The sequence below is a fragment of the Schistocerca gregaria genome, chromosome 8 (assembly GCF_023897955.1).
Source record: "Schistocerca gregaria isolate iqSchGreg1 chromosome 8, iqSchGreg1.2, whole genome shotgun sequence".
NCBI classification, from domain to species: domain Eukaryota; kingdom Metazoa; phylum Arthropoda; class Insecta; order Orthoptera; family Acrididae; genus Schistocerca; species Schistocerca gregaria.
The window spans coordinates 456,532,525-456,820,882 of record NC_064927.1 but is presented as its reverse complement, the minus strand read 5'-3'; the positions used below and the strand labels follow the sequence as shown (position 1 = coordinate 456,820,882).

At 42.5% G+C, this 288,358-nt stretch overlaps 1 protein-coding gene across 1 annotated transcript; it reads left to right on the top strand.

Moving 5' to 3' along the window:
* The first annotated feature begins 54,574 nt into the window (after nt 1-54,574).
* On the top strand, nt 54,575-227,850 carry LOC126284347 (fatty acyl-CoA reductase wat-like). Its single transcript, XM_049983202.1, has 9 exons — nt 54,575-54,634; nt 110,147-110,441; nt 131,740-131,979; nt 144,756-144,940; nt 152,529-152,638; nt 182,452-182,644; nt 197,485-197,730; nt 201,478-201,735; nt 227,154-227,850. The coding sequence occupies exons 2-9, from the start codon at nt 110,166-110,168 to the stop codon at nt 227,245-227,247; spliced, it is 1,602 nt and encodes a 533-aa protein (XP_049839159.1). The 5' UTR covers nt 54,575-54,634; nt 110,147-110,165; the 3' UTR covers nt 227,248-227,850.
* Nucleotides 227,851-288,358: the final 60,508 nt, after the last annotated feature.

Sequence of the window (288,358 nt, the reverse complement as noted above, 5' to 3'; positions counted from 1 at the left end):
ACTACTTTCGTAATAAATAAGATAGACGTACGCTTTAGACATTGTATATTACTTTCGTAGGAACCCTGCCTTTATTCTAATTTCCACTATTTTATTCCGGAGAAGTAGACGGGAAACAACTTAGAGCTCGTTACTGGCTAGTCTCGAAATTTGTTGTTGTTGTTGTGGTCTTCAGTCCTGAGACTGGTTTGATGCAGCTCTCCATGCTACTCTATCCTGTGCAAGCTTCTTCATCTCCCAGTACCTACTGCAACCTACATCCATCTGAATGTGCTTACTGTATTCATCTCTTGGTCTCCCTCTACGATTTTTACCCTCCACGCTGCCCTCCAATACTAAATTGGTGATCCCTTGATGCCTCAGAACATGTCCTACCAACCGATCCGTTCTTCTGGTCAAGTTGTGCCACAAACTTCTCTTCTCCCCAATCCTATTCAATACTTCCTCATTAGTTATGTGATCTACCCATTTAATCTTAAGCATTCTTCTGTAGCACCACATTTCGAAAGCTTCTATTCTCTTCTTGTCCAAACTATTTATCGTCCATGTTTCACTTCCATACATAGTTACACTCCATACAAATACTTTCAGAAATGACTTCCTGACACTTAAATCTATACTCGATATTAACAAATTTCTCTTCTTCAGAAACGCTTTCCTTGCCATTGCCAGTCTACATTTTATATCCTCTCTACTTCGACCATCTTCAGTTATTTTTCTCCCCAAATAGCAAAACTCCTTTACTACTTTAAGTGTCTCATTCCCTAGTCTAATTCCCTCAGCATCACCCGACTTAACTCGACTACATTCCATTATCGTCGTTTTTATTATGTTGATGTTCATCTTATATCCTCCTTTGAAGACACTCTCCATTCCGTTCAACTGCTCTCCCAAGTCCTTTGCTGTCTCTGACAGAATTACGATGTCATCGGCGAACCTCAAAGTTTTTATTTCTTCTCCATGGATTTTAATACCTACTCCAAATTTTTCTTTTGTTTCCTTTACTGCTTGCTCAATATACAGATTGAATAACATCGGGGAGAGACTACAACCCTATCTCACTCCCTTCCCAATCGCTGCTTCCCTATCATGCCCCTCGACTCTTATAACTGCATCTGGTTTCTGTACAAATTGTAAATAGCCTTTCGCTCCCTGTATTTTACCCCCGCCACCTTCAGAATTTGAAAGAGAGTATTCCAGTCAACATTGTCAAAAGCTTTCTCTAAGTCTACAAATGCTAGAAACGTAGGTTTGCCTTTCCTTAATCTTTCTTCTAAGATAAGTCGTAGAGTCAGTATTGCCTCACGTGTTCCAACATTTCTACGGAAGTCAAACTGATCTTCCCCGAGGTCGACTTCTACTAGTTTTTCCATTCGTCTGTAAAGAATTCGTGTTAGTATTTTGCAGCTGTGACTTATTAAACTAATAGTTCGGTAATTTTCACATCTGTCAACACCTGCTTTCTTTGGGATTGGAATTATTGTATTCTTCTTGAAGTCTGAGGGTATTTCGCCTGTCTCATACATCTTGCTCACCAGATGGTAGAGTTTTGTAAGGACTGGCTCTCCCGAGGCCGTCAGTAGTTCCAATGGAATGTTGTCTACTCAGACTCAGGTGTGCTCTGTCAAACTCTACACGCAGTATCGTATTTCCTATTTCATCTTCATCTACATCCTCTTCCAGTTCTATAATATTGCCCTCAAGTTCATCGCCCTTGTATAGACCCTCTATATACTCCTTCCACCTTTCTGCTTTCTCTTCTTTGCTTAGAACTGGGTTTCCATCTGAGCTCTTGATGTTCATACAAGTGGTTCCCTTATCCCCAAAGATCTCTTTAATTTTCCTGTAGGCAGTATCTATCTTACCCCTAGTGAGATAAGCCTCTACATCCCTACATTTTCCTCTAGAAATCCCTGCTGAGCCATTATGCACTTCCTGTCGACCTCATTTTTGAGACGTCTGTATTCCTTTTTGCCTGCTTCATTTACTGCATTTTTATATTTTCTCCTTTCATCAATTAAATTCAATATTTCTTCTGTTACCCAAGGATTTCTACTAGCCCTCGTCTTTTTACCTATTTGATCCTCTGATGCCTTCACTACATCATCCCTCAAAGCTACCCATTCTTCTTCTACTGTATTTCTCTCCCCCATTCCTGTCAGTTGTTCCCTTATGCTCTCTCTGAAACTCTGTACAACCTCTGGTTCTTTCAGTTTACCCAGGTCCCACCTCCTTAAATTCCCACCTTTCTGCAGTTTCTTCAGTTTTAATCTACAGGTCATAACCAATAGATTGTGGTCAGAGTCCACATCTGCCCCTGGAAATGTCTTACAATTTAAAACCTGGTTCCTAAATCTCTGTCGTACCATTATATAATCTATCTGACACCTTTTAGTATCTCCAGGGTTCTTCCATGTATACAGCCTTGAACCAAGTGTTACCTATGATTAAGTTGTGCTCTGTGCAAAATTCTACCAGGCGGCTTCCTCTTTCATTTCTTTGCCCCAGTCCATATTCACCTACTACGTTTCCTTCTCTCTCTTTTCCTACTACCGAATTCCAGTCACCCATGACTATTAAATTTTCATCTCCCTTCACTATATGAATAATTTCTTTCATTTGATCATACATTTCTTCAATTTCTTCGTCATCTGCAGAGCTAGTTGGCATATAAACTTGTACTACTGTAGTAGGTGTGGGCTTCGTATCTATCTTTGCCACAATAATGCGTTCACTATGCTGTTTGTAGTAGCTTACCCGCATTCCTATTTTCCTATTCATTATTAAACCTACTCCTGCATTACCCCTATTTGATTTCGTGTTTATAACCCTGTAGTCACCTGACCAGAAGTTTTGTTCCTCCTGCCACCTAATTTCACTAATTCCCACTATATCTAACTTTAACCTATCCATTTCCTTTTTTTAATTTTCTAACCTACCTGCCCGATGAAGGGATCTGACATTCCACGCTCCGATCCGTAGAACGCCAGTTTTCTTTCTCCTGATAACGACATCCTCTTGAGTAGTCCCCGCCCGGAGATCCGAATGGGGGACTATTTTACCTCCGGAATATTTTACCCAAGAGGACGCCATCATCATTTAATCATACAGTAAAGCTGCATGCCCTCGGGAAAGATTACGGCCGTAGTTTCCCCTTGCTTTCAGCCGTTCGCAGTACCAGCACAGCAAGGCTGTTTTGGTTAGTGTTACAAGGCCAGACCAGTCAATCATCCAGACTGTTGCCCCTGCAACTACTGAAAAGGCTGCTGCCCCTCTTCAGGAACCACACTTTTGTCTGGCCTCTCAACAGATACCCCTCTCGAAATTTACTGGTATATTATCACGAGTACATTACAGTCTTGTATTCCTGGTGGGATATCAAATTCCAGATGACCGGCAAATATATTTGTTTCTGCGAACAACAGTGTACATTAGAGTCACTTTATTTAATGAGTCTGAAAGTACAATGATTATTACGTATAATTTTCTTCAACTTTAGTAAAATCAAAGAAATGTCTCAGTGTTATCAAAACATAGCGCAGAGCTATAATATCGTTCTAACTGTAAAACTTTTGCAACAAACGAATAGAGTAGCCCGCTTTACGCCGTGTTCAGTATTTAAAAGAATCTTATATAGTATTGTGTTCTTATATACAATACATGCAGTGAATAATATCTATAGGGTAGGATGTAATTAACATTAGCTGATCGTTGCTGTAACAAAACCCACGACTGATGCAAATCCGTGTGTCTTTTCTAGACCTTGTAAGTGAGAACTTCCAGGGACCATCTATGACTTCACGGTACAAAGAAGTAACACATGCGAGTAAACAACGAACACTGCTATCCTTTGTATTGCTGTTTCCCGGTGATAGCTTGTATTATTCAAGCTAAGATCTTCTCAGAATCCGGCGGTGATGTAATCTACTCTTTTATTTACAGAAGTCCATGCCAGTGTGTTTCAAGTTGCCTAGGAGATATTCTAGGTTCCAATGAAAGCAGTGCATTCATCCGCCACATTCAAACTCCCTTTTTCTCTCTCTCCCTTCCTCCCTCCCTCTCTCTCTCTCTCTCTCTCTCTCTCTCTCTTTCTCTCTCTCTCTCACACACACACACAAGTTTTTTCATCTTTTATATAGACTGTGTAAGCTTAGCCATTTTACCTCTCTTTGAGAGTTTCTCTAACTCACTGTTCTAACAAAACCTGGACACGTTTTTTAAATGTTGAACGTGTGTGATGCAATAAAACATAGAATGGTGGTCTAAAAGCAGCTTTCAGAAAATGAAACGGCACCCACTGTGTACTAAATCCGAAACCGGTAATTGTCTGATGTACACAAACTTTTGAAACCGTACTTGTTCCTTGGTGCTTTTTTTAAACTATAAACTCTATAATAGTGTACTACAGCCACGGTTCTCAATATGTCAACTTTCGACAGTTTACCGTTTAGATTAGGGGAGCGTAAGGGTGGAAAGGGGAACCTATCACAAGTTCTGGATTGCATACAGTGTGGTTTTCCAAAATTTATTGATAAATAACTGGTTAGGACAATTTATTATAGTTTGCCTGTTTGCGTGTGCTCTTTATTACGATTTCTGTAACAAAACAGGCTTGGCATTCGATAATGATGCCGATGAAAAGTCATTGAATACACAAGAAGTTTTTGATTTTAAAGCTTTAATGGTGGTCATTATTTCCTGTGGTGTAGTGAGCGACCTTTTCATATTATTGGAGTTATTTGTAATGGTTAGTCCGACGTATTCCATGGCAGTATCTACTGAACCTGACAGGCTCATCTTTTCTGTAACTCTGATGAAATGCTTTGCAGTACTGCTTACATGTGTTACCAACGTATCATTTACTCTTAGTGCTACCCGCTCCTCTTCATTTCTGGTTCTACCCTTTCTCATACTTCACTATATTCCAAACTGTCTATTTTGTTATCTTTTCTATAATGCTTTTGCTTTGATGTCTATATCACTATCTTAAATATTTTGCAGTATGTCTTCTAATGAGATATATCACCAACATCAGAACTGTTTCTGACCAACAGATACAATTTCCTTTATGTCATACAAGACACCTTTATTGTGTGAGTAATTCGTAGATTCTTTGTACAGTGGGTTAGTTTTGAGGGAGAACAAGTTTCAAATAAGGTAAGGATTTTATTAACAAAACTACTGTTTCAAGAAATTGTAACTGTATACGTCACTTCAGTAACTCATGTCTTTCAGGAGTCACCTAAAACAACCAATTTTTTACTTAGGCTACATTCTGGACGCCAGCTTTATTAGATGTCCTATCCTGATCAGTATTTAAGCTCAAGAAAGGAGCTGCATGTCATGTTCTGAAAGGCTACCGTCTGTTGGTATTGTAATATAATTTTGTTTCATATAATGTTGCTCATTAGGTCTTCCCATAATGATTTTAAGGATGAATGTGCTTCAACAACTACCTACACTCCTTAGTTGGGAAGTCTATAGTAGGTATTAAGTTGAATGATACTATTAGTGACTACAATAAACTTTACTGGTAGAGTTTTTGAGAAAATATAGATTAAAATCACCAGTCAACACTTTTATGCTATTACATGGGTCACGAGAAGCTTCGTGGTTTACATTTTGTATCAATTCCTAGGAAGTAACCCACCTCGTAGCTGCGCAAATTATTATTTTTTTAAATCTGAAATAGGGAAAAAAGAATCTTAATCCTCTTCTAAAGAAGTAGTAACAACTTTCAGATGTAAAGCTCGATCAGTGCAAGATCAGCTTTGTTCTAACAGTTCGGTTGAAAGGGATATGTCACACGCCCTTTGCAGCTCCCATGATTTTGAGGGGTTCATGGTGTAAGTGGTTGTTTAGGTTTTTATGTTGGTAACGTCACGTAGCGCTCTGTATGAAAATCACTGGCTGTGCTGTGTGCAGTCTGTGGCTGGTTTGCATTGTTGGAATTTTTGCTATTGTAGTGTTAGGCAGCTGGATGTGAACAGCGCATAGCGTTGCGCAGTTGGAGGTGAGCCGCTAGCAGTGGTGGATGTGGGGAGATAGATGGCGGAGTTTTGAGAGCGGATGATCTGGACGTGCGTCCATCAGAAAGAATAAATTTGTAAAACTGGATGTCATATAATGACTTTTGAACACTATTAAGATAAATACATTGTTTGTTCTCTAGCAAAATCTTTCATTTGCTGACTATGCCTATCAGTAGTTAGTGCCTTCAGTAGTTAGAATCCTTTTTTAGCTGGCAGTATTGGCGCTCGCTGTATTGCAGTAGTTCGAGTAACGAAGATTTTGTGAGATAAGTGATTTGTGAAAGGTATAGGTTAATGTTAATCAGGGCCATTCTTTTGTAGGGATTATTGAAAGTGAGACTGCGTTGCGGTAAAACAAATACTGTGTGTCAGTTTAAGGTTGATCAGAATAGGTAAAGAGAGAAATGTCTGAGTACGTTCAGTTTTTCTCAGCTGCTTGAAAACCAAACAACGTAAGAGGTTTTCCAGCACAGTCATTCCTAATTTTTCTAAGGCGATGTTTCAAACGGACCACACAACGGACCTATTTTTGTTTCACACAAACAGATAGAATCCTCTCGAAAACAAAGTAAACTGTGAAACATTACAATTAATCATCTGCTGTGATTCCGGTATGTCACTGAGCCTCCTCAGAACGTGACGGAGAGTGGAGACGAATACAATGGCATATATGCAGAAGACAAGGAGATATGCATGCCGACATAACATTTCAAGACCGCTGTGAATCAAAGGGGACCACAACGGTATTCTCTCCGATTTAAATTTGTCGAAGCAGTTGCTGAGCTTCTAGCTCTACAATCGAAAGGATACGACTGAGTGTTCTACCGGCCCCTTTTTTCTTGCCATAGCAGTAGTACGATGTTGAAGTTTTATGTATGAAGTTCTTGCTTTCTTGTCGAAGATGACGAGTTAACTTTCGTATTTGTGGGCGCACTGCTCTCCGCGTAACTGGTGGAAAACGACACAAGTGAACACAGCCTGGTTTATTGTCACTTTTCACTCTGTGTAGGGTACGAAAAGATGCTTTCAAATTCTTGGCAATCGTACAAATGGTAAAGATGCACGCCGCTACACAACAAGCTGAATTTATTATTATACAAGTCTATGCAAAAATGGAGCACTTTATTTCCAGTTGGCTTAATAAGGTTCTTAATTGAATTATCTTCCTCGCATATCTAGCAATAGACAACCTAAAGATCCTATGAAATGTAACAATGGTTGGCCGAAAAACCGAAGATTCTAACTGTTATTCCCTACTAAAATCACTCAAACAATTGACTTCTAGTTAGCGTTATGTTCGATACCTTAAAATTTCAGAAAGAAAATATCAATGTTATCACTTCAATACTGTTCACTGTCCATGTTCTTTATCTGTAAATAATTTCAGTCTCTCTAACTGTCTCTGGAAATAAGTCATTTTAATTCTTCAACTGATTTCTCAGACTTGGGAAAAAGTGGTGATCTTTGGAATGAATGCCGACCGCACGGCGATTTCGCTTTTGTGGAATAAACCGGATAAAACACAGTTTTAACAATACTTTTATATTGCTTCGACTTCTACTTCAATTACATATCACACCGAAGCGACCATTGCTAACGAACAAGGTACTTATAGAACAGATCCGAACACATAGAGAGCGTAGAATTAATATTTGGTGCTTACGTAACATAAAACAAGCTACGGCGTTGCGATTCAATTTCTTATAGTACCCTTTGCTCTTAGTTACTATCCTTGTCCTTTTAAAGACTTTTTATTGAAATACGAGCTTGGTTTGACAAGTTCTCGGGACGGAATAGAAAAAAGTACTTACATCCCTGAAGCTTTTTATACTTTTCAATGCAATCTCCTTGTCGATTAATGAACTTGCTCAAACGATGTTCCAGTGCCTTGGTCCTATCTCCTCCAGGCCTGCAAAATAGTTGTCAACTCCGGCTATCAGTTCTTCGTTTGAAGTGAATCTTCGTGTACCAAGAAAAATTTTCAGTTTTCGGAAGAGATGGAAGTCTGATGGAGCCATGTCACTTGGATAAGGTGGGTGTGGCAACAATTTTGCCATGGCGATGGCACACGAGTACGGGCGCTAGTCAAGAGTCGCGGCACCCATCTTGCAGATAATTTTTTCATTTCTAATTATGAACTTAAAATGTGATATACCTGTAAGTAGGCTGTTTAGCTTTTTTATTGGTAACGCCAAGTAGCGCTCTGTATGAAGATCACTGGCTGTGCCGTGTGCAGTATGAGGCTGGTTTGCATTGTTCTCTGCCACTGTAGTGTTGGGCAGCGGCAGCTGGATGCTAACAGCGCGTAGCGTTGCGCAGTTGGAGGTGAGCCGCCAGCAGTGGTGGACGTGGGGAGAGAGATGGCGGAGTTTTGAAATTTGTAAGAATTGGTGTCATGAACTGATATATATATTATGACTATTCAGGTAAATACATTGTTTGTTCTCTATTAAAATCTTTCATTTGCTAACTATGCCTATCAGTAGTTAGTGCCTTCCGTAGTTTGAATCTTTTATTTAGCTGGCAGTAGTGGCGCTCGCTGTATTGCAGTAGTTCGAGTAACCAAGATTTTTGTGAGGTATGTGATATGTGAAACGTATAGGTTAATGTTAGTCAGGGCCATCCTTTTGTAGGGAGTTTTGAAAGTCAGATTAGATTGCGTTGCGCTAAAAATATTGTGTGTCACTTTAAGCACAGTTACGTATAATTTTTCTAAGGGGACGTTTCATATAGACCAGTCTTGTATAATTTTTCAAAGGGGACGTTTCATATGTCGACCCTTAGCCGAGGATACCTCAGTGGAATCTTCTGATTTTTTTCTTGTAGTTTGTGTAATTAGTGTAGATTTTGTTTATTGCTAGAGCGTAATCGTAGAGAGAATCTCCTTTGTAGTTGCAGTCTTTCATTGTTGTACAGTAAAACAGGTGTGGCACGCATGTAACTTTGCACCAAGTATTTCGCAGCTGCGCTTGTAATTAACTAGTTATTATTTTCAGTGGTATGTTAATGTGTTCTCTTATTTTTGTTCTTCAAATTGTGTTTTTCTGTGTTGTCGTGTGAAAAATTGTGACAATAATGGCGTGTGAAAAACGTAACACTAGGCTCCAAAGTAAACTGAGAAATGACAGTGAAGACGAAAGCAGTGAGTTAGCGTCAGCATGTAATGAATTCACTAACGTTCAAAGTAGTAATTTGGTAATAGCGCATAGGGAAATGGAGCGGGCTCCAAATAATGGTGTAGGCAGTGAAATAATTAGTGAACAGGGAAGCATTATCGATCGATCGGTCGGCAACAGCTCGCGTCAGGAATCCGAAATGACAGGACACAATCTTGCAAATACTGTACATTCAGGTTTTGCGTCCTCACCGTTTTCTCAAATAAGTCAAGACACATTTTCTGCTTGTCAAAATGTGAATGTTGCCGGTGCAAATGCACTGCCGAAAAGCATAGTGGAACAGATTCCAGACACTAATACATTATTATTGCAATTAATGCGACAAATGAAAAAAAATCAGAGACAAACACAGTAACAGTTAGACACAATGGAACAAAATCTTCAAAAGTTGGACACAATGGAACAACATCAGAGACAAACACAGCAAAAGTTAGACACAATGGAACAAAATCAGAGACAAACACAGCAAAATCTTCAAAAGTTAGACACAATGGAACAACACCAGAGATAAACACAGCAACAGTTGGACACAATGGAACATAATCTTCAAAAGTTAGACACAATGGAACAAAATCTTCGGAAGTTAGACACCACACTCGAACAAACACGTGAAGATTTAACTACTGAGTTACATAACATTGAATCGAAATGTCAAAAAATCTGTAATGACGTACAAACACAAATTTGTGAGCATTTCCAACCTATTTTTTCGCGGCATGAAAATGCATTACAGAATCATGAAGCAGCCATAAAAGAACTGCAAACTATTGTTCGTGAAAATCACGACACCTTGCAAGCTAAAATGGACACAGTTGCATCCACCGATTCGGTTACGCAACTTGCAAGAACTCAGGAAAACTTAAAGGACACAGTAGATTCGATTTCAACACAAATGGACACTCTGAAACTTGGTTCAGAAAAACACACTGAGGAAATGTGTTTACTATCGGAGAAAGTAGCCGAACTTTCGGATCAGTTCACTAATTTATCTGCAAAGGTAGATGATGATGTGAATGACACAAGACCTGTAGCCATCACTGACACAGAAGAGTGTGAACAAATTAAGAAATTCAAACAAAATCAGAATCAAATTAATACGCAATACAAAAGAGAAATCCGGAAAGTACAAGATCAGTTGACGCAGGTAATACAAAAATTTCATATTTCAGAGGACACTCGCGCTCCAACACGGGAAGAGGAACTTAGAAATACGGAAAAGCCACAAAATAATAACACAGGGCATTTCGAAAATCATGAAAGAAATTGGCAAGGTGCACCGAATTTTGAGATGGAACCGCCGACACGACGTAACAATGACCGATATGCGACTCACCGACATGATTATTTTGACTATAAGCTGTTCATTACTGCACGTAAATTCAAAAGATTTAAGAATTCTGGCAACGACATTCATCCACAAGCGTGGCTCCATCAATTCTCTCATTGTTTTCCTCCCAACTGGTCATTAGAACACAGATTACAATTTATGTGTGGATATTTAGAGAATGAACCAGCTGTAAGAAATCGATCGGTCATTCACGATTGCCACAGTGAAGGAGAATTTTATCATGCCTTCCTCTCAGCATATTGGTCTCAAGCTACACAAGACCGAGTAAAACATAGCATCATGATGATGAAACACTTTGAACAATCTGAATTTTCCAGTCTTGTCAAATATTTTGAAGACATGTTGCATAAGAACCAGTGTCTTTCAAACCCATACAGCCCGTCAGAACTCACCCGAATTTGCTTAATCCAATTGCCTGAACATTTAAGGAATATTATTTTGGCAGGGCGTTGCAAAGACGACATTGAAGCTTTTCAGGGACTCTTACAAGAATTAGAAATTGACACAGACAGTCGCGGGATGCGAAAACAGGAAAACAATCACTACATTTCACATCCGTCACAATTCCGTGACGACAGAAAGAATAACTGGACACGACAAGTCTATCCTTATAACGCAAATCGTGGCCAAAACAGACACCACCCATATGACAACCACTGGCGGAGTAATAATAGTTACAGAGAAAAATCGCATTTCCGTAGTAATGACTATCACAGAGACAATCAGAGAAACAGACAATATGGAAACCAAAATAATTATTATCAAGGGAGACAGAATAACTTAAGACGCAACGGTCCAGCGCACAGTTACGATTCAGGGAGAAATTCTCCACCACATGACCGACAAACAAGAAACTATGTAAACTACCGACAAAACGACAGAGCTGAATTCCATCAGAACTGGGGAGCTTCAAACAGGTCAGGGCCTTCTCGTCAAGGTGAATTTGTAGAAGTTAGGTCTCCTAATCCCAATAACGGCGCGCCCCAACAAAGAGACAGACAATGACCCGCACCGCAGGCAGCCGCGTGCGCCGGCTGGCTCAGAGAAAAATGACATGGGCGCTAACCTTGAGAAAAATTCCACTATTCTTTACCGACGTATACCGCATGATAATTGCATTCAAGTTCAAACTCTGAGTACTATAAAGGGTAAAAGATTACACCACATATCACATGTAAAACCGTTTTTGAAAGATAATCTGGTTTTTAACTTTGTCTTTGCCATAAAATTTTTCACTTCACGCTACTAGTACAATTTGTCAGACTTAGAATCTGTTAACATGCAACCATGTTTGAAGTTAAATATCCAGTCAAGAACCAAGAGAACTTATTTAAACAGAAATTACGAATGCATTGTTATAGTGAACAGACGTCACAGTGTTATTGTGCGTGTACATTCTTGCTTGTTAGTTGCACGATTACGTAACGACTATAAGGCTGACACACTTAGAACATTTACCAGTACTACTAATGAGATTTTAATGCAACATTTTGGTTTACTTGAAAATAAATTCTGGATTTAAAGTACTTTCTGTGAGATACCAGATGTCTCAGTGGTTAGTTTATGTGACAGCTATACGATTTTATCACGACGCTACTAATGAGTGACAATTTACAATGTTGCTTTTGCACTGTATCTGTTATATATCTGCACAGTTTTTCTGTATTATTCTGGAAAGTAAAACATGTTTTAGTAGTAACTTTGTGGTATAGCTACAATGAGACAGCCTTTTCTGTAGCACAAGAATACGTTACAGTACAGTACTTACTTCATCACGGCAATAAGCGTAGTAACTACGATATCTATACGCAAAGCATTTCACTTTTGTTTATCATGAGGTAAGTACATTGACTTCTGTAGAACTTAGCTTTCGGAGGACGGTAACTACGACACTTCCACAGAGATTATCTTACAACAAGACGCACAGTTTAGCGCTACAGTACGCGTACTTGAGTACCTAATTTTGTACTTAAAACATTTATTTTTAAAGATATTTGAAATACAATGATACAAAGGTTTTCCGTGATACATTTCATTCCATTGCTGTAATCTGTAACATCTGAGGATATAATTACATTTATCCTCAGGGGGGTACACGCTTACTTTGTGTATCATGTGTTTGGCAAACACAAGGAGCCCTAGCTAATATGGTATTTGCTTATACAACTTTACACATCGGTACCATATTTCTCTAACACAGAATTACACAGCTATCTGATTATTTGACAGAGAGACAAACATCTTTTTACTACGTCAGTGACACATGTTTAAGCAACCATTGTGATACTATGAGAGGTTTGAATGATGTATTTGGTATGGGATCATGATTTTTAAAGTACGTTTGAGGCAGATGACACTTTTGACATGAGCAGATAATTATTTTAGGTTTTGAAATTATTGGAGGAAGATACGACATTTTTGAGATTTGACTGAGGTGTTATGATGTTATTATTACGACGACGATGTGAATTATGCTGCTGAGGTATGTTTAAGCTGATGCTATATGAGTTATTTGGTTATGCTACGTATCTGTTATGATGACATATTGAAGAAGTGTCGACGAATATACATATGTGTAATAAGGTAAGGAATAATGAGTAGTGGTTAGGGACTCTGGTTTGTGAAAAAGGATGTTGGAAACCGAGAATCGTACTTTAAGAGTTATAAAATGTGTGTATATGCGTGAATGTATTACTATGCTGTCGAAAATTTTTGAACACTATTATTTTTAAATGATTTTATTTCTAAAGATGTGTAACGCAAATTCTTGAACTGTGAAATATTTTTATATGAGACTGCCACTGTAGCGGAAACTGGTGTCGTAAATATTTCGGTAAGACAGTTAAGTGACCACCTGCACCCAGCTGCGCGACAACCACCTGACAAAAGAAAGCCATTAGTGTGTGCCTTTCAAAGGCACAGGTGAAAAAAAAAGGAGGCCATTATCCTCGCTATTGACATTCCTTTGTAGAAAGCACCGCTAATACTACACGCTCATTACATGGAAACATTCTTACATCTGCACACCTGATAATGACAAGCGTCTTTCTACGAGAGTTGAGAGAATTTGTACTAACTAATGAAATGTCACATGACTATTGAATGATATTTTTATGCTTTGCCTTTCATAGTTGCTTATTTCATTTGATATCTGGTTTCCAGCTGTGTTGCAGCATTGGTTTTATAAAATAAAATTAAATGCATTTGCTAATGTGAACACTTTCTGTCAACAGATCTATTAAATAATTATTTTATGATTCACATTCTGCGAAAAAGGAGCTCTTGGAATGGAAAGAGCAATTAGAAGTGACTAATAACAGTAACTGTATATATAATTTTCTTTTCAAGTACTTGGTAATTTGTTGTAGCATTAGTTTTTGTGGTGCACCACTTTAATTACATAGACATTAAGATGTGAATATACATTTCTCTTATCTGCATTGTTGTCTTTAGTGTACTATTTTTTTCTGCTTGTGGGTTTGTTATGTTTAGATATAAGTTATTACATTTACTACTGCTTGCTTTGCCAATTTGCATTGTTTTTTTATCATTGCTGTTTGTGTTAATTTGTTTTGTGCTGATGCATTGTGTCGTCCCTTAGTTTAGCATCAGCTCAGTAGGTTTAAGTTAGCTTAAGAGGGGGTAGACTATATAAGAAACTAACTATGATGAATTGGAAGAAAAGCATTGAGAAGCTATAAGAAAATGGTTTGGCCAAAAAAAAGTAGTGTACAGTGGAGAAAAACTATTTTCGAAAGAGGATGTGAACAGAATACAGAAAGCATGCTTGGATAGGATTTTTTTTGGCGGAAACAAATGTTGAAATAAGACGAAAGATCTATGGACTGAAGTTTTGGGTTGGACTGCAGTACCAAATGTTACAGTGAAAACAAACCCTGTCCTTTCCTTTTGTGTTATCCCACTACGTGTTTGTGTACCCTTGTGTATTTGTTTTCTTTCTGTCTCTGTGTACTGTTTCATAGATTTTTTTTCTTCTAATACTAAGCTACATTCACTATGATGAGGAATACTGTTATCCTCAAATGTAATTTTCATTAATAACATGTTATTTACTTTGTAAAGACGTTTACACATTATTTATTCCGTTTGTTCTAATGCTCATGTGTGAAGTTGATGTTTCTAAAGTTATTTTGATCCTTTATGTATGTACTTATGTCATAATTTTTGTAACACTGATGTGTTTGTTATTTCGATTCTTTTGTAAGGCCTGTATTACTGCAAATGTTATCTGTACTATTATGTTCTTTAATGATGTATTTTGTGCCTTTGTTATTGTATTCTCATGTTATAAAATTGTAACTGACACCAGTTCATCAAATTAAGTAACTTGTAAATTACATTTCACTGCACACATTTCTGTTGGTCATAGTATATGTACAATATTTGAGAAGTAGGGACTGATAGTGTTTGCACGTGTGAATAATTCAGTAAGGGACTGGATAACAGCATTGCTGGTTCTAAGGACATTTCAAAAACAATTTTTGTGAGTGCACAAGTGGTGGTATATGGACTTGCTGTTTTCTCCGCAAGACTCTTCGAGAGTGATTGTGCACCTGCACAGTCGCAACAGATGGCTGCTAGCCATCTCTACAAGGACTGCAGTGGGTCTGCACCTCTGGTGGCCCACCAATACCATAATCTCTACAAGGACTGAAGTGGGTCTGCACCTTCGATGGCCCACCAATACCATTATTTCTACAAGGACTGCATTGGGTATGCACCTCTGGTGGCCTACCAATACCGTAATCTCTACCAGGACTACTCTGTGACGACCTACCTACCAATATTCTTTAAAACTTCGACTGACTCTGCTGTGGGTTTGCTCTGTTGTGGCCCATTACCTGTCTGCATGTCAAGAGCCAGCACTGTCTGTCCGCTGAAAGGACAACACTACTTCTTCAAGACTGCATGGAAATCCACTAGTTCCATGTGCATTTTCTTTTACTACTCAGACTTTGTGAAAAACACTGCGGTCTTACTATGATGGATGTTCAGGACTGCCTTTATGGACTGTGAGAAAATTGTAGCTTTTGACCAACATTGTATCGATAAGTGCGTGCATTTCATTTCTTTGTTATTGTAATTATGAAAATTTTTTTCAAATCTGTATTGGCCACTGCCCAAAACAATTTGTAAAATTTTTTGTGAGGAGCATGGGGGCTATGTAAGTAGGCTGTTTAGGCTTTTTTATTGGTAACGCCAAGTAGCACTCTGTATGAAGATCACTGGCTGTGCCGTGTGCAGTCTGAGGCTGGTTTGCATTGTTCTCTGCCACTGTAGTGTTGGGCAGCGGCAGCTGGATGTTAACAGCGCGTAACGTTGCGCAGTTGGAGGTGAGCCGCCAGCAGTGGTGGACGTGGGGAGAGAGATGGCGGAGTTTTGAAATTTGTAAGAATTGGTGTCATGAACTGATATATATATTATGACTATTAAGGTAAATACATTGTTTGTTCTCCATTAAAATCTTTCATTTGCTAACTATGCCTATCAGTAGTTAGTGCCTTCCGTAGTTTGAATCTTTTATTTAGCTGGCAGTAGTGGCGCTCGCTGTATTGCAGTAGTTCGAGTAACCAAGATTTTTGTGAGGTATGTGATATGTGAAACGTATAGGTTAATGTTAGTCGGGGCCATCCTTTTGTAGGGAGTTTTGAAAGTCAGATTGCGTTGCGCTAAAAATATTGTGTGTCAGTTTAAGCCCAGTTATGTATAATTTTTCTAAGTGGATGTTTCATATAGACCAGTCTTGTATAATTTTTCAAAGGGGACGTTTCATACCCTTTCAGATGACGTCTGGCAAGTGTGAGCAATTCACGCACTTTGAATCGTCGATCTTCCTGACCATTTTGTGGACTTTTTTTGCAATGATTTCTGGAGTACTGACACAACTTGCCCGACCACTGAGCGGATCATTATCTAAGCTCTCACAAGTCCAAATTTAAATTATTTGTCCACTTGGTAATAGTTGAATATGAAGGAGCAAAGTCCCCCATTGTATTCTGGAAATCGGCATGAATGTCCTTTGCTTTCATACCTTTCTTTACGAAGTACTTAATCACTGCTCGAATCTCGATTTTTTGCGTCTTCGCGAATCACTGCGTGGGAACAACAACGGATCCACGTGACCACCACTGCTCTCTTCCAAGAGCACTGACGTGGCACGTGTTTACAGGCAATTGTCCAACGTATACCACGTGAACAACTCGCTGCACTAGCGCTGACCTCTCGTGGTGATTCCGAGAACTTTTCAAACCACCCTCGTATTATTCAAACAGCTTTTGGGAAACATTTTGTTGGAAGAAGGAATGAATTAAAACCATCTGTTAATTACCCACCGAAATGAGTGTTTATCGTGACCGTCATACTGTTCACACACACACACACACATATATATATATATATATATATATATATATATATATATATATATATATATATATATGGTCCTAATTTTTGCAGATCAGTGTATAAACAAGCACCACTCGCTTCCAAAACCGTGTCATCTTCCATGGATATATATATAACACGGTTTTTGAAGCGAGTGGTGCTTGCTTATACACTGATCTGCAAAAATTAGGACCACGTAGATAAAATAACCCGGCATGTTAAGAACTCAGGGAAATTGAATGAAAGTGCTGGAGGCTGTTGCCAGAGGTTTCCTGTCGTGCACAGAAAGTTGGGCGTAACGTGGCGTGAGGTCCACCTCACTGTAGCGCCAAATGAGGCTGTCCACTTAACACGCCGCAGTTAAAGGAACGGGAAAAGACACTGTGTCAATCAGTGAGCAGTTACCGTGCGCTGTGGTGGTTTTCTTCGTTATAGCATGGTCTGTGGAGAACGTCTGGATCAGTTCACACAGGAAGAATCACAGGCAAACTGGAAGAAGGTTTAAGTGTGACGAGTGTAGCCCAGAGGTCTAACAGCACTGTTTCACGTGCACGGGGAGCATATCGAGCCGCAGATGCTGCTCTGTCGTTCCTGTTCGTCTCGCTGCTCATTTATTTCAATTACCTTCTGTACTTCACTGTAGCTGTCCTTTCTGTGTATGGTCTAAGTTTCATCGAGCTGCTTTACCTGGGAGTGATACCTCATGTTAAAATTACTTTCATCTCTGAGTTTTGTGCAACAATGTAGATTCCAGCAAAGGTACTATGGAAGCCCTGCTTCTCCACAAGGGGACGAATTTCCATCGGATTGTTCACGCAGTTGAACCAAAGAAGAAACGTGATAAATACAAATGGCGTGTATCTGTAGTTCTCAAGGTTAAGTGCAATCATTCTCCGCGGCGCAGTTACGCACAGCTACTTGGATAAAGCTAAGCGTGGTTCCGTGTACTTGAGAGAAGTTCCCAAGGACCATTGAAGCAAAACTGAAGAGACTGGAAATATCCGCTTTAGTTGTGACGTACTTTAATTAAAAACACAGCTCGTTTCGCGAAATTATATACTGAAGAACCAAATAAACAGTTAAACTAATATCGTGCAGCGCCCCAGCGGGCACGCAGAAGTGCCGAAATGCCGCAACAGGACGTGGGATCGACTCGACTAACGTCTGAAGTAGCGCTGGAGAGAACTGACACTATGAATCCTGCAGGGCTGACCATAAATGCGTCAGAGTACGAACAGGCAAGGCATCCCAAATATGCTGAATAATGTTCATGTCTGGGGAGTTTGGTGGCTAGCGGAAGTGTCCCTGGAGCCACTCTGTAGTAATTCTGGATGTGTGCCGTGTTGCATTGTCCTGCTGGAACTGCCCAACACCGTCTAAATGAACCATAGACACTGATAACAGTGGCGAAGTCACTGATAGTGCCACTAAAGCAGAGTTATTAAACACTGTTTTCCTAAACTCCTTCGCCAAAGAAGACAAAGTAAATATTCCTGAATTCCAATCAAGAACAACTGCCAAGATGAGAAACATACTAGATATCCTCGGTGTTGCAAAGCAGCTTTAGTCACTTAATAAAGGCAAGGCCTCCTATCCATATTGTATACCAGTCAGGTTCCTTTCCGAGTATACTGATACAATAGCTCCATATTTAGCACAGAAAGTTCCGTACCTAAAGACTGGAAAATTGCTCGAGTCACACCAATACCCAAGAAGGGAAATAGGAGTCATCCGCTGATTTACGGGCCCATATCACTAACGTCGATTTGCAGTAGGGTTTTGGAACATATACTGTATTCGAACGTTATGAATTACCTCGAAGAAAACACTTTATTGACACATAGTCTGCACGGATTCAGAAAATATCGTTCTTGTGAAACACAACTAGCTCTTTATACTCTTGAAGTAATGAGTGCTATCGACAGGCGATGTTCAATTGATTCCACATTTTTAGATTTCCAGAAGACTTCAACACCATTCTTCACAAGCGTCTTTTAACCAAACTGCGTGCCTATGCAACATCGCCTCAGTTGTCCGACTGGGTTCGTGATTTCCTGTCAGAAAGGTCACAGTTCGTAGTAACAGACCGGAAAGTCATCGAGTAAAACAGAAGTAATATCCGTTGTTCCCCAAGGAAGTGTTATAGGCCCTCTATTGTTCCTGATCTATATTAACGACATGGGAAACAATATGAGTAGCCGTCTTAGATTGTTTGCAGACCCTGAATAAAGTGTGAAGTTATTCACATGAGTGCTAAAAGAAATCCGCAAAGCCGGCCTGTGTGGCCGTGCGGTTCTAGGCACTTCAGTCTGCAACCGCTTGACCGCTACGGTCGCAGGTTCGAATCCTGCCTCGGGCATGGATGAGTGTGATGTCCTTAGGGTAGTTAGGTTTACGTAGTTCTAAGTTCTAGGGGACTGATGACCTTAGATGTTAAGTCTCATAGTGCTCAGAGCCATTTGAACCATTTTTTTTAAATCCGGTAAATATCGATTATGCGTTAAGTCCCACAAATCTGAAGGCTGTAAATCCAACTAAAGACTTAGGGCTTACAATTATGAATACCCTAAATTGGAACGATCACATTGATAATGTTGTGGGTAGAGCAAACCAAAAACTGCGATTCATTGGCAGAACACTTAGAAGGTGCAACAGATCTACTAAAGAGACTGCTTACACCACGCTAGTTCACATTATTCTGGAGTATTGCTGTGCGGTGTGGGATCCGCATCAGATGGGACTGGCGGATAACGTCGAAAAAGTACAAAGAGGGTCAGCTCGTTTTGTAGTATCGCGAAGTAGGGGAGATAGTGCCACAGACATGATACGTGAATTGGAGTGGCAATCATTAAAACAAAAGCGATATCATTGCGACGGGAACTTCTCATGAAATGACTATCATCAGTTTTCTCCTCCGATTGGGAAAACATTCTGTTGGCACCCACCTAGCGTACATAGGGAGAAATGATCATCACGATAAAATAAGAGAAATCAGGTCTCCCGCAGAAAAATTTAAGTGCTCTTTTTTCCCACTGGCTGTTCAAGAGTGGAACGGTTACATCTTACAGGTGGTTCATTGAACCCTGTGCCAGGCTCTTTATTGTGAATAGTAAAGTAATCACGTGGATGAAGATGTAGATGTAAAATAGATACAGGTGATCAGGCAGGATTCATTCGAACGTGTCACCTGTCAGAGTCGTACCAAGTCATATCATTGGTCCCACATCACTCCAGCTGCACGCGCCCCACGGCATTACAGGGCCTCCACCAGCTTGAACAGTCCCCAGCCGAAGTGCAAGATCCATGGATTCATGAAGTTGTCTCCATACCCGTACACGTCTATACGCTCGATACAATTTGAAGCGAAACTCGTCCGACCAGGTAACATGTTTCCAGTCTTCAATAGTTCAATGACTGTGTTGTCGGGCTCAGGCGAGGTGTGAAGCTTTGTGTCGTGCAGTCATCAAAGCAACACGAGTGGGCCTTCGGCTCCGAAAGCCTATATCGATGATTCGTAGAATGGCTCGCACGCTGACACTTGCTGACGGCCCAGCATAGAAATATGCAGAAAATTGAGGAAGGGCTACACTGCTGTCATGCTGAACGATTCTCTTCAGTCGTCGCCGGTCCAGTTCTTGCAGAATCTTTTCTCGGGCGCAGCGATGTCGGTGATTTGATGTTTTACCAGATTCCTGAGATTCACGGTACACTCATGAAATTGTCGTACGGGAAAGTCCTCACTTCATTGCTAACGCGGGGATGCTGTGTCGCAACGCTCGTGCCCCGACTACAACACCACGTTCAAATTGTCTTAAATCTTGATAACCTGCCATTGTAGCAGCAGTAAGCAGTCTAACAACTGCGGCAGGCACTTATTGTCTTATACAGGCGCTGCCGAACGCAGTGCCGTATTCTGCCTGTTTACATAGCTCTGTATTTGAATACGCATGCCTATACCAGTTTTTTTGGCTCTTCAGTGTATATTTTTTGAACGATTATTTTCACTTCATCATGGGAAGCCTGTCGTCGCTAGTGACGGACGTGGTGAACAGTTCCGCTATAACATTTCTGAAATGGAGCAAGGCGAAGGAGAAATTTTTAAGTAATTTATTTGCTTTTACTCTTATTTTATATCTTTGATTCCTTCGTATACCGATATGTTCTTTTTTTTAAGTCGTGTTGTGAGATCGTGTCATTTTGCCAGCGTGTATCGATCAGTAAGACCCGAAATGTTTCACTTGAAAGGAATTTTTCGGTTGAAAGGAATCCAGAATTTTTAAGAAATATTGAAAGACACTCCTTTTCGAATCGACTGTCTGTCTGTCCAGAACATATTTCAGAAGAGACGGACAAAAAAGGTGATGAAAGTAATGACTTCATATCTCGTGCCGAAGGAGCGTGCAAAACTGAGTGACGAAGGGCAAATAAGTATGATACGACAAGATTTGACACTGTCGAGTGCTTAGCAGTCTTCACGAGATGTCCGTGTCCTCTCATTTCGCTGCCTTTTTCTTTTGCCTTTTGTGATGAAGATGGTGTGCGGAGCCGTGTTTATCTGCTGGCTGCCGTTTGATGCCCGTAAATTGTGAAGTGTTTACTTAACGCTCCAACCCTCGCGGTTACGCGGAACGAAATTTGGCTCTGATGACCTCTACGTTGACAGGATATAAAAGTCTCATCTTTTTTCCTACATTCTAAAAAAATATGTGTGTAAAACACACACTAGTAGTAATAACACTGATGTTTTGGTACGTCTGTGTACAAATTTCATTGCTATATACGAGTAACTGTCTCTTCCGTGTGAAGAGTTGCCTCGTCACTGAACACCAGAGATCAAGACAGTCATCTTCCTGCTGCGACACTTCAGTTTCAAAGTTATAACACACCTTGCGATCATACTCAAAGTGCAGTTACTCACGGAGGTCCACCATGCACTGTAATTATCGCATGGCAGCGAAATGTGGGAGATATGCCAGGGCATTAATTCGGAATCGATTTACGCTGGAAAAAAAGTTAGTCCTAATTTTGGACACAAACTGCAAATCTGGGGCTATACACTGTATGACGGTATGACATCGAGGCAGTCATTTAAGACATAACATGATTGCAGAGTACGGCTATCGAGTAAGAGAGATCCTGAGCTGTTAGTGATTGTGTGAACGGCAGCGGCTACAGCGCTGCATTGAGACAGGTCTGAGGAGAGGCTCGATGTCATCGAATGATTTAAAGAACACAACGAAATTCTAAAACATGGGTGAACTTGGCGCTTCACCTGGAAGAGGAAGACGTGCTATTCCGGTGGAAGTTACTGACGAGGTTTCTGTTGCTGTAACTGAATATCCAGCACGTGCCTCGAGTAGCACTAGTGCTGTTGCACTGTCACGAGAATTGTCCACCCCATGGCCAACAGAGCGGGAAGTTTCGCTGTCTGTATTACTCCGGCAGCCAGATGGTGCAGTAACTGAAACCCCATGATCCGCAGCAATGTTCTTCGCACCTACAATTACTTTGTGAGGCGAAAGATTAGTGCCCCTGTTCCATCATGTGTCATTTCCTGTTACTACCTCAATGACAAATGCCTCTGAAGTAGATAGGCCTTAATGAGAGTTTCAACTAATTCAAATTATGAAACAGTTGTTCATTTAATTAAAAAGGGGAAAGGCAGGCCTTCAATAGTCGAAAGATTAATCATTTTATAATAGATATGCGATTTCTTCAATAATGTCCAAAACTGGCTTCAGTTTCCACAGGTTTGACTCATGGGAAAGTAAATTTCAATTTCAATCAATTCATTCTTGTCGACGAGAACTACCCCGCAACAACAATTTGCAACACATCTAACAGCTAATGAATATAGCCACCAATCACCACAACCATAACTACTGGTGCCCAGTGCCCCATTTAACGGTACACCACTACGTGCTATGCTCTCTACTTGCCAAATAATAAGTCAAAACTAGCTACTTCTCTCGCAGCAGAGCTTAGCACACCTGCCGCTGGATAGACTCTGTAATAAGTCAGTTTAACAGCGCTAAATCTGTAGAGTCGAAACTTATACTAGGTGACCAATCAGTACACCATCCTAAGGGAGAGTGGTGCACTCGCATCTAACTTAGAATTAGGGGCAGCCCTACTGGGCACATGAAAATTTCTTACAGTCGTACCTTTAATTTAATTGAGTGGAACACTGGTAAAGAGCATCAGAAGACTACGCCAATTGCATTTATCAAATTCCAAAATCATCAGTCTTTTGCTCACGCTGAAAATGGCAAACACGCTTCCTGGTATGTTTCACAAGGATGCATACGGGGTGTATTTCTTTCACAGGCACAGCCGCCAATGGCGGAACCCTTCCCTTTCATCGCTGTGGCGCCGGAAAAACAAGTCTGAACAAGAGTATCAAATACAGTCGACCACGACCAGCACACGTCCACAATATCATTAATCACGTTCCGCCATAGGAGTGTAAAACGTCACTGTAGGACACTTAGAGCAATAAACACCTAGAGAGAGACAGACTAAACGTACCGCAGCTTGCTATTCTACGTCTACGTCTACTTGATTACTCTGCTATTCACAATAAAGTGTCTGGCAGAGGGTTGAACGAACCACCTTCAAGCCGACTCTATACCGTTCCACTCTCGAACGGAACGCGGGAAATACGAGCACTTAATTTTTTCTGTGCCAGCCGTGATTTCTCTTAATTTAGCGTGATGATCATTTCTCCCTATGTAGGTGTGGTGTCGACAGTATGTTTTCGCAATCGGAGGAGAAAACTGGTGATTCAAATTTCATGTGAAGATCCCGTCGCAACGAAAAGCGCCTTTGTTTTAATGGTTGCCACTCCAACTCACGTATCATGTCTGTTGGACTTCGCTATTTCCTAATAATACAAAACGAGCTGCCCCTCTTTGTACTTTTTGGGTGTTAGCCGTCAGTCCCACCTGATGCGGATCCCACAGCGCACAGCAGTACTCCAGAATAGGGCGAACAAGCGTGGTGTAAACTGTCTCTTTAGTAGACCTGTTGCACCTTGTTTCTGCAAACGAATCGCAGTCTTTGGTTTGCTCTACCCACAACATTATCAATATGATCGTTCCAATTCAGGGTATTTGTAATTGTAATCCCTAAGTATTTAGTTGAATTTACAGCATTCAGATTGGTGTGACTTATCGCGTAATCGAAATTTAGCGGATTTCTTTCAGTACTCATGTGAATAACTTCACACTATTAGCCTCGAGCCAAACGAAGGATAACAGCGACACCTTGAGACGACGCAGGAACAGCTTTCGTGAGTCGCACTCCGTTTCAGGACGTGGCCACACACACAGGCAACACTGTCCCTGCTCCCACCACACGAAGTCCGCAGTTAATTTGTTGCATCTCCTGCCCAGATGCTTCCACAAATTTTGTCTTGATCGCTGCTCATGCAGTGACACTACAAGACGATTTCTCTAACCAATATTGAACACTCGCCAAGTAGCAAGGCCAAGCAGCTTGTAGTAAGAACAACGATGCAACAAAACGCAAACTGCAAGCCACTCACAATTTCGCCGACCGGAGCATGTCTACGGATAACTACCACGAACTACATAACTGGCCATTAAAATTGCTGCACCAAGAACAAATGCAGATGATAAACGCGTATTCATTGGACACGTATATTGGCCCGTACAGGATCTGAAACATGCGGTCGTGCATTATCCTGCTGAAATGTAGGGTTTCGCAGGGATAGAATGAAGGGTAGAGCCACGGGTCGTAACACATCTGAAATGTAACGTCCACTGTTCAACGTGCCGTCAATGCGATCAAGAGGTGACCGAGAAGTGTAACCAAAGGCACCCCATACCATCACGCTGGGTGATACGCCAGTATGGCGATGACGAATACACGCTTCCAATGTGCGTTCACGGCGACGTCGCCAAACACGGATGAGACCATCAGGATGCTGTAAACAGAACCTGGATTCATCCGAAATAATGACGTTTTGCCATTCGTGCATCCAGGTTCGTCGTTGGGTACACCATCGCAGGGGCTCATGTCTGTGATGCACCGTCAAGGGTAACCGCAGCCATGGTCTCCGAGCTGATAGTCCATGCTGCTGCAAACATCGTCGAAGTGTTCGTGCAGATTGTTGTTGTCTTGCAAACGTCCCAGTCTGTTGACTCAGGGATCGAGACGTGATTGCACGATCCGCTACAGCCGATAAGATGCCTGTCATCTCGACTGCTAGTGATACGAGGCCGTTGGGATACAGCACGGCGTTCCGTATTACCCTCCTGAACCCACCGATTCCGTATTCTTCTAACAGTCTTTGGATCTCGACCAACGCGAGAAGCAATGTCGCGATATGATAAACCGAATTTGCAATAGGCTATAATCCGATCTTCATCAGAGTCGGAAACGCGATGTACGCATTTCTCCTCCTTACACGAGGCATCACAACAACGTTTAACGAGGCAACGCCGGTCAACTGCTGTTTGTGTATGAGAAATCGGTTGAAAACTTTCCTCATGTCAGCAAGTTGTAGGTGTCGCCAACGGCACCAACCTTGTGTGAATGCTCTGGAAAGCTAATCACTTGCATATCATAGCATCTTCTTCCTGTCGGTTAAACTTCGCGTCTGTAGCATTTCATCTTCGTGGTGTAGCAATTTTAATTGCCAGTAGTGTACGATGCACTAAAACACTTAATAGCAGACACCTAACGATATCATCTCAACATAAACGAACGGTCTCCATTCAGTATTCCCTGCAAAAACGTCCCCGCACACTATTTTAATATCCTCAGATCAAACCGACATGTCAACATATCGTGCGTAATCCAGAGTCCAAAAGCTGCGGAGCAACTGTATGGCCACGGACACCAGTCATCAACACCTGGCGGGCCAGGCTATGCACGAATACGACACTCGAACTCAGCTACTGATTCAAATGGGGCACAGAATATGCCGAGCAACCACTTGCCGGACTTCGTGCCAAAGACACTTTCCCAAGTGCTCGCCTCACTAGCTGGGCGGACCTCTCAAGCCGGCCTCCTCGCTTGGTTACCACTCGCCACGCCACGCCACGCCCCGCCCCCATCAACTACCACGAGCAAACCAGAGGGACATCACATGACACATCGAGCTAGTGGCGCCAGGAATTCGAAAGGCGACACCCGCAACCCCGCCACGGCTCTTCGGTTTCTGGCGCGGATCGAAGTTGAGGACATGTGGCCGGGCATCATTCTGTGAAGTGACGCGCCAGATTTTACACTACAGGGTGAAGTAAATATCCAGACTGCTGATTTGGAGTACGGGTTATACGGGTTGTTGTGTACGAAGAGCCATTACACTCGCCGTATGTGTCTGCGTTGCGTGAATAATAAGTACCTTTATTCTCGGTCCGTTGTTCTTTGAAGAGAATAAACCGAGAAGGCCTGTCAGGTGAATCGTGACACCTGCACGTTACCGAGACCTCCCTATACAGCAACTGATTTCTGCTTTAAAAGAGCACAACTTTGTGGAAACCATTGTTTTCGTGATACTGCAAGGCCACATGCTGTCCGCCCAGTGAAGGATCTCGTTAATCCAACCTTCCTCGAACTCTTTATCTCCAGAGGTTTTTCCGATGCATGGCCTGCAAGAACACCCGATCTGACTCCATGGTATTTTTGGCTCTGGGGATATCTGAACTTACAAACTCCCTCTCTCTTCCTGTGTGCAGGAGAATCCCACAGAGTTTTCTCATCCGGCTTTCGCAGCATTCTCTGTGCTAACTACACGTTGGCAGCATATCGGCACTCGCCTTATGACTTCCGGAATGATATCTGGGCGCTTAAATGCAGCTCGCTACCCACGCTGTTCACGGCAATGTACCGGTGGCCCTGCTTATCTGTTTGGCCTCCGTTCAAATCTCTCGGCAGCTTCGGAAGGTGCTTTTGTAACACTATGGCTTAAGACGAACTCAAAGCGCCTTACCCGCGCCACCGCCGACAGTGAGAATTTCTGGTGGCAAATCTATGAGCTTTTGGCTGTTGTCAATCCGCTGCCGAGGACTAGCTGCAGCCCTGTCTCGCTACAGTCCACGAACTGGGGGAATCACGAGCTGATATGCCAGAACTTACAAGCGCTGGCTTTCCATTCATAAAGTTTATTAGAATACAAGATAAAATGATTATAGGGTATATATTGTCACTTAGGGACATGGGACAAACTAGTGTCGTTACAAAGAAAATAAAGATACACGGAGGCTGCTGGAAGTACTTGCCTTTAATAAACTTCTACACACTCACAGACAAAAATCGCAACAGCAAAAAATAATTAATGTAGCTCAAAGCAATTTCTGGGATACATTGTTCTAGGTAATGTATTGAAGTAATTAACACTGCAAGCTCACAGCTTAACGTAAGCGCGAGATAAGGCATTTGCAAATGTCTAATGCTGGTACATTAATAAGTTGCGTAACCAAAAGAATGTTGGATGCAAGCATGCAAATACTCATGCATTTTGTTGCACAGGTGTCGGATGTCAGTTTGTGAGATGTAGCTCCATGCCTGTTGCACTTGGTCAGTCATTACAGGGACGGTTAATGCTGTCAGTGGAGGACGCTGGAGCCATCATCCGATGATGTCGTATATATACTCGATTGGAGATTGATCTGGTGATCGAGCAGTACAAGGCAACAAGTTGGCATTCTTTTCCGCATGTTCGGTAACAACAGCGGTATGTGAGCGAGAGCTATCCTGTTGAGAAACGCTTCCTGGAATGTTGTTAATGACACCATAACAGATCGAATCACCAGACCGATGTATAATTCTGCAGTCAGGGTGCGTGGGATAGCACCGAGAGTGAGCCTGCTGTCATACTAAATCGTACCCCACGTCATAGCTCCAGGTGTAGGTCCAGTGTGCATACCACGCAGACAGGTCGGTTACAGACCCCCAAATGGTCTCCTTCTAACCAACATATAGCCATCACTGGCACCGATACAGAACCAGCTTTGATCAGAAAACACAACGGGCCTCATACTGACCTCCAATGAGCTCTGAAGTCGCAAATGGATGTGTTTTGGGGTCGGTGAAATGTACGCTACAGGACGTCTGGCTCGGAGCTGTCCTACAAGTAACCCATTTGTAACAATCCACTGTGTCACTGTGGTCCCAACTGCTGCTCAAATAGCTGCCACACATGCAGTATGGTGGGTCGGAGCCATACGCCGAACAGGATGGCCTTCCATCTCGGTAGTGCCACGTCGTCGTACGAAGCTCGGTCTTCTCGCGAACATACATTCTCATGACCACTGCTGCCGGCAATGATGATGTACAGTGGCTACATTTCTGCCAAGTATTTCTGCAGCATCGCAGAAGGAGCAGCTAGCTTCTCACAGCCCTATTACATGACCTACTTCAAACTCAGTGAGGAGTTGATTACAGCGTCCTTGTCGCCTTAAAGGCATTTTTTGACTAACATCAACTCACTATGTCCTATCTCAAAGGTAACTAACGCTCACGACTGTTAGAGAGTGCATTTAAAGCAAATCTGGTTCTCAACCTCCGAATGGCGCTACTAGTGCCAGTCTCATGCGACTGGTGTGAAATTTGAACATAAGAGTGTTGGAACTTTAATAGTGGCAACTGTTTGTTTACAGCTCTTACAAAACAGATACGTGTTTCAAAGTTCTACTCACCTTCAAATTATTCACCAGCAATGTGTATAACCCGAGGCCAGCGACGTGGAAGTCGTAGGATACTCTTAGCAGTGCCAGCTGTGTTGACGTGCTTGAGCATTGTCCTGCAAAATGATGGTCAGGTCCTGCAGAAAGTGTCATCACTTCTGTCTCTATGCTGTTCGTTTTTGTAACGCAACCTACGACAAGCTTAGAGACACAAGTGATAACACTTTCGGCAGGACCTGACCATCATTTTGCAGGACAATGCTCAAGCTGCTACTAATGTGTTTGACTGATGGGGCTGCTAAGTGCTATACCACCTACTCCACTCCCCTGACTGAAGGCCTCGTTAGTTCAACTCGATTTTTAAACTGAAGGAAACACTTCACGGCATTCGCGTCAGAACTGCTACAAATTCGTCGGGCTATAGACCGCGCCGCTGGAACTGTCAACACAACTGGCACTGCTAAGAGTATCCTACGACTTCCACACCGCTGACAACGGGTTATACACAATGCTGGTGACTACTCTGACCGTCAGTAAAACTTGGAAACACGTATCTATTTTGTACGAACTGTAAATAAATAGTTCCAAATATTAAAGTTCCAACCCTTGTATATGATCTTTCAGGTGTGGAAACACGCCTACCAGCTTTCGCTTACGTCGCACAACCCCTTCTTCGTGTTGTGATCTTTTTCTCCACTTCTGTACACGCCGCTTAGCCAACAGCCTTGCCACAGTGGTAATAACAGTTCCAGTGAGATCACCGAATTCAAACGCTATCGGGCTTGGCCAGCAGTTACATGGGTAACTGTCCGCGTCTGTAAATCGCGTGTACTCAGCCCTTGCGAAGCCACTTGAAGAGCTACTTGACTGAGAAGCGGCGGCTCCATTCCAACTGAGAGCAATGTGCTGACCACATGCGTCTCCTAATTCGCATCCACTGACGCCTGTCAGCTGAGGATGACACGGTGGTCGGTCAGTACTGTTGGGCCTTCTGAGGCCTGTTCGGAAGGAGTTTTTCTTCATGCTCTTTGGTATCCTCCGGATATCGCATGTTACACACCAGCACGGAGGCAAGTTACGTATTTAGTTTTTCTGCGTGGATTTAAATTCCGTGGTTTTTCTGTTTAAAATGTGTAATCTCGCAGTTTTGTAATTGTAAAGTGTAGCGTCAGGCAGTCTAGGTAAAATAGTTCCCATTTCTTCTGAACAGACACTCATTAAGGCGTCAGTCTCCATTGATGGCACGTCAGCACAGTAGCATGTTGCGTTTCTAGGTTTCTGTCTGTGCTTGTACAACTTACTTCTTCGGTTAGCCATTGTAGGATGGGTGGGATGTATGCATACTGTGTGCAGACGCAGGAGAAGTTGGCCGCACTTCACGAACAGCTGAATATGCAGCTGGCTTTGGTCAGCCTCGATGTGTTGCAGAATCTGATTGCGTCGGAAGGGACACGAGGCACAGGAGCATTGTGGTCACTCGCCATCTGGCCTGTAAGTGGGCAGGCGTTCCTTCAGCAGGGTCCGAGCAGGCACACTCTGGTAGGGGTTTGGTAGTTTGGGAGCTCCAACGTTAGGCGCGTTATGGACACCTTTAGGGAAGTAATGCTCGGCGCCGGAAAGAAGTCCATTGTGGTCTCTGTAGGTCTGCCAGGGGCCTCATACGAAATGTGGAGCAGGCCTTGACTGCAGCTATCTATCGCGCAGGGTGCAGTCATCTGCAAGTTGTGATTCATGTCACACTAAAGACGCCTGTCGCATTGGATCTGAAGCCATCCTCTGTTCATACTGGTGGCAAGCGTAATTGGCGAAGCCAGCTGGCCTTCAGTGCAGGGTGCAAGCAGAGCTCGCAGTTTGTAGCATTGTTCTCAGAGTTGATCGGAGTGAAGGGTCTCAACCAAAGGCTCCGTCGACTTAGTGACGGTCTTGGCTGCAGATTTCTGTACCTGCGTAATCGGTTGGAGAACTGTCGGACTCCCCTTGATAACCCGGGGTGCACTACGTGAAGGAAGTAATTTTTCGGGTAGCAGGGTATTTGTGGAGTGCACATAGGTTTTTTTTTTCAGGCTAGGCGGTACTTCCAGGTACTCTGATGAATACTCGCTGATCGACGCGTATATAAATAAATCAGACCGCGTCCAGAATAAAGACACTTGGATGTCAAAATCTCAACAGTAAATTGTCGAAGTATCTACGACAAAGTTCCCGAATTTACTGTCCTACGGGGAAGCTCTCGCGCTCGAATTATTCTTGAGACAGAGAGACGTTTGAAACCCGAAGTAGAAAGCTTTAACTATTTATCGATTCATGGAAAGCACACAGAACAGACAGATTAGACGAAACAGGAGGTGTAGTGCTCATTGAAGTTGATAAAAGCATTGTCTCTATAGAGGTCGAATTTGAGTGTAACATTGAAATTATGTGGTCTCATAAGACGGTTGTAGGTGAAATAAGTTAAATTGTTGGATGCTTTTACTAGCAACCGGATTCCAGTGCGGCAGTTTCAGAATCACTCAAAGAAAGTCTACGGTCAGTAGCACGGAAATATCCAGATCATGGAGTATCAGCCGGAGACGACTTTAACCTAACGGATATAGACTGGAACGTCTATGGATTCATTGCAAGGAGTACAGACACAGTTTTGCAGAGTACCTTTGAACGCGTTTTCCGAAGACTGTCCTGAGCAGCTAGTTCAATAGCCCCCAGACAATGGAAATATTTTAAATCTTGTAGCTACAAACGGGCCGGACCTTATCGATGACGTCGGTATAAAAATGGTTCAAATGGCTCTGAGCACTATGGGACTGAACATCTATGGTCATCAGTCCCGTAGAACGTAGAACTACTTAAACGTAACTAACCTAAGGACATCACACAACACCCAGTCATCACGAGGCAGAGAAGCGTTGGTATACAGACGGGGATTAGTGACGATGCTGTCATCATAGCGAAGATGGTTACTGAAGTTAATAAATCAGTCTGGAGCCTTAGGAGAGTGTTTTCGCAAGAAACAGCGGCGTAGTAGTTGTTAGCATGAATTAGTATCATTTAGTTTCAGTATGACGAAGTTAGAGGGGCTATGGGCAAAGTTTGTAAGTCGTTCTCTGAAGAATGTTTGCCGATTAAGTGGATTAAGGACAGAAAAAGACCCACCGTTAACTACGAAATTTGTAAAAAGTTGAGAACGTAAATCCTGTTGCATTCTCATTTCAGTAGGGAAGGCGCAAATGACGTCAAGCAAGAGGTGGTAGGTATTCGTGCGTCTGTAAAAACATCGATGAACGAAGCACACACGAACTACTACCGTCGTACCTTAGCAAACGATCTTGCTGAAAACCAGAGAAAACTGCGGTCCTACTTAAAATGACTACGAGGGTCTCAAGCTGCTGTCCAATCACTCTTTGACCAGTCTGTGGCGGTAGTAGAATACACCAAGAGAAAAGCCGAATTTTTAAATTTTGCGTTTAAGACATCATTCACGAAGGCGTACCGTAGAAACGTACCGTTTACAGAATGAAATTTTCACTCTGCAGCGGAGTGTGCGCTGATATTAAACTTCCTGGCATATTAAAACTGTGTGCCGGACCGACGCTTGAACTCGGTACCTTTGCCTTTTGCGGGCAAGTGCTCGAACAACTGAGCCACCCAAGCTCAACTCACGACGCGTCATATCAGCGCACACACCGATGTAGAGTGAAAATTTCATTCTGGAAACATCCCCCAGGCTGTGGCTAAGCCATGTCTCCGCAATAGCCTTTCTTCCAGAACTGCTAGTTCTGCAAGCTTCGCAGGAGAGCTTCTGTGAGGTTCGGAAGGTAGGAGACGAGGTACTGGCGGAAGCTGTGGGAAGGGGTCATGAGTCGTGCTGGGGTAGCTCAGTTGGCAGAGTGCTTGCCAGCGTAAGGCAAAGATCCCGAGATCGAGTCTCGCTCTGTTACACAGTTTTAATCTGCCAGGAAGTTTCAAACGTACCGTTGTTTGTTCACGGCACAGGCCCCCGTATCGAGGACACAATGATAGACAACCATGGTGTAGAGAAACGACTGAAGGAGTTGAAAACAAGTGGCAAGTTTCTAATGGAATCCCGATTCGGCTTTTCAGAATCACTCTACGGAGAGGTAAGAGGATGAGATTAGTTTTTATCGTCCCATCGAGAACCAGGTCATTAGAGATGGAGCACAAACTCGGATTAGGGGAGGACAGAGAAGGAAAGCGGCCGTGCTCTTTCAATGTACCCTATGGCACTGGCCCCTTACTTAGCTTGCATTTACCGCGCATCTCTCGCCGAGTTCACAGCGTCTGGAAAAGAGCGCAGGTGACTCCTTTAAGTAAGAATGACCAAAGAACGGACTAGCAAAATTACAGACCAATATCCGGAACATCGGTTTGCTGCACATTGCTTGAACATATTCTTAGTTCGAATACAATAAATTTCCTTGAGAAAGAAAAGCTTCTGTCCACAATTCAGCACGCTTCTAGAAAGCATCGCTCGTGTGAAACTCAGATTAGTATCACGTGATACCTCACGAAGGGCAATAGACAGATTCCATATTCTTAGATTTCCGAAAAGAATCTGACACGGTGTACCACTGCAGACTGTTGACGAAGGTACGAACGTACCGAGCACGTTCCCGGACATGTGAGTGGCTCTATCATTTCTTAAGAAACATAACCCGGGACGTTTTCCTCGACGACGAGTGTTCAGCAGAGAGAGATGGGCATCGTCAGGAGTGCCCCAGGGAAGTGTGAAAGGACCGCTGTTATTTTCTGTATACATAAATGATATGGCGGACAGGTCTCGTCGTTGAGTGACTGTTGGAGACACGATAAGTTAGACTAAATTTCTAGTTGATGTGAAGAATGGGGATGTAGAAAAATGTAATTAATGCACATGAGTAGGGAAAATGCAGTCCCTCTTCAGGCCACAAGTGGCCCATCGGAACCTTCCGACCGCCGTGTCATCCTCAGGGAGGATGCGGATAGGAGGGTCGTGGGGTCAACATGCCGCTCTTCCGGTCGTTACGATGGTATTCTTGACCGAAGCCGCTACTGATCAGTCGAGTAGCTCCTCACTTGGCATCACGAGGCTGAGGGCACCCCGAAAATGACAACAGTGCATGGCGGCCTGGGTGGTCACTCATCAAAGTGCCGACCAAGGCCGATAACCCTTAACTTCGGTGATCTGACGAGAACCGGTGTATCCACTACGGCAAGGCCGTTGCCAGTAGGGAAGATAAATCTGTAAAATTTGAATACAGCATTAGTAGTATGCTGCCTGACACAGTCACGTCGACTAAATATCTGGGCGTAACACTGCAAAGCTATATGAAATGAAACGATGGTGTAAGGATTGAAGTAGTCAAGGCGAATGGTCTACTTCGGTGTACTGGGAGAATTTTAGGAAAGTATGGTTCGTCTGCAAAAGAGAGCACATATATGTAGGACGCTGGTGCGCCCCACTCTTGAGTACTATTCGAGTGTTTGGGATCCGTACCAGGTAGGATTAAAGGAAGACACTGTAGCAATCAGAGGCAGGTTGCGAGATTCGTTACCGGTAGGTTCGAACAACACGTAAGTATTACGAAGATATTTCGAGAACTCAAATGGAAACCCCTGGAGGGATGGTTACGTTCTTTTCGAGGAACACTAGTGAAATAATTTAGATAACTGGCATTGAATCTGGCTGCAGAAAGATTCTAGTGTCGCTAACGTACATGTCGCGTAAGAACCACGAAAAAATGGAATTGAGCGTTTGGCGTCATTGGCCGGGAGGCCCCTTACGGGGCTACCGTGTCGGTTTTATGCTGAGCACAACACAAACATCCAGTCCCCGGGCAGAGAAAATCCCCAACCCGACCGGGAACCGAACCCAGGACCCCGTGATCGAGAGGCAGCAACGCTAGCCACTAGACCACGAGCTGCGGACAAAACCACTCAACTATCGGCGCAGACGGAACCACGAAGATAAGGTAAGAGAAACTGAGACTCATACGGGGGCATATAGAGAGTTGTTCTTTCACTCTATTTCCGATGGAAGAGGAAAGGAAATGATTATGAGTGGTACAAGGTACGCTCCGCCACGCTTGCGGATTATGTACGTCGATTTAGAGGCAGATACCGATCAGTGCACTTAGCAAGTGATGCGCCAATTCCTCGTTTACCTTTTCATTACAATCTTAGTAGCAGATCAGGTAGTAGACCAAGTGAAGGAATTTTGTTACCTCGAGAGCCATGTATGACGAACGGGGAAAGGGTATTAGAAGCTCATTAGAACAGTTAAAGAGTGTATTTGTCGATTTAAAAGAGTGTAGAAGTACTCAAATGTTCAAAGAAAACTTGAGTTTGATTTCAAACACGTACCCGACTCATACGATAAAAGTTGGTGATGGTGTGGTGGTGGTGGTTAGTGTTTAACGTCCCGTCGACAACGAGGTCATTAGAGACGAAGCGCAAGCTCGGGTTAGGGAAGGATTGAGAAGGAAATCGGCCGTGACTTTTCAAAGGAACCAGCCCGGCATTTGCCTGAAACGATTTAGGGAAATCACGGAAAACCTAAATCAGGATGGCTGGAGACGGGATTGTACCATCGTCCTCCCGAATACGAGTCCAGTGTGCTAACCACTGCGCCACCTCGCTCGGTGATAAAAGTTGGTGGTGACTTTAATTTACCCTCGATATGCTGGCGAAAATACATGTTTAATTCCGGAGGTACGCATAAAAAATCATCCGAAATTGTGCTAAACTCATTTTCTGAAAATTATTTCGAGCAGTTAGTTCATGACGCCACATGAATAGTAAACGGTTGTGAAAACACACTTCACCTCTTAGCAACAAATAATTCTGAGTTAATAACGAGCAACAAACCCGATTCAGGGATTAGTGAACACAGAGTTGTCGTAGCAAGACTGAATATTGCAATCGCCAAATCCTCGAGAAATAAGCGAAAAATATACCTGTTCAAAAAACCAGATAAAAATTCACATGAAGCCTTCCTGAGACGTGGTTTAAATTCAAAAACTAGTATCGGCAGCAGTCGTGAGAATTAGACCAAATAAATTAACAAAAGACTGATCTGGTCCTCCTTGGTACACAAAACGGGTTAGAACAGTGTTGCAGAAACGACGAAACAAACGTGGCAAAACTAAACAGACGCAAAATCCCCAAGATTGGCGATGTTTTACAGAAGCTCGAAATTTAGCGCGGACTTCAATGCAAGATGCTTACTACAGTTTCCACAACGAACCTTTGTCTAGAAACCTGGCAGAAAATCCAAGGAGATTCTGGTCGTATGTGAAGTATGTTAGCGGCAAGAAACAATCAATGCCTTCTCTGCGCGACAGCGTTGGAGATACTATCGAAGACAGTGCTGCCAAAGCAGAGTTACTAAACACAGCCATCCGAAATTCCTTCACAAAAGAAGACGAAGTAAATATTCCAGAATTCGAATCGAGAACAGCTGCTAACATGAGTAACGTAGAAGTAAATATCCTTGGAGTAGTGAAGCAACTTAAATCACTTAATAAAAGAAAGTCTTCTGCTCCAGACTGTATACCAGTACGGTTCCTTTCGGAGTATGCTGATGCATTAACTCTATACTTAACATCATATACAACCGTTCACTCGACGAAAGATCCGTACCCAAAGACTGTAAAGTCGCACAGGTTACACCAATATTCAAGAAAGGTAGTAGAAGTAAGCCACTTAATTAGAGGCCCATATCGTTAACGTCCATATGCAGAAGGATTTTGGAACATATATTGTGTTCGAACATTATGAATTACCTCGAAGAAAACGGCCTATTGACACCCAGTCAACACGGATTTAGAAAACATCGTTCCTGTAAAACACAACTAGGTCTTTAATCACATGAAATGTTGAGTGTTATTGACAAGGGATCCGTATTTCTGGATTTCCGGAACGCTTTTGGCACTGCACCACATAAGCGGCTCAAAGTGAAATTGCGTGCTTATCGAATATCGTCTCAGTTATGTGACACGATCTGTGATTTCCTGTCAGAGAGGTCACAGTTCGTAGTAACTGACGGAAAGTCATCAAGTAAAACAAAAGTGATTTCTGGCGATCCCCAAGGTGTTCTAGGCCCTTTGCTGTTCCTTATCAGTATAAACGATTTGGGAGACAATCTGAGCAGCCGTCTAAGGTTGTTTGCAGATGACGCTATCGTTTATCGATTTATAAAGTCATCATAAGATCAAATCAAACTGCAAAACGATTTAGAAAAGATATCTGAATGGTGTGAAAAGTGGCAGTTGACCCTAAATAACGAAAAGTGTGCGGTCATCCACATGAGTGCTTAAAGGAATTCGTTAAACTTCGGTTACATGATAAATCAGTCAAATCGAAAAGCCGTAAAGTCAACTAAACGCCTAGGTATTACAATTTCGAACAACTAAAATTGGAAGATAATGTTGTTGGGAAGGGTAACCAGAGACTGCATTTCATTGGCAGGACACTTAGAAAATGTAACAGACCTACTAAGGAGACGACGGCCAACACTACGCTTGTCCGTCCTCTTTTAGAATACTGCTGCGCGGTGTGGGATCCTTGCCAGAGAGGACTGACGGAGTGCATCGAAAAAGTTCAAAGAAGGGTAGCACGTTTTGTATTATCGCGTAATATTGGAAAGAGTGTCACAGAAATGATATAGGAATCTTTTCACGAAATTCCAATCACCAGCTTTCTCCTCCGAAGGCAAAAATATCTTGTTGACTCCTACTTACGTAGGGAGAAACGATCACCACGATAAAATAAGGGAAATCAGAGCTCGTACGGAAAGATATAGGTGTTCCTTCTTTCTGCGCGCTATACGAGATTATAATAGAGAATTGTGAAGGTGGTTCGATAAACCCTCTGTCAGGCAGTTAAATGTGATTTGCAGAGTACCCATGTAGGTCTAGATGTACTGCAGGATTCAAGTACAGTAACTGTACTGGAAGACAGATGTAGAAATACATCCAACACAAAATCCGAATCCTGCCTCGGGCATGGATGTGTGTGATGTCCCTAGGATAGTTAGGTTTAATTAGTTCTACGTTCTAGGCGACTGATGACCTCAGAAGTTAAGTCGCATAGTGCTCAGAACCATTTGAACATAATCCGAGGACACTGGTGTTAGATGCTAGGCTGAGGCGAAAAGGCTGGCACGTGAGAGGAAGTTGTGGTATATATATCACATCAGTCACAAATAAACAGTAATTAAGAATTAAAAAATGGATAGGATCTGTGATGAATCAATAAGACAAACGTCACAAGCTTAGTTATGAGTCTGTTTTGCTACACAGTTATAATTATAGCTCCATGATTAAACACACGTCGTACGCCTGTAGAACAATGTAATGTCACACGTTCGTGTAGTGGAATAACAGGAAGCTGCGAAATGCATTCATCACGACGTTCGCAATCAGGCGTAGCACACCGCTGGTAACCGTGAAGTTGTCCATAACAGCTGTTAGGTAACCTTCACTTCCTAACAGACCCCACCACTTCCCCTTCCAGCCCCCCTCTTTCCCACGCACATTCCAGTTCAGCCGTGACCTTCCATTGGGTTCGTTAATAAGCAGCTGATTTTATTTCTCCCTGGCGTCGTGTGGCGTTATACGCTGCCGAGGTACCCACCTGAATTGTACTGGACATTCTAACAACCCTACCACAACAAAGGTCAAAAGTTAATTGTGATTGTAGTGTTGCTCACACTGCTAAATATTACATTTTCGGGTAACATCAAGGTTATATTATGTGGCAGGTGTCATTAGAGCACAGTTAATAAAGTCATTTCTTGAAATAATGGATAAATTGTGATTGTAGTGTTGCTCACATTGCTAAATATTGCATTTTCGGGTAACATCAAGGTTATATTATGTGGCTGGTGTCATTAGAGCACAGTTAATAAAGTCATTTCTTGAAATAATGGATAAACTAGGCACTTATCTTTTCGGGTTTCCCACGCTGGTCTCTTTGTGAACTCATGGCTCAATCGTCGAAAATTTAGGTAGTGATGATTCCAAGTTCTGATGCAAAGAGGCCTAGGTGTTATTCTGCGATATTCAAAAGTTTAATAGATGTGTTTCATAAACCATTCTTGAAAATTAAACTTTTGCAAGTTAAGACAATGGTGATGTAAAAAACGTAATTAGCACTCCGAATTTAAGTTACACTTCTTTTTTATTATTTTTGTTGCAATATCACGTAACTCAATAAAACATCACCAAGCGAGGTGGCGAAGTGGTTAGACACTGGACTCGCATTCGGGAGGACGACGGTTCAATCCCGCTTCCGGCCATCCTGATTTAGGTTTTCCGTGATTTCCCTCACTCACTCCACGCAAATTCCGGGATGGTTCCTCTGAAAGGGCACGGCCGACTTCCTTCCCGATCCTTTCCTAATCCGATGAGACCGATGACCACGCTGTCTGGTCTCCTTCCCCAAACCAACCAACCAACCCACCATCAAAAAGCATCACTTCACAATATAAAACATACTTGAAAATATCTTCCTCACTGTTAAAGTTCACATTTCATAAACTGACTACAGTTTGCGCCTTTTCAACATGACGACCAAGACCTGACTCTCTAATAACCGCTTACGCACCCAAAAATCAGAGTTACAAGTACGTCAAAGATCATAGTGACAAAAAAAGAATACATATAAGAATAATATCATTGCAATATAAACATATCGATGTATCAAAGTACCTCTACATTAATGAAATCAAATCTGAATGTTGTCACAGAAATATGTTAACTATTTTACAGAAACACAGTAGAATATTGCTGGTATCGAGAGATAGAGGTGAGTGCCGTAATGGTTACGTAATTCAAGTACCATTACAACATGCTCCTGCAACAACTATACCTCTTGTTAATTATCTTGCAAAGAAAGCGTAGATGAATATGTCGCTCCTCACAAAATATGATACAAAATCCATAAAGAAGTCACTAGCCATTTCTAGCATTGACACATATAACAGCATGTGTAACTAAAATTCCTTTATTACACAATTTTCCTTATACTGTAATTTGAAACTTTACTTTGTTGTGTCGTTGGTGAATTAAAACCGTTACACAGTGCTAAAAGGAACAGAATGAGAACTGTTACAAGAATTAAGTTTAAAAAGTGTTATTTGGTGCATCATCTATGCAAGTACGTAGTCGTGCCCTAGCTGCTAGAATACGTAGTTCCGACAAAACGTAAATCGGAGGTTAAATCAGAGGAACATTTAGGATAAGTGACAAAAGTATTAAAGAATAATTTTAGGCCTATTCAATTACAGTTCAGTTTGAAAGTTTCCTTTAATAATTCATTTCGTTTGATTCGTTGCTAAACTCGTACTGGCTTGGTTGGTTGTTTGTAATTTTGTTGTTGTTTATCTATGAGTGAGAATGAAATTAAATGATCGTGTGGCATTGACGGCCGGGAGGCCCCATCTGCGGAAGGTCGGCCGCCGAGATGCAAGTATTTTTTTTTTCCGGTGACGTCGCATTGGGTGACTTGCGCGTCGGTGACGATGAAATACTGACGAGGACAACACAACACCTACTGCACGAGCGGGTAAAATTTCCAACATGACCGAGAATCGAACCAGGCCTACTGCATGGTAGGCAAACACGTCAACAACAGCTATGCAGGTGGAGAGCTTTTGATGACTTTCTGCCTTTCCAACTGCGAGAGAGGCCAAATACATCTGGCTCCGAGAAAACAGCATGATTAAGGCCCTGTTCTATAACGTTTCCAAAAATGTGCAAACTGATTAAATCCTGAACTTTACTATTAATCTCTTTTAATTAATCAACGTGGTCCCTGTGCGTTAATGATCTTCCTAATAATGCTGTTCATGAAATGGTCCCTGTGGGGTGATAATTTTCGTAGGAATCTGATCGTGAAATGAAAATATCTTTACTCGTAAAGTGAGTGCTTGGAAACGCGGTGTTTGTTGCTCTTTCTGGGCCAGCTGCAAATTTATAACTATAATTGCCGAGAGCTTAGTCCAATATTCCAGACAACAAGTAAACAATTTTGTACACATCACTGAATGAGACATTCGTTTAAATAAAAAAGACTTGGAACCAGGATATGAACAAAGCTCTCAGGTGAAATATTCCTTTAATAAACTGCTTTTAAACTACCTGATATACACTACTGGCCATTAAAACTGCTACACCAAGAAGAAATGCAGATCACGAACGGGTATTCATTGGACAAATATATTATACTAAAACTGACATGTGATCACATTTTCACGCAATTTGGGTGCCTAGATCCTGAGAAATCAGGGTCCAGAACAACCACCTCTGGCGGTAATAACGGCCTCGATACGCCTGGGCATTGAGTCAAACAGAGGCGTGTACAGGTACAGCTGCCCATGCAGCTTCAACACGATACCAAAGTTCATCAAGAGTAGTGACTGGCGTATTGTGAGGAGCCGGTTGCTCGGCCACCATTGACCAGACGTTTTCAATTGGTGAGAGATCTGGAGAATGTGCTGGCCAGGGCAGCAGTCAAACATTTTCTGTATCCGGAAAGGCCCGTACAGGACCTGCAACATGCGGTCGTGCATTATCCTGCTGAAATGTAGGGTTTCCGGGCGATCGTATAAAGGGTAGAGCCACGGGTCGTAACACATCTGAAATGTAACGTCCACTGTTTAAAGTGCAGTCAATGCGAATAAGAGGTGACCGAGACGTGTAACCATTGGCACCCGATACCATCACGCCAGGTGGTACGCCAGTATGGCGATGACGAATACACGCTTCCAATGTGCGTTCACCGCCATGTCACAAATAAATGTACTCCATAACAAAGGAGGTGGCTTACAAAACACTCGTTCGACCTGTACTTGAGTATTGCTCATCAGTGTGGGATCTGTACCAGGTCCGGTTGACAGAGGAGCCCGCATCTCGTGGTCGTGCGGTAGCGTTCTCGCTTCCCGCGCCCGGGTTCCCGGGTTCGATTCCCGGCGGGGTCAGGGATTTTCTCTGCCTCGTGATGGCTGGGTGTTTTGTGCTGTCCTTAGGTTAGTTAGGTTTAAGTTGTTCTAAGAGACTGATGACCATAGATGTTAAGTCCCATAGTGCTCAGAGCCAGCCTTGACAGAGGAGATAGAGAAGATCCAAAGAAGAGCGGCGCATTTCGTCACAGGGTTATTTGGTAAGCGTGATAGCATTACAGAGATGCTTAGCAGACTCAAGTGGCAGACTCTGCAAGAGAGGCGCTCTGGATCGCGGCCTAGCTTGCTGTCCAGGTTTCGAGAGCGTGCGTTTCTGGATGAGTTATCAAATATATTGCTTCATACTACTTATACCTCCCGAGGAGATCACAAATGTAAAATTAGAGAGATTCGAGCGCGCACGGAGGCTTTCCGGCAGTCGTTCTTCCCGCGAACCATACTCGACTGGAACAGGAAAGGGAGGTATGACAGTGGCACGTAAAGTGCCCTCCGCCACAGGCCGTTGGGTGGCTTGCGGAGTATAAATGTAGATGTACACTTTCAGAAATTTCCTCCTCAAATTAACGCTGATGATTGAGTCTAGTACACTTCGTTTGGCCAGGAATGCTCTCTTCCACCCTACTAGGTTGCTTTTTACGATCTCCTCCCTTAGACCTGATACCGGCACACGCGGCAAATCTTAGATTTGCCTAAAGCCGGCGAACTGCAGGAAGCGAGGTGACCTTGACATGTCTAATTTCGTGACGGCCACCCTGGTAAGGCTTATCGCCTGAACACGCGAGTCACGCGACTTGAGCCAAATTTTCCAAGGGCCCCGGGGCATTGTGGCGGGCGCCAGTCCTCGAATGCGTGCGTGGGTCGTGGGAAGCGGCCCGCCTGCTGTTTACACGGAGGCAACGCGCTAAGAGGCCGCAGCCTTGCACTTGCGTAATTGACGATTAGCAGCCGCGCGCCCAGTGTGCGCCTCGGACTCTGCTGTCCGGCCGACACCCGAGGTGCAACTGGCGCACGGACCGCTGCAAGCACTCCTCAAATCCTTCAGCCGGTCGCGTGACTGCACGATGACAGGTCTGAGGCTTTCTAGGGAGCCAATTACCGCGAAAACACGTACACGTAGTCACGTTCCTCAACTGTTCCGACTATTCTTCAAGTACGTGTCGAAATTCTGGCTGTGTGACAGTTACACTACTGGCCATTAAAACTGTTATACCAAGAAGAAATGCAGCTGATATACGGGTATTCATTGGACAAATATATTATACTAGAACTGACACGTGGCTACATTTTCACGCAATTAGGGTGCATACATCCTGAGAAATCAGTACCCAGAACAACCACCTCTGGCCGTGATAACGGCCTTGATACGCATGGGCATTGAGTCAAACAGAGCTTGGATGGCGTGTACAGGTACAGCTGCCCATGCAGCTTCAACGCGATACCACAGTTCATCAAGAGTAGTGACTGGCCTATTGTGACGAGCCAGTTGCTCGGCCACCATTGACCAGACGTTTTCAATTGGTGCGAGATCTGGAGAATGTGCTGGCCAGGGCAGCAGTCGAACCATTTCTGTATCCAGAAAGCCCCGGACAGGACGTGCAACATGAAGCCGTGCATTATCCTGCTGAAATGTAGGCTTTCGCAGGGATCGAATGAAGGATAGAGGCACGGGTGGTAACACATCTGAAATGTAACGTACACTGTTCAAAGTCCCGTCTATGGGAACAAGAGGTGACCGAGACGTGTAACCAATGGCACCCGTACCATCACGCCGGGTGATACGCCAGTTGGGCGATGACGAATACACGCTTCCAATGTGCGTTCACCGCGATGTCGCCAAACGCGGATGCAACTATCATAATGCAGTAAACAGAAACTGAATTCATCCGAAAAAATGACGTTTTGCCATTCGTGCCCCAGGTTCGTCGTTGAGCAGAGCATCGCAGGCGCTCCCGTCTGTGATGCAGCGTCAATTGTAACCGCAGCCATGGTCTCCGAGCTGATAGTCCATGCTGCTGCTAGCGCCATTGAACTGTTCATGCAGATGGTTGTTGTCTAGCAAACGTCCCCATGTGTTGACTCAGGGTTCGAGACGTGGCTGCACGATCCGTTACAGCCATGCGGATAAGATGCATGTCATCTCGACTGCTAGTGATACGAGGCCGTTGGGATCCAGCACGGCGTTCCCTATTACCCTCCTGAACCCACCGGTTCCATATTCTGCTAACAGTCATTGGATCTCGACCAACGCGAGCAGCAATGTCGCGATACGATAAACCGCAATCGCGATAGGCTACAATCCGACCTTTATCAAAGTCGGAAACGTGATGGTACGCATTTCTCCTCCTTACACGAGGCATCCCAACAACGTTTCACCAGGTAACACCGGTCAACTGCTGTTTGTGTATGAAAAATCATTTGAAAACTTTCCTCATGTCAGCATGTTGTTGAGTCGCCACCGGCGCCAACCTTGTGTGAATGCTCTGAATTGCTATTCATTTACATATCACAGATCTTCTTCCTGTCGGTTAAATTTTGCGTCTGTAGCACGTCATCTTCGTGGTGTAGCAATTTTAATGGCCAATAGTGTATTATTAATTGTATGAAACTCATGTTACAACACCCATTAACACTGACGAAGGGCAACTTCGATATCAAACTCTTACTCTCACAACTGTTAGACAAATAATTGATAAATATAAATAGTACCTTACACTGAAAAGACACATTTTTAATGAAAAATCTTAAGCTCCATAATATGGATGCTTCATTCAACAATGATTACAAACTGTGAGCGATTGCAGTGCTACTAAATCAAATATGTTGCCTCATTCGTCTTCATACTCTTTTTTAATCTCGTTACATCTCATTTCATTCCAAATCACTAATCGAATCTTTCTCCTCTGTTCCATAATACTCAAACACAAATCATTTTATTTAAACACAGATGCAATGAACTTTACGTCTACATTGCCACGAGACGTCTGCTCGTCGTCTCTCTCCTTACTACGATAGAACACCAGCGGTTCTCGCTGCGAGGCAGCGATGACAGAAACAAGCACATCTTCCAGTGACACAGCTACTCTAACCAAAAACTACGTACGAATAATAACCAAAATTGTCGCTTAGCATTTGAGACACAGTATGCACAAATTCCAATAATTCAAATAACAAACTCCCAATGAAGCTGTTTACTGAAAATAACGTTTAATTTGTCGTGTGTTTCGAAAGACTGATACGTTGTCAGATAAAAGACAAGAATATTGTTCTTCTAATAATTTCCGGGTATGCAGCCGGATCACGTCGACATTCTGCCACGATATTTCGTCCCAGAGACGTCCGGCCATCATCAGGTGAGTACACAACTACTGAAGAGCCCAGGTGCAGTCGTCTCTGGTCCGAAATATCGTGGCAGAATGTCGACGGGATCCGGCTGCATACCCGGAAATTATTAGAAGAACGTATACGCCGGGAAAATTTCAGAAGTCACAAGAATATTGTTAATTGGCAACCACTTAAAATTTTGTCAAAGTGATGTAAAGTAGCTGAAAAACTGATAAATCTTACTGATATGAGCTTTAATTAGAATCTGGCATCCTCGATTTGCTATAGTAAGAAATATTGGCGCTGCAGTTAAAAGCGATCACGATTTTTGTAACGTGTGAAATGTCAGCAAATGGAAGTGGCAGAAGACGATAACAAGGCACTCCAGAAGAGTACGCTGTAAATACAAACTTTGTAAGGCATTTAATCAATAAATCGTATTAAAACAGTAACCATAATTAATTGAATTCGTTGATTACTAAAATTGATCAGGGGAGTTCTCCTGTCTCAGTTCATGAGAGTGTTTTTTTTTTAGGCAGAACCATAAAGTTTTAGAAACAAATAATATAAAAGAAGTAGAAAAAAGAAATACTTTTAAACACTTAAGGCATTAAAAAAAGTTGCTGGCAACTAGAGGATAACAGGGCAGGTTGGTCCACTTTTTCTTCTTGACTTTTCCAGCTTGTATTTTAAATGTTTCCATTGATGTTTTTATGTGGGAACATTGGAGCACTGCTTAAACACGTTTAGAAATGAATAATTATGGCGCCTCACGGATTGTCCATAATGGGCAAGTTGACCCAGCAGCAGGAGCAAGTTGGCCCATACGATTTTATCATTTAATTGGTCACTACATTGGTTATTTAATTGAAAGTACATCGACTTTAATATTCACACTTTATTTTAACATAAATTCCTACAAAACTACAATCATAAATTGTTTCTTCAGTTTTAGCAGTCTTCACCTGACTACCCGAGGGATCTTCACAGTTCAAATATTCCTGTGAAATCTTTTCTCGTGTCTTTTCATTGTATGACGGATGTGCCCACCGTTTACAACTTGTCCATTGAATCCTTTCATCACGTGGATGACACCTAAGACAAATGGTATCCTCGTCCTCACCTTTTTCATATTGAAGAATCTTCTTAGCAATGCTTGTTTCTCATTGCGTTTTATCTGAGGATTTTTATCATGTGTTTTACCTTGACCATGAGTACTTTTTTTAGAAAATAGGTTTCTACACAGAATATCCATATTTTCCTTTAGAGTCCTTTCTTTCCTGTCTGTGGAGGCTTGTTGTTTGCAGTATAACGCATCGTTCACTGAAGTGTGTGTCAGTATTGTCGAAGTTCTTTATCGTTAGATTTCTGTGTTTTTTCTTGGTTGCCATTTCTCAAATTCCCAGACTTCTTCAGGCGTCGGGTAGCAGAGCTGATCAGCTGATGTAACGTCCAATTTAATGACGTTATTTTTACAGCCTAAGGCTACCACCGTGTTATTGAGAAACTGAAGTGTAAGCTTCAGCAATGAAACCAGAATCAATCAGGTCTATCTGTTACATACGAATGCTGAAAATAAAAAAATTAATAGATATAAAAACCAAAATCATGTACTCGTTATCAGTTTGAAATCAATTAAAGACACATCTGGCTTACGTATAAATTACATTGGATATGATTTAGTCTTTGATTACGAATTCACCTTAAAAATAATAAGAGTACTTACTTACTTACGTAAAAACATCGAGGTGGTTTGGTCGTGTGGGCCGACGTGCCACTGTGTAAGTGGGCCACTGTGCCCCATCGCCATACACGTCATTCGCTATAAACAGTGTCAAAATAATCCTTAAACTATGAACTTATTTGTACCAGACGTATTTAGCCATTGTGCCCCACTGTCATACACAACATTAGCTATAAACAGTGTCAAAATAATCCTTAACTTATGGAATTATTTGTTTAGTATAAGCGCTGCCTTCGAGTACAAAACAAGATATCTTGACTAAGGAAAATTTATTTTCACTAACAAGAAACACAAAATACGTGCTCACCCTCGCTTGGCAATTTAACAATATTGGCGTGTTTGTGGAAGGACGACGGTACTTTTGCTACCAAACCCCTTGGTCGGTAGCGAATTCTGACGACATTTTAACGAAATAACACCAATTGGCGTAAGCCCTCTGGCCAATGTCGCCTGGTGTCACCTACTTTTTACTTTGGAATGACAGAGAAAAGAATAATAACATTGAATCCAGAGTTTCCAGATCCTAGGTCGTAGATCAAGTTACATTACGTTCGACCGGGTATTTGGCACATTGTGAAAATCGTTCTTCTCTCTGGTACAAAAACAAAATGGAATACAACAGATGGCTCAAGAAAATTTGTACATTTATGTTGTTTTTAGCATATAAACAAATAATTACTTTGGTCAAATAATGTAGTTATCGTAGTTCTAGAAGGTTCACTTCTAACAATCACTCTCATACATCCATTTATGGATCATAGGAGCTCATTAAAAAGAATTCGGTTGTTCACAAGAAACTGAGGTGTAGTGGCTTGAGGAACCCATAGAAGTATGACATCTCTCAGTTTCATGTAATTTGTTCTAAATCTAATGACAAATGTTTTTCATCAGAAAACGGATCTTGTCACAGGGGCAGTGTGGCGTGTATTTCTATGGATACTTTCCTTAATTACTTAGAGAATAATTACTTAGAGAATAAATTTTTCGATTTCTACCTAGGTCACTTTTGAAAAAAACGCTCACAAAACTGAATGATAAAATAATTTACTGTCTACAAAACATTTCACTCGCAAGAAATTTGCTCCTAATTTTTTAACACTACTGCAGGGAAAAATACCTTTAGAAATTCTGAAGGTGGAAGACAAAGAACAAAATTAATGCAAATATAAGTACATGAAATCCTTTGCTTTTAAATTATTAATGGGAATTCCAGAGTCGCAAACTTGTAACAGATGTCGAAAGTATCTTCCGTTTGGTCAGACACGAGCACACATTCGTATCTTGCAGAGTCGCAGTCTTCCAAAGCATCACAGAGTCTATGGAATGGTCTCTCAGGTTTCTAAGACAGGATGACGAATCGTCTCTACGTTAGGAGTGCCTACTCCATCGAGGAAGATGGTGGAGTGGCTAGAACAATGGACTCGCATTCGAGAGGACGACGGTTCAATCCCGAGCCCCGACACCCTGATTGAAGTTTTGCTTGATTTTCCTAAATCGCTCGAGGCAAATGCCGGGCTGGTTCCTCTGAAAGGGCACGGCCGACTTCCTTCCCCGTCCTTTCCTCATCAGATGAGATCGATGATCTCGCTGTATGGTCTCCTCCCCAAATAAACCTATTCAAGTGCCTACTCCGTAAATAGACTGTTGCCTATAAAGTAGCTGTTCGGATCGTAACAGACAGGACAGAGGACAGGAAAACATGCAGGTCACATAATTATTCCTCACTATCTATCCATCTCTCATGCAAAATTGACTGACAATTCATACAGTACAACAGATGCTTAAAAACAAGTGTTGAAACTATTAAAGTATAAAACTGACAAGTGCAAGAGTCCGCCGTATTTATTTAAGTCTATTAGAGAAACACTCAACCGGTGTAGCAACTTTTAAGTTGCATCTTGTGGTGTAAATCTGTACAGGAAATGTTATAAACTAATCCTTTCATAACGGAGAATTGAAGTTTTTTTGAGATATCTTAAAATAATGAGTGAATAGATTTAAACAACGAAGAATATATTACACAACTAGTTAGAAAAGTAGGTGTGGATCACATATTTTCTTAACCGTATCAGTGTCCGGACGGCAGACACTGTAGACGCTCCGACAACACACTGAACACATCATAGCTTGTCTTGTCGGCTGCTACGATTTTGTTGGAAACACACGTATGATGTTGGCATAGCTTCCTCCTGTCGATGATCTGTGGCCCCAAAACATGTTAAAACAATTTATCTGTGTATTTCAGCACATTATTTTCATTAGTTTTCATCACAAACCGATATTTTATTCTTCAACCAACTCAGCACCCGATACTGTTCTAGATAACGTTTAGGAAAGGCATTGTGCATTGCTTGACATAGGCCCACAGGAACACATTAAAATCTGTAAAGTGATGAAAATTCGTATTTTAACGCAGGTCAGACCTGTTTTTGCCAGTTGCATCACATTACATTGGCACTGTCACCATCCCTTTTGAATTTTAGTTACTGCTTGGCCATTTTTGAATCAAGCATCAGTTTCTAATTCCTAATTCTATTCCTTCATGCAAGCCGTTGTGGCCGAGCGGTTCTAGACGCTTCAGTCTGGAACCGCGCTGCTGCTACGCTCGCAGGTTCGAATCCTGCCTCGGGAATGGATGTGTGTGATGTCCTTGGGTTAGGTAGGTTTACGTAGTTCTAAGTCCAGGGGACTGATGACCTCAGACGTTAAGTCCCATAGCGCTCAGAGCCATATGAACCATTTATTCCTTCGTTTTTTTAGACTGGACATTCATCATCATTGATGATGGTTTTTATCAGTTGAGGGGGGCTGAAGACACTGCCCAGCCAGGCCAACTGTTACCCTGCTCCCTACACATACGACACAGCATTTTTAAGTAACCTTCTTTTGGTATGGAATTACAAAACTTATTTAATCTTTGTAGGGCGCAAGTGACCCACACCTAGTTCTAATGGTTCAAATGGCTCTGAGCACTATGGGACTTAACATATTAGGTCATCAGTCCCCTAGAACTTAGAACTACTTAAACCTAACTAACCTAAGGACATCACACACATCCATGCCCGAGGCAGGATTCGAACCTGCGACCGTAACAGTCGCACGGTTCCGGACTGCGCGCCTAGAACCGCGAGACCACCGCAGCCGGCTCTAATTTACCTACGTGGTAACGATATAATAAAATCGATCGTTATGTAATACGGAAAAGAAAAGTAGAAACATGTGAAGATATCGGTCACCATTCAGCCGCAAAAAAACCATCAGGTGTACAGGCAGAGCCTAAAACTTCGTCGAAACTTCTAAAACAAAGTTCAACGACTGATTCCTTTAATCCCACGGATATTGGCAGTTATTTGGATATATTAGCGCTAGGAAATATTAGTGATGATGTAAAACAGAAACTTCTCACAGCTCCAAGGAAACCTGAAAAAGGTTATATCTTACCTACCTCCGAGAACAACAAGAGCAGACGGGTTGAACACAGAAAAGTGCACCATAATCGCTTTGAACAGTACCCATGGTTGGTGTTCTCAAAAATTAAAAAGGGACTTCTTTGCATTAACTGTTCAATTTTTGTGAATAATAAAATGGTTGGAGGAAAGAAATCCATTATCGCCAAGAAAGTTGTGACTGAGCCACTAACAAAGTTTGCCAAACTTACTGGTAAAGATGGTGACCTTGGGACCCACTCTCAGCTCAAGTACCACGCTGAAGCTTCAGCAGACGCAAAATTATTTTTGGCGACACGAGACAACCGTGAACTTGAAGTCATATGGTTCAAATGGCTCTGAGCACTATGCGACTTAACTTCTGAGGTCTCTCAGTCGCCTAGAACTTAGTACTAATTAAACCCAACTAACCTAAGGACATCACACACATCCATGCCCGAAGCAGGATTCGAACCTGCGACCGTAGCGGTCGCTCGGCTCCAGACTGTAGCGCCTAGAACCGCACAGCCACTCCGACCGGCTCGAAGTCATAAATCAATTGTCAAGACAGAGAATGGAAAGCATTAGGGAAAACAAAGACGATCTTGTACCTATAATAAAAACAATCATATTTCATGGAAAGCGAAATATTCCTCTGCAGGGGCATAGAGATGATGGGAGTCTAAAACGAAAATGATCGTAAAAGTATAGTGAGTAAAGGGGGGAACGTTAGAGCTCTTCTAAGATTTAAAATTGACGCTGGAGACTTGCAACGGAAGCATCACCTTGAGACCACTAAAGCGAACGTCACTTACATATGTAAATAAAAGTGCAACGAACTTATTTCACGCAATAAAAACAGTGATGTTATAGAGAATACTGGAGGAAATCAAAGATTCTCGTTATTACATCTTCGATGAAACTACGGAAATAGTGCACATCGCCCAACTGAGTTTAGCTGCAAGATATGTTGTTGGTGACGGAAAATTACACGAAGGATTTTTAGGTTTCGTTGACATCCATAAAGACAATGATTATAGTGGGAACATTGACGATGAATCTCAAGAGAGTCAAGATGAAGAGCCTAGCGTTACTGGTGAAGTAATAGGTACTGCGATTCTAAGGAGAATGGAAAGCCTTTCTCTGTCACTGGAGAACTTTGGGGGTATACGCTGTGATGACTGCTCAGTTAATGTGTCAGAATTGAAAGGCGCTGTGGCTGCAATAAAAAAGAAACCTATCAAGTAGCCGTGTCGAAGTCATCAGCTCAGCCTCGCTGTCTCTCGCAGGCAAGTGTGAGGCACTTGGTACTATTGAAGAAATAATATCGGTCTTTACAGCGTCAAACAAGCGGTTCGCAACACAGAAGAGTCACGTAAAACACTCGCTGCAGTCACATTGTCAAACGAGACGGATTGAGAGACATAAAGCTGTTATTCGATTCGCAGCTGATTTCGGAACAGTTTGTAAAGTTCTTAAAGAGATACAGTGTTGAAGGCATTGAACAACGGCTGCCAAAATTATCCTTCGAGCTCTCTCTAATTGCGAGTTTTATTATCACTCTGTTTACACTGAGTCACGTTATGAGCATAACATATCCAGTCAGCAAAATCGTACAAGACCCTGGCTTGGACGTCGCGATGGCAAAAGCAAAATTAGATCCGACGCTCAAGGTGTACGACGGCATGAGAGCTAATGGTGATAGCCACTTTGCTCGTATTGTTGAAGAGGCGAAGGCAGTTATGGAAGGGTTAGACGTGGAGATGAGTGTTCCTCGTCTTACAGGCAAACAAAGACACAGGTAAAGCTGCCATCATAATGATGATGCTATGACATATTGGAAAAGAAGTATTTTTATTCCAACACTGGACCATGTTACGACTGACATGAGAGAACGTTTTCCTGAAGAAAATATTTATCATTCAAAATTCAACATACTTTTGCGCTCACAACTACTGAAACGTACCGGTAATGATCTGCCACATAAATTGAATCAGAACTGAGCTACTGTTCTTTGAAGAAGAATCGCTCTTTGTGATTAAAAAGATACTAATGGGAGAGATTCTTCAATACAAGCAAACTAGCATAAACGCCCTTAATAATCAAGGTTCTGTAATGCAGTGATTGTCTGTTTGTCCTAGATAGCAATGTGCGACTGTTTGCTGATGATGCTGTGGTGTATGGGAAGGTGTTGTCGTTGAGTGACTGTAGGAGGATACAAGATGACTTGGACAGGATTTGTGATTGTTGTAAAGAATGACAGCTAACTCCAAATATAGATAAATGTAAATCAATGCAGATAAATAGGAAAAGATTCCTGTAATGTTTGAATACTCCATTAGTAGCGTAGCGCTTGACACAGTCACATCGATTAAATATTTGGGCGTAACATTGCAGAGCGATATGAAATGGGACAATCGTATAATGGCAGTTGTGGGGAAGGCGGATAGTCGTCTTCGGTTGTTTGGCAGAATTTTGGGAAGATTTGGTTTATCTGTAAAAGAGACCGCTTATAAAACACTAATACGACCTATTGTAGAGTACTGCTCGTGCGTTTGGGATCCCTATCAGGTCGGATTGAGGGAGGACATAGAAGTAATTCAGAGGCGGGCTGCTACATTTGTTACTGGTAGTTTTATCATCACGCGAGTGTTACGGAAATGCTTCAGGAACTCGGGTGGGAGTCTCTAGACAAAAGGAGGCGTTCTTTTCGTGAATCGCTACTGAGGAAATTTAGAGGACCAGCATTTGGGGCTGACTGCAGTACAATTTTACTGCCGCCAACTGACATGTCGCGGAAAGACCACAAAGATAAGAAAAGAGAGATTAAGGCTCGTTCTGTTTGGGAGTGGAACAGGGAGAGAAGATGCTAGTTGTGGTACGAGGTACCCTCCGCCACGCACCGTATGGTGGATTGCGGAGTATGTATGTAGATGTAGATGTAGATCTGACTATCCTACTTTGCAGGCGATGTACGAAGTATTTGCTTGTCTGCCTACATCTATTGCTACAGTAGAAAGAAGTTTTACAACATTGCGGCGTGCAAAGACATGGCTGAGGTCGACAATCAAGGAAGGTCGGCTTAACGGCTTATCTCTGTTCAACACTGACCCTTACATTGATTGTCCTATTGATAATGTAATTAACCAATTTTCCAGGATGAGTAGGAGCATAGAATTCATCATTTAAGGAAACGAACCATAATTCTAACCTTTTATATGATAAGATGGCGTGGTCTTATATATGTGTATAATCAGTTTAAGGGGGGGTAGGACGTCAAACGGGACGTCTTGCAGCAGGAGAGACACCACAGGATATGTGGTCTATACTTTCCACTGTCTATACTTTTAAAAATAAATTCATAAAACTTTGTCAGAATTACCAGAAAGGATTCAGGATTTACACTTATAGTGTTGGAAGTTCAAAAATATAAGAAAATAATTTATTTTTTTACATTCGTATTTCACCTTTTTTCCACTTGCCATTGGCTGCATTTGTTGCTATAGGTACACTTTTCTTCATAAGTAAGGGAGATACTTCGATGAATTTTGCACAGCATACAAACCATACTTACTCTAGAATCTTCCAAATCTATGAAAAACTGTGGTAAAAATTGAGATAAGTAACTATAAAATTTGAGTTTTTTCTAAACATGAAGTTTGAAATATAACAGCATATTCATTTTTTCATAAATTAAATAATTTATAGAGTTTCATACACCTGCAAGTATGGTTTGTATGCTGTGCAAAATTCATCGAATAATCTCCCTTACTTATGAAGAAATGTGTACCTATAGCAACAAACGCAACCAATAGAAATGAAAAAATGATGAACTTTCACACGTAAAAAAATTATTTTGTTATGTTTTTGAACTTCCACTGCTTGTTGTTGTTGTTGTCTTCAGTCCTGAGACTGGTTTGATGCAGCTCTCCATGCTACTCTATCCTGTGCAATCTGCTTCATCTCCCAGTACCTACTGCAACCTACATCCTTCCACTGCTATGATTGTGAAACTTGAATGCTTCCTTGTCATGCCGACAAAGTTTTATGAATTTATTCGTAAAAATATAGACAGTGGAAATTAAAATGTCCTGTAGTATCTCTCCTGCTGCAAGATGGCCCATTTGACGTCCTATCCCCCTTAAATAAAACTTTCTTAAACTTTGCATGTGACTTGATTATTTTTATTTCGGTAAAAAGTAAAGGTAGCTCAAGATCTCTTTGGCGCCCCCTCCTTGAAGTTTTTCTGTATCCGCGACTGATCCATGTAGATGAAGATGTAGATGTATCACATACATAGTTCGAAGCAGGAAAACTCTTGTGGGATGAGTGAGCTGCGATCAGTGCGGTGCGCGGGTGTGACGCAGGTGGTGTTGGAGCTTCTCGTGAAGAGGTGCTAGCGGCTACAGACAGTCGGTGGGGGGGGGGGGGGGGGGGAGGGGGGGGAGATGGTGGGAGGGGGAGGGGGAGGTGGAGGGGAGAGAGGAGACGGAGACGGAGTGACTATATAGGAGGAGCGAGGCGGTGGCAGACATTTCGACGTCGTCAGTTTGCAGCTCCTCGTTAAGGTAAGCTTCACTTATCTACTGTGCACAGCCTGCAAAACTACTGCTTCTCCTAATGCGTTGGCGTCAAGCGGAGTCAGGATGCAAGGTCAGCCAAGGTCCACTGTTCCTGCCCTAAAGACCACCATGTCGCCGGAATGTTCACAACAAGCGGCGCTTTTTCCTTTTTCTCACTTCTAGAAAAGGCAAAAATTATAGAGTGGTTGGCTCGGGTCTTGAATTCACGCTCTTTACGAAAACTTCTGGGTCTTTTTCCAACTGCACTTCCTCGCTATCTATTTAAACGACTTTCTAGTGAACCAAACGGCTATTCTTTTCTTGTACGCCGCAGTGCAAGCTGATTCAATAAAATGCATTCCATATGTGTAGCTGACAGAACAAACATGTTTAGGTTAAATAAGCAAACTATTTACGTCAGGAGGCTAAAAAAAGTTCCAGCGAAGTCAGTATGTACTACATTCGTGTATTTCAGATCATCACGGATTAATCTTTTCTTTATCATTTCCTATTGGTTCATTGCTTCGCTTTTCTAATTGTCGTACCTAAGTGTCCTTATACAATGTGAACACAAACACCACCAACATTAGTTTGTTCCTTATTCAGGAATATTTTCTGACAAGCTTAGTGCGTCACCTCGAACGCTCAGAACGGTGCTAAAATATGCTTAGATCGTAAATCGCCGATCCCAGAAACAGTGGTATATTAGAATGTAAATCGCCGATCCCAGAAACAGTGGTATGAGCCATTCGAGTGCAAAACTTGGCGCCTTAGGTAAGGAACGCATTTGAAAGATCCCCTGTTCAAGGTGTAAGAGTGCAAACTGCGGTAATATCGAGAAACAAAATATCGATATGACAGGGCCAAAAAGACATGTGTTTCCATGTCGTGACTTATGCTGTATTTCCATGTCGTGACATATGCTATATTTCCCTCTGCTTAAAATAGTTACAGTTTCTGAACAGCAAACTTTTCCTACTGACCTGATAGCACTGCATAGTAACACAGTCCTCAAAGTGCAATTGATGGATTTCAATGCGGTGGGCAAAGAAAGTGGAACACAACAATGTGCACGCCTGAGTAAAGCTATTTTCTCACACTGAGCATCACTTTTGTACCCAAGCAGTCCAATATCAGAGGCCACACTAATTACATTCCTAAACGACGGTATTAGTATGTCGGTGTCGTAATCCGTCTCTTGCCCAATATAGGCTTGTACAAGGCGTGTTTTATGACGTAAGTACCGTTTTGAAATAAAAACAAAACAAGTAGATTTTTCTCAGCAGTTTTATTTTTACATTAATGCATGCATTTTAATCCAATTGTCTAGATAATTCCCACCAGTATTAAGGCACTTATTGTATCGTACAACCAGCTTCGAATACCACCCTCCTAGATATCTGCCGCCTGAGAGTAAGTTTCAGTAATTTAAATGTTCTGTAACAATTGCATAAAGCCCACTTCTTGACGTTTATGAGCCACGGGATGGTACGGAAATAAGAGAAAACTTATAAAGATTGTCGTACGAAGTGCATGGTGAGACATTACTGATGATTTGGTGCAGAAAGTTGGCGAACACGTGTGATGAGGATCCTGACGTGTCTACATCTACATTTATACTCCGCAAGCCACCCAACGGTGTGTGGCGGAGGGCACTTACGTGCCACTGTCATTACCTCCCTTTCTGTTCCACTCGCGTATGGTTCTCGGGAAGAACGACTGCCGGAAAGCCTCCGTGCGCGCTCGATTCTCTCTTATTTTACATTCGTCATCTCCGCGGGAAGTATAAGTAGGGGAAAGCAATATATTCGATACCTCATCCAGAAACGCACCCTCTCAAAACCTGGACAGCAAGCAACACCGCGATGCAGAGCGCCTCTCTTGCATAGTCTGCCACTTGAGTTTGCTAAATATCTCCGTAACGCTTACCAAATAACCCTGTGTCGAAAGGCGCCGCTCTTCATTGGATCTTCTCTATCTCCTCTGTCAACCCGACTTGGTACGGATCCCACACTGATGAGCAATACTTAAGTATAGGTCGAACGAGTGTTTTGTAAGCTACCTCCTTTGTTGATGGACTACATTTTCTAAGGACTCTCCAAATGAATCTCAACCTAGCACCCGCCTTACCAACAACTAATTTTATATGATCATTGCACTTCAAATCGTTTCGTACGCATACTCTCAGATGTTTTACAGAAGTAACTGCTACCAGCGTTTAATCCGCTATCATATAATCATACAACAAAGGATCCTTCTTTTTATGTATGCGCAATACATTACATTTGTCTATGTTATGGATCAGTTATCACTCCCTGCACCAAGTGCCTATCCGTTGCAGATCTTCAGACATTTCTCTACAATTTTCTAATGCTGCAACTTCTCTGTATGCTACAGCATCATCCGCGAAAAGCCGCACAGAACTTCCGACACTATCTACTAGGTCATTTATATATACTGTGAAAAGCAATGGTCCCATAACACTCCCCTGTGGCACGCCAGAGGTTACTTTAACGTCTGTTGACGTCACTGCATTGAGAACAACATGCTGTGTTCTGTTTGCTAAAAACACTTCAATCCAGCCACACAGCTGGTCTGATATTCCGTAGGCTCTTACTTTGTTTATCAGACGACAGTGTGGAACTGTATCGAACGCATCTGCCTGGGAGCCTGTATCTAATATTTTCTGGGCCTCATGAACAAATAAAGCGAGTTGGGTCTCACACGATCTCTGTTTCCGGAACCCATGTTCATTCCTACAGAGTAGATTCTGGGTTTCCAGAAATGACATGATACGCGAGCAAAATACATGTTCTAAAAGTCAAGAAGTGTGCTTCATGCAATTGTTAGAGAATGTTTAAATTATGGTAGGATATGCTCAGACGACAGATTTCTAGGAGGATGGTTTTCAAAGCTGGTTCTACCACACGCTAAGTGTCTTAATACTGATGGAAATTATGTAGAGATGTTGAGGAAAGTACTGGCTTTCACGTAAAAATACAATTGCCAAGAAAAATCTACCTGATTTATTTTTATTGAAAAAGATTATTTAAAAAACAGCCTCGTACTTCGGCGTAGGAAGTTGCTTGTATGGCTCAGGGTGAACTCTGATGCTGAAATAAAGGCATTAGCTAAAAAGTATACACTGCAAATCACGACATTGGAATATGTGCATTTTTGGTCCTATTACATCAATATCATACCCAAGTTCCTCTCATAGACGTTGAATAAGGGATCAGTCAGATGCCTCACTTGGTAAGACGCGCAGTTTGGTTTGCGAGTGAATCATACCATTGTTGCAGGTCGAGGAATTTATATTCTAAACACATTTTGGTAGACAGGATCTGTAGTCTCCAGTGGACATAAAGTTGTAGATGTCGACGTTGTACGCTGTCTGTCTCTTTTGGAAACGAACTTGTCCTATTCACTCACTGAATTTGTTTTTGACAGCAGTAAGCCTACTCTACTCTCGATCTCCAAGCTTACATTTAGTACTGTGCGGTTCTGTTTCGAGTTTGTTATTCTGGCAGTGACAACTGTTAATGATACACACTTATGAGGGTAGGTTTACGGTTAAAAAGTTGGTCGATGTACACCTCTTATATGTGTACCTTTCTTGTCTATGCTACAAATAGATCCAACTGTTTTTCGGCGGTCACTCCATTTCGAAATTTATCGAGAAACAATGTCTGATTCGCAAATGCGGTATGATACTTGCCTTAATCGAAATCTTGTAGTTAGTGAGTCTTTATTCGTAAAAGCATGGGAAACTACTGAATTTGTAGGGGAAGGTGCCTATGAATGGGCCACCTAGAGAAAATGCGTAGTAATATCATCGGATACTACAATAAATATTTAGTTTTTAGTGTAGCTCGAACTTATCTTTTGCACTATAGTAGACAAAGAGGTCATAAATATTCACTGTTAATGAAATATTTGAAAAATAAAAACACGTTCTCCCACTCAAGGCAACTGGTTTCTTTCGTTGGGCCAGGCAGTTTCCGTGAATTGGCCAACTCAAAAATGGTTCAAATGGCTCTGAGGACTATGGGACTTAACACCTGAGGTCATCAGTCCCCTAGAACTTAGAACTACTTAAACCTAACCAACGTAAGGACATCACACACATCCATACACGCGGCAGGATTCGAACCTGCAACCGTAGGAATGGGACAACTGTAATAGCAGTTATATAGTATAGACATCTAAGCCTCCATAGATTTTTATTTCAGGAATTTTTTTGGCATCTGAAACCGAATAACATGTATTTGACACGTAGGTGGCTAAAAGTAGAAATGCCGCCTTCGAAATTAAAAAAAAGACACATTTGACTGACGGTCAGCACATTTACAAACTATTTGAAAATGTATAACGAAACCCAGTACTTAAATTTTGTTCATAGTGACCTACTTTTTACGCCTAAGATCACTTAACAGTCAGGGTGGCTCATTCAAGGCAACTCAAGCTGCATCGCTAAACAGTACCTAGTCTCCGTCTGTAAATTTATATTGTGAATATGACAAAATGAAATGAATTGCTCATACTTATCAATGACTGCTGTAGAAATTTAATCAATATTCCCATATCCGTAAGATGTTTCAGTCACAAATACTAGTCAGTTGCAAGAACACAGTGAAAAACCTCCCCTTTTTTCACTGTTGCTAAGTGTCTTCGTGGAACAACTCACGCCTGAGGTGGAGAACCTTTGGAAACACGGGCTACACTTAATTATAGTAATATCCCCATAATGTCAACGTCGACAACGAAATAGAGATGGCCCATCGAATGTTAGCAGCCTTCCCCTACATTGATTATTCATTGATGTGTAATATTTTTCGTCAAAAGTACATAGCATATTATCTACTCCACACAAGCTACAATATGGTGTGTGGCGGAGGGTACGATGTGCACCACTGGCATACCGCTCCTCCATTTTCCTGTTCAGGTATCCAATGGTGCCAGGAAGAAGACCACGTGTGAAGCCGAATTTCTGTAATTGCATTGTCTTTTCTAGAAATATAGGGGGGGGGGGGGATATATTTGTTGATTCTTCTACGAACATAATCTCTCGGAGTTTTAACAGCACACTGGAGTGTGATATACAGGTATAATGCCTCTCTTGTTGCTTCTGCCCCTGGAGTTCGATGAGCATCTCAGTGCCGCTTTCGTGGTTACTACATGAACTTGTGCCAAAACACGCTGCTCCTGTTCGGATTTTCTCTGTTTTATAGATCAACCATATCAGGTAACGATCCCAGAGAGAATCAGTACTCAAGTACCGGTCGAACGGCTATTTTTTTTTTTTTTTTTTTTTTTTTTGTCTATGTTACCTTCTTTGTGGTTGCACATGCAATGAATCTGAGTAAAGCCCTTTCCTACGATTAATTTATATCGTTATCGTCGATATGCAGCAGGATTTTATAACATAAATTGTGTTCGGACATTATGAATTACCACGAAGAAAACGGTCTATTGACACACAGCCAACATGGGTTTAGTATACATCGTTCCTGTGAAACACAACTAGCTCTTTATTCACATGAAGTGTTGAGTGGTATTGACAAGGGATTTCAGATCGATTCCGAATTTCTGGATTTCTGGAAGGCTTTTGACACTGTACCACACAACCGGCTCGTAGTGAAATTGCGTGCTTATGGAATATCGTCTCAGTTATGTGACTCGATGTGCGATTTCCTGTCAGAGAGGTTACAGTTCGTAGTAACTGACGGAAAGTCATCGAGTAAAACAGAAGTGATTTCTGGCGAACCCCAAGGTAGTGTTATAGGCCCTTTGCTGTTCCTTCTCTACATAAACGATTTGTGAGACAATCTGAGCAGCCGTCTTCGGTTGTTTCCAGATGACGCTGTCGTTTATCGACTAATAAAGGCATCAGAAGATCAAAACAAACTGCAAAACGATTTAGAAAAGATATCTGAATGGTGCGAAAAGTGGCAGTTGACCCTAAATAACGAAAAGTGTGCCGTCATCCACATGAGTGCTTAAAGGAATTAGTTAAACTTCAGTTGCACGATAAATTAATCTAATCTAAAAGCCGTCAATTCAAATAAATACTTAGGTATTACAATTACGAACAACTTAAATTGGAATAAACACATAGGAAATCTTGTGGGGAAGGCTAACCAATGACTGCGTTTTATTTGCAGGACACTTAGAAAATGCAACAGACCTACTAAGGAGACTGCCTACACTACGCTTGTCCGTCCTCTTTTAGAATACTGCTGCGCGCTGTGGGATTCTTAGCAGATAGGACTGACGGAGTACATCGAAAAAGTTCAAAGAAGGGCAACACGTTTTGTATTATTGCGAAATATGGGAGAGAGTGTCACAGAAATGATACAGGATTTGGGCTGGAAGTCATTAAAAGAAAGGCGTTTCTCGTTGCGACGGAATCTTCTCACAAAATTCCAATCACCAACTTTCTCCTCCGAATGCGAAAATATTTTGTTGACGCCGACCTACATAGGGAAGAACGGTCACCATTATAACATGAGGGAAATCAGAGCTCGAACGAAAAGATATAGGTGTTCATTCTTTCCGCGCGCTATACGAGATTGGAATAATAGAGAATTATGGAGGTGGTTCGCTGAACCTTCTGCCAGGCACTTAAATGTGATTTGCAGAGTATCCATAGATGTAGATATAGATGTAGAATTTTCAACACTCGTTCCACTTTAAATCGCTCCGTACATATATACACCCAGATATTTAATGGATGTGACTTTTTACAGTTACTATTCGGCGACCGTTTAATTACAAAGTAACGGGTCCACCCACCAATTTTTATGCACTGCGCTACATTTTTTTTTTTTTTTTTCAACATAGCTGTCAATTATTGGGCAAAGGGTAGATCCGTTTTCGATACTAGCCGACCACTATATTACTGCACTTGACTTCTCGAAGCCGTTACCGGAAACATGCTGTGACTTTGAAGGAAACAAATACAATCGTGAGGAAGAAAAACAAATGGCATTGTGAATGCTTTCAGGGCAGCTATGCATATATTAGTAAGTAGCTTAGCGTGTCCTCGTGAAATATCGCGATAAGTACTCACGACAAGCCTAGCCAAGCGTTCTCATTCACAGTCAATAATATTACAGTCGACTACCAATTCGACATTTTGTAGCTCCTCTGTATAGGAAAGCATCATCTGCGAACAGCCTTACGGAGTTTTCGACGACATTTAAATACAATTTTTTTTAGTTAGGCGTTGTTCACAGTGGAACTTCTTTTATGAAAGTCATGTTGGAAAACATGGCCAAATCTGAGGATTGCATCTCTTTATTGTGCGGTTTAGAGGTAAGAGATAGTCATCGCGTCCTTAACAATACGGCAAACAACAGACTTAATTGAGTTAAGTTTCAGTATTTCTCACAACCTGAACACGATCTCGTAGACTGAAACTGGTCGCACAATAAAGAGATTCGCTTGGCACCTTTGGCGTGATAGCCAACATCGAGACAAGTCCGTTGCAGTCAGTATTATTCAGGGACTGATTATGATCTTGTAGACCGAAACGTAGCAGAATTGCTACATGAGACACAACACACGGAAGTCAAAACCGTTTTCGATGTCGTGTTTATATGTCAATACCTGGAGCTGTTTCCCTAGACGGGTCAATATCATTTTTACAAAACTGCCTCTTGAAAACAACTGTTCCGGTTTCCGATTTAGTCAGCACAATGGGTGTTACTCTTCAGTAAAATATCGGAGGTAGACAATGTCACGCTCAGTGTAACATTTGTACTTCTCCTTCACTGCTCAAGAAACCTCGCCCTTCAGATTAGCCAATAATGTTTAAAAAAATCGTAATCTGATAACCAAAGGACATTTTGAAAATGGTTATGCGTTTACATGGGAGAGAAAATCGGTTGCTAAGAAGAAATAGGGCATCTAGAACCGTATTTCCAGAATCCGTATTATTTACATAACCAGCCAGAAGCGATATTAGGATATTTGTTTATGAGATCAGGTTCTGACAGACTCATGTAAATGTAATGGTTGATGAGAATGACTTACCAGCGGTCGATGTGTTTTAGTGCAGGACCGTTATAATACATTTTCTTCCCTCACCCCTTTTGAGCCCTCCAACTGGATTATATATCTGAGGGTGTTTTCGTTCCGTCGTTATAACTACTAGAAAATGTCTGTTTTTTGGTGATAAATTAAATTTAAAATGAAGAACTCACAATATTCTTCGAATTTCGGTTAATTTGAACACAAAACTGATTTAGTTTTTACAGCCATCGCCAGATCTTAAAAAGAACACTGGCGCACTGGACGCTTAGTCGTGAACGCAAGGACTGTGGATTCTTCAGTATATTTAGATCTCAAGATCACCAGTCTTCTCCTTGGCCTAACTGATTTCATTTAAAAATAAGGTGCATCATTCATGCGGCTTTATTCTATTTGATACTAGTGAAATGGAGCGTCTCAACTTGCTTTCTTGTCTCTCTCAGAGTAAATATTAACTTTTGTTCCTTTTTTAAATTTATTTTCACAACAGTTAACCGTCAGCAATCAAAAATTATTTCAGAGTATATAGCAGCCAAACTCTTATTATTCAGACAGCAATTTATGTTTTGCTCATTATTACAGTGTAATTATTTTCGATAAGAATTTTTTGTTTTAGACAGGAATTTATATTTAAAATTTCCTGCTAACATACGTTCTAAAAATTTCAACCACAATAATAAGCTTTGCTGAGACGCTGACTTATACTGTTTTAAACTATTACATTTCCTGACACTTAAAATTTGTATGATTCTAACTAACATGCAATAACTTGAAATATTTCAGTTCTAAGGCTTCATAGCTATGAAAAAACGTAGTAACGAACACTGCCTAAATTCATCTCCTGAATGGTTTATGTTTATATGAATTATCGACAGGTAAAAGGAAACTTGTGTCAATTGAGTTATTAAGTAAAATTGCGTTAGCATAAACAATATGAAATAGCAGAGTGTATAACACAGATCCATGAAATAAAACGGAATGTAAACTGTTATGCATATCTTTTAGTAGTTGCAACCAGTTGTCGGCATGTAATTGATGCATAGCGTTCTGGATGATGAACTGCACTTTACCACCAGTGGATTATAATTTGCTAAGGTTTGGTAGAAGCCTTTATGATGTCTGTAGTCCTAATTCTCTATAACAATCGCTGGCAGCAACTAGTATTTTTGTAGGAACAAAAATTGTTTCAGCGTTTTTCTAGATGAATGCCTGTCGCAGACAAAGTTACTGACAAAATTCTCAAAGGAATGAAAAGTGAACTTAAAAACATTATGGAGTCGGAACATTCTACAGTGTTTTATTTATTAAATAACACATTTTCAGCTTCCGATACGTTTCTAAGCCAATATTTATTAGTGCACGCGTTTCTGCCATTGCATAACTACTTTTTATACATCAACTGTTAATTAACACTTCCCTCTGAAGTTCAGAGTCATGTCTCAAAATATTGTTATCCTTCTCTAGAAATATTAACTAATGCTCGTGGACACGGTGCATTGTGTCGTATTATTTGATTAATCCCAAAAATAATTTTATTTGCATATATTTACATATAGTGGATATTATCCTTATCTGTCACCATACATCACGAAAGCAGACGGGACACTATCACTTCACCATTTGTCGTACAGGCGTTTGCAGTGAAGTGTCTAGAGCATGTCATATATTCTTCAACAGCTAAGACAACACGGAAACTTTGATTACGGAAAGGTTTGTACAAGTAAATTTACGACATTTCCCATGTTCGTATAATGTTTAGCAACTCTTTAATCAGGGACAATTTAATAGTTTTAATATTTTTGATGTGCCTTGTAACATTTACCTGAATTACCAAGGGAGTACTCTGGAACCTGTAACCTGATAACACTTTCAGGTTGGCATATAACGCCTTCCAGAGGCAACAAAAATTTGACTTTCAACATTTCGCGTAATTATTGGCGGAATTTTAAAATTTAAAATGCGTACATGACGTTTCATCAAGTGGTGTAATCTAAGGTAAATTTTTAACACATTACGACTTGGTATTACACTTAGAAAATGAGTTTTTCTCATGAGGCAGCTTAACTGAGAGCGCGCAAATACCTGCACCTATGCGTAAACTACTAGCGAACCAGGGGATCCTTGCTAAAGTTCAGAAATCTTATAGTTTTATGTAATGGCATTATTTTAAATATGTGTAGTTGTTGATATAACGGTAGTTATGACAATACAGGGAAATCTTCAAAAATGAACCGAAAGACGTGAAATAATAATCATGAATTCATGATTCATCCTTGTATATGCATTTACTTGTAAGTAATTTTGAACAAAATTCTTTACAGAGCGGTGTAAACAATATTTGGAGTAAGAATGTCATCATCATGTACTTCCTGTTTTTTATTTTCTGAAGCCATACAAAAAGTATTATTTGATTTACTCGTATTTATCCTTGAATACACTACACCCAACTGTCCGTGAATAAAGACGGGATTTGGTAAATATAATCCCGCTCTTTCGAGCGTTGGCCTCTGCGACATGTTTATCGTACTCGCAAGCCAACTGTCTTCTTGTTAACTGAAAAGTCATGCTTGGATCAGATGGCGTTTATCCGTAGTACTATAACAGTTTTGCCGGTGTCAATCAGCTGAGCATTAATTGTAAACATGGGACCCACGTGAAACCTTTACACTTTTATAACTGTAAATAATCACAGTATTTGGGATAAGTGTAATCGTTGGGATAAGGGTAATTAGCGGCAGTGAAAGATATGTTTGTCGTTTCGGAAAATATATTCTTTTACAGAAGTTAACTTGTACGATGGTCAGAGATAATGGACTACCGCAGTGTTCTCGGTTATTATCTATGATCATGCTGCATACAAAATATCCAGTTAATAGCTACTTTAAAACAGATAAAATAGTATTTGTAATAACATGAAATGGGACAGTCGTATTCGTTATTAATAAGCTAGCTTCATAAAATACGGGTATAAAGTGGGCATCCATGAAGCCTGTTTTAAACAGTGATAACTTCGCTAGTTACTTATTTCCTGTGTTTAGCACAACGCGTTCCGAGAATTTATTCAGATTTTCAAGTGCATTTGTTTACATGAATATTTCTCGAGTTTGCAAGTGTGATTTTCTGCCTCTCTTGCGTCTTTCTGAAGTTAATCTGCAAGTATTCCCCTAAGGCTGTTTACTCTTAATGTAGAGATACGTTTATAATTAGGTTCAAAACTGTACGACACGTGTTCAACGTGCACCGTACAGAATGACCAGTAGCTTTGTCGTGATGCAATTGCCTGCGACAGTGTCTCTCACAGGCCGAGCGCCTCACAATGTCCATTGTAGTTAGTGGACGCACAAGTCATTATTCGTCCGACCCACATGTCGCTTAATATGCGAAGGCTCAATATTGACACGAAGACAATTTGTGATAGAGTGACGAGCAGAAACATCAATCAGCTTCTCCGTAGCATGTTCGTCCACCTTTGGAAAGCAAAACAGTAGGGATACGGCATACATTCCCCTAAGCCCTTGGCAACTTTGCTGAGGTATGTGGCACCGAATCTCTATGCACAGGCCTACATCTACCATCTATATCCATACTCTGCAAACCACTCCGAAGTGCATGGCAGAGTGCATTTTCCATTGTACCAGTTCTTAGGACATCTTCCCGTTACATTCTCGTATAGAGAGGAGGGGGGGGGGGGGGGGACCACGGATAGGAATGAGTGTCTGCAGTGAGGTGACAAAAGCCATGGGATATTAATATGCGTATATAGGGTAAGGTCAGGTAAATCCGACCGAGTGCGTAAACCAGTCCGCCCTCTATTCGTGAGAAACGGCAAAGCGGAGCGATTTCCCATTAGTGTTACCATATAGAGGACATGAAATAACGAAAATGTCACCTTGACAGTTTTGCCGCGTTTGACGTTTAGACACCCAAAAGACAACAAGTGTGTTTTCGATTGTTTCAATTTAATTTTTGTGCAAATTGCATCACTAGATTTACCTTATTAAATAAAACGATTGCAAAACAAACGGTACATGACTTTGTAGTGCATTTAGTGACCTATTCAGTGTATGTATCGTTTTTTGTGGAAATTTCGTGTAAATTGTTTCTATGTGTATTAAATGAAAAATGGCATGGTGGGGTAAATCAGACCGCTAAATGGTGGGGTAAATCCGACCGCATATTTTTTATCGTTTATATGTATGGAATTATTTGTTTATGGAACAAAGCGAATTTTTGTTTATTTTTAGGAAAATGGTACGAAATTACAAACGAAAAACGACAAAACGCAATCAAAACGATATTCGCCGAGCAGTTGCTGCAATGCAATTGGGGATGTCTTAACGAGCCGTCGCTAGTGATTTTAACATTCCGAGATCGACATTGCTGTTGCACCGCCGAGCAATGAAATCATCTTTTTTCAATTAAAATTTACACTCATTTAAGTTCCAATACATTTAGTACTATACACTTTGTTCATTTATCTAAAAAATATAATTGCTTATAATTATTTCCCAAAAAAACGTTTATTTAGAACTACTTCTGCGCAAAATCAGCCAAACAAATAAGGGGTCAGATTTACCCCACCATTTTTGCAAATGGCAAAAATGTACGTTTCTTAAAATACGAATATCTCAAAAACTATTGATGGTATAAAAAAAATATTTTGCAAACAGTTGCCCCTTTATATTACCCCTCATTTAACGTATATAACGTTAAGATCCGACCTCGGATAAGCGTTTTATAGCCACAAGAAATTACTAGGTCGGATTTAAACCATCTTACCCTACAAATGGCGGTCATATCGCGTACAGAATGTACCATAATAGGACAGTTTATTAGCGGTGTATTAGTACTCAAGTGATTCATGTGAATAATGAATAAGTGTCCGACATGATTATGGAAGCACGATGGGAATTACCAGGCTTTGAATCTGGAATGATAGTTGGAGCTAGACGCATGGGATATTCCATTTCGGAATTCAATGTCCCGAGACCGACAGTGCCAAAAGTGTGCCGAGAATACCAAATTTCATGTATTACCTCTCAAAAAGGATGACGTAGTGGCCCGTCGGCCTTCACTTAACGACTGAGAGCAGGAGCGTTTTCCTAGAGTTGACAGTGCTGACAGACAAGCAACACTCCGTGAAATAAACGCAGAAATCAATGTTGGACGTATGACGGACGTATTCGTCAGGACAGTGCAGCGAAATTTGCCTTTAATGGGCTGTGGCAGGAAACGACCAATGCGAGTGCCTTTGCTAATAGCGTGACATTACTTGCACTGCGTCACCTGGGCTCGTGACCATATCGGTGGGACCATAGATGACTGGAAAACCGTGGCCTGGTCAGATCAGTCCCAATTTCAGCGGTAAGAGCTGATGGTAGGGTTCATGTGTGGCGCAGCCCCACGAAGCCATGAGCCCCAGTTGTCGATAAGACCTCTGCAAGCTGATGGTGGCTCCTAATGATGTGGGGTGTGACTACATAGAATGGACTGGGTCCTATGGTCCGACTGAACCGATTATTGACAGAAAATTGGAGCCATTCTCAACCAATGATGGAATTTTTATGGATGATAATGCGCTATGTCACCGGGCCACAACCGTCGCGACTGGTTTGAAGAACATTCTGGACAGTTCGAGCGAATGATATGGCTATCCAGATCGCTTTTCCGACATGAATCCCATACAACATTTATACGGCGTAATCCAGAAGTCAGCTAGTGCACAAAATCCAGCGGCGGCAGCAATTTCACACGGCCATAGAGGCTTTATTGCTCAATATTTCTGCAAATGACTTTCAAAGACTTGTTGAGTCTATGCCAAGTCGAGCTTTTGTACTATGTCGGGCAAAAGGAGGTCAGACACGATACTGGAGTCACCCCATGACTTTCGTAGCCTCGGTGTAAACGCCTCTCTGCCCTGTGTAATTAATGTAATCTTGTTCTCGTGAGACTTACGGGAGCAATACGTATAGAGTTGAAGTATATTATTAGGCTCTTCGTTTGAAGCTGACTCTTGAAACTTTGTAGGTAGACATTTCTGGGATAATCTGTACCTATCTTCAATTGTTAGTCAGCTCAGTATCTTCAGCATCTCTGTGAAACTCTCCCATGGCTCACACAAACCCACGACCATGCCCGCCATCCTTCTCTATACCTTCAACATCCCCTGTCCGTCGTATCTAGTACGGATCTCACAAACGTGGTAAGTATTATAGGATGAGCATTCTCCATTGTAGACTGATTATGTTTGTCTATTATTATACCTATCAACCGAAGTCTGCCACCAGCTTCACCTACTAATGATCCTGTGTGATCGTTCCATTTCAAATGCAAACGAACTGGAACACCCAGGTATTTGCATGACTTTATTGATTTCAGCTGTGACTCGTTGATATTGCAATCGCAGGATACAAAGTTTTCTCATTGTGCGAAGTGGACAGTTTCACGTTTCTCAACATTTAAAGCATCCTGCTAATATTTTCACCACTTTGCAACCTTATCAAGATCTGACTCAACATTAAAGCTGCTTCTTTCATACAGTACTTCATTATAAATAACTGCGTCATCTGCATAAACTCTGAGATTAGTATTAATATTGTCTGCAAGGTCATTAATGTTCAATATGAACAGCAAGAGTCCTAACACACTTCCCTGGTACACTTCGGAAGTTACTTCTACATGTGTGTGTGACTCTCCATCCAAGATAACATAATACGTCCTTTCCACCAAAAAAAAATCCTCAATAAGATAACAAATTTCGCTTGATACCCTATACGAATTCTTTACGGAATTCAAGAAATATTACATCAGTCTGACTACAGTGATCCATAACTTTCAGAACACAGTGGCGAGGTGTGAGGTATTCGTAACAATAATCAGTTTTACAAAATTGTTAAACGTAACAGTATTGTTGTAATTATTATTTTTGCTGTGATTGTTTGTTACTGTTTGTTATTTTCCACGTAATTATTCTTTTTGAAATTATTATTATTATTACTATTATTGTTGTCATTGCTCTAATGTTAGTGTAATGGAAGGATAACGTTTGATGATATTCACCCGAAGTGTTGGATCTCAGAAATGCCTCATACACTTCACAGGAGGATAATACACATCGCAGCATAGTTAAAACTTGGGACTGGCTTGAAATACCTATAGTTTCATAATTACCGCAACAAAAGGCGTTTATTTTAGTTCTTTCGAAATTTCTGTACGAATGACTTCCGGAATCGATTCGATAAGGTCTATATGCCACTTGAGGTACCTCGAAAAGCAGTCGAATGTGTAATTTGACAAACCTTCATCTTTTTGTGGCATTAGAATAATGTCACAGTTCAACATAATTGCCCCGACTATCACTTTCCCCTGTTGCACCTCTGAAAGGAAGTTCTTAGGCAGCTAGGAAACATGTAACATCAATAAAAAAGCAACAATGTATCTATTTTTCTTTACTTGTACGTTATGCGTCTGACCATTTAATATCAAGACCTTCTTCAAACAAAAATCTGCACTTGTACTGCCAAACATAACGAGGATCCGTGCAGATGTAATATGGTCCTTGGAATTTGCTTGATGTTTCCTGAAGTCGTTGACACTGTTCAAGTCTCTCAAGCCTTTTTTTTGTGCACAACACATCAGAAGAAAAGAAACCACATGGGAAACCACAATGTTTGTGCCTCTTTACAGCCACATAACCATTTGTAGGGGGAGTACCAAGAATACTGAAAATGGCTGACATAATTTTTATTTACTGCGTTTAAACGTTGAAAGCTTGATGCAGGCCGTTCGTGTTTGATAACGTCACTTTCATCCTCAAAACTAAGTTCTCCAAATAAATATTTGCACAGACGTTCCACCACACATTTACAGTCTGATATGTCTGTATTTTTTGAAGACTCCACTGCTTCGTTAGTATTTCTTCAGCAACTCAACTTCACACTCCTGAAGAAATTTGTTTAAAATCATGAAAAAATATACCTCTTCAACAAGACTATAATGAATAAATGATGATATGTACTAAAACACTAGGACACTCTAAAATATGTTGTTGTTCTCTTCAGTCCTGAGACTGGTTTGATGCATCTCTCCATGCTGCTCTATCCTGTGCAAGCTTCTTCATCTCCCATTACTTATTGCAACCTACATCCTTCTGAATCTGTTCAGTGTATTCATCTCTTGGTCTCCCTCTACGATTTTTACCCTCCATGCTGCCCTCCAAGACTAAACTGGTGATCCCTTGATGCCTTAGAACATGTCCTACCGACCGATCCCTTCTTCTGGTCAAGGTGATGTCTGCTGGGGACACATTCAGCGAGGAGGCTGAATGTCTGTGGAGGAATAACAACACATTCTTCTTCAACAGCCAAAACTGGAGAAGGTAGTGATGTTCGAGGCTGGGTTCTGGAGCGAAGGCGGAGCTGTAACTCATTCCAAAGGCGCTTTCTTGGGGTTTGAACAGGATTCTGAACCCATTTTAGGAATATTACTGTAAATTGCACCCGACGCTTTTTAACGCGCTTCGGACAGTTGTTGGGCTACCTGAACCACTGGTAGCACTTTGGCACCCATGACTGATTTCTTCCGCTGATATCATACGACTGTTTACAACCACAGTCAGCAATGGTCCACAGTTCCTGCCCGTCAGTGGATGACTTCTACCTGTTCTTGGTTTAGTTGTCGTTGTTCCGTCGCTTTTCCAGTTCACAATTACAACAAAAACACTCGACTTGGGCAACTGTACAAGAGTTTTAACGTTCCTGGTAGATTTGTTGCTCAAGTGACATCCAGTGACTGGTCCGCATTCGAATTCACTGGGTTCCCTGGTCGACCCCTTCTGTTATTGTATTGTATTGTGTTGTATGTTAACGGGGGACCTAGAAGCGACGGAGAGGCTCCGTCCTCGCCGCAGCCGCAGTGGTCGACAACCCCACGACGACTACTGCAGTCCACTTCACCCCTCCACCGCCCCACACTGAACCCAGGGTTATTATGCGGTTCGGACCCCGGTGGATCCCCCAGGGAACGTCTCACACCAGACGATTGTAACCACTATGTTTGCGTGGTAAAGTAATGGTGGTGTACACGTTCGTGGAGAGCTTGTTTGCGCAGCAATCGCCGACATAGTGTAACTGAGGCGAAATAAGGGGAACCAGCCCGCATTCGCCAAGGCAGATGGAAAACCACCTAAAAACCATCCACAGTCTGGCCGGTTTACCGGACCTCGAGACAAATCCGCCGGGCGCTCCTTCCCGCCCGGAAAGCCGTGCGAAGACCGCTCGGCCAACCGGGCGGGCATTCTGCTATTACTCTCCCTCTCTCAACTTACAATACGCCCTGCCTTCTTTTCTACTGGCGGTTTCGCTTCTCGTGACATCTAGCGGTTAACTCACTCCGCATTACGTAGGGCTGTCCTATACTTCTGATCAGATTGTATACATGCTTTTTTGTTGCTTGACTGGTGTCTTTAATACACACGACAATAGATGTCCCGAGCCATTTATACACTAAATGGACAGATTTGTCATTGAATGAATTTATACCAGGTCCAAACAGGACGATACATGTGTGCAATGCGTTCGAGAATTAGTTGCCGCACAAGATGTATTAGCACGGACGTATCTGATCCGTGAGCGTTTTGCGAATCCGAAATCAGTTCTGCCATCCGCGGTCAGATCTTGGTTGAGCCTTCCGTCAACGATTGTGTCATTTGTAACGGAGCACCAGTTCGGATTGAACAAGAATGAGGTAGAAAACTGAGTGTATCCTTTTGAAATGAACCAACAAGGTAACCTCCTTGAGCTATGTAGGAACCCTGTTTCCAGATGTCTGGACGGTACTCTGAAGCACGTGACTTCTGATCACGAGTGAAATGTCGTAACCACTCCGCCAGCTTGCGCCGTCCCGCCACCGTAGCAGCAAATTGTCGCCGTCGAACTCGCATTTCTTTGTACTCAGAATGGCGTCAGAATTTCTCTATACGTTAAATCAGCAGTTTTCAAACAGAAAACTCAGTTTATCCTTTTATGCGCGAGGCTCCTTAAAGATAAAGGTATAAATGTTGAAAAATCATTATTACACACAGCTCTATTACACAGTTAATTATACATCCAGTCTGTCATAAGCAGACAACTTTCAGGTGTGTTGTGGCATCGTAACCAGATTTATGACAAACCAACGTCTCCATTAAGCTATAAATTAGGAGCACAAACAGCGTGAAATAAATCTGTTGTGTACCATATGACAACACTCTATGTCATGTACTTTGCGACACATTACGATGATTACGACGTCGTAATACACCTAAAAATGGCCTGTTTACTACAAAGTTGTTGTCAAACTGGTTAATACAGCAGTGCGCAACAATGTTTTCATCGTAATTTTTAGGAGCCCGTGGCTGTGTATAAAATACAGCTTTATTCTTGCAGAAAGAAGATAACAGCAACCAACCACTTTTTCAAAAAACGCCGTTCCCGGTTTCGAACCGACAGATTCATCATCAGACGTCTTGTTCACGTCAAGATAATTTTTTTCTGTAGTTTACATTAGTTTTCACTTTTTATTCGGCCACTCGAATAAAAATTCCTTGGGGTGGTGGTGCACTACAACCAAAAAATGATATGAAAAACTTTCTATTTAATCACAATTGTGCTTCATATCGGTTTCAAAAGCTGTAATAATTTATTTACATCGTTTGAAATCGTTATGAGTCACAATTACAGTTAAATAGAAAGTTTCTCATATCATTTTTTGGTTGTAGGGCACCACCACCCCAAGGAATTTTCATCATATGGGTGAATAAAAAGTGAAAACTAATGTAAACTGCAGAAGAGACTTACCTTACGTTGAACAAGCCGTCTGATGACGAATCTGTCGGTTCGAAACAGGAAACGTTACTATTTATGCAAATAAATATTATTTTAAGAAATGTTTGGTTGCTGTTATCTTCTCTACAAGAATCAATCTGTATATATAAGCATCTATTTTGGTTTAACGAAGTCATTTCTTCGAGTGTGATGCACTGCGTTACGGAACAAGTTAGATCATTATGGAATTCATATCTGAAAAAATTTGAAACAGAAAATATTCTATGTATATAAACTGAAGCAGTGAGTGAAAATTTGTATCAAGGCCAGCAATCGAACCCTGGTCGTGGTACAAATTTTCACTCTCTGCTTCAGTCTATATATGTGTATGAAACAGTAAAATCTCTGAAATTGTGTCATTTCGTTTGCAGAAAGGTATTCTCATGGAACCAATTTTCATCTGACTGGCACGCTTAAAACGAACGGCGGTGCTTTAAATGTGAGGTACCATAGGGCTCTCTTCTTAATTCACTACATTTCTCGATACATATAAGTGAACTGCCACAAAGCAGGAAGCAATTTTCAAAATATCTTTTGTAAATCAAATATCGTTGTGAAAGACGTAGAATGCAGTGAAAAGGATTTAGCAAGTAGGGTAGTAGGTAGCACCAGCATAAGGTCTGGAGAAACCTAATGTAGCTTTGCTTGAAAAGAATGCTGTGACATACGATTCGTGTAAACGTATTATTTACTGTTATAATTATTTCATTTCGATGACTAGTAATACTTAACGGACAATCATCAATATATACCGTTAAGATAAATCAACAAACAAAAAATACTGACGATGAATGAAACTAAGAAAAGCAAAAATTAAAATTCGTTGTCCAGGTTTTTCAACAACAGGATTCTTTGACAGCCAGGTGCATTTTCTCCAGGCCTGCGGCAAAAGCGCTAGGAACATCCAATACGATATGTTGCACCTCATTGCAGTCACAATTTGGAGAGTTTCACCATCCACAACTGTGTAGAGGGGCAGAATTTATTATTGGCCCTATCCGGACTAAGTTTGTACCTGTCTTGCGGTGGAGCCGGAAACCCAGTAAACTGAATGGTGAGTTTCACTTCGCAAAATGATTTGCTGGAGTGAAGATGACGTTCCAACTTTCAGGGAGCCACAACGTTGAAAACCCTGTGAAGAGGCCCATAGTACTGCAGCTGCATATGACACGTGACGAGATTTCTTTCGGATGATAGAGCCTTGCTGGATTATACAGGGTGTAACAAAAATGTACAGCACTAACTGCAAAATTGCACGACACATTCCTCACACGTTTTCTCGTTGATTTTCTCCGACTCGTTAATCATGGGAAACGCACAAGAACAGAACGTTATAATTATGGACAACATACACTCTTGGTGACGTCAGGTTACGTTGTGGACCACCAGTGTTTTGTCTTACGTGTCCCCCTTGCCATGCGAAGTACGTCATTGCCTGTTTACAGGTAACATCATCTTTTCCAGAGATCAGTGCGACCGTTGCAAGTACAGTGGTTACTACGTAGAGTTAATCACGGACTTGGCTCGTGAAGTGGCAGTGTACGCAAATGCAGAAATGTCAGTTGCGCATAGGATGTATGGATTAGCTGACAGCAATGGCGCTCGTGCTGAACGGTTGTGCCGGAAGACATTTCCAGAATAAAGGTGGCCCGACCTCCGGGCCTAAACTCACTGGAGTTTTATTTGTGGGGGCATTTGCAACCTCTTGTGCATGGAACCTCAGTACATGATGCCCTTAATATGGAAGGCTGTGAATCCATACTGCCGGCCGGAGTGGCCGAGCAGTTCCAGGCGCTACAGTTTGGAACCGCGTGACCGCTACCGTCGCAGGTTCGAATCCTGCCTCGGGCATGGATGTGTGTGTTGTCCTTAGGTTAGTTAGGTTTAAGTAGTTATAAGTTCTAGGGGATTGATGACTTTAGAAATTAAGTCCCATAGTGCTCAGAGCCATTTGGTCCATTTGAATCCATACGCAATATATCAGGGAAACAGCAACGCATCCGACATTCACTAGGACGATGGGTTAATGCATGTATCAATGCATACGGCGGGCATATTGAACATCTCCTGTGAGAATGGGCTGCATTTGATATGCTGGTGCGTTCGGTTTGTGGGTGATTGCCACGATTAATGAGTTGGAGCAAATGAGTTTAGTATGGAAACAAAGCATTTCCAGATCCTTGTTCGTATAAAATAACTTCTTCGTCTAAGTGTGAGACATGTGTGATGAAATTCGTGCCGTGCCGTGCATTTTTGTCACACCCTGTACTGTGTGCGGGAAACTGATTCGTTTTCACTCCTACGCATAACTGACCGAATTATGTTGTTATTGGCGCGGTGTGATAGTGCTTAGCACCGTAAGCCACTGGTCAGGTAATAAGTGTGATAGACCCCGATACAATGCGCATCGCTTATCTAAGCTGAATATCAAGTAGGTGAGCGTGGGAACTGTTGAGTAATACGGCTACACAATGAGCTGTGAATTAAACAAGGCCACTGTTGCCCTCCCCATAGTGTTTGTATCGGCTACCCACAAGCAGTTACCTATCCAATCCGAAGCCCATGAACTTAAGAGTGGCGTTACCTTGCAACTGCCGACACATCAACGAGGAATTACCCGAATGGGACAGAAATAGGGAGATATGATATACATACACAGACAAACTTATGCTTCCAGCTTAAGAAAAACTGGATGATTTGTTCAAGAGAAAGTGCTTCCCAAACTGGGCAACTCAGTGACGCGTTCGCCCACCTCCGGCACTCAAACAAGTAGTTATTCGAATTGGCATTGATTGACAGTTTGTTTGGATGTCTTCCTCGGATCTATTGTGTCAAATTCTGTCCAATTTGTGTGTTAGATCGTGAAAATCCAGATACGGTTGGAGACCCTTGCCCATAATGCTCCCAACATTATCTGTTGGGGAGAGATCCGGTGACCTTGCTGGCGCAGGTACCGTTTGGCAAGCACCAAGACAAGCAATAAACTCTCGCCGTGCGTGGACGGGCATTATCTTGCTGAAATGGATGCCCAGGATGACTTGCCATGAAGGTCAACAAAACGGGACATAGATTATCGTCGGCGAACCACTGTGGTTTAAGAGTGTTGCGGATGAGAACCAAATGGTACCACAGACCACCACTCTTGGGCGTCAGTCAGGTTGGTATCTCACCACTGTCCTAGGAGTCTCCAACAAGTCTTTGGCCTGTAATCTCATTGACTCGTGTAGAAGTTTCTTCAGTGATGAGTCCTGCTTCGAACTGAGCCCAATAACCACCGAGGACGTATCTGAAGACGCCCCGGACGGCTTGTGTTACCAGCCTGACAATCTCCCACCATACGGCCTGACAACCGGGAGTGATGGGCTGGAGAGCCATTTCATTTCATAACAGGAACCGTTTGGTTGTCATCCGTGGTTCCTTTACAGCACAGAGGTACGCCGACGATGTTCCACGCCCCGTTTTGTTGGCCTTCATGCAAGACACACTGTGTTGTTGTTTCGGCAAGATAATGCTCGGCCGTTGGCAGCGAGAGTTTTTACTGCTCGCCTTTGTGCTTGCCAAACCCTGTCAGCAAGAGCGCCGGATCTCTCCCCAATAGAGAACTTTTGGAGCGCTGTGCTCGGGTTCCTCCAACCAGCTCGGGATAGTGACAAGCTAAAGCGCCAATTCGACGGAATTTGGCACGATATCCTTCAGCAGGGCATCCAACAAGCAAGTCTTCTCGTCCAGACTGTATACCACTCACGTTCCTTTCGGAGTATGCTGATGCATTAGCTCTAAACTTAACCATCATATACAACCGTTCGCTGAACGAAAGACCCGTACCCAAAGACTAGAAAGTTGCACAGGTCACACCAGTATTCAAGAAAGGTAGTCGGACAGGCCCATATCGTTAACTTCGACATGCAGCAGAATTTTGGAACATATATGGTGTTCGAACATTATGAATTACCTCGAAGAAAACGGTCTATTGACACACAGTCAACATGATTTAGAAAACATCGTTCCTGTGAAACACAACTAGCTCTTTATTCACATGAAGTGTTTGAGTGCTATTGACAAGGGATTTCAGATCGATTCCGCATTTCTGGATTTCCGGAGGGATTTTGACACTGTACCGCACAAGCGGCTTGCAGTGAAATTGCGTCCTTATGGAAAATCGTCTCAGTTGTGTGACTGGATTTTTGTGACATCCTGTCAGAGAGGTCACAGTTCGTAGTAATTGACGGAAAGTCATAGAGTAAAACAGAAGTGATTTCTGGCGCTCCTCAACGTAGTGTTATAGGCCCTTTGCTGTTCCTTATCTATATAAACGATTTAGGAGACAATCTGGGCAGCCGTCTTCGGTTGTTTGCAGATGACGCTGTCGTTTATCGACTAATAAAGTCATCATAAGATTAAAACAATCTGCAAAACGATATAGAAAGATATCTGAAAGGTGCGAAAAGTGGCAGTTGACCTTAAATAACGAAAAGTGTGAGGTCATCCACATGAGTGCTAAAAGGAACTCGTTAAACTTCGGTTACACGATAAATCAGTCTAATCTAAAAGCCGTAAATTCAACTAAATACCAAGGAATTACAATTACGAACAACTTAACTTGGAAGGAACATATAGAAAATGTTGTGGGGAAGGGTAACCAAAGACTGCCTTTCATTGGCAGGACACTTAGAAAATGTAACAGGTCTACTAAGGAGACGACTGCCAACACTACGCTTGTCCGTCCTCTTTTAGAATACTGCTGCGCGGTGGGGGATCCTTACCAGATAGGACTGACGGAGTACATCGAAAAAGTTCAAAGAAGGGCAGCACGTTTTGTATTATCGCGATATATGGGAGAGAGTGTCACAGAAATGGTACAGGATTTAGGCTCGACATCATTAAAAGAAAGGCTATTTTCGTTGCGACAGGATCTTCTCACGAAATTCCAGTCAACAGCTTTCTCCTCCGAATGCAAAAAAAAAAAAAAAAAATTAAAAAATTGTTGACACCGACCTATATAGGGAGACACGATCACCACACTAAAATAAGGGAATCATTCTTGGAATAATAGAGAATTGTGAAGGTGGTTCGATGAACCCTCTCCGAGGCACTTAAATATGATTTGCAGACTATGCATGTATATGTAGATGATGTACAGGTAGAACAACTCTGTCAATCAATGGCAAGCCAAATAACTGCTTGCATAACGGTCAGATGCGGAGCAACGCTTTGTGTACTCGATCAGGATGTGGAACACTTCCTCTTGAAACAATCGTTTCATCCAGTTTTTCTCGAACTGTAAGCATTTGCTTGTCTGCACATGTACATCACACGTACTGAAATTTTTCAAGGCATCTCAGCAGCGTGCTAATTTTATAGCTAAAATTAAATGCCGCACGTCTATTCAGTGGGTTTGGATTTGGCTCCCGACTCCTGAAATCTTAGTCCAGTACACGCAAACCCTCCTCCAATATTTCTTCTTCATTGAGAGGCAGGACCGTTGATCAAGCAGACAGATGTCATCGGCGTATATAAGTGGCGGGACGAGGTTTCGGGTTGGTCGTGCCTGTGTGAATTTCGAGGGACAGAACTGAACCTCGAGGTTGGCCACATTCCAGTTCGTAGAATTCGCATGTGTTCTGAGCAAAACTGGAACAAAGAGTTATTTAGCTTGCTACACACCATGGAGATAATCCTTGTTTTAGGAACTGTAAACTACGAAGGCATGCTGAAAAGAAAAGCCTCGGAATTTTTTATACGAAAACTCTTAAAACTTCTTAAATAAACCATACGATGTTAACACTCTAAACCTTTATCCGTCATGTCTACAAATTTATTTCTCGACAGAATCACAGCGACGACGAACATATTTCTCCCAACGAGAGAACAAATGGTTTAAATGGCTCTGAGCAGTATGGGACTTATCTTCTGAGGTCATCAGTCCCTGGAACATAGAACTACTTAAACCTAACTAACCTAAGGACATCACACACATCTATGCCCGAGGCAGGATTCGAACCTGCGACTGTAGCGGTCGCGTGGTTCCAGATGGTAGCGCCAAGAACCGCTCGGCCACCCCGGCCGGCAACGAGAGAACAGTTCGTTAATAGCGTTACTGTAGAATGTTTGGCTTTGTTGACGGAATCACAGCCTCACGTCTGCTTGTACCGCTATGTCAGTATCTACATCTGCAACAGTACTACGCAAGCCATCTAACGATGTTTGGTGGAGGGCACTTCTGGCACCGATAACTGATTCCTCCCCCTTTTTCCTTCTTCCATCCTCGAATGGCGCGTGGGAAGAATAGATTATTAATAACTGGGTTAAAACAACAATCTAGATCGCAAGAATATTTCAATAGTGATCGTTTTAGTCTTCATATAGAAGTCATCTTCAGAAAATGAGCACTGTAAGTGCAAGAATAATAGAGATACAGAAAGTTTGAGGAGCCTGGCGTCAGAGGAAAGTATAATGAATTAGCGATGTAGTTTTTATCCAACGAGATGTTGCTGGTTTCTCCTCAGATGCTCACGGGGGAACACTACCGTATACTACTGACTGATGGCTGCAAAGCCTTGGGTTACATAGTGTGTAAATCTCTCTCCGAAAACAGATTACGTCAGCCCCAGGCAATGGTAAACTCTTCACAAAATGTGCGACGTTGACGTCATATGGAATTTACATAATAAATTATCGTAAACTAAATACGAATGTAGAAATAGGTAAATAGTTACAGACCGTCAGACAAGTAGTCTTTTTTATGTTAAAATAAGCGAGCTTAAAATTGAGAGAAGGTGAAGTGCCACTTATTGGCGCCAGTAGAGTTACAAAGACGTCGTTCACAATAGTTTCCAGCCGATAAGCGAAAGAAGTAAACAAAAGTTTATTTTTTGTATGTGCGTTGGCGTAACGTGAGATACAAGCAGCAATTATTTGCATTAAATAGTGAAAATACCAAAATTTATAGATGTTGCCGTATGGCTGACGAACAGTGCCCTCTAATGTGTACTCGAAGTGACGCCGTTGTCAAGGCAACACAGATAACAAGACGGCAGCTAAGAAATCGGAGAAGTACGCACAGGGACGCCATCTGAAGTCGATAACTTCAAAGACTTTTACGTGGAGGACCCATGAGATAGGTTGCTGAAAAACTGAAAAATTTCCTTACCATATGACGACATAGAGCTGGTAAAGAGAGGATATTAGCAGAAATTTTCATGTGAAGCATGTCACTGGAAAAGTTCTGAAACGCAATGTCCTTTCCTTTATAAAAAAGTTAATCTCTTCTCCAATAACTAAGCAGTTACTTTCGCACACTGTTACTTGAAGCTCTGACATCTGCTTGGAAGTGAGGTGACATGAGCACTCTGAGTAGTTCAAATTGGTGTTATCAGCATTCTGTTCTATGCCTGAGAAAACAAGTAAGTTATGGATGGCGTTTAACAGGCTTCACTACGATTCTGCGTTACATTCCGAATACGCTCCATTAAGTTCAGACCCAGACAACTCACTAGCACTGGCATTTCTTGTGCTGAATACTCCTGTACACAAGAAATCCACCCGCTAGATCATTTTAACGAGGAGGAAATAAGCGTGAGGTGCATCGCCTATGTGCTTGGAGCACATCATCTCTATACTTCTGGACGTCCTCCGGCCATCAGCGAAGATGTAATGATAGCTCCCCACGTAGGATTTTACTACCAAACTCCCAAGTTTTTAAACTAAATGAAATTATAATCTCAGTGTCTTTTTTTGCGTGATCCTGGGTGGATTTTTACAGGGGTAGTACATGCATCACATTACAAGCAGGCAACTGGTGAAATAGCGTCTCGATGCAGTGGCTTTGTTAGCATGAAGATTACAGCTGAATCAGACTGAGTCACGGTCTAATAGCAGCTAATGATTCTTTCCTCCTGGCACACAATAGTCACGCAGAAATTTTTGAAAGAGACTCTTGGTGATGTATGGACGTTGTATTACCAAGACGCTCTATAAAGTTCAGACCCGGACACCTGACACTGACATTTCATGTGGTGAATACACTTCCAAGAAATTCAAAATTCGCCCACTAGATTATCTTGACGAGGACAAACGTTTTCGTTCCTGAAGAGGAAATACGCGTGAGCTGTATCGCATATGTGTTTGGAATACATCATCTCCACACTTCTGGGCTTCCTCCGACACCGACGAAGAAGTGATAATAGCTCCCCATGCAGATCACAGCAACATATCAACTGTCAAACACGCATTACAGTTAGTTAATTTTTATTCGCCTTATTGTGTATTCTTGATAAGTACTAATATCGAGTCAAATGGTGATGATGATGATTATGTTTGGTTTGTGGGGCTTTCAAGTGCGCGGTTATCAGCGCCCGTACAAATTACCAACCTTTACTGAGTCCAATATCGCCACTTTCATGATGATGAAATGATGAGGACAACACATACACCCAGTCACCTCGAGGCAGGTGAAAATCCCTGACCCCGCCGGGAATCGAACACGGGACACGGTGCTCGGGAAGCGAGAACTCGACCGCAAGACCACGAACAGCGGAATATCCAGTCATATGTCGACTGGTTATGTTATTTCGACGAAATGCCATTTAGACGTTGCGGACATTTTGTGGCATAACTTGCGCCAGAGTATGGCTGTAAAGTCGAAATCATGATTGTGTTAAGTGAATGAATACTAATTTACGGTCAGATGGTAGAAATTTCGTTCAAAAAGTCTAAGAGCAATGACTGTGATTGATACGAATTGCCATGGTTATGACCAAAGTTTCTGGTGACCTTTCAGATCAATTCTTTAACACCTGGAGAAGCATTAAATTATCCTAGTAGGAGGGTATAAAACACAACTCTCCTCCACAGGACATTTTCAAATATTGTTCTGGCCGTGGCCTTTCACACGATTGACATACTTGGGCCTCTATTCCAGCCAATCTATTTGTTAGCAACTTTCATTGTTCTTCAGTAAGGCCCCGCTTTACATTATCTTCGGACGATGGGCCTTTTTACAAGCAAGGAGTGGTATTTCCTGTGAAGACAGGACAATTCCAAAAAGGCCTATATGCATGTGTGTGGGTAACCTTTGGCTGGAGGTATTAGTGTGACTGCCGACCTTCAGTACAGTGGAAACCGCTTTTGAATAATAAAAGAACTGTCTTTATGCTAAAAATACTTTATAAATACCACAGTAAGCGCAACCCACGATATACAGTAGAACGAGAACCTGAATACAAATCCAGCGCCACTTCGAGCCATGAGGGCACAAGCACCTAGCACTCTTGGCTGCCTGCACCGCATTAACAGCTGCATTTAGCAGGCCTACGTTACCGACTGCTTCGTGACGAAGCGAGCAGATCTCTGATTGACGACCGGAAACTCTCCCTCTTGAATCCAAAGCCCTTCCTCTTAGGAAACAATCCAAGTGCGCCTGCTACAATTCCTCTCCTGCACTAACCTCTTCGTCTCAGAGCGGACTGCAGCCATGTTGTGGCGAATGAACATACACTGATCGGCCTTAACAATATGACCACCGACCTACTATTGATCCGTCCAGGCGAAAGCATCGTCGCCTGGCGAGGAATGACAGACGCCTGCACGGTGCATATAGTGTCAGTGAGCGTGCTGTCCTTGTGTAGAATGGGGAAGACGTCGATTATCTGAGTTTGACCGAGGGCAGATGGTGATGGCACGGTGGCTCGGCACGAGCATTTCGGAAACTGCTCGGCTTGTCCAGAGTTCGGGGAGTGCTGTGGTGAGTGTCTTCAACGCGTGGCGAAACCGAGGTGAAACCACGTACTGTCGTCCTGGGGTTGGGCAGTCATCCCTCATTATTGACATCGGATGTCGTAGGCTGGGCAGACTGGAAAAACAAGATAGGTGGAGACTAAAATCAAACTTTAATGATGGGCAGAATGCAGACGAGTCTGAACACACAGTGCACCGAACACTCCTAACGATCCCGCAGCCGACAACCCATAAATGTACCAATGTTAACACCACTAAATCGGCAACTACGACTGAATTGGGCAAGTGACGTCGGCACTGGACGTTGGCGAATGGGAGGTCTGATGAATCCCGATTCCTTCTTGATCGTGCATGTAGGAGGGAGCGAACCCTTCATCTTCCAGGGGAACAGTTCCTTGACACCTGTACTCTGGGACGGAGACAATCTGGCTGCGGCCTCATTATGCTCTGGGGAACAAACACGTGGGCATTCATGCGTCCAGTGGAGCTCTTGAAACGTACCATGACGGCCGATGACTATCGTACACTGGTTGCAGACCAAGTACAGATCTTTATGATGATCATGTTTTCCTCCTGCAGTGGCACTTCCCAACAAGCTAATACGCCGTGTCACAAGGCTAAGAGTGTGATAAGAGTGGTCCGAGGAACGCAGTAGCGAGTTCCAGTTGGACACAATGGATGACATCTGTGATGTCATTGAACTCAACTCCCCCTCACCGGATTTTACCCGAATTGCTTTACTTGTTTGTGCATACGCTGTACCATCATCCTCCAGCGATCTACCAATGCCCCATTGGTTCCACGCCAGGCGCGTCGCCGCTGTTATCCTTGACAAAGGTGGGCACACTGGTTATTAGGTAGGCGGTCATAATGTTCTGGCTGATAAGTGTACTCTCGCCTGCAAAATGGTGGATTCTTTGCTGTGCCGGCCGAGGTGGCCGAGCGGTTCTAGGCGCTACAGTCTGGAACCGCTCGACCGAAGCGGTAGCAGGTTCGAATCCTGCCTCGGGCATGGATGTGTGTGGTGTCCTTAGGTTAGTTAGGTTTAAGCAGTTCTAAGTTCTAGGGGACTGATGACCTAAGAACTTAAGTCACATAGTGCTCAGAGCCATTTGAACCATTTTGAATCCTTTGCTGTGCTCCTAGAAGAGGACGAGGGCAAACTATGAAAGACGAAATATTAGTTCACTTCATTACAATAATAATAATAATAATAATAAGATTTACTTAACTTGGTGCAAACAGCCAACCGGTTGCCCATAAACGGTAGGTACATTTAAAACGTCCCCTTTCAACAATTTTACATAACTGTGCTTAAACTGACACACAATATTTTTTAGCGCAACGCAATCTGACTTTCAATAATCCCTACAAAAGAATGGCCCTGACTAACATTAACCTATACCTTTCACAAATCACTTACCTCACAGAAATCTTCGTTACTCGAACTACTGCAATACAGCGAGCGCCACTACTGCCAGCCAAATAAAAGATTCAAACTGCGGAAGGCACTAACTACTGATAGGCATAGTTAGCAAATGAAAGATTATGATAGAGAACAAACAATGTATTTACCTTAATAGTGTTCAAAAGTAATCATATATATATCTATCAATTCATGACATCCATCTTTACAAATTTTCTTTTTCTGGCGCACACGTCCAGATCGTGCGCTTATATGGTTCAAATAGCTCTGAGCACTATGGGACTTAACTTTTAAGGTCCTCAGTCCCCTAGAACTTGGAACTACTTAAACCTAACTAACCTAAGGACATCACACACATCCACGCCCGAGGCAGGATTCGAAACTGCGACCCTAGCGGTCGCGCGGTACCAAACTGTAGCGCCTAGAACCGCTCGGCCACCTCGGCCGGCTTCTGCGCTTATAGCAACCTCTCAAAACTCTGGCTTTTCTCTCTCCACATCCACCACTGCTGGCAGCTCACCTCCAACTGCCCAACACTACACAAGCGAATATTCCCACAATGAGTCCAACTAGCCACAGACTGCACACACCACAGTCAGTGATTTTCATTCAGGGCGCAAGTGGCGTTACCAACATAAAAACCTAAAGAGCCTACTTACACTGTGCCCAGCCGTAAATAGACGGACAATAGGGGCGACGTGACGAAGCTACAGTGGACATGGCTACGTCGGCGTTGCTCAATTGTCGGTGCGGATTGCAGCGATTATCTTCTTCCGTGGTTTCGTTGCGACCGACGCTATCCTTGCTTTGATAACTCGCTCTTAGGACAATAACACACACCCTGCATTCTCACTTATCTATTGTCAGTATTCTAATCTGTTTCTTCACCTACTAGCGACGTAACGACTTTGGAAATCTGCATAGCGCTTGCGGGAAAACCTGACGCTAGACTGCGGTCACGTGACTTTTGAAGTCGATATATGTTGAAGACAAAAATTCTGTTCTGCGCATCTGAATGGCTTCTCCATGAATATTCCTACTGTCTGGTACCTATCTTGCATTTGCAGCTTTCACGTTTCCGCATTTACGGCACGCACGTCGCAAAGATACGAATGTTACACTAATCCCTTGCCTACATGTAGATGTTTATACACCCGCATCGAAGTGCACTACTTTGCACACATGCTGCAACATAGGTTCCTTTCGGAGTTTTCTGATGCAATAGCTCCATACTTAACAATCATATACAACCGTTCGCTCGATGAAAGATCCATTCCCAAAGACTGGAAAGTTGCACAGGTCACACCAATATTCAAGAAAGGTAGTAGGAGTAATGCCGTTAAATAAGCCTCATATCGCTAACGTTTATATGCAGCAGGATTTTGGAACATATATGGTGTTCGAACATTATGAATTACCTCGAAGAAAACAGTCTATTGACACACAGTCAACATGGCTTTAGAAAACATCGTTCTTGAGAAACGCAACTAGTTCTTTATTCACATGAAGTGTTGAATGCTATTGACAAGGGATTTCAGATCGATTCCGTATTTCTGCATTCCCGGAAGGCTTTTGACACTGTACCACACGAGCGGCTCGTGAAATTGCGTGCTTATGGAATATCGTCTCTATTATGTGACTCGATTTGTGACTTCCTGTCAGAGAGGTCACAGTTCGTAGTAACTGACGGAAATTCATCGAGTAAAACAGAAGTGATTTCCGGCGTTCCCCAAGGCAGTGTTATAGGTCCTTTGCTGTTCCTTATCTATGTAAACGATTTGTGCGACAATCTGAGGACCCGTCTTCGGTTGTTTCCAGATGACGCTGTCGTTTATCGACTAATAAAGTCATCAGAAGATCAAAACAAACTGCAAAGCGATTTAGAAAACATATCTCAACGGCGCGAAAAGTGGCAGTTCACTCTAAATAACGAAACGTGTGAGGGCATCTACATGAGTGCTAAAAGGAACTCGTTAAACTTCGGTTACACGATAAATCAGTCTAATCTAAACCTGCAAATTCAACTAAATACCTAGGAATTACAATCAAGAGCAACTAAAATTGGAAGGAAGACACAGAAAATGTTGTGGGGAAGCCTAACCAAAGACAGCGTTTTATTGGCAGGACACTTAGAAAATGTAACAGTTCTACTAAGGAGACTGCCTACAGTACACTTGTCCGTCCTCTTTTAGGATACTGCTGCTTGGTATGGGATCCTTAACAGATTGGGCTGACGGAGTACATCGAAAAAATTCAAAGAAGGGCAGCTCGTTTCGTATTATCGCGAAATATGAGAGACAGTGTCACAGGAATGATACAGGATTTGTGCTGGACATCATTAAAAGAAAGGTGTTATTCGTTGCGACGGGACCTTCTCACGAAATTCAAGTCACCAACTTTCTCCTCTGAAAGCGAAAGTATTTTGTTGACACCGACCTACATAGGGAGAAACGATCACCACGATAAAATAAGGGAAATCAGAGCTCGTACGGAAAGATATAGGTGTTCGTTCTTTCCGCGCTGTACGAGATTGGAATAAAAGTGAATTGTGAAGGTCGTTCGATGAACCCTCTGCCAGGCACATAAATGTGATTTGCAGAGTATACATGTAGATATAGAAGCAATGCACTCACACGCGAAATTTTGATGATCCCTTATATTATCGTCCTGTCTTCTCCTATAATTTTTCCCTTTCATGTATCTTTCTAGTCCCATGGAAGGTACTCCTTGATGTCTTGAACACATGTACTATCTAAATCACCTAAGCCCTTGTCACACTTTGCAGTTTAAGTATATTCCTTTCCTCGCGACTGTGCGAAGAACCCGCTCAGTTCGCATCTTAGCAGTCCACTCATCAGCATCCTTCTGTAGCACCGCACTTCGAACACCCCTACTCTTCTTTTCCTTTTTCCCCGCAGTTCATGACTCACCTGCACGCAACGCTGTGCTCCACTCGTGATCGCAAAACTGTAGGCCTATATCTCTGACATCGATCTGTTGTAGAATTTTAGAACATGTCTTTTGCTAGCGTATCATGTCATTTCTGGAAACCCAGAATCTATTCTGTAGGAATCAACATGGATTCCGGAAACAGCCATCGTGTGAGACCCAACTCACTTTATATTTGTTCATGAGACCCAGAAAATATTAGATACAGGCTCCCAGGTAGATGGCATTTTCCTTGACTTCCGGAACTCGTTAGATACAGTTCCGCACTGTCGCCTGTTAAACAAAATAAGAGCTTACGGAGTATCAGACCAGCTGTGTGCCTGGATTGAAGAGTTTTTAGCAAACAGAACACAGCATGTTGTTCTCAATGGAGAGACGTCTAAAGACATTAAACTAACGTGTGCCACAGGGGAGTGTTATGGGTCCATTGCTTTTCACAATATATAAATGACCTAGTAGACAGTGTGGGAAGTTCCATGCGACTTTTTGCGGATGATGCTGTAGTATACAGAGAAGTTGCAGTATTAGAAAACTGCAGCGAAATGCAGGAAGATCTGCAGCGGATAGGCACTTGGTGCAGGAAGTGGCAACTGACCCTTAACACAGACAATTTTGGAATAAATAGAAAGAAGGACCCTTTATTGTATGATTATATGATAGCGGAACAAACACTGGTAGCAGTTACTTTTGTAAAATATCTGGGAGTATGCGTACGACACGACGTGAAGTGTAATGATCATATAAAATTAATTGTTCGTAAGGCGGGTGCCAGGTTGAGATTCATTGGGAGAGTCCTTAGAAAATGTAGTCCATCAACGAAGGAGGAGGCTTACAAAACACTTGTTCGACCTATACTTGAGTATTGCTCATCGGTGTGGGATCTGTACCAGATCGAGTTGACAGAGGAGATAGGGAAGATCCAAAGAAGAGCGGTGCGTTTCGTCACAGGGTTATTTGGTAACCATGACAGCGTTACGGAGATGTTTAGCAAACTCAAGTGGCAGACTCTGTAAGAGAGGCGCTCTGCATTGTGGTGTAGCTTGCTGTTCAGGTATCGAGAGGGTGCGTTTCTGGATGAGGTATCTAATATATTGATTCCCCCTACTTATACCTCCCGGGGAGATCACGAATGCAAATTTAAAGAGATTCGAGCGCGCACTGAGGCTTTCTGGCAGTCGTTCTTCCCGCGAACCATACGCGACTGGAACAGGAAAGGCAGGTAATGACAGTGGCACAAAAGTGCCCTCCGCCACACACCGTTGTGGGACTTGCGGAGTATAAATGTAGATGTAGAAGTACGCTTTCAGAAATTCCCTCCTGATATTAACGCCGATGACTGAATCTAGCCGGCCGGTGTGGACGAGCGGTTCTAGGCGCTTCAGTTTGGAACCGCGTGACCGCTACGCTCGCAGTTTCGAATCCTGCCTCGGGCATAGATTTGTGTGATGTCCTTAGGTTATTTGGTTTAAGTAATTCAAAGTTCTAGGGGACTGACGACCTCAGCTGTTGAGTCCCATAGTGCTCAGAGCCATTTGAACCATTTGATTGAGTCAAGTACACTTCGTTTGGCCAGGAATGCTCTCTTCCACCCTCCTAGGTTGCTTTTTACGATCTCCCCCCTTAGTCCTGATACCTGTACACGTGGCAACAAAGCAGTGAGGCAGGCAAATCTTAGCTTTGCTTAGCACCGGTGAACTGCAGGAAGAAAGGTGACCTTGACATGTCTAATTTCGTGACGGCCACCCTGGTAAGGCTTATCGCCTGAACACGCGGGTAACGCGACATGAGCCAAATTTTCCAAGGGCCCCGGGGCATTGTGGCGGACGCCAGTCCTCGAATGCGTGCGTGGGTCGTGGGAAGCGGCCCGCCTGCTGTTTACACGGAGGCAACGCGCTGAGAGGCCGCAGCCTTGCACTTGCGTAATTGCCGATTAGCAGCCGCGCGCTCAGTGTGCGCCTCGGACTCTGCTGTCCGGCCGACACCCGAGGTGCACCTGGCGCACGGACTGCTGCAAACACTCCTCAAATCCTTCAGCCGGTCGCATGACTGCACGATGACAGGTCTGGGGATTTCTAGCGACGCCAGTACCGCGAAAACACGAACACGTAGTCACGTCCCTCAACTGTTCCGACTATTCTTCAAGTACGTGTCGAAATTCAGGCTGTGTGACAGTTACACTACTGGTCATTAAAACTGTTACACCAAGAAGAAATGCAGATGATAAACGGGTATTCATTGAAAAAATATATTATACTACAACTGACACGTGATTACATTTTCACGCAATTTGGGTGCATAGATCATGAGAAATCAGTACCCCGAACAACAACATCTGGCCGTGATAACGGCCTTGATACGCCTGGGAATTGAGTCAAACAGAGCTTGGATGGCGTGTACAGGTACAGCTGCCCACGCAGCTTCAACACGATACCACAGTTCATCAAGTGGAGTGACTGGCGTATTGTATTGAGCCAGTTGCTCGACCACCACTGACCAGACGTTTTCAATTGGTCAGAGATCTGGAGAATGTGCTGGCCAGGGCAGCAGTCGAACATTTTCTGTATCCAGAAAAGCCCGTACAGGAACTGCAACATGCTGCGTGCATTAACCTGCTGAAATGTACGGTTTCGCAGGGATCGAGTCAAGGATAGAGCCACGGGTCGTAACACATCTGAAATGTAACGTCCACTGTTCAAAGTGCCGTCAATGCGAACGAGAGGTGACCGAGACGCGTAACCAATAGCACCCCATACCATCACGCCCGGTGATACGCCAGTATGTCGATGACGAATACACGCGTCCTATGAGCGTTCACCGCGATGTCGCCAACCACGAATGCGATCATCATGATGCTGTAAACAGAACCTGGATACATCCAAAAAAATGACGTTTTGCCATTCGTGCACCCACGTTCGTCGTTGAGTACACCATCGCAAGCGCTCCTGTCTGTGATGCAGCGTCAACGGTAACCGCAGCCATGGTCTCCGAGTTGATAGTCCATGCTACTGCAAACGTCGTCGAACTGTTCGTGCAGATGGTTGTTGTCTTGTGAACGTCCGCATCTGTTGACTCAGGGATCGAGACGTGGCTGCACGATCCGTTACAACCATCCGGATAATATGCCTGTCATCTCCACTGCTAGTGACACTAGGCCGTTGGGATCTAGCACGGCGTTTCGTAATACCTTCCTGAACCCACCGATTCCATATTCTGCTAACAATCATTGGATCTAGACCAACGCGAGCAGCAATGTCGCGATACGATAGACCGCAATCGCGATAGGCTACAATCCTAGCTTTAGCAAAGTCGGAAACGCGATGGTACGCATTTCTTCTTTTTACACAAGGCAACACAACAACGTTTCACCAGGCAACGCCGGTCAAATGCTGCTTGCGTAAGAGAAATCGGTTGGAAACTTTCCTCATGCCAGCACGCTGTAGGTGTCGCCACCGGCGCCAACCTTGTGTGAATGCTCTGAAAAGCTAATCATTTGCATATCACAGCATTTTCTTCCTGTCGGTTAAATTTCACGTCTGTAGTACTTCATCTTCGTGGTGTAGCAATTTTAATGGCCAGTTGTGTAGTAGCGAAAACCGAGGAGGGTGAAAATGTACGCGAAAAGAAGCGAAAAGGTTATCTGAGTTAATAATGATGGAAACGAAAGACGAGAGTGGAGATGAACAACAAAATAACCAAACCTTTGCAGGTGGAATGAAACAGGGTAATGATCTCCATGCAGTTCTGAAGCGTATACTATTCGCTTTTAACCTGTCCTTGCTTGCCTGTTAGCCGCTTAGGCAAAATGCCGCATGTTATCGGCAGAACGGGCGGGCTCCCCGTTCAAGTCAAGCTCTCGCCAAGCTCTCGTCCGACCCTAGCAGGCTACAGGAATCTTGCTTGCCTGACAGTCTTCCCGCTAGGATACAAAGCAATTTATTCTCTATGCTTTCATTGCACTGTTACTAGTAGGGTCCGAAAATTGGGGAAAAAGTCTTTCTTAACCCCAGTATCACTAGACGAAGCTCTATGAAATTCATTTTGGGCCATTATAGGCTACAAAATGGTAGATTTTATTTGTCCTTTGTTTTTCCTTCTAGGCATATTTCGGACATTTATTTCGATATGAACTGTTTCATTTGCCACTTTACCCTGTTTCGACCAGTACTGGCTATTCTCAGCTCAAACTATCATCAGGTCACCTCTCCTACGTGTTTTCTGTAGTAGGTAGAACCATCTCTCAAAGTCGAGATCCTTGGTACCTAAGAATCTGCAAATTTGTGTTAAACTCTAACTAAAGTAAAGTTTGGAAGTCTAGTTTCTGTAAACTTAATATGCTTCATCCAATACCAGTCTTAATCACTTTTTTTTCCAGAATGCGTATTGCGGGATTATTGAATTCGTTCCAAGCGGCCAATAGTTCACTGCAAATTCCCCAGATGCATTTTAGGAAATACGAAGTTTGTTTTTCGTTTTATGTTAATCTAAAAAGTACATGTCTGAAAGAAGGAGCCAATGACCATATCAGATCAGCTTAAATAAATAAAATTATTTTAACTGGTTACCGTTTATCAATGAAAATCGTTTTTATGGTCGAAATGGACTGTTACCACGTAATAAATTCCAGCACAATCAGTCCGCCTTTAGCCGCGGAGCAGCTCGGACTTGTTTACGTCCCGGCTGCGAACGTTCGCGGAAGAAGCGGTGTTTACACCGTCGTCACTCGCGTGTGTTACTGTTTGAATCGAACGCCATGGCACATAATTTCCGAAAAACCACGATACAGTTCACGTTCTGTAACGAGTATGCACGACCGAAGGCTTTCGAAATCGAACGTTTCTTGAGGGACGAAGTGCAACTTAATTACACGGAGATCATTGGAATTCATTTATCAATCGTGAGCAGCACTCTTTACGTAAAGATGATTGACGACGCAGCATGCGATAGGATCATTGAAGCTGCCAAACGAGGATTCCAGTTCCGACACTCCGATGGTCATATTGGCGAAGTTTTAGTCGCTCATTCGGGCCTGGGCGTGCGTACGATTCGAGTCTTCGAGCTGCCTTTCGAGGTACCAGAATCATTGGTCACTGAATCGCTCCAGCCATATGGCAGAGTTATCAGTCATACGGCCGAACGTTGGGCAAGTTTTAGCACGTATCCAGTGCTCAATGGTGTCCGACAGGTGCGAATTGCCCTTATGAAACATGTGCCATCGTACATCAACATCGGCGGCTTTCGAGCTATTGTCATCTATGATGGACAGCCCCGGACATGCTCCGGGTGTGGTGGTGAAGGACATCTTCGATCTGCGTGTATGCAGAGGAGACTCGTGCAACTCCCCAGCGGAGACCTCCAGAATCCGACTACACCAACGTCACTGCCGATGACTTACGTGGCGGCGCTTCGCGGGGAGGTGACGCCGAGGTCGGAACGCACTATCGAACCGACGCCGCAGTTGATTGAGGCGCCTTCGGACCCCACTGACGAAGGAATGGCTCCGACCAACCTCCAATCCCAGACATTACAGGTGGTGCAAAAAGAGGTTGACAGCGTCCCAACAGGCATGGAGGCTGAAGTGGAACGGCCCCAGGGCGTTGTGGCGACGGCGAGACTGCAGGAGATACAAGATTCACCAACACCAGAGGCCGAGGTGAGGGCCCGCAAACAACGCTCGCCAAAGCGCCGCAAGAAGCGCCGACTAAACTCTTCGGAGACGCTGTCTTCTCTTCTTGGAAGCCCAGAGGAGACTAACACTATGGACCTGTCTGACTTGGAACCACAAGCTTCCGATGTCGCAGACCATATGAATTCGGACAGTGAAAAGATATCATGTCGCTCAGACGACACATCCGCTCAGGGGCCTGCTACCCCTGCTGCGGTGGAGTCTAAAGCTACGAAAGAACAACAGCTGTCACTCATCAGTGTTGCACGGGAAAATTTGGAGCACCACAATGATATCAGCTGGTATGAGCAGGACGATGAAATCACCGATGCGGACCATTCTACTGGTGGGGACTCGCATCCGTCTGCATCTCAAGAAACCTAACACCGCGGGGGCACGTCCGTCGGGCGACCCTCTGCGGATGTGCAAAGGGACTGTCGATACGGTGCAACTTTGTAATTTTAACATCATGTGGAGATGACAGCTACTCGACCCCAGGCATACAGAATAGGGACAGTGAATGTAAATACCATTAGATCGCCCGTTAAACAGCAGTTGTTTAGGGACATGGTATACGCGTCGGATGTGGATATACTGATGGTGCAAGAACTCTACATTCTTGAGTTCCAGGAAGTCCATGGCTACATCTCCTACACCTCGCCGCACTCGAACAACGACAGTGGAACGGCAATATTGGTCCGGGACGGGATTCCGGTTCGCGACCTGGCTTATCTACCTTCGGCACGAGGACTGGCGATAACTGTTAATGGAATTCGCATTCTCAATGTTTATGCCCCTTCCGGCACCGACAACAGACGGGCGCGTGCGAGATATTATTCGGAAGAGATTGTGCCCTTATTTACCGGCAGATTCGATCATTTCATTATAGGTGGTGACTTCAATTGTGTTTTAGCCCAAAAAGACCAGACTCCACATTACAATACCTCTCGTGAATTGCATGTGCTATGCCGGGATCTGGAGTTAAGCGACACCTGGGACATGATTCATAGGAACCGTCTGGGATATACTTTTTATACCAGTCACTCAGCGAGCAGACTCGATCGAATATATGTTTCGGTTGGCCTACAGGATAAGGTGATCGACGCGGAACGATGGCCTGCGGCATTTACTGATCATCTGGTTTACATTTGTACCATATCACTCCCTAGGCAAAGTGTGTGGAGAAGCCGCGGGACATGGAAGCTCAATTTGTCATTTTTGGCAGACACCGAATGTCGTCAGAGAGTCGAGGAGGTATGGGACACATGTCAACGCCGTCTACCAACATATACCTCCGTGCTTCAATGGTGGCTCGAGTGTACTAAGCCGGCAATAAGAAGAGCGCTCATACAGTATGGTCGGGATAAGACGAGATGGCAAAGAGACACTCTTGATTATTATTACACCATGCTTCGTGAGCTGTCCTTCCAGGTGCCGTCTCCAGAACATCAAGCGGAAGTTCATCGTGTCAAGGCACAAATCCTGTCGATCACGCGACGACGACTGGGTGGCATCCCAATACGGGCACGATGTCTCGACACCATCACTGGGGAACGTACCTCGATGCACCATGTGTCGCGGGAACATAAACGTTACCGCCGGTCATTGGTAACAGTGCTCCACGGTTTAGATGGCCGTCAACTGACAACACAACAGGACACTGCAAATGAATTTTTAGAGCATTTCCGCCACCTCTATGCCGGTACACCGACGGACCGTCTCGTGGGGGAAGAGATACTGCAACATCTGCAAACGACACTGACAGAGACGGATAAGGCAGCGCTTATGGAGCCACTCACAGAAGACGATATAAAGGTGGCACTCAAAAAAGGAGCGGCCCATAAATCACCAGGGCCAGATGGGATTACGCTAGAGTTTTATCGAGAATTCGTGGACATGATGATGCCACAGTTGGTGTCGATGTACAATGAGGCGATGCGTCCGGACATGCGTCTACCGTCGGATTTTGTGACGGGCTTTCTCCTTCCCATCCCGAAGATGGCGGGGAGTCGCAATGTTAATCAATATCGGCCTCTCACTATGCTAAACACCGATTATAAAATCTTTGCAAGACTACTAGCGTCTCGTCTCAAGCTGGCGATATCCAGGACAATATCCCCTGATCAGGCTTGCCTAGGGGTGCGAAGCAACATCTCCTCGGCGTTAAGTGAATACCGTGACGTTATCGCCCTTGCGGAAACGTGTAAAATGCGAGCAGCGATGATATCTGTGGTCTTCGATCGTGCGTTCGATAGGATAAACCATGACTTCTTGGCGTCAGTCATGAGCCGAATGGCGATTCCACCTGTTTTCATCTCCATCGTTATGAGGCTAATACGAGGGGCTACATCGAAGGTGATTGTAAACGGCCGGGAAGCGGGATCGATTCCCATTAACAGCTCAGTCCGACAAGGGTGCCCACTCTCCATGATGCTGTTTTGATGCTGTTTGCGGTAGCGCTTGAGCCGCTGATGTGTGTTATGAGGCGCTCACTTACTGGGATAGTGCTTAATGAGAACTCTTTTGTTTGCCGCGCATATGCGGACGACATGATCCTCCTTGTCAGATCAGGACATGAAGTGCGTCAGGCTGTTGAACATCTAGACTCTTACGGGACGGCAGCAGGCAGTGTCGTTAACGTGACGAAATCCAAAATTATGCACATTGGACGGGGTCTGGAAGACGTATCGGGACCGTTTCAGACGGTGGAATCGCTGAGATGTCTGGGGATTACATTTACCCGTTCACTACGGCGGTCGGCGGCGGCGAGTTCTCGGCGGCTTCTGCAGAATGTTCGTCTGACGATACGCAACAACTCACTGAGAGCCTTTGACATGATCCAACGTGTGGCATACACCAACGTTCACATAGCGTCACGACTCCCCCATTTAGCGCAGATCCTACCAATACCGAAGGGTATTGCAGATCGCCTCATGGCTGCCTTTGGTTACTATGTTAGTACTGGGATGTTATTTAAGATCAAATATGATACGTTAACGCTACAGTTCCGGAACGGTGGCCTCAACCTCACAAACGTGAGAAACAAAGCTCTGGCGCTCTACATGCGAGCGATGATACGAAATTGGCAACAAAGAAGGCATACCATAACGTCAGCTCTGATAGAAGTACTTGTTCCGCCTTCGTACGAACCCCCTATTGCGATGGGCAATATTTCGCCTTCTCTTGCACACATTGCCTCATTTCTTGTTGATTACAGTTATGTTCGTCTGAAACTACCTTCGACGAGAATACCCACGACTCGGGAGATCTATAGATGCTTGATGGATCACCATGGCCGCAATGTAATGGAATTCAAATACCCGTCGAGAACGTGGAACCACATTTGGTGTGCAGTGCATACTCCATTACTGTCAACAGCAGCGAGATCGATGTGGTATATTCTTATAAACCGGAAACTTGTGACCAGGAGTCGATTACATACAATTCATATGGTCGATTCTCCTCTTTGCACCAACTGTGGACTGTTAGCAACAGAAGAACATGGTTTAGTGTGTGGCGCAGCGAGGGACGTCTGGATGCTGACGCGTCGAATATTGGCCTTCCTTCAGCGCACTAACTACACAGAAATCACATCGGATGCACTTTTTCTACCGGATAAGACCTTTTTTCCCAAACAAAAGACATATGCGGTCAATTGGATCGCTGGACATGCGACGAAATATTTGTTTTCGTACGATATTAAGTCCGTGATGGATTATTGGATGTATTTACAAGAACAACACGAGCTCATACGGAGTCAAACGAAATACAGGACTTACTTTTCCAATTTTTTAGGAAGTGTTTTTCACAATCCTCCCGATAGCTGGGGGGTCCGCCCGTGACTAGGATTGTCATTTACTTTATTGCTGTTACAAAAAACGAAAAACAAAAAAAGAGAGGGCGGCCTTTGTGTTGATTTTTTGGTTTCTAAATTGTTTTTGCTGTCTCGATACTTTTCTTATCCCAAGGACAGCACAATTGTACGAATAAAGAATGTTTGTTTACCCTGCCTTCCTGTAAAAAAAATAAAAAAATAAAAAAATAAAATTAAATTAAATTAAAAACAAGTTGGTAAAAAAAAAAAAAAGTGGTCAGCACGAAGGAATGTCTATCCTAAGGGCCTGGGTTCGATTCCCGGCTGGGTCGGAAATTTTCTCCGCTCAGGGACTGGGTGTTGTGTTGTCGTAATCATCATCATTTCATCCCCATCGACGCGCAAGTCGTCGAAGTGACGTTAAATCGAAAGACTTGCACCAGGCGAACGGTCTACCCGACGGGAGGCCCTCGACACACGACATTTTATTAACAGTTAATTAAATTGTAATCTTTATACTTTCTAGCGCCTTTCTGTTTCTAGCTTCATCTGGCCACAGCCACTGACTTTGTAGCACCTTGTACAGCGTCATATTTCAAAAGGTTCCAGTTTCCTGCCCCTACCTTTCTCTAGCTACTTCTCACTTTCACATTTACATCCTCGATTCGACGTCAATACTTGGTATTAGCCGACTTCATCTGTTGTCCTCGCCAATCGACTGTCGATATCGGCTTCACAGCATCGATCCTGGATAACAATACTTACTAGGACAGCCCCTACAGCTATGTTTTTCCCAGTTTAAACGACAACTGGTTTCTTTTTCGCGTTCTTGGAATTACTGCCTTCATCGTCTAATCCCCGACCTCTGCTTTGATCTCAGGTATTGCTTGGATTCTCTATAAATGGCGGCTTGAAGTTACAATAGACAAAGTAACTCCCCATTTTCCAAAACGTTTTTCTCTTTCTTCCGAGAAGAGGAAAGAGGGATGAATAGAAATTTAGAACAACCACTTGGAGATGGAATGGCTTCTTTAAGGCGTAAGAATAATTTACGATCAAGGACATGGCATGCAGAAGACTCAGTAAATGTAGCATGTAGCTTATGAAATGTGTAAGTAATGACCACTTCCCATGCAAAATAGATTCGTAGGGTCAATTAAACCCTGATTCAGTTCTCCGAGTAGGGCTCTGCTAAAGAAGAGGAAAAATAGCATTAATATTCTAAAGAGTCGAGGAGAAAATGTAAAAAGTTTGAATGTTGAAGGTAATTTAGTGAGGGAACGGAGAAAGAGAGTTCAGCAGGCTGCTTGGTAAACAAACTGTAATATCTGGTCAAAAAAAAAAAAAAGTAAATGTGCGTGTAAGACAGATAGAGAGACAAAATATGTTAAATAGTGAATATGCCTGAACGAAAATGATGACTATTTAATTGATCAGATGAAATTCCGTTAAGCTGCTAAAATTGTGGAAGAATAAGACAGTACAATTGCGGATCCAGTGTTCCAGACGCTACGGTCTGCAACAGGTGTGAAGTGCGCAACTGTGATGTTTCGCAGCTAATAATAAACCACCATAAGAGAAACACAGAAACCGATTATCACGTTATTCGTGAAGCTAATTAGTCGAGGCTTAATTAGTCAAAGGTCTCTTGCTCAGAGAAATAAACATAGTTAGCGTGTCTAAACATACTTAACAAGCGTACAAGACAAAGTAGTTAGAAACGTTGCTTGTCGTTTCTCAACACTGGGATCACCCTCGCTTAATGGGGGTCACCCATAAAGGTGATTGTAGAGACAAACATGTAACTCACAACAGAAGTTCTCTGAAAGCATTCAGTGAATCGATTCGTATATCGTTTTCTATAGCCAATCGTATTCTGCGGAAGGTACATTCACTTATTTCTCTCCAGATTCCTTATTCTACTGAAAGTATTTTTTTTCTTTTACAATTTTTTTTTTGTAATTTACTTTTACCTCTCTATTGGTAGTGATTCCAGAGTCAACGGCTTAATAGCTAATGTTGTATTCGATTTTAAGACATTCACCACCACATGTTTTCATTCATTTGAAATGTTACACTAACTCTTTTCATGTGCTGTATACTGTCACAGCCACAAAAACTGCTTAAAGGTCTCATTCTGCATGCGCAATTCACAGATAAGACAGTTTTGGCCATAACAGTTATTAGGAACTCCATCAGATGTTGATTCCTCCAGAAAGATATGCGTAATTTAAGACGCTACAGAATATAGATTTTTACTGAGATGCAAGTAACAGAGTTAGCTTGATAACCTCTAATGGGAGGAAATTAGATAATAGCTAAAACATTAAATACAGTGATTATTTCAAAACTATAAACAGCCTAACAGGAAAATGATTTCTCTCAAAGATGTCCCGTAATTCTTATTCATCTTCATTGAGGATGGCAATGTCAGCAGAGAAACTTATCATTGCTATCCTTTCACTATATATGTTAGATTCCACTCTTGAATCATTCTTTTTTTCCATCATTGCTTCTTCGTTGTATATATTGAAGAGTAGCGCAAAAGACAGCATCCCTGTGAATATGGACGCCCTATTTCAAGTCGTTCAACGTCATCTGAACATGAGTGTAGACCGATGAAACTAACGCCTATTCGGCATTTTTGTATTGTCCGGTATTGTAAATGATGGCACTGGTCTGCTACGAGACGAAGTGGATTTGATTGTCCGCTACTGGTAAATTACACACTGGCGTGTGTAGGCTAGACAAAAGGGAACGCGAAACACTTGTCCGCTTTGTTGCACCTCTCACACCACAGCGGCCTTGTCTACATAGGACAGACCTGTTTTGGCCTGCCCAGTTCATCTTGACTCTGCGTTAAGCCGGGGCCTGGAAACCAGCGCTGGCAATGGAGCAATGACAGTCGACCTTCGAATGCCGAGAAACTCTCGTAATATCGCACGTGGCAGGGATGCACGCGTAACACCGGACCTCACGTGACCGGTGGAAGTGTCCTAAGTTTAAAAATTTGATCTTGAACAATTATTTTGTGTCGTAGCTAGTTACGAATTTCGTTCCGTGTATAAAATTGACGTTCAAATAAGAATATTTTTGCTAAGAATTTTTAACTTTGGAAGGATCCACATAAGACCTACAGTGACTACGCCATATTATTTTTATTTCTTTTATTTATTTTTTTAAGTCGTCAGTATTTCTATTGTCCTGCATCTTCGCCTGTCCTCTACCTAACTGCTACACACATTGTATCCTATATTAAGTTTGACATATTGTAGGATTTCCTCCCCCTAAAATATTCCCCCTCCCCCCATAATGTTCCTTCCAGGGCCAAGTAAAGTGTTCCTGAACGCCATGGTAAATATCCCGTTAATCTGTCCCTTCTGGTAATAGTAATACATTTACTTCGCTCCTCATCCGTTGTTTGCAGTTGCCTTTTTACACTCCTGGAAATTGAAATAAGAACACCGTGAATTCATTGTCCCAGGAAGGGGAAACTTTATTGACACATTCCTGGGGTCAGATACATCACATGATCACACTGACAGAACCACAGGCACATAGACACAGGCAACAGAGCATGCACAATGTCGGCACTAGTACAGTGTATATCCACCTTTCGCAGCAATGCAGGCTGCTATTCTCCCATGGAGACGATCGTAGAGATGCTGGATGTAGTCCTGTGGAACGGCTTGCCATGCCATTTCCACCTGTCACCGCAGTTGGACCAGCGTTCGTGCTGGACGTGCAGATCGCGTGAGACGACGCTTCATCCAGTCCCAAACATGCTCAATGGGGGACAGATCCGGAGATCTTGCTGGCCAGGGTAGTTGACTTACACCTTCTAGAGCACGTTGGGTGGCACGGGATACATGCGGACGTGCATTGTCCTGTTGGAACAGCAAGTTCCCTTTCCGGTCTAGGAATGGTAGAACGATGGGTTCGATGACGGTTTGGATGTACCGTGCACTATTCAGTGTCCCATCGACGATCACCAGAGATGTACGGCCAGTGTAGGAGATCGCTCCCCACACCATGATGCCGGGTGTTGGCCCTGTGTGCCTCGGTCGTATGCAGTCCTGATTGTGGCGCTCACCTGCACGGCGCCAAACACGCATACGACCATCATTGGTAGCAAGGCAGAAGCGACTCTCATCGCTGAAGACGACACGTCTCCATTCGTCCCTCCATTCACGCCTGTCGCGACACCACTGGAGGCGGGCTGCACGATGTTGGGGCGTGAGCGGAAGACGGCCTAAAGGTGTGCGGGACCGTAGCCCAGCTTTATGGAGACGGTTGCGAATGGTCCTCGCCGATACCCCAGGAACAACAGTGTCCCTAATTTGCTGGGAAGTGGCGGTGCGGTCGCCTACAGCACTGCGTAGGATCCTACGGTCTTGGCGTGCATCCGTGCGTCGCTGCGGTCCGGTCCCAGGTCGACGGGCACGTGCACCTTCCGCCGACCACTGGCGACAACATCGATGTACTGTGGAGACCTCACGCCCCACGTGTTGAGCAATTCGGCGGTAGGTCCACCCGGCCTCCCGCATGCCCACTATACGCCCTCGCTCAAAGTCCGTCAACTGCACATACGGTTCACGTCCACGCTGTCGCGGCATGCTACCAGTGTTAAAGACTGCGATGGAGCTCCGTATGCCACGGCAAACTGGCTGACACTGACGGCGGCGGTGCACAAACGCTGCGCAGCTAGCGCCATACGACGGCCAACACCGCGGTTCCTGGTGTGTCCGCTGTGCCGTGCGTGTGATCATTGCTTGTACAGCCCTCTCGCAGTGTCCGGAGCAAGTATGGTAGGTCTGACACACCGGTGTCAATGTGTTCTTTTTTCCATTTCCAGGAGTGTATATTTATTTTATTTTTAGCGCTCCAATCAAAAGATCGTTAGACCAAACTACATAAACGTTTTGCATAACTCGAATGACATTACAATAATGAGGAAAAATATTTACAATGAATGTACTGAAAGCCCCACAACATGGGCGGCCAGGATGGCCGAGCGGTTCTAGGCGCTACAGTCTGGAACCGCGCAACCGCTCCGGTCGCAGGTTCGAATCCTGCCTCGGGCTTGGATGTGTCTGATGTCCTTATGTTAGTTAGGTTTAATTAGTTCTAAGTTCTAGGGGACTGATGACCTTAGAAGTTAAGTCCCATAGTGCTCAGAGTCATTTGAACCAACCCCACAACATGACAAGGCGCAGATGAGTGTACGAGCACAAACATGGAAAAAAGTTTTTGTTACAATGACTAGTTCATACTTAATTTGTAAGTAATGGCATGTTTACACAGATACTTATACGTAAGTATTGGACAACATGCACCATAATTATGAAAAAAAAACACGTCATTACTTACAGTTTACAATATTATAGTGTGGAATATTACATGTTACTTCCAATGATTTTTACCTGTACCATACATGAATATTTGATTATAATATTTATGATTTTGTACACTGTACATCACCCTTAGTTTGTATTACTGATGTTGTAACAGTACCTTTATGTTTGTACGTTTGTCCCTTATATTTGTGCTGGTCATGGACATCATACGTTGAATAACTGACAAATTAATGTGTTTCTTGAGTAAGGGAGTTTCGTGGAACAGCTTTCAGGTATGGAGTGGATCTCTTGCGAGACAATTTTCATTTTAAAGTCATTACGGGTTGGAGCACGTGTTCACTTTCGCTATTTTGAAACTCATATCTCTGTTGAACAAGTGCTAGTATCTCCTGAAGTATGCATTTTAGGACCCATGTTTACGAGACTTTTTTTCCTTGGTTTGGTCCGTACCACCACCTCTGAAAGTGGCCTACCCTACAGTCTTAATATAAGCTACAACAGTACCGGTATGTGTGTTCCACTGTCAGAGGTATCAGAACGGTTTTCACTTCAACTTTCGTGTCCGGTGCAGCGGCTCTTACCTCAAGTTGATACATTTATCCTTCTCCATCATCCTAGAAAGTTTGTGACATCATCAAAGTATCACCCTGTATATACATACATTTACAGTCACCGGCGACTGTAACTTTGACGTCCTGTAGCGGGTTTGGATGGCGTTTGCCGACATAGGTTCCTAAGTAAAACTTCATCTACCAAGTCCCCTCTACAACTCTAGAAGTGTGTAACATGAACTGTGAAACACACTGTATGAATATACGAAGACAGGATTTCATTACAGCTACAAAATCTCCATGTCTATCTGCTTGCTGTTGCCTTTAGTGTTTTTGACAATGCAAAGGAAACAATACAGCACCACCTACGACATGTGTCTTCCGGTATAATCTTATTAACACGTTTTTTTTTTTTTTTTTGGGCTACTTTCTTGTCCGTCTGTTAGTTCAGTGCAGACCTCGCAAATGATTTCAAATTAACTCCCGATGTGCTAGAGAAGTGAAATTTTAAACATAGCGCAGAACTGTGTGACAATACAATGTTAACTCACTGATCACTTCAAATTACATCACAACGTGCGACGGTGATCCAAACGGTCAGTCGTTAAGTTCCACGAGGCACTGTCTCGGCAAATTTTGGCATTTCAAATCAACAACGCGCATGCCACGATTATGCCTTCAGTTGTGTTATCACTGTAATCTGGTATCAATCTCATTTTACACCAGTGGTTTGGTCTGAGGTTTCATTACGCCTCCAGTTTCCGAGCTTAGAATACTCCCTCGAATTTTATTGTTCTGCTGTGCCACCTCCGTCCTCAGTTTTCCCCCTGTTGTTGTTGCCGGCCGCTGTGGCCGAGTGGTTCTAGGCTGCTTCAGTCCGGAACCACGCTGCTGCTACGGTGGCAGGTTCGAATCCTGCCTCCGGTATGGATGTGTGTGGTGTCCATAGGTTAGTTAGGTTTAAGTAGTTCTAATTCTAGGGGACTGATGATCTCAGATGTTATGTCCCATAGTGCTTAGAGCCAATTGAACCATTTGAACCTGTTTTTATACTCATTATACCGTATTCTTTTATGGAATCAATATAGGAAAAGATACAACGGTGTGACTTGTGAAGACGTAGGCATTAGTGACAGGTAAATTTTTTTCCTCTTTTTTGTGTCACTTCTTTTGCTTTCGTAGACTAAGTACTTATTTGTTTGATGGTGTAGTATAGCTGTATTTTGTAATAAATGTGTAAATCGTAGGCATGAAAGCACCGAGACATACATCGAAAGTTACATTGGAGCAGCGATATACAGTGAGGGAGAGTTACTATGGGTATGTGTGTGTGTGTGTGTGTGTGTGTGTGTGTGTGTGTGTGCACGCTACAGTAGCACGATACTCATGTTGTTGATTTGAGATGCGAAAATTTGCTGAGACAGTGAATCGTGGAACTTAGCGACTGACCGTTGGAATCACCGTCGCAGGCTGTAATGAAAGTTGACGTGATCTGTATGGACAGAAAGATCGTACGGTTTCTACAAAATGGGCGGCATCTCAGTCGGTACGGACAATGCTTACAAGATTAGGCGTTGTCCTCATTGCAACCATGTGAGTGAAATTGTTTTTCCATTCAACCTCATCGCGAGAACCAGGGTTCCATAAACTGGGTATTCTATTTGTTTTGTTAATGAACAGCCTATTGTTTGAAGCCATAACTGTCGGGGTAAACATAGGCTGATAGGCCAAAACATTATGACCACCTGCTTAATAGCTTTCTTGTTCGTCTTTGGAACGAAATACATAATCGATTCTGCGTATCAAGAAACCGACAGTTACTTGGTACGTTTGTGGTGGTATGTGCATTAGATGTCAACGCACAGATAATGTAATTCACGTAAATAACGTGCCGCTGATTTGCGTACTCGGTGATGGCGCCTTATGGCGATCCAGATGGCTTGCATAGGATTTACATCAGGCGAATTTGGTCGCCGAGACATCAAGGTGAGTTCACTATAATGCTTCTCAAATCACTGCAGCACGGTTCTGGCTCCGAGACACGGGCCGAGCGAGGTTGCGCAGTGGTTAGCACACTGGACTCGCATTCGGGAGGACGACGGTTCAATCCCGCGTCCGGCCATCCTGATTTAGGTTTTCCGTGATTTCCCTAAATCTCCCCAGGCAAATTCCGGGATTGTTCCTTTGAAAGGGCACGGCCGACTTCCTTCCCCTCCTTCCCTAATCCAATGAGACCGATGACCTCACAGTTTGGTCTCTTCCCCCAAAACAACCCCCCACCCAACCCGAGACACGGACAATTATACTGCTGAAAGATGACGTCACCGTCGGCGAAGGTGCCAAGCTTGAACGGATACGATTACTACCTCAAGACCCACGCTAGCGCAACAGAATATCACCCACAGCACGATGCTGCTCCACCAGTCTGCGTCCGTAGCGAGCTGCACGTTTCGAGCCGCCGTTCACCTCGATGGTGGGAGATGTCCAATGACCCGGTGCAGTAAAAATGTGATTCACCCGAAGAGCCGACTCGTTTCCATTGATCGACGGTCGAATGTCAATGGTCCCCTACCCACAACAGTCGTAACTGGCGATGTCGTGTGAACACATATACACTTCTGGAAATGGAAAAAAGAACACATTGACACCGGTGTGTCAGACCCACCATACTTGCTCCAGACTCTGCGAGAGGGCTGTACAAGCAATGATCACACGCACGGCACAGCGGACACACCAGGAACCGCGGTGTTGGCCGTCGAATGGCGCTAGCTGCGCAGCATTTGTGCACCGCCACCGTCAGTGTCAGCCAGTTTGCCGTGGCATACGGAGCTCCATCGCAGTCTTTAACACTGGTAGCATGCCGCGACAGCGTGGTCGTGAACCGTATGTGCAGTTGACGGACTTTGAGCGAGGGCGTATAGTGGGCATGCGAGAGGCCGGGTGGACCTACCGCCGAATTGCTCAACACGTGGGGCGTGAGGTCTCCACAGTACATCGATGTTGTCGCCAGTGGTCGGCGGAAGGTGCACGTGCCCGTCGACCTGGGACGGGACCCCAGCGACGCACGGATGCACGCCAAGACCGTAGGACCCTACGCAGTGCCGTAGGGGACCGCACCGCCACTTCCCAGCAAATTAGGGACACTGTTGCTCCTGGGATATCGGCGAGGACCATTCGCAACCGTCTCCATGAAGCTGGGCTACGGTCCCGCACACCGTTAGGCCGTCTTCCGCTAACGCCCCAACATCGTGCAGCCCGCCTCCAGTGGTGTCGCGACAAGCGTGAATGGAGGGACGAATGGAGACGTGTCGTCTTCAGCGATGAGAGTCGCTTCTGCCTTGGTGCCAATGATGGTCGTATGCGTGTTTGGCGCCGTGCAGGTGAGCTCCGCAATCAGGACTGCATACGACCGAGGCACACAGGGCCAACACCCAGCATCATGGTGTGGGGAGCGATCTCCTACACTGGCCGTACACCTCTGGTGATCGTCGAGGGGACACTGAATAGTGCACGGTACATCCAAACCGTCATCGAACCCATCGTTCTACCATTCCTAGACCGGCAAGGGAACTTGCTGTTCCAACAGGACAATGCACGTCCGCATGTATCCCGTGCCACCCAACGTGCTCTAGAAGGTGTAAGTCAACTACCCTGGCCAGCAAGATCGCCGGATCTGTCCCCCATTGAGCATGTTTGGGACTGGGTGAAGCGTCGTCTCACGCGGTGTGCACGTCCAGTACGAACGCTGGTCCAACTGAGGCGCCAGGTGGAAATGGCATGGCAAGCCGTTCCACAGGACTACATCCAGCATCTGTACGATCGTCTCCATGGGAGAATAGCAGCCTGCATTGCTGCGAAAGGTGGATATACACTGTACTAGTGCCGACATTGTGCATGCTCTGTTGCCTGTGTCTATGTGCCTGTGGTTCTGTCAGTGTGATCATGTGATGTATCTGACCCCAGGAATGTGTCAATAAAGTTTCCCCTTCGTGGGACAATGAATTCACGGTGTTCTTATTTCAATTTCCAGGAGTGTAGGTACTCTGCTGCGCAGGTCGATGTTCAATAACGTACGATGTACTGTGTGCTCCGAAACAATTGCGCGTACACCAGCACTGTGCTTTTTCGGCAGTAATGCCACAGAACACAATCTACCCTACTTTACAAGGCAGACAAGCCTCCGAACGTCACGTTCTGTGAAGAGTCGTAGATATCCAATCATTTAACGCCTAGCGGTTGTTTCACTGTCCTTCTACCTATTTGTGTAGGTGCTCACTACAGTAGCACGTGAACATTCGACCAGCTTCGTCGTTTTCGAGTCACTCGTTCACAGCCTCTGCTTGATAATTATCTGCCCTTTGTCAAAGTAGCTAGTCTCGATGAATTTCCCCCGTTGGCAGGTCATATCTTCTATAGGGTGATCACCTGTCCGTGTCTGCTCCGCTTACATACCTTTGTTACACATCACGTGCTCGCAACACCACCAGGTGGCATTAAACCGTCACGGTGGCAGCGGTCCTAATGTTTTGGCTTATCAATGTAATTACAATTGCAGATCAGGTGCAACAACAGTCTTACTGACTGTGAATTTGCCATTGTGGTAGACATATGCACACGTGACGAACAATTCTGTCGCGGTAGGAAATTATCACCAACAGTGTGTAAAGTAATGAAGCGCGAATTTGGTATGTGTAACGAGTAAAAACAACCGTATGCTAAACCTGTGGACTATCACCAACAATTACGTCTGTGGAGCCAGTGGCTTGTCAAAAACCACTGCAAATGACTTTGCAATATAATCGAGAAAAGTCTTAATCAGCGTACTTCGCCATGGAACTATGACGAACGGAGTTGCTGTGATAACTTCGTTTGCAACATCACAAACCGCCACCACCAGATAAGCTGCACTGCTGTGCGCTCTCCCAGTTAAATACTAACAGGATTTATCCGTTCAAATTACCAATAGTTTGTTTCATTATAAAACTTTTTCTGTCATTTCTTAACTTTTTTTACGTAAATAAAATTGCTGAAAGTGGTCTATTAACTTTCGCTGTAGCTTTGTTGGGCCCACCATTAGCTATAAGTATTTATCCTTTACATGAACTGTCTCTTTCTCTCAAACTAACGCTGTTTCAGTTGCATGTGTGTTGCGTGATGCCTTTGAGTGGATGTGTTACAAACGCGTGTGCAATGTTACTACGGCGTGCACACACTTTATTCAACATGTAAATGTCACTTCAGATACTTAGGTTATGACATGTTTGATATGCCTGCCATCATTGGCGATGATGTGGCGCAGACGAATAGAGAAATTCTGCATGACCCGCTGAAATGTCGGAACATCGATGCTGTCTAGGACCTCCTGAATGGCTGTTTTGAGCTCAGCTGTGGTTTTGTGGTTATTGCTTTACAACTTGTTTTTAGCATAGCCAAACAAAAAGGAGTCGCAAGTATTCAGATCTGGGGCACAAGGCGGCCAATCTAGGCCTATGACAGCGTCTCGTGGGAACCCCAGAGCCAGAATGCACTCTCCAGAGTCCTCCTCCAGGACAACAAACACTCTCCCGTTTCCTTAGGGTCGAGCTCCGTCTTGCATGAACTACATCTTGTCGAAATCAAGGTGACCTGGGATAATGTGTATGAAATCAACTTCTAAAACCATCACGTGCCGTTCATCAGTCACCGTGCTATCAAAGAATATTGCACCGATTATTCAGTGACGATATTGCACACAGCACAGTCACCCGTTGAGGTTGAATAAATGCTGATTCTCAGTCCCCCATTCGTGCCAATTTTGGTTACTGACGAGCCCATCCAAATGAAAGTGGGCTTCGTAGCTAAACCAAACCACACAGCGCGTAGTAATCCTCGTCATGCCCCGCGGCCAACCGTGTAGTTTGAACGGCCTAACGAAAATCGTTCAGAAGTTTTGACAATTCTATTTCATATAGTTCTGTAATTGTCACCCTGTAAATTGGTTGCAGCTAACCAACTTCAGTCCTGTTTCGCTGCGTCAGTCAGGTGGAACTACACACACAATTTAGAAACACTGAGAGAAGTTTTTACCCACAGTTAAATTTTCTGTGCAGAAGCTATTCGTGAGTACTATACTGTACTATAATGTATGACAAGCGAGGTTAACAACAACCCGCCAGGGTAGCCGAGACTCGGGTAGGCACGCCGGCCCCAGATCAAATCCGCCCGGCATATTAACGAGGGCCGGCGAGCCTGGATGTCGTTTTTAGACGGTTTTCACATCACGCTAGGTGAATACCGGGCTGGTCCCTAGGTTCCGCGCGCGACTGCTATGCTCGCAGGTTCGAATCCTGCTTCAGCCATGGATGTGTGTGATGTCCTTAGGTTGGTTAGGTTTAAGTAGTTCTAAGTTCTAGGGGACTGATGACCGCAGAAGTTAAGTCCCACAGTGCTCAGAGCCATTTGAACCAGTTCCACGCGTCACAGACATTTGAAACACGTCCTGACTATTTCAGGATTTACACTAGACGCAGATAGTTGGGGTACACTGATTCCGTCCTGCGGGATACGGGTCGTCATCCATTCCTAACTCTAACATTGCCAAATCCGTTGTAACCACGCCGAAAAAAAATGGTTCAAATGGCTCTGAGCACTATGGGACTTTACTGCCGTGGTCATCATTCCCCTAGAACTTCGAACTAACTTAAACCTAACTAACCTAAGGACATCACACACATCCATGCCCAAGGCAGGATTCGAACCTGTGACCATAGCAGTCGTGCAGTTCTAGACTGTAGCGTCTAGAACCCGTCGGGCACCCCGGTCGGCAACCACGACGACCCTGCGATCGCTGCAGGACAATGGCATGAGTGAAGGAAAGATAACAAGGTGCCTGGCTTGAGAGTATCATCCCAAAACCGACAAGCACTGCAGCAGACTTTTATGTCAGTGTAACTGAGATGGTCGAAATAAATAAAAATATAATATTTCTTTTGGACAAGATAATATGATTGCAACTTAACAACAATCAGAGTGAAACATATCCATATAAAACGGCTTCAGGGAAACCGCAACGTCTAGGTATCGCTGGTTGATTACTGTGGACTCGAGTACAAGGAAAGCAAATGAGAGGACTGAGGTACGTGTGTGCAGGCAGGCCCCAGCAAGCGCCATGTACGTCTCGGCGGAGGAAGGCCAGACACGGCCGGAGCTGCAGTCGGAGCCGCAGCCTGAGGAGCAGGCGGAGGCAGGCGGCTGCGAGTCGCCGGTGGCGGAGTTCTTCGGCGGCGCCTCGGTGCTGGTGACGGGCGGCACCGGCTTCCTGGGAAAGGTGCTCGTCGAGAAGCTGCTGCGCAGCTGCCCGCGCCTCCGCACCGTCTACCTGCTCGTCCGCGCAAAGAAGGGCCGCGCGCCGCAGCAGCGCCTCGACCAGCTCTTCAGCCAGCAGGTAGGCCGCCGCCAAGTCCAGAGCTGTGCCTCGCTCATCTATTTTATCCCACGACCGTATCGAGCGAATTAGTCGTGCAAACAGCTAGTAAACTACACTACCGACCATTAAAACTGCTACAGCAAGAAGAGATGCAGATGATAAACGGGTATTCATTGGACAAATATATTATACTACAACTGACATGTGATTACATTTTCACGCAATTAGGGTGCATAGATCCTGAGAAATCAGTATCCAGAACAACCACCTCTGGCCGTAATAATGGCCTTCATACGCCTGGGCATTGAGTCAAACAGAGCTCGGATGGCGTGTACGCGTACAGCTGCCCATGCAGCCTCAACACGATACCACAGTTCATCAAGAGCAGTGGCTGGCGTATTGTGACGAGCCAGTTGCTCGGCCACCATTGACCAGACTTTTCAATTGGTGGGAGATCTGGAGAATGTGCTGGCCAGGGCAGCAGTCGAACATTTTCTGTATCCAGAAACGCCCGTACAGGACCTGCAACGTGCGGTCGTTCATTATCCTGCGACGGCCGGTGTGGCAGAGCGGTTCTAGGCGCTACAGTCTGGAATCGCGCGACCTGCCTCGGTCATAGATGTGTGTGATGTCCTTAGATTAGTTAGGTTTAAGTAGTTCTAAGTTCTAGGGGACTGATGACCTCTGAAGTTAAATCCCGTAGTGCTCAGAACCATGTGAACCATTTTGAACCATTATCCTGCTGGATGTAGGGTCTCGCAGGGATCGAATGAAGGGTAGAACCACGGGTCGTAACACGTCTGAAATGTAACGTCCACTGTTCAAGGCGCCATCAATGCGAACAAGAGGTGACCGAGACGTGTAACCAATGGCACCCCATACCATCACACCGGGTGATACGCCAGTGTGGCAATGATGAATACACTCTCCCAATGTGTGTCCACCGCGATGTTGCCAAACACGGATGCGACCAATCAAATGGTTCAAATGTTTCTGAGCACTATAGAACTTCACTTTTGAGGTCATCTTGTCCCCTAGAACTTAGAACTACTTAAACGTAACTAACCTAAGGACATCACACACATCCATGGCTGAGGCAGGATTCGAACCTGCGACCGTAGCGGTCGCGCGGTTCCAGACTGTAGCACCTAGAACCGCTCGGCACTTCGGCTGCCACGGATGCGAACATCATGATGCTGTAAACAGAACCTGGATTCATCCGAAAAAAAGACGTTTCGCCATTCATGTACCCATGTTAGTCGTTGAGTACACCATCGCAGGCGCTCCTGTCTGTGATCCAGCGTCAAGGGTAACCGCAGCCATGGTCTCCGAGCTAATACTCCCTGCTGCTGCAAACGTCGTCGAACTGTTCGTGAAGATGGTTGTTGTCTTCCAAACGTCCCCATCTGTTGACTCAGGGATCGAGACGTGGCTGCATGATCCGTTACAGCCATGCGGATAAGATTCTGTCATCTCGACTGCTAGTGATAATTGGCCGTTGGGATCCAGCACGGCGTTCCGTATTACCCTCCTGAACCCAACGATTCCATATTCTGCTAACAGTCATTGGATCTCGATCAAGGCGAGCAGCAATGTCGCGATGCGATTAACCGCAATCGCGGTAGGCTACAAACCGACCTTTATCAAAGTCGGCAAAGTGATGGTACGCATTTCTCCTCCTTACACGAGGCATCACAACGTTTCACCAGGCAACGCCGGTCAACTGTTGTTTGTGTATGAAAAATCGGTTGGAAACTTTCCTCATGTCAGCACGTTGTAGGTGTCGCCACCGGCGCCAACAGTATCTTCTTCCTGTCGGTTAAATTTCGTTTCTGTAGCACGTCATCTTCGTGATGTAGCAATTTTAATGGCTAGTAGTGTAGTATATTACACAAATGTTTTCGCATTTACTTTTGACAGAATTGCTTTATATAACCGAAGATACACAACCTGACGATAATTTGTGTTTTACTAAAGCTCATTGATTTTTGAAACGTTTTATAAATTGAAATTCTAGACTGTAGAGTAAAACCTGTTAACAGTTATATTATTCATTAGTTTTCTATGGCTGAGGTTCTCCTCCAAAGAAGAATTATTGAGTCAATATGGTGTCTGTGTACGGCCAGGCAAGTGGAAACGGTCGAGAGGCAGCACGGCTACACCGAAGTCACACCACATATAATCTACATCTACCTCTACATGGTTACTCTCCAGTTCACACTTACGCTCCTGGCACACGGTTCATCGAACCATTTCCATACTACTTCTCTGCCATTCCACTCTCTAATGGCACATTGGAAAAAGGAACTCCTAAATCTTTCCGTTTGAGCTCTGATTTCTCTTATTTTATTATGATGATCATTTCTCCCTACGTAAGTGGATGTCAACAAAATATTTCCGCATTCGGAAGATAAGTTGGTGATTTAAATTTCGCAACTAGATCTCGCCGTAAAGAAAACCGCCTTCTTTTCAGTGACTGCCACCCCAACTCGCATATCATATCAGTGACACTCTCACCTCTATTGCGCGATTACACGAAACGAGCTGTCCTTCTTTGCACTTTTTCGATGTCTTCCGTCAATCTTGCCTGGTAAGGATCCCACACCGCGCAGCAATATTCGAACAGAACACGGACAAGTGTAATGCAGGCTGTCTCTTTAGTGGGTTTGTCGCATCTTCTAAGTGCCCTGCCAACAAAGCGCAGTCTTTGTTTTGCCTTCCCCACAGTAATACCTACGTGGTCTTTCTCATTTAAATTGCTCGTAGTTGTAATTCCTAGGTATTTGGTCGAATTGACATCCCTTACATTTGTGCGATTTATCGTGTACCCAAAATTTATCGGATTTCTTTTAGTACCCATGTGGATGACCTCGCCCTTTTCTTTGTTTAGTGACAATTGCCACTTTTCGCATGATACAGAAATTATCTCTAAATCATTTTGTAATTGGAATTGATCGTCTGATGATTTTACTAGACGGTAAATTACAGCGTCATCTGCAAACAGATTATCACCTAGATCATTTATGTAAATCAGGAACAGCAGAGGGCCTGTGACACCTTCCGGCACGCCAGATATCACTTCTGTTCTACTCGGTGATTTACCGTCTATCACTACGAACTGTGATCTCACTGAGAGGAAATCACGAAGCCAGTCACACAACTGAGGCGATACTCCATACACACGCAATTTGATTAATAGTCCCTTGTGAACGGTATAAAAAGCCTTTTGGAAATCTAGCAATATGGAATCAATCTGAGATCCCTTGTCGACAGCACTCATTACTTCATGGGAATAAAGAGGTAGCTGTGTTGCACAAGAACGATATTTTCTGAATCCGTGTTGGTTGTGTCAATAAGTCATTTTCTTCAAGGTAATTCATGATGTTCGAGTACAGTATATGCTCCAAAACCCCACTGCAAATTGACGTCAGTGATATGGGTATGTAATTCAATGGGTAACTCCTATTTCCTTTCTTGAATATTGTTGTGTCCTGTGCTACTTTCCAGTCTTTAGGAAAAGACTTATCGTCAAGTGAGTGGTTGTATATCATTGCTAAGAAAGCGCTATTGCGTCTGTATACTCTGAAAGGAACCTTCTTAAGTCATTTGAGCTGTTTCGCAACACCTGAGATATCTACTTTCATGTCACTCATGTTAACAGCTGTTCTGGTTTCGAATTCTGGAATATTCACTTCGTCTTCTTTCGTGAAGGAATTACGGAAAACTGTATTTAGTACCTCCGCTTTAGTGCACCATCATCGATAACATTTCCATCGCTATCGCGCAGTGACGGTATTGACTGTTTTTTGTCAATGGTGTACTTTACATACGAGTAGAATCTCTTTGGGTTTTGTACCATATTTTGACACAATGTTTCATTGTAGAAACTATTAAAAGCATCTCGCATTGACATCCGCACTAAATTTTGAGCTTCCGTGAAACTTAGCCAGTCTCGGGGATTTTTCGTTCTTCTGAATGTGGCATGCTTGTTGCGTTGCTTCTGCAACAGTGTTCTGACGTGTTTTGTGTACTATGGTGGATCAGTTCCGTCTCTTACTAACTTATGCGATATAGATCTATCTATTGCTGTCGATAGTGTATCTTTGAATTTGAGCCATATCTGGTCTACACTTACATAATTAGCGTGGAAGGAATGGAGACTCTCTCTTAGGAAGGCATCAAGCGAATTATTATCTGCTGTTTTAAATAGATATATTTTGCGGTTTTTTAGTGGTTTTGGTTGATATGGTTTTGAGCCTCGCTACAGTGACCGTGTGTTCACTAATCCCTGTATCCGTCATGACGCTCTCTTTTAGATCAGGATTAATTGTTGCCAAGAGGTCAAGTGTGTTTTCGCAGCCATTTATAATTTGTGTGGGCTCATGAACTAACTGTTCAGAGTAATTCTCAGAGAAAGGATTTGGTACAACTTCGGAAGATGTTTTCTGTCTACCGCCGGGTTTGAACATGTATTTTCGACAACAAATCGAGGGTGGATTGAAGTCTGCGCCAATTGTAACTGTATGGGTGTGGTACTTATTTGTAATGAGATTCAAGTTTTCTTTGAATCGTTCAGCTATTATATCATCTGAGTCGGGTGGTCGGTAGATGGAGCCAATTATTATTTTGGTATGGCTTTTGAGTATAACCTCTGCCCATAGTAATTCGCAAAACTATCTATTTCAACTTCACTACAAAGCAAACTACTACCAACAGACACAAACACACCACCACCTACTTTATTTAATCTATCCTTTCGGTACACGGTTTGCGCCTCTGTACAGGCTGAAAAGTATTTAAACCGACAAACTCTGGGAGGTTGTAGGGGACATCAAAACAAATATTTTTCCCTAATGTCATTTTTTCCTATGAGGTGTATTTAAACTGGTAGAGAAAGATTCCTCTGGTGGCAAATTAATTAAACTAACAAACACTTTCCCATTTTTTATGACCAAGAGACAACACATTAACACAACCCAATTTCAGTTACAGCAGATTTTCAAAAATGCCTCCATTGACATGTAAACAAAGGTTACACCGTCGGATCATGTTCTGTCTGACACGGGCAAAAACCCTAGGAGTACCCTGAATTGTTCCTGCTGCTGCTGCCATCCGGGTGACCAGATCATCATCTGATGCAATAAGAGTTGCATAAACAAGGTTGCGCATCTCTCCCCACACAAAAAAGTCCAGAGGGGACATATCTGGTGATCGAGCAGGCCATGGTACAGGACCACCTATGCCAATCCTTGTTTCTGGGAACCGTCGGTCCAGGAAGCTACGCACACGACGAATGAAATGTGCCTGCGCCCCGTCATGTTGAAACCACATGCGTTGTCTTGTAGGGAGCTGGACGTCTTCCAGTAATTCTGGCAATGCTCTCGCGAGAAAATTGTAATAGTGCCCGCCATTTAATGGCCTAGGTAGCAGATACAGCCCAATTAAACAGTCCCCAACAACACCGACCCACACTTAACGAAGAACCGCACTTGATGGGCGCTGGTAACTGTGGCCTGTGGGTTTTCCTCTCTCCAAACATGCGAATTGTGCATGTTGAAGACTCCATCACGCCCGAACGTTGCTTCATCGGTAAACAACACAGGGGATGGAAATGTAGGATGCATTTGACACTGTTCCAGGTACCACTGCGAAAACTGTGCTCTGGGTGGATAATCAACTGGTTCCAGGTTGTGGACACGCTGTAAGTGAAATGGACGTAACAACTGCTCCGAAGGACTGTTCTTACATTCGTCTGATTCGCCCGCATGTTACGTGAAACTGCACGAGTGCTCATTGAAGGATCCCGTTCTACATGCTACAAGACAGCTTCCTCAAATTGCGGCGTTCTTACCTTGCGACGCCGTCATTGTCCAGGTAATCTGCTAAAAGACCCGATCTCACGCAGACGTTGGTACACAGCAGCAAAGGTCGTATGATGCGGGATACGGCGATTAGGATATTGTTGTTGATAAACCCGCTGTGCAGCTCGACGCTTGTGGTGTACTACGTAGTACGCACGAACCTTATCAGTGTACTCACTCCAGGTGTATCGCTCCATTAGTAAACACAGACAATGCACTACTACACTGGTGGACAGCAGTTGCCCTCTAACAACTGAAGAGCGTAATACAGCCTCCACCGGTTTAAATAATCCTCATAGGGAAAAATTACATAAGGGAAAAGTATTTGTTCTGTTGTCCCCTACAATCTCCCAGAGTCTGTCGGTTTACTTTTCACGCTGTATAAAATTTCGGCACGATCTCCGGCTCTTTCTGGGCTTTTGTGTTATCATGGCTGCTTTCAAACAGATTAACGTGCAGAGAGCCGAGGGACTGTGCGTACAGCAGATATGGAGCTTGTACAAGGTTCGTCTCAGTATCCTATAGAACCCGGTCCTCCAAATCTGGTATACGCACAGTCCCTCGCCTCCCTGCAGGTTCGTCTGTCTGATAGGACCCATGATCACACAAACGCTTAAAAAGGGCTTGAAATGTTGTGTGACGTGGTTGTTTGGTTTGGTACAGCCGTGCTGCCTCCTCGACCTTTTCCATCTGCTTGGCCGCACACAAACACCATCTCGGCTTGTTCCCGTCATGAACACAGGACCATCCTGCAGCTTACAATAAGCTGCGTCAATCAACACAGCCTGCAACACATAAGGAAGGCGCGGCAAGTGGTCAGAGAAATTATCCTTCGTCAGTGCCATCTACCCTGTGTAATGGCACCTGAATTACGTAACCATTACGGCAGCTCACCTGAACCTCTCGATACCAGTAATATTCTACTGTGTTTCTGCATAGTAGTTGACATATTTATGAGACAACATCCAGATTTGATTTCATTTGTGATACATCAATATGTTTATATTGCAATGATATTATTCTTATGTCTATTCTTTCTTTTGTTACTATGATATTTGGCGTGCTTGTAACTCTGGTTTTTGGGCGCGTAAGCGATAGTTAGTTAGTTGTTAAGTTGTTAGAGAGTCGGACGTGGAGAAAGTCAAGTGTAGGACGTCATGTTGGAGAGACGCATAACGTAGTTCGCTTATAAAATGTGAACTTTAACAGTGACTGTGAGGAAGATGTTTTCAAGTGTGTTTTGTATTGTGAAGTGATGTTTTGTGTTTACGTGATATTGCAATTAAAAGGAAGTGTAACTTAAATTCGGAGTGTTGATTGCTTTTTTTATATCACCATTGTCCAACAAAAGTGTAATCTTCAAGGATGGTTTTTGAAGCGCATCTAGATAGCTTTTGAATATAGCAGAATGAAACCTAGGCCTTTTTGCATCTTCAACGATTTAGCCACGATTTAACGACGACACCAGCGTGGGAAACACAAAAAGATGAGTGCCTAGTTTTTTTCATTATTACATGAAAAAACTATTAACTGTGCTCTAAGTCCGCAGCTCGTGGTCGTGCGGTAGCGTTCTCGCTTCCCACGCCCGGGTTCCCGGGTTCGATTCCCGGCGGGCAAAGGGATTTTCTCTGCCTCGTGATGACTGGGTGCTGTGTGCTGTCCTTAGATTAGGTAGGTTTAAGTAGCTCTAAGTTCTAGGGGACTGATGACCATAGATGTTAAGTCCCATAGTGCTCGGAGCCATTTTTTGAACTGTGCTCTAATGACACCTGCCACATAATATGACTGTTGTTGCCTGAAAATGCAATATATAGCAGCGTCAGCAACACCACAATCGTTATTAAATGCTGACTTTTGTTGCGGCAGGGTTGTTAGACCTGGCAACAGTGGATTTGCTGACACATTTTATTTTCCTCCATTTCCAGCCAGCAATTTTCCGCCGCACTTTGTCTACTCCCTGTGTAAGTATCGACGAAGTAAGCATTCGGGTGCGCAGAAGGAGAATTCTGTCAGGAAGGGACATGGATAACACAAAGCTACGCCTTTGCTTATAATTTTTCCAAAAGTTATCTTTAACATTTCTTTCGACGACAGCTCCTTTTCGAGATCTTCCCGTCCTTTTTTTCCCTGCAGCCACCTCTCTGCCTTATTATGAATTCATTTTAAGGAATGCGGAGCTGCTGACGCTCAGCGGATTTACAGAATGACTCGACGTGGGCACAGTGACTCGTAAGAACAGCTCCGCCATACGCGCCACCCCTGCGTGTTCATTCCTCTCGAGCTCCTCCCACTACGAGCTGCGCCACGAGGAAGGAACACAATGGCTGCACCGAGTGTGACGCTCGGCAGCAGCGGACAGCAAACATTGCCCAGTAGCTCGTCTGAATACCAGCAGCAGTGCCCACACTCACGTTCCTCAATGCTGCTCCGTGAGAATACATAATGCAATCCAGTGAGGGACGCATTTGATTGGCACTAGTTGTGTACGGTTTAGATAATAACTCAATATCTATCTAAAAGATACAAGAGGAATCAAAAATGTCCACGCACTACATTCTATCTTTACTAAACAATGATCTACTGTTCATTCGCTGCTGTTCACAACGTGAGTCTTCCAACAATACTGATAAATTTCTAATTGTTTATAACTTCGTTCAACGTTAGAAAAATGGAGAATGAAGTCATCAATAAATACACTACTGGCCATTAAAATTGCTACACCATGAAGGTGACGTGCTAGAGACGCAAAATTTAACCGACAGGAAGAAGATGCTGTGATATGCAAATGATTAGCTTTTCAGAGCATTCACGCAAGGTTGGCGCCGGTGGCGGGACCTACAACGTGCTGACTTGAGAAAAGTTGTCAATCGATTTCTCATGCACAAACAACAGTTGACCGGCGTTGCCTGGTGAAACGTTGTTGTGATGCCTCGTGTAAGGAGGAAAATGGGTACCATCTCGTTTCCGACTTTGATAAAAGTCGGATTGTAGCCTATCGGGATTGCGATTTATCTTATCGCGACATTGCTGCTCGCGTTGTTTGAGATCCAATTACTGTAAGCAGAATAAGGAATCGGTGGGTTCAGGAGGGTTATGCGGAACGCTGTGCTGGATCCCAACGGTCTCGTATTACAAGCATTCGAGATGACATGCAACTTATCCGCATGGCTGCAACCGATCGTGCAGCCACGTCTCGATCCCTAAGTCAACAGATGGCGACGTTTGCAAGACAACAGCCATCTGCACGAATAGTTCGACGACGTTTGTAGCAGCATGGACTGTCACCTCGGAGACCATGGCTGCGGTCACCCTTGACGCTGCATCACAGGAGCGCCTGTGATGGTGTACTCAACGACGAACCTGGGTGCACGAATGGCAAAACGTCATTTTTTCGGATGTATCCAGGTTCTGTTTACAGTATCATGATTGTCGTATCCGTGTTTGGCGACATCACGGTGAACGCACATTGGAAGCGTGTATTCGTGATAGCCATACTGGCGTATCACCCGGCGTGATGGTATGGGGTGCCATTGGTTTCAGGTCTCCGTGACCTCTTGTTCGCATTGATGGCACTTTGAACAGTGGACGTTACATTTCAGATGTGTTACGACCCGTGGCTCTACCACTCATTCTAACCCTGAGAAACCCTGCATTCCAGCAGGATAATGCACGACGGCATGTTGTAGGTCCTGTACGGGCCTTTCTGGATACAGAAAATGTTCGACTGCTGCCCTGGCCAGCACATTCTCCAGATCTCTCGCCAATTGGAAACGTCTGGTCAATGGTGGCCGAGCAACTGGCTTCTCACAATACGCCAGTCACTACTCTTGATGAACTGTGGTATCGTTTTGAAGCTGCATGGGCAGCTGTAGCTGTACACGCCATCCAAGTTCTGTTAGTACCCAGGCGTGTCAAGGCCGTTATTACGGCCAGAGGTTGTTGTTCTGGGTACTGATTTCTCAGGATCTATGCACCCAAATTGCGTGAAAATGTAATCACATGTCAGTTCCAGTATAATATATTTGGCCATTTAATACCCGTTTATCATCTGCATTTCTTCTTGGTGTAGCAATTTTAATGGCCAGTAGTGTTCGAATAATGTGAAACGATTAATTATGGATCAGGAATGCATTTGATTAAGCCTTTATTTACTATAGATAACAAACGCTAATAGCGTGTAGTGACATACGTTATCCGATCAAAAGTATCCGGCCAGCCCTCTGTAATACGGAAATGACCACTAGACGTCACGCCAGAGGAACACGCCAGTATAAAAGGAAGCGTGGAGTAACTGTTTGTCAGTAGAGAGGCAGTACAGCTGAATGGTTTGACCAGGAGAGCTCAGTGACCTCGATGGTGGACCAGTCATCGGATTTCACCTGCGCAACACATCCATCGCGATCGCCTAAGCTCTTCTGAAGCTGCCTAGGTCGACTGTTGGTGACGTATTTGAGAAGCGGCAGCGCGAATGCCAAGGAACAACAACGGATGAGTCAATGAATCAATCAATCAAATCGGCGATCGAGGAGCCTGTAGATCATGCGCCGACCTCACAATCCTCCACAACAGATGGCGGTCTTGTGCACTTTGGATCCAGTTGCCACGGACTCCTAGCTGGCGATTGTCTTTCGATACCTCATCCTTCCATCACTTCCTGGGTCTTCTGAATGGACGGGTACCATCAGGTCTTCAAGTAACTACAGCTTTTGCCCGAGAGGTTTCTGCTCTCATAGCAATGTGGCCTGCCTAGCTTATTCTCCACACTTTCAGTTTTTGAACGATGTTCGGTTGCTTCATCAGCTCATACAGTTCTTGGTTTTTTCTAAGTCTCCACGAGCTCTATAATAATGAGTCAGGTCACCAACGAGTGCGATCTTTTTACAGTTGTCAACACCTTTCACCCCCACTGAGACTGATTCCGATTCATTTATATTACGACGATTCCTGGTCCTGATAACCAAACGCACAGTCGACATGTAATACGATGAACCCTTATCTCTGTTGTACACTTCACATGTCGACTATGCCTTTGGTTCTCAGGACCAGGAATCGTCGTAAAATAAATGAATCGGAATCTGTCTATGACAACTGTAAAAAGATCGCACTCGTTGGTGATCTGACTCATTGTTCCCTTCCTTATCCTTAATCCTCATCTCTTAAAAAAACTACACATTGGTCTTGCCCAAAGTTCCTTGAGCCGTGCTGCGGCTAACGTTGGTGTTGTTGTAGGTTTCCGCCCTCTGTTGGTTTCGTTTAGTCGGCGTGGTCGTAGTTGATTGTCTTCTTCTTGTGTTGACTGGCATCACTCGGTTTCGCAAGCGTTGCCTGTCCGCTAGTGGCAGCAACGGCGGTTATTGGTATGTAGTAACTATTGCCGTATCTTTGTGGTGACGTCGTTGTTTTTCCGGGTTGTCTGAGTGGTGAGTTCCGTTGGAGACTGAGGAGAAGCCAAGTCCGCACAGTGACAGAACATGCCGGGACCGCTGGCGGCGCGCATGGACTGCCGGATTGAAGGGCTGTGGTCACGAGGGTGCACGACCTCGTCGTAAACCGGATCCAGCAAGCCTTAAGACGAGTGTGTTTCAATCCAAGTAGAGAAACCTCCACCACTGTGATATCCCGCTGTTCTCCAGTGACTTGGGTTCGTGTTGCGGCTCGTAGTGCTGCCAAGGTGAAGAGCAGCGAGTGGAGTGCTTGGGGGAGGCGGATCTGATTAGCTTTTCTCGACTTCTTATTACTATTTACTGAATTCAACTTGTTACAATTTGTTGAGTTCAACCAGCGGTAATTTTTCTTGCCTGGTAGCCGCTAACGCCCGAGTTACCTGCTCTGGGGGTTGGTGTATGTACCAGCAGTGTACGTTCCCTCGCCTTGCCGCTGCTGTCCGGTAAGGCGTGTAGTTTTGGCAGCTTTCTTGATTGTAGGCCGATTGGTGATTCCTCTACTCTGGTGGTAATGATTCCTTTCTCTTTACGGGGGCTCAAAACACAGTATCCTGGACGTAGTGGTGACCTCCGGTTCCGGCTTTAGCTTATTGTTCCATCGTTGCATTTGGTTCAGGTAGCTTCAGCGAGATTATCATTAGTCATTCGCTAGACTGTCACTAGTCTGAGTTACCATCTTGTGAAGTGAATGACACTCTTGGCTGCCTATCTCACCGGTCGCGAAAGTGTTTGTTGTTGGAGCTTCTCAAAGGTCGATTCCTGGAGTACCGTCTGGATCAGTTGCCTGTTTTTTTAATTAACTTTTGCTATTGTATTTGCTGTTTTACAGCAGGTTTCAAATTTTTTATATTATTGCTGTACCTGGCGTGCAATCCTTCAGCCGTGATTGTGTTCATTTGCCTTAAAATTCTAATTTGGCATTTCTGCAGTAAGCCTTGAAACCTTATTTACTGCCATTTCTGGCGTCTGATGCCTTCTGCTGTGTGTGTGGAGACTTACCTTAATATTTCAATACCTGTAAAATGTAAATTGCAGCAAGTTCTTAAACAGTTCTTAAATTATTGTCATTGGCGTGTAAGGCATTCCGCCGTGACTGTGGTCGCTTGCCTTAAAATTGAGATTTGGTATCTTTATTTACGCAGGAAGCTTTTAATACTTCATTTACTGCCATTCCTGGTGTCTGATACAGTCTGCTGTGTTTGTGGGGATTTGTCTTTAATGTTTCAGTACCTGTAATTTGTAAGTTGCAGTGAGTTTTAAACAGTTCTTAATTTATTGCCATTCCTGGCGTGTAAGGCGTTCCGCCCTGATCACAGTGGCTTGCTTTTAAAACATTATCTGTTGTAATGGTGATTTTCTAAATTGTAGCCGGCCGGAGTGGCCGAGCGGTTTTAGGGGCTACAGACTGGAAATGCGCGACCGCTGCCGTTGCAGGTTCGAATCCTGTCTCGGGCATGGATGTTTGCGATGTCTTCAGGTTAGTTAGGTTTAAGTAGTTCTAAGTTCTAGGGGACTGATGACCTCAGAAGTTAAGTCCCATAGTGCTCAGAGCCAAGTGAACCATTTTCTAATTTGTGACTCACTGAAAACACTATTATTTACGCTGTTGTTTATTCCTTCATTAATAACGTGGGCTATTTTTTATTGTTGAGTCTGTAATTAGTGGTTTAAAATAAATTGTGTGTAGTTGTAAATAGTAAAAAAGGGTACCAATAGTAGTAACTGATTACGGCCCCGTACGCAGTCGTAACCGAATCCTACCTTCCCTTGACTACCACTTCCCTCTTATAATTTTTCTTTCGAAGGGCAACATGTTTTCTTTATCCTTATTTGTTGTGCATAGTGTTTCTGTCCCATATAACAATACTGGCACTATCACGGCATTGTATGCTTTAAGTTTGGTCTTAAGGACTACCACCTCAACGTTGGTGGGGAGGTCTGCGTGTCTCAGTAATCCACTGAGCTATTGAGCTATGCTGGTGGGAGCTATGCTCCTGGTAGTGTCACTCATGCCAGACAGGTAATTTGTTGAGATTCCAGACAAAGAGTAGTCCCCCAAGGGGGCCCCCCGTCTTGGACGTATGTGGGTGGCAACCACATGGTCCCTTAGCTAAGTCCGACACTACTTCCACTTACTTGTGTCACGCTTCTTCTGCTTTCTTTCCTAGCGATCTCCCTTGGTCAACTCTTACTTTTTCGACCCCAACAGTATGAGGTTTCGAGGTCCGAGGATGTCTTTCATTTTCCTTTTCTATCTCCAACGAAGAGGACAGGGAAGGCTCTAGAGGCGTGGTGAGGCAGCTTTCCTAAGGGAGTAAACCTCGAAAAGGAATCCTGCCAGCTCAGGTCAGAACAGTGGCAGCCCCACTACTGAGATAACTCTGCGTAGGATTTGTAACGCGGACAGGGGACATTTTACCCCCCCCCCCCCCCCCAAAAAAAAAGAAAGCCTCACAAATGTGCCTCGGATTAGGATGGAACCCCATAAGTCGAAAACAGATAGACACTAGGTTACGAGCTGGCACGTGTAATATTAAAAGACTGTATAGACCTGGAGCTCTTAAGACAGTAGTCTCTGAACAAGAAGAGTATAAAAGAAATGGTCGTTACTGCATTACAAGGAACTGTGACAGCCAAACAAAATATCAGTCAGATCACATGTGCCGACGGACAGGAACTGTCGACGTTTGCAGAGGGTGGTTGTAAAAAATCGCATGAAATCAACGGAAAGACTCACTCGTGACTTCCGGAATTCTCCCAGCCGTTCAGCTAGCGCAATGACTGTTTACAGGGAATTAAAAAGAATGGAGAATAATAGTCGAGCAGCACCTCATACGCAACATACTTCTGTAGTCAATGATACCCCACGATTGAGGTGGTGCGACGCCAGTTGACAGTCGATGGCTGGAAAAGAGCTATTTAGAGTTATCGAGGACGCTATAACATGTCGCAGTCCGATTTTTTACGATACGGGGGTATCGACAAAGCTAGGAGAGTGTTTCTGCTAAATAGAGCAGATTAGCAGTTATTAGTACCCCACTTAATGAACTGGATTAACTTAGTTCCAGTAAGATGGGTGTAGAGGAATTACGGGCAAGGTTTAATCAGATTACAAATCGTGGTCTTGAGTAAGTGGATGAAGGATAGACCCACCATGGTTTATTAACGAAATTCGGAGGTGCTGAGGAAGCAGAGGCTGTTGCACTCTCGTTTCAAAAGGGAACGCATAAGCGACGAAAAGCGAAGGTTGAAGTGGTTCGTGTGTCTGTGAAAAGATCTATGCGCGAAGCACACAACTACCAGCTTCACACCTTAGCAAAATATCTGCGAGATCGAGACACATTTGCATTAGCAACAGTCTGTTTAAACCGCCGCAACGTATACATTGTCATAGATTTGGCCACGCTATTTTCCTCTCTGAATACCCTAACTATTGTAGAGATACAGTTAAGGCATTTTTTTAAAATTCCAATCTTCTGCTTCCGTTCCATTAGGGGGTAATACGGTATGAACCAGATCAGGTATACAAACACACTTCTAGATGCACACAATGTACTGTAAACTAATCCAAAACGAATGCTACACAGACAGCAGAAGAAATGAGACGTATTCGAATGGAACCGTCTTAGGTAAAGGCACCTCAGTGTCACGGTGGATAATCATCAGTGCCCCTCTAGGCAAACTACCAGTTTATAACATGACAGAGGCGCTTAGTTTTCTGATTTTTATACTTCTTTTATTATCAGAAAGGGGATATGATAGAAATAACTGTTTTACACAAAAATCCATAGTTTTGATATGTGATCGAATACTTTTGACCGCAACACAAAAACTACGGAGGTTAATTATGACCCAGTGAGTGCATTATTTTAATAATTCAATTAAGAGCAAAAGAAACTAATACACGTGCCTAATACTGTGTAGGGCCCCCGAAAGTACGAGGAAGTGCCGCAGCACGACGTGGCAGGGTCTCGACTAATGTCTGCAGTAGTGTTGGCGAGAACTGACGCCATGAATCCTACAGGGCTGTCCACAAATGCATAAGAGTACGAGAGGGTGGAGATCTCTTATGAACAGCACGTTGCAAGGCATCCCAGATATGCTCAATAATGTTCATGTCTAGGGAGTTTGGTGGTCAGCGGAAGTATCTAAACTCAGAAGAGTGCTCTTGTAGCCACTCTGTAGCAATTTGCACCTGTGGGATGTTGCATTGTCCTGTTGGAACGGCGCAACTCCGTCGGAATGCACGATGGGTATGAATGGATGCAGGTGATCAGACAGGATGTTTACGTACGTGTCACCTCTCAGAGTCTAGACGTATCATGGGTCCCATATCACTGCAGCTGCACACGCCCCACACCATTACAGAGCCTCCACCAGCTTTAACAGTCTCCTGCTGATATGCAGAGCACATGGATTCATGAAGCTGTCTCTATACTCGTACATGTCCATCCACTCGATATAATTTGAAACGAGACTCGTCCGACCAGTCAACACGTTTCCAAACGTCAACAGTCCAGTGACGGTGTTTATGGGCCCAGGCGAGGCGTGCAGTCGTCAAGGGTACACAAGTGTACCTTCGGCTCTATCAATGACGTTCCGTTGAATGGATAGCACGCTGGCACTTGGTGATGGCCCAGCATTGAAATCTGCAGCAATTTGAGGAAGGGTTGCATTCTCTTCAGCCGTCGTTAGTCCCGTTTTTAGAGAATCATTTTGCGGCCGCAGCGACGTCGGAGATTTGATGTTTTACCGGATTCCTGAGGTTCACGGTACACTCGTGAAATGGTCGTACGGGAAAATCCTCGCTTCATCGCTACCTCGGAGATGCTGTGTCCCATCGCTCGTGCGCCGACTATAACACCACGTTCAGACTCACTCAAATCTTGTTCAGATAACTTACGGGTTTTCTGCCGGGTGAGGTCGTCGTCCACCGCCGATATTTCGACAGGAGCACACCCTGTCATTCTCAGGGCACAAATGCAAGGAAGAAGCAATGTGCAAGGGAATTTAATATTTCGGTTCACAGAGGAGAAGCAAGGAAAATACCACACACAGAACAAATGTCAACACAAACAAAGATAACCAACATCAGAAATATCGATAGTGATTATTAATCAACAGGTGAGGTAGCACTGATTCTGTCCTTCTGTTTTTTGATGAGCGACAGAGCCGGATTCCAAGCAGAATTTAAACAAAATCCACCATCTCTGTATATAAGGTTGCTTGATAATTTGATTCCAGCAGCTTCGTTAACGACACTATCCCAATAGCTGGACGTGCAAGCCAGAATCTCCGTGTTGTTGTATTCCATGGGATGACCGGTGTCAAGGCAATGCTCTGCAATAGCGCATTTGCTCGCCTGTTGTAAGCGTGTGTGACGCTTATGTTCAATAGACCGGTCTTCCTCAGTCCTGATTGTCTGACCAATATACGACAAGCCACAATTGCAAGGAATACGATAGACACCAGCCTTACGAAAACCAAGATCATCTTTTACGGACGGCAACAGGGCCTTAATCTTAGAAGGTGATCGAAAAACATATTTCACATGATATTTCCACAAAATACGGCCAATCCTGTTGGAAACGCTTCGTGCGTAAGGCAAAAAGGCCGTAGACCTAGGTGCCACTTCGTTGCTATCGTCACTCACCCGTTGCACAGAAGGCTGATGGCGCAACGCACGTTTGATCTGCCTCTCACTCCGGCTTTGTCTCTCATCAAAAAACAGAAGGACAGAATTAGTGCTACCTCACCTGTTGATTAATAGTCACTATCGATATTTCTGATGTTGGTTATCTTTATTTGTGTTGACACTTGTTCTGTGTGTGGTATCTTCCTTGTTTCTCCACTGTGAACCGAGGTATTAAATTCCCTTGCACATTGCATCCTCCTTGCATTTGTGGCTTGGGAATGGCAGGGTGTGCTCCTGTCGACGACATCACCCGTCATCAAAACCGTAAGTTATTTGAAAATTCAATTCGCCAGGGAAAGTTAAGGTCTCACACTCAAATGTTGACAACCTGTCATTGTAGCACCAGTAAGCGATCTAACAACTGCGCCAGACACTTGTTGTCTTGAGCAGGCGTTACCTGTTTGTAACCTCCGCCTCATGACAGTGGAAAATTAAACCGTGTGCACCTAATGGAAATTTGAGGAAAGCAATCGTCACAAAGTTAACCTGTCGGTAAAGAGGGAGGAAAGGGTTACATCTATGAAAGGAAAAATGCAAATGAAGTTGGTGGAAATTAATTTTGAAAAGGGGTAAAGTTAATAAAGAACGTAAATGTGCGGTCGTTACGTTAGCAATTAATTGGTGTTAATTAGGTATTTGAGATTTGGGGCAAATTACGGTCGCCAGTCCTATGGACAACTACTATAATAACTGAAAATGAAAGATTAATGCACATATAATTAGCACTAAAAGCGTGGCAACCGAAGGTTGACACGTGTTGTGTTAAAACTGAATGTTTGCCAGCAGTAATAAATTTCGCTACACTCTGACTTAATTTAGCAAAAGAATTAATAAAACCGGAAAATTGAAAGTTAATTTAGTGACTGCAAGTAATGGTGAACTTTGTTTATGAAGCACCACGAAATTCAATAAAATAAGGTTAGAACCAGAGCTTGTACGGAGTTTCAAGGAGAGCATAAGGGAGCAATTGACAGGAATGGGGGAAAGAAATACAATAGAAGAAGAATGGGTAGCTTTGAGGGATGAAGTAGTGAAGGCAGCAGAGGATCAAGTAGGTAACAAGATGAGTGCTAGTAGAAATCATTGGTTAACAGAAGGAATATTGAATTTAACTGATACAGGATAAAATATAAAAATACAGTAAATGAAGCAGGCAAAAAGGTATACAAACGTCTCAAAAATGAGATCGACAGGAAGTGCAAAATGGCTAAGCAGGGATGGCTAGAGGACAAATGTAAGGATGTAGAGGCTTATCTCACTAGAGGTAAGATAGATACTGCCTACAGGAAAATTAAAGAGACCTTTGGAGAAAAGAGGACCACTTGTATGAATATTAAGAGCTCAGATGGAAACCCAGTTCTAACGAAAGAAGGGAAAGCAGAAAGGTGGAAGGAGTATATAGAGGGTCTATACAAGGGCGATGTACTTGAGGACGATATTATGGAAATGGAAGAGGATGTAGATGAAGATGAAATGGGAGATACGATACTGCGAGAAGAGTTTGACAGAGCACTGAAAGACCTGAGTCGAAACAAGGCCCCCGGAGTCGACAACATTCCATTGGAACTACTGACGGCCTTGGGAGAGCCAGTCCTGACAAAACTCTACCATCTGGTGAGCAAGATGTATGAGACAGGCGAAATACCCTCAGACTTCAGGAAGAATGTAATAATTCCAATCCCAAAGAAAGCAGGTGTTGACAGATGTGAAAATTACCGAACTATCAGTTTAATAAGTCACAGCTGTAAAATACTAACGCGAGTTCTTTACAGACGAATGGAAAAACTGGTAGAAGCCGACCTCGGGGAAGATCAGTTTGGATTCCGTAGAAATGTTGGAACACGTGAGGCAATACTGACCGTACGGCTTATCTTAGAAGCTAAATTAAGAAAAGGCAAACCTACGTTTCTAGCATTTGTAGACTTAGAGAAAGCTTTTGACAATGTTGACTGGAATACTCTCTTTCAAATTCTAAAGGTGGCAGGGGTAAAATACAGGGAGCGAAAGGCTATTTACAATTTGTACAGAAACCAGATGGCAGTTATAAGAGTCGAGGGACATGAAAGGGAAGCAGTGGTGGGGAAGGGAGTAAGACAGGGTTGTAGCCTATCCCCAATGTTATTCAATCTGTATATTGAGCAAGCAGTAAAGGAAACAAAAGAAAAATTAGGAGTAGGTATTAAAATCCATGGAGTAGAAATAAAAACTTTGAGGTTCGCCGATGACATCGTAATTCTGTCAGAGACAGCAAAGGACTTGGAAGAGCAGTTGAACGGAATGGATAGTGTCTTGAAAGGAGGATATAAGATGAACATCAACAAAAGCAAAACGAGGATAATGGAATGTAGTCGAATTAAGTCGGGTGATGCTGAGGGAATTAGATTAGGAAGTGAGACACTTAAAGTAGTAAAGGAGTTTTGCTATTTGGGGAACAAAATAACTGAAGATGGTCGAAGTAGAGAGGATATTAAATGTAGACTGGCAATGGCAAGAAAAGCGTTTCTGAAGAAGAGAAGTTTGTTAACATCGAGTATAGATTTAAGTGTCAGGAAGTCATTTGTGAAAGTATTTGTATGGAGTGTTGCCATGTATGGAAGTGAATCATGGACGATAAATAGTTTGGACAAGAAGAGAATAGAAGCTTTCGAAATTTGGTGCTACAGAAGAATGCTGAAGATTAGATGGGTAGACCACATAACTAATGAGGAAGTATTTAATCGGATTGGGGAGAAGAGAAGTTTGTGGCACAACTTGACCCGAAGAAGGGATCGGTTGGTAGGACATGTTCTGAGGCATCAAGGGATCACCAATTTAGTATTGGAGGGCAGCGTGGAGGGTAAAAATCGTAGAGGGAGACCAAGAGATGACTACACTAAGCAGATTCAGAAGGACGTAGGTTGCAGTAGGTACTGGGAGATGAAGAAGCTTGCACAGGATAGAGTAGCAGGAGAGCTGCATCAAACCAGTTTCAGGACTGAAGACCACAACAACAACAACAAGGTTAGTCTTCGGCTACCTCAACAATCATTTCAAAAGCTATTTGAATCTACGCAATTTAGAAATAAGAGATATAACTTTGAACTTGAATTAAATAATTCTGAACAATTAACAATAGTAAAATTTAGTACGTACCAAGCTGAACTGCAGTCACAGGTAAGCTAAAATATGGTAACAAAACTCACACTCTTAATTCGTGCTTGTGTAATATAAATACTGCAGCCAGCTATGAATACCTGAACTGAACTTTGGAATTCAAGCAGTGAAATGGAATGATATTACTTTAATGCTGGCGTATGAATTTCAACGACATTCGGGTTCAGTCCGGAAAAGGAAGGGACCCTGCTTGGTAATGCAATTGGGACAATGGGCAACAAAGGTTCATGCTACGTTGCTGTAATTTTTTGAGGCAAATTGAACACTTGGAAAAGCTGAGGTCTGGCATACAGTTCTAAAACTTAACGTGCTTCCAGTCTTCCTTGTTGGTTCATTGAAGGTTTGAAGCCGTCGATCGAGGAGGTGGCGACAGTCACTCATTGTCGGCCGTCGCTGTTGCAGAAGCTGGATATTGGCGCGCTTCTTCTCGACACAGTCACCAGGCGAAACGGGCTCTTGATGTGCGCCAGCTAATGCTTCCCGTCCGCGACACCGTGTCAGAAACTATGTAGCAAGTCGAACGCAATTACATGCTGCCAAACCCCGAAAGCGCGGCAACTCGCAGGAGCGTCACTCAACACACCTGCTCCACCGCCCTACTCCAGCCAGACTCCGCTGTGCCCGCGCTCCTCGCGGCAGAGTTAACACCGCCAAAGATCCTAAACACTTTGGTTCTCCACACGACCTATCGATGTAATCGTTCGATAACATAGTTTTCCCTAGGCAAGACACAGCGCAAAAATACAAATAATATTTACAAAACAAACCAATTATACATCGACATAACGCATAAATATATGTATAAACAACAGTAAAACAATTACAATACCTAAAGACACAGAAATGTCATACCTTCATGTAACAAAATAAGGAAAAAAAATAGTACAATAGATGGAAATAGGAGGATATGCATTTCTGGCGTTAGATGTTTACATATCTCTGTATTTGAATACGCATGCTTATAACACTATCTTTTCCGCTTCAGTGTATTTGCCATTCCAACTTTATGAGCATACAGTAATTACAATCCAAAAGTGCAGTATCTTTCGCTGTCGTACGCAGCTGTCTGACTCGCCACAGCATTAAGCTCCATATCCGGTCCGCCGCCTGCACCGTTGCCCCTGGCACCAAGTACAGCGCAGCGCGTTTTGGCCGTGCCGCAGGTGTTCTCGCAGCTGCGGCCGTCGGTGCTGAAGAAGGTAGTGGCTGTGGCGGGAGACGCGGGTCTGGCGGACCTCGGCCTGAGCCCGGCCGACCGCGCCGAGCTGTGCAGACACGTGTCCGTCGTGATCCACGCGGCCGCCACCGTCCGCTTCGACGAGCAGCTCGAGCTGGCCGCCGCCATCAACGTCCGCGGCACCCAGGAGGTGATGCGCCTCGCCAGGGACATGCCCAACCTCAAGGTCAGTCCCGTCTCCCTGTCCAAAAACTCCTACTTTAGATTCATCTTCAAATACACTACTGGCCATTAAAGCTGCTACAACACGAAGGCGACGTGCAACACACGCGAAATTTAACCGGCAAAAATAAGATGCTGTGATACGCAAATGATTAGCTTTTCAGAGCATTCACAAAAGGTTGGCGCTGACATGATGAAAGTTTCCAACCCATTTCTCATACACAAACAGCAGTTGACCGGCGTTTCCTGGTGAAACGTTGTTGTGATGCCTCTTGTAAGGAGGAGAAATGCATACCATCACGTTTCAGACTTTGATAAAGGTCGGATTGTAGCCTATCGCGATTGCAGTTTATCGTATCGCGACATTGCTGCTCACGTTGGTCGAGATCTAATGACTGTTAGCAGAATATGGAATCGGTGGGTTCAGGAGGGTAATAAGGAACGGCCTCGTATCACTAGCAGTCGAGATGACAGGCATCTTATCCGCATGGCTGTAACGGATCGTGCAGCCACGTCTTGATCCCTGAGTCAACAGATGGGGACGTTTACAAGACAACAACCATTTGCACGAATAGTTCGACGACGTTTGCAGCAGCATGGACTATCAGCTCGGAGACCGTGGCTGCGGTTACCCTTGACGCTGCATCACAGACAGGAGCGCCTGCGATGGTGTACTCGAAGACGAACCTGGGCGCACGAATGGCAAAACGTCATTTCTTCGGATGAATTAAGGTTCGGTTTACAGCATCTTGATTGTAGCACCCGTGTTTGGCGACATCCCGATGAACGTACATTGGAAGCGTGTATTCGTCATCGCTATACTGGTGTATCGTCCGGCGTGATGGTATGGGGTGCCATTCGTTACACGTTTCGGTCATCTCTTGTTCGCATTGATGGTACTTTGAACAGTGGACGTTACACTTTGCATGTGTTACGACCCATGGCTCTACCCTTCATTCGATCCCTGAGAAAACCTACATCTCAGCAGGATAATGCACGACCGCATGTTGTAGGTCCTGTACGGGCCTTTGTGGATACAGAAAATGTTCGGCTGCTGCCATGGCCAGCACATTCGCCAGATCTCTCACCAACTGAAAACGTCTGGTCAATGGTGGCCGAGCAAATGGCTCGTCACGATACGCCAGTCACTACTCTTGATGAACTGTGGTATCGTGTTGAAGCTGCACGGGCAGATGTACCTGTACACGCCATCCAGCTCTGTTTGACTCAATGCCCAGGCGTAACAAGGCCGTTATTACGGCCAGAGGTGGTTGTTCTGGGTACTGATTTCTCAGGATCTATGCACCCTGCAATCACATGTCAGTTATAATATAATATATTTGTCCAATGATTACCCGTTTATCATCTGCATTTCTTCTTGGTGTAGCAATTTTAATGGTCAGTACTGTAGATGGATACTCTGCAAATCACACTTCAGAGCCTGGCAGAGGCTCCATCGAGCCACCTTCACAATAAATTGTTGACATTGTACAGCAACCAGTCACAAACTGGTTTCAGGTCGTAACCTCCCCCTTCCTAATCGCTCTACTGGATAGCGATATAACTGACCGTGATCGCATATGCCTAATGATTTTTACACTAAGTAAGGTCATCGTTACCGAAGGAAAATAGAGCCAGTTAGTTGGAGCAAAGTGTACAATAGACTCTTCTGGAGGAAGAATATATTCTAAACTTAAGCTAAACGCTGATGATACTTTTGAAATGGGTGTAGTGCAATCGCTCACGAACCGCACATGGGGGAAGTGGATACCACGTACTGCTTACTACAGAATCACTGGTAACGCAAAGAAAACACTGATTAGCTAAAAAAAGGATAATTAAACGTCTACGGCAATGAATCTCCAGAATCTTGAGAAAGGTACTGGCACAGAAATCTAAGCAAATAATCACTGGCCTGGCAACAGAAGGTTGTAACGCTATTCCACAGCACAACAACTCACTAGAAAATAAATGAATCAGAAAGCACTGAGTTTGTAGTTACTCATTCTGGAATATTAAATTTAGAAATTAAATGGAATTACTGATTAAATGAATAACTGGCTTAACGTAAACTCTGTTATGTAAAAAAACAATTACTTTCAGTGACCCCAGTGTAACATATTGCAAAATTTAGAAGAAAGGCAAGCAATTTACTGTTGATTATTGAAACATTGAATTGAATTTACTTGAAGCAAATGAGCAATTGGTTTTACTTTTAAAATAACAACAATAAGATCCGTACCACGCCAGCAGATGTCACTAACTAAGCTAAATAAAGAATAAATGAAACTGCGCTCTCTTAATTTGTGCTGTATCTTTAGTTATTAGTTTTGCCCGTGAAATTTTACGTTACTTGTGTGTAAAGTTAATACTCAAAACCGTAAATTAAGCAAGTTAAACCTCTGTTATGCAATCCTTTATTGTATGATTATGTGAAAGCGGAACAAACACTGGTAGCAGTTACTTCTGTAAAATATCTGGGAGTATGCGTTCGGAACGATTTGAAGTGGAATGATCATATAAAATTAATTGTTGGTAAGGCGGGTGCCAGGTTGAGATTCATTGGGAGAGTCCTTAGAAAATGTAGTCCATCAACAAAGGAGGCGGGTTACAAATCACTCGTTCGACCTATACTTGAGTATTGCTCATCGGTGTGGGATCCGTACCAGGTCGGATTGACGGAGGAGATAGAGAAGATCCAAAGAAGAGCGGCGCGTTTCGTCACAGGGTTATTTGGTAAGCGTTACGGAGATATTTAGCAAACTCAAGTGGCAGACTATGCAAGAGAGGCACTCTGCATCGCGGTGTAGCTTGCTGTCCAGGTTTTGAGAGGGTGCGTTTCTGGATGAGGTATCGAATATATTGCTTCCCCCTACTTATACTTCCCGCGGAGATGACGAATGTAAAATAAGAGAGAATCGAGCGCGCACGGAGGCTTTCAGACGGTCGTTCTTCCCGCGAACCATACGCGATTGGAACAGTAAAGGGAGGTAATGACAGTAGCACGTAAAGTGCCCTGCGCCACACACCGTTGGGGGACTTGCGGAATATAAATGTAGATGTAGATGTACAAGAATGGACAGTTAGAGAGGCAGAAAATTTAGGCTGAAACTGATCAGTAGCAAACACACAAAATTGGCAGTAAATATTTAATCAATTTTCGTTTTCGCAAGACACTCGGTGATTGCATGTAAAGGAAAATGGACCCTGCTTGATAATAATGTCTGAGGTGTCCTACCTGCGGTAATTATCGCAAGTTATTATTCATGTTATTAAAGCCTTTTGAAAGAAATCAACTGGGTAAAGCCTCTACATTATTAAATCTGTCACTTGATAATATTACGGTGTATGTGCGTACGACGAGGAATGTAGCCGACGACTGCTGAGGTTCCGTTGTCGCTGTTGCTGCTGTTCGAGATCCCCGAGTCGTCTCCAGAGCCACGGATGATTATGGGACAGGCAATAGTCCACTCCTGCCGTGCTCTCAATACTCGCGGGTTTACGATTCAGGCGCGTCTACACGGGCGCGAGCATAGCTGCACACCACGTCTGCGGGATCGCCCAACAAACACTACCGCACTCTTTCACGACTCAAGTTGCTCCCTCCCTCCTCTGTGCTCGCAACGGGACAGAGACACACCATACGCAAAGATAAACCACATGAAGCTACTACCATTTTGTCGTTGTTATCGATACATTTCAGTAAATTTCCGTCGGCTTTTACCCAACAATTTACAATATTTTCATTATAATTACAATCAGTTATATACAGTCAAAAATAAACATATTAGTACATCGATTACGTATTAAATACTGTTTCTGTAATACAGCTTACAGCTTGTGAATCAAAAGTACAGTGTAAGTTATCAACAGAAATTAAGCGGCGAAAATTTTGCATGGTTCAGAAGGTATTTTATCCGCATTTTTGGTGTTACAAGATTACTTTATTCAAAAATCATCGTTACCGGTTTCGAATTTTTTACAATTCTTCATCAGACAGTTATTTCGTGATTCGGCAATACATATTACCCATTGGTTTCCGTTAGTCGCCATAGGAAAAACAATAAACAACAAATTACAAACGTGTAACCAAAGTGGTTGCGCCACATATTTATATTGTCATGAAACTTACGTAAAATGTACATTTGGCGCATTTGTACCAGCAGTTTTCTTGCAATGAAGTACATTATCAAGGATGTTAGTATTTCCACAGTCAAAAACGTTGCATTAGATTGTAAACCACTTTCATTCGGTCACAAAACGAATTTTCACTGTGTACCATATGGTCTGATTTATAGCATGCGAAAACAAATACACAGTTTACAAAGTACATGAGTATCAAGGATGCTACAATGCTATCGTACAAAGATAGGGCTTTTTTTTGGGGGGGGGGGAAGAACATTTAAATAACTGTTATGTTACATTGAAATTGTGCTTTTAATTACATCTATGACATTAAATGCAGACAAAACGATAAATAAATGGGATTTTGTGAATTGCAGTACCAAAAACTTTTTAATACAACAATAGAGATACAATTGTGCCCAATAAATGTGTGAATTCTTACGTGCTATTTGAACGTCGACGATGATAACACATTAGAATCTATTAGTATTTAGTGCCATAAATAATACTGACTATCGCGGGAACGTATTGATAAGATTTGTTACTTGATACAATTTATTTATGTAACAGCCACGGTCTCCAGCCATTTCTATATATGACAAAATTGCACCTTCACCTCACAATAATTCTCTATTATTGCACTCTCGAACAGCACGTGGAAAAAACGAACACCTATTTCTTTCCGCACTAACTGTGATTTACTTTATTTTTGTGTGATGATAGTTTCTCACTATGTAAATCGGCGTCAACAAAATTATTCGCATTCGGAGGAGAACGTTGGTGGATAAAATTTCGTGAGAAGATTCCACCGCAACGTAAAACGTCTTTGTTTTAATTATGTCCATCCCAAATCCTGTATCGTGTCCGTTGAACTCTCTCCCTATTTCACGTTAATACGAAACGTGCTGCTCTTCGTTGAACTTTCTCAATCTACTCCGTTAATCCTATCTGGTAAGGTACCCATACCGCGTAGCGGTACTCCAAATGGGGAGGGATAAGTGTAGGTAGGTAGTCTCTTTAGTAGATCTGTTACATGTTCGAATTGTCCTGCCAATAAAACGCAGTATTTGGTTTGCCTTCCTCACGACATTTTCTGTGTGATATTCCCAATTTAAGTTGTTCGTAATTGTAATTCTTACGTATTTAATTGAATTTACGTCCTTCAGTTTTGTCTGGTTTATCGTGTGACTGAACTTTAACGGATTCCTTTTAGCTGATGACTTCACACTTTTTATTATTTAGAGTCGATTGCCAATTTTTGTACCATACAGATATCTTTTCTAGATTGTTTTTATCTCCTGATGACCTTACTTGACGATAAAAGACAGCATCATTTGCAAACAGCCTATGACGGCTGCTCACATTGTCTCCTAAATACACTCCTGGAAATGGAAAAAAGAACACATTGACACCGGTGTGTCAGACCCACCATACTTGCTCCGGACACTGCGAGAGGGCTGTACAAGCAATGATCACACGCACGGCACAGCGGACACACCAGGAACCGCGGTGTTGGCCGTCGAATGGCGCTAGCTGCGCAGCATTTGTGCACCGCCGCCGTCAGTGTCAGCCAGTTTGCCGTGGCATACGGAGCTCCATCGCAGTCTTTAACACTGGTAGCATGCCGCGACAGCGTGGACGTGAACCGTATGTGCAGTTGACGGACTTTGAGCGAGGGCGTATAGTGGGCATGCGGGAGGCCGGGTGGACGTACCACCGAATTGCTCAACACGTGGGGCGTGAGGTTTCCACAGTACATCGATGTTGTCGCCAGTGGTCGGCGGAAGGTGCACGTGCCCGTCGACCTGGGACCGGACCGCAGCGACGCACGGATGCATGCCAAGACCGTAGGATCCTACGCAGTGCCGTAGGGGACCGCACCGCCACTTCTCAGCAAATTAGGGACACTGTTGCTCCTGGGGTATCGGCGAGGACCATTCGCAACCGTCTCCATGAAGCTGGGCTACGGTCCCGCACACCGTTAGGCCGTCTTCCGCTCACGCCCCAACATCGTGCAGCCCGCCTCCAGTGGTGTCGCGACAGGCGTGAATGGAGGGACGAATGGAGACGTGTCGTCTTCAGCGATGAAAGTCGCTTCTGCCTTGGTGCCAATGATGGTCGTATGCGTGTTTGGCGCCGTGCAGGTGAGCGCCACAATCAGGACTGCATACGACCGAGGCACACAGGGCCAACACCCGGCATCATGGTGTGGGGAGCGATCTCCTACACTGGCCGTACACCTCTGGTGATCGTCGAGGGGACACTGAATAGTGCACGGTACATCCAAACCGTCATCGAACCCATCGTTCTACCATTCCTAGACCGGCAAGGGAACTTGCTGTTCCAACAGGACAATGCACGTCCGCATGTATCCCGTGCCACTCAGCGTGCTGCAGAAGGTGTAAGTCAACTACCCTGGCCAGCAAGATCTCCGGATCTGTCCCCCATTGAGCATGTTTGGGACTGGATGAAGCGTCGTCTCACGCGGTCTGCACGTCCAGCACGAACGCTGGTCCAACTGAGGCGCCAGGTGGAAATGGCATGGCAAACCGTTCCACAGGACTACATCCAGCATCTCTACGATCGTCTCCATGGGAGAATAGCAGCCTGCATTGCTGCGAAAGGTGGATATACACTGTACTAGTGCCGACATTGTGCATTCTCTGTTGCCTGTGTCTATGTGCCTGTGGTTCTGTCAGTGTGATCATGTGATGTATCTGACCCCAGGAATGTGTCAATAAAGTTTCCCCTTCCTGGGACAATGAATTCACGGTGTTCTTATTTCAATTCCTAGGAGTGTAGTTTATATAGACAGCAGAAGGCCTATAGCACGACCTTGGGGAACACCAGAAATCACTTCCGTTTTATTCGGTGACTTTTCGTCAGTTACTATGAACTTTGACCTTTCTGACAGGAAATCACGAATCCAGTTGCATAACTGAGACGACATTCCATTATAACGCAATTTTATTACGAAACAGCTTGTGATGTACATGTCAAAAGACTTCTGGAAATCTAGAAATAAAGAATCAATTTGAAATCCCTTGTCGACATCATTCAACACTTAGTTTGAGTGCTAGTTGTATTTCACAAGAACGATATTTTGTAAATCCATGTTGATTATATCTCATCAGACAGTTCTCTTCGATGTAATTCCTAATGTTCGAACACAATTTATGCTGCACAATCGTGCTGCTTGCCGACGTTAATGATATGGACCTGTAGTGTAGTGGATAACACTTATTGCCTTTCATGAATAATGGAGTGACCTGTGCAGCTTTCCAGTCTTTGGGCATGGATCTCCCGTCGAGCGAGCGGGTATATATGATTGTTAAGTATGGAGCTATTGATTCAGCATACTCTGGAAGGAACCTAATTGGTATACAGTCTCACTGGAAGACTAACTTTTATTAAGTGCTTCACTACTCCTGGGATATCTACTTCCAAGTCAGTCATGTTGCCAGCTGTTCTTGAATCGAATTCTGAAATATTTACTTCGTCTTCTTTGGTGAAGAAATTTTGGAAGGCTGTATTTAGTAACTCTGCTTTAGCAGCTCTATCATCGATAGTACAATATTTCCATTACCATCGCGCACACAATACGTTGATAGTATCTTAGGTGGCGTTTCCACTTATACGTAGTTCCTGTCCTCAGACGCCACAAACCTCTCTTCTGCCAATCTTCTTCAGACAGACCTCTCCACTCCCTGGCTTTAGCTATGGTCCCCCTCCACGTTGCCCCCGGGCTCCCTCCACTCCTTCTCTCTGGTAGAATCAGTTGAGCAAACACTGCGGCCATCGATCTTCCATCCGCCAGACGTTGTCATACCATATCAGTGCTCGAGCATCAATCCTATCTGTGATTGGTTCCACAGAATCTCTTTTATTACATATTCATTTCTCAGTCGATCCAAGTGGATTCCTCTCGTGTTCTGCCATAACCTGCCCGTTTCGAAAACCTCGATTTTCCTCTTTCTTCTCTTGTTCAATATCCATCTCTGAGACGTATCAGAATGCTTTCAACCACACTACGTAACACTTCCTTCTTTGTTCGATTCTATATGTGCCGACTCGAAAATACACCATTTATTGATGTAGCAGATACCTTCACATGACTTATCCCGTAGGATTTGTCCAAATAACACTGTCCAGTCTTATCGATTAGTAGACAAAAATACTTGAATACTTGCACATTTCGTATCTGGCCAAACTCTAGATTCAAATCCTCATCTTGCCCACTTCCAAAAAGATATTCTGTTTCATCCATATTGACTGTTAATCCATATTGTTTATAAGCATCTGAAGTACCTCGCTGGGGAATGGTACACTCAGAAAAGAAAACGGTGCCCAGGGACCATAAGCAACAACATATTGTGAACAACAGAAACTGAATCTCTGCAAAAGAACACTAGCGATCGTCCTGATCCATTAATAATAATTGTCACTCAGTGAATATAGTTCTAAGAGTATGGGACAGAAAGTCACCAAAGGCTAATCTCCAAGGTCGTAATGATTTGTGGTCACGATTGGTGGTGCACTGGCGTTGTCTTCATCCAGTAGTGCTGTATCGGCAATTCATTTACTCGGAACTACACTCGGGGGTAGACTCGGGGCACACTGCGAAAAGCTGCAGGCGGCGATACTATAAAGGCCACCCAGCGTTGGTAGACCAGGAAGTGGCTCGTGTCACATGGCTTCGCGGATACGAAATAGCGCCGGCTGTGTCCGGTGATCGTAGCGCCCTCCTTACTCCAGCGGGTGGCGCAGTCAAACAGCGGTCAGCTGCAGGCTTCTGGCGGGACGGCAACCCGCAAGGCATTTCTGCGTGGCGGGTACGCCGGGTCACTAGGCACCAGCCGTACACGGCATTCCTCTTCCTTTCGATGGGTAGACGTGGCCGTGGCGGAGGCGACAGCCAATGACACGGCATTCATTTTCCGTTCGGAGGCGTATGGCGAAGCCAACGCCACGGTAGTATCCACTACCTCTCTCATCTGATCATTTGATACATGACATCATTCTTATCTAAAGTCAGAAGTACTTGCTCTTCGGCAAACAGTAATGAATGTAATCTCTGATACTGTACTGTCACACACACTCTTCTGCACCGTCTATTCCAGTAACCAAGAACATCTTTCAAATACAACATAAATAAGGCTGTTGACACCGAACATCCTTATCTTAATCTTTTACATATTTCAAAACTTCCTGGTATTTTACAACCAACTTTCACAACTACCTCGCACTGGTGGTACATCCTTCTCAGCAACTCTATTAGTGCACAATCCACTCCAACATTTACCAATGCTGTCCGTAGGAACCTCCGTGGCACAGAAACATAGGCCTTTTCTAAATCAACGAACACCAAGTGGGGATCATGGTGTTTTGTGATAATTTTCTGTCACATCCGGCGCACATAAAAGATGTTATTAAAACAACTTTTACCTGCAGTAAAACCCGACTGTACAACAACCATCGCAACCTTTCCCAATCTGTTCTTTATTATAGTACTAAACGGCCTACCCATCGGCGCTATTACATTTATTCCCCTGTAATTAGCCTGAACTCTCCTGCTCTCTTTCTTATATATGGCGATAATGTATGACACATTCCATTCTTGGTGTCTTTCGTCTTATTGAACCACTTTATTAAATATAGTTACTAGTGCTGCTCCTACCATAGGTCCTCTCTATTTCAGATATTCCAACACTATACCTCCAGGACAAACTGCCTTTCCATTCTTTTGATTTTTGAAAGCGTTAGTAAACTTAATTGACAGACAACTCTTCCACAGGATAAATATTCACTCCACTGTGCTCTTTTCGAACCTTTCCCTCATCCCCTGTAAGAAGATCTTTAACATATGTCTTCCACTCAGAAATGGCAATCATTCTAGCTCCTCTTCTAATTTTAGCAGGATTTATATCTCCTCCAATACTAAACTAGTGATCCCTTGAAGCCTCAGAACATGTCCTACCAACCGATCCCTTCTTCTAGTCAAGTCGTGCCACAAACTCCTCTTCTCCCTAATTCTGTTCAATACCTCCTCATTAGTTATGTGATCTACCCATCTAATATTCAGCATTCGTCTGTACCACCACATTTCGAAATCTTTTATTCTTTTCTTGTCCATACTATTTATCGTCTATGTTTCACTTCCATACATGGCTTAACTCCATACCAATTCTTTCAGAAACGACTTCCTGACACATCTATATTCGATATTAACAAATTTCTCTTCTTCAGAAACGCTTTCCTTGCCATTGCCAGTCTACATTTTATATCCTCTCTACTTCGACCATCATCAGTTATTTTGCTCCCTAAATAGTAAAACTCATTTACTACTTTAATACCCTCAGCATCACACGACTTAATTCGACTACATTCCATTATCCTCGTTTTGCTTTTGTTGATGTTCATATTATGTCCTCCTTTCAAGACACTATCCATTCCATTCAACAGCTCTTCCAGGTCCTTTGCTGTCTCTGACAGAATTACAACATCATCGGTGAACCTCAAAGTTTTTATTTCTTCTCCATGGATTTTAATACCTACTCCGAATTTTTCTTTTGTTTCCTTTTCTGCTTGCTGAATATACAGATTTAATAACATCGGGGAGAGGCTACAATCCTGTCTCACTCTCTTCCCAACCACTGCTTCCCCTCAACTCTTATAACTGCCATATGGTTTCTATTCAAATTGTAAATAGTCTTGCGCTATCTATATTGTACTCCTGCCAACTTCAGAATTTGAAAGAGAGTATTCCAGCCAACATTGTCAAAATCTTTCTGTATGTCTACAAATGATAGAAGCGTTGCTTTACCTTCCCTTAATCTTTCTTCTAAGATAAGTCGTAGGGTTAGTATTGCCTCGCGTGTTCCAATATTTCTAAGGAATCGAAACTGATCTTCCCCGAGGTCGGCTTCTACCAGTTTTTCCATTCGTCTGTAAAGAATTCGCGTTAGTATTTTGCAGCCGTGACTTATTAAACTGATAGTTCGGTAATTTTCACATCTGTCAACACCTGCTCTCTTTGGGATTGGAATTATTACATTCTTCTTGAAGTCTGAGGGAATTTCACCTATCTCATATATCTTGCTCACCAGATGGTAGGGTTTTGTCAGGGCTGGCTCTCCCAAGGCCGTTAGTAGTTCTAATGGAATGTTGTCTACTCCCGGGGCCTTGTTTCGACTCAAGTCTTTCAGTGCTCTGTCAAACTCTTCACGCAGTATCGTATCTCCCATTTCATCTTCATCTACATCCTCTTCCATTTCTATAATATTGTCCTTAAATACTTCGCTTTTGTATAGACCCTCTATATACTCCTTCCACCTTTCTGCTTTCCCTTCTTTGCTTAGAACTGGGTTTCCATCTGAGCTCTTGATACTCATACAAGTGGATCTCTTTTCTTCAAAGGTCTCTTTAATTTCCCTTAGGCATCATCTATCTTACCCCTAGTGAGATAAGCCTCTACATCCTTACATTTAACCTCTAGCCATCCCTGCTGAGCCATTTTGCACTTCCTGTCGATCTCATTTTTGAGACGTTTGTATGCCTGGTTGCCTGCTTCATTTACTGCATTTTTATATTTTCTCATTTCATCAGTTAAATGCAATATTTCTTCTGTTACCCAAGGATTACTGCTAGCCCTCTGGTATTAAACCTCTGGTTTAGTAAACCTCTAGTTTATCCAGGTCCCATCTCCTTAAATTCCCACCTTTTTGCAGGTTCTTCAGTTTTAATCTTCAATTCATAACGAACAGATTGTGGTCAGAGTCCACATCTGTCGCTGGAAATGTCTTAAAATTTAAAACCTGGTTCCTAAATCTCTGGCTTACCATTATATAATCTGATACCTTCCAGTATCTCCAGGCTTCTTTCATGTATACAACCTTCTTTTATGATTCTTGAACCAAGTGTTAGCTATGATTAAGTTATGCTCTGTGCAAAATTCTACCAGACGGCTTCCTCTTTCATTTCTCTCCCCCAATCCATATTCACCTACTATGTTTCCTTCTCCCCCTTTTCCTACTCTCGAATTCCAGTCACCAATGACTATTAAATTTTCGTCTCCCTTCACTACATGAATAATTTCTTTTATCTCATCATACATTTCATTAATTTCTTCATCATCTTCAGAGCTGATTGGCATATAAACTTGTACTACTATAGTAGGCGTGGGCTTCGTGTCTATCTTGGCCACAATAATGTGTTCACTATGCTGTTTGTAGTAGCTTACCCGCACTCCTATTTTTTTATTCATTGTTAAACCTACTCCTGTATTACCCATATTTGATTTTGTATGTATAACCCTGTATTCATCTGACCAAAAGTCCTGTTCCTCCTGTCACCGAACTTCACAAATTCCCTCTATATCTAACTTTAACCTAGCCATTTCCCTTTTTAAATTTTCTAACCTACTTGCCCGATTAAGATATCTGACATTCCACGCTCAGATCAATAGAACGCTAGTTTTCTTTCTCCTGATAACGACGTCCTCTGTAGGAGGATGAAACAGGTGCCTTTCAGGGATAATCAGTACTGACCACTGCTCCCGTACGTCAAACATGCGGCTTCGAGTCCTGGTCCAGTACAGGGATGTAACGTGTTGGGATGTGTGTCTGCTTCTGGCTGAGGTTGTGCCACGTGTGGCAGGCGGTGGTGCACGTGTCGACGGCGTACTCGCAGTGCCGCGAGCGGCTAGTGGAGGAGCGCGTCTACGAGGCGCCGCTGACGCCGTCGCACCTGCTCCACGTGGCGAAGATGGCCGACGGCGACGAAAAGGCGCCCGCCCCCGCAGACCCCGCCAACAAGTGCGGCGCCGACGTCTCAGGGGACGCGTGAGTACCGCCCGGCACTACACAGCCCGCTGCTCTAAGACCTTGAGCGAGTTTGTTTATTTGTCCACACACGAGGGTCACTCCAAAAGAAATGCACACTATTTTTGTACAACTACAGTTTTCATTCTGCATGTGTGAAAGTTTTACAGTGCGTAGATACATCCTTCCCGCTTGTTTTCAAACTTAGTTCAATCTGTTCCCTTGAGTGGCGCCGTCACAGCATGTCTTCTAGATGGCTGCTACTCTTAACGATCGTCAGAAGCAATGTGTCTACATCCATACTCCGCAAGCCACCTGACGGTGTGTGGAGGAGGGTACCTTGAGTACCTCTATTGGTTCTCCCTTCTATTCCAGTCTCGTATTGTTCGTGGAAATAAGCAGTGGGCGAACAAGCGTACTGTAACCTACTTCCTTTGTTTTCGGATTGCATTTCCTTAGGATTCTTCCAATGAATCTCAGTGTGGCATCTGCTTTACCGACGATCAACTTTATATGATCATGCTGTCATAGAATTCCTGTGCTGTGAAAACGAGACAGTGGGAAACATTCACAAGAGGTTGAAAAAGGTGTACGGAGATGCTGCTGTCGATCGAAGTACAGTTAGTCTGTGGGCAAGCAGGATACGTGATGAAAGCGGGCACGGCAATATTGAGGATTGTCCTCGCAACGGCAGGCCTCGTACTGCACACACTCCAGACAATGTGCAGGGAGTTAACGAATTGGTGACTGCTAACACGCGCATCACAGTGAACGAATTGTCACGCTACGGTGGGATAGGGGAAAGAAGTGTTGGCAGAAGACTGAAAGTGTTGGAGTTAAAAAAGGTTTGTGTCAGGTTGGTTCCCAGGATGTTGACAATGGCTCACAAAGAAACAGGAAAAACGGTATGCAGCGAACTTTTGGAACAGTACGAGAATGGTGGAGATGAATTTCTTGGAAGAATTGTGACAGGTGATGAAAGATGGCTCCATTATTATTCACCAGAGACGAAGAGGCGATCAATGGAGTGGCACCATGCAAATTCAGGGAAGAAAAAAAAATTCAGAATCACACCTTCTGCTGGAAAAGTTATGGCTACGGTGCTTTTCGATTCCGAAGGACTCTTGCTTGTGGACATCGTGCCAAGTGGAACCACCATAAATTCTGATGCATATGTGACGACACTGAAGAAACTTCAAGCTCGACTAAGTCGTGTTCGACCACATCGGCAAAAGCAGGAAGTTTTGCTGTTGCACGACAATACACGGCCACATGTCAGTCCAAAAACCATGGGAGCGATCACAAAACTCGGATGGACAACACTGAAACACCCGCCTTACAGTCCTGACCTGGCTCCGTGTGACTATCATCTCTTTGGGAAACTGAAAGACTCTCTTCGTGGAACAAGGTTTGAAGATGATGACTCCCTTGTGCAAGCTGCCAAACAGTGGCTCCAACAGGTTGCTTCAGAATTTTACCGTGGGGGTATACAGGCGCTGATTCCAAGACCGCGTAAGGCAGTTGAGAGGGATGGAAACTGTGTGGAGAAACGAAAATATTGTTCCTAAAGGATGTATCTACACACTGTAAAACTTTCAAACGTGTAGAATGAAAGATGTATTTAAAAAAATAGTGTGAATTTCTTTTGGAGTGACGCTTGTAAATCTCTTTCCCAGGACATTGTACACAAGAAATTGCTAAGAAAAAGCTTTTCAGCTGTTCGTTTTACAAGCATCAAACATTTATCATTTAAATTTTTGTAATAAATTACATCTATACAATGAATAATTAAAAACATTTCTCGAAGTTGCAGCTTACTGCGGGTGAAAAATAGTGTCCGTCTTGTGCGGTGTAGCTTACTGTAGTTAAGTCGGCCATATCCGCTTTGATCACTGCAGGGACATTTTCTGCAAGTGGACTGTCACCTGTATTTATTACACTTCCAACGCGTATGGCTGAATATCGACACAAGTGCCCGAAACTAGTCACCATCAAGAAATAAAAGAAATGGATACTTCTCAGTGTAACTTATGATTAAGCTAAAACCATTTATTTCAGTTAAAAACTTAAACACATACTGTACATTTACAACTTACTTGCACAATAAAAAGTACGAATAACGTTTTTTGTGTAAAGGGTGCTGTGAGACTTAATAACAGCAGTTTTTCAGTACGTAAACAGCCACAGAAAATTTAAAGTTTTGTACTTCAGCAAGAAATTTTATGTCTTGATAATCTGTTGTACAATTTTGTTCTACATGAGACAACCTTTATGGCATAATGTGCTGTTGCAATGAATAACATGTATGTCACTGTTCGAGCTGGCACCGTAAACATTGACAATTTTGTTTTGAGCAAAAGGGTTTCTTTTCCCAAAGTACTTTTTTCGAATTCCATAACTACTTACAATATACACTGACGGAAAAAATCGCAACACCCAAAAATAATTAATGTAGGTAACAAATTTAAGTGATTAACTTTCCATATCACAGGATACTGTAAGTACGAGATAAGCCATTGAAAAAGTGAGATGTTGCTACATTAATAACGGATCTAACCGCGAGAATGTTGAATGCGAGCATGCAGACGTTCATGCAAAGTGTCGTACAGGTGCCAGATGTCAGTTTGCAGGCTGGAGTTCCACGCCTGTTGCCCTTCATCGGTCAATACAGGGACTGTTAATGCTGAAGCTGTCGTCCGCTCATGTTCCATATGTGCTCGACTGGAGACAGATCTGGTGATCATGCAGTCCAAGGCAAGCTGTCGACTCTGTGTACAGTATATTGGATTACGAAAGCGAGCCTTACCCTGCTGGAAAACACCCCCTGGAATGCTGTTCATGAATGGCAGCACAACAGGTCCAATCACCAGACTGACGCACAAATCTGCAGCCATGGTGAGTGGGATGACCACGAGAGTGCTCCTGTTGTCATACGAAATCGCACCCCAGGTGTAGATCCAGTGTGTCTAGCAAGGACATGGGCTGGCTGCAGGCCCTTCTAACACACACACGGCCGACACTGGGACCGAGCCAGAAACAGCTGTCATCAAAAAACACAACAGAGCTCCATCCTGCCCTCCAACGAGTTACAGATGGCGATGGTTTAGGGTCAGTGGAATGCACGCTACAGGGCGTGTGGTTCGCAGCTGTCCTTGAGGTAACCGATTTGTAACGGTTCGTTTTGTCACTGTGCGACCAACTGCTCTTCAGATTGCTGCTGGAGATGCACTAAGATGCTCCAGAGCCTTACGATGAAAACGATGGTCTTCCCTCTCGGTAGTGCCACGTGCCCGCCCGCAGTCACTTCTTCTTCCGAACGTATATTCTCGTGACCACCCCTGCCAGCAACCATTTACAGTGGCTACGTTCCTTCCAAGTCTATCTGTAACATCGCAGAAGGAACATCCAGATTCTCGTAGCCCTTTTACACGACATCGTTCAAATTCAGCGAATTGGCGATAATGGCCTTTTTGTAGCGTCAAATGCAGTTTTGTCCAACATTAACTCACCACATTCAATCTCAGAGGTAGCTAACGCTCAGGACAGTTACACCGTGTATTTAAATGAAACCTGATTTGCATCCTCATAGTGGTGCCATGAGTGCCGCTTTTTTGTGACTGACGCAAAATTGGAACAGACACCATCTTTCTTTTCTATTTACAAACACGCCTACCAACTTCCATTTGTATCGTACAACTGCTTGATGTTAGGATTTTCTTCCACAAGTGTATAAAGGCAGGGGAATGGTTGAAACTGTTTTGTTCTGGTGTACATTTTCCCAGAAAATGATATCGTACTTATGTGTGTACACGAGCAAACTATATGGCCCTAACTGTTTCTACCTTAGTCTTATTGAAATAATTCTTACCTCATAGTTCATTTTTGCTAGTTTAGAATGTCGGAATATGATATAAGAACTCCATTTAAGATTTTCCTGGGTATGAATCCCAAGAAATTTAATTTAACAGCACCAATGTTTTGGTTATGCATACATACCATTGGTTGTGCTGCATTTTTATTTTGATCTATGTACAAATTCATGATGTCTTTTTTTTTTTGTGGGGGGGGGGGGCGGTATTAACTATTAGCCTGTTTCTGGTAAATCATCTGGACTTTTCTTTCGTAACATCTTTTGCGGAAGTAATAAGATCTTCATCTTTACCATCTTCAATCATTGGATTGGTTTCACCTGCAAACAGTACTGGTTCTGAATGCCTAAGGTGTAACTGGAAATCGTTAATGTATACCAAGGAAGCAATGGACTTATAATTGAGCCCTGTGGAAACGCTGACTTAGTCCATATGGTTCTGTAAGATGTACGAGGAGTTCATTTCCTTCCATGTTCTTTATTTACCTGAAAGCAATGTTCCAAATATGATCTAATCTACTCATTTAGCTCATCCCTTACACTTTACCATTCAGATTTATCAGGAGCGCAGAATGGTCAATCCCTCGAAACCTTTTGTTAAGTCTGAGATTTTTCTGTGATTGTCCACTGCATTTAAGACGTGGTTTATCAAGTTGAAAGTGTTTATTTCAGTTGACTGCTGTGACTGAAGCCGAGTTGACATACAGAAATAACATTATACTTGCTGAACAATGTAATTGGTTATGAAAGGAACGCTTTCTCAATATTTTTCGAAAACCTGACAGTAGTGACACAGGCCTACAGTTCACATACAATACTGATCACTTTCTTTATGTAGGAGTACGTAGATGCCTTCAGGAAAATAAGTGCTCCTTTTTTACAAGAAGTTTTGACCAGAGAAATGAGATATTATGCAATCTGATTATATTTACAATTCTTATTCAAGAGTATCAACGGTAAGGAGTTCTTACTTTGAGCAACAGAAATAATTATGGGCATAAGTGCTTTGCCTGTATTATGTCTAACTCTCGTAAAAGATACTTGCAAACTTTATTCTCATTTCTACAGTGAGGTAGTAAAAGCTAAATTCTTTTCTATGATCGAAACTCAGATCTTCTTGCTGCAAACTATTAAAAGCTGCTATACACTTTTGCCAATAACAGTATCGTTTGCTAGCACAACTGATTGGAAACAAATGAGTACCAACTGACAAACTGTTGGAATGAGATTAGAATTTCCTCGGGATTTTACCAGTAAGGCTCTCCATAACACAACTTCAATGTAGAGCGGTGTATATTTCTATGCCTAATACGGTGTAGGAAACACACTGGTATTCAAAACAGCTTACAGTAATTTCGCACTGGATAAATACAGATCCAGTACTGTTTTCAAGGGAATCTTATAACATTATTCCTGCAAAACAGCGGCATTTTCAGGTAACGATGGTGCAGGTGGATAGCAAACACGAACCGTTGTCACAGCAAAGGCTCAGTAATATTGAGATGTGGTCAATGTGGTGGCCAGAGAGATGTGACAATTCATCTTTGTGCTCACAGAACCAGTACTGGATAATGCGAGCTGTGTGAGCAACGTCCCAGTCGTCTTAAAACACAGCATCACTATTGGCGAACAAACGAATTTTACCATGGGATGGAACTGATTAGCCAAAATGGTCAAATAATTCTTGGTAGTTATGCGATCTTACAGAGTAACTATGGAGCCCATGGAATACCATGACATGCTCGCCCAGTTCATCGCCGAACGTCCACCTTGTTTTACTCTTTACACACGCATTGTGATAGTAGATGATGTTTTCCTGCTTTTCCTGCATGTGGTAGAACTCTTAGATACGCTGCCTCTTCAAACACTTCGGATACCTTGTTTACGCAAGCCCTCACCCTACGAGCACCAACAATTCGCCCATGTTCGACTTGACTAAGCTCTGAAACAATGACCTCGACGTGTTGAGGATATTGTACAGGTGAAAATTATTACAGTTTCAGAAATATTGGATTATTTATTCAAGAGAGAAAGAGATTCACAACCTGAGAAACTCACTTCACACTCCTGAAGAAATTTGTTTAAAATCATGAAAAAATATACCTCTTCAGCAAGACTATAATGAATAAATGATGATATGTACTAAAACACTAGGACACTCTAAAATATGTTGTTGTTGTTGTGCTCTTCAGTCCTGAGACTTGTCTGATGCAGCTCTCCATGCTACTCTATCCTGTGCAAGCTTCTTCATCTCCCAGTACCTACTGCCACCTACATCCTTCTGAATCTCCTTGCTGTATTCATCTCTTGGTCTCCCTCTACGATTTTTACCCTCCACGCTGCCCTCCAATACTAAATTGGTGATCCCTTGATGCCCCAGAACATCTCCTACCAACCGATCCCTTCTTCTGGTCAAGTTGTGCCACAAGCTCCTCTCCTCACCAATTCTATTCAGTACCTCCTCATTAGTTATGTCATCTACCCATCTAATCTTCAGCATTCTTCTGTAGCACCACATTTCGAAAGCTTCTATTCTCTTCTTGTCTAAACTATTTATCGTCCACGTTTCACCTCCATACATGGCTACACTCCATACAATTCCTTTCAGAAAAGACTTCCTGACACTTAAATCTAAACTCAATGTTAACAAATTTCTCTTCTTCAGAAACGCTTTCCTTGTCATTGCCAGTCTACATTTTATATCCTCTCTACTTCGACCATCATCAGTTATTTTGTTCCCCAAATAGTAAAACTCATTTACTACTTTAAGCGTCTCATTTCCTTATCTAATTCCCTCAGAATCACTCGATTTAATTCGAGTACACTCCATTATCCTCGTTTTGCTTTTGTTGATGTTCATCTTGTATCCTCCTTTCAAGAAACTGTCCATTCCGTTCAACTGCTCTTCCAAGTCCTTCGCAGTCTCTGACAGAATTACAATGTCATCGGCAAACCTCAAAGTTTTTATTCCTTCTCCATGGATTTTAATTCCTACTCCTAATTTTTTCTTTTGTTTCCTTTACTGCTTCCTTAACATACAGATTGAATAACATCGGTGATAGGCTACAAACCTGTCTCATTCCCTTCTCAACCACTGCTTCCCTTTCATACCCCCCGACTCCTATAACTGCCATCTGGTTTCTGTACAAATTGTAAATAACATTTCGCTCCATGTATTTGACCGCTGCCACTTTCGGAATGTGAAAGAGAGTATTCCAGTCAACAATAAATTTCCTTTACTTTACGTTTGCGGTCACAAATTTTTTGTCATCAGACTATCGGTTTCGACCTGTACTATAAAAACTGTCGGGTCACTGTTTTATTCGCGACCATGCCGCAGCGTGTGAAACCAGTCAACATTGTCAAAAGGTTTCTCTAACTCTACAAATGCTAGAAACGTAGGTTTGCCTTTCCTTAATCTATCTTCTAAGGTACGTCATGGGGTCAGTATTGCTTCACGTGTTCCAACAGCTTTACGCAATCCAAACCGATCTTCCCCGAGGTCAGCTTCTACCAGTTTCATGATGTCATTTATTTTTCTGAAATTCTAACCATTGGTTTGTCTCCACATGTACATGTTACCTGCTGATTTCTGCTCTTGTTGTATTATTCCCTCGTGGTGAGTGCTTGTTCAAGCATGCATTTCTAGCGATATTTCCGTATGTATGTCCAGCGCCTATGCATCAGCTGCAGAGACGAGAGGAGGGGTCAGTTAGAGCTGAGTGTGTGACCACTGTCCAGGTTGCCGGTCGGCTACCCCAACACGTACACGCTGACCAAGGCGGTGGCCGAGCAGCTGGTGCGCGACGAAGGCGTCGGGCTGCCAGTGGCTATCGTGCGGCCCTCCATGGGTGAGTAAGCGCTGTGGTGGCTCCTATCCTCGCTCGCGGGGCGAATCTTCCACTCAACTGCAAGCTGTGCGCTGTCTTCAAAAACTGCCAAGTAGAATGAAACTGAGTGCCAGACAGGGAATGTACCCCAAACCTTTGCTGGACAGTTCAGCCTGCAGAAGGCAAGGTTCCTTGTTCGTGTCTCGGTCTGACACGCCGTTTTAATCTGCCATGATGATGACTATCCCGTACGTCCATACGTTTTCCTGACCGTGACACTAATGAGAAAACTTACATGGAGTGCTCAGAACACGTAGAGCGTCCTTATGGCCTTAGCCTTTCAGGAATTCAAAATGGCAAACAAACGTGCCGAGTGATGCTATCCGGTTTATAATCCGAAATCTTCCTACACTGCTGCCCGTCCTGTGTAACTTCAAACAGGAGCAATTCTTGAGGTTTTACACCACATTTAGGGCGGCCACAAGCCTCTGTGCTTTCGCCATTACTTGTACTGTCTCCTCTCGTCCGTAGGTGCTAAGTAGTTATGTAAATTATTATTCATTTTAATTTATCTCAATGATGCCGTATTTTCGTTGTATGCCCGGGAGAACTGTACATGGTTATTCTAAATGATGGACCCATTTTTAAAACTTGGTATTTATTTAAGTACAAATTCAAAAGGAAAACCTATATACAAACGAAAAGAGCAAGTTTAAATTTTTTTCTTAATGTTTGATATCAATTTAATAAATTTAATAATTTGTAATACTTTGTAATTAATTAGTTTTTAATAATTATTTAATAACTATAAATGTGATGAGTGTTATAAATGTTCAATGTGGCCACCGTTGGCTGCACGGCAAACATCGACGCGATAGCTAAACTTGTCCCACACGCGCGAAAGCGTATCTGCTGCTACTGAGTGCACGGCAGCAGTGATTAGGTTCCGCAGATCGTTCAGAGTGGTTGGTATAGGTGGGACGTAATCAGCTTTCTTCACATAACCCCATAACAAATAGTCGCAGGGTATGAGATCAGTAGCCAGAAGTGCAGAGCCATGTCCTCAAGTCCCCTGCGACCGATCCAGCGTTCAGTAAGGGAGTTATTGTAAAAGCCTCGTACATTACGCTGCCAATGAGGCGCAGCTCCATCCTGATGGAAAATGAAGTTCTGGAAATCTTCCATAACTTGAGGGAACAGTCATCGTTCCAACGTGTCCAGGTACCTTATTATCGTTATAGTTCCTTCCGCAAATAAAAATGGTCCATAAACCTTTGTATGGGATACGGTACAGAACACGTTGATATTCCGCGACTGTCTTTCGTTTTGGAATGGTGAATGCGGATTTTTCCAAATTCCATATGCGAACATTGTGTCTGTTTACTTTTCCACTAAGGTGGAATGTCGCTTCATCACTAAAAACTACACGCTGTAGAAATGCGTGAGCCTCCATCTTTGCTAACACATAACCACAAAATGCGAGACGCTTCTCTTTCTCATTGGGGCTGAGAGCCTGCACAAGTTGTTATCAGTAGGGTTTGTACAGCAAACGCCTTTTCAGAACATTCCATAGAGTTGGTTGGGGTATTCCAAGTACTCAACCGGTTCTGTTGGTAGACTTACTAGGACTGCGTACAAAACTTTCATCAATCCGTCGGACGTTATCTTCTGACACACTCGGTCGGCCTGTGCTTTTACCTTTGCATATACTCCCAGTCTGCTTAAATTGATTAAACCAACAGCTAATGCTTTTGCGAGTTGGTGGTTGAATACCGAAGTCGGTACGAAATGCCCGCTGCACCGCAATTTGCGACACATTTTTCGCGATCTCATGAACGCAGGAAACCCTGTTCTCCACAGTCACCATCTCACAACTGACAGTCAAACGGAATGACGGCCCTATTGCCGAGCGAACTCTACGTTCGGCTTCTGAAACCATCAACGCCCGCCCGCCTCCACCCGCCAAAATCTTCGAAAATTCCTCTTTCCATTGGTATAAAGCTCGTTCATTTTGGATCTGTACTTGAATACATACTAAGTTTTGAAAATGGGTCCATCATTTAGAATAACCGTGTATAATGATGTACAGTCTTTCATGAAGGTCTTCTTTCTTTAATTTTCTTGGGAGGGAAGACAGAATTTCGTAGTCTACGTGATCTTCTTGCTACTGAGTTTACGCCAAAAACCTTTCTACGGTTGCACCTTTTCTCTGGAAGCGCATCTGATTTGAATTAAATATCCTTTCCCAGATGGTCCAGCGCAAAATTTCTAAACCTTTAAATAATGCCTTCTACAGCATGAGAATGGGATCCAAAGATATCCGTTATTGACTGAGTAAGCAACTAACACTGGCAGCTGAAGAACTTTCTGCTTCGCCGCGTAAATTCCATGCTGTTTACTACCTTAAAAAAATTGAAAGAAGTCACATAGTTTTTATGATTGCAAAATATCTCAAATATCGTCTATTGAAATCCCAGCAATTTCTCAATGCACGTAAATATGTGATAAAATTTGAAATTAGTTTCAGTTTATCTGTCACTTCATGGTATCTCTTGTCCTACTTCACAGAAAGTAACTTTATCTTCGGATTAATATACAGGGCGACTGTAATTAAAGTTAAACTTCCAAAACACTGTAGAAATAACACCACTGGCCAGAATGACGTCAAACTGCAACGGAATATTTCGGAGAAGGGGGAAAACGTATGGCAGAAGAAAAAAATAGTGTGAAAATCGATCACATGGATGGCACTGTATGTGTCAGAATACGTAAATGAAAACACCTCTCATGACCACGACGCACTGAAAAGTTGGTATCAACAGGCCGGGAACATGGCTTTTCCTCCTTTCGCTTCTGCGACGTTCGACATGACTGTTTCAATGCAGGATCGCGCTCGGCTTGTAAAGCTGTATTACAAGGATGATGACTGTGCACACGTCGCTCTGCAGAAGTTCCTCGCATGGAGGGTTTGAAGAAAGGCATTGGTCCGATGACTGCCGTGGGTCCTGAGAAAATGATTTGAAAATTCGAAAACACGGGTTCTTTTGGTGTTCAAGCTCGTAGAGGGGGGAAACGAATTGAGACGACGTCAGTGGAAGCAGTGGCCACAGCATTGCAGGAGGAGACGAGTGGTGGTGTGCAAACGTGTAGTGCACGGAGAACTGGCCGAACATTGGAGATAACGTTGAGCACGGTGCGTAAAATCCTACGAAACATCCTTCTTTGCTATTCATTCAAAATTACCCATGTCAAATTCCTGTGGACCTGCCAGCAAGAGAGGCCTTCGCTTTAGAATTTCTTGTTCGCATGGAAGTGGAAAATGATTGGCCGTGTAAGATTTTGTGGACAGACGAAGCCCACTTCCATCTGACAGGATATGTCAATACACATAGTTGTCGAATGAGGGTAACGGAAAATCCACACGCAAATCAACCAGTAGCACCTCATCCTGAAACGGTCACTGTGTGGTGCGGCTTCACGGCATCATTTATCATAGGGCCATATTTTTTCGAAGAGACAGGTGCTTCCGGTCCTGTTACCTGTACCGTCACTGGTAAGCGCTATGAGTGTCTTTATGCCACTACGTCATTCCAACTCTCCAACAGCGTGGATGTATGGATGAGATCATTTTTATGCAAGATGGCGCACCTCCGCACATTGAAAATCCAGTTAAGTAGCTGCTGAAGCGCCATTTCGGAAATGCTAGAATTATCAGCCGCCATTTCCCTACAACTTCGCCGTCCCGATCACCTGATGTTAATCCCTGTGACTTCTAGCTGTGGCGCTATCTGAAAGATGTTGTGTTGAGTGTTTCGACTGCAAACTTAGCTGCATTGAAGACAGGCAATGCGCAACAAATTCTGAACGTGACCCCGGAAACACCTCGTTCAGTTATGGAACATGCTGATTCTCGATTTCAGCTTGCACAAAACGGTCGACAGAATATTGAACATGCTTTGCGCCAGTCGCACGGAAATTAATAATCCTATTTGATTTTGATTCATGCTTTTTATGCGGATTTTGGCCTCAGGACAATTAAAAACTGATTTTTCCCATCCGATGTGATATGGCCTCGCCGTTATGTATGAGCTTACGTCATTAACAGTGTCAGATCTGTACACCCATGTGCACTGAGTAGTACAGTTTGTTTAACGTCAAACGTACACCTAAGGCATTGTTGTATGATTCATTTGTCATTTGTAGTCGGCCACTACTAAATAATAATACTTACAACTCCATGTATTGCTACATTTTGTAAACATTTATTTTTCTTCTGCCACACGTTTTTTCCCCTTCTCCGATAATATTCCGTTGCAATTTGACGTCATTGTGACAATTGGTGTTATTTCTATAGTGGTTTGGAAGTTTAACTATATTTATAATCACCCTGTATTTTTCTCTCATAACGCATACAAGCAACGCGGGACAGACTAAATTCGAGGTCGGGTCAGAAGGAACAACAGAAGTAATAGTAACAGTAAACGAAACAATGCCTCACATTAGTACATACGCATACTGAAAATGTACACTGGTTACAGCTGCGTGTTCCTTAAACCTAAAAGTTCTTAGTAACTTTAATATTCTTTAATATTAATGTTTATTTAATGAGTATTGATAATTTAATTTACTATATGTAACAATTACTTACATTTATAAATTAAAATTTCTTATCGACAAGAGGAGTGGTTACATACTGTATATCCTCTACACAGCTAAACACATTCCACCTGTTCACCACCTCCAATACGTTTTCCTAGTATATCCCACTCTTCAGAAATTCCGACGATCCGTTCATGTAAACTAGTTTACCTATATGCACTAGGGTCAGCGTCTAGGAACATGAAAGTGAGGCAGTAGCTTAAAAGGGAGTGAGTGGTGTTGTTCAATCTGTACACTGAGGAAGCAGTATAGGAAACCAAACAAAAATTCTGACAAGGAATTAAAGTTCGTGGAGAAGAAATTTAAACTTTGAGTTTTGCCGATGACATTGTAATTTTGTGGGAGACAACACAGGACTTGGAAGTACAGCTGAGCGTAATGAGCAGCGTCGTGAAAGACGGATATAAGATGAACGTCAACAAAAGCAAAACAAGGGTAACAGAAACCAGTTGAGTTAAATCAGGCGATGCTGAGGGAATTAGATTAGCAAACGATACACTAAAAGTAGTAGAAGAGTGTTCCTAAATGTACAGTAAAATAACTGAAGATAGACGAAGTAGAAAGGATATGAACTATAGACAGGCAGTGGCAAGAAAATCGTTTCTGAAGAAGAGAGATTTATTAACATCGAATATCGATAAATGTGTTAGGAAGTCTTTTTATGTACCAAACAATGCTTCTGTTAACAGCTCAAAGTAACCATGCGTTAAGTCGTTGTTCGGCAAGATTTGCACAAGATTGTTGAGTCAGCTGAAGTTATGAACCAATTCCATGTATTCCCGGCGCATACAGTTGTCTTTGATTTTAATATGTTCTCATCGGCGTATGCCACCGGTGGCGCACGCTAAATCCGTTGAACAGTGTATACCGCTAGTGGCTCCCGCGTGACTACAATTTATGCTACGAGCAAAACACTAACGTTTAATGTATTACCTACCAGTCAGGCTCAACAAACAGCTATGAACACAAAGCACTTCAACGAGCGAGCTTTGTGAGAAAATGAAATATTACATAACTTGTGATTAATCTAGCGTTAATTAATTTTATGTGATCCCTTTAAAAAAAGTAAATGGTCTTCAGCCATTTTTTAAAATAAAAGGTCAATATACCAAAATAGTAGCCTACGGCGCTGGAATCAGACCGCTGCTCCTTGGTGAGAAACAAAATTCTCAGCGCCGGCGTGAAAGTGTTAAAGATATTGCTGAAAATCTGTTCTCAAGGCAGGCGTGTAAGGTCCCAAAATGCAGTATGATCCGTCTTAAAGAACTATGTAAAATTCTTAGACTGAAACAGAAGAATGGGAAATGTCAATGTATTCAAAACAGGAAAGTCCAAGGCAGAAGTATGCTGTGGCATTCTTCATCTGAATGATCAGCCATGTTAATCAGTTGCAAACCACAAAGTCCTGTTGACATGCTGCCAGAAATTTTCCGACTTGCAACCGGTCTTCGTCGACTACACTCCACTATTGCGAACAAGAGAAACTCCAGCATTGGTCGTATAAATTTGAAACTGTTTTCTTTTTATTATCTTATATCGGTTTCAATCACAGAGTGATTACATCTCCAGTGCAAGCCCAAGTCTAGTGACATCATAAAACATTGTACAAAATCTAACATTAAAACTTCGCTGTTTATCGTGAATAACATTCCAGCTAGCATGCAAGTTTCAAACTGCACTGTGTTTTAACTGAGCACCTGGAATGACGCATCTTTAAGGAATTATCCGAATGAAACGGAAATCGCTAGCTGTGATGTACGAGGCTTGTTTTTTTAAGTAAGTACCGTTTTAAATTAAAAAAGGACGTAGTAAGATATCTCAATAATTTTATTTTTACATGAAAGCGTGTACCTTAATCTACTTTTCTACATCATTTCCGTCAATACTGAGGCACTTGTCATAACGTTGTACCAGTTTTTGAATACCCTCTTCATTGAAGTCTGCGCCTGATTTGTTAACCACTGCATCACCACTGTTTTGACTTCGTCATCGTCTTGAAGACGCTGACCGCCCAGGTGTTTCTTCAAGTGCAGGAACAGATGGTTGTCACTGGGCGCAAGATCGGGGCTGTACGGAGGATGATCTAGAGTTTCCCATCGAAAAGATGTGATGAGACCTTTGGTCTGATTCGCCACATGCGGAAAGGCGTTGTCTTGCATGAAAACGACGCCCTTGCTCAACTTGCCACGTCTTTTGTTCTGATTTGAACGGCGCAGACTGTGCAATGTCTTACAGTAAGCTGTTGCATTGATTGCCACATTACGAGGCAGAAATTCCAAAAGCAATAAACCTTTTCTGTCCCAAAATACTGTGCACATGATTTTCGAGGCAGAAATTGTTTGTGTAGACTTCACTTTTCTGGGTGAATCTGAATCACGCCATTCCATGGACTGTTGCTTTGATTCTGGTGTAACGGAGGCCATCCATGTTTCATCACCTGTAGCAATTTGGCTTAAGAAATCATGACCGTCGTTGTGGTACCGCTCGAGGAAAGTCAATGCACTGTCTAAACGTTTGGTTTTGTGCACATCCGTCAACATTTTCGGTACCCAACGTGCACACAATATTCGGTAATTCAAGTGCTTGGTCACAATGCCATAGAAAACACTACGAGAAACATAAGGAAAGTCATCCCGCAAGGAGTAAATCGTAAAGTGTGTGTTTTCGCTGACCTTATGGACCACTTCCTGCACCAAACTTTCATTAACGACCGAAGGACTCCCACTCTGTTGTTCATCATGCACATTTATGCGGCCATCTTTAAATGCTTTCACCCACTTTCATACCATTCCATCACTCATAATGTTTTCTCCGTAAACTGCCCAGATCTCACGATGAATATCGATCGCTATTAGGCCTTTAGCACTAAGAAATTTTATAACAGCCTGTACTTCACAGTCAGCGGGACTCACGATTGTCGGAGCCATCTTAAATACTCAGTACACAACGTAAACAAGGAAGAATCAAACTATAATGGCGTCATTGCATAGACAACAGATGTAGGTATCCAGTGGGGTAACCGCAGAACGCCGACCGCAGCGCTGCAGCTACGGTGTGGCAAAACGGTACTTACTTAAGAAACACGCTCGTACATTATGGTCAAACAAATCATTAGAATGTCCGGAAAATCGTATAATTTATTCAAGATAAAGGACTCCACAAAATCAGCGTTGACTGATAGAGTTGTCGGATGTCCTCCTGAGGAATATCAAAGCACATTTTGTCGAACTTGCGCGTTATATCGTCAAAATCCCAAGCTAGTTGGAGGACCCTCCGATAATGCTTCCAGCGTGCTCAGTTAGGAGGAGATCCGGCGACCTTCCTGGCGAAGGTTCAGTTTGCAAAGCACGAAGACAGGCAGTGGAAACTCTCGCCATGTGCGGGTGATGAGTTCCGCTTCGAACTGAGTCCTAATGTTCATCGAAGACGTGGTGTCTGGAGACCCCCCCCCCCCCACACACACACAGTGGTGGGATACCAACATAACTGTCGCCAGTCATAACGCCCGATAAACAGGAGTGAAGCTCTGGAGTGCCACTTACTTTCATAGCAGGACCCCTTTAGTTGACATCCGCGGCACAGTTATACCACAGCGGTACATCGAAGATATTGTAGGCCCCGTTTAGTGACAAGCCATACTGGGCTTACATTTCAGCAAGATAATGCCCGCCTATAGAGGTCGAGGGTTTCTTCTGCTTGCATTCGTGCTTGCAAACGCTACACTGAGCCAGCAAAGTCGTCGGATCTCTCCCCAATTGAGGACTTTTGAAGCAGTACGGGCAGGACCCTCCATCTAGCTCCGGATTTTGACGATCTAACGCGCCAATTGGACAGAATCTGCCACGATATCCCTCAGGACATCCAACAACTCTGCTAACCAATGCCACGACCAATAACTACCGCATCAGACCAGAGGTGGACCAACGAGTTATAGATTTGCTCATTTCGTGAAGCACTCACTTTTGAATAAATGTTCCATTTTTTCCTGAAATTTGTCCTTCCTTACATGTACATCACGTCTGCCGATTTCCATCCCATTCGGATATTTTTTAAAGGGCTGTGTATTCTAATCATGCCACACCTGGGGTACTTCCGTTGTATGTCAAGATAAGTCTAAAAGTGAGGTTATTTACCACGTTCTTCAGCAGCGTGAGGTTTACGTTTGGCATAACTGTCAGATATAGAATTGAGCAAACAGGTGATCGCCAGTTTCCCCCACCTCTTGCCCCTGTTACGAAACAATAATATTTTATTATTTTTAACTCGAGACCTACGTTTTCCCGTATTAGGACTCTTTAACCGTTCTCTTTTCTCTTTACTCATTACACCGAGTCGCTAATGCCTTGTAGTTTTAGAACTAGTAATTTCAATTCATGGCCCGGTCCATCTGTTACGCTGTCCGTTTGAAAATCTCCCCCCTCTCGAGGGTTCCTGTTCGCCCAGCAATGGATGTTTAAAAACAAAAACACCTGTGGAACGCACTGCCGTCGTGCTATCCGGAAATTATTCCCGCCTGACTTGTGCTATCACTGGCTACATATGCTCTGAGCGCACCCCGCTATCTCTTGTACGTTATATGAAGGGCTTCTTTCAATAGTGGTACATTTTTGTTCCTATCGAGACACAGAGTCCTAAAGTTAAATGAGCGTTGAAAAATCTGCAGTTTAGATACCATAATTATTCAAACATATGGCTTCTTGCTATAGATGAACCTTTCTTTCTGTTTGTTTGGCTCATTAATGTCAGAAGCATTATAGACAGAAAAGTGGAGGTAATGGACTTGTACCACTATTTAAATAAGCCCTTCATATGCTGTCGTCCTTCCTGTTTGCTGTTGTGTATATGGCAGGCCATCTTCATCCTCCAGGCCATAACCCAAGATGATGTGAGCCTCAGACACACGTGAATTTAGCACGAACAACAGAGAGGGCAAACAAATGCTGCTGTGACTGCTGGCGCCACCATCAAATGATGGCGGCAGCCCAGCTGTGCGTCCTCCCACCCTCCCTCACTGGCAACCTTCGACTTGCTGACAAAGCGCCGTCTGTGCCTCCACGCCGCCGCTCTGAGACATGCTCCCACTGGTGGCTTTTTACTCTGCCCTTTCTCTTTAATAAACTACCCCGTTGCTTGGTTCGTGTAGGGCAGAGTGTAATACCTCTGAACACTTTTCGGACTTCCGTCTCTAGCCAGTCCTCTAACAGAAATTCAATATATTTTCTTATTCCATGTAACATGTGCTGTGTCTTTGCCTGGAATTACGATAATTACGAGTCCTCGGAGTCTTTTGCGGTAGCATGCTTGAACAAAAACTTCTCGCCGGCCGAGGTGGTCTCGCGGTTCTAGGCGCGCAGTCCGGAACCGTGCGACTGCTACGGTCGCAGGTTCGAATCCTGCCTCGGGCATGGATGTGTGTGATGTCCTTAGGTTAGTTAGGTTTAAGTAGTTCTAAGTTCTAGGGGACTGATGACCACACCAGTTGAGTCGTATAGTGCTCAGAGCCATTTGAACCATTTGAAAAACTTCTCGGTTTAAAAGACGCGTCATTTCGAATAAAACACTCGAGCTTTCCACAGCAGTGTCCGCCATCGTGATGAGGAGGTGAAATCACTGACTGCCGGGGCTGGCATCCTGTGCTGCTCATACAGTTGTAATGGCGACTCTGTCCATTATACTTATCCGGGCTGTTATGCTGTGGTCGGTTGATGAATTTTGTCTCAATTCCCAACGTTTCGTCTCCGACTGCGGGAGACACCTTCAAGGGGGTCCGTAGGTCGATAGAAGGTCCAACACACCCACTGGCTCGCTACTGACTGCCGCTAAATTCCGTCTCCGCGAGCTCCCGCGCCGCGGTGTGACGTCACGTGTTTTTAAAACGTCAGTGCAATTGGCCGCTGTCCGTCGCCGTCGATCGCCGTTGTCATCACCCAGTAGTGGACGGGTGGTACACATCTTCTGTAACACCGGTATCCATATACCGTTTAATTTCACGCCCTCCTCCCTTCGGTTGAAATTATTTGGGTGTTTAGCGATTTCGATTGCCTCCCTGTAGAGCCTTTCGTAGTATCCGCTTATGGCCGCTAGTACTTGCGTCTCCTCGAAACGAATATTGTGGTTCCCTGGCTGGAAAGCATGCTCCGCAACAGCTGATCGTTCTGCTTCTCCTCTTCTACAGTTTGCCTTGTGCTCTTCCAAACGTTTAGAAACCGTTCTTTTAGTTGTACCCACATAAACATCACCACAGCTGCATGGGATCCTATACACTCCAGCTTTTTCCAAAGGTTTGCGAGCGTCCTTGGCAGGCTTAAGGTATTCCTGTATCTTCCTGGTGGGCTTGTAAATTACGGTAATATTCCGCTTCGTCAAGATCCTCCCTATTCTTTCCGTAACATTTTTAACAAACGGCAGGAATACCTTAGACTTTGCAGTAGCCTGTACGTCAGTATGGTTTCTGCGTGGCTGTTTCAACGCACGTTTTATTTCGGCGGACGAATATCCGTTCTTCATTAATGCATTGTGGAGATGTTCCATCTCAGCGTCGAGCAACTCAGGTTCACAAATATTTTTAGCTCTGTCCGCTAACCTCTTGATAACACCCCGCTTCTGTTGTGGGTGGTGGTTCGAATCCCGGTGCAAATAATGGTCTGTGTGCGTGGGTTTGCGGTATACTGAGTGGCCCAAACTACCATTTTCGTTTCTAAAAACAAGCACATCGAGGAAATGTAATTTGCCGTCTACCTCCTCCTCCATTGTAAACTGAATTCTCGAGTTTATGCTGTTTAGATGTTCGTGAAACCGCCTTAGATCCTCCCTACCATGTCTCCACAGCACAAACGTGTCATCCACGTATCGGAACCATACATTTGGTTTTTTGCTGGCAGTACCTAAGGCCTGTTCTTCGAATTTCTCCATAAAGAAGTTTGCAATTACGGGACTTAGGGGGCTTCCCATAGCCACGCCATCCGTTTGCTCATAAAACTGTTCATTCCACTTGAAGTATGTGGTCGTCAAACAACACTTAAATAGTTCTAAAATATCGGCAGCAAAAATTCGATCAAGCTGTTCCAATACATCATTAAGTGGAACCATGGTAAACAGCGATACCACATCGAAGCTGACCAATATGTCCTCCGGCTGGACCACTATGCCATCCAATCTGCTGATGAAATATGCCGAATTCTTTATATAAGAGTCCAAACGGCCCACATGTGGTTTCAACAGCGCAGTCAAAAACTTGGCTAACGAGTAGGTGGGCGAACCAATGGCACTTAGTATCGGTCTTAATGGCACACTTTCTTTATGAATTTTGGGCAATCCATAAAGCCTCGGTGGTAGCGCAACCGAATTGCACAAACCTTTCTGTACACTCTCTTCAATGGAGGACTTTTTTATTAACCGCGACACAGTTCTGAGAACGTTGTTAGTGGGGTCCTTATTCAGCTTCCTATATGCTTGCGGATCCAATAGATCAGTAATTTTACTCTGGTAGTCGGCCACATCCATAACCACCGTTGCGCTTCCTTTGTCAGCTGGGAGAACCAAGATACTATCGTCGTCATTCAGGAGTTTTAAAGCTCTTCTCTCATCCACAGTTTATTACTTTTCGGCGGTTTTTTTTGTTTCTATACGGATTTCTTCAGCTGTTACAGAATCCACACTGCGAATTCCTGTTTCTACACTGGCTATAATTTCTTCCGTGGGTACAAAACGCGGACTAACAGCAAAATTTCCTCCCTTGGCAAGCACAGATGTCTCATCGTCAGATAACGAACGTTTGGACAAATTGATAACGGTTCGGGAAACGTCTAACTGCCGAACAGACTGATTAGGTAGCAAATTATCAAACTTCTTCTTCTGTCTACTAGACGTTGTCAAGATATGCTTCCCCATGGTATCATGCAGTAGTCTATCAATCTTATCCCAGTCACTGCTGCACAGTTTCATCAACCGACCACGGCATAACAGCCCGGATAAGTATATGGACATGATATTTCCGGCCGTGAAAGTCTACATTTTAGTATAATGGAGACTCTGCAACCTCCGGCAGAGTGCTGGAGCGGCCCACGAACGGAAGGCAAGTTGAACATCTCCTAGCGTCTCGCCCCGTCCAACACCACCTGGACTTGGCGAACTGAAAAAGCCCTTTATCATCAGAGTCTTCAATAAGATTATCTAAAATACCTTGCATTATCTCTAATAAATGCTCTTTATCTTCATACTCTGGAGACTTAATTTATTTTCATAGGAAACTGGCATCTATTCTGGGAGTTATTCCTTGATACTCCTTTATAAAAAACTGAAACTTCCAACTGTTCATTAATAACTACAAAGTAACATAAATTAGGTATAGATCCTGTTGTTTCAATTATAACAAAAATTACACTGTCTTGCTGTTGACCGTCCAGAACGAAGAAAAGTTGGCTTTATGCTCCCCTGTTAACTAAGATATATTTGAAATTTTGTTTTCACTTTAGCATTGATCTGTAGAATTCACACTCTCACTTACCGCTTTCTGAAGCTGTGCTGCTTCCAGAAGCATCCGCTTTTCATCAGGCGATTCCCGGAAAGCCATTTGCGATAACAGATAGGAAGGACAACCACGAAATATCGATGGAACAATCCATCTTTTATCCTCCGTCGTTCAAGATTTACAGTTAAAATACGTCCTGTCTTCTCGTCAAAGAAGCTTGCTGTCCATACAACACTTTCCGGTTGGAAAAGTTTATAACAGATCTGTAACAGCACAACAGTAATTAATATAACTATTCTGTGTGACAATAATTGCATAAATGAGAGACATTTCACAGCCAGATTCTTATTAACCTCGCAGCAATGGTCCAGAATTAAGAAACAACTGATACTGGTACATCATACATAACTGCTTTTAAAAACAATTGGCAAATGTGGTGCAATGGAAACAAATAACGCGTTACAAATTTTTCGTCATTTTCTTACCCTAGTATGATGTGTAGGCACAAAATTACTGTCTCGGAATAGCTGAAATCCAGCGATTTCTCAACTTCACACATTTGGGAAATCGAAACATGTGCACTTTCATGCCTTTTTTGGATTTATAATTTCCCTGGCAAAAGGGAACGCATTACTTGTATCCCACACTTCGAAGAAATGTAGGCGAATACCGTATGAAATATATATAACTTTCACGTGACACACACTTTCAACACAACATACACGCCAACAGGACTGCAAACCAAAGATAAGATGGAAAACAGTTTGTGACGTCACGTGCCTATATGGCCGCAGTGCATAAGCCTTGTATTTAGAAGGCTTTGCCCCGTCCCGGGACCGAGTGACGTCACATGGCGCATGCGGCGGGCGCCACGTTTGTAACTGCCTCTCCCGCTTCCCCACAAGCGTCAAGCCTACGTCTTTGCATTCGCTCAATGTAAAAGCCCACCCCCGTGCCCTATTAAGTGTGTACCCCAGGTCTCTGTTAAAACGGTTGCTGTCTGTTTTAATTTAGGCCGCTTCTTTAATAACAGAATTCCAGTGTGATGTGCTTTGAGCCTAAACTCACGGTTTTTTTTTTCAAATTCTATTTTTTGCCGACTTCTCAAGTTCCCATTGTTTGATTTGTCACGAACGCTCTGCACAACGCTCGACAACAGTGCGAATGTTTTGTCCTGTGAATATACCACCACATTCACAGGAGACAGTATACGCTCCAGGAACTCCAACAGCTGTGTTGTCTTTAACGGGCCATAACATATCTGTTATCTTGGAGGCGGGCCGGAACACTGGACTCAGTCCATGTCTATTCATCACACGCCCTACCTTGCTAGTGTAGTTGCTTTACACTATGGAAGGAATGCAGCTAGGTAAGCCTGTTCCGCCGATTCAAGCGGCGCTTATCGTCGGTGACACTTGAAAGGTTTAGCAATTTCTCCCTTGCTGTAACCATTTTCTCTTGATACGCGCTTGAAATGCTGAAATTCACGCTGTAGACAGTCGTCGTCAGATATAATCTTTGCCCTGTGTACTAACGTGTTCAGTACTGCCTTTAGTGTATATGGCGGTGAAAGTTGTTGGCGTTATGCACCGATCAGTGAGTGAAGATTTCCTGTACACTGAATGACCAAGCCCGCCTCCTGCCTTCGTTGAACTGAAATATCCATGAACGGAAACTTGCCGTCCCTCTCTGACTCGACAGTAACTTTAATGTTTCGATGGACACCGTTCTTGTGCTCGACCACCTGCTTCAGTGCATTTTCACCATGAGGCCATTTCAAGAAGGTGTTGAGAACGTGTCGTAGGAAGCAATATGATCGCAGCCTCGCAGAGTTATGCACAAGACCCGCTGTATATAAATGACCTACTAGATAGTGTCGGAACTTCCATGCGGCTTTTCGCGGATGATACTGTAGTATACAGAGAAGCTGCAGCATTAGAAAATTGCAGCGAAATGCAGGAGGATCTGCAGCGGATAGGCACTTGGTGAGGCAACTGACCCTTAACATAGACAAATGTAATGTATTGTGAATACATAGAAGGATCCTTTATTGTATGATTATATGAAAGCGGAACAAACACTGGTAGCAGTTAATTCTGTAAAATATCTGGGAGTATGCGTGCGGAACGATTTGAAGTGGAATGATCATATAAAATGAATTGTTGGTAAGGCAGGTGCCAGGTTGAGATTCATTGGGAGAGTCCTTAGAAAACGTAGTCCATCAACAAAGGAGGTGGCTTACAAAACACTCGTTCGACCTGTACTTAAGTATTGCTCATCAGTGTGGGATCAGTACCAGGTCGGGTTACAGAGAAGATAGAGAAGATCCAAAGAAGAGAGGCGCGTTTCGTCACAGGGTTATTTGGTAAGCGTGATAGCGTTATGGATATGTTTAGCAAACTCAAGTGGCAGACTCTGCAAGAGAGGCGCTCTGCATCGCGGTGTACCTTGGTTTCCAGGTTTCGAGAATGTGCGTTTCTGCATGAGGTATCAAATATATTGCTTCCCCCTAATTATACCTCCCGAGGAGATCACGAATGTAAAATTAGAGAGATTCGAGAGCGCACAGAGGCTTTCCGGCAGTCGTTCTTGCCGCGAACCATACGCGACTGGAACAGGAGAGGGAGGTAAAGACAGTGGCACGTAAAGTGCCCTCCGCTACACACCATTGGGTGGCTTGCGGGGTATAAATGTAGATGTAGATGTAACTCGTTGCCCAACAGTTTCAACCTCAGACCGTCAAGTTGTTGCGTCATGGCTTAACGACAACGTACTTTACGTACCGCAACGAGTATCATGAGATGGCGGATGGCACAGCTATGCGATCCACACTGTCTCCGACCGCCGCGTACTTTTTCATGGAGAAAGTTCTGAACCCTACTTCGGAAAGGTAAGGCTTATCCAAAAGTGAAAAACTGTTACAAGATAAAACATTTTCAGGATGTCAAATGAAACACCATTCAGCCATTTAGTTTCCAATCTTATTTTATTTGGCTACCCGTTTCGGCGATTCACTACGTCGTCTTCAGGCCCCTAACCACGTGTAGGACGTTTGCACCTTGGTTCTGGTCTGGTCGTCAGATGATGTGAAGTGATCGCTATAGCAAGCAGAAATCTAATACCAGTATTTCTGGCCCCTGTTTTGACTAGAACCAATGTGGAAACTTCCTACACGTCAGTCAGGGGCCTGAAGATGGCGTAGTAAATCGCCGAAATTGGTAGTCAAATAAAATAAATCTGGAAACTAGATGTCTGAAAGGTGTTCATTTGACATTCTGTATCGAACAGCCGAGTGTCGCAATCATCTCTGCAAAAATGGACATACAGAAAACATTTCCATGTGCTTGCGAACAAGTATTGTGTTCAAATTTAAAAGTATTTCAGTTGGGAAAATCTTGCGAATATTGTATTTAATACGTAGGCTGCCATTTGTAACAAATTTATACAAATGGAAGCCTACGTATTAAAGACACTATTGGCAATACATAGCTGACTTCCCTGGTAGGCCATGTGCATCAAACTGATATACGTAACTCAGACCGCGTAATTCGTATACGCAGCTGCGTATATATAGTTGTCCAGGTCTCCTGGAAAGCCCGTGCCCTTTTGGCACCGGACTTCGTTGACGGATTCTCTCCATATTTACCATGTGATTACTGACAGCCTTTGCTCAAGGTTGGTAGCTATGTGTAAGGTCTGTTCGAATGAAAAGTTCGTGTGCTTTGGCAGTCTCTTCATTATTCACACTCGTAAAGTAAAGCATAAAATCTATTAATTCCAATATGTTGTTGCATTTGCTATGAATTTGTAAACTAGTCTTTTTAAGTATTATAAATTCGGTATTTATATCGTTTTTGCTCTATTCTTCCAAAGATTAAGTCAGTCGTCTGAAATGCTGAAAGGAATGTTCATTTGTTAGGAAAGGTTGTGCATAATTCCTACACACATGGCCTACAAGGAATAATATTGAAGAAATTAAGTAAACAAGCCATGCGTCTAGCAATTATACACAACTGAAAAAAGGTCTGGGGCTGGTACGTAATCTTGGATCATTCAAGTCCGGTAGCCAATGTGTTAATAGGCAATGTGTTACATTAGTACTCTAATACACACCAATAATCACTAATTGAAACCAAAATAAGAAATATGATTAAAAAACACTTACAAGTTAGGCGAATTTAAACTCGTTCATTAGATCGAAACGCCGACCAGGTAACATGTGTTGCCTGAGCTATAACACTCTCCCCTATTTGCAAAAATTTTGTGTGTTACTTTTTACATAAACGTATCATTAAGGCGTTATCTATCTACATTCAACAACTGTTTAAATGTTTAACATGAATATAGAAGTTTTCGAATTTGACTCCTGTCTTCTGCACCAGTGACATGTTTCGCCTTGAGATGACTGAAGCTCGTCTCCTCATTTTCCACGTATTGCCCGTAAAAGATTCTAATATGCTCATCCTTGAACCTGTTAGCGCAGTGGTCGTTAAATTGCGGGCCGCGGGATGCATGCTGCCCGAACCGAAGTATTCGTATGACTTATTTTATAATAAGCTGCATCTAGCAACGATGAAATAAATCTCGGGTGAACAGCCTGGTATGAGTGTGCATAGGACACAATATTTCGGCAATCGACCACGTTGCCATCATCAGGTCTGCTAATGATGGCAAGGTGGTCGATTGCCGAAATATTGTGTCCTATGCACACTCATACCAGGCTGTTCACCCGAGATTTATTTCGTCATTAAATCTAGGGGTAGCGTCTTTGATTCATAATCAAAACGTCTTCGGTCCCAGGTTCGATCCCCGCCACTGCCTAAATTTTGATAAATAATCAGCATTGGCGGCCGAAGACTTCCGGCATAAGAAGTCAGCCTCATTCTGCCAACGGCCTTGTCAAAGAGGGCGGAGGAGCGGATAGAGGTTCAGGGCACTCTCTTGTCCTGTAAGTGGGAAATTGCCCCTAAAGGCGGAAGAATCAGCAATGATCAACGACATGAGGATGCAGAAGGCAATGGAAACCGCTGCATTACAGACACGTAACGTGTATCCACAGGACATGTGGCCTGTAGTTGAAGAAGTGTCATGATGATCTCTCCATTGGCAAAAGATTCCGGAATAGTCCCCCATTCGGATCTCCGGGAGGGGACTGCCAAGGGGGAGGTTACCATGAGAACAAGATTGAATACTCAACGAAAGGATACCGCTGCATTAAAGACACGTAACGTGTATCCACAGGACATGTGGCCTGTAGTTGAAGAAGTGTCATGATGATCTCTCCATTGGCAAAAGATTCCGGAATTGTCCCCCATTGGGATCTCCGGGAGGGGACTGCCAAGGGGGAGGTTACCATGAGAACAAGATTGAATAATCAACGAAAGGATAATGTTCTTCGAGTCGGGGCGTGGAATGTCAGAAGCTTGAACGTGGTAGGGAAACTAGAAAATCTGAAAAGGGAATTGCAAAGTCGCAATCTAGATATAGCTGGGGTCAGTGAAGTGAAGTGGAAGGAAGACAAGGATTTCTAGTCAGATGAGTATCGGGTAATATCAACAGCAGCAGAAAATGGTATAACAGGTGTAGGATTCGTTATGAATAGGAAGGTAGGGCAGAGGGTGTGTTACTGGGAACAGTTCAGTGACCGGGTTGTTCTAATCAGAATTGACACCAGACCAACACCGACAACGATAGTTCAGGTATACATGCCGACGTCGCAAGCTGAAGATGAACAGATAGAGGAGGTGTATGAGGATATTGAAAGAGTAATGCAGTATGTAAAGGGGGACGAAAATCCAGTAGTCATGGGCGACTGGAATGCACTTGTAGGAGAAGGAGTATAAGAAAAGGTTACAGGAGAATATGGACTTGGGACAAGGAATGAAAGAGGAGAAAGGCTAATTGAGTTCTGTAACAAGTTTCAGCTAGTAATAGAGAATACCCTGTTCAAGAATCACAAGAGGAGGAGGTATACTTGGAAAAGGCCGGGAGGTACTGGAAGATTTCAATTAGATTACATCATGGTCAGACAGAGATTTCGAAATCAGATGCTGGATTGTAAGGCGTACCCAAGAGCAGATATAGACTCAGATCACAATATAGTAGTGATGAAGAGTAGGCTGAAGTTCAAGACATTAGTCAGGAAGAATCAATACGCTAAGAAGTGGGATACGGAAGTTCTAAGGAATGACGAGATACGTTTGAAGTTCTCTAACGCTATAGATACAGCAATAAGGAATAGCGCAGTAGCCAACACAGTTGAAGAGGAATGGACGTCTCTAAAAAGGGCCATCATAGAAGTTGGGAAGGAAAACATAGGTACAAAGAAGGTAGCTGCGAAGAAACCATGGGTAACAGAAGAAATACTTCAGTTGATGGATGAAAGGAGGAAGTACAAACATGTTCCGGGAAAATCAGGAATACAGAAATACAAGTCGCTGAGGAATGAAATAAATAGGAAGTGTACGGAAGCTAAGAGGAAATGGCTGCAGGAAAAATGTGAAGACATCGAAAAAGATATTATTGTCGGAAGGACAGACTCAGCATACAGGAAAGTCAAAACAACCTTTGGTGACATTGAAAGCAACGATGGTAACATTAAGAGTGAAACGGGAATTCCACTGTTAAATGCAGAGGAGAGAGCAGATAGGTGAAAAGAATACATTGAAAGCCTCTATGAGGATGAAGATTTGTCCGATGTGATAGAAGAAGAAACAGGAGTCGATTTAGAAGAGATAGGAGATCCAGTATTAGAATCGGAATTTAAAAGAGCTTTGGAGTACTTACGGTCAAATAAGGCAGAAGGGATAGATAACATTCCATCAGAATTTCTAAAATCATTAGGGGAAGTGGCAACAAAACGACTATTCACGTTGGTGTGTAGAATATATGAGTCTGGCGACATACCGTCTGACTTTCGGAAAAGCATGATCCACACAATTCCAAAGACGACAAGAGCTGACAAGTGCACAATCAGCTTAACAGCTCATGCATCGAAGCTGCTTACAAGAATAATATACAGAAGAATGGAAAAGAAAATTGAGAATGCGCTAGGTGACGATCAGTTTGGCTTTAGGAAAAGTAAAGGCACGAGAGAGGCAATTCTGACGTTACGGCTAGTAATGGAAGCAAGGCTAAAGAAAAATCAAGACACGTTCATAGGATTTGTCGACCTGGAAAAAGCGTTCGACAATATAAAATGGTGCAAGCTGTTCAAGATTCTGAAAAAAGTAGGGGTAAGCTATAGGGAGAGACGGGTCATATACAATATGTACAACAACCAAGAGGGGATAATAAGAGTGGACGATCAAGAACGAAGTGCTCGTATTACGAAGTGAGTAAGACAAGGCTGTAGCCTTTCGCCCCTACTCTTCAATCTGTACATCGAGGAAGCAATGATGGAAATAAAAGAAAGGTTCAGGAGTAGAATTAAAATACAAGGTGAAAGGATATCAATGATACGATTCGCTGATGACATTGCTATCCTGAGTGAAAGTGAAGAAGAATTAAATGATCTGCTGAGCGGAATGAATAGTCTAATGAGTGCACAGTATGGTTTGAGAGTAAATCGGAGAAAGACGAAGGTAATGAGAAGTAGTAGAAATGAGAACAGCGAGAAACTTAACATCAGGATTGATGGTCACGAAGTCAATGAAGTTAAGGAATTCTGCTACCTAGGCAGTAAAATAACCAATGACGGACGGAGCAAGGAGGACATCAAAAGCAGACTCGCTATGGCAAAAAAGGCATTTCTGGCCAAGAGAAGTCTACTAACATCAAATACCGGCCTTAATTTGAGGAAGAAATTTCTGAGGATGTACGTCTGGAGTACAGCATTATATGGTAGTGAAACATGGACCGTGGGAAAACTGGAACAGAAGAGAATCGAAGCATTTGTGATGTGGTGCTATAGACGAATGTTGAAAATTAGGTGGACTGATGAGGTGAGGAATGAGGAGGTTCTACGCAGAATCGGAGAGGAAAGGGATATGTGGAATACACTGATAAGGAGAAGGGACAGGATGATAGGACATCTGCTAAGACATGAGGGAATGACTTCCATGGTACTAGAGGGAGTTGTAGAGGGCAGAAACTGTAGACGAAGACAGAGATTGGAATACGTCAAGCAAGTAATTGAGGACATAGGTTGCAATTGCTACTCTGAGATGAAGAGGTTAGGACAGGAAAGGAATTCGTGGCGGGCCGCATCAAACCAGTCAGTAGACTGGTGACAAAAAAAAAAAAAAAAAATATATATATATATATATATATATATATATATATATATATATATATATATATATAAAATAAAAAAGGATAAATAAAAAATAAAAAATAATATCAGTAGTCCGATTCATCGATATTTAAGAAAGTATCGTTATCGGATCTCGATACGCAGACAAAAAGTAACGAGATATCGAAGGAAAAAATATCGTCATATCGCCCTATACAATATCGGCTGCACATTGTAAATATACTGCCGGTTACAGAGTTGTGTATTTAAGTTTTGATTTATTATAGATATTCTGTACATCCACAAGCTAGCTGCCTGCCTATCTCCCTTAGAGCAAGAAACATAATTTGAAATTTTGTAAGTTAATAATGGGACTTTGTGTGCAGATGAAAAGCTTGTATTATTACAATACTTTTTTGATCGACTGTTGTATTGTTAATTAACAACTGTGTTCATGGTGCATTGTCATGCAATTTTTCATTCCAGTTAACCTCTTATACCTTATTTTCTTAATTTTCCATTGGTTACATGTCGAAATAAACTTTTTTTCGTGCTGACGTAGGAAAACTGCGTGGTGTAGCTAAACGTTGCAGTTTCTGTTGGTAGCATCGAACGCCGATTAAATCAACATTTCGCCTCACACGTCTCCACTAGCTGCAAAGAACATTCTTGTCGTTCAGTTTTTTTGTTGATCATTATCAGCATCACTTTCTAAAGAATGCCAATGTGAAGAAATAGCACACTAGTTGCGTTAAAAACTTTTTTTAACGCAAGTGGTGTGCTATTTCTTGACATTGTAAACCTCGTTTTCCCCTTCACACCGCCACCTTCCCGTCCCCTCCATCCCAGTGCAATAGGTCTTCTTCTTTCGTGCCACCTATACTTGTTATGCTGATCCAGTACGGATATTTTAGAAACGTGACTGTAGATTGAATGTAAATCAGTAATATAAAACTACAACCAGTGAATGGTTGCAGTTTTATATAACTTATTTACCTATACTTGTTTCACACAGTCAAAGACTGGACGTGATGAAATCTCAAAAAGTAGTAAGGCACCTTTACGCACTGAAGGTAAAATTACGTTCTAACAATATTTCAAAAGAACAGTTTCAAATATTTACTGAAAATTACTAAAAAATATATAAAATAAAATATATCGGCACTCGGTATGGTCATTTTGATATCGACATATCTGTATATCGGGGGAAAAAATATCGAAGATATGTATGGATTTTTCTGTGGTGATATCGACATATCTCTATTTTATCAACAACCCTATTAGTAGCTAACAGCTGAATCGAAAAGCAACAGCTATCATTAAGAGCTCCTTTCATGCTCAGTAAAAAACAAACATACTTGCAGAGTCAAATATTTCAAAATATGCTTAATTTTAATTGATGTTGAAGAATTCGGTCGTGAGCTAAGTAAGATTTGTCGCTTACGTCAGGGGCAGATTGGTACGTAGCCCGGCCACTGCTGGGCTAATGGGAATGAGAGAGGGGAATATTTAATCGTTTTGTCTTCCAGTGCTGACAACTCACGAGCGTGCGCAGCTAGCACGTGCTATATTATAAATGTCAAGCAGAAGTAACATGGATCCGTGAATGCGCATTATAGAGACGGCCATCTTCAAATGTGGTGCATGTTTCTAACAACATGAAATCAAATTAAGGGTGTTGTAATATATGACAACCAAAACATTTAATAAACATTTGCGATCTTGTCTCATATTGCAGTTTCTCTTGTTAATTAATATAAAATACTTAATTATGGAGGTATCCAATTAGTAATAGGATTGGTAAGGGAAGGTGTGGTAAAGGGGACAGGGCGGGGAAAGTGCCCTTTGCGTAGTTATTTTTTTGCACAGAACAGAGCTGGTGCCTGCCGAAAAGTGGTCAACTAGTTCTAATACACATAGCCATTGTTGTAATTGAGATTTACAGAGGAAGCTTCTTCCGTTATACTTTAGATTTTCTTTCTTTGATCCCTCTTATGTAGGATAAGTCATTTATATTATTCTGGTTACCTCACTTAAATGGAGAGTAATAATTTTTTACCATATCAATGTTAAAGCGACCTCTTTTGGCCACATATGTAGTTTCTTGTTTGTTTTTTTTTATTTCATTTCAATAATTTCTTCTGTGTATCGTTAATTAATGTGGACGTGTCATCCAACCGGAAGATGTGACCACCTTGGGCCACAAGAGTTAGTTACTTCCATAAATGACACAAAATTTTACAGATCAGGCAGACTTTTGCGTATTTTTGTATATGCAAGGTTATCATCCGTCATCGCATCTGTTTGTGACATTATGTTGTGTTTTTCTGAAACAGTCTCTGTTCTGTAACATTTGGCGTAATACAGGAGTCCAATTGGAAACATGCTACAACATTCGCTTGGTATTGGTTCAGATAGGTGGTGAAATGTCTAGAAATTGTGCCCGGAAATCAGAAAAACAAACATGGGTTCCTGTCGTGATGGTACTGGCCACAGTATCCACTTAGGTACGGAAAAGTGGTCACTATGTACGCCTTCAGAAAAATGCCTATAGTTCTTTTTCCACTTACAAATATTTGTTGTGATACCTCATACTATGCATATTCAACATGGGTAAGTGGTTAGGTTATATCAACAACATTGGTTCGATGAAATCTGAATTTCTCTTTGAGCGGCGGCTTTACTCACATCCCTTCCTATGTGGCCCGAGGTCTCGCCCTACGTCAATATTGGCTCTTAAGACAACACGTACGCGAAAGCGACCAAAATTGGGATAATTTTTTATTGCATCTTCATTTGATGCATGGTATTGAAATTTTAATTCCGGAATGTACCTTCCAATTCCACTCGTAAGTGTGATAGAAAAGAAAATAATCAACAAAAGCTTGCATGGGGTTACGCTCCTTCGTTTTCTATATTTTCTCAAATTATTTATTCCTGAGGTGTTTTCTTCCAGTTTTATGCAGTCATAATGTGGGGAATACTTCGGTGTTTAGGAGATATAGAACGTCCACAAAAGTGTGTGCATGGAAAAAGTCAGCCCTAATGAAAGTTACAAATCTCTGATAGCAGAACCACGCCCCAAGACGACGTTTGTTTCCACAACTGCTCATGGAGTTGCAGCGTGTGATTCTTGTTTAGCTTTTAACAGTGATAATCTTGGCAGATTACGGACTCAACAGGGGCTAGGATTTGATCGAGTAGCTTTCGCACTGTCGATATTGAAGGATATCGATAACATAGAATTGATGCAGATGACAGTATTGTTGCTCAATCTGAAAATCAGTCCTAAGAGGACAAGCAAAGAAAAGACTGCAAGAGGATGAAGAGCAGAACGCGTAAATTTTGCACTAGTTCACCCAGATAAAGTAAGACCTAACACAAACAATATCAAATCTCTACTCTGGTTTACCCTAACTTACGTCTTGTAGACTTCATATACCTTTACCTCATATGCCACACTTTTCGTGCAGTTAGTCAATACTATAGTGAAAGATTTTGTGCAAGAAATTTTCATTTACTACAGTAGTTTGGAGAGCTGGAAAAATCTAGGAAAAATATCCATGCTCTGTTTCACAGATATTTGTAATAATGGTACACTAAACTTGTACAAAAATACATTAATTTCGTTCTGCACACGTTTCAAAAAAGGAACATTTGTACTCATGTTGCAGAAAAAAATTTGATTGCTTATAATTAAAACATAACTTCAGTCTGCATGAAAACTTTACTGTATCTGGGGTAGCAGTGACAAAAGCGAATAATATTCCTCAATCTCTTTTTATTGGGGGAAAACCAATAAACAAGAACATTGCCGATGTCGAAACAAAACACAATTCAAGCAAGAAACAAAGTATGGATCCCACTTCGGATCTTATAACAGAAGAATAACAAAATAAAATGGTTTCCTCACAAGTCTGTCGCTCGAGAAAGTCCACTAAAGAAATGACAGAAACAAAACTACTAGAGAGTGGTCGATACAGTGTTGCCATAAGACTGTCTAGGGAGGAGAGACCGCCGTTACACGACACTCGTGAGTCACAGTCCGAAGCTACCACTCCTGACGATCCCGACTGTTGTTGTTGTTGATGATGATGATGATGATGATGATGATTAGCGGGGTTCTCAACATCGTGGTTATCAGCACCCATAGAAGTTCCAGTCTTTTCATTTCCAGTCTCTCCACTATCCGAATTATGATGTTGAGGACAAAACAAACACTCAGTCCCCGTGTGGAGAAAATCCTCGCTCCGGCAGGGAAGTAGCAGGAACCTCGTGAGCCAGAGGCAGCAACGCTAGCCATTAGACTACCAGCAGATGAGGGGTGTGGATGTTGCGATCAGGGTGGCAGATCCCTACAACTGCCTTCTGGCCTTTTTTTTTTTTTTTTCGTGGGAGGTTGAAGTACAGCTTCACTGGTTGGTCACGGTCTTACTGTGTTGGTGGATGGTAAAACTGTTCCATATGACAGTGACGTCATTCCAAAGACTTCACCAGAGTGCTACTTTGAAGGTGCGGCGGTGGGCTTGAAGTCCCATACTACCTCCGACGGTGGAAGTTCACGTTGCAGTAAGAGGGAACATAACGACGAACAGCATTAGGTATCAACATCGGTGGTTTACGATGGTCGGCACCCACCAAGTGGTCAACTCAATACTAACGCTGCATGAGTGGTTTAAGAAGTCTAACGTTAGCCGTAGTCGGAATGGGAGTCCTCAAGAATGGTGGCTTTTAAGGCCAGTTGGCGGATGGATCTTCTGGAACTATTTCTATCAGGGGAGTGACGTACGAAAATAGTCCGCTTGTCGATCGCGACCTCCGGCGCTGCTGTCGATCGGAGGTGCTCCGGCAGCGGGCCCTGACGCCCGTTGGCTGAGGCACGGAGCTGTGTTTTCGCTCCAGCAGCGGCCTCAGTCCGACCGTAAACATCTGTTTACGTTTCACTCGTTGTGATGAAGGCGTCCCGCTTCTCTGTTCTGTCATGCGGGATGCCGATGTCACAGGCAGAAGGATGGCATCCGAATGTAGCCATACACGAGCCGTATTTCGAAAGTAAAGTCCGATCAGGCGCTAAATGGAAACCGCAGTAAAAATACGATAAATCCTTACACAGGTGTGTTGCACAGTCTCTAGTATGCCCGTTGATCACGTCACGTCTTTTTCAGTTCTGAGCGCACAGTGAGCACGTAAAGATGCCTAGAAAACAGTCCTCGCCAAGTATAAGTGCCCGTGAGAGATTTCGCTTGATTTGATGCAGCCCACACAGCATAACTGTCATGCATTTCCTTCTTAATGACAATTCTCGGCCGCATCCTGCAGGGGCAATTAGGATGCCCCTGCAGCGTTTTCGAGGGGAAGTGTTTGATCGCCCTCCATACAGCCCGGACTTTGTTCCCACTGATTTTCATCTCTGCTGACATGAATCGCTGGCTATGAAGTCAACGTTTTGGCACAGACAACAGACTGCAGATCAGCGTAGAGAATCGACGAAAAGTGCAGGCGGCTGCCTTCTATGACCGGCGAATTGGAAAGTTGGTACAATGCCATCACAAATGTCTCAGACAGAGCGACGAGTATGTAGAAGCGTTGATGGAAGGTGTGGCTAACTATTGCAAATAAAACACTTTTGATTTTCATTATGGGTTCAATTTCGCGACCCATCATACGTTAGATTAGGAATGCTTCTCGTGCCATTCCTTAGCAACTGTGCCAAATTTAGTTACATTGCCGTGAAAACTTTGAATTTTATAAGACTTTTTACAAAGTATTACAGTATTACAACTTCGCATACGTCCCTCTACGGCGGCGCGGTTCTTTCCGCCCCTTTACGACGAAACCTGCACCTACCTGTGAACATTGTCTCAGCAGATCATCAGTAGGGAAGCCGAGCGAAAGGTACTGTACTTGGACGTGAACCAGGCTGCAATTACAGTCATTAACCTACGTTTCGGGAGAAAGTTTTCACACGAAATGAAAGGTTGGAAATTTTGTCCTCAATTAATATATTCTGAAACTTAGGTGAACAAGTATCACTGCCAAGCCCGTGCTAGTCTTAACACAGTCACCCACAATCCCTTTCCTTCACGTTAGTAAGTTTATGGTGTTGCATTTCCCGAAAACGTAATAGCTACAAAAATACTGATTGTTTTTAATTGATAATGCTCGCCAAATATTAAGTCTGTCGGTACCAAATGCAGTCACAGATTTTAGCCACCGACCTGCTCCATACGCCACGCGGAATATATGTCTTATCTCGTCACAAAATTCACTAAAAAATTCCGAAATTTCTACACGCCCATCGGAATAATTATGCCGTCACTTTACCACACTTTTGATGTATGGAACACTGCTAGATCGGGCAACTTATCGTTTCCATCGGAACTACTATTACACACGTTCGAACTGTTTCATGGCTAGGCTCCGAGTCCTCTCTAGAATACTCTAAGTCTTCTCTACCAGTAGAGAAAGGCGCGCGAAGAATACTGCTTTACCATTGGTCAGTTTACTCAACAGCCAATAGCAAAACAACATTCTCCCGCGTCAGTCCTCGCTTTTCATCAATAACCAATCGCAAAATAGTAAACATAACGATTGCACTTTTTACCGACGTAGTTATCTAATATGCTGAAGTTTTGTTTATGCATAAAGTTATTTACTATTGCTATTTACACCTGAATTAATTTTCCCTTTACCATAAACATACTTTACAAATCTGTTCTACAAAAATCCCCTTTTTCCACATCCATACATCTTCGAAATGTTCCCACACTAAATCCCACTACATATCTCGTTAAACAATTATCTTCATATTAACCTTAAATCACACTCACGAATCATTCATACTGCTAAAACACATTTATAACATTTTACCTACACAAAAAGACAGAATAGCATTGTATGAAAATACTAGAACAGTTTATGAAGAACATTCTACTACTTTAGTGCTCTCTAGTGGGCACAATAAAAACTAAAATCACAGTCCCCCTATCCAATACTGTCCTCTATCGGCTGATACATAAAGTACGTGCGCGTCCAGTCTCGCGTCACCATCTGTCACTCTGCAGCTCTGAGACACATCTCCCACTTAACCGCCTCCAGAGCAGGATCGTTATACGGCGCTACACCTCACCTCTCCCTCCCCCACCCCTTAAGTAAAACGATCAACGACCATTGTGTTAGTGCAATATCAAGTTAAGTAAAATTTAAGATCCTGTTGTTGTTGTTGTGGTCTTCAGTCCTGAGACTGGTTTGATACAGCTCTCCATGCCGCTCTACCCTGTGTAAGCATCTTCACCTCCCAATATCTCCTTGGTGTATTCATCTCTTGGGCTCCCTCTACGATTTTTACCCTCCACGCTGACCTCCAATACTAAATTGGTGATCCCTTGATGCCCCAGAACATGTCCTACCAACCGATCCCTTCTTCTGGTCAAGTTGTGCCATAAACTCCTCTTCTCCTCAATTCTATTCAGTACCTCCCCATTACTTATGTAATCTACCCATTTAATCTGCAGCATTCTTCTGTAGCACCACATTTCGAAAGCTTCTATTCTCTTCCTGTCTAAACTATTTATCGTCCATGTTTCACTTCCATACATGGCTACACTCCATACAAAAAAATACTTTCAGAAACGACTGCCTGACACTTAAATCTATACTCTCTACTTCGACCATCATCAATTATTTTGCCCCCCAAATAGCAAAACTTCTTTACTACCTTAAGTGTCTCATTTCCTAATCTAATACCCTCAGCATCACCCGACTTAATTCGACTACATGCCATTATCCTCGTTTTGCTTTAGTTGATGTTCATCTTATATCCGCCTCTCAAGACACTGTCCATTCCGTTCAACTGCTCTTTCAAGTCCTTTGCTGTCTCTGACAGAATTACAATGTCATCAGCGAACCTCAAAGTTTTTATTTCTTCTCCATGGATTTTAATACCTACTCCGAATTTTTCCTTTGTTTCCTGTACTGCTTGCTCAATATACAGATTGAATAACATCGGGAAGAGGCTACAACCCTGTCTCACTCTCTTCCCTTTCCCTTTCATGTCCCTCGAATGTTGTAACTGCCATCTGGTTTCTGTACAAATTGTAAATAGCCTTTCGCTCCCTGTATTTTACCCCTGCCACCTTCAGAATTTGTGAGAGAGTATTACAGTCAACATTGTCAAAAGCTTTCACTAAGTCTACAAATGCTAGAAACGTAGGTTCGCCTTTCCTGAATCTAGATTCTAAGATGAGTCGTCGGATCAGTATTGTCTCACGTGTTCCAATATTTCTACGGAATCCAAACTGATCTTCCCCTAGGTCGGCTTCTTCTTTTTCTATTCGTCTGTAGAGAATTCTCGTAAGTATTTTACAGCTGTGATCGTATCGTAGCAGAAACGATATTAGGATATTAGCACGCTGTTGCTGTACGGGAGACCAGAGACAGGACAGAGAGTCAGCGGTGGTGTGTGTGCCGCAGTGGTGGCGACCTCTCAGGAGCCGGTGACCGGCTGGATCGACAACGTGTACGGCCCCACGGGCGTGTGTGTGGCGGCCACGCTGGGGCTGCTGCGGGTCGTGCCGTGCGACAGGCGCGCCATCGCCCACATCGTGCCCTGCGACCTGGTCGTCAACTGCGTCATCGCCGCCGCCTGGGACGTCGCCACCAACAGGTAAGCAGGCGGCCGAGCGCAGCTTCAGCCACGCGCCCTGACGTTCACGTCCACGGTTACGAGGGAGAGTTAAAACTCTTAGGCACTTCGTTAGCAAACCTGTTACTGGGAATACAACATTGCAAGTAACATCATTTGTCATGAAACTTCCTGGCAGATAAAAACTGTGAGCTGGACCGAGAGTCAAATCCGGGACTCACGCCCCATCCTCACAGCTTTACTTCTGCCAGTACCTCGTCTCCTACCTTCCAAACTTTACAGAAGCTCTCCTGCAAACGTTGCAGAACTAGCACTCCTGAAAGAAAGGTAGTTGCGGAGATATGGCTTCGCCACAGCCTGGGCGATATTTCCAGAATCCACTCTGCAGCGGAGTGTGCGCTCATATGGAACTTCCTGGCAGATTAAAACTGTGTGCCGGAACGAGACTCGAACTCGGGACCTTCGCCTTTCGCGAGCAAGTGCTCTATCAACTGAGCTACCCAAGCACGACTCACGCCCCATCCTCACAGCTGTACTTCTGCCAGTACCTCGTCTCCTACCTTCCAAACTTTACAGAAGCTCTTCTTGCGAACCTTGCAAAAACGATCATAAAACGATCATAAACACTACTCAGTAGAGCACTTGCCCGTGCAAGGCAAACGCCCCGAGTTCGAGTATCGGTCCGGCACACAGTTTTAATCTGCCAGGATGTTTCATATCAGCGCACACTCCGCTGCAGAGTGAAAATCTCATTCTGGTATCATTTGTCATGTTGTACAGTTTCCCACCACTGGCGGTGTCTGCTTGGAACACAAACCTCCCCGTCCACTCCACTCTCTCATTATTCTTCCCATCTCTCCCGAGTGCTTCCTCCACCTCTTTTAGCCATTTGTCCCCTGACTTTCCGTTGGTCTCTTGCGCACCATAATCATCTATTACATCTTCTTCTTTTCACCCCTTTTCCTTCACGTGCACATACCATTTTCAACTTCCTTCATCTACATTTACATCTACGTGATTACTTTGCTATTCACAATAAAAAGCCTAGCAGAGGTTTTCAATGAATCACCTTTAAACCTTCTCTCTACCGTTCCACTCTCGAACGGCGCGGGAAAAAAACGTGCACTTAAATTTTTCTGTGGGAGCCCTGATTTCTCTTATTTTCTCGTGATGATCATTTCTCCCTATGTGCCGCGCGGCATTATCCGAGCGGTCTGTGGCGCTGCAGTCATTGATTGTGTGGCTGGTCCCGTCGGAGGTTCGAGTCCTCCCTCGGGCATGGGTGTGTGTGTTTGTCCTTAGGATAATTTAGGTTAAATAGTGTGTAAGCTTAGGGACTGATGACCTTAGCAGTTAAGTCCTATAAGCTTTCACACACATTTGAACACATCTCCCTCTGTAGGTGGCTACCAACAGAATGTTTTCGCAGTCGGAGGAGGAAACTAGTGATTGAAATTTCATGAGAAGATCCCGTTGCAACGAAAAACGCCATTGTTTTAATGATTACCACTCCACTTCACGTATCATGTATGTGACACTATCTCCCCTATTTCGCGATAATACAAAATGAGCTGCACTTCTTTGTGCTTTTTCAATGTCATCCGTCATTCCCACCTGATGCGGACCCCACACCGAACAGCAATACTGCAGAATACGGCGGAAGAGCGTGGTGTAAGCAGTGTCTTTAGTAGACCTGTTGCACCTTTTAAGTGTTCTGCCAATGAATTGCAGTCTTTGATTTGCTCTGCCCACAATATTATCTATGTGATCGTTTCAATTTAGGTTATTTGTAATTGTAATCCCTAAGTATTTAGATGAATTTACAGCCTTCAGATTTGTGTGACTTATCGCGTAATCGAAATTTAGCTGATTTCTTTTAGTACTCAAGTGAATAACTTCACACTTTTCTCTATTCAGGTTCAATTGCCACTTTTCGCACGATACAGATATCTTATATAAATAATTTTGCAAGCCGTTTTGATCATCTGATGACTTTACAAGACGGCAAATGACACCATCGTCTATAAACAATCTAAGACGGCTACTCAGATTGTCTCCTACGTCGTTAATGTAGATCAGGAACAATAGAGGGCCTGTAACACTTTCTTGGGGAACGCCGGATATTACTTCTGTTGTACTCGATGACATTCCGTCTATTACTACGAACTGTGACCTTTCTAAGAGGATATCATGAATCCAGTAGCACAACTGAGGCGATACTTCGTAGGCACGCAGTTTGGTTAGAAGACGCTTGTGAGGAACGGTGTCGAAAGCCTTCTGGAAATCTAAAAATATGGAATCTATTTGACATCCCCTGTCGATAGCACTTATTACTTCATGAGTATAAAGAGCTAGTTGTGTTTTCTAAATCCGTGCTGACTATGAGTCACTAAATCGTTTTCTTCGACGTACTTCACAATGTTCGAATACAGTATATGTTCTAAAACACTACTGCAGATCGACGATAGTGATATATTCCTGTAATTCAGCGGATTACTCCTACTTCCCTTTTTGGGTATTGGTGTGACTTGAGCAATTTTCCAGTCTTTAGGTCCGATTCTTTCTGTGAGCGAGTGCTTGTATGTAATTGCTAAATATGGAGCTATTTTATCAGCATACTCTGAGAGGAACCTGACTGTCATACTTTACTTATAGGCTGCCCTAATGCTTTGCTTTCACATCTTCACTTTCCTGACACCACAAATCAGCACGGTTTTTGAAAGCATCGCTAGGGCGAAACTCAGCTTCTCATTTTCTCCCGTGAATCACTGACTGAGGGCAACAGACGGATTCCATATGTCTGGATTACTGTAGAGCATTCGGCACAGTACCACACTGCCGACTGTTAACGAAGGTACAAGCATATGGAATGGGTTCTCAGATAATTATATGAGTGGCTAGAAGGCATCTTAAGTTATAGAATCCAGTCCGTTGTCCTCGACGGTGAGTGTTCATCAGAGACAAGGTATCGTCAGAAATACCCCAGCGATGTCTGATAGGACGGGTGCTGTTTTCAATATACAAGGTGTACAACTTTTCTTCCGCAGTTTTTTCCCCAGCATTTGAGGCTTTAATGAAACAAATTGGTTACACATGTATCATTGAAAGTATTTTCCATCGCTGGCCACTAATTTTTCCGATCTTTCGGGCAGTGTACGGATCCCGCGTCGAAAAAATTGTTCATCTTTTGAAGCGATCCACGAACCGATCCAATTTATGACTTGTTCATGAGATCGGAAGTGTTGGTCAGCCAGGCCATGCGCCATTGATCTAAACAGGTGATAGTCAGAGGGAGCTATGTCTGGAGAATACGGCGTGTGGTGTAAGACTTTCCATTCCAACGTTTTCAAGTATGTCTTGACCTCTTTTCCAACGTGGGGTCGAGCGTTGTCGTGCTGCAAAATCACTTTTTCGTGCCTCTCGCTGTATTGCGGCCGTTTACCTTTTAATGCTCTGTTCAGACGCATTAATTGTATTCGATAACGAGCACCTGTGATTTCTTCACTTGCTTTTAACACCTGATGGTACACGACGCCGAGCTGGTCCCACCAAATGCAGAGTATGATCTTGGAGCCGTGAATATTCGGTTTGGCCGTCGACGTAGAAGCATGGACGGGATATCCCCATGATTTTTTACGTTTAGGGTTATCGTAATGGACCCATTTTTCGTCCCTGGTCACAATGCGATGCAGAAATCCCTTCCGTTTTTGCCTCTCAAGCAACTGTTTACAAACACACAAACGTCATTCAACGTTTCTTGGTTTCATCTCACACGGGAGCCAAGTTCCTGCTTTTTGAATCATGCCCATAGCCATGAGACGTTTTGAAATAGCTTGCTGTGTCACTCCCACTAATCGTGGTAATTCTTCTTGAGTGTGACACGAGTCTTCACTCAGCAATGTCTCCAATTCTGCATCTTCGAAAACATTCTCTCTTCCACCACTATGCCGGTCCACGATCTTAAAACACCGCTCTTGAAGCGTTAAAACCACTCACGACACGTTCTTTCACTAATAGCGTCCTTACCATACGTAGTTGAGAGCATTCGACGGGACTCAGCCGCTGTTTTCTTCATATTGAAACAAAAAAGTAATACCTCCCGCAAATTACGAGAATTAGGCTCGTAAAGTGACATTTTCAATCAAGAACAGCTTTATGATGCATACAATAATTGACTAATGTTTGAATGAGATTATGTTGACCGAGGTCCAAGCTAACTGCTGACGTCTGTGATGTATTTCTTTCCACCGCTACTTACCGTTGTCGTCACCTATTGGCAAAAGGCAGAAGCAGAGTTGTACACCTTTTACATAAACGGCGGACAGGGTAATCAGTAGGGTGCGGCTGTTTGGTGATGGTGCTCTGGTATACGGAAAGGTGTCGTACTTTAGTGACTGTAGGAGTATACTAGATGACTTAGACAAAATTTCTAGTCGGTGTGATGAATGGCAACTAGCTCTAAACGTAGATAAATCTAGGTGAATACGGATGAGTAGAAAAATTAATCCCGTAATATTCTAATACTGCATTACTCGTGAGCTGCTTGACACAGCCACGTCTACATCTACATCTACATCCATACTCCGCAAGCCACCTGACGGTGTGTGGCGGAGGGTACCCTGAGTACCTCTATCGGTTCTCCCTTCTATTCCAGTCTCGTATTGTACGTGGAAAGAAGGATTGTCGGTATGCTTCTGTGTGGGCTCTAATCTCTCTGATTTTATCCTCATGGTCTCTTCGCGAGATATACGTAGGAGGGAGCAATATACTGCTTGACTCTTCGGTGAAGGTATGTTCTCGAAACTTTAACAAAAGCCCGTACCGAGCTACTGAGCGTCGCTCCTGCAGAGTCTTCCACTGGAGTTTATCTATCATCTCCGTAACGCTTTCGCAATCACTAAATGATCCTGTAACGAAGCGCGCTGCTCTCCGTTGGATCTTCTCTATCTCTTCTATCAACCCTACCTGGTGCGGATCCCACACTGCTGAGCAGTATTCAAGCATTGGGCGAACAAGCGTACTGTAACCTACTTCCTTTGTTGTCGGATTGCATTTCCTTAGGATTCTTCCAATGAATCTCAGTCTAGCATCTGCTTTACTCACGATCAACTTTATATGATCATTCCATTTCGATTCCACGTCGATTAATTATCTTGGCGTAACGTTGCAAAACAACATGAAATGAAACGAAAACGTAAGGAAGGTATCAGGGAAGGCGAATGCTCGACTTCGGTTTGTCCGGAGAATTTTAACGACGTGTGGTTCATCTGTAAAGGAGGCCGTATATAGGATACTAGTATGACCCATTGTCGAGTACTGTTCGAGTGTTTGGGACCCTCACCAGGACGGATTAAAGGAAAACATCCATGCAATTCAGAGGCGGGCTGCTAGATCTGTTACCAAAAGTTTCTAACAACACACGAGTATTAAGGATATGCTTACGGAACTTAATGGGAATTGATGGACGAAAGACGACGTTCTTTTCGACTAGCAATATTGAGAAAATTTACAGAACCGGCTTCTGAGGCTGACTGCAACACGATTCTACTGCCGCCAGCGTACATTTCGCATAAGCACCATGAAGATAAGTTCAGAGAGATTAAGGTTTGATATTTGATATACAGGCAGTCGTTTCTCCCTCTGTCTGTTTGCGAGTGAAGTGGAGAGGAAATAACCAGCACTGCTACAGGGCATCCTCCGCCATGCAACGTGTGGTGACTTGCGGAATATCTGCAGTGTTGTGGTTGTGGTCTTCAGTCCTGAGACTGGTTTGATGCAGCTCTCCATGCTACTCGATCCTGTGCAAGCCCAGTACCTACTGCAACCTACATCCTTCTGAATCTGCTTAGTGTATTCATCTCTTGGTCTCCCTCTACGATTTTTACCCTCCACGCTGCCCTCGAGTACTAAACTGGTGATCGCTTGATGCCTCCTCAGAACATGTCCTACCAACCGATCCCTTCTTCTGGTCAAGTTGTGCCACAAACTCCTCTTCTCCCCTATTCTATTCAATACCTCCCCATTACTTACGTAATCTACCCATCTAATCTTCGGCATTCTTCTGTAGCACCACAATTCGAAAGCTTCTATTCTCTTCTTGTCCAAACTATTTATCGTCCATGTTTCACTTCCATACATGGCTACACTCCATACAAATACTTTCAGAAACGACTGTCATCTGCTTTCTATACAAATTGTAAATATCCTTTCGCTCCCTGTTTTTTTTACCCCTGCCACCTTTACAATTTGAAAGAGAGTATTCCAGTCAACATTGTCAAAAGCTTTCTCTAAGTCCACAAATGCTAGAAACGTAGGTTTGCCTTTTCTTAATCTTCCTTCTAAGATAAGTCGTAGGGTCAGTATTGCCTCACGTGTTCCAACATTTCTACGGAATCCAAACTGACCTTCCCTGAGGTCGGCTTCTACCAGTTTTTCCATTCGTCTGTAAAGAATTCACGTTAGTATTTTGCAGCTGTGACTTATTAAACTGATAGTTTGGTAATTTTCACATCTGTTAACACCTGCTTTCTTTGGGATTGGAATTACTATATTCTTCTTGAAGTCTGAGGGAATTTCGCCTGTCTCATACATCTTGCTCACCACATGGTAGAGTTTTGTCAGGACTGGCTCTCCAAAGGCTGTCAGTAGTTCTAATGGAATGTTCTCTACTCCCGGCGCCTGCAGTATAGAGAGGTAAATGTACATACCTGACTCTTCAGAAACAGCGTTTGATTTGCTCACACAGTGCTTTCCGTCGTTATCCAGCTTACTGCTAAATAATTTTTTGATTCATCATTTACTTATTTTTCTGGGGGACTTTGTTCCACATCGTTCTTTTCATATTTCCCATAATCCTATCATCTTGCTGCGCACATTCAGTTACTTCTTTATCATTTCTTCCAATTTCATTCGGTAGTTTTGACCGTTTTCAGCCGATGACCCCTCAGTGTAACGTTCACTATAGGCCTATTCTTTTTTTCTCATCGTGACCACGAGCCCACACTTCTTTGCATTAAATTTCATCGCATACACTCTTCCCGAACGTGTAATCCAATAAGTCTCTTCACAAACTTTGTAGTTCCGTCCTGGAGAAAGGAATTTGGCATCATGCACAAACACTAACGTGGCTCTTCATTACTAGGATTAAATATCTTTTTTGTGCTAACCCCCCCCCCCTTTCTTCCCACTTGGCTCCGTTGCACAAAAGAAAGAGTTCTGCGTAATTTCTGCTCACTATGAAAACATGAATAGACTTTACATCTGAAAAGGAAAAAGAAAACATCGGAAATCGCACAAAAAACTTGTTCACTGCTTACCTCATAAATTCTGGTTCGTAAATAGCTGATTTATCTGTAACTTTATAACTTCGAACATAATTATTTCTTCGAGTATAATTATTAATACTGCTGTATTGTCTATAATAAAACAATTTATATAGCTACTATGTACAATGTTTTTCGCATTCTGTATTTTAGTACCCCATGAGAATGATGCCTCCCTTAACTGTATCACTTACAACCTCCAGTTTAGTAAATGGGTGTAGAACGTTCATGAAACCTACATTTTCATGCCACTGCGAAGCGGCTGCCTTATGGATCTTGCTTCTCAATTCAAAATTCAAACGTGGGAAAGCATTTTCTTATTCCATTAGAAACAAACTTTTGAAATTTTGGAAATAAAAATACTCCAACTCGCCATCTTGCCTGCAAAAATTCATATTTATCGCCAAATATCAGGTTGCATCCAACAAAATGCGGAATTTATGTACATACAAGAGTTCGGAACTTCCTGGTAGATTAAAACGATATGCCGGACAGAGATTCGAACCCGGGCTCTTTGCCGTGCTTGGATAAATCAGATGGTAGAATACATTCCCGCGGAAGGCAAAGGTCCCGAGTTCGAGTCTCGGTCCGGCACACAGTTTTAATCTGCCAGGAAGTTTCATATCAGTGCACACTCCGCTGCAGAGTGAACATATCATTCTGGACAAGAATTCGGCTTCGAAAGAATTTTCAGTCAAAACAAATACACCTCTAAGAGCCAGCATATTTGACCCCGTTGTACAAAATGCTAAGTCCGTCACATGGACCTGAAAAACTCATTCAGCTTTCGTTTCATTGATTAGTTTTGCTTCCTCTTTAACAATTCTAACAACGAAAATGCTGATAAAATACCTTCTGCACCATTCAGAATTTTTCGCCGTTTAATAACTGTTCATTCTTGTCTTCCTTAACAAAGGCTTAACTTAATCAATTTACGGTTTTGAGCATTAACTTCATTCGCTTAAAGTGACGTAAAATTTCACTGGTGTAACTAATAACTACAGTAAAGATACAGCATAAATTAAAAGTGCACACTTAAGTTCTTGTGTATTTAGCTTAGCGAGTGACTTCTGCTGGCTTAGTACGTATCTCACTGTTGTTATATTAAAAGTAAAATCAATTGCTCAGTTGCTTAAAGTAAATTCGTCTGTGCAATACTGTTGTCAGGAACTTGGACGCATGAGCTGTTAGGTTGACCGATAAGTGTGGCATTTATGTGCCTTTGGTCCCTTCCAAATGGTGTGGATGATAGTTTTCCGGAGGTCTCAGGCTACATCTGTAGTGTACTAGATACCACACACCAATTGGGATAGTCGATTGATAGCCCTTTCCCCCGATGAGTTTTGAAATTCCGAAAGAACGTTAATCACTCGTGCTGTCTTATTTGATTGCAAGTCTTCCAAAGGACTGCCAAACTCTATTGTATGTATATCATCTGCACTGACCAGCCTGACAACCGACCTGCCATCGATATAAACCCATCCAGGCAATACAAGTGTCACCTGGCGAGGTATGACTGCTAATCAAAGACATGCACGGTGCATGTAATTTCAGTTAACGTGCTGTCCATGTGTAGAATGGGAAAGGCACGTGATCTGTCTGAGTTTGACTGAGGGCAGATTCTGGTGGCCCACAGACTCGGTACGAGCATTTCGAGAATGCACGACTTGTCGAGTGTTCGAGGAGAGCGTGGTGAGTGTCTTCAACGTGATCCGAAACCAAGGTGAAACCATGTCCAGATGTAGGGGTGTGGGCGACTGCCCCTCGTTACAGATGTCGGACGTTGTAGACTGGTCAGACTAGTAAAACAGGACAGGCGGCGGACTGTGAGGGGACTAACACCAGTCTTTAATGCTGGGCAGTGTACAAGAGTGTCTGAACACACAGTGCACCGATCACTCCTAAAGATGGGCCTCCGTAGCCAACGACCCAATGCATGTACCAATGTTAACACCAGGACACCGGCACTGAAATGGTGGTACGTCACCACAGACATTGGACGTTGGCGCAGTGGCACAGTGTTGCATGGTTTGATGAATCCTGTTACCTTCTTCATGATGCCGCTGGGAGGGTGAGAATCCGTCGTGTTCCAGGGGAACAGTTCCTCGACACCTGCTCTGCGGGATGGAGACAAGCTGGTGGCGGCTCTGGGGACCTGGACGTCCAGTGGAGCTCGTGCAAGGTGCACGATCATGTTTCCCTAAGGCAGTGGCATTTTTAACAAGACAATGCACCGTGTCACAAGGCCAGGAAAGTCATGGAGCGGTTCGAGGAATGCAGTGGCGAGTTCCAATTGATGAGCTGCCCCCCCCCCCACAATAACTCACCAGATCTGAACCGAATCGAACAAATCTGCGATGCGATTGAACGTGGCGTCAGAGATCATCACCCTCCTCCACGGAATTTACGGGAAATAAGTGACTTGTGTGTGCAGCTGTGGTGCCAACTCCACGACGCATAGCCACTCTTTACCGTGCCAAAGGTGGACATAGTGGCTATTCGGTGGATGGTCGTAGTGTTTTAGCTGATCAGTGTATGCCCGTCAGCCGACACTTGCTCCCTCTGGTAGATGCCTTCAGTGTATTCTTTCCACCTAGCCACTCTCTCCTCTACGTTGAACAGCTGAATTCTTCCTACACGTCTTTGTTTTTAATGCCACCGAAGCTTGTTTTAACTATTCTCTTTTTCGATCCTTTAGCCATTTCGCCTTACCCTCTCTGCACTTCGCATTTATATCATTATTAAGTGACTTTTACTGCTTATATAATTTTTTCTGAGAACTTTTCAACTACCTTCGTTCGTTGATCAATGGAACCAAAATACTTGTTGAGTTACAGAAGATTTTCGCGGGAGTTACCGTCGTTTCAACTTTTGTTTTACTAAGGTGAGTCAAATTAAAACTTAAATATTTTTAAAAAAATGTTATTTATTGTGCAGAAGTGGTACAAAGATGTATCACTTTTCAACATAATCTCCCCCACGCTCAATGCAAGTCCTCCAGCGCTTACAAAGTGCTCTTCATCGGAACGGAATTTCTTTCCTCCCATTGCGTCTTTGAGTGGTCCAGACACATGGAAATCACTTGGGGCAAGGTCTGGTGAGTATGGTCGATGAGAAAGACACTCAAAAATGCAGGTCTGTGATTGTGGCAACTGTTGTACGAGCAGTGTGGGGCCTTGAATTGTCATGCTGCAAAAGGACACTTGCTGACAGCAATCCAAGTCGCTTTGATTTGATTGCAGGCCGCAGATGATGTTTTAGGAGATCTGTGTATGATGCACTGGTGACAGTGGTCCCTCTAGGCATGTAATGTTCCAAAATGACGCCTTTTTCGTCCCAAAAGAGAGTCAGCATAACCTTCCCTGCTGATGGTTCTGTTAGAAACTTCTTTGGTTTTTATGATGAGGAATGGCGCCATTCCTTGCTCGCTCTCTTCGTTTCTGGTTAGTGGAAGTGTACCCAGCTTCCATCCTCAGTAACGATTTTTGCAAGGAAGCCATCACCTTCTCGTTCCAAGCGCCGACGAAGTTCTTCACAAGCATCAACACGTCGTTCTCTCATTTCAGGAGTCAGCTGCCGTGGCACCCATCTTGCAGACACTTTGTGAAACTGGAGCACATCATGCACAATATGGTGTGCTGACCCATCACTAATTGTAAACATCCTGCAATGTCATTCAGTGTCACTCGGCGGTTTTCCTTCACTATGGCTTCAACTGCTGGAATGTTCTGTGGAGTCACAACTCGTTGTGCCTGACCTGGACGAGGAGCATCTTTCACTGAAGTCACGCCATTCGCGAACTTCCTACTCCATTCGTAGACTTGCTGCTGTGACATTCGTCAGTGGATTTCAATAGGTTTCACACCTTCACTACGCAAAAACCGAATAACAGAACGCTGTTCTTTCCTGGTGCAAGTCGCAAGTGCTGCGACGGTATGTGTGTATCTGCACTGTACTGCCACCTACAGCCCATTCGGCACGCTGTTTGTGGCACGCTTACCAACTTACAGGATTAACGGCGCGAAATTTCGATTTTTTATTACAAATTTAACGTTCTCATTTGACTCACCCTCTTAGAACGGTGGTTCCACCTGAATGGACCACTTTGTATATTGCATCTCGCGTAGACCTTTACCGAGAGAGGTAGCGCAATGGTTCGCACACTGTACTCGCATTCGGAATGACGACCTTTCGAACCTTCTTCCGGCCGTCCTGATTTAGGTTTTCCGTGATTTCCCTAAATCGCTTCACGCAAACGCCGGGACGGTTCCTTTGAAAGGCCACGGCCGCCTTTCTTTCCAGTCTTTCCCCAATGCAATGCGTCCGATGACCTCGCTGTTTAGTCCCCTTCCCCAAATCAAACAAACAACCGTAGAGCTTACTAGGACGGACAATGTCTCGTGTCTCTCCGAAACTAGCACGGAATTTTTCCGCATATAACAGTACTGGTACTTTGCTAGTCATAGACAGATGATTACACTTCTACATCTACATCTACATACATACTCCGCAATCCACCATACGCTGCGTGGCGGAGGGTACCTCGTACCACAACTAGCATCTTCTCTCCCTGTTCCACCCCCAAACAGAACGAGGGAAAAATGACTGCCTATATGCCTCTGTACGAGCCCTAATCTCTCTTATGTTGTCTTTGCGGTCTTTCCGCGAAATATAAGTTGGCGGCAGTAAAATTGTGCAGCAGTCAGCCTCAAATGCTGGTTCTCTAAATTTCCTCAGTAGCAATTCACGAAAAGAACGCCTCCTCTCCTCCAGAGACTCCAACCCGAGATCCTGAAGCATTTCCGTAACACTCGCGTGATGATCAAACCTACCAGTAACAAATCTAGCAGCCCACCTCTGAATTGCTTCTATGTCCTCCTCAATCCGACCTGATAGGGACCCCAACCCTCGAGCAGTACTTATAAGTGGTCTCCTTCACAAATGAACGACATCTTCCCAAAATTCTACCAATGAACCGAATACGACTTTCGGCCTTCCCCACAACTGCCATTACATGCTTGTCTCACTTCATATCGCTCTGCAATGTTACGCCCAAATATTTAATCGACGTGACTGTGTCAGGCGCTACACTACTAATGGAGTATTCAAACATTACGGGATTCTTTCTCTTATTCATCTGCATTAATTTACATTTATCTATATTTAGAGTTAGCTGCCATTCTTTACACCAATCACAAATACTGTCAAAATCATCTTGTTTCCCCCAACAGTCACTCAACGACGACACCTTCCCGTACACCACAACATCATCAGCAAACAGCCGCACATTGCTATCCACCCTATCCAAAAGATCATTTATGTAGATAGAAAACAACAGTGGACCTACCACACTTCCCTGGGGCACTCCAGATGATACCCTCACCTCCGATGAACACTCACCATCGAGGCCAACGAACTGGGTTCTGTTACTTAAGAAGTCTTCGAGCAACTTACATATTTGGGAACCAATCCCATATGCTCGTACCTTAGATAGGAGTCTGCAGTGGGGCATCGAGTCAAACGCTTTCCGGAAGTCAAGGAATATGGCATCCGTCTGATGCCCTTCATCCATGGTTCGCAAGATATGTGAAAAAAGGGCGAGTTGCGTTTCCCAGGAGCGATGCTTTCTAAAGCCGTGCTGATGCAAGAACAGGAACTTCTCAGTCTCAAGGAATTTCATTATATTCGAACCGAGAATATGTTCGAGAATCCTGCAACAAAACGATGTTAACGATATTGGTCTGTAATTTTGAGGATCCGTCCATATACCCTTCTTATACAGGGTGTTACAAAAAGGTACGGCCAAACTTTCAGGAAACATTCCTCACACACAAATAAAGAAGAGATGTTCTGTGGACATGTGTCCGGAAACGCTCATTTTAGTTTTGTCAGTATGCACTGTACTTCCTCGATTCACCGCCAGTTGGCCCAATTGAAGGAAGGTAATGTTGACTTTGGTGCTTGTGTTGACATGCGACTCATTGCTCTGCAGTACTAGCAACAAGCACATCAGTACGTAGCATCAACAGGTTAGTGTTCATCACGAACGTGGTTTTGCAGTCAGTGCAATGTTTACAAATGCGGAGTTGGCAGATGTCCATTTGATGTATGGATTAGGACGGGGCAATAGCCGTGGCGCGGTACGATCGTATCGAGACAGATTTCCAGAACGAAGGTGTCCCGACAGGAAGACGTTCGAAGCAATTGATCGGCGTCTTATGGAGCACGGAACATTGCAGCCTATGACTCGCGACTGGGGAGACTTAGAACGACGAGGACACCTGCAATGGACGAGGCAATTCTTCCTGCAGTTGACAATAACCCCAATGTCAGCGTCAGAGAAGTTGCTGCTGTACAAGGTAATGTTGACCACGTCACTGAATGGAGAGTGCTAAGGGAGAACCAGTTGTTTCCGTACCATGTACAGCGTGTGCAGGCACTATCAGCAGCTGACAGGCCTGCACGGGTACACTTCTGCGAATGCTTCATCCAACAATACGCCAATCCTCATTTCAGTGCAAATGTTGTCTTTACGGATGAGGCTTCATTTCAACTTAATTAAATTGTAAAATTTCACAATCAACATGTATGGGGTGACGAGAATCCTCACACAATTGTGAAATCACGTCATCAAGACATATTTTCTGTGAACGTTTGGGCAGACATTGTTGGTGATGTCCCGAGTGGGCCCCACGTTCTTCCACCTACGCTCAATGTAGCACGTTATCATGATTTCATACGGGATACTCTACCTGTGCTTCTAGAACAAGTACCATTACAAGTACGACACAACGAGTGGTTCATGCACGATGGAGCTGCTGCACATTTCAGTCGAAGTGTTCGTACGCTTCTCAACAACAGATTCGGTGACCGATGGCTTGGTAGAGGCGGACCAATTCCATGACCTCCGCGCTCTCCTGACCTCAACCCTCTTGACTTTCATTTATGGCGGCATTTGAAAGCTCTTGTCTACGCAACCCCGGTACCAAATGTACAGACTCTTCGTGCTCGTATTGTGGACGGCTGTGATACAATACGCCATTCTCCAGGGCTGCATCAGGCATTCCATGCGACGGAGGGTGGATGCATGTATCCTCGCTAACGGAGGACATTTTGAACATTTCCTGTAACAAAGTGTTTGAAGCCACGCTGGTACGTTCTGTTGCTGTGTGTTTCCATTCCACGATTAATGTGATTTGAAGAGAAGTAATAAAATGATCTCTAACATGGGAAGTAAGCGTTTCCGGACACATGTCCACATAACATATTTTCATTCTGTGTGTGAGGAACGTTTCCTGAAAGTGTGGCCGTACCTTTTTGTAACACCCTGTATATACAATATTGCAGGGTCGTTGTTGTTACATGCACTCTGTAAAAACCGAATTGGAATCCCATCAGGACCTGGCGATTTATTTATTTTCAACCCACTGAGCTGCTTCACAGCCCCAGGGGTGTCTATCACTGTGTCCTCCATACGGGAATCTGTAAGAGACTCATTTGCTCCGATGATCTGATGAGCTGACGCCGCCGTCTTTCCAGGTCGCCAGACAGCAAGGAGCCGAAGGTGTTCAACCTGGTGTCGAGCGACGCTCCGCTGCGCTGGGAAGACTTCATGGCGTTCTACCAGCACTTCGCCAAGAAGGTGCCACCGATGTCGGCCGTGTGGAGCTACTCGCTGTGCATGACCACGAGCGAGCCGCTGGTCCTGTTCTACAAGTACGTCGTGCATATGGGGCCGGCGCTGCTCGCCGACGCCGCACTCTTCCTCACCACCGGGAAACCCAAGTAAGTCACTTCTCACACTTTCTGACAGCTGGACTGACAGAAGGGAGACCGGTGCCACACTCGCGGGAGGTGGACGTAACTACGCAAATGCCAAAAACACAGCACATTACCGTGCCTGATAAGGTGTAGGAAACCCGTTGGCATTTATAACAGCATCCAGTATCCTCGGAATGGATACATGCAAGTACTGTGTGGTTCTAAAGGGAGCCTTACAACACTGCACCGTTTGTTGTTGTTGTTGTTGTGGTCTTCAGTCCTGAGACTGGTTTGATGCAGCTCTCCATGCTACTCTATCCTGTGCAAGCTTCTTCGTCTCCCAGTACCTACTGCTGCCTACATCCTTATGAATCTGCTTAGTGTATTCATCTCTTGGTCTCCCTCTATGATTTTTACAATGCACGCAGTCTTCCAATGCAAAATTGGTGATCCCTTGATGTCTCAGAACATGTCCTACCAACCGATCCCTTCTTCTAGTCAAGTTGTGCCACAAACTTCGCTTCTCCCCAATCCTATTCAATACTTCCTCATTAGTTATGTGATCCACACATCTATTCTTCAGCATTCTTCAGCAGCACCACATTTCAAAAGCTTCTATTCTCTTCTTGTCCAAACTATTTATCGTCCATGTTTCACTTCCATACATGGCTACACTCCATACAAACACTTTCAGAAACAACTTCCTGACACTTAAATCTATGCTCGATGTTAACAAATTTCTCTTCTTCAGAAACGCTTTCCTTGTCTACATTTTATATCCTCTCTACTTCGACCATCATCAGTTATTTTGCTTCCCAAATAGCAAAACTCCTTTACTACTTTAAGTGTCTCATTTCCTAATCTAATACCCCCAGCATTTCCCGACTTAATTCGACTACATTCCATTATCCTCGTTTTGCTTTTGTTGATGTTCATCTTATATCCTCCTTTCAAGACGCTATCCATTCCGTTTAACTGCTCTTCCAAGTCCTTTGCCGTCTCTGACAGAATTACAATGTCATCGGTGAACCTCAAAGTTTTTATTTCTTCTCCCTGGATTTTAATACCTACTCCAAACTTTTCTTTTGTTTCCTTGACTGTTTGCTCAATATACAGATTGAATAACATCGGGGAGAGGTTACTACCCTGTCTTACTCCCTTCCCAATAACTGCTTCCCTTTCATGCCCCTCAACTCTTATCACTGCCATATGGTTTCTGTACAAATTGTAAATAGCCTTTCGCTCCCTGTATTTTACCCCTGCCACCTTCAGAATCTGAAACAGAGTATTCCAGTCAATGTTGTCAAAAGCTTTCTTTAAGTCTACAAATGCTAGAAACGTAGGTTTGCCCTTCCTTAATCTACCTTCTAAGATAAGTCGTAGGGTCAGTATTGCCTCACGTGTTCCATCATTTCTACGGAATCCAAACTGATCGTAAACGAGGTTGGCTTCTACTAGTTTTTCCATTCGTCTGTAAAGAATTCGCGTTAGTATTTTGCAGCTGTGCCTTTTAAACTGATAGTTCGGTAATTTTCACATCTGTCAACACCTGTTTTCTTTGGGATTGGAATTATTATATTCTTCTTGAAGTCTGAGGGAATTTCGCCTGTCTCATACATCTTGCTCGCCAGGTGGTAGAGTTTTGTCAGGACTGGCTCTCCCAAGGCTGTCAGTAGTTCTAATTGAATGTTGTCTACTCCCGGGGCCTTGTTTCGACTCAGGTCTTTCAGTGCTCTGTCAAACTCTTCACGCAGAATCGTATCTCCCCTTTCATCTTCACCTACATCCTCTTCCATTTCCATAATATTGTCCTCAAGTACATCGCCCTTGTATAGACCTATATACTCCTTCCACCTTTCTGCTTTCCCTTCTTTGCTTAGAACTGGGTTTCCATCTGAGCTCTTGATGTTCATACAAGTGGTTCTCTTATCTACACTGTTGTTCCTGCAAAATGGTGGCAAGCTCACGTGACAATGATGCACCTGGACAGCGATCACACACTCTTCTCTCCAAAGTAGATCACAAAGGCTCGATAAAAACTGAGATCTGGTGACTGTGGTGTCCAGGGGACAATCCGATAATTCTTCCTTGAAACCAGCCCTGGCCGCTGCGACCTTGGAACAAAGCATCACCACTGGGAAGCAATCATTGTACCAGGGGATGGATCTGATCAGCCAAAAGTTGTCTCATAGCCCTTGGCAGTAACGCACCTTGCAGAGTAAGCATGAGGTCCCTGGAATACCACGATTCTCCTGCCCAAATCGTCACTTAACGCCCACTATTTCTCAATCTTAGGACGTAAAATCAGCCAGAAGTTGGAAACAGTGTGCAACATGACCCATCCGACCAAATGCCTTTCTTTCATTTAAATTATTCTACAGAAGACAAGAAGTTGCCAAGTAGAAACTTTTTAAGTCCATTTTCAAATTTAATTTTGCTGTCTCTTAGCTGTTTTATATCATTGAGTAAGTGATCAAAAATTTTGGTGACACCATTGCGCACCCCTTTTTGTGCTAAAGATAACCTCAGTATGGTGTAATGAATATTTTCTCTTCTAGTATTGTAATTTTGTCATCATTATTCGTTTTGAAATGTGGTGGATTATTTACAACAGACTTAATGAGGGAATAAATATACTGCAAGGCAGCAGTCAAAATGCCTAACTCCGTGCACAAATGCAGTTTTTATGGCTTTGGCACCATGTTTTCCTTTTGAGTGTGTTCACATCACTGATAAGTGGTTTCGTAATTCCTCCTCACCCTGCCGAGCGGTTCAAAGCGCTACACTCTGGAACCGCGCGAGCGCTACGGTCGTAGGTTCGAATCCTGCCTCGGGCATGCATGTGTGTGATGTCCTTAGGTTAGTTAGGTTTAAATAGTTCTAAGTTCTAGGGGACTGATGACCTCAGAAGTTAAGTCCCATAGTGCTCAGAGCCATTTGAACCATTTCGGGATTCCAAACGCACCATACCGAAGGTGGAACACCAGGAGCGTGTCTGGCGGGCGCGGACCGCAAGGAGAACACCCAGGACTGCAGCGGACGGAACAGGGAACGGCAATGCTCCAGAAGATGTTACCGAGCGAGCACGGACCGCAGAGGGCGCGACTGGTGAAGGGGGAAGGCGACAGGCATAAGTACTGGACCAGGTCCATTCGAGGAGTAGTCTCAGGTCGCATCTAATGAAGGTAACGAGCTACGCTACCGAAATATCGTGCATGTACGACGCTGATATCCGACAGAACACCCGGCAACCGCCGGCCGGGGTGGCCGAGCGGTTCTAGGCGCTACAGTCTGGAACCGCGCGACCGCTACGGTCGAAGATTCGAATCCTACCTCGGGCATGGATGTGTATGATGTCCTTAGGTTAGTTAGGTTTAAGTAGTTCTAAGTTCTAGGGGACTGATGACCTTAGAAGTTATGTCCCATAGTGCTCAGACCCATTTGAACCACCCGGCAACCCAAGGTGTTTATCGTTGCCATTAATCTGCTTTGTATCAAAACCATTAGCACTGTTGGAGTTACTCGACGACGAAGCAGTTCAACTACGCCCTGCAGACTCATGCTTGGCTCACCACTGGATATCTCCTGTGCCGCCACCTGTTGCCATTATCAGCCAACGTTGTGGTCGCGTGGTAGACGATATGTGGGGCGTCGTAAGCCGTAAACACCATTGGACTTTTGTAGCGTCGCACTCGAGGTGTTCCTCGTCAAACGTGGCACGAGGAACAACTAATGCGTACCTGCCTGTGACGACTGTCGCGTTGTTCGCAGGATGGTGGGCGCGTACCGGAAGATCCACCGCCTCCTGGACGTGACGAGGTACTTCTCCACGCGGGAGTGGTCGTTCGACAACCGGCGCTGCAAGGAGCTGTGGTCGCGCCTCTCCGCCGCGGACCGCCAGCTCTTCCCTTTCGACATGCGGAACTTCGATTGGGACACATACTTCTACCGATACGTGCGCGGAGTGCGGCTCTACATCCTCAAGGAGGACATGGCGAACGTCAACGAGGCTCTGCCGCGCTGGCACAGGTAGGAGGCGCTCTCTGCTCGCCACCAGCGGTCGTCGCGACTGACTCCTGTTTGTTTTTGTCGCCTGCTAGCTACCTGCTGCCTTTCAGTGACACAGCTGCATCCTGGATCATCAAACACTCTGTCTTACACGAGGGCTTTGAAACAGGTATCCATTTTCTTGCAGTACGCAGTACTGGTCGAAACTACTACTCTGCAGGCCATTAAAATTGGTACACCAAGAAGAAACACAGAGAATAAACGGGTATTCATTGGACAAATATATTATACTACATCTGACATGTGATTACATTTTCAGGCAAATTTGGTGCATAGATCCTGAGAAGTCAGTACCCAGAACAACCACCTCTGGCCGTAATAACGGCCGTGATACGCCCGGGCAGTGAGCCAAACAGAGCTTGGATGGCGTGTACAGGTACAGCTGCCCATGCAGCTTCAACACGATACCACAGTTCATTAAGAGCAGTGACTGGCGTATTGTGACGAGCCAGTTGCTCGCACACCACTGATCAGACGTTTTCAATTGGTGAGAGATCTGGAGAATGTGTAACCCACGGCAGCAGTCGAACATGATATGTATCCAGAAAGACCCGTACCGGACGTGCAACATGCGGTCGTCCATTATCCTGCTGAAATGTAGGGTTTCGCAGGCATCGAATGAAGGGAAGAGCCACGGGTCGTAACACATCTGAAATGTAACGTCCACTGTTCAAAGCGCCGTCAATGCGAACAAGACGTGTAACCAAATGGCACCCCATACCATCACGGCGGGTGATACGCCAGTACGGCGATGACGTATACACGCTTCCAATGTGCGTTCACCATCATGATGCAGTAAAAAGAACCTGAATTCATCCGAAAAAATGACCTTTAGCCATTCGTGCAATCAGGTTCCTCGTTGAGTACACCACCGCAGGCGCTCCTGTCTGTGATGCAACGTCAAGGGTAACCGCAGCCACGGTCTCCGACCTGATAGTCCATGCTGCTGCAAACGTCCTCGAACTGTTCTTGCAGATGGTTGTTGTCTTGTAAACATCCACATCTGTTGACTCAGGGATCGAGACGTCGCTGCACGATCCGTTACAGCCATGCGGATAAGATGCCTGTCAACTCGACTGCTAGTGATACGATGCCGTTGGGATCTATCACGGCGTTCCGTATTACCCTCCTGAACTCACCGATGCCATATTCTGTTAAGTCATTGGATCTCGACCAACGCGAGCACCAATGTCGCCATACGATAAACCGCAATCGCAATAGGCTACAATCCGACCTTTATCAAGTCGAAAACGTGATGGTACGCATTTCTCCTCCTTACACGAGGCATCACAACAACGTTTCACCAGTCAACGCCGATCAACTGCTGTTTGTGTATGAGAAATCGGTTGGAAACTTTCCTCATGTCAGCACGCTGTAGGTGTTGCCACCAATGGCAACCTTGTGTGAATGCTCTGAAAAGCTAATCGTTTGCATATCACAGCATCTTCTTCGTGTCGGTTAAATTTCGCGTCCGTAGCACGTCATCTTAGTGGTGTAGTAATTTTTATGGCCAGTAGTATACAAACTGGGCCTCAAAAATATGTCCAGAGACAAATACAGTGACGGAAGTAACCGAATTATGAGCAGAATATGTTGTGTACGACTCCGTACACGAAGGTAAAATGTTGTGGGGTGCAGGGTGGTGTGGCAGCTGTCGTCGTAGGATAAGCTGGACCGGAACACAAATGATTAGCAAAAAATTAACGCAGGAAACGAAAGATTTACGTGTATTTCTCCGAGCACATGAAGACTCATTACAAATTATGCAAGACGAAATAAGCCCAGCTTTTATAATAACAACGATTATGTCGGAGCCGCGACTAGATAGTGTGCTGTGTGACTGCCGCCAACCGTCATACACTCCTAGAAATTGAAATAAGAACACCGTCAATTCATTGTCCCAGGAAGGGGAAACTTTATTGACACATTCCTGGGGTCAGATACATCAGATGATCACACTGACAGAACCACAGGCACATAGACACAGTCAACAGAGCATGCACAAAGTCGGCACTAGTACAGTGTATATCCACCTTTCGCAGCAATGCAGGCTGCTATTCTCCCATGGAGACGATCGTAGAGATGCTGGATGTAGTCCTGTGGAACGGCTTGCCATGCCATTTCCACCTGGCGCCTCAGATGAACCAGCGTTCGTGCTGGACGTGCAGACCGCGTGAGACGACGCTTCATCCAGTCCCAAACATGCTCAATGGGGGACAGATCCGGAGATCTTACTGGCCAGGGTAGTTGACTTACACCTTCTAGAGCACGTTGGGTTGCACGGGATACATGCGGACGTGCATTGTCCTGTTGGAACAGCAAGTTCACTTGCCGGTCTAGGAATGGTAGAACGATGGGTTCGATGACGGTTTGGATGAACCGTGCACTATTCAGTTTCCCCTCGACGATCACCAGAGGTGTACGGCCAGTGTAGGAGATCGCTCCCCACACCATGATGCCGGGTGTTGGCCCTGTGTGCCTCGGTCGTATGCAGTCCTGATTGTGGCGCTCACCTGCACGGCGCCAAACACGCATACCACCATCATTGGCACCAAGGCAGAAGCGACTCTCATCGCTGAAGACGACACGTCTCCATTCGTCCCTCCATTCACGCCTGTCGCGACACCACTGGAGGCGGGCTGCACGATGTTGGGGCGTGAGCGGAAGACGGCCTAACGGTGTGCGGGACCGTAGCCCAGCTTCATGGAGACGGTTGCGAATGGTCCTCGCCGATACGCCAGGAGCAACAGTATCCCTAATTTGCTGGGAAGTGGCGGTGCGGTCCCATACGGCACTGCGTAGGATCCTACGGTCTTGGCGTGCATCCGTGCGTCGCTGCGGTCCGGTCCCAGGTCGACGGGCACGTGCACCTTCCGCCGACCACTGGCGACAACATCGATGTACTGTGGAGACCTCACGCCCCACGTGTTGAGCAATTCGGCGGTACGTCCACCCGGGCTCCCGCATGCCCACTATACGCCCTCGCACAAAGTCCGTCAACTGCACATACGGTTCACGTCCACGCTGTCGCGGCATGCTACCAGTGTTAAAGACTGCGATGGAGCTCCGTATGCCACGGCAAACTGGCTGACACTGACGGCGGCGGTGCACAAATGCTGCGCAGCTAGCGCCATTCGACGGCCAACACCGCGGTTCATGGTGTGTCCGCTGTGCCGTGCGTGTGATCATTGCTTGTACAGCTCTCGCAGTGTCCTGAGCAAGTATGGTGGGTCTGACACACCGGTGTCAATGTGTTCTTTTTTCCATTTCCAGGAGTGTATATTGCGGCGGCAGAGGGCGCTCAGTTCAGAGACGCTGGAGGCGCGGAAAGCGGGCGCGCACCATTGGGTCTGCCTAGAAAGCATATATAGGGAGGGAGTGGCCAACCGGCCTGTAGCCGCCATGTTTTTACCAGATTGCTCGTGGGACGTGCAATTAGGTAGCGACGCAAGCAGAAAGCTAGCCACTTCACGAGTAAAATAACGCCGGTGTTTGACGCGTGAAGCAAAACCATATTTTCCAGCTTAATACTCGGTACATGATTAATACAAATGACATTCTTCTATGTTCATATAGGCCTAATAAATATGTGAGCAAATGGAAGTAGCTTGAAGAAGTGTGTATATCTGCCGAATTTCAACAGCTGTATTTTATGATGCTATACAGGGTGTTACAAAAAGGTACGGCCAAACTTTCAGGAGACATTCCTCACACACAAAGAAAGAAAATATGTTATGTTGACATGTGTGCGGAAACGCTTACTTTCCATGTTAGAGCTCATTTTATTACTTCTCTTCAAATCACATTAATCGTGGAATGGAAACACACAGCAACAGAACGTACCAGAGTGACTTCAAACACTTTGTTACAGGAAATGTTGAAAATGTCCTCCGTTAGCGAGGATGCATGCATCCACCCTCCGTCGCATGGAATCCCTGATGCGCTGCTCCTGCCCTGGAGAATGGCGTATTGTATCACAGCCGTCCACAGTACGAGCACGAAGAGTCTCTACATTTGGTACCGGGGTTGCGTAGACAAGAGCTTTCAAATGCCCCCATAAATGAAAGTCAGGAGGGTTGTGGTCAGGAGAGCGTGGAGGCCATGGAATTGGTCCGCCTCTACCAAGCCATTGGTCACCGAATCTGTTGTTGAGAAGCGTACGAACACTTCGACTGAAATGTGCAGCAGCTCCATCGTGCATGAACCACATGTTGTGTCGTACTTGTAAAGGCACATGTTCTAGCAGCACAGGTAGAGTATCCCATATGAAATTATGATAACGTGCTCCATTGAGCGTAGGTGGAAGAACGTGGGGCCCATTCGAGACATCACCAACAATGCCTGCCCAAACGTTCACAGAAAATCTGTGTTGATGAAGTGATTGCACAATTGCGTGCGGATTTTCGTCAGCCCACACATGTTGACTGTGAAAATTTACAATTTGTTCATGTTGGAATGAAGCCACATCCGTAAAGAGAACATTTGCACTAAAATGAGGATTGACACATTATTGGATGAACCATTCGCAGAAGTGTACCCGTGGAGGTCTGTCAGCTGCTGATAGTGCCTGCACACGCTGTACATGGTACGGAAACAACTGGTTCTCCCGTAGCACTCTCCATACAGTCACGTGGTCAACGTTACCTTGTTGCAGCAGCAACTTATCTGACGCTGACATTAGGGTTATTGTCAACTGCACGAAGAATTACCTCGTCCATTGCAGGTGTCCTCGTCTTTCTAGGTCTTCCCCAGTCGCGAGTCATAGGCTGGAATGTTCCGTGCTCCCTAAGACGCCGATCAATTGCTTCGAACGTCTTCCAGTCGGGACACCTTCGTTCTGGAAATCTGTCTCGATACAAACGTACCGCGCCACAGCTATTTCCCCGTGCTAATCAATACATCAAATGGGCATCTGCCAACTCCGCATTTGTAAACATTGCACTGACTGCAAAACCAAGTTCGTAATGAACACTAACCTGTTGATGCTACGTACTGATGTGCTTGTTGCTAGTACTGCAGAGCAATGAGTCGCATGTCAACACAAGCACCAAAGTCAACATTACCTTCCTTCAATTGGGCCAACTGGCGGTGAATCGAGGAAGTACAGTACATACTGACGAAACTAAAATGAGCGTTTCCGGACACATGTCCACAGAACATCTTTTCTTTATTTGTGTATGAGGAATGTTTCCTGAAAGTTTGGCCGTACCTTTTTGTAACACCCTGTATAAACATTGACAACTGACTAATGGGAAAAGAAGTTTCATGTAATGTAACTCAAGAGTACAAGATGCTATTTCAGATTTATCCGTGCCGATATTCATCGCTGAAATTGGTAATCTCTTGTCTCGTTCCGACCCCACATAATGCATTTTAAGTGTGTGTCGATCTTATAACATTTTCTTATGCTGGCGAAACATGTCATTCTGTGCACACTTTTAGGAACCCTATACCACAGAAAACCAGAAAAATATCATTACCTAGACACTCTACTGAAACAGCAAAAAGTAATTCAAAATAGGTAACTGAGTATCCTCACGATAATTATAATTTACAAGAATGTGAGTAGCCAAGACTACAGAGCCAAGTGCGAGTCGCCAGTCGGAAGTATGTAGACTTAGGGACCCGTATACATGTTAAAACACATCGTGTAGCATGAATTGTCGCTCAAGAACCATTAAAAGTCTGGAAAATAACATTTAAAAACACCTGGATTGAGCATGGTTCGAATTCACAACATTTGAATCACAATGTTTAAACTCTATCCCTGTGCTACAATGCATCGTATTCAGCATTGCAGTGTTCATACACTTTCACTTTCATGGAGGGGATGTGTCAGTAAAAAGGATATTCATTAATTTTTGCCGGCCGCGGTGGCCGTGCGGTTCTGGCGCTGCAGTCCGGAACCGCGGGACTGCTACGGTCGCAGGTTCGAATCCTGCCTCGGGCGTGGGTGTGTGTGATGTCCTTAGGTTAGTTAGGTTTAAGTTGTTCTAAGTTCTAGGGGACTTATAATCTAAGATGTTGAGTCCCATAGTGCTCAGAGACATTAAAACCATTAATTTTTAAATTTCGTTTTGTAGGCCTTATAAGCATATAGAAAGAAATTGATAGTTCGATACACAAAGAAACCAAATGAGATTTCTAACATTTTCTTCATTTCTAGCGAAAACGAGCATGATATATCCATCTTCACTTCGGTTTTTGCAAGAGAGGAGAAACATGGCATTCCTATTGACTGTCCTTGATGATTTTGTAATTCATATTATCAGTGACGCTCAGTAAATCACTTTAAATAAAAATTTTGCCTCTAAAATTGCTGTGAAGTTCTAAAAGTATCGTTATAGGTCCGATCAACAGAGTAACTGTAAGGTAATTCATGTAAATAGAACCGACAGAGAACATGCAGAAGTCCTTCAATATTACCGTACTAAAATCTGTACATAATTGTACAATGGAATTTGTGTTCGAAGCGCTGAAGAGAACTAATGGTACAGAATCGCACACAGTATTTATTTATACTCGTGCCAATTCAGCGTCGGTTTGGTAAAAACATGGCGTCTTCGGCTCTTGGCCAATTAGCGACCATCTGTCGCTCTCTCCCTCTATACAGGCTCTCTAGGTCTGACAGATCCTGCACGACGACTGTTGATGGAAACTTGCAATTCCATTGCCGTCTTTGACGCCTGTGGGCTGGTACTGAAACATTTACCGTAAATTATAATCGAAAAAGAGCCATTGCTAAACGATAATGTAAAAAAAACACACGGAACCATTTGGGACAGATATGTAAGTAATCTAAAAAATGACATTCGCAGACAACAAACAATTTCCTATAAAGCAATAAAAAAATTAAGCAGACAAAAAATATACATTAAACCTCAACACAATCAACGAACAACAATGGGAAGAGTAGTATAAAAAGTTGTGGTACGACTGTAACGTAATGGAACAAACAGATATGTGTGAGAGTGGAAAAGAGGTGGATATACTGACATTAGCAGAATTGGAAGATACATCGGTCACTCCAAAAGAAATGCACACTATTTTTTTTAAAGCCATCTTTCATTCTACATATTTGAAAGTTTTACAGTGTGTAGATACATCCTTTAGGATCAATATTTTCATTTCTCCACATAATTTCCATCCCTCTCAACTGCCTTACGCCATCTTGGAAGCAGCGCTTTTATACCCGCACGGTAAAATTCTGGGCCAACCTGTTGGAGCCACTGTTTGGCAGCGTGCACAAGGGAGTCATCATCCCCAAACCTTGTTCCACGAAGGGAGTCTTTCAGTTTCCCAAAGAGATGATAGTCACATGGCGCCAGGTCAGGACTGTAAAGCGGGTGTTTCGGTGCTGTCCATCTGAGTTTTGCGGTAGCTTCCATGGTTTTTTGACTGACATGTGGCCGTGCATTGTCATGCAACAGCAAAACATCCTGCTTTTGCCGATGTGGTCGAACACGACTCTGTCGAGCTTGAAGTTTCTTCAGTGTCGTCACAAATGCATCAGAATTTATGGTGGTTCCACTTGGCATGATATCCACAAGCAAGAGTCCTTCGGAATCGAAAAACACCGTACCCATAACTTTTCCAGCAGGAGGTGTAGTTTTGAATTTTTTTCTTGAGTGAATTTGCATGATGTCACCCCATTGACTGCGTCTTCGTCTCTGGTGGAAAATGATGCAGCCATGTTTCAACACCTGTCACAATTCTTCCAAAAAATTCATCTCCACCATTCTCGTACTGTTCCAAAAGTTCGCTGCATACCGTTTTTCTTGTTTCTTTGTGAGCCACTGTCGACATCCTGGGAACCCACCTGGCACAAACCTTTTTTAACGCCAACACTTTCAGTATTCTGCAAACACTTCCTTCCCCTATCCCAACGTAGCGTGACAATTCGTTCACTGTGATGCGTCTGTCAGCAGTCACCAATTCGTTAACTCTCTGCACATTGTAGTGGTGTGCAGTACGGGGCCTACCGCTGCGAGGGCAGTCCTCAATATTTCCGTACCCGCTTTCATCACTTAACCTGCTTGCCCACCGACTAACTGTGCTGCAATCGACAGCAGCATCTCCATACACCTTTTTCAACTTCTCATGGATATTTTCCACTGTCTCGTTTTCACTGCACCGGAATTCTATAACAGCACGTTGCTTCTGACGAACGTCAAGTGTAGCAGCCATCTTGAAGACATGCTGTGATGGCGTCACTCACGGGAACAGGTTGAACTAAGTTTGAAAACAAGTGGGAAGGATGTAACTACACACTGTAAAACTTTTACACATGCAGAATAAAAACTGTATTTTTATAAAAATTGTGTGCATTTCTTTTGGAGTGACCCTCATACTTTAAAAACATTGAAAATCAGAAAGGTAGATGGTACAGATGGCATTAACAGCGAATTATTAACATGTGGCGTAATTCCAGTTACACTAAAATTTTTACATTTCCTAAATTGATGCTGGGAGGAATCGAGAATGACGGAAATCTGGTCAACAGCTGCCGTGTACTCAGTTTTTAAGAAAGAATATTCTGCAGGACTGTAAGGGTTACAACGGAAAAAAGTTTTTTAACAGCTGAGTATAAAGTATATGCAACATTTTTAACTCTACTTTCGCAACAATTTTCATGTAAACCAGAGTGGACCTAGATTCCAACGAGCAACTATGGATAATATATTCGCTCTGAAGATATTAATAAATAAAAGAAGATATCAATGCATTTGACAGATTAAATATTTCACGAAAATAGAATTATGCAACACCTGATATGGGCCATAAAAAGCCTTTACAATGAAACTAAATTTGTTATAAAAACGAGGAACAAAATAAGTAAGAGTGGCATTAAAACGAAACTAGAAGTTAAACACGGTTGCTGTCGTAACCCAACATCATTCATTTCATATGTATTGACATTATCAAAAGTGGCATGAGGAAACTATAAAAAACAAAGAAATAAAATTTAATAAAGACCATTAAATAAAAACCTTTAAGTATGCTAATGACCAGACTACAATAGCCATTTGAGAATAAGAGTTACATGGAAATTTTTTTTAATTGTTCCAAACTGGTCAAAATTATGATTTCAAAATATCTATGGAAAACACGAAAGTAATGGCACTTAGAGGAAAACAAAAAGTGAGATCAAAAATAATGATAGAAAGCAAAATAATCGATCAAGTAAGACATTTTAACAGCCTGAGCTGCGAAGTTTCTTTTAATTATGATAAAGGTGTAAAGTACTAGACTATAGTATTTCAGGATATATGTGGAACCATAAAGACAACATTATACAAAAAGGCAACTAAAGAAACTCAATTGAAATAATACATAACAGCCGTTGTTCCATTGCTACTTTACATATCTGGCGCCTGGTTAGCAAACAAGGAAGACATAAATCGAATACTGACGTCATAAATGAAATTCCTCAGGTCAGGTACAGGATGTAAACTAGACTATAGAATAGGAAACAAAGATTTTAGAAATGAACTTAAAATATTTGTAATAATAGACAAAATCGAGACACATAGGCAGAAATAGAAGGAACGTATAAACAGAATGCAACAAGGCAGATACCCTATACAGCTTTGCTGTATGTACCCTAAGGGGAAAGGATCGTATCAGGATATGGTGAAACTAAGAAGCCGAAGCCATAACAGCTTCCTTGGACCTAATCCATGAATGTAGATAATGTTGATTATTATTATTATTATTATTTCTTTTCTTTCTCAGATGTTATGTCTGGTTAAAAATGGAAAGTGATGTGGACCTTGATCAAGTGTGACTTCCTTTTAACTGTATGGTATATGTTACATTGCATTTAGGAACTTTCGGGTAATTGAACAAGTATAAATAATTACAGATTTCTGTAGTTGTACATATAAGTTTGGATGTAGCTGTATTGCGTTGATGTACTGGTGGATATTGTGTGGTATGACTCCTGTAGTTGATAGTATAATCGATATAATGTCAACTTTATCCTGATGCCACATGTCCTTGATTTCCTCAGCCAGTTGGATGTATTTTTCAATTTTTTATCCTGTTTTCTTCTGTATATTTGTTGTATTGGGTATGGATATTTCGATTAGTTGTGTTAATTTCTTCTTTTTATTTGTGAGTATGATGTCAGGTTTGTTATGTGGTGTTGTTTTATCTGTTATAATGGTTCTGTTCCAGTATAATTTGTATTCATCATTCTCCAGTACATTTTGTGGTGCATACTTGTATGTGGGAATTTGTTGTTTTATTAGTTTATGTTGTATGGCAAGTTGTTGAGGTATTATTTTTGCTGCATTGTCACGTCTTCTGGGGTATTCCGTTTTTACCGGTATTGTACATCCACTTGCGATGTGATCTACTGTTTCTATTTGTTGTTTTCTAAGTCTGCATTTATCTGTTACGGTATTGGGATCTTTAATATGCTTGCTGTAATATCTGGTGTCTATTGTTTGTCACAGCTGGAAAGAAAGTATAGACCTTCCGTATGGATGGCACATCATGGGACCACGCAGCCCAATCAAGGATCAGAACACTCCTCAATGTATGAGAACTACAGTGCATTATCCTATTGGAATTGGTCATTTGATATTCTGGTCATAAAGTGCATGGAACAAGACTGACCCATGTTACTACATAATGGATGGCATTTCACCTCTCTACAACCATTACCAAAACAGTAATACGCATGTGGATGGGATCTACCTAAATCTCTGCACACACACTGCTAGAGGAAAAAACTCATTCTTAGTCACCCAGTATGGCAGCTGTAATATTCTTTAGGGAAAGATGAGTTTCCCTACGACGAGTGTTGCTCACATTTCAGTTTATAAGCAGAGTATACCTCCAAAGCATTTTCTGTCCAGTTCTCTTATATAGGTAGACAAAATAACTTATCTGGGCTCGTCTTTCTACAGTGGGGTATTTTCAGTTTATTAACTCTCTGAGGGGCAGGGAAACGCGATAAAAATTTACATTAGTTGGGCATTAACAATAATTTGAATACTTCAAGTTTGAATATTTCAAGTTTGATCCACTTGTAAACTTTAATTTTAGTATTGTGTTATGTTTTCTACAGTAGCGTTGTAAACTTTCACGTTAAACAACAACAGAATATTAGCATTAAATGTGGTCGCCGTAGCTAACCATCACATCATACAGTACACAAGTTCAATAGTTGGTGGTTCAACTTTGATACAACTTACTTTTAATTTTCGTGGTATCTCTTGAAACAGTTCTTGCTTGCTCTCAGGCATAAAGTACTTTGTACACTGAACACATCCACACACTTCGGGCGAGGATTTTTCTTGGACTGCAAACTGCACATCTTCTACATTATGAGTGAATAGGCTGATGTTTACTGATTTCGTAGCGAATACTTTCGCCTACGTATAGCTTGTGTTCCTTGATCTGAGATGACAAATTATATTTGTACACAGAAGATGAAGCCGCAGGCACTGAAACTATTTTTGGAGCCAACAAAATTCCAAGCGGTTCTAGGCGCTACAATCTGGAACTGCGCGCCCGCTACGGTCTCTGGTTCGAATCCTGCCTCGGCGTGGATGTGTGTGATGTCCTTAGGTTAGTAAGGTTTAAGTAGTTCTACGTTCTAGGGGACTGATGACCTAAGAAGTTAAGTCCCATAGTGCTTAGAGCCATTTGAACCATTTGAACCAACAAAATTAACACTGTTGTCGCTAGAATTAATTTCTTAAAATAACATTCGGTAATGTTCTTCCTCCGTTATTCTTCTTTTGGCGAGGCATACTAGATGGAGAAGACGAGCGTAGTTAGCGCCACTAACCACACAAAAATCCATCTGTGAAGTATAGAAAACTCTGTTCGAATAAAAAATAATATTACATGTAATTTTATGGAAGGTCAACACATAAATGTAAACAATTACTACTTAAAACAGACATAGAAAGATAGCTACAGAGAGGAATGCAAGACAGTTCCACGAATAACACCAACAATGCATGACATATCAGTTGGTTTCGTAAATACGTGGCGAAAGTACTGCACTGTGATTCTCGTGCCATCTGGTGAAACTGTAGTCAACCAATAGTTGGTTAGTTGAGAGAACTATCGACCCTGAACAGTGACCTGAGAAAAATGCGTGGTTAGCCACAGTTACCTCCGCTCTTTCAAAACTTTATTAAATTTGAGAATTTAAATGGCTCTGAGCACTATGGGACTTAACTTCTGATGTCATCAGTCCCCTAGAACTGCTTAAACCTAAATAACCTAAAGGCATCACACACATCCATGCCCTAGGCAGGATTGGAACCTGCGACCGTAGGGGTCGCACGGTTCCAGACTGTAGCGCCTAGAATCGCTCGGCCACACCGGCTGGCTCTTTCAAAGCGTCGACATATGTGGCGGGTCAGAACGATGCCTGTTCTTCAAAGAGTTAAGTGACTACTTATTTGCAGTTGCTTCTTTGCAGTGAGCTTGAATGTAAAACACGTTCCTATAAACAACTGCTGAGAAGTGCTTAATTTATAAGCGTGGTGTTGTCAGTAGCCTATTTAGTGTTGGTAGGAAAGCGACTGGATAGTGAATTCGGCAGATGCTGCTGTCTGTCGTTAACAGCGTACTGGAAAGCCACGTTACTGTCCTGCAGTCACTTAGTGGTGGATTAATGAATGTCCATAAAGTTACTGCACTTCTCTCACCATTAGTTTAAAGTTTTAAACCAGGCTGCAGCTTCAGTAAACTTGGAGACGTTGAAAAGAGTCAGTCAACCAATTGCACATAAGGTTTTTCACTGAAAAAATACGGCAACCAGCCACTTTTTAATGCGTTTTTTATTTACGCCAATATGCATTTCGGGTTTGCACCCACCTTCAGCTGGCAAATTACATGGATCTTCAGTTACTACAGTAGTACAATCTCGACAGCAGTTTGGATGCTGCAGCAAGCCTGTGCAAAGCAACGACTCCAATCAGTTACTTCAATTTCGCGAGTTTAAAGTCACACACTATCAGCTGTTCATTTTACTTACGTTCTCCTCTCCTTGTTTTTTCCTGGCTTTTCTTCTTTTTTGCAACGACACAAACACTTTTTATCACGTATTTTGCACAGGCGCACTGCGTTATCCGCCATGTTGTCGACTGACAGTTTTTGTTTACATACAAATGGTTTATCTATGGACAGAGTTATATTTTCACGAAAGTTTTGAGGTTCTAAGATAAGCTATTGTTTTCTAAATATTGACTTGGCTGATAGAAGTAGTCTAACATAACACATTTATACAAAGCAGTAATTCATACATTTACAATATAACAAAGATATAATTAAGATATTAGAATTAAGATTTTTATGTTTTTTACATGCATTTGCTGGGTTTATAACAGATTATGTTGTTTGTTGATTGTGCTTAGTAAGTGGTTTGATAAGTAGAGTGTGGAAGTTTTTTAGAAATATTCGGTTTGGCAGCTCTGTTTGGTCGTTAAGTATGTCAGAAGGGGATGCATGTTTATGTGAATAAATTTCGATTTCTTCTAGGAGGTTCATTCTTTTTCCTTTCTTGGCTAAGTGGAGAACTTGTAGGTTATGGGATATGTCTGTTACTTGATGTTCTTCTTCTGCTACATCTTGGGCGAATGTGCATTTATGTAAGTTTTTTAAACGAAGAGCATCCATGTGTTCTCGAAACCGTATGCTGAAGTTTCTCCCTGTTTGACCTATGTATGTTTTTGGACATGAGTTGCAGTTAAGTTTGTATATTCCTGATTGATTGTACGGTTTGGTATTATTTTTAATGTTATGGATAGCTTTGTCCTTTATTTTGTTATTTGTATAGTAGCTGATTTTGATATCTGTTCCTTGGAACAAGTTTGCTATTTTATATGACAGCTTTCCTACAAATGGCAAGCTTACATATTTTTCTTTTGCCTGTGTTGTGGTATTCTTTAATGTAGTTTTGTTATTGTGTTTGTTTATGTGGGGATTTATCTTATAGTTTAGTTCATCTATTAATTTTGGATTGTAACCATTATTGTAAGGAATTGCTTTGATGGTGTTTAGTTCTTCTATTTGGTCAGCTGGTTGTAGTGGTATTTTGTGCATTCTGTTTAGCATTGCTCTGTATGAAGCCGTCTTATGTTGATCCGGGTGGCAGGATGACTTATTAATTGTGTTATCTGTGTATGTTGGTTTCCTGTATACTTGAAATTTGTGTTTGTTGTTGGAGCTACTTATGCAGAGATCCAGAAAATTTAAACCTACTTCTGTTTGGTGTTCTACAGTGAAGATGATGTTCTGATGCATTTTATTCATTTCTTTTGCAAGGTTATCAATTTCTTCTGCTGTGCCATCAAATAAGACTATTATATCATCAACATACCTTCTGTAATAAATTATCTTGTTTACCATCTGGGGGTTTTCTTTAAAAAATTTACATTCTAAGTTATTGATGAAAATATCTGCTAGCAAACTGGCAAGGCAGCTACCCATAGCCAGGCCCTCTTTCTGCTGGTTCATTTTGTTATTAAAAGAAAAATAGTTGTGTGATAGTACTAGTGTTAATAGATCAATGAATTCATATATTTCTGGTAATGCCAAATTTTTATGTTTAAGTAAATTGTTTTTAATTATTTCTATTGTTTCTTTGACGGGTATGTTTGTGTAGAGGTTTGTGATGTCAAGTGATGCAAACCTAGCAGTATCAGGAATCTGAATTTCCTTTAGACAATTAATAAGTTCATAACTGTTCTTTACTGAGTATGTCTCTTCAAATTTGAATGTGTTGCTAAGGACCTCATTCAGTTTCTTGCTGATTTTATAAGTTGGGCTGCTCCGAGAATTAACAATTGGACGTATGGGACAGTTAACTTTATGGGTCTTAGGTTGTGCTCGTAGACGTGGTGCATAAGGGTTCATAACAGTGCATTCATGTATATCTTTTGCATTTAAGAGGAAATTACTTTTTTTCATCATATTTTTAAGTTTATTCTGTAACTTAAGAGTGGGATCAGACTTAATTTCTACTATATTATTATTACTGAAAAATTCAATGGTTTTTCTTACATATTCACTTTCATACATTACAACAATAGCATCGCTTTTATCTGCTTTTACTACTAAAGCTTTACTGTCACTTAGTTTCTTATTAACACTTTTAAGTATTGTTCTGTCATGGTGCTTTATACTATTATTATTATTATTTGCTTTCTCTATTTGTTTGGTGATAAAATTGTTAACTTTGTGGCCTATGGCAATCTGATCATTCTGAGTTAGTTTTGCAGTATCACAGGCTATTTTGGTGCCTACTATTAATTCTTTAATATTATTTTCAGTCAGAGATGGGTGATATTATGTTGAAGCCCTTTATTCAGCAAACTTACTTCTTTATCACTGAAGATGATGTTAGTTGAATTTACTAGACGTTTGGAGAATTTATGATTAGTGGGAGGTAATTTGTCATTCACCTTAGGAATTTGTGACATAAGCTTTTTCAATTTATTGTTATGCCTACATCTGACTTTATGCTGTTCTTTTATAGCTATTATAGTGACAAAATCTAATGCATGGTTGAATTGTGTAGGAGTAAGTTGTTTACCTAGCTCTAAATGTAATCTATATAACTGGTGGTTTAAAAACTGCTTCTTTCTGTGTTGGTTTCGGATTTCATATTGGAGCCATATAATTTCACTTCTTTCTTTAGCTATTTTCGCTGCTTTGCTTTGACTGTTGATGTTCACTTTCACATATTTTGGAGTTACATTCGCACTTAAACACATTTTATTGAACTTGATACTAAGAATTGTTCTTTCTAACTTAATTTTGTACTTCCTGAAGTCATGTAAAGCTCTTAGTACCTGGCTAGGTAGTGTCAATAACAATTTGTCCATTTTATTTGGACTGTTGAGCTCCGTGGCCGTGGATAATAGTATTTCACTGAAAAAATACGGCAACCAGCCACTTTTTAATGCGTTTTTTATTTACGCCAATATGCATTTCGGGTTTGCACCCACCTTCAGCTGGCAAATTACATGGATCTTCAGTTACTACAGTAGTACAATCTCGACAGCAGTTTGGATGCTGCAGCAAGCCTGTGCAAAGCAACGACTCCAATCAGTTACTTCAATTTCGCGAGTTTAAAGTCACACACTATCAGCTGTTCATTTTACTTACTTTCTCCTCTCCTTGTTTTTTCCTGGCTTTTCTTCTTTTTTGCAACGACACAAACACTTTTTATCACGTATTTTGCACAGGCGCACTGCGTTATCCGCCATGTTGTCGACTGACAGTTTTTGTTTACATACAAATGGTTTATCTATGGACAGAGTTATATTTTCACGAAAGTTTTGAGGTTCTAAGATAAGCTATTGTTTTCTAAATATTGACTTGGCTGATAGAAGTAGTCTAACATAACACATTTATACAAAGCAGTAATTCATACATTTACAATATAACAAAGATATAATTAAGATATTAGAATTAAGATTTTTATGTTTTTTACATGCATTTGCTGGGTTTATAACAGATTATGTTGTTTGTTGATTGTGCTTAGTAAGTGGTTTGATAAGTAGAGTGTGGAAGTTTTTTAGAAATATTCGGTTTGGCAGCTCTGTTTGGTCGTTAAGTATGTCAGAAGGGGATGCATGTTTATGTGAATAAATTTCGATTTCTTCTAGGAGGTTCATTCTTTTTCCTTTCTTGGCTAAGTGGAGAACTTGTAGGTTATGGGATATGTCTGTTACTTGATGTTCTTCTTCTGCTACATCTTGGGCGAATGTGCATTTATGTAAGTTTTTTAAACGAAGAGCATCCATGTGTTCTCGAAACCGTATGCTGAAGTTTCTCCCTGTTTGACCTATGTATGTTTTTGGACATGAGTTGCAGTTAAGTTTGTATATTCCTGATTGATTGTACGGTTTGGTATTATTTTTAATGTTATGGATAGCTTTGTCCTTTATTTCGAGATTGTACTACTGTAGTAACTGAAGATCCATGTAATTTGCCAGCTGAAGATGGGTGCAAACCCGAAATGCATATTGGCGTAAATAAAAACCGCATTAAAAAGTGGCTGGTTGCCGTATTTTTTCAGTGAAATACTATTATCCACGGCCACGGAGCTCAACAGTCCAAATAAAATGGACAAATTGTCACATAAGGTTTTATTGGAATCCTTGAATGAGGTTTCAAAATTCTAAAACTGTCTTCTTCAGTATATACACTGGAGAGCCAAAAAACTATAACACCTGCGTAATATCGTGTAGGCCCCCGCCAGCACGCAGAAGTGCCGCAAAACAACGTGGCATGGACTTGAATAATATCTGAAGTAGTGCTGGAGGGAACTGACACCATGAATCCTGGAGGAGGGGGTCGAGATCTCTTCTGAGCAGCACGTTGAAAGGCATCCCAGATATACTCAATAATGTTCCTGTCTGAGAATTTGGCGACCAGCCGAAGTGTTTAAACTCAGAAGAGTGTTCCTGGAGTCACTCTGCAGCAATTCTCGACGTGTGCGGTATCGCTTTGTCCTGCTGGAATGGACATGAATGGATGCAGGTGATCACACCGGATGCATACGTACGTGTCACCTGTCAGAGTCGTATCTGGACGTATCAGAGATCCCATATCACTCCAAGTGGACACGCCTCACACCATTACGGAGCCTCCACCAGCTTGAACCGACCTTCCTGACATGCAGGGTCCACGGATTCATGAGGTTGTCTCCATACCCGTACACGTCTATTACCTCGATACAATTTGAAACGAGTCTCGTCCGACTAGGCAACATGTTTCCAGTCATCAATGGTCCAGTGTTGGTGTTGACGGGTCCAAGCGAGGCGTAAAGATTTGTGTCGTGCAATCATCAAGGGTAAACGAGTGGGCCTTCGGCTCTGAAAGCTCATATCGATGAAGTTTCGTTGAATGGTTTGCAATTTGATACTTTTTGATGGCTAAGCTTTGGAAACTGCAACAGTTTGCGGAAGGGTTGCACTTCTGTCACGTTGAACGATTCTCTTCAGTCGTTGTTTCTCACGTTCTTCTCAGGAGTGCTAGTTCTGCAAGTTTCGCAGAAGAGCTTCTGTAAAGTTTGGAAGGTAGGAGACGGATACTGGCAGAAGTAAAGCTGTGAGTGCCTGACGTGAGTCGTGCTTCGGTAGCTCAGTTGGTAGAGCACTTGCCCGCGAAAGGCAAAGGTCCCGAGTTCGAGTCTCGGTCGGGCACACAGTTTTAATCTGCCAGGAAGTTTCACATTAATCAGTTGTCGAAATTTGTGTGCAGATCCATTAAGTCGGAAAAAACGATGAAAAAATGGTTCAAACGTCTGGAACTTAACATCTGGGGTCATCAGTCCCTTGACTTAGAACCACTTAAACCCATCTAACCTAAGGACATCACACACATCTATGCCCAAGGCAGGATTCGAATCTGCGACCGTAGCAGCAGCGCGGTTCCGGACTGAAGCACCTAGAACCGCTCGGTCTCAGCGGCCGGTCGATGAAACTTTTTGTCTACTGTTAAGCATGTTGCAGTTGCTTACGTTCCGTATTCTTTACGTTATTCCTATTTAACTATCACTTGTTTATACTGTTTTGTGGCAAAATAAATGCAACATAGTAAAATATCGGTTTGTTGCTTTAATTTTGGACACCAGCGTAGTTAACTAACGCATTTAGCACAGCGCATCGTCAGTGTGAAACAGATTTACAGTCTTGTTACACATAAGTATACAATTAATGTAGTGTTTTGCAATCAAATTGAGAAACTATGTGAACAGTTTTGTAAAATGTCACAGAGAAACCATTTGAGTTTTATCGATGTTAACCGAGAGGCGTGAGCTTTTTTAAATTTATGACATGTAGGAAGCGAATTACAAGGCTAGGTGAACAGATTGAGCACGGAATAGAAACGTCTAGCAGCGAGAGGTAAGAAAAATTGTTTGATGAAAAAAATATTAGGGGTCTATACCTCCAGAAACGAGTCAACGAGAGAAATGGTCTGCGAAAGTACTTAATGATTCGAAGATGTAGAATCGACGGGCATATGTTACAAAAGGAGTCGTTCTTGAAAATTGTAGAGAGAGAGAGAGAGATGATGGAAGGAAAGAAATGCAGCAGGCCGGAGTGGCCGTGCAGTTCTAAGCGCTACAGTCTGGAGCCGAGCCACCGCTACGGTCGCAGGTTCGAATCCTGCCTCGGGCATGGATGTGTGTGATGTTCTTAGGTTAGTTAGGTTTAATTAGTTCTAAGTTCTAGGCGACTGATGACCTCAGAAATTAAGTTGTATAGTTCTCAGACACATTTGAACCATTTGAACGAAAGAAATGCAAGGCAGCTCTAGACAAGACTATAAAAAATGCAGAAAAGGTGCCCATGTTCTTATAGAAGAATGTACCGGTCAAAACAGGGAAAAATCCTATAAACAAATGTCTGTAGAGAAGTGCTTGTTGAGGTATGGAGCATTTTACTTGTGATGCAGTCAGCGGTGCAGTCTGCCTTCCTGATGGCGTACATGGCTCATTTCTTTTTGGTTGTGTTTCACTGTGTATTTGATCCTCTCACTACGATGCTTATTGTCAGACGTGACACTCACAGCTGTCTCCTCCTCCATCTGTAAATCACTGTGCGTAGTTTTGAAATTACGCTGCAGTTTGAGCAAGACTGGAGTGTGGAACGAAGAAAGCAGTGAAATAGACACCTGTTATTCCACCAGAGATATGGCAGACATGGTATTCTGCCTGACAGTATAGTCCTCGAAAACCAAAAATGACCGAATAGGGGAAAAAATTCGTGCCCTCGCGAAAATTTGTACAATGGCAAAAGGGAGAACTATGAACCACAACCGACGTTCAAGTCAATGTCACTCGCGAGTTGAACAACATCCCAAGTAAAGAGTTTTCCGACAGGGAAGAGGCTGTGTAGAAAGCCTCAAGCATTAAAACCAGCATCTCAACGTTTAACTTTGTTTTACCGACCCAGTCTCAAAACTTTCTAGACCGACGGATGAAACCACACTTCTAGAGAAACGTAAACTGGTTCGCTTACCAAACTTCCGTGGTCCCTCGTTAATTGGCTGTATTCTACAGCCGGATCTACACAGAGGCTGGTATCTGGAATATTCTGCTGGATTCTACGTCCACTGCCCTGCCCTGCCCTGCTCTGACCATATCATCAGGTCGTTTCCCTTCACACTGGGTTTCCGAATGGTGTAATGCAGAAAAAAAGAGGTCTTCACCCAAGAGTGATGAAACTGATAATGATAGTTCCAGTCAGCCTTGTTGAGCTGTCTTGTCAGCGACTTTGTATCTGTTAAGTCTGACAGGTGACCATCGGTCAGTAGGTGATCGCCAAAGTGAAAACTGGCTGCAGCCCCTCAGCAAATCCACAAAGTCAGGAGAGGGCGCAGCAACTCTTGGTCGACAGATATACAGGGAGTAATGGGAATAAGTGCAGATATTTTTATTGATGACTTATAACAGTGTCTTCGACAACATTACATCAGTATTTATGTCATTTTCAGACTAATAATTACAGCTATTAGAAGCAACATGTTTTTACGTTGTTTAGTTCCTTCAAATACTTGTGACAAGAGCAAACCGTTAAAGCTTATTTTCCTCTCGGCAGAGGGTCCATGCTGAAGTGTGGGTACAAGGCTGAAAAACGGTTAGCCTGTACTGACAGGCAGCGCCCTCTTGGTGGTTCAGGTAAAACCGTGCAGAAAATGTCGGGAAAGAAACTATGTGACGCGTTTGTGGGGAGAGTGTTCGAGTCAGAGAAAAAGCAACCAGCGCAGTAATGTGTGTGCTTATTAAAGTACCACTTATAAAAATATCTGCACTTTTTGCTTGTTACACTCTGTATATACAACGCGCACACCCCAACCGCTACTGTGTTAAGACTTGAAAAGAACATATTAGTAACATAACAGAGGGCGAAAGGTCGAGAGTCTGTCTTTTCGCCCTAAGTGAAGTGGAGCTCACATTTACAATTTTTCTGATTTATAGCTAAAATGAAGACTTAATTTTAACTACTGGGTTTATTAGTATTACACATATGTACTGCTACTACTACTAGCAAGCTGATGCGAATTACCTTCTGATTGAGAATGTTTACGAAATTGTATCTAAATGTTACAAAATTAATGATAGTAATATATCTGTCATATAAAAGAGGTGTCGTTTCTCTTTCCTTCCCTTTCTCCTCCCACCTCTTCAGTTTACATAACTGTCAGGAAGCATTCAGTTTTCTCAAGGTTCCTCAGTAATACGTGTCAAATTTCTTATTGCGCTTCTGTAAGATATGGCATCTACTTCTCCCATACTGTCCAGTTATTAACAAAATAAGAATTTATCTTTTATGACCTTTGCTTAAGCCAGTATTATATATGCCGAGACAGACCAACAAAACACTATATAAAAGTGAAGTGTTAAGCTCTATAGGATCTTCACATTATAAAGATAAATTTAAGCCTTTTGACTTAAAAGTTAAATTAAAAACTTATTAACAGACAGTTGATTTCTCATCAAGCCGTTCATTCGAGCCACTAATTAAGAGACTAATGATTATGCTACCTTTGCACGGTCAAAATACCGCGGCTCTTTAAAAGTTTGCTCAGTGAGCAGGCCAGACCTCAAAATATTTTCAAAAGGACATGTTTTTGATAAACAGGCGAAAATCAATTTTGCCTAGTTCCTTATAATAAATTTAAAAGGTAAAATTTTTATACAAATAAATGTACCAATTCTATCATTATTACAAGATTAAAAAATTAAATCACGAATCTTAATAAAAAATCTTAAAAAATTATAAAAGCAAAGTATAAAATAATGAACTAAAACGTAGTCTTAAAGATAGCTGGTTTAAAACACTGTGTATTAGTAAACTGCCACAAAAAGTTAAAAAAAAATTATATACGTATTCAGCGTTACTTATAAAGCGATGGTTGTAAAGAAAACTCCTCTAGTAAGTTAGATTTTACTGTTCTCTCAAATAGCATTCGTCGATATTCAGATCGGAGGATCAACCTCCGTCTTCACTTGTAACTCGTGGCAATAACTCCTCAAGGTTTTTGTGACATTTTTGCTGCATTGCTTGTGTAGTCATTTGGGTTAAAATTCTCTCTTTACGAAGCAAGTACCCAAACATTTCTTCGTATATTATCAGAAGGGAAATTGTATCCAGTTACGATATTACATAGAAACAAGTTATCAAGTTGAAGATGAAACAAAAATAAAGAAAGACTTTGCAATTAATATTTCATAAATTTTCACACCTATATTAAACTGATAAGACATATTATTATTGTCATTCATTTCGCAACCTGTAGATACAAATTCATAAATATTCTCAATTAGGAGGCGGTTCGCATCGACTTGCTAAGGACATCTTTGCTTCACTTCAGCCTGTCAATTCACTGATTTTTATCTCGAAAAACGTTTTCGCAATTTATTTTGTGTTTTTACAACTTTTACTGTAGACTGTAGTATTTCTTCCTTTCAATATATTTCTGTGTAACTTAACACTTCACAAGAGTCCATCATCGAGATGTTGGTTTCAATATAATGTTGTCATGTTCACTCTATGTCGTCTGTAATCTAAACTGTAGCTAAATGTTGGGAAAGGACACTACCATGTTACGTTGGCAGGAATTACCGGTAGTAATTGTTACATTGGGAGGGAAATAAATACTAATGAACGTGTAAGAAAGGAACTGGGAGCCTACGACTTTACTTCGTTATTTTGTTTGTTCGTTTTGAACGTAATTAGAACTGTACATCATTCAGTGTTAATCCATTGTATATTTTACAGCCTAATAGAATATTAATTGCATTTTATAAGTAATAAAAAATTTGCTGATTGCGTAACTTCTGCGCTTTTGCAACTGCATTTTATAAAGGTACAGTTTACATGCACAAACAAACAAAAATCTATATAATTATTGTTGTTATTTTCTACTCAACATAACGCTCATCATCATGATCAAAGTCAAGAGTTTCCTGTAGTTATTTACAATTGCGAAAGCTGATTATGAATAACAGAAGCATGTTTTATACGAGCTCGCGGAAGTGTTCAAATGATGTTTAATGTATTTCCTTTTTTGTGTAGGGAGTTTCATTTTATAGCACTAACTTCCCTGCGCTACAAATCAATAATTTTGGAACAAAATGTGAACTAAACAATAACAGTTTCTATTTTGTTATAAATACTGTTTGTTTTTAAGTAAAAGATGTGAGGATAACAAAGTGGAATAAAAAGGTGCGTAGGTTACAGGGCCCTTTATATATACGGTGGTCCATTGATAGTGACTGCGGAAAATATCTCACGAAATAAGCATCAAACGAAAAAACTACAAAGAATGAAACTCGTCTAGCTTGAAGGGGGAAACCAGATGGCGCTATGGTTGGCCCGCTAGATGTCGCTGCCATAGGTCAAACGGATATCAACTGCGTTTTTTAAAATAGGAACCCCCATTTTTTATTACATATTCGTGTAGTACGTAAAGAAATATGAATGTTTTAGTTGGACCACTGTTTTCGCCTTGTAATAGCCACAAACGTATAAGTACGTGGTATCACGAAACTTTCCGTCAGTACGGACGGTATTTTCTTAGTGATATATTACTCGTGTCAAAATGGACCGTTTACCAATTGCGGAAAAGGTCGATATCGTGTTGATGTATGGCTATTGTGATCAAAATGCCCAACGGGCGTATGCTATGTATGCTGCTCGGTATCCTGGACGACATCATCCAAGAGACCGGGCCGTTCGCCGGATAGTTACATTATTTAAGGAAACAGGAAGCGTTCAGCCACATGTCAAACGTCAACCACGACCTGCAACAAGTGATGATGCCCAAGCAGGTGTTTTAGCTGCTGTCGCGACTAATCCGCACATCAGTAGCAGACAAATTGCGCGAGAATCTGGAATCTCAAAAACGTCGGTGTTGAGAACGCAACATCAACATCGATTGCACCCGTATCATATTTCTATGCACCAGGAATTGCATGGCGACGACTTTAAACGTCGTGTACTGTTCTAACACTGGGAACAGGAGAAATTACGGGACAATGACAGATTTTTTGCACGCGTTCTATTTAGCGACGAAGCGTCGTTCACCAACAGCGGTAACGTAAACCGTCATAATATGCACTATTGGGCAACGGAAAATCCACTGTGGCTGCGACAAGTGGAACATCAGCGACCTTGGCGGGTTTATGTATGGTGTGGGGAGGAAGGATAATTGGCCCCCATTTTATCGATGGCAATCTAAATGGTGCAATGTATGCTGATTTCCTACGTTATGTTCTACCGATGTTACTACAAGAAGTTTCACTGCACGAGAGAATGGCGATGTGTTTCCAACATGATGGATGTCCGGCATATAGCTCACGTGCGGTTGAAGCGGTACTGAATAGCATATTTCATGATAGGTGGATTGGTCGTCGAAGCACCATAACATGGCCCGCACTTTCACCGGATCTGACGTCCCCGGATTTCTTCTACGAGGAAAGTTGAAGGATATTTGCTATCGTAATCCACCGACAACGCCTGATAACATGCATCAGCTCATTGTCAATGCATGTGCGAACATTACGGAAGGCGTACTACTCGCTGTCGAGAGGAATATCGTTACACTTATTGCCAAATGCATTGAGGTTGACGGACGCCATTTAGAGCATTTATTGCAGTAGTGTGGTATTTACAGGTAATCAGGCTGTAACAGCATGCCCTCTCAGAAATGATAAGTTCACGAAGGTATATGTATCACATTGGAACAACCGAAATAAAATGTTCAAACGTACCTACATTCTGTATTTTCATTTAAAAAGCTACTGTTACCAACTGTTCGTCTAAAATTGTGAGCCATATGTTTGTGACTAATACAGCGCCATCTACCACAAAGCGAAAAAAGTGGTCCAACTAAAACATTCTTATTTCTTTATGTACTACTCGAATAAGTAATTAAAAAATGGGGGTGCCTATTTTAAAAAATCGCAATTGATATCCGTTTGGCCTATGGCAGCGCCATCTATCGGACCAACCATAGCGCCATCTGGTTTCCCCCTTCAAGCTAAACAACTTTGGTTCTATGTAGTTTTTTCGTTTGACGCTTATTTCGTGAGATATTTGACCTGGTCACGATCAATGGACTACCCAGTATGCTCAGTCCCTTTCTAAGCAGTTTACCGTTTCCAGTTTGTAGGGGAATCTAGGAACACACTGATCGCATGCGTAAAGAAAGCAATAGATATGAGGTAATGCCTAATAGGTAGGCAACACACCTAACGTACAAGTAACGTGGGTACGGTCTTCTGTCACCAAGGCTGCTAGGAGAACTACCGTAGCCTACGCGTACTTGTGGTTGCCTACGGTAGTTTAACAACTCTGTGCTCGACTCGTCGTCTGCTTGTTGTGCAGGCTGAGGCGCGCGGACAGAACAATACGGGCGGCGGCCACGGCTCTCCTCCTGTGGCTGCTCTGGCGTCTGCTGGCGGCGCTGTTCTGGGAGTGACGTCACGGCACTGCTGCTACTTACTTCGGCCGACTATAGTGCGCAGCCGTCGAGGAGCCGACAAGATGGCGACGAGCCACGGACGCTTGGTCGAGCAACACGATGGCCAAGGAGTCCGTCCGTGAAGGCATTCTCTGGTAGACTCGTGTCAGCCCTCGTCGACACTCGTGTGCAACACTGCAGCCTTTGGACAAACAACTGATGCTGACAACGGTTCACACGGACAACTGTACTACTCACCGCACGTTTTTACCACCGACAAGAAGAGGCAGTTACTGTCCCTCGTGTAGACATACGCATTTGCACTGACTTAACTAACATATCATAATGCTTGTTTTCCTATTTATTCACTACTTTTAACAGACTTTAATTAAAGTGGCAAACACAGTATGTGTGTTTCAGAAAAGTGGTTCAGCCAGTGTCCAGGTCTAAGAACTAACAATTTCTCGAGAGTGAAATAAACATGTAATATAGCTATCTGAGAGCCTGGTCGCTGTTCTCTGTAACCTAGAATAAGGCCATTAACCATACACACTGAGTAAGTCCTTCTGTACAATTGTTTCATTTCTGTGCCAAAACTTCAATAAATAGCATCATGCAGTAGTTTACTAGTTTCCGCATAATGTTAAAAAAAACGCTAAGGCAAACACGGGTGTCTAACAAACGATATGCATCTCACAGCGTTGGCCTATCGTAATAAACTCGGCAACATGTCTAATTATCTCCTTGTCAACGGGATGTTGAACCTTGATACTCCTGCCTCGTGCTACCGTCTCTCACGAAAGAAGTAAGCATGGTGATTCGGTTCACTGTCGTACACAGGCAGTATGCAGAGCAGCTGACGAGATATTACAACTCACGTTGATACTGAAACTTCCTGGCAGTTTAAAACTGTGTACCGGATCGAGACTCGAATTGGAGACCTTTGCCTTTCGGGGGCAAGTGCTCTACCGACTGAGCCACCCAAGCACGACTCACGACCCTTTCTCACAGCTTTATTGCCGCCAGTATCTCGTCTCCTACCTCGCAAACATCAATTTCGAGTCTCGATCCGACACATAGTTTTAATCTTCCAGGAAGTCTCATATCAGTGCAGACTCCGCTGCAGAGTGAAGATTTCATTCTGTCACGTTGATACTGCTTATGAACTGTTCACAAACTTTCCTTAAGACGATGTGACGGATAATTTGCAACCCTAACCTCACCTGTTTTAACAGAGAATACCGCGTCTCTTGAGTTAATGCTGTGCGCTAAAACATTTAAAATGTGTGCAAAACTCTTCACTTAACAAAATTTTTCAGTGTCTATATAGTACTATACAATGTCTTTTAGACATGCATACGTGCTAGTATATGGGCCTTGCAAAATTGCATTATATGCCAAAACAGGCCAAAACTACGATAATAGTAATGCCTTCCCCTGTGCGGAGACAACAGTATGTGAGCACTAAAGGACGTTGACACGGTGACATATGGAAGTATGGATCAGTCCAGGAAGCGTTCACGGGTAGCCAAAGTGGTTCAGACGACCGCTCGCGTTAAGTTGCAAATACTAATTTTAATCCTTGTTCACTGCAAATTTTCATGTGTCACTAATAAATTGTACAGCTGAAGCGTAATGGTATTCCCAATCTGCGAATACATCTGCTTCCATCGAGGCTGGTCACCCACAGATATCGAACATTGACAATTTTGCTTTCATGCATGTTTACACTTCAGTTTCTTCCCATTCTTTTCTATTTCTTGTCCTGTCCTTCCTAGTTTTCTGGACCATAGTTCGTAAGAAGTTCATTTACGCAGCTTGCAGTTCGTTGTTGACCTCTTTGGTTGCCATACAGGTTTCCGTGCCGTTTGTTATTACGAGGTTATGCATGGGGACTTAATTATTAAAATGCAATAATTTTAGTAGCTGTGTGTCTGGTTACGAAGTCTCGTAACCGGTTGGCGCTGAGTCGTATTAGTACGCAATCTGACTGCATAATATAACTATAAAGAAAGAATGAAAGGAAATTTCCATTATCACAATTGATTAATTAAGTCCCCTGCAACTATAAAAGCTACGAAACAACAAAGTACAAGTGTAACTGATCTGTGAGTGGTAGTGTGATTCAACGTACATGAATCTGGCACGGTTCTTCCTCAGTATGACAAGATATTTTAAACACCATTTGCAATGAACTAACTGAAAAACCAGAAATACTATAATTGCACATACAAACCAGAATTACAAGTCTAATACATGAACACAAGCCATATGCTTTGTTGACTGAACCTGTGACCAAGAGGCATTGTCATTAAGGGAAAGTGAAATAATTTTTTTTTACCTCCATATACAGGGTGAGTCACCTAACATTACCGCTGGATGTATTTCGTAAACCACATCAAGTACTTACCAATCGATTCCACAGACCGAACGTGAGGAGAGGGGCTAGTGTAATTGGTTAATACAAACCATAAAAAGTGCACGGAAGTATGTTTTTTAACACAAACCTACGTTTTTTTAAATGGAACCCCGTTAGTTTTGTTAGCACATCCTAACATATAAACAAATACCTAATCAGTGCCGTTTGTTGCATTGTAAAATGTTAATTACATCCGGAGATATTGTAACCTAAAGTTGACGCTTGAGTACCGCTCCTCCACTGTTCGATCATGTGTATCGTAGAGCACAGAATTACTTAGGGATCCAAAGGGAACGGTGATGGACCTTAGGTACAGAAAAGACTGGAACAGCACATTACGTCCACATGCTATTTTTATTGGTCTTTTTCACTGACGCACATGTACATTACCATGAGGGGTGAGGTACACGTACACACGTGGTTTCCGTTTTCAATTACGGAGTGGAATAGAGTGTGTCCCGACATGTTCAACGTGGTGGCCATAATTTGCTGCACACAATTGCAATCTCTGGCGTAATGAATGTCGTACACGCCGCACTACATCTGGTGTAATGTCGCCGCAGGCTGCCACAATACGTTGTTTCATATCCTCTGCGGTTGTAGGCACATCACGGTACACATTCTCCTTTAACGTACCCCACAGAAAGAAATCCAGAGGTGTAAGATCAGGAGAACGGGCTGCCAATTTATGCGTCCTCCACGTCCTATGAAACGCCCGCCGAACATCCTGTCAAGGGTCAGCCTAGTGTTAATTGCGGAATGTGCAGGTGCACCATCATGCTGATACCACATACGTCGACGCGTTTCCAGTGGGACATTTTCGAGCAACGTTGGCAGATCATTCTGTAGAAACGCGATGTATGTAGCAGCTGTTTGGGCCCCTGCAATGAAGTGAAGACCAATGATGTGGTCGCCAATGATTCCGCACCATACATTTACAGCCCACGGTCGCTGTCGCTCTACCTGTCTGAGCCAGCGAGGATTGTCCACGAACCAGTAATGCATGTTCCGTTGATTCATTGCCCCGTGGTTTGTGAAACCCGCTTCATCGGTAAACAGGTAAAACTGCAACGCATTCTCTGGTAATGCTCATTGACAGAATTGCACTCGATGATTAAAGTCATCAGCATGTAATTGCTGATATAGCGACACATGAAACGGGTGAAAGCGGTGACGATGCAGTATGCGCATGACACTACTTTGACTCAGTCCACCGGCTCTCGCAATGTCCCGTGATGTGTGGGTTCATGGCAACAGCAGCTAACACACCAACTGCACCCGCTTCTCCTGTGACGGGCCTGTTACGGACCCGTTTGCATGCTACTACCATACCTGTTGCATACAGTTGGCGGTAGATGTTTTGCAATGTGCGGCACGTTGGATGCTCTCTGTCGGGGTACCGTTCTGCATACACCCTGCAGGCTTCATCTCCCCCTTTTCAGAGTTCGAATACACCATCGTCACAGTTCCTACAACACTACACTATCACAGACGTCTGGTAACACGGTGTACTACAGTTGGTCTACGTGCGGAGACGAATGCAGAATAACAATAGCAGCAAGCGCTACATGCGGACACTGCGACAGCTAGACCAAGCCACAACAGTGCACTAGAGCCACACTCGTAAACACGGTCGTCATCGTAAACATGTCCCTGCAGATGCTGCTCGCCGACCGTGGCCCGTGTTTGTTACAACACGCAACTGGACGTCGGAGGTTTCAAGCGTCAACTTTAGGTTACAATATTTCCGGATGTAATTAACATTTTACAATGCAACAAACGGCACTGATTACCTATTTGTTTATGTGTTCAAATGTGCTAACAAAACTAAAGTGGTTCCATTTAAAAACCGTAGGCTTGTGTTAAAAAACATACTTCCTTCCATTTTTTTATGGTTTGTATTAAACAACTGCATTAGCCCCTCTCCTCACGTTCGGTCTGTGGAATCGGTTCGTCAGTATTTGATGTGGTTTACGAAATATATCCATCGGTAACGTTAGGTGACTCACCCGGTATATTGATGAAAAATACGCTGTGATCATTGCAACATCTACCACCTATACATTACACCAACCGAACGGCATCTACTGTCTCGCCCAACAGAACAACAACTGCACACGACATCCTCTGAACTAGTACTGGTCTCGACATCCTCTCAACAAGTACTGCCCACGGCAACCTCTGAACTACTACTGCCAGTGGAGGTGGCGGAATAATAATCTTTGACGCAATCTCTGGCGCAGTGACTCAGTGTAGCCACCTTTCATATGGCCCTCCTCCACAGGCTAGAAATTGGTGGTATTTTTGCCAGCACTGGTGGTGAAAATACCACCAAATTCGTCCAAAAAATACAGACAAAAATAAAAGATGATATTAATAAGTAAATCTCACATAACTAATTAAATTTTGGCTTTGCACTGACCCTTTAATAACCTAACATATAAAATACAGTAAGGAATACAAGTGATTGCATACATGTGATTTTACATATTATTTTACACAAGTATCATTTGTCAGAGTGGTTACACAATAAAATCAATGGCACCAGCAATGACGAATAGGTGCAGGTAACATAAACATTAAATGCACAAAAAATCTGTTTATACCAATATTCACACAAAATCTTTTCAATAGTTCAATAAACAAGTAGCACTCCTCAGAGTAGTTGACAGTTCCAACAGTAGCATCCAGCAATGTTGAATAGGTGCAGACATCAACAAGTGACATCATTTCAGTAGAAGCAGTTCCATCAGTGGCACCCAGCAATGTTGACAGGTGCAGACATCAACAAGTGATATCATTTCAGTAGAAGCAGTTCCATCAGTGACACCCAGCAATGTTGAGCAGGTGCAGACAGCAACAAGTGACATAATTTCAGTAGAAGCAGTTCCATCAGTGACACTCAGCAATGTTGAGCAGGTGCAGACACCAACAAGTGACATCTCATCACTGGTTGAGCAGTTCCAACAGTGGCACCCATTAATGTTGAACAAGTGCAGGTAACAGTCCATGATAATCACTGTCAATAACTAAAACATTTCATCAGAGTTCATCAGCAGAAACTAAACATTTCCAAGTGGCACACATCAATTATAATAGGTGCAAGCACGAACAACAGTTTCAATGTACACACAGTTGCTTTTACAAAATTATTAGCAATGCTCTTCCACTAATCATATTATAATAAACACACATATTATAATAAACACACAAATGCTATCAGATAGTTGTCATATTAACTATTACAAATACACAAATATCAGTAAACCTATAATATTTAAGGATGTCAGTGAAAGCCACAATAAACAAGTAAAATAATATTTATGAGTTAGGTCGGTACCAGTTATTTGGGATTAGGAAAGTAAAACACACAAAATACACTCACTCATCTTTTTAATTGAGTAGTGTTCACTGTGTAAGTGCAATTCTGTCAAAATTGGGTGTTCAACATGTGTATCAAGCAGTAGTGGCAACAGTGTATAACAGTCAATAATAGTTAGTCAATGTCATAGTCATCATGTCAAGACCAATGTTTACCAAGACAATTCAAAATGTACGGTTGCTTAACAACTGTCACTGTGCCAAGATATGCAAATACTTCCTCTCTCCAAAAAAAGTATATACTGCTTATTGATTTAACAAAGTTTGTGTGTAGACAATCTTCCTTCCACTTGAGTGTTCTAGTCTGCCATCTTCACCCTCCTTGTTACATATAAACAAAACAAAAAATCCTCCTCATTTACTTTAGCTCATATCGACCAAAACTCCAATAATCACCAGCATCACATAATCTTAATACTTCAATAATACCTCTTCAATACGTCGATACATATAAACCTTATGACCAATATCATTTAACTTCCATAAAAACTCTTTCCTCTAGTCAGTCTCCTCGAACAAGTACAGATAAAATCCTAGTGCAAACTTCAGTTCATCATCCCATACAATCCGAAGACACAATGTCCACACACAACCTCTGTGTAATCAACCTGAGCAAAATGTTCTACTCATTATCAATTATAAAATACATTTTGGTTACCTTGTCCATCATTAAATAAAAGAATTGCATACATGACCTCTAACAGCCTTCAGTTTGAATAACTTTCAGTATGTAAGTACGAGTATGGAGTATGAATGATTACATAAGACTTTGAATTAATAAATCGTAATATTTCACAGTGTGTACACTACTTCAAGAATCATGGCAAAACAGAAGCAAACATGTGGAGTATTTTTTTTTTTTTTTTTTTTGTATCAAGTGTCACCTACTTTTTCAATTGCTCACGAAGAATGCAGTGTAATAACTGTCAATGGTCCACACCTAGTGATGGTATTTCATGTCGTTACCTTCCTTTCTATTAACATAAATTTATACAGCTTCCATAAAACCTCCAGCTCATGTGACTTCAATGAAGTTTCTTGTACCAATGTCGTTCGCAGAATTATAGCAGTTCATTTTCTTATCTTCAAATATAAAGCACTGAGCGTAAGCAAAACATGCAATAGCGAGTAAATATACCAGTAGAGAACAGAATATCAACAAGTGGAAGTAGCACAATCCCTACAACGAGGCTCTGCCAAGCGAACTATTTATAATTAATAGCATAGTCTGACCTAAACCCCATGTTCGTACACAGTATATCAGCATTTCTATATACAAAATTAAAGAGTAGTTACGATAACAAAACAGAAATGTGTAAATATGCAATCCACACGCAAATAAGCAAATATATATCTTACATAATAAACAGGTCATTAGCATCATATCAGCATAAGCAAATAAATGCTCATATGTTATCTTAATAAGTAAACATGAAGGCGCAAGCAGATAAATCACAAAGTATGACTTACATACATAACCATATCAGCACAACTAACCAGGTGACAATTATAATTTAAATAAATAATCACAGCAGGCACATATTTAAAAAAAATGACATCAGTGAAAAAACAGTGCAGCCAAGCGATGCATAATATACATAAGTAACAACCCTGTTCATTAATCAATCATTGTCTAAATCAGTTAACACAAAGTATAAATCACGTAATCGGGAGAAGCAAACTCCATATAAAGTACATGCCTAAGTAGAAATATGTTACCTGAAAAATAAACTCAATTAATAGTTACCTTTTTAGTTTATTACTTTCTTCTTCGAAATTACATTCTTCCTGAAATTTTCTCGATAGCAAGTCCTCTTAACGTCGGACACACACAGAATTTACATGAAGTTGCATGGGGGCTTAATTAAGTAAAATGCAAATATTTTTTAGTTTTAGTCGCTGTTTGTGCCGTTACGCAGTCTCGTAACCGGTTGGCCCTGAATAATTTTAGTACGCAATCTGACTGCACAGAATAACAACAAAGAATGAAAGGAAATTTCCGTTAATACAATGAATTAATTAAGTCCCCAGCAACTATAAAAACTATGAAACAAGAAAGCACAAATGTAACTGTTCTGTGTGTGGAAGTGTGATTCAACGGACACGTCTGGCACGGTTCTTCCACGATAAGACAAGATATTTTGAACACCATTTACACTGAAGTAATTAAAAAAAACTAGAAATACCATAAATGCATATAGAAATCAGGATTACAGTCTAACACAAGAACACGAGCCAGATGCTTTGTGGCTGAATAATACTCTTTGGCGCAATCTCTGACGCTGTGACTCAGTGTAGCCACCTTTCAAAGTTCTTAAATATTTTATACAACTGTATCCTGAAAAAACCTGAACGTTAATAACATAATTTATCAAGTCACTATAGCTTTACACTGAATTTAATCGGAGAAATTAGACTATGTATTTGTTTACGGCTGTCAGTGCATTCGCACTGAGCACTCGATCAGCTGCAAGTACGCGTGACGTAGGAAGCAATTGTTTGCGGTCAACGACCGTCTTGTGCGGCGCGCACACTTGACTGTCGCTTTGAGTACGTGCCGCCACCAGAACACGGCGCGGTATCCTTATATTCTCTGCGTGTTAACGTATAACTGTTAGTTTCTCAAAAGTATGTCAATCCACAAAAATTTTAACGTTCGATATATGATGTATTCCCTTAGAGCGCCGAGATTTAAGAGTTTCTACTTCGACAGTGTTATCATGAATAATTTTTCGAACCCTATATGGACCGTTATAAAGCAGAAAAAATTTGCGACACAAGCCTTTTCCTTTGTGAGACAAACGATGAGACTTAACACCTTCTGACCAACTGACAAGGTTTTTAAACGACCAGGACGTTTAGTTGTTTTTTCTCTTCTAGCAGCAGCAGATGCAATATTTTGCAGAGCCAGGTTGACAACTTCACAAAGCCGCAGTTTCCGTGTAGGCGGAAAAGGAACGATTTCAGAAATGCGATTTGTCGGTGCTTTTTTTAAATGTCAATATAGGCGGTAAAGAAGTTGAATCATTAGGGAGTTCATTCAGAATGTTTTGAAAAAATGTGAAATTGCTGATCCCACATTCTGTGATTCTGATGACAATAAAGACGACACAGTTTATTGATTTCTTTCATCCATCTTTCTGAAGCGATAGATTGAGGGTGAAAAAGTGAAATGAAAATTGGTTTAATCTTACGACGACGTAGAGTACGAGCCCAAATTTTAGAGCGAAACTGATATAACCTTATTTACATGTCCCACTTCTTTAAGAAAATGTTTGATGAAAGCATTAGATACTGAACGAGCTGTTGCTTTGCGTAAAGGCGTGAAATACCCATATTTTGATGTCAATTCCACTGCTACCAAAATGTACGCAAAACCGTTAGTAGAACGAACCACTGGACCGAACAAATCGACTGCAACCATCTCCTCTAATGTTGCTGGAATGATAGGAAACAACGGTGCTCTGTGACAAATAGTTGGCGGCTTAGCCTTTTCACATAATTTGCATTTGGCAAGAAGAAATCGAATACGTTTTTCCAAATGACTGAAGTAGCAATTTTCTCGTAATTTATGAAAGAATTTTCTGGGACCAAAGTGTACATAACTGAAATGTGTATATCAAATCAATTTATTAACCCACTCATCAGGAATGCAAACTAACCAAACAGAGTTGTCACCCGTCTTTCATTTAAAAAGAATGTCATTGTGAACTAAATAATACTGTCTAATCGCTACGCTTTCCTTTGTCATAAGGCTGGTGTCTATTGTCCTGTCTGTTTCGTCTGTCATTTCCAAAATCGCCGTTTTAACGTCCGTTCCGATCATTACCCCTTTTCTCTGAAAATCTATTGTGATTACCGTTACTGAAAAAATTACAAGAAGTTCCGTCGTTGTTGTCATGCACAAGTTCTTGTAGTAAAGTCTTAAAAGTTACATCTTCTGGCTAAAGCAATGTCTCTTATCGATTGTGGCAGCTTAGTTAAACAAATGTGAATGAATTCAGTCGGGCTATAAGGGGTTGGAAAGGAATTGATTCTTTCGGATCATGTCTTCAAAGTATTCTGCCGGCGTGCGGAACTCAAACTGTTTAAAATTATGCTGCATAATAAGACTGTTTGACTCTGTCTTGCGTGTTTTCGGACCAATATGCCGATAGAAATGCATGATAAAAGTCATTTACATTATTACAATACCTGATGAGTGTGCGCATGCGCGTCGCCGGTACGTTTTCATCAGTATCCTGAAAACTGTCACTTTTGGGTAAAATAGTCAAATTTGGTTATTCTTTACTGACTCCTTTTCTAAATAGATTGGTAGTGGAAGAGTTGTTTTGATAGATATAAAGAATAGAGCTGTATCATCTGAATCTCTGTCCCCATTTAAACCAAGATTTGTCAATTTATCTGAAATCTCCTCAACTCTTTCCGATAAGTCACCTATTTCTTCTTTCTGTTTATTTACGTCTTCCGTAAGTCTCGCGACTCGTGTTTCAGTATTGACACATTTAGTAGTTAACTGTTCATATTGCTGTGTTAGGTTATTTATTCTGTCATTTGGTAGGGATTCCTCGATTCTTTCAAATATTTCTTCCTTATCGTGTGCACGTTGAAGATTTAACTCTGAAAATTTTTGTACTGTCATGCGATCTCTTTCTTCCTGTTCTCTATCCTGTTCCTTTTGTTTCATTTCTATTGAAATTAATCTATTATTGAGAGCATTCAAAATCGGTTGTACTTCTTCTCTAATATCTTTACTTAATTCATCTTTCATGTTTTTAAAACATGTCCCTATTCGTGTGTCTAACCGTGTTTCCATTGTTTCCATCTCTGTTTTTAATTGAGATCCTAACTGTGATCCCAAATTTAATATTGGACTCATCAACTGCTCCATATTAACTAGTTCGAAATTCTTTTCTCCCCTAACATTTCCCGTAAAACTAACTTCCTTCGTTGTAGCTGTAAAGCTATCTGTGTTCAATGCTATCCCAGAATCTTCTGTCGTTAATCTCGTATTCTGTGAATTTTTTAATTGTGAAAAAATTTGAACTGGTTCCAGACTATATTCCCGGCTTAAAAATTGTTTTCTACTTCATTCTTCATCATACTGTTCTCCTGTGTTGGCGAGTTCGCCATATTAACAATTTCGTTAGTCTGACTATCCATCATTTTTCCTTTTTCATCAATCGTATAATCATTTACAAAAAATACAAGACTCGTCACTATACGAAAATTACACACAATGTAACACTTTATCACCAAAATACCATTCACACAAAATGCTTCCCGACAAACACAATTAATGAACAATTAAAATCTTTATAATTGCACAAAATTGTCAAACCCATATACGAGACATCAAAAATTAAATTCTGCAAAAATACCATTAGAAGAATGACAAGACAACTACAAACGTTCAATTACCAAATTGACAAATGCAATATAGACTACAATTACTAAACTACAAATTACTACAACAATATTACTGTCTGCTATTTTTACTGTCGGAAGAATTCCAAGGGATGATCCTGGCAGGGTTGCCAAGTGCATGGGGGCTTGATTATTAAAATGTAATAATTTTAGTAGCTGTGTGTTCCGTTATGAATTCTTGTAAGGGGGTTGGCCCTGAGTAGTATTAGTAGACAATCTGACTGCATAAAAGGACAATAAAGAATGAAAGGAAATTTCCGTTAACACAATTGATTAATTAAGTCCCCTGCAGCTATAAAAGCTATGAAACAACAAAGCACAAGTGTAACTGTTCTGTGTGTGGTAGTGTGATTCAACGTACATGTGTCTGGCACGGTTCTTCCTCAATACGACAAAATATTTTAAATACCATTTACAGTGAAATAATAGAAAAACCTAAAATACTATAATTGCTCATAGAAACTAAAATTACAAGTCTAATACATGTACACGAGCCAGATGCTTTGTCGACTGAACCTGTAACCAAGAGGCATTGTCATTAAGGAAAAGTGAAATTATTTTTTTGTTACCTCCATATACATTGACGAAAAATACAATGTGATCATTGCAACATCTTCCATCTATACATTACACCAACAGAACAGCATCTACTGTCTCGCCCAACAGAACAACAACTGCACACGACATCCTCTGAACTAGTACTGCCCTCGACACCCTCTCAACAAGCACTGCCCACGGCAACCTCTGAACTACCACTGCCCAATGGAGGCGACGGAATAATAGTCTTTGGCGCAATCTCTGGCGATGTGACTCAGTGTAGCCACCTTTCAGTTACAGTGCGACTGAAGGAGAGTGCGTTTTCATTTTGAACTATCATTGATGAGTAGCTTCCGTTTACGATTATTCTTCATAAGCATATCAGTGTCAGGCCATAAACGAATCAACAACACTACATGCCAAACTATAACTGAATCGAAAATTTAAAAATGTGCGGTCACAGAGTGTGTGTGCATGAGCTATGAAACCCAGCAGTAAACTCCCTTCAGTGTCTAGCCGTTAATCTCTTTCTCTGTCATGCAGCTGTAGGTCTTACTTATTTAATTACTGGTGTATGTGATAAAAGTATGCTGTCTGTAATCCGAACAACTAAGCCCATCCCATACATTGAAATTCTCTTGAGGAATTCAGTACAACTCCATCACTTTCAGCTGCAATTCCAGCAAATAGCAACGCCAGCACTCATTCATTCATTACACATTTTGTTTCGCATATACCATCAATGAAAGTGAGATACCACGGATACTAAGTCACTCAAGATATACGGGACATTAGCATTCTGTACCAAAGATGGCTGGCTACTTCTGTGAAGTATATTAACTACCAAATAAAAGTAGTTTAAATGTATTCACACTGTTAATTGCGACAATTTCTTGTGGAATACATTATTTCTGTACTCACTCAAACGTTGCACTACATAATTATGAACTCATTACGTTTACACAATCGTCGAGGTTTAATGCGGCGAAAGCGATCTATGATCACTTACTACACCACAGTAAATGTTGAAAAACAATCTCATTTTTCACAACCTTGGCGCGTATTAATATTTATAATTTAGAAGAGTTCGTCTTTTTTTTTTTTCAAGTGAACTTACGTAGAACTTCTTTTCCTCCTGATGGATCTTTATTAATTCTCTGTATTTTTTCAGCAGTTCTCTTGCTCACCCTAAATTTCGTTCTGTCTTGAAAGATTTCTTCAAGAATGCCAGTTCGGGTCTTCATAAATTACTGTTTGACAGTTGTTTAGGTTTTCCATAGTCGAAGGTAAGTTCATAATATTCTTTGTGGTTCTGTCGGTACGCAAGTGCCCAAAAAGATTTATACTCACCGCTTCCTTAATGGATGTGTGACTTAGTTATGCGACTTACTTTCTTTGATTACGTCTTCATCCAAATTCTACTTTAGAAGTTTGTCTCTAGAATATATCTCGAAAATTTTCTTTCCTGTTTTGTAGTATTTTTGATTTCAGATGTGCCACCTAGTATCGGAGACTGATGCTTAAGGGCTTACATCTTTAACAACTACGCTACAATCTCTCCAGACCGCAGATTTTCAAAACATTTTCGGAAACCATGAAGAAATAATAATGGCCGGCCGGAGTGGTGGAGCGGTTCTAGGCGCTACAGTCTGGAACCGTGTCGCCGCTACGGTCGCAGGTTCGAATCCTGCCTCGGGCATGGATGTGTGTGATGTCCTTAGGTTAGTTAGGTTTAAATAGTTCTAAGTTCTAGGGGACTGATGACCTCAGAAGTTAAGTCCCATAGTGGTCAGAGCCATTTTTTTGAAATAATAATGCTGAATTATATTAAGGTCTCTCCCGCCCCTCCACCCACCCATCCACCCACACACACACACACACACACACACACACACACACACACACACACACAAAATCCTGTGGAGAGCGAGGGGGAGGCAGGCAGACGCATTGGTCTGACGTGCTATTACACCTGTGCCAATTTCCTTGCGCAGTAGGCGCATACAGCTGTTGTACGAAGAGGCGTGGAGGCGCATCCACTGGTGCAAACCGGTGTAAAGTGTATGCCTCTCAATTGTGAGCACAGGGGAGCAGGAATCTCCCCGTAGCAGGCAGGGAGATTTGTGCTTCTACTTGCGTGTGAAGCGAGCACACCCGCACGACGAATAGTCGCAAGGCGCACAGGTGTATACGCACGTTTTGCAGTGCGAAGATGGTGGGCCCACGCACATATATTTTTATACTCAGCGATTCTGATCCGATTACCTGAGTTTTAGCTTGCATTTCCAAAGAAATGTTGACAACCGAAACTCTAGTTCAAACGTATTCACCGCCAGACTGCGTCAACATCCACAGTGGAAATAACACAAGCAATCGTCCTTCAGTTCACACGGAAATCGAGCATTAGCATACAAACCAGACAGTTCCCACATCACCGATAGCGTCGTGCGTTAACCTCTTCATCGAAGGTCTGAATCCGTTACCTATATCCCATGACATAGACACTACGGCTCCATATTAAACGTGACTCCCAGCTGGAAAACGTTGTCTAGATAAAACATTGACTGAAACTGCGAAACAAATACATTTCTTGTAGAAAGCATTGTTTTCCAAAAATGGAAGAGGTATGTGTAAATCGTGGTTTGAATCCTTTCTTTTTCCCCATTAAATTATTAATTTTGATATCTGTAAGGGTGTGTAGCCAGACACCCAACTGCCTATGCACACTTGGTACACATTTCGAGAGATAATCTTTCACTGAGAAGTACAATTTTGGTCTTTGAAACTGCAGTATTGGTTACTGGTGGCATTGTAAAAGCATTTTCATTGTTTACATTCGGTTACCATTTAGCTAGTGACAGGTTAGGTTCTCTGTCGAGGCGCTTGAGGTTTTCGAGAATTTTCGAAACAGATCTGCCCCGCCCCTCCCCCCCGCACCCCCCCCCCCCCCCCCCCCCCCCGCCCGTCTGAACACCATCGTGAAAACAAGTGATATCAATTTTGGCTCGATCAATACGATTTTGAATGCTTTACATCGAATACAGAAATTCTTAGAAGTTGAGAAGGGAACTTCAGTCGATATGAAGTAATGCAACATACTTCATCCTCATCCCGTGTGTAATATTTCCTGCTTCACGGTCATCGTGTTTTATCGTATATCTATGACGTTACTAGAATTTCTCCATTTAAGTGATGTTAAAAGGCTGTAAATGTGGAAACTCCAATACTCATCATTTGTAATGAATACAGTAAATTTTCCTTGCGCTCTAAGCCTCACGACTCGGTCCCCAGCGTTGTATCCAACATTTGAAGGTGATTTTGTCAACCATTTAGCGTGAGTAATCACCAACACCTATGCCTACGAGTTTAAGAGCGTTTTCGGAAAAAAATCCCTTGTGAGAGAATAAAAAAAGTGAGAAGGAAGGAATAATGATGTCATACATTCGTGGATTCAGAGTACTGTTGGAAATTCGTGCAATAAAATAAAGATCGTGTAAGAAGAGATTTGTAATGTTTTTTATTAACACCATCATTGTCAGCATGTTAAAAATCACTGTTAGATCAAAAAATTCATTTTGACCTTCGCACAGATTTCAGTTTTCAGGGTCTGTTGTACTGGTGGTGTGTGTAATAATGTTACTAATATTGTTTTCAATACTGAAGCCAATTTTTATATTCGTGTTTTTGAAAGTTTTGGCTACTTTCTTAGACGACTACCGTAATAGAGGAGAATAATAGAATCATTTCCAATAATATAACCAAAACTTTCAATTACAAATACCAAAACTGGAGTCTTCACTGAAAACAATATTAGCATTATTATCAGCATTATTATAAAAGCCCCATTTAATGTCAGAGATCTACAAAATTGGATGTGATGATTGCGACAAATCATACACGTCGGACAAACTGATAGAAACTTTCGGCTACTTTTTAAAGAGCACATAAAATCCAACGATGACAGTAAAAGTACCTTTGCACTACACCTCCTAAAGGACAAATATGCATTCGAAAACATCAGAAAGTTCCATAATTTGAGTTTTGCTGAGAAAAGGAGGAATCGAAATTTTTAGTAGTTTAAAAAGTCATATTGATACATTTCTTAATGACCAAACAGATCTTCACCAAAAAAATACCTCGATAACTTCAGTTACATTCTTCTAATGATCAATCATAAATCATCTAAAATGAAATGTAAAATTTAGTCTCATCTCACCTTATATCTTAATATTTACTTTTATTTTCCATATTATATAAGTTTTTACCATTTTTTTAACTTTCCTCAACTACGCACATAACTACGCAGTCATTGTATTTGAAATTATTATTACATTTATTCCATGCTTAGGTTTACTCTTTCATCAATATAATACCTTTGTAAATGTCAAGCTGCCAAATACCAGGGCAGCATTACTGTACCAAAACGAAGAGAAAACACAGATTTAAGAATGCTGATATTTCAACATGTTAGGAATAGCTTTCTACTGCAGTCAAATATATTTTAAATGCGTCTGCATCCACATCATTATATTTCCATTTGTGGAGATAATATAACACAGTATATTCTATTTTGTACACAACTACAAAATCACTAGAGAATGGCCAAGAAGTCTACTACTATTTCTAAACAAATAAAACTAATAGTGCCAAAGTGGAAAATGTGACCTGCTTTTACTTAAGTTTATATTCAATGTTAACAATTTTTTCTCATTCAGTAACACATTTACTGCTACATCAAAGTTTTTATGTGATCCGAGGCTTTCCCAAACGCACCAATTGATTGCGAGTCACCGATACGTTAGGACGTAACCTAGCTTGTCCCTACTTTAATAATTTCAGAATGTAACTTTGGCACATATTACAAGCAGTATTTACTTTTTTATACATGCGACCTGTAAAGTAAAGTTGTACTCTTCATTAATAAATAATGTGTTAGTTAAACTGGAACTTAACAAATTTACGTTGTCATGGTCTGTTCGCAGAGCAGATCACCAAATAACATAAAGAGGAAATCACCTATAGTCATCGCAGGAGATGTAAGTGTAAGTGGAGTTCTTACAACTCATTGCTATTCAAAAACTGTGTGTGTCTGTTAGTGAATAATGTAGAGACATGTTGAGAATTACTAGAAGACACACGAAACTAAGCAGTTGGATCAGAGAACTGACTGGAGTCGAAAACATAATAACAAGAGTGATCAAATTTAAATAAAAGTTAGCAGGACTTGTAGAAAAGCGAAATGGTGCCAGCTGGTCCAGTGATGTTCTTTGCTGGATTACACGACACAAGAGAAGGCTGCATTAAGGCTAGATGACACATTAGTAACCGATGGGCATAGCGTGGCAAATCTATTTAACAAGTACTTTATATCCGTTACTGATAGAATAGTATTGTCAGAATCAGTTAATAACGCCCTTGAATATCTGAAACTAGCCTTTACAAATAGCTTCAGGTACATGAATATGTCACTCACTACACCAAAAGAAATAACTTCCATAATAAAATCTTTAAAAACAAAGCATTCTAGTGGTTATGATGAAATATCAACAAAGTTAATTAAGCCATGTTCTTGTGACTTTAGTACAATTCTAAGTTACTAGTGCAACCAGTCAATTATAACAGGGACATTTCCTGACTGATTAAAATATGCAGATGTTAAGCCTTTATTCAAGAAAGGGGATAAAGAGATACCATAAAACTACAGACCGATTTCACTTTTGCCAGCATTCTCAAAAATTTTAGAAAAAGTAATGTACATGCAGCTTCCCAACCATCTGATCACAAATAACATATTATCGAGAAAACAGTTTGGATTTCTGAAGGGTTCTGATATCGAGAATGCTATTTACACCTACTGTGAAAATGTACTTAATTCATTAAATAACAAATTACAAGCAGTAGGTATTTTCTGTGATTTGTCAAAGGCATTTGATTGTGTGAACCACAACATCTTTTTAAACAAATTAGAATTCTATGGTGTCACAGGCAGTGCTGCAAAATGGTTCAAATCATACCTCACTAACAGGAAACAAAGGGTGTCAATGCAAAGGACTAGTGAATTACGTCATCAGTCATCATGAGAATGGGAAGAAATTACATGTGGTGTCCCACAAGGATCCATCTTAGGGCCATTGCTTTTTCTTGCATACATTAATGATGTCTCATCACTTCCACTTCCAGAAGCAGAGTTCGTTTTGTTTGCAGATGAAACAAGTATTGCAATAAATAGTATGTCGAGTGTAGTTCTAGAAAGATCTGATAATGATATTTTCATGGATTTTAATAAATGGTTTAAAGCCAACTCACTTATATTAAACTTAGAAAAGACTCACTATGCGCAATTCAGAACTTGTAAGACGTTTCCACTCAGCATATGCATAAAGTATCAAGAAGAGCAGATAGAAGAGGCTGACTGTCTTAAATTCCTGGGATTACAACTTGATAATAAATTCAGTTGGTAGGAGCACAGAAACGAATTAACAAATCTGTATTTGCAATTCGAGTGTTAGCAGACATAGGCGACATAAAAATGAAAAAGCTTTCATACTTTGCCTACCTTCATTCCATAATGTCATATGGTGTAATATTTTGGGGTAACTCTTATTGTCAAACAAAAGTTTTCAGAGTCCAAAAGCGTACAGTATGTATTATTTGTGGAATAAATTCAAGGACGTCCTGTAGTAACATCTTCAAACACCTGGGTATACTAACTACTGCCTCTCAGTATATTTACTCCTTAATGAAATTTGTCCTAAATAATATATCTCTTTTTCCAACAAACAGCTCAGTTCATACAAACAATACCAGGAACAAAAATGATCTGCACAAGGGCTTAAAAGCACTTAATTTAGTTCAAAAAGCGGTCCACTACTGAGGAACACTTATCTTCAATAATTTACCAGCAAACATAAAAATTTTAGTTACAAATAAAGATCAGTTTAAAAGAAGCCTGAAGGACTTACTAGTGGCCTACTCCTTCTACTCCATTGACGAATTTTTTGATAGAAACAAATTATGTATTTATATACTCATACTATTAGTATTGTTATTTCAGCTTAAAAATGATGTACTGTATATACTCATACTACTAATATTGTTATTTTAGCTTTAAAAAAAGTTACATGTTCCACATCCACGAGGATCTCCTCAGTGCGGATCTATTATTGTTGTTGTGGACTTCAGTACTGAAACTGGTTTGATGCAGCTCTCCATGCTACTCTATCCTGTGCAAGCTTCTTCATCTCCCAGCACTTACTGCAACCTACTTCCTTCTGAATGTGCTTAGTGTATTCATCTCTTGGTCTCCCTCTATGATTTTTACCCTCCACACTGCCCACCAATGCTAAATTTGTAAACCCTTGATGCTTCAGAACATGTCCTACCAACCGGACCCTCCTCCTTCTCAAGTTGTGCCACAAATTCCTCTTCTCCCAAATTCTATACAGTACCTCCTCATTAGTTATGTGATCTACACATCTAATCTTCAGCATTCCTCTGTAGCACGACATTTCGAAAGCTTCTATTCTCATCTTGTCCAAACTATTTATCGTCCATGTTTCACTTCCATACATGGCTACACTCCATACAAATACTTTCACAAATGACTTCCTGACACTTAAATCTACACTCGATGTTAACAAATTTCTCCTATTCAGAAACGCTTTCCTTGCCATTGCCAGTCTACATTTTATATCCTCTCTACTTCGACCATCGTCAGTTATTTTGCTTCCCAAATAGTAAAACGTCTTTACTGCTTTAAGTGTCTCATTTTCTAATCTAATTCCCTCAACATCACCCCACTTAATTCCGCTGTATTCCATATCCTCGTTTTGTTGTTGTTGATGTTCATCTTATATCCTCCATTCAAGACACTGTCCATTCCATTCAACTGCTCTTCCAAGTCCTTTGCTGTCTCTGACAGAATTACAATGTCATCTGCGAACCTTAAAGTTTTTATTTTTTCTCCATGGACTTCAATACCTATTCCCAACTTTTCTTTTGTTTCCTTTATTGCTTGCTCAATATACAGATTGAATAACACTGGGGAGAGGCTACATTCCTTTCTCACTCCCTTCCCAATCACTGCTTTCCTTTCATACCCCTTGACTCTTATAACTGCAAACTGGATTCTGTACAAATTGTAAATAGCCTTTCGCTCCCTATATTTCACCCCCGCCACCTTTAGAATTTGGAAGAGAGTATTCCAGTCAACATTGTCAAAACCTTTCTCTAAGTCTACAAATACTAGAAACGTAGGTTTGTCTTTCCTTAATCTTTCTTCTAAGATACGCCGTAAGGTCAGTATTGCCTCACGTGTTCCAGTATTTCTACGAAATCCAAACTGATCTTGCAGCTGTGGCTTATTAAACTTATTGTTCGGTAATTTCCACATCTGTCAACACCTGCTTTCTTTGGGATTGGAATTATCATATTCTTTTTGAAGTCAGAGGGTATTTCGCCTGTCTCATACATCTTGCTCACCAAATGATAGAGTTTTGTCATGACTGGCTCTCCCAAGGCCGTCAGTAGTTCTAATGGAATGTTGTCTAACTCCTAGGGCCTTGTTTCGACTCAGGTCTTTTAGTGCTCTGTCAAACTCTTCACGCAGTATTGTATCTCCCATTTCGTCTTCATCTACATTCTCTTCCATTTCCACAATATTGTCCTCAAGTATATCGCCCTCTATATACTACTTCCACCTTTCTGCTTTCCCTTCTTTGCTTAGAACTGGGTTTCCATCTGAGCTCTTGATATGCATACAAGTGGCTCTCTTTTCTCCAAAGGTCTCTTTAATTTTCCTGTAGGCACTATCTATCTTACCACTAGTGATATGCACTTGTACATCCCTACATTTGTCCTCTAGCCATCCCTGCTTAGAAGTTTTGCTCTCCTGTCGATCTCATTTTTGAGACGTTTGTATTCCTTTTTGCCTGCTTCATTTACGGCATTTTTATATTTTCTCCTTTCATCAATTAAATTCAATATCTCTTCTGTTACCCAAGGATTTCTATTAGCCTTCGTCTTTTTACCTACTTGATCCTCTGCTGCCTTCACCACTTCGTCCCTCAGAGCTACCCATTCTTCTTCCACTGTATTTCTTTCCTCCATTCCTCTCAATTGTTCCCTTATGCTCTCCCTGAATCTCTGTGCAACCTCTAGTTTAGTCAGTTTATCCAGATCCCATCTTCTTAAATTCCCACCTTCTTGCAGTTTCTTCAGTTTTAATCTACAGTTCATAACCAATAGATTGTGATCAGAGTCCACATCTGCCCCTGGAAATTCGTGAACCAAGTGTTAGGTATGATTAAGTTATGCTCTGTGCAAAATTCTACCACTCGGCTTCCTCTTTCATTTCTTACCCCCAATCCATATTCACCTACTACGTTTCCTTCTCTCCCTTTTGCTACTCTCGAATTCCAGTCACCCATGACTATTAAATTTTCGTCTCCCTTCACTAACTGAATAATTTCTTTTATCTCATCATACATTTCATCTATTTCTTCATCGTCTGCATAGCTAGTTGGCATGTAAACTAGTACTACTGTAGTAGGTGTGGGCTTCGTGTCTATCTTGGCCGGCCTCGTGATGACTGGGTGTTGTGTGATGTCATTAGGTTAGTTAGGTTTAAGTAGTTCTAAGTTCTAGGGGACTGACGCCATAGATGTTAAATCCCATTGTGCTCAGAGCCATTTGAACCATTTCTATCTTGGCCACAACAAGGCGTTCACCATGCTGTTTGTAGTAGCTTACCTGCACTCCTATATTTTTATTCATTATTAAACCTACTCCTGCATTACCCCTATTTGCTATTGTATTTATAGCCCTGTACTCACCTGACCAAAAGTCTTGTTCCTCCTGCCACCGAACTGAACTAATTCCTATTATATCTAACTTTAACCTATCCATTTCCCTTTTTAAATTTTCTAACCTACCTGCCCGATTAAGGGTCCTGACATTCCACGCTCCGATCCGTAGAACGCCAGTTTTCTTTCTCCTGATAACGACATCCTCCTGAGTAGTCCCCGCCCGGAGATCCGAATGGGGGACTATTTTACCTCCGGAATATTTTACCCAAGAGGATGCCATCATCATTTAATCATACAGTAAAGCTGCATGCCCTCGAGAAAAATTACGGCTGTAGTTTCCCCTTGGTTTCAGCCATTCGCAGTACCAGCACAGCAAGGCCGTTTTGGTTAGTGTTACATGGCAAGATCAGTCAATCATCCAGACTGTTTCCCCTGCAACTACTGAAAAGGCTGCTACCCCTCTTCAGGAACCACACGTTTGTCTGGCCTCTCAACAGATACCCCTCCGTTGTGGTTGCACCTACGGTACGGCCATCTGTATCGCTGAGGCACGCAAGCCTCCCCACCAAAGCAAGGTCCATGGTTCATCTCATCTGGTGAATAAAACATAGCCAATCCTCTCGTTCTCACAGTCTTCCCGTCGCCTCCCGATAACTTTCCTGTTAGCCTTTGCAGCAAACTGCAGCTATATCACTTCTGCGGCTGTTTAATGAGGAAAATGTTAGTAAGTGACCGATACAAAGTGACTACCCCGTACATTGGAATAATGCTGTCTCTGAATATTACCTGCAGACAGTAGTTTGCATTTAACATCATGGTACACTAAAGCCATGTGTGCCAGATTGGGGGTCAGATGCAGAACGTTTCCTTTCGTGAGCAGTGCCATTCCAGACGAGTTATCCAGGCCCGAGTTATGCCCGGTTCTCAAAGCTTCACTGCTGCCAGTAATTGTCTCCTATGAGACCAGGTCGTAAGGACCGCTCGTATATTGTGCCTGGAGAGTTCAGCAGATATGCATTACCCAGGAAACACGGAAGTTCTTATTTCGGGTTCCGATTTAGTGCGCTATTTTATTCTGCCAGGGATTTCAAAACAACTCATACTTCGAGTTGCAGGGTGAAAGATTCATATTGAAAATTGGAATGCTTCAACTTCTGTCTTCAGGTTACTTGGTTTTAGCTTCGTCCTGTTATATCTATAAATGCACTCAGTATCGATGCACGAACTTTCGACTTTGGGGAACAGTGGAAGGTCGATCAGAAGCAGTTGCGAAATTGGTGTGTTCGCCTGATTTAACATGCCTTTCATTTTTTTCTAGTCATCACATTTAGGCTATTGTGTAAATTAGGCCAATAGATACCAGATCCGACTGACTGACTGTATCAGGTATTCAATGCACGACGAGAAACAGAATCTTGTCATGCTCAACACAGAGGTCCAGTCTTCACTGAGGATCAAGAACGTAACGGGCCACTGGGCAGTCTCTATGTACGCCTCTTGAAAATGAATTCGAACAAACATTTAACAAAATATAATATGCGTATTATTCTTATTACTCGCCCTTAAATCTTTGGAAAGTTTCATGTGAATATCTCATAAACAAGGAGTTAAAAGGAATATGTTCCTTTAAAATATGTGAGTCGTGGAAAGCCTCTATGAAGGGGAGGAACTGTAGGATGACTTGATAGAAGATTAGATTAAACAGCTCTCGATTGGAAAAACAATGGGGTGTTCAGTATTACAATCAGAGTCTGACAGAGACTTGAAAGAATGACGGTGAAAGAAGGCAGAAGGAGACAGATGACATTCCTGCAGAATTTCTATAATCGTTAAGGATAATATCATCCGGGCGATTGTGCAAGTTAGAGACTAAAAACATACCATAGGGACTCTCAGGAGAATATCTTCTTCACCATCCCGAAGACACTAATCAGTAGACAGGTGCGAAGCTACAGCACAGTCATCTTGACAGCTCATGTGTCAAAGTTGCTGACAAGAATAATTTACAGTAGAATAGAAAACAATATTGAGGAAGTATCAGACGCCATTTACTTGGGCCTTATGAAAGATAAAGGTACGAGAGAGATAGTTCTGACAATGGAATCGAAGCATGGCTGAAAAAAAGATCGAGACATTCTCATAGCATTTGTCGATTTAGGAAAGACATTTCACAATGTAAACTGGGGTAACATGTTCTAAACCTTCGGAAAATAAGCACACACTGAAGGGAACGACGGGTAATCAGTTTGTACAAGAACAAAGAAGGAACAGTGACACTGAAAAATCAAGAGCTCCATGAGCAATGAAAGAAATCATGGAAACGTTAAGCAATAGGATTAAACGTCTAGGTGAAAGGATATCAGTGATAAAATTCGGTGATAACATTTCCCTTCTCAAGAGTTATAGGGTGAACGTTCCAGTAAATATAGAACATTCACGGATGCAGAACATTATGACCACCTTTGCAAATCAAAACAACAGCGATGCTGAGTGGCTCGGTTTCAGCAAGATCTTGGTAGGTTTCCGGAGGTAAGTAATGTCAAATATCTACGGACCGGTCATGCAGTTACCGTAAATTAACACCGGTGGTTTGTGTTCATGAAGCTACCGTCCAGTAGCTCCCCAAATGTGTTCTGTCAGCCTGAAATTAGGCGAATTTGGTGGCCAAGTCATGAACGTCGGTTCACTATCGTGCTCCACAAACAATGTAGCGCGATTCTGGCCTTGTAACACGGACAGTTATCCTGCTGGAAAATGCTGTCGTCATCGAGGAAGACATGAAGCGTAAAGTGATCCGGTGATCCATAACAACGTTCACGAAACCCACAACCGTCACGATGCCTTCGATTACTGCCATAGGTCCCATGCAACCCCAGGTGAATGCCCACATAGCATAACACTGTCACTATCTGTCTGTGTACTTGGCGCGGTACACGTTGTGAGAGCCGTTCGCCTGGATGACGGTGCATCCGAACACGGACACCAACCTGATGCAACAAGAAGCGTGATTTATCCGATCGGGTGACAAGTTCCCGTTTATCCACGATTCCACTCGATTACATCGTGCCCACTGCAAAAGTAATTGACAATATCGTTGTGTCAACATGAACACAAGTAGGGGTCGTCCTTTGCAGAGACCTATGTTAAACGCTTTGGGGAGAACAGTGTGCTCTAAACCTCTTCTGCCTCCACCAGCATTGTACTCCGTCGTCAGATGTGCTACAGGTCGCTGACAATCCTGCTTTACCTAGCGAGCAAGTCTCCTATCTTCGTGTTCTGTGATTGGCCATTGATAGGTGCATGTATAATTTTGGTATCTGAAATTTTGGTATCTGAATCGACCGTAAGCGAGCAGCGATGTAGTAAGCTGTACCACGCAAGTTAAACTAAAATCCCCAAGGTAGGATTATAGACCCTTTTCTGTTTCTTATCTATATAAACGCTCTTATGTATATAAAAGATTTGGGAGACAATCTGAGCAGCCGTCTTCGGTTGTTTGCAGATGACGCTGTCGTTTATCGGCTAATAAAGTCATCAGAAGATCAAAACAAACCGCAAAACGATTTAGAAAAAATATCTGAATGGTGCGAAAAGTGGCAGTTGACCTAAATAACGAACAGTGTGAGGTCATCCACATGACTGCTAAAAGGAACTCGTTAAACTTCGGTTACACGATAAATCAGTCTAATCTAAAAGTCGTAAATTCATCTAGATACCTAGGTATTACAATTACGATCAACTTAAATTGGAAAGAACATACAGAAAATGTTGTGAGGAAGGCTAACCAAAGGCTGCGTTTTATTGGCAGGACACTTAGAAAATGTAACAGACCTACTAAGGAGACTGCCTACACTACGCTTGTCCGTCCACTTTTAGAATACTGCTGCGCGGTGTGAGACCCCTACCAGATAGAACTGACGGAGTACATCGAAAAAGTTCAAAGAAAGGCAGAACGTTTTGTATTATCGCGAAATATGGGAGAGAGTGTCACAGAAATGACGCAGGATTTATGCTGGAAATCTTTAAAACAAAGGAGTTTTTCGTTGCGACGGAATCTTCTCACGAAATTCCAATCACCGTCTTTCTCCACTGAATGCGAAAATATTTTTTTGACACCGACCTACATAGGGAGAAACCATCACCACGATAAAATACGGGAAATCAGAGCTCGTACGGAAAGATATAGGTGTTCATTCTTTCCGCGCGCTATACGAGACTGGAATAATAGAGAATTGTGAAGGTGGTTCGATGAACCCCCTGCCAGGCACTTAAATGTGATTTGCAGAGTATCCATGTAGATGTAGATCTTTCAGCTGCGCGATGACGCAGGGGAGCGGACTCCGTTTAGCTTTGGTGGAGAGTAGAGTCGAAGTTTAACTGTGCTAGAGTTAATCTAATAATTGTAAGCAGTGTTAGTAAGGAAGCTGTGGCAGTATTATTACTAAAATTTATCTTTTTGTTCAATTAACATTATTACGAAACTGATTTGTGAAGGGAGAAATCCAATGGAATATCAGGTAAGTACAATAACGTTTTTATTATTTTCACTATTGGTGCGCCATCGAACTACTTGCTTATTGTACTGAAAGTTGTTAGATTTGAGAGATAGGAAATTGTATTGTTTGGATGTTGAGAAGTTCATTAAATTTAAAGTATGCTTTGAGCACTTTTTTCATCACACAAAAAAACACATTTGGAGCGGATGAGAGAGAAAAGAGAGCCACTTGTATGAATTTCAAAAGCTTAGATATAAACTCATTTCAAAGCAAAGAGGGGAAAGCAGAAAGGTGGAAGGAGTACATAAAGGGTCTATACAAGGGCGATGTACTTGAGGACAATATTATGGAAATGGAAGAGGATGTAGGTGAAGATGAAAGGGGAGATACGATACTGCGTGAAGATTTTGAAAGACCACTGAAAGACCTGAGTCGAAAGAAGGACCCGGGAGTAGACAACATTTCATTAGAACTACTAACGGCCTTGGGAGAGCCAGACGTGCCAAACTCTACCATCTGGTGAGCAAGATGTACGAGACAGGCGAAATACCCTCATACTTCAAGAAGAATATAATACACTCCTGGAAATGGAAAAAAGAACACATTGACACCGGTGTGTCAGACCCACCATACTTGCTCCGGACACTGCGAGAGGGCTGTACAAGCAATGATCACACGCACGGCACAGCGGACACACCAGGAACCGCGGTGTTGGCCGTCGAATGGCGCTAGCTGCGCAGCATTTGTGCACCGCCGCCGTCAGTGTCAGCCAGTTTGCCGTGGCATACGGAGCTCCATCGCAGTCTTTAACACTGGTAGCATGCCGCGACAGCGTGGACGTGAACCGTATGTGCAGTTGACGGACTTTGAACGAGGGCGTATAGTGGACATGCCCGTGCACGTGCCCGTCGACCTGGGACCGGACTGCAGCGCGCACGGATGCACGCCACGACCGTAGGATCCTACGCAGTGCTGTAGGGGACCGCATCGCCAATTCCCAGCAAATTAGGGACACTGTTGCTCCTGGGGTATCGGCGAGGACCATTCGCAACCGTCTCCATGAAGCTGGGCTACGGTCCCGCACACCGTTAGGCCGTCTTCCGCTCACGCCCCAACATCGTGCAGCCCGCCTCCAGTGGTGTCGCGACAGGCTTGAATGGAAGGACGAATGGAGACGAGTCGTCTTCAGCGATGAGAGTCGCTTCTGCCTTGGTGCCAATGATGGTCGTATGCGTGTTTGGCGCCGTGCAGGTGAGCGCCACAATCAGGACTGCATACAACCGAGGCACACAGGGCCAACACCCGGCATCATGGTGTGGGGAGCGATCTCCTACACTGGCCGTACACCTCTGGTGATCGTCGAGGGGACACTGAATAGTGCACGGTACATCCAAACCGTCATCGAACCCATCGTTCTACCATTCCTAGACCGGCAAGGGAACTTGCTGTTCCAACAGGACAATGCACGTCCGCATGTATCCCGTGCCACCCAACGTGCTCTAGAAGGTGTAAGTCAACTACCCTGGCCAGCAAGATCTCCGGATCTGTCCCCCATTGAGCATGTTTGGGACTGGATGAAGCGTCGTCTCACGCGGTCTGCACGTCCAGCACGAACGCTGGTCCAACTGAGGCGCCAGGTGGAAATGGCATGGCAAGCCGTTCCACAGGACTACATCCAGCATCTGTACGATCGTCTCCATGGGAGAATAGCAGCCTGCATTGCTGCGAAAGGTGGATATACACTGTACTAGTGCCGACATTGTGCATGCTCTGTTGCCTGTGTCTATGTGCCTGTGGTTCTGTCAGTGTGATCGTGTGATGTATCTGACCCCAGGAATGTGTCAATAAAGTTTCCCCTTCCTGGGACAATGAATTCACGGTGTTCTTATTTCAATTTCCAGGAGTGTAATTCCAATCCCAAAGAAATCAGGTATTGACAGATGTGAAAATTACCGAACTATCAGTTTAATAAGTCACAGCTGCAAAATACTAATGCGAATTATTTACAGGCGAATGAAAAACTGAAAAACTGGCAGAATCCGACCTCGGGGAAGATCAGTTTGGATTCCGTAGAAATGGTGGAACACGTGAGGCAATACTGACCTTCGACTTATATTATAAGGAAGATTAAGGAAAGGCATACCTACGTTTCTAGTATTTGTAGAGTTAGAGAAAGCTTTTGACAATGTTGACTGGAATACTCTCTTTCAAATTCTGAAGGTGGCAGGGGTAAAATACAGGGAGCGAAAGGCTGTTTACAATTCGTACAGAAACCAGATGGCAGTTATAAGAGTCGAGGGGCATGAAAAGGAAGCAGTGGTTGGGAAGGGAGTGAGACAGGGTTGTAGCCTCTCCCCGATGTGATTCAATCTGTATATTGAGCAAGCAGTAAAGGAAACAAAAGAAAAATTTGGAGTAGATATTAAAATCCAGGGAGAAGAAATAAAAACTTTGAGGTTCACCGATGACATTGTAATTCTGTCAGAGACAGCAAAGGACTTGGAAGAGCAGTTGAATGGACTGGACAGTGTCTTGAAAGGAGGATATAAGATGAACATCAACAAAAGCAAAACGAGGATAATGGAATGCAGTCGAATTAAGTTAGGTGATGCTAAGACACTTAAAGTAGTAAAGGAGTTTTGCTATTTGGGGAGCAAAATAACTGATGATGGTCGAAGTAGAGAGGATATAAAATGTAGACCGGCAATGGCAAGGAAAGCGTTTCTGAAGAAGAGAAATTTATTAACATCGAGTATATATTTAAGTGTCTGGAAGTCGTTTCTGAAAGTATTTGTATGGAGTGTAGCCATGTATGGAAGTGAAACATGGGCAATAAATAGTTTGGACAAGAAGAGAATAGAAGCTTTTGAAATGTGGTGCTACAGAAGAATGTTGAAGATTATGTGGGTAGATCACGTAGCTAATGAGGAGGTATTGAATAGGATTGGGGGGAAGAGAAGTTTGTGGCACAACTCGACTAGAAGGAGGGGTCGGTTGGTACGACATGTCCTGAGGCATCAACGGATCACAAATTTAGCATCAGAGGGCAGTGTGGATGGTAAAAATCGTAGAGGGAGACCAAGAGAGGAATACACAAGTAGCATGGAGAGCTGCATCAAACCAGTCTCAGGACTGAAGACCACTACAACAACCAACTTTTCTCTTACAATTCTTTTAATGGATAATCCTAACTAGTCTGATCGAAAAACAGTTCGATTTGCAATTAGAAGAGAACTCATTGCACCGCTCGAGTTTGTCTACGTAGATACAGTAATTTGTAGCTTTATCATAGCTGCACGCAAGACGGAGCACTACTGCTACGCGTTATCCAGATTTGTGCAGAATAGAGGTAAGGAGAAATGATTGTGATTTTTTTTTATTTATTCAGTCAGAGCTAACTTATGTTATTCAGAGACAGTTTTTGTGATCACATTTTGCAAAGCCAGTGACTCTTGGTTTCATGTCCAAGTTAATTATTCAGGCAGTTTATACTGTTCAAAATTCTTGCAGTCAGATTGCTAGCTTTTACAGTATGAAAGACTTCCCTTTTCATTACAATTAATTGCTATTACAGTGCACCGTTGCTTTCACATTACGGCAGTTGATTTATTATTGCAGCTTACATCTTACAATCGGAGTACTTCGGGTCATTGTTTCACCACCCTTTTACCACTTTCCATTGATGCTCCCACCGGTAGCACGAGAATAGCTTCACCATTTGCGAGCAGGTAGTTGCAAGGCGCCTGGCCATAACGATGCGCCCTTTGTCGATGTCGCTTACGTCTATAGATTTCGCCATTTGTGTCCAGTATCGTCGCTAGAGTGATTTCCCATTCGTCTCAGTTCTGCCTGCATACTTTCCTCACAGCGTCATGAACCCCCAACGCTACCAGATAGCAGTCAGTGTCGCGACAAGCAATGGTCACAGTATTTTGGCTCATCAGTATACACTGAGAGTGAATCAAAGAAAGGCGAAAGTATTGAGGAGCTGTGGAAATAAGATAAGCGATAAACTTAATAACACTCTCGAGGACCACTTAACAGACAATGTGAAGGAATCCTGGTACCTTGGAAGCAAAAGAACTCATGAAACTTCCTGGCAGATTAAAACTCTGTGCCGGACCGAGACTCTAAGTCGGGACCTTTGCCTTTCGCGGCAAATGCTCTACCAACTGAGCTACCCAAGCACGACTCACTTGCCTGCGAAAGGCAGAGGTCCCGAGTTCGAAACGAGATACTGGCTGAATTAAAGTTGTGAGTAGGGGGCGTGAGTCGTGCTAGGGTAGCTCAGTTGGTACAGCACTTGCCCGCGAAAGGCAAAGGTCCTGAGTTCGAGTCTCGGTCCGGCACACAGTTTTAATCTGCCAGGAAGTTTCATATCAGCGCACACTCCGCCGCAGGGTGAAAATCTCATTCTGAAAAGAGCTCATGCTGGACGAATCGAGGAGAAAGTAAGAAGCAGACTAGTGAAGGAAATGACAGGACTTTCTGCCAAACGAAGTACACTTGTACCAAAGATAGCTCTTCTGAGACTTTTACACTAATGAGCCGAAACATTATGACCACCGCCCACGGTGACACTGGATGCCGCCTGGTGATCTCGCGGGCACGTGACGCGGTAACAAAAGTATCTGAGCGGAGCAGACACGGGCGAGGGCTGACCCTAGAGAAGATATGGGCTGTAAATAGGAAAATCCACTGAGACAAGCGACCTTGACAAAGGGCGGATTATTATCATGCAGAGCTTGTCGAATGCCTTTAATAGGTTCCACAACGAAACATTGTCTCGAAATTTGGTAGAAAATCCGAAGAAACTGTGGTCGTGTGTAAAGTACACAAGCGGCAAGACGCAGTCAATACCTTCGCTGCGCAGTGCCGATGGTACTGTTACCGACGACTGTGCCGCTGAAGCGGAGTTATTGAACGCAGTTTTCCGAAAATACTTCACCAGCGAAGACGAATGGAATATTCCAGAATTTGAAACACGAACAGTTGCTAGCATGAGTTTCTTAGAAGTAGATACCTTAGGGGTTGCGAAGCAACTCAAATCGCTTCATACGGGCAAGCCTTCAGGTCCAGATTGTATACCGATTAGGTTCCTTTCAGATTACGCTGATACAATAGCTCCCTACTTAGCAATCATATACAACCGCTCGCTCACCGATAGATCTGTACCTACAGATTGGAAAATTGCGCAGGTCGCACCAGTGTTTAAGAAGGGTAGTAGGAGTAATTCATCTAACTACTGACCTATGTCATTGACGTCGGTTTGCAGTAGGGTTTTGGAGCATATACCGTATACAAACATTATGAATCACCTCGAAGCGAACAATCTATTGATACGTAATCAGCATGGTTTCAGAAAACATCGTTCTTGTGCAACGCAGCTAGCTCTTTATTCACACAAAGTAATGGGTACTATAGACAAGGGATCCCAAGTTGATTCCGTATTTCTAGATTTCTGGAAAGCTTTTGACACTGTTCCTCACAAGCGACTTCTAACCAAGCTGCGGGCCTATGGGGTATCGTTTCAGTAGTGCGACTGAATTCGCGACTTCCTGTCAGGAAGGTCGCAGTTCGTAGTAATACACGGCAAATCATAGAGTAAAACTGAAGTGATATCAGGTGTTCCCCAGGGAAGCGTCCTGGGACCTCTGCTGTTCCTGATCTATATAAATGACCTGGGTGACAATCTGAGCAGTTCTCTTAGGTTTTAGGCAGATGATGCTGTAATTTACCGTCTAGTAAGTTCATCCGAAGACCAGTGTCAGTTACAAAGCGATTTAGAAGAGATTGCTGTACGGTGTGGCAGGTGGCAGTTGACGCTAAATAATGAAAAGTGTGAGGTGATCCACATGAGTTCCAAAAGAAATCCGTTGGAATTCGATTACTCGATAAATAGTACAATTCTCAAGGCTGTAAATTCAACTAAGTACCTGGGAGTTAAAATGACGAACAACTTCAGTTGGAAAGACCACATAGATAATATTGTGGGGAAGGCGAGCCAAAGGTTGCGTTTCATTGGCAGGACACTTTGAAGATGCAACAAGTCCACTAAAGAGACAGCTTACACTACAATCGTTCGTCCTCTGTTAGAATATTGCTGCGCGGTGTGGGATCCTTACCAGGTGGGATTGACGGAGGACATCGAAAGGGTGCAAAAAAGGGCAGCTCGTTTTGTATTATCGCGTTATAGGGGAGAGAGTGTGGCAGATATGATGCGCGAGTTGGGATGGAAGTCATTAAAGCAAAGACGTTTTTCGTCGCGGCGAGATCTATTTACGAAATTTTAGTCACCAACTTTCTCTTCCGAATGCGAAAATATTTTGTTGAGCCCAACCTACATAGGTAGGGATGATCATCAAAATAAAATAAGAGAAATCAGAGCTCGAACAGAAAGGTTTAGGTCATCGTTTTTCCGGCGCGCTGTTCGGGAGTGGAATGGTAGAGAGATAGTATGATTGTGGTTCGATGAACCCTCTGCCAAGCACTTAAATGTAAATTGCAGAGTAATCATGTAGATGTAGAATGTTCACGTGCTACTGTTGCGAGCATCTACGGAAAGAGGTAGGACAGTGAAACTACCACTAGGTGCTAAATGTATAGTAGGACAGATGGTGATCTGTGGCATCTGCAGAAAGGGAACAATTCTGGTGCACGTACAATTGTTTGGGAGCAACCGTTAATCGTACATAGGTGTAGATGGAGCTCAACAGATGAATACTATCACGTGTTCGCACGTCGACCCGAAGACATCGTCATTTACGACTGCAGTGGCTTCAGCAGTGTCTCGGAGTCAGAACCGTGCTAAAGTGGTAGAGGAGCATTACAGTGAAATCAAGTTCAAGTCTCGGTGACCAAATTCGCCCGATGTAAATCCTATGAAACCCATCTCGGCCACTATCGGCCGCCATCACCTCGTACGCAGATCAGCGGCCCATATTAACGCGAATTACATGACCTGTGCGTACACATCTAATGCCACATATCTCCACAAACCTACCAGCAAATTGCCGGATCCCTGACACACAAAATCAGTGATTTATTTCGTTCCAAAGACAGAGAAATGAGCTAATTAAGAAGGTGGTCACAATACTTTGGCTCATCGGTGTATATGCTTGACATTATCAAGTCAGAATCCCTGCTCTACAGCATTTATTGTGATGACCGGTTTCAGCAAACTACATTCCCGTCATCAGATCTTCTGCAGTGCATTTCATTGAATCTTGATCAAAAGCATATTATACCGCATCACATCACAGAACGAAGCTTCATCATACCGCGTCATATCATAAAACGATACTTCATGAAAATGAGGTATACTATTATTTCAAGTTCATGAAGTATCATTCTACGATATGATGGGCTATTATATAAATTTGGTCAAGATTCAGTGAAACGTACTGGAGAAGATCTGATTATGGCAACATAGTTCGCTGAAACAAGTCATCACTGTAAGTGCTGCACAAGAGCGATCTTGGCTATTTGAAGTTCTGCTCCTGTTTCTTCTGAGAATATATGTCTGGAGCACAGCATTGAATGAATGTGAACCACGAACTGTGCCAGATGTCAGAAATCGCTAAAATTAAACGAAGCTCCAGATCCCGACGCATTTCCTAGCATGTTCTAAAAAGAATGGACGAGGATGCAGACGAATCAGTCTCTCTCCGTACACAATACAACTCGCTAGTTTCCACAATCCTAATGAAATCTACTCAGTCAGACTGGAAAACCGCCATGGGCCTATTAGCCAGAGCTTTCAATGCTCTTGCTGCCTGGCAATCGAGTAGTCAGTCAATGCTAGGAAAACTTTAAACAGTCTGTGAAAGAACATAATGATTCGAAGATATAGCATGGTGACATCGAACACGATCCACAATAATGCTCATATAGTCCACAGCCGTCACATGCTTTGCATTACTGCCGCAGGTCCCCAGCAACCCTAGATCCTACTCGTATTTTCCTCCTAAGAGTCAGTAATTTATGCTGACACATTATGACATGAATCTTTGCTGAAAAATGTAGGGTCATGGATGATAGAAACAAAGAAACACACAATCGAAGAATTTGGGATGCGGTGTTGTGGAAGGGTGGCTGAAAATTAAATAAAGTGGTAAGGAAGGAATAGAGGTTCTCCGCAGAATGGGCGAGAGAAAGAAAATTTGGCAAACACTAACTAAAAGAAAGGACAGGATGACCTGTATAGCCGGCCGCGCTGGTCTAGGCGCTCAGCCGGAACCGCGCGAGTGCTACGGTCGCAGGTTCGAATCCTGCCTCCGGCATGGATGTGTGTGATGTCCTTAAGTTAGTTAGGTTTAAGTAGTTCTAAGTTCTAAGGGACTGCTGACCTCATTTGTTGAGTCCCATAGTGCTCAGAGCCATCTGAACCATTTGACCTGTATATTAAAGCATCAGGGAATGACGGACAGAGTACTTGAGGGAACTGTATAGCGGAAAAAATTGTGGGGAGGACGGAGTTTAGAATACATTCGGCAAACAACTGAGTAAGTTCTACTGTGTAGTGAAGGGTCTGGCATAGGAGATGAAATTATGGCTAGCCGTACCAAAGAAGTCAGAAGATTGATGAGAAGAAAAAGATTGCGTGTGACCTTTAGAGGCAGCCCTATCATAACGAGCGCCTTTTCATTCCTCCTGAATCTGCAATAAGCACCGTGTTTGTGACATGTTTTGGTCAGGATGTCAACCAGAGTGTCGACTGTAAAACACACGAGCAGTGTATCTTCGACAGTGCGAGAATGCGATTGCCTCTTTTCGGATACTAAGGTAGGGTGGTTATAAGTAAAGTGCTGCTACGAGCACAGGTCCAGTGCGGGATGTACCTATCGTACGGCAGCCAAGTTTTGTACATATTCCAGTGAGTTAATGCAAAGTCCATTTACGCTGCAAAAGAATTGGTTCCAACACTAGCCACCAGGTGCAAATCTGACACGGTACAGCACCTCGTCAACGTTTCCGTCTTGAAGAAATAATGTAAGCGGCAGTTAATAACAATATCAATATTATGGCTTTGTCTGAGCTTTTATGCTCACGTCCCGGTCCTAATCTATTATATTATCTATTTTATTATGTACACCACTTGCCATTACAATTGCTATACCACGTAGATGACGTGCTACAGACGCGAAATTTAACCGACAGGCAGAAGATGCTGTCATATGCAAATGATTAGCTTTTCAGAGCATTCACAGAAGGATGGTGCCGGGGCGACATCTACAACGTGCTGACATGAGGAAAGTTTCCAACCGATTTCTCATACACAAACAGCAGTTGACCGGCGTTGCCTGGTGAAACGTAGTTGTGATGCCTCGTGTAAGGAGGAGAAATGCGTACCATCACGTTTCCGACTTTGATACAGCTCGCAATGTAGTCTATCGCGATTGCGGTTTACCGTATCACGACATTGCTGCTAGCGTTGGCCGAGATTGTTAGCAGAATATGCACTCCGTGGATTCAGGAGGGGAATATGGAACGCCGTTCTGGATCCCAACGGCCTCGTATCACTAGCAGTCGAGGTGACAGGCATCTTATCCGCGTGGCTGTAATGAATCGTGCAGCCACGTCTCGATCCCTGAGTCAACAGGTGGGGACGTTTGCAAGACAACAACCATCTGCACGAACAGTTCGACGACGTTTGCAGCAGCATGGTCTATCAGCTCGGAGACCACGGCTGGGGTTACCCTTGACGCTGCATCACAGACAGGAGCGCCTGCGATGGTGTACTCAACGACGAACCTGGGTGCACCAATGGCACAACATAATTTTTTTCGGATGAACTCAGGTCCTGTTTACAGCATCATGGTCGCATCCGTGTTTGGCGACATCGCGGTGAACGCACATTGGAAGCGTGTATTCGTCATCGCGATACTGGCCTATCACCCGGCGTTATGGTATGGGGTGACCCGTCGCGCTAACCTCTTTTTCGCATTGACGGCACTTTGAACAGTGGACCTTACGTTTCAGATGAGTTACGACCCATGCCTCTAGCCTTCGTTCGATCCCTGCGAAACCCTACATTTCAGCAGGATAATGCACGACCGCATGTTGCAGGTCTTGTACAGGCCTTACCAGATACAGAAAATGTTCGATTGCCGTCCTGGCAGCACATTGTCCAGATCTCTCACCAATTGAAAACGTCTGGTCAATGGTGGCCGAGCAACTGGCTCGTCACAATACGCCAGTCACTACTCTTGATGAATTGTGGTATCGTGTTGAAGCTCCATGGGGAGCTGTACCTGTACACGCCATCCAAACTCTGTTTGACTCAATGCCCAGGCGTATCAAGGCCGTTACTACACCCAGAGGTGGTTGTTCTGGGTACTGATTTCTCAGGATCTATGCACCCAAATTGCGTGAAAATGTAATCACATGGCAGTTCTAGTATAATATATTTGTCCAATGAATACCCGTTTATCATCTGTATTTCTTCTTGGCCAGTAGTGTATTATAAGTCTTTCTCGTATTCATAGCGTCAGATTTACACCTCGTGGCCGAAATTGGTACTATTTACTTACAGACACGTCATCGCCGGTCATCAGAGCTCAGTTCGGAGCAGGACTCATCACTGAAGACAATTCTACTCCCATCAGTCAGGTTCCAGGCCGAAGACGTTTCTGGAGACGCCTAAAGGCAGCGGTGGGATAAGAAACTGACTGTCGCCCGCCATCTATCCGACAAGCAGGTATGGTGATCTGGGGTGCGATTTATTTTTGTAGTAGGACCCCTTTGGTTGCGATGAGCGGCACCCTTACGTCACAGCGGTACGTCGATGATATTCTATGCCCCATTCTGTTACCCGTCGTGGCTTGCTAACCTGGGCTTACTGTGCAGCAGGATTGCGCCCGCCCGCAAATACCGAGTGTTTCTACCGCCTGTGTTCGTGTCTGCCGAACTGTACCTTGGCCAGCAAGGCGGCGGGATCTGTCCCCTACTGAGAATGTTTGGAGCGTTATGGACAGGACCCTCCAACCAGCTCAGGATTTTAACTTCTAACAAGCCATTTGGATAGAATCTGACACGATATCTCTCAGGGGAACATCCAACAACTCTGTCTATCAATGCAAAGTCGGGAACTGCTTGTATAAGGTTCAGAGGTGGACCAACACTATATTCACTTGCTGAAATTGTGAAGCTCTTCCTCTTGCATAAATCATCTAATTTCTCTGGAAGTTTAATCATTCGTTTGTCTGTAGATGCATAGCACATCTACCGATTTCCGTCGTATTCCGACAATTCCCTCCTCGTGCGTCGTCTTTTTTGGTCTTGGAGTGCATTTTGGGGTACATTGACTAGCGGCCAGCGGGGTGGCCGAGCGGTTCTAGGCGCTACAGTCTGGAACCGCGCGACTGCTACGGTCGCAGGTTCAAATCCTGCCTAGGGCATGGATGTGTGTGATGTCCTTAGGTTAGTTAGGTTTAAGTAGTTCTAAGTTCTAGGGGACTGATGAGCTCAGATGTTAAGTCTCACAGTGCTCAGAGCCGTTTGAACCATTTTTTAACTGACTAGCGTAAATATGCAAGTTCTGGTTCACATGACACGGGGGAGCGTATTACCCCTCTACGTGAAAAGTTAGTTAAGAGGCCCTGGCTGTCCTAAAACTTTTCAGATGGATGCTGCGATGGTTTTATCAACAAAGCAGCAGCTGAACCCCTGCACATCCCCGTACAAGTGAGCCTGCAGTCACGTTCTCAGTCGAAACTCCATTAAACTCTAGCCTTATTTTCCCCCTACAGAGGTAGTAATTTATGGTGACTTCTATCTCTTCTGTTGTTTTGGTTGTATCTTTCACTTGGTGATATACGGGAGGACAGAGAGTAAAGTGCATGTCAGCCGTGGGATGCCGCAACATAAACTCTGGAGATGACGGAACGTGCTCAGTGCGGCAGCTCCCGTCCCGGGCGGCCTATTAACAACCTCCCAAGCGCCCGACTGACTCATTCTAACTGCCGGCTGAAGCGAAAGTCTTGCGTCGCCCAAACCGACATAGCACGTACAGCCTTTCGAAAGGGTGTTCGCCTCCAACATAGAAATTGTGTGACGCAAAAACGTTACAAAAGAAAAAGATTAAAATATCTTCTTCGTTCTTATGCTGGCTTTTTTCAGTCCTCATCTCTGCCACATATCTGACAAAGTCATCCACTCGTTCCTTGCTCACCCGGCAATAAACACTAACCCTCCAATGCCTAGGCTGAGACTGCATTGAAACCGACCAGGTTTAGGCTGTAGGTAGACAGACAACAATTTTCCAGCCTTAAGAACAGCAAGGAGCACCAGAGTCAGGTCACAGTACACATATGGCTTATTGTCGCTGCTGTGGCCTCCAGACGGGGCCGCTCCGAATTAGCCGATCGGTCAGAGGTGCTGCAGTCATGGACTGTGTGGCTGGTCCCGGCGGAGGTTCGAGTCCTCCCTCGGGCGTGTGTGTGTGTGTTTGTCCTTAGGATAATTTAGGTTAAGTAGTGTGTAAGCTTAGGGACTGATGACCTTAGCAGTTAAGTCCCATAAGATTCCACACACATTTGAACATTTTTTTCTCCAGAAGGAAAAGCGGCTTGATGCAGCTCTCCAGGCTACACTATCCTGTGCAAGCCTCTTCATCTCTGCATACCTACTGAGAACTTCACTCATTCGAAATTGCCTGCTGTGTTCAAACCTTTGCTCCCCCTACTTTCTGCCGTTACCAAATTGGCGATTCCTATGTGTCTCACCAGCAGATCCCTTCTTTTAGTTAAACTGCTCCAGAAATTTCTTTTTGCTTCCATTCGATTCAGTATCTCCTCGTTACTTACTCGATTTAAACAGCTGATTTTCAGCATTCCTCTGTAGAAACAAATTTCAGTAACTGCTAGTTTCTTCTTGTGTGAACTGTTAGATGTTAACAAATTCCTCCCTTTCGGAAACGGTTTTCTCGCTATAGCCAACCTCTATTTTACATCCTTCCTACTTCGGCCATCGTCAGTTATTTCGTTGCCTAAATAGCAAAACTCGTCTACTGTTATTAGTGACTCATTTCTAACGTAACTCCTTCAGGATCACCTGATTCAATCCGACTACTTTCCAATATCGTCGCTTTAATTTCGTTGAAGTTCACCATATAACCTCTTTTCCAGACACTATCCACTCTGTTCAATTGTGAAGTTCATCATATAATCTCTTTTCCAGACACCATCCATTCTGATCAATTGCTCTTCCAAGTTCTTTTCTGTTACTGTCTGAATTACACTATCATCGACAAATTTTTAAGTTTTCTTTCTTCACCCTGAACTTTAATACTTACTCCAATTTTTTCCTTCGTTTCCTTTACTGCTTAATGTACTGACTGAATAACACTGTGGATGGGCTACATACACCTCTCAATCCCTTCTCAATCATTTCATCCCTTTCATATTGATCGGCTCTGCAGAATGGTTCCTGCACAAGCTGCAAATAAAATTTCTGCCCCTGTATTTTGTAACAGTTACCACAAAATATCAAAGAGAATAGTTCACTCAGTACCGTAATGAGCTTCACCAAGTGCACCAATGCTGTAAACGTAGGTTTGCGATTTCGTAACCTGTCTTCTAAGTTAAGTCGTATGATCAGTACTGCCTAGCATGTTCATACATTTCTCCAGAACCTAAAATAATCTTTCACAGTTTTTCCATTCCTCTTTAAATAATTCGTGTTATTATTCTGTACGCATGACCTACTAAACTGATAATTTCGTGATGCTCATACCTGTCAGCAACTGCCATCTTTGTGACTGGAGTTATTACATCTTCTTGAAGTCTGAGGATATTTCGCCTGTGTCATATATCTTGCGCACTATGTGGAATATTTTTATCATGAACAGCTCTCCAAACGATATAAATAATAGTGTAGAAATGTCGTCTATTCCAGGGACCTTTCTTTCAGTTGATTCTTTTAGTGCTCTGTCAAATATGACTTCTTCTCCATTTCATGAATCAGGCATTCTCCTCCGTTCCGGCAACACGGTTGTCTCCAGCGTGTTCAAATGGTTCAAATGGCTCTAAGCACTACGGAACTTAACATCTGAGGTCATCAGTCCCCTAGACTTATAACTACGTAAACCTAACTAACATAAGGACATCACACACATCCATGCCCGAGGCAGGATTCGAACCTGCCATTGATGAGAGGTTAAACTGGAAGCAACACATTGATGGTCTGCTGAAACGTCTGAGTTCGGCTACGTATGCTATTAGGGTTATTGCAAATTTTGGTGATAAGAATCTCAGTAAATTAGCTTACTATGCCTACTTTCATTGACTGCTTTCGTATGGTATTATATTCTGGGGTAATTCATCGTTGAGTAGAAAAGTATTCATTTCTCAAAAACGTGTAATTTGAATAATTGCTGGAGCCCACCCACGGTCATCCTGCAGAAATCTGTTTAAGGATCTAGGGATCCTCAAAGTATATATATTCACTTATGAAATTTGTTGTTAATAATCCAGCCCAGTTCAAAAGTAATAGCAGTGTGCATAGCTATAACACCAGGAGAAAGGATGATCTTCACTATGCAGGGTTAAATCTGACTTTGGCACAGAAGGGTGTAAATTATGCTGCCACAAAAGTCTTTGGTCACCTACCAAACAGCATCAAAAGCTTGACAGATAGTCAACCAACATTTAAAAATAAATTAAAAGAATTTCTAGATGACAACTCCTTCTACTCACTGGCAGAATTTTTAGATATAAATTAAGGGAGGGAAAAAAAACTAACTTAAGCATTAGTGTCATGCAATATTTTGTGCAATGTAATATCTTGTACAGACATCTTTCATTAACCTGACACGTTCCACATCATTAAGAAGTGTCGTATTCATGATCTATGGAACAAGTATTAATCTAATCTAATCTACCGTAGCAGCCGCGTGGTTCCGGACTGAAGCGCCTAGAACCGCTCGGCCACAGCGGCCGGCTTCTCCAGCGTGTCCTGCGTTGTCCTTGGTCTCTTTTCTTCCTTCAGTTTGTCATGCAATGCTGCCTTGGGGAATCAGGTATTTTCCATTTTTTGTAAGTTCATGGCTTAATATTTTATTTTGTATTAATTTTATATTTAGATATATCTTCATTTCGTATCCTATCCATCCTTGTACATCCTTTAATACTCCTTAAAACCTCATTTCTGCCGATTGTTTTTTACTCAGTTATTTTTAAGGCGCAAAACTTCGCTGCCATAATGCAAAGTGGGTTGGCCCATTTTTTAAAGTTCTTTGAATGAACATACATACAGCTTGAAATTTGCAACCTTTTTACTCAATAACCTTGTCATTATATAAACTTATGTCGCAGGCGAAGATATTTTAAATTCTAAACTTACCTTAAATCTCGTTTCCTACCACACTCTTTTATCTGATTGAATCCTTTCCTGTAAAAGACATAATTTTCATTTCATTAGTTGCGACTTTGAAAGTTGCGTGGATTTCCGTAAATGTGTCTCATTCACTTGAATCATTATTTGTGTAGAAGAGTGTTTGTGTAGATCAAATATGACTTACCATCTGAAACGGTCTAAGATATAAGAACAAGCTCTTACTTAAGTTTCATTTATTCGTTTGAAAACTAACACGACTGAGAATATGTAAGTACTGTGCTTGCTTTCGTAGAATGAATGCTTCCATAAGCCTTACGGCATCGCTCGGCTACATATGAGTTTTTTTTACCCGTTGTGGTAATTGCCTGGTGTCTGGGTATCATATGATTTGCATTTATGGTCTTGAAAGTCAAGCCCACCTGAAAATTCTCTATGGCCGAAACTGGCCATGAAGAGTACAAACCAATACTTCTCAGCAAACACATAATCTTGATGAAAACACTACGCCTCTCAGATAATTTATGACTGTGGACCAAAAACTGAAAAAGTAATAGCAATTAAGTTAGTCCTTACTATCTTCTATGGTTTCGGTTCTTGAGGAGGAACAGGCTGCCATTCGTCCTCTGACACTCAGACAAGGTATTGCAAGTGCCCACAGCAGAGTCCAAGTCGTCATAAAGGCCACCACGTATCAATGTCCACCAATAGGGGTCCGTAATCTATAGTGTACATCATGAGCTGTTATAAGGTATCCGCACTGGAGGATGTGCAAAATATTTTTGACGTACGCTAGTAAATTTTAACATAAATAACTGTCGAATCATGTCATCCACTTTGTTCTTTATATGTGAAACTATGTAGTTTTCCTCTATCATTGGAAAGATCCTTCGAATATGACTTCTGTGTCATACCATACGTCCAGCATAGTAACAGGAAAATACCACCGCGAACCATTATCCCACCACCGGAAAAAAGGGCCACGAATGTCTGACCTGTTATACTCATATAAGCAAACAAGTAACTAGGTTACGATTCATCTGTTTACCTGTGCACTCAAAGCCCGTCAGTCTGTGTTCTGCTGTTGCGGAGGAAGAAATTTAGACTTTCACAATGTGTACGACAGGTGAAAAAGTGAATATTGTTTAAGTTTATGGCGTATGTCGCGAAACTTTTAGGCCAGCTGTTGCGGTTTTATGTTGAAAGGTATCTTGATCGTACCATGCCCTCACAATTTGTCTTTGAAAACACTAAAAAATAAGAATAAGTAAACTGAAAGTGTGGACAAATATACGCCAACCAAAAAGAATACCTTGACGTTTTCACCGCGCAAAGACTGTTCCATAAAATTTCGGGAGTGCATCCGGGTAAATTCAGTTTCTTCTTCTAATATTTCGGCTGAATACAGTCCAGCCATCTTCAGAGTGCGCAGAGGTGACTGACGCTCCAGCACTTTTAAACCCGAGAACCGAACCACTGTGTATGCGGCCAAAGCTACACAAGGCGCCAGAGACGTTGCTAGGCGGCAAAGAGGTGTAACATATGCATAGCAGTTAAATCTATGGCCTGAAGACGACAGCTAAGTAAATTGTAAATAATGTCTTTGAGAAAATTAAGTGATTGTTTGCAATGTACTCTCACTCAATTTTGGGGAAACACACTACATACAATTCTGTACAGTAAATGGTACAGCACCATTGATAAATGACTTTGAAAGAAGTCTGCTGCAAGTCTAGCTTAGAATCGCCAAGCGTTAGCAGCTGAGCACGGTCCCAGGGTATAGCTGCTATTGTAGGATTCCACACTGAACTTAAATGGTAGCCCTCGTCCCTGTTGACGAGATGTCATGTAATCTTATTTCGACTGATTCTTGATGACGCTCTCCCAGAAGCCACTGGCTCGACAAAGCATTTTCGTTTCTTCAATTTGCAAGGTGCGTCTCTCATTCAAACACTAGGACAGCATAAGATGGTCCTCTGACTAGTATAATCTAATACTGTATTCTCCTCTCTGTGTTCCACAGACGAGAAAAGCGAACTCCCAACCACAAAGACGGAGTTCAGATAATGTTTCAACGTGAGAATAGGCAGAAGAAGTGCTCTCAATCACTGAACGCTGCTAACTCAACCCGACTCCCTACCCGGAGGCGAAGTCCAGAATCATATAAGTTCGAAACACTACAGTCCCTAACAGTTCTAACTACAAAATCTCCCGAGAGCGAAGACAACAAGTCCATCTGTACCAACAAAAGCTGACACTGAGCGGCCGCCAAACACGGGTGCTCAAAATGGAAGACCCTTCTCTCCACTACTGGCTTCCCAGCAGAGCTCAGCTCCTCTCCCTTGTAACTGCAGAAAGCGAATCATATTCTCGAAACCACAGAATATTCTCCCTCTCTACAGATTCATCCTAACACTGACCAGCCCTATTTTAGTCTTTTGTCGTCCAATGCGGAAAGTTTGTGAGGAAATACCTACTCCCGTTAATTAGGAATACATACAATGGTACGCTCCTTAGAGTAAAAATCGTCAGAAATAACCCAGCCTACGTGATTTCCGAGGTAACACTTCCTCATTCCTCTCTGTTGCGTCCAAGATTTTAAGACTTTTGAAAGTATTACCTGGTTATCCTCCTGGCCCCGGCCACCACTGTATTGTGCTTCGGCGCTCAGGTACCCTCAGGTGCTAGGTCTTGGCTACTTGCTGAGTCAAGCAGGATCCACACACCTGTGCGGGCATTTCCACCCAGGACTTGAGTTACACCTGCCGTTTCATTTCCACTGGCGTTCCAACCTCTACTAGTATAAGCAATCATTCAATACACCGTTCTGATAATAAAGACACTCTGTCACCTTTCATGCAATAAGCGTTAACAACTATTTACAAGGTGTACGTAACAATGTCAGTCTTCTTTAAATATTCATATATACGATGTACAACCAATAAAATGATACCTAATTCCAGTTGTAAATCACGGCAAAGAACGTAGATGAGTGCTTGTAAGGTGCGAAATTATAGCTACCTGCCACACTAATGAAATTTGTTATTAATGACCCATCCTGGTTCAAAAATTTTAGCGAAGTGCATGGCTACAACACTAGAAGAAAGTATGATCTTCACTATTCTGGATTAAATCTGACTTTGTCACAGAATTATGCAATTTCGTGCTATGGGAATGATGTCACAAGCCACTAGATAGCTGCAGATGTGCAGGCTTTCGAACATGATGCTGTATCGTTTTGTCTAGGGTGAAAAAATGAAGTGAAATGTAGTGTGGCTAGGGCCTCACGTCGGGTAGACCGTTCGCCTAGTACAGGTCTTTCGATTTGACTCCACTTTGGCGACCTGCGCGTCGATGGGGATGAAATGATGATGATTAGGACAACACAACACACAGTCCCTGAGCGGAGAAAATCTCCGACGCAGCCGGGAATCGAACCCGGGCCCTTAGGATTGACAGTATGTCACGCTGACCACTCAGCTACCGAGGGCGGAAATACTGAGATAGCGAGATATTTCTGTGCATCGATTCGCATATTATATCGTACATTACTCGAAGTTTTCTTCTTTATTTGTAAACTGAAACGAAAACTTTGCACAGACCTCATTATGTTTAAAGATAGTCCGTCTACAGGTTTTGATGCGTGAGTTTCCAAGCACCAAGATATCTGACTAAAATGGCCATATCTTTGGACGGCACTGACTTAGAAGCTTAAATTTTTTACACTGCCAAGGGACTGCAGACCTTAGTTTATTTGTTTATTTGTCCTTATAAATCTCTTTTTCAGTACATATATCGCACATGGGATATTGGACAGAAAACCGTTTTATCTATTGGTTTTTCAAATGTCAAACATACATTATTAATAATTTTATAACATATTGGATCTAACCAGTTAATAATTTCAAATTTTTTAAAATATTGTATATTTATAACTTATTTCTACAGTTAAAGATACAAATTACATTTTTTCTTGCATAAGATACTGTGAGATTGAATAGTAGCAGTTTTTCAGAAGGTATGCTGTCACAGACTTTTTAAAGCTCTGTAGTACAGGAAGAGATTTTATATGTCTTGGTAATCTGTTGTATAGTTTTGTCCCTGCGTGATATACATCTTTTTGGCATAATGTGGTGTTACAATGATTAACGTTTATGTCACTATCTGACCTGCTCTGGTACAAGGTTTTCTTTTCTCAATATACTTTTTTTGACATGCATGACTAATTCCAGTATATAAACGCAGGGAACGGCTAGGATCTTTAGATCTTTAAAGCAAGGTTCGCATGACTGTCTGCTGCTCACTTGTTTCATTATTTTTATAATTGCCATTTTTTCCCAAAACTATTATGGCCTGGCGTACATTTCCCCAGAAAATGATAGCGTACTTGAGTGCTGAATGTACACAAGCAAAGTATGCAGCCCTACCTGTTTCTGCACTAGTATCGTTGCAAAGAATTCTTACTATATACCTCATTTTTGCTAGCTTTTAATTTAGGGATGTGATATGAGTTCTCCATTAAAGATTTTCCTGGATATGAATCCCAAGAAATTTAATTTCATTGACAGCACTAATATTTTTGTTATCTATACATACCACGTGTATGAATATCAAGAGCTCAGATGGAAACCCAGTTCTAAGCAAAGAAGAGAAGGCAGAAAGGTGGAAGGAGTATATAGAAGGTTTATACAAGGGCGATGTACTTGAGGACAACATTATGGAAATGGAAGAGGATGTAGATGAAGACGAAATGGGAGGTAAGATACTGCGCGAAGAGTTTGACAGAGCACTGAAAGGCCTGAGTCGAAACAAGGCCCCCGGAGTAGACAACATTCCATTAGAACTACTGACGGCCTTGGGAGAGCCAGTCCTGACAAAACTCTACCATCAGGTGAAATACCCTCAGACTTCAAGAAGAATATAATAATTCCAATCCCAAAGAAAGCAGGTGCTGACAGATGTGAAAATTACCGAATTGTCAGTTTAATAAGTCACAGCTGCAAAATACTAACGCGAACAAACGCGAATTCTTTACAGACGAATGGAAAAACTGGTAGATGCGGACCTCGGGGAGGATCAGTTTGGATTCCGTAGAAATGTTGGAACACGTGAGGCAATACTGACCTTACGACTTATCTTAGAAGAAAGATTAAGAAAAGGCAAACCTACGTTTCTAGCATTTGTAGACATAGAGAAAGCTTTTGACAATGTTGACTGGAATACTCTCTTTCAAATTCTGAAGGTGGCAGGGGTAAATTACAGGGAACGAAAGGCTATTTACAATTTGTACTGAAGCCAGATGGCAGTTATTAGAGTCGAGGGGCATGAAAGGGAAGCAGTGGTTGGGAAAGGAGTGAGACAGGGTTGTAGCCTCTCCCCGATGTTCTTCAATCTGTATATTGAGCAAGCAGTAAAGGAAACAAAAGAAAAATTTGGAGTAGGTATTAAAATTCATGGAGAAGAAGTAAAAACTTTTAGGTTCGCCGATGACATTGTAATTCTGTCAGAGACGGCAAAGGACGTGGAAGAGCAGTTGAACGGAGTGGACAGTGTCTTGAAAGGAGGATATAAGATGAACATCAACAAAAGCAAAACGAGGATAATGGAATGTAGTCAAATTAAATCGGGTGATGCTGAGGGAATTAGATTAGGAAATGAGACACTTAAAGTAGTAAAGGAGTTTTGCTATTTAGGAAGTAAAATAACTGATGATGGTCGAAGTAGAGAGGATATAAAATGTAGACTGGCAATGGCAAGGAATGCGTTTCTGAAGAAGAGAAATTTGTTAACATCGAATATAGATTTATGTATCAGGAAGTCGTTTCTGAAAGTATTTGTTTGGAGTGTAGCCATGTATGGAAGTGAAACATGGACGATAACTAATTTGGACAAGAAGAGAATAGAAGCTCTCGAAATGTGGTGCTATAGAAGAATGATGAAGATTAGATGGGTAGATCATGTAACTAATGAGGAGGTATTGAATAGGATTGGGGAGAAGAGAAGTTTGTGGCACAACTTGACTAGAAGAAGGGATCGGTTGGTAGGACATGTTTTGAGGCATCAAGGGATCACAAATTTAGCATTGGAGGGCAGCGTGGAGGGTAAAAATCGTAGAGGGAGACCAAGAGATGAATACACTAAGCAGATTCAGAAGGATGTAGGTTACAGTAGGTACTGGGAGATGAAGCAGCTTGCACAGGATAGAGTAGCATGGAGAGCTGCATCAAACCAGTCTCACGACTGAAGACAACAACAACAACATACATATTACAGGTTGTGCCGCATTTTATTTTGATTGGGTGAAAATTCATGAGTACCGTTTTTGGGGATTAACCATTGGCCTGTTTCTGGTAAACCATTCAGACACTCCTTTTGTAACATCTTTTGCAGTTGCAGTAAGATTTTCTTATTTATTCCCTTCAATAAATAGATTTGTGTCATCTGCAAACAGTACTGGTTCAGTATCCTTAACGTGTGATGGGAAATCATTAATGTACACCAAAAAAGAAAGGGACCTAAAATGGATCCCTGTGGAACACCATGACTTAGTCCACATGGTTCCGAAAACTGTACCTGGAGTGCATTTCATTCCATGTACTTAATTTCAGTTACCTGAGAACAGTATTCCAAATATGATTTAATCCATTGATTTGGCACAACTCTTACACCATACTGTTCATGCTTAATCAGAAGCACAGAATGATCAATCACATAAAAAGCTTTTGTTACGTCCAAGAATAAACCTGAGATATTTTTGTGGTTGTCCACTACATTTAAGACATGGTTCATCAGACTGAAAGTAGCTGTTTAATTGATCACTGTGGTCTGAAGCCATGTAGACATCCAGAAATAATATTATTCTTGTCAAATAATGTAGTTAGTTTGGAAAGGAACACTTTTTCAACAACTTTCGGAAACCCTGACGGTAGAGACACAGGCCTATAGTTACCCATACATTGATGAACACCTGTTTTATATGGTGGTATTATTTTTGCAATTTTCATTTGCTGTGGGAAGACACCACATAATAAGGATGAACTGCATATGTCCAATAAAGGTGAAAATATTTCTGTTGCTTTTATTTTTATAATATAATCTGGAATATCATGAATACCAGTTGAATGGTTACTCTTAAGTGAATTAATGGTGTTTAGGAGCTCTGTTGAGCCTATTGGACTGAGGAATATGAATATATTATTTACTTCAGTAGGTGAAAGCTCTTTCCATGTTGTATTAGATATATTACCAGATTTTTCCTTCACTAATTTTCCAGGAACAGTTGTATAATAAGAATTGAAACTGTTTGCAACGGTCCTAGGCTAAGTGACGTTTTTGCCATCATGTGATATCGTAATATTTTTGTGAGTTGTCTTCTTCTCCATAATATCCTGCATAACTTTCCACATGGACTTAGTTTTATTGGATGACTTCATAATATATTTCTCATTTTCCTTAATATTTGCCTCCTTTATGAGACGTTTCTAAACTAGCTTGTATTGTTTGAAGTAACTAAGAAAGGATTGCTGTCAGTTTTTCAATGCAGGAAAAGTTCCTGCTTCATTTTACAAGATACGCTAATGCCTTATGTAATCCAGTTTTTTAATCTATTTGTGCTTTTGGAAATCACTTTCGTTTGTGGAAAAGCTATGTCAAAGTAATACTTGGAAATGTTCATAAATTTTCCATCTTTTCATCGGTAATAGAGGTATAATATACTTCTCTCAAGATTGTTCACTGATTAGATACTGGAAGTATTCAATATTTTTCCTACTATAAATCTTTTATGGATAATATTTTGTACACTGGTCGAAATGTGATTTACACTTATGGTTAGTAACTGCGAAAGGTCGTCATTGTAGCCAATATCCATGTTTTATGAGTTTGTCCATGTTTACATATACCTGATCAAGGAGAGTGACTCTAGTTTTTGTTACATATGTTGGAGAGCTAACAGTCACATAAAGCTTTTATAATATTTAATAACTTTTCGCTATGGGGACTATGGCTCAGAAAGTCAATATTAAAATCTCCACAGAGTACCACTGTCTTCCCAGTTGTCTTAAGTTTGCCTGAAGCAAGATCCCGCTTTTTTTTTAAAGAAAAACACTTATGTTGCTGACAGCAGACCTATACATACATAAAATAATTGTTTTTCAGATATTAACTCAACAGCAGAGATTTCAAAGTCTCTTTCACAACCAAGTTTACAAACAGAGGCTATATTCTCATAATCTACATTTTCTTTTACATATATACAAGTTCCCCCATGTTTTGATTCCATTCTACAAAAGCAGTTTGTAAGTTTAAAATGCAATATTTTTAAGTATTGAAAATACTCGTTTTTCAACCAGTGTTCACAAAAACAAAAAACAGAAACATCTTTTCATTTACTATTGAGGAGTATATTTATTTCATCAACTTTGTTTGTTAACGACTGTACATTCTGGTGTACAATCTACAGTGTTTAATTGCAATTTAATTTTCCATCACATTTTTTGTGATACTGTCTACTTCCCTAAAAAAAATGTCTTTCACACTTTTTGTAAGACACCACATCTTTGTTTATGACCCATTTGTCCAAGGTACTTTCGACTGCATCTATATTATGCTTGCTATGACTCAAATTTTCTAAATGAGAAATTTCTTGAACCAAAAATTGTTTCCCGCAAGTGATTTAAATGAAGGCCATGGCTGGTGTGCATGTACCAGCCTAGCGTGCCCACATTTATTAAGTTCACATACACGATTGTTTGCATACATAATCCATTTCTTTGTTTACTCTTCCTATTAATTTACTTACACATGACCGAGGAGGCAGGTCATATGTGTGTGATCGATTTACAACAGCTACATTTGTGTTGCCTAATTTGGTAGCACACTTTCAATAACACTGATGAGTTCACTACCTATATCTCTGGCAACATCATTTGCACCTGCACAAATTAAGATACAGTCTTTTGAATTACGGTTTTCACACGATTTTACCACTGTTTTGATGGCCGCCGAGTGAGATCACAGGTATTTTCTTCGTCCGCTAAAATAACTTATTTAAGAGGAAATAGTGCCAAGTTTAAATATTCTTTGTTTTTATTACTTGTTGTAGTGTCCGTTCTTGTCACACAACTGAATATTAGCGTCCAAGCAGAGCTTGTTCTTGAAAAAACTTGTTCTTTAGCTGAGGTCCCGATAATCGCGACATAACCCGTAATTTTGCGTGACATAAACACAACAAATTCTATTCAAGTTTTCTTGATAGTGCAAAAATCGTTAAAAAAGACAGCTACTACTTTCATCAGTGTCTATTGTCGCAATAAAAGTGTAATTAAACATTTCTAAATCGTATTTAACTAACACATTTCGTATTGTTTACTAGTTAGATAGACGCGATCTAGGCCTAAATTTTCCGAGTTATAAACGTTTAAAAACCTGACCAAACACGCCTGATAACTTAAATTCTCTAAAAGCAAAGTAATTACAAATTCATTCTTCTGTTTTTGCATCTCTAAATCAGTAGAAAAACAACAACCACCGCACATAAGATCTTTGTGTCGTTTTTTTTGCTTGCAGACATACAATCTCGCGACCTTGACAAATTTAAAACATTCTTTAAACTTAACTATTCTTTCGAAACTGACCATGAGTGAGAAATGTGGGAGCTGTTATAGGGTAGTGAGTAGAGGGATTTGTTGCCAATCTTGTAGGAAATATTTTCACTGGGGGGGATGCAGTGGGGAGAATGTTGGGAGAACAGAAGAGGCTCTCTCCTGGAACTGCAGAGTATGCAGTAGGAACATTTTGATTGGGGAGCAGGAAAGGAAAATCTGTGCCCTTCAGGCACAGTTGGAGGAAGCAAGGAAGGAACTGATAAGGATCAAGGGAAATAGGGGGGAGGAGGGTGGTTGGGAACTGGCAGCTGGTAGGAGGATAGGAAGAAAGAGAACGCGATCTGATAGTTTTATCATCAACACCAAAAACAGGTATCTGCCACTGCCAGAGTTAAGTGGAGAAGAGCCTCAGGTAGAACGAGGAGCAGGAAATGTGCAGCACACTTCAACCGAGGCCAAGAAGCCTAGGAATGTACAAAGTGTTAGGAAGAAGAAAGTGCTGCTGCTAGGTAGTAGCCATGGGCGAGGTGTAGGCCCTCAGTTACAGGAAAGTTTAGGGGCAGCGTACCAGGCCACCAGTATCTTCAAACCAAATGCAGGGCTAAGTCATGTGATAGAGGACCTAGGGTCTTTATGTAAGGATTTTACAAAAGAGGACCATGTAGTGATAGTGGGTGGGGCGGGAAACAGTTTGGACAGGGATGGGGCATATGAAATAGGTGGTGACCTGGACAAGATAGCTTCCCTGACTCATGGCACCAATGTACACTTTGTTGAGCTGTTCCGGCGTCATGATCAGCCACGCCTTGATGGAGCTGTGAGGCGAATCAATGTGGGGCTGGGGATGGCTCTGAGGACGGCCAACTTTGCTCATGTTTCTCTGGTGCCCGTCGGGACTATCAACAGATGGGGTTTCACTAGGCATGGCCTACACCTAAACAGGACTGGGAAGGGAAGATTGGTACAGCTGATTCATGAAAGTATAGGGGGTGGATCTCGGGCCACACATGGTCAAATACCTGTTGTCATAGGTAGGAAAAGTAGGTCTTTTTTAGGATAAATCCAGACAACAGGTTCCCCTGCCTAAAGAGTATCTCTAGCAGTTCAAAAAATACTGAAACAATCACTCACAAGACAGATTATAACACTTCAAAAATCACACATACCAGATGTCACAAAGAAAAACAAACCATCGGAAAGAGTAACATGGGGCATTTCACAGACTTAACAATCCTCCATCAAAACATGCAATCAATAAAAAATAAAATACAAGCATTAGAAGTTGAGCTCCAATCTTTGAACTGCACAGTAGTTTGTATTACTGAGCACTGGTGTAGAGACACAGAAATCCAACATGTAGTATTATCATTGTATGAAAGGGCAAACTCTTACTGCAGAACTACTTCAAGGGGTGGAGGATCATGCATTTATATCAGAAAAGGAACACAGTTCAAATCTAGACATGACCTCAGTACAGTAAGTGAAGACAAACACATTGAAATATCAGCTATTGAATTATCAGGGCTCGATATCACCAAGAAATTAATCATTTTGTGTGTGTATAGATCTCCCAATGGTAGTGTGGACACTTTTTTCAATAAATTAACAGAAGTTCTAGATAAAGTCTCAAGTACAAAGGTCAACATAATTCTGTGTGGGGACATAAACATCAACACTAATATCATAAATGAATCCAGCAGCACCTTCATAAATATCCTTCAAAGTTTTGGCATGTCCCTATTGGTCAATAGTGCAACAAGGGTTACTACAATGACTGCATCAGTAATTGACCATGTGGCCACAAATATAGACAGGGAAAAATGTGATGTAGCTGTAAAAGATCTCGGACTATCAGACCATCTCTGTCAAATAACAACAGTAAAATCAGGCATCGAATCATTCCCTAAACTACAAGCCTATAAACGACACCTTTCAGAAATCAAAATAAAAGATTTTTCAAAAGAACTAGAAAAACAAAGCTGGGATGAAGTGTATAAGGAAACCAATGTGAATATGAAATTCTCCAAATTCTCCACATTGTTTAAATTGAACTTTGAAACAGCATTTCCAAAAGTATGCATGACTGTATCAACATCTCACAAAAACAGATGGATAACAGCAGGTATTAAGAAGTCCTCCCAAACACTTAAACAACTCAGTTCCATGAAAAAGATTCACAATGATCCAGAATTTTTAAATTTCTATCATAGATACAAAAAGATTTATAGGAAGGTGCTGATTGCTGCAAAAAAGTCATTTAATGACAAAATAATATATAATGCAGAGAATAAAAGCAAAGCAGTCTGGGATGTTATAAAAAAGGAAACGGGGAGAGGCAAACAAACGCAGAATAACATACTGCTAAGGGAGGGGGATAAGGTAATAAATGATCCACAACACTTAGCAAACTATGTAAACGAGCATTTTTCAAGTATTGCAGAGAAGTTACAGCAAAAATTCCCCAAAACAAATATAACACCTGCAAAAATTGTTGCACTAGATACAATGATGTTACTTCCAACCACAGAGAATGAAGTCAATAAAACTGTTCAAAAGCTAAAAAATAAAAAGTCAGAAGGCTTAGATGATGTACCAATGTGTGTACTGAAACAATGCATAGGGATTATACAAGGCCCATTAACAAATATAATAAATGAATCCTTCACATCAGGGACATTTCCAGAGCAGCTAAAACAGGCAAGAGTTGTACCTTTGCTTAAGAAAGGTAATGCAGAAGACATAGAAAATTACCGGCCCATTTCCCTGCTGTCAGCATTCTCAAAAATAATAGAAGCAATTATGAAAGACAGATTAATGAATTATCTGAATAAATACAATCTTTTAAGCAAATCACAGTTTGGTTTTCGAAGTGGCAAAAATACGGAGTCAGCCATAGTAGAATTCACAAAAGTTGTACTTAATGCTCTTGATAAAGATGAGTGTGTCACAGGCATATTTTTGGATCTTTCTAAGGCTTTTGATACAGTCGACCACAAGATTCTATTAAATAAATTAGAAGCATTAGGAATAAGAGGGGTAGCTAATGACTGGTTTCGATCATACCTAACAGATAGGGTACAAAGAGTAGAGATAACACATACTTCAAATAGATCTAAACATTTAGTAAAATACTTATCAGAACCAAAACATATTAATATAGGGGTTCCACAAGGTAGCATATTAGGACCAATACTATTCCTGATATACATCAATGACTTTCCCAGTAGTGTTACTCATGGTGAGAAAATTCTCTTCGCTGATGACAGCAATATTATAGTCACTGAGAGAACAAGAGAACTCCTTACCGAGATAGCAAATGAAACTCTCAAGGAAGTTTACGATTGGTCAATAAGCAACAAATTGACATTAAACATAAAGAAAACTAATGCCATGAACTTCAGTTTGAAGAGGAAAAATGACAATGTTAAATTAAATGTAGATGGCACCTCTATAGACTGTGTAACAAATGCAAAATTTCTAGGAATGAATATTGACTCTCAGCTGAAGTGGTGCGAACACACAAAGGTACTTGCAAACAGAATGTCATCAGCATGTTATGCCCTTAGAATTCTATCATCTGTGTGTAACATGCAGTGTCTTTTAGTTACATATTATTCATATGTACACTCAATTCTTAGCTATGGCATTCTTTTTTGGGGAACAAATCCACAAAATATGAACACAATTTTCAAACTCCAGAAAAGAGCCATAAGAATAATAACCAGAAATAGTAGTCGAGCTCATTGTAAAGATCTGTTCAAAACACTGGGAATTTTAACTGCTCCATGTGAACACATTTACCAGTCAGTTGTACACATCAAAAGTAACATTGGCAATTACTGCACAAACAGCTCTGTCCATGACCATGCAACAAGAGATAGACTCGACTTACATTTACCAAGAAAAAATAAACATAAAACGCAAAACAGCATTTTCTACCAAGGAATAAAACTGTACAATAAATTACCAAAAGAGATTAAAGAAACTTCAAAAATACACTTATTTAAGAAGGCAGCTAAAAAGTACCTGTTATGCAATACATTTTATACATTGAAGGATTACTTAGATAAAGCTGAGTAGGGGTTTGATAAAAAAAATGTTATACAAACAAATAATAATAATAATAATGATTATAAAACATCCAATATTCCACATAACACCTTCACTTTATTATTTTTCTTCTTTTTTCCTTTCTAGAGACACTCTCCCCTCAAGCTATGCATAGCACAATACTAACACCTCTTCCTCTTTCTGAGCTCAACATCTCACTCATTATGAAGGGATGCTGACTCAGTTTTTCAGGATAGCAAATGGGAACTTGCAGTACAGAAAATGGCCCAAGGATCACCTGTGTGTGTGTGTGTGTGTGTGTGTGTGTGTGTATGTAGTGAGTGAAGTGTTATGAAACAATGTGTGTATAGTGTGTGCAGTGACTGATAGTGAAATATGAGTGAATAGTGTGGCATTACATTATTTAATGAGTTATTTGTAAATAAATTATTGTATACCAGGAGTAAAATCTAATGATTGTCTCTAACTAGAAGTCTGTAAATATATGTGTATACGAATTAGCTTATTGTAAATTGATCTAAGCTTGTAAATACTTTGACATGTCCTATATCCTTGTAAAAAGAGATCTACGGATGAATAAAACTACTACTACTACTACTACTTGTACTGTGCCTGCTGCTGGTTTGACAAAGGCTTGGACACTTGCGTTAGTTTGTGTATCTGCTACTTTTTCTGCTGTCTGACTTCCATGATAATCGGCAAAAATTAAGATTTTTCGTTCTTTTTTGCACACTTGAGGCCAGTCGACTGATTTTTAATCACATTTTTTTGTTTACGATGCCACACCCGCAAACAAATTACAGTGCACGGCTGTTGTTGTCTGTAATTACTATCTGGACTCATATGTTTCTGAGTGAGATTGGTTCAAATGGCTCTGAGCACTGTGGGACTTAACGCAGGGTCACCAGTCCCCTAGGACTTAGAAGTACTTGTTGTTGTTGTTGTTCTGGTCTTCAGTCCTGAGACTGGTTTGATGCAGCTCTCCGTGCTACTCTATCCTGTGCAAGCTTCTTCATCTCCCAGTACCTACTGCAACCCACATCCTTCTGAATCTGCTTAGTGTATTCATCTCTTGGTCTCCCTCTACGATTTTTACCCTCCACGCTGCCCTCCAATACTAAATTGGTGATCCCTTGATGCCTCAGAACATGTCCTACCAACCGATCCCTTCTTCTGGTCAAGTTGTGCCACAAACCTCCCTTCTCCCCAATCCTATTCAATACTTCCTCATTAGTTATGTGATCTACCCATGTAATCTTCAGCATTCTTCTGTAGCACCACATTTCGAAAGCTTCTATTCTCATCTTGTCCAAACTATTTATCGTCCATGTTTCACTTCCATACATGGCTACACTCCATACAAATACTTTCACAAATGACTTCATGACACTTAAATCTATACTCGATGTTAACAAATTTCTCTTCTTCAGAAACGCTTTTCTTGCCGTTACCAGTCCATATTTTATATCCTCTCTACTTCGACCATCATCAGTTATTTGGCTCCCCTAATAGCAAAACTCCTTTACTACTTTAAGTGTCTCATTTCCTAATCTAATTCCCTCAGCATCACCCAACTTAATTGAACTACATATCATTATCCTCGTTTGCTTTTGTTTATGTTCATCTTATATCCTGCTTTCAAGACACTATCCATTCCATTCAACTGCTCTTCCAAGTCCTTTGCTGCCTTTGACAGAATTACAATGTCATCGGCGAACCTCAAAGTTTTTATTTCTTCTCCATGGATATTAATACCTACTCCGAATTTTTCTTTTGTTTCCTTCACTGCTTGCTCAATATACAGATTGAATAACATCGGGGAGAGACTACAACCCTGTCTCACTCCTTTCCCAACCACTGCTTCCCTTTCATGTCCCTCGTCTCTTATAACTGCCATCTGGTTTCTGTACAAATTGTAAATAGCCTTTCGCTCCCTGTATTTTACCCCTGCCACCTTCAGAATTTGAAACAGGGTATTCAAATCAACATTGTCAAAAACTTTCTCTAAGTCTACAAATGCTAGAAACGTAGGTTTGCCCTTCCTTAATCTAGCTTCTAAAATAAGTCGTAGGGTGAGTATTGCCTCACGTGTTCCAACATTTCTACGGAATCCAAACTCATCATCCCCGAGGTAAGCTTTTACTAGTTTTCCCATTCGTCTGCAAAGAATTCGCGTTAGTATCTTGCAGCTGTGATTTATTAAACTGATAGTTCGGTAATTTCCACATCTGTCAACACATGCTTTCTTTGGGATTGGAATTATTATATTCTTCTTGATATCTGAGGGTATTTCGCCTGTCTCATACATCTTGCTCACCAGATGGTAGAGTTTTGTCAGGACTGGCTCTCCCAAGGCCGTCAGTAGTTCTAATGGAATGTTGTTTACTCCAGGGGTCTTGTTTCGAATCAGGTCGTTCAGTGCTCTGTCAAACTCTTCACGCAGTATCGTATTTCCCATTTCATCTTCATCTACATCCTCTTCCATTTCCATAATAATGTCCTCAAGTACATCGCCCTTGTGTAGACCTTTTATATACTCCTTCCACCTTTCTGCTTTCCCTTCTTTGCTTAAAACTGGGTTTCCATCTGAGCTCTTGATGTTCATACAAGTGGTTCTCTTATCTCCAAAGGTCTCTTTAATTTTCCTGGAGGCAGTATCTATCTTACCCCTAGTGAGTTAAGCCTCTACATCCGTACATTTTTCCTCTAGTTATCCCTGCTTAGCTATTTTGCATTCCCTGTCGATCTCATTTTTGAGACGTGTGTATTCCTTTTTGCCTGCTTCATTTACTGCATTTTTAAATTTTCTCCTTTCATCAATTAAATTCAATATTTCTTCTGTTACCCACCTACTTGATCCTCTGCTGCCTTCACTACTTCATCCCTCAAAGCTACCCATTCTTCTTCTACTGTATTTCTTTCCCCCATTCCTGTCAATTACTCCCTTATGCTCTCCCTGAAACTATGTACAACCTCTGGTTCTTTTAGTTTATCCAGGTCCCATCTCCTTAAATTCACACCTTTTTGCAGTTTCTTCAGTTTTAATCTACAGGTCATAACCAATAGATTGTGGTCAGAGTCCACATCTGCCCCTGGAAATGTCTTACAATTTAAAACCTGGTTCCTAAATCTCTGTCTTACCATTATATAATCTATCTGAAACCTGTCAGTATCTCCAGGCTTCTTCCATGTATACAGCCTTCTTTTATGATTCTTGAACCAAGTGTTACCTATGATTAAGTTGTGCTCTGTGCAAAATTCTACCAGGCGGCTTCCTCTTTCATTTCTTTGCCCCAATCCATTTTCACCTACTTCGTTTGCTTCTCTCCCTTTTCCTACTACCGAATTCCAGTCACCCATGACTATTAAATTTTCGCCACCCTTCACTATCTGAATCATTTCTTTCATTTTATCATACATTTCTTCAATTTCTTCGTCATCTGCAGAGCTAGATGGCATATAAACTTGTACTACTGTAGTAGGTGTGGGCTTCGTATCTATCTTGGCCACAATAATGCGTTCACTATGCTGTTTGTGGTAGCTTACGCGCATTCCTATTTTCCTATTCATTATTAAACCTACTCCTGCATTACCCCTATTTGATTTTGTGTTTATAATCCTGTAGTAACCTGACCAGAAGTCTTGTTCCTCCTGCCACCGAACTTCACTAATTCCCACTATATCTAACTTTAACCTATCCATTTCCCCGATCCGTAGAACGCCAGTTTTCTTTCTCCTGATAACGACATCCTCCTGAGTAGTCCCCGCCCGGAGATCCGAATGGGGACTATGTTAGCTCCGGAATATTATACCCAAGAGGACGCCATCATCATTTAATCACACAGTAAAGCTGCATGCCCTCCGGAAAAATTACGGCTGTAGTTTCCCCTTGCTTTCAGCCGTTCGCAGTACCAGCACAGCAAGGCCGTTTTGGTTAGTGTTACAAGGCCAGTTCAGTCAATCATCCAGCTGTTGCCCCTGCAACTACTGAAAAGGCTGCTGCCCCTCTTCAGGAACTACACGTTTGTCTGGCCTCTCAACAGATACCCCTCCGTTGTGGTTGCACCTACAGTACGGCTATCTGAATCGCTGAGGCACGCAAGCCTCCCCACCGACGGCAAAGTCCATGGTTCATGAGGGAGGTAGAACTACTTAAACCTAACTAACAACATAAGGACATCACACACATCCACGCCCGAGGCAGGTTTCGAAACTGCGGCCGTAGTGGTCGCTAGGTTCCAGATTGTAACGCCTAGAACCGCTCTGCCACATCGGTCATCTTGAGTGACATTGTCTGTAGAATCACATTTGGCATTATAACTGTTTGATGCGCTTACTTTATTATTTCGAAGTTTTGTGCTGGTTTTCACAGTCGTTCTTCCTTTGATTATATCACTGGTAGCCGATATTTCTTCCAGGTTCAGTCGACGCTCTTTTTGTTGAGTCTTACAACCAAGATGTTGCAGCTGTTTCTCCACTGAGGCTACAGTCCTTTTTAAGTTCACTGATTTCACTATTTTTTGTAGTAAAAATGAGATGAAAGTCATCGCAATGTTTGCATATGGATGTCACTGAATTTATATTTGCCACGATTTTTTCACTAGATTATGATCTTGTAATGGTTTCGTTTGCATTTTTCGCTTTAAATTCGCAGCAGTAGCATTTTCCAGGTCGAACCACAATACTTTTTTTTGCACTGAGTATATAAAGACTCTTTTTTTTGCGTTTTTCGCGGAACTCAATATTCGTGTACCTTTCTTCACCGCCATCTTACCTTGGACACAAATTTCAACATGATACCTGAAAAAAGGGGTGTTAACAAACGGAAAACAAACACCAAAAATATATTTTTTATTTGATACAGTTACAAATTACAAGCAGGCAATAGACGATACAAAGGTCAAAAAATGAGATTGACAGAAAGTGCAAAATAGCTGAAAAGTATAGGAGAGGGAAGAAATCTGTGATACAATCTAATTAGAAGAAAGGATAGGTTGACAGGACACATTCTGAGACATCGAGGTATCACCAGTTTAGTATTGGAGGGACACGTGAGCGGTAAAAATCGTAGAGGAGACCAAGAGATGAATACCGTAAGTAGATTCGGAGATGAAGAGGCTTGCTCAGGATAGAATAGCGTGGAGAGCTGCATCAGACCAGCCTTCGACTGCAGGCCATAGCAATAACAACAATTACAAACTAACAACTTTTGGATTTTTTCCTTTACTAGTACAATGAAATCTTGCTTCTTGTCAAATTTATGATTCTGGGTCAACGGGAAGTACCCCACAATCTTCGACGAGTGAGTCTGCAATTCTCAAAGTCTGTGACATAAATGGGGGCATCTTCCGATTGTATTGACGTAGAAGCTTAAATTTGTCACACCACCAAGGCATCATAGACCTTATTATTTGACTACGTCTAACCGTTCCTGAGAAATAGGGGTCTTTAACAGAAGGAGAGATACGAGGAGAAAAAGTGATCCTACAAGGGTTCCGTTATTACCGAGTGAGGTACAGAACTCCAACAAAGTCTTAATCAACAGACGAAGCCGGGACCTATTACTTGAACAACAAACGGCTGCAAGATCAGTATACCACTGGAGTTGTGGATATGGGGATATAGAAGACGTTGAAAAAGTGTTCCACATTTTGAGAAGCAGGAGTATGGAGCAAAACAATAAAAATATTCAGTAAACATCGCCTCTAAAATGCATACCTTGAGAGCTATGAGCAGTTATTCACATCTCTTGTATTGCAAGCTCTTTGCCATTACGAACTACCTACAGAATTCAGTAAACAAATGAGCACACTTTATCCTCTTACCGTGAAACAGCAAAGCTTCTGGTGTTACCTACATGCTATTACACACGTCCTGCACTTCCGATGCATCGCTAAATGAGGTGCTCAGTATGGTGTCCATTCATTCTAAAGCACGCTTCTTAACGACACTGTAGGTAATCACACACTCTCTAAAAAAAACTCTATCTTGGTCGAAGATGCGCTGGAAGGCACTGACGACACCTTACTGCAGTGTTTGTAAAGCGTTAATGGA

What these genes read in the sequence shown, in the direction of transcription:
- LOC126284347 (XM_049983202.1), top strand. Translation starts at nt 110,166, where the DNA reads ATGTACGTCTCGGCGGAGGAAGGCCAGACACGGCCGGAGCTGCAGTCG. An exon ending in GGGACATGCCCAACCTCAAG is followed by an intron (nt 131,980 to 144,755) that starts GTCAGTCCCGTC and finishes CACGTGTGGCAG; the next exon opens with GCGGTGGTGCACGTGTCGAC. An exon ending in TATCGTGCGGCCCTCCATGG is followed by an intron (nt 152,639 to 182,451) that starts GTGAGTAAGCGC and finishes TGTGTGCCGCAG; the next exon opens with TGGTGGCGACCTCTCAGGAG.